The sequence below is a fragment of the Juglans microcarpa x Juglans regia genome, chromosome 1D (genome assembly GCF_004785595.1).
Source record: "Juglans microcarpa x Juglans regia isolate MS1-56 chromosome 1D, Jm3101_v1.0, whole genome shotgun sequence".
In the NCBI taxonomy this organism is placed as follows: Eukaryota; Viridiplantae; Streptophyta; class Magnoliopsida; order Fagales; family Juglandaceae; genus Juglans; species Juglans microcarpa x Juglans regia.
Window position 1 is genome coordinate 41,293,922 of NC_054594.1, and position 266,307 is coordinate 41,560,228.

A 266,307-nucleotide genomic window follows, 5' to 3' on the forward strand; every position below is an offset into this window, starting at 1 on the left:
AGCAACTAACCAGACAGGATCGCTAAGTGCTTTGAGAAGAGGATTCTATAGCCGGGGAGGGCTGATTCAGCAGTCATCATATTTAATTCCTTAAGATACACATCACTAATGAACTAAGATCTAATCACCGGACGAAACAAGTCTTACAAATGAGGTTCACCTTAATTAGTATATTCGCATCAAACACTATCTATGAATTCACACATGCATGTAATTAGTAAAGAACAACCATTGAATCGTCAATGAATAAACCTTGATGCGAAGGTCTCATACTGCTCGCTTTTGTTTGATATGTTCATTTGGAACAAATAAAAACTAAAACTACATTTAAAGTGAAAGTATTGTTGCAAAGTCTTCAAAAGTTTCTACCAAATACATATGCCCAAACCCTAGAATATTATTTATGCCTAAACTACAACTACCACAGATTATTTATTCCAAACTAGAGAAAAAAAAAAGAGAGAGAAAAAAATCTCATGTATGCCCAAACCCTAGAATTACAGATTATTTACCCTCCCGCAGATCTGAGGGCTTCGCGTTGGTGGGCTGAGGGCTTCGCCCTCGCATCGGTGGACTGAGGGCGGCTTCGCGTCGAATGACTTAGGGACCGAGGGATTCGTTGGTGGACTGAGGGACCGACGTCTACGGGACTTATCTCCTCGGGAGGCTGAAGGAAGGGAATGAAGGTTGAGAGGTTCGAGGGCTTGGGGGCGAAATGGAGGTTCAGGAGGGCTGGCGTGCTTCGATGGCTAAGATTCGGGGGGGATTCAAGGGCTTGGCATCGAGATGGAGGTGGGGGGCTTCGAGGGCTTGGGGGGCGAAATGGCAAATGGGAATGAGGCTCAGAGACGGAACGCTTCAAACCGGTTCATGTGTCTAAGTGAACCCGGTCTACACGTCATGTGTGCAATGGATGCATCGAAATAGTAGCTTCTATCTAGATTAATTGATAGATATATATATATATATATACTAGTAAAGGGAAACACGTGCATTGCACGTGTGCCCAAATGTGAAAATAAGAAAAAATATTTAAAAAACAATATCTATGAAATTGGGGAATATGTAATACAAAAAAATAGTTTAATATACATACATATAATTATAAAATCTAATAGTTTATTTATATTTTAAGATTCATATTGATTATAAAAATAATTTATATATATAATTTGTACAATTTTTATAATCACAACATATGAATTTGCACAAACATGTTTATAATTAGAAAATGTTTTATTATACATAAAAAAGTGACTATTGAAGGTAATGCATTATCATCATAATTACAAATAAAAAGCATGAGCTATCTCATAATTACATATGAATTCTTTATAATTATACATTATAATAACTGGAAGTCTAAAAGAAAATTTTTGAAATAACTATTCTGCTGTTCCAGGTATGTCATTCACAGATAATACGTTAAGTTTGTTTTGGCGCAGTTTTCCAAATTCATTCATAGATGCACTCAAAACAATCGTCTATTCTTTATCTTCGATTTTATTTGTAATGTTCTCTATGTACGAGTGGTCCTCCTGTAAAGATAAAAACATATAAAAAAATAATTTGTTAAATTTGTTAAATGTGTCTGAAAGTATAAATTTTACCTGCTCTGTATGTTGTACAATATCTGTTGTTGTACAATCAAGAATTCGTTCAACTGTAGGTTCGAAGGCCACTACTGCAATCGAGCCACTGTCATCGAATGCTTCCAAATAGACACGAGATCTATAAATAATAAATAAGTTATTTCTCTTCCGTATTACGAAATAGTATATTATAATTATAATGTAAAAATTGTTAATTTTAAAATATCATGATAAATATTTACCTTGGTTGTGCGGTTGTTAATTCTTTGCAATTTTAGCATAAGAACTCTTCATCTTTCTCGTATCCAGTAGTTTTACTACACTTTGCACATGATAAGTAAAAAAATGGTTGATGCAGATCAGATATTGTAAATTTCCCTCTAAGCATAAATGTTGATCGCTGCATTAAAATTGGCAATTAAATGTATCAATAAAGATGTAATAATATCATATTAATTGAAGATAAAGAACAACGAATATTTTTAGTTAAAACATAAGAATTATTTCAAATTGATAACACAAAAATTACAAGTTTTTTTCTTCTACTTTCATTTGATAAAAAGTAAGATTTAATCTCTATATTTTCAAAAATGATAAAAAGAAACAATTGTATAGAAATTATTTTGACTAATCAATAAAACGATAAATGTAAATTATACCGTCATTGCTGGAATAGACTTTAAGGCTTCCACAATTTCTGATATTTTCACTAATGGATCGGTAGAACTTCCTGAAGTTGATGCACCTGGTCTATCCAAATTTTTGGCAATTGTTTCTTCAAGTAATGAGTTGTTTTCTGTTGCCCTGAACAATTGAATTGATAAATAGAATAAAACATTTAAATAATAACAAATATGTACTAAATATATAGGATAATATATTGAAAGATATTAATATATTGATAAAGGTTAATATAAAATCTATATTGGATTTGAATAACAAGTATAATAAAATAATTTAGGCATATAATTTACCATGCACGTAATGAAATGGCAGATGCAAGAAATGGCTCAATGGTGAAGACACTCGTAGGCCGCGACGATAATGATAAGCCTACATTATAAACATATATAAATAAATATATAAATACAAGATAAACAATTAATAAGAATGTTAATAGTAAGGAAAAATACCGTTATACGAAGAGACTCTGATTTTTGTTCCAAGGACAATTGGTTTTTCCATAATAATATTACAAATTTCAGAGCATTCATCGTGAACAAATCTGTTCCACATTGCCAAACGTAGAACCTTTAAACTATAAAAGTTAAAAATAATGTTAGATTCACAATAATAAAAATATTGTAAGATATTAAAGTAAAAATATTTTTGTCAATATAAAAATATATATATTCATACCTTGAATCGATCACATATATGTCTTGCACCAATGATTTGCCATGGCTTGTGTTAACCTGTCTTGGTGCATTCGTGCTCATTGCTATTGCCAGGATATCTAATTTATAAATTTATTACTATTATTTTGTAACAAGAAAAACATATAAAAATATTGACATATTTATATAATACGTACCTACTTCTGCATCTGTATTTTTGTAGATATCAAGTTGATTGAAAGGAATAATATTATAATCTGGCGGTTTAAGCGGCGATTCGTCGTATTCAATATTTTCGACAATGGTTCGAGAATTAATTATCCACTGAAGCTCATATGCCTCCCTTCTATGTCTTGCATCTAATGGTTTGACAAAAGCATTAGCAATGTAGTAGGATTGATATATATTGAGCGTGTCATCACGTAGGTCAATGTCTTTCCTAAAAATGACTGCTTGCACACGATTTCCCTGTAAAAATATAAAAGAAAATTTATTTGTTTAATCTTAAATCACAAATAAAACAATGATAAGTAATGAAATAGATTTTTTTCATACCTCAACATCTATGAGTACCAAATTCTGATACTTCGTAGGTGAATTTTGAGCCATACGTTTTGGTGACTTCTCTGCAACAATCATTTTTATTTTCCAATTTCTGGTGTTTTGAGTGATATCTTTAATAGATCTATAGATAGTCCGCATGTTTCCTGTAAATAAAGTAGAGAAAATTGATAAATGTTAATACATTACATAAAATCTATAATATTAATAAATTAAATTAGCAAGTTTATAAATAATAATGGCATTAAAAGAATCTAAACACTTACATTATATCACAATGAATTTGTTAGTTTCAGAAAATTTCTATATACAATATTTTTTGTATAATCTATTTCACAAATAGTACTTGATGTTGGTCTTATAAGCAATTTTACTGAATCAGATGTTCTAGCTCTCGATAGTGCAACATACAATTGTCCATGCGAGAAAACAGGTTCTGGTAAATATATTCCAACAAAATTTAACGTTTGTCCTTGTGATTTATTTATTGTCATTGCAAAACTCAATCTAATAGGAAATTGTGTTCTTTTAAATGGGAAGCCATTAGTTTCATTTATTTCCGGTAAGAATGGAATTCTAGGTATAAAAACTCTTTTACCACTGTAGTGGCCAGACGAAATTTGTGCATCGATCATATTCTGACTAAAATTACAACATGTCAACCGTGTTCCATTGCATAAACCCTCTGAAGGATTAATATTTCTAATTAACATAATAGGACAGTTTTTCTTAAGTAATAATTCGTGTGGTGGTAATCCATTCGGTGTTAATGTATTTAAGAAATCTTCCATAATTCCCTGTTCAGATGCATCAATTGTCTCGTCAAAACTATAATATCGTATTATATCGCCAGGAAATCTGTCAATGAGAATAGCATTTATTTCGTCAATTGATCGATTTTTTGGAGTTAACACAGCCCGATTTGCTATCTCTGTTAAATTGTTTGAATAGTTTGACATATTCCCATAAACAACATTTAGCAAAGAATTTAGAGATTCAACTTCGTTGTTATAAGGGACAATCATTTGTTGTGGAATCTTGATATTTTCATCAATTGTTATTGGAGCACTACCATTGCCAACTTCAATCAGATATTGAGAGAAATCAAGATCTAATCTAGCTCTCATATTTTCTGTTAGTTTGACTTTTTTCAAAATTGACCATATGTAAGAAGAAGCCAAACTTGCATCGATTTGTTGTTCTTTTGTACTCTTACGAATCACAGGTAGTATTTGTCGAAAGTCTCCACCGAGAACAATAACTTTGCCACCAAAAGGGAGATCTATATCGTTTATGTCTCGTAACATTTTATCCAAAGCTTCTATGGAATATTTTGTAGACATAGGTGCCTCATCCCATATAATCAACTTTGTAAGACGTAACAATTTAGCAAGACTTCCTTGTTTGACGACATTACAAGTACTATCTTTATCTGCATTTAATGGAATCTTAAATCTTGAGTGTGCTGTTCGTCCTCCAGGTAAGATTGATGCAGCAACACCTGATGATGCAACTGCAAGTGCTATCATATTTTTTGATCTGATTGTAGCTAGAAGCGCTTTGTATAAAAAAGTTTTACCAGTATCAGCAGGACCGTCAATGAAAAATGCATCAGATTCATTTGACAGTAAGGTTTGTAGTATCAAGTTATATGCATTCTTTTGTTCCGAATTTAAGGAATTTGATGCAAGTAAGTCTTCTTCCGGAATTGCGACAGCTCGCTCGTCATCAATTTCTCTATTGATAAATTCTTCGACGTCGTAAAATGTATTAGTAGGAGCGAAATGATACATGTTTATATTCTTTCCCATAGATTCAAGTGTGGAAGCAATATTTTGCAAAACCATTCTTCTAACTGTTCCTAATGGTATGTTTCTTGCAATAAAATCTGTAGACATTTCTTTTTCAAATCGTTTCCAGAGTTCTTTTGGATTTGTAGGATTACAGTATGCTAAAATTGTTGAGAAAAGACGTCTTAAACTATTTGGTATTTGATACAGACAGGCTTCTTCTAAACAATCTTCCAGACTGCTATCTTTATCTAATAAACCATGTGAAGTAGCTGCCTCACGATATGTTGGTAGGACAATGCCATTAACTGTTCTTAATTTCTCAAACGATGTTGGTCCTCTAATATGATTTAATAGCATTCGCAAATAATATCTTTCACCTTCAAATGGATTAGCTGTAATAATTCGACCTATAACAATTTTTTTCTTTCTTGGGGTCCAAATTTTATATTCTGGATTCCAAACAAATTTTTCAGGAAATTCTCTATATAACAAATTTCGGGCATTTTCGTCGATTTGATTCCTATAAAAAAATTGTGTTAACATTGATCTATTCGACAGACTTGAGTTTAAAACAGTGTTTAGATTTTGATGTGCACGAAAAGATACTAAATGTTGATTCTCAAGGTGTAAATGTAAACTATAAACTGATGGATACATTTCATTAAGTGTGAAACCATATATTCTCCACATTGCTTCTGGTGGAGTAATCCATCTGGCTGTTTGAAATTGTTTGATTTCATCGATTTGATCGTTATTTTCTTCATTTATAATATTGAAAGCAATGCGATCATGTCCTTTATAAATATATTTATACAAATATTTAACAGCTTTAATTGTAGAACAAATTTCAACATTAATATGACAATTATATTTGGAAAGAAGGTACGGATTGTAAGGAACGACCCATCGATTGTCTAAAATTTGTCCTCTAATTTTAGCAGTGATTCCATTGTGCCGACGCCTATACAGTGGAAAACAATCAGTTCCAATAGTTGTTGTAGGTGCAAATTCTTTGGGGTATTGATTTTTACAAATGCCATTTTTTTTCATGCATATATTCGTTGGATTCAATATTCCGCAAGGACCATGGATCATATGTTTAACTACGGCCTTATATAAGTGTAAATTATTTGTTCTATCAGGTATTTCTGCTGAAACAATTTCATCAAAAGTTTCAGGGGCATAAATTCTCCAATCTCTCTGAAGTATAATTAGGAAATGAACGTGAGGTAAGCCTCTTTTTTGATGTTCAATAGTGTAAACATATGCTGCAACTTTGCCAAAAATTTGTTGCTTGAACAAATCATTTTTTAAATCTTCTAACTTTGCTCTAAAGATTCTTGCAATTAAATCAGGACGATTTTGAGCTTCTTCGTGTGATTTTAGTTGTTCTAAGATTTCATTCTAGTTTGGATTGCATGTCATAGTCAAGAAAATGTCAGGTTTGCCGAAACGTTGAACTAAAGTCATTGCTTCCATGTATCTTTTACGCATATCTCTTGGACCTCCAATAAAAGATGAAGGTAAGATAATGCGTTTTCCAATCTTAGAAGCATTAGTTTCTCCAATTGAAATACTATCTACAATGCCTTGGTATACATCTGATCTAATTTCATGTTGTTTTGAACGGAAATAATCTAATCTCGATGTTTCTATTTTAATGTACATGTCAACAACAAATTGTTGTAGCAAACGACCAGATAATAATAAAATTGATCTATATGTGTCTCTCATTTGTAGTCTAAAACAATAATATTCACGACAAGAAACTGTTGGCACTTTCTTCTTTTTTTCCATCAATATTTGTTCATTCCGAAGAAATTCTTCTGGGCTATTCGAATGTTCAATACAACAGGTTTCTACTGTTTGAGTGTTTAATGATATTGTTCCTCTTTTGACTTTTTTGATTCCTTGATGCCAACCCGAGTCACCGAAAGGAAACAGTAGTGGATATTGTAATGGATCATAACAACTAAAATAATACTGAACAATATGACTACCACCTGCTTGGTTGAAGACAATAATATCTCGGCCTTTTTGTTCAGTACATGTGTCAGTTTCTATCCATATAGCTGCAACTTGTGATACTGAGGGAGCATTGTAAACACGCTGGTCTAGATCAACATCTGATCTTATACGGATTGTATGGTTTTCTAGATTTGGAATGTTGTTTAGTGTTCGGAAGAAACGACAGTATGGATTAACATTAAGTATACTCATCAACTTAACAATGATAGAAGAATCTAATCTTTCTGCATTGTTTATACGGTTGTTTAGCTCATGTTCAGTGTCATAGAAATATAGTTGTAAGTACGAAGGATTTCCATCTTCAGGGATTAGATTGTTAATGTAGTGATATATCTGTCCTTGAACTCTAAATGTGTAAATTCCTCTGTTTCTTCTACATAAGTTTGTATCAAATTTAACTCCAAAAGACGTGAAAGCAAATTTATTATTGTATGTACGTACATATGTACGGAAATTTTCAGACTCAATAAAATCAGAAGTAAACAGTTCATAAAGCTCGTCTGAAATCCGACTACAAGTTAATGCTATTGTCCCGTCAGCACAACAAAATCCATTTGGCTCATGATGAAATTTTTTTGCTCCACAATATTGGCATAAAGTAATTGATGGTAGATGATATGACTCTAAAAAGATAGTTTTCAGTACTTGTCTAAAAGAAGTATTACCTATTGGAATGCTGACAATACTGTTAGAGGTAGAGGGCCTTAACCTTTCAGGAGCAGATATATTTGTATTTATAATATTGTCAGAATTGTGAGCGTTTGAAGAAGATCCAATTTCTCTTATAGAAACAATTCCATCATCTCTTGAAGTGTAAGATAAAATATGATGGGATCTTGTTTCTATTTGGTTTCTCTTATTTTGATTTTGTTTTAGCTCAGCATACCTTTGTCTCTTCATTCGGCGTATTTCTTCTCTCTTCTCCTCTGATTGAGCATTGTACCAATTTTTTTTGGTAGCATTTTCTCCATGTTCTTCATAAGTTAATTTTAAATAATGTTAGGTATAAATTAATTACAAAAGTTTTAATAAATATTTAATTTTTTTTTAAAAAAGATTGACATACCAGTTGGCATTTTTATTAGAAGGTAGAAATGCTCAGCAATCTTACAAACTAATAAGACATTAATAACAATTTGTTAAACACATAAACATACAAAGCACAGAAGGAGGAATAAATGGATTAAATATTATAAGATATACAAAAATAACATTTATTTGTATGAACAGTATTAATACATACCCGGAGATACTGGCAAATAAAAGGTCAGCGGAAATAGAGGCGAACAACGAATAGGAAGAGAACCAGAAAGTGACAACAGCAATATCTCTGTTGCAAAGAAATATATTATATAAGATTACATAATTATTGTAATAATATTTTGTGTTTTGTTAAATAAAGTTATACAAACATATTACAATATAATGTAATAATATTTTATATTCTAATTTAACTATAATAAGTGACTATCTATTTATAAAAGGGAGGGACAAAAATTATATAATGATGGAAAATTGTTAGATTTAAAATAAAAATTCCACAGTATCTTAATTTTTTTTGTTTTCTTTGCCTATATATATATATTTTTCTATATTTTTTTCTCATCTAACAGAAATTGTTTAGTCTTAAATAATTTAATTATATAATTATAATTTTATTTTTTACAATACATATTATACATATCATACATGTGATATGTATAATGTTTATAACTATAACATAATAACTTACAAAAAATGAAGCACAACTTTGAGGCATACGCGACCGACTTTTATAATCATCGAGCATTTTTATCTACTTGTGGAAGTAGTTGAATGAGTTTTGTTTGAATTTTTCATCTTAACAATTCATAATAGAGTTTGTAAAATGTATGTCTTTATTTATTCCATCAAGATGGCAAACTTTAGTATCAATAGAGCTAGTTATAATAAGACCAAAATCCATTCAATTCCTTTGATACTTAAGTTCGAATGCTCGACGGTTATAGAAGTCAGTCGCATACATTCAAAAGTTACGACTTACATTTTATAAGTTGTCATAGTATAATTATAAATATTATGCATAATATGTTTATAACATGTATTGGGAAGAGTTAAGAAAAATTTTAAAAATTATAAGTATAAATCTGTTATTTTATAGTTAAGCTTTCTATGCTATGAGTATGAAATAACTAATCTGAATTTTAAGTTTAATTTCATTGTGTTAAACTTAAAATTTTAGACGTTTTAAGTGCAAGATGTGGGTATAAAATTTTTATAAGGCGTGAACATTTATTTGTTTATGACGCATATGTATACTATGTTACACTTTTTCTGGCATATCAAAATCTTAATTCTAAGATTTTTCCAGTCTGAAATGTCAATATTATTTTTATATGACATGTGGGTTTTTTTTTTGACATATATGTTATGATCTTAAATTTTGAATGCTAGAACAATTATCTATATTTAAATCGTAGCAGTTATATATGCTAGAATATCTATCTATATTTAAAGCATAAAGAAATACCACGTAATTAGTAACATATGCCTAATATTCTAGTTAAGAAAAAAAAAGGGAAAAAAGATCTCTAATATTGAAATCAAATGAAGTAATACGATAATAAACTATTTAGAAATAAAATTCTAAGTAGATGTAGAAGAAATAGTGACTAATTGTAATTAATAATAATAGTTTTATGTAGGGGTAAGAACATGTAATGTTTATTTATTTTATTTAATATTTAAAGTTTATTTTTGTCTCTATTTTTTAACTCGGCAATTTTTTTTTTCATTTTTTAATTTTTTTTCTTATAGGGCATGTTTTGTTTTTATATTTTTATAAATATTATTAATAAATTTGAGAATATTTATTATTGTATACATTTACATAAATAAAATTTAAGAGGAATTTAAATTTTATTTTTTTTGGTATTTTAAATGCCTAATATTATCTTATGTACAAATCATTTATCTAAATAAAATATGTGTTAGTACCTAAGTTTACAAACACACAAAAATTTTTTTTTTTTTTTCATTTCGAATCCAGTGGAAAAAATAACAATAGCTTAGCTTATGTAGGCCCAAGATCATATGTAAATAAAATTTTATGAACAACTGTTATCTGTCATCTTATGTAAGTAAAAATGACTGTATTTAGAAGAAATTTTTTTTTTTTAGTGGAAATAAATTTTGCAGAATATTAAAATTTATTTTTTTACAAATTTTTCTTTATCAATAATTTTAATATAATTTATTATCAATTTAAATTTTAACTTTAAAATATATTTGTAATAACTAATGTCGACAGCAATTTTCTTTTTCTTTAAAACTGTGTTGTTTTCTTTTAATTTTCAACAAATTGGTATTAATGTATTAAGGAGAACATACAATTAAAGCTGTGTCGTTTTCAGGGCAAGAAAACTAACACTCACAAGGCACTATAAATACATCGCATTGCACAATTTTACATTTCTTTCTCTCACCACCCCTTGTCTTCTTCTCTCTCTCTTCGTCTGTCTTGAAAAAGGAAACCCTAAATCTATACCCATCCATCTCGACTACAAACACGTGCAATGCACGTGTGCCCAATTGCAAAAATATAGAAAATATTTTTAGAAATAAGAATTTTTTGTAAAATTATGTAATAATAAAATATATATTAATATATATGATTATCAAATAAAATAGTTTTGCTTATGTTTTAATATTTTCTTATTGACCATAAAAAATATCACATATATTATTTGCAGAATATCTATAAATGTAACATAAGAATTTTCACAAACACAGTTACAATTATACAATTTTCTATTGCAGATTTAAAAGCGACCATTGAAGTTGATGTGTGATCACTATACATTTATAAATGAAATTGATATATAAAAATAGTAAATAAATTATTATTTATTAATATTAGCAATTTATATATTCTAATTATAATGTAAAAATTTTTAACTCCAAAATATGAAAAGAAATGTTTATCTTGATTGTGAAGCTTCTATTTTTTTGTCACTATAACATAAAATGTTTTCATTTTTTTCATATTCAGTTGTTTTATTATAAGTTTTACATGGTATGTAATAAAATGATTGATTTAATAAAATTTAAGTATATGGACAGTCTAAAATCTAAAACGCAAACGTAAAACTTACTAAAAAATTATTCTTCAAAAAGTAAGCGCGACAATATATCTTAAAATTTGGAAACTCTTTTTTGTTATTATAATTTTATGGGTAATTGATATATTAATTTGGAATAAAAATTATTTTTAACACCTATATATTTTTAACATCTAAACTCGTAAATGAAACAAGTAGTGAAAATAAATATATAAGTAGGGGTAAATTTTTTTAGCAATGCTGTTAATATCTAAGTTTACAAACACACAACAATTAAATTTTTTTTTTTTTTTTATAATTTGAAGGCAAATGCAAAAAAGACCAATAGCCCAATTTATGTAAATGGAATTTTATGAAGAACTATCATCTTATGTAAATAAAAATAACTATGTATTTAGATGAGAATTTTTTGTGATTACAAATAAAATTTGTAGAATATTACAAATGACTTTTTTACAAATTTATCTTTATTAATAATTTTAATATAATTTATTATCAATTTAAAGTTTAAGTTCCAAATATATTTGTAATAAGTAATGTCCAAATATTTATCTCTTTCTTTTAAACTGTAAAATTTTTTTTTATTTTTTTATTTTTGAACATATCAATCTTCATATATAGAGAAGAAAACAATATTAAAACGGCAGCGTTTTCACCCAAAGAAACCCTAACATTCACTGAAGTACTATAAATACAAACTTACGGACTGCACAGTACCTAAACAAGCTTTCTTCCTCTTCGCGTCTCGTCGCCCCTGGTTTTCGAACGAAACCCTAACGTTCTCTCTCTCTCTCTCTCTCTATTTTTCTACACGAAACCAGCAGCCTATGTCAAAACGCGCCTCCAAATTCTTCTTCCTCCCTTCTCCACCGGTTTCTCCATGGCCTGATTTCACCAACAATCTCACCACTTCCTCCCCGTAAATTTTTTTCTTATTTTCTTTGAAATGTATCGCAGTCTCACCATTAGACCATAGAAACCAGATTTCTTTTTCTCTGAGGCTGATGAATACTAAGAAGGCTTTCACGTTTTGACTCTTATCAGTTTATTTCTTCCCCTGTTTTTTTTTTTGGTATTTTCGTTCGTTGATGTGAAATTTTTTTTTTCTCAGTGCTTTAATTTATTTGGGTTTCTGTTATGTTTCCGTTTGTATATAGGGATCGAACATGGTCTATTTTATTTTATTTTAGTTGGGCTATGGCTAAATTTGTTTTCTCTTTAGATCTGAATAGATCTTTATACATCTGAGAAGCTAATGTTCAAATCCGAGTTAGCTTTATTTGCGATTTCTCGATAACAAATTTTCATAACAGGGGCCTTTTTTTTTTTGGTTATGTTTATGCATTTTATCTATTCTATAAGATCCGGAGCTTCTTCGCCTTCATCAAATCTATTTTCTTTAGTTTTAGTTGATTTTGAAATTTCTTTTTCGATTTTCTTGAGTGTTTTTTTTGTTTTCTCAATGTTTTGGCTGAATGTAAACGAACTTTTATGGATGATTAAATTTCTCTGTTTCATTTTGATCTGCTATGCTTTTTCCTTTGTTTGTTGTTGGTATCTTGTTTTGTTTCTCCTTCTATCGTGAATCTACAAATAAATCAATGGAGGTTTTTTTTTTTTTTTTGTATTTTTTTTAATGCTCTATAGATCTCAACATATTTTCGCTTATTTAAAGAGATTGTGCAATTATATTTATGTTGTTATTTTGTTATCATTTTTGTTTGGCTCTGAACTGAAATTATGTGCATTCTTTGAAGTTATAAAATTTTTTTTATGTTGTTTTGTACATCTCTGGTTGCAATCTTTATTTATTTGTTAGATATTTGCATTTCCAAGTACGAGATATGTCGGATATTATGTCTCACATCTAAAAATCATATTAGTTTTTTTTTTTTTTTTTTTCAAGAATCTGTAAACAAATGAGGGGATATTGTTTCTTTTGATTTTTTGTTTTGTAGATATAGGTCTGGATAGAAATAAAAGTATGGAAATTTGTTATTTTGTTTTGTAGATCTATGTATGTCTAAATATGTGTTGTAAATTTTTTTTTCTCTCTCGTATGATTTCATAGTTTTTGCTGGTTATCTGCAGTTTCTGCCCAAGTGTAGGGCACTATATATATTTTTTTTCACATGGTCATTTTTTGTCCATATTTCGAATTTGGCAGATGTAGATATTTATTTTTGTAATTTTGAACAGATTTGTACCTCTAACTCATTTTGGGGTATTTGTAATTCAAATCTGTTTCTGTTATCTAATACATTTCTTTTTGTTGGTTTGTTTATTTTGTTACGTTTAATATTTTTTTCTTATTGGTGGAGCAACACTCCTTCTCCATATTGTCTCTTCTACAGGAGGTAAGTATTTTTTGTTTGGCTATGATCTGAAATTATCTGCATTCTTTGAGGTTATAAAATTTTTTTTTTTATGTTTTGTACTTCTTTGATTGCAGTTTTTATTTCTTAGATATTTAGATTTGGAAGTAGGAGACATGTCAGATATTATATATAGCATCTAAAAATCATAGTAGTTTCTTTTCTTTTTGGTGAATCTGTAAAGAAATGAGTGGATATTGTTTCCTATGATTTAATATTTTTTTGTAGATCTAGATCTCATTACAAATAAAAGTATGGGAATTTTTTTATTTTCTTTTGTAGATTTATGTATCTGTAATTATGTGTTGTAAATTTTGGATTGTTTATTTTCTTACGTTAAATGTTTTTTTCTTATTGGTGGAGCAACACTCCTTCTCCATATTGTCTCTTCTACAGGAGGTAAGTGTTTTTTCCAGATTACATGTTGGTTTTTTTTTTTCTTGTATATGTGATTATTGAGCCTGGAAGTGTAAATACATAAAGCATATTTGTGTAAGGGAAAATATTACCTCACAGCTTTTAATGATGTGCATATATATTTTTATTCTCTGAGTTTATAGTTTCTAATTTTTTAACTTGCATATGTAGCAGCCATGGGATAAACAGTTTGTAGTTTTCATTTTTTCCATATTTGTTTATATCATAAATTTATTTTTCACTTTTTAAAGATGACCATATGTAGATTTATTGTTTTAGTTTGTTGTATGTAGCTTTTTAACTTGCATCTCTAACAATCATCTCATAAACACTATGCAGTTTGCATTTTTGTTTAGGTGGAAATCTATTTTAAAACCTTTAGACATCAACATACAAAATTTTATTGTTCAAGTTTCTAGGCTGTAGTTTCATGGCGTGCATGTAGACCAAGTATGTGATAAACACCTCATGGCATGTATTTTAGCATATACGTTTAAGTAACAAGCTTATTTTACAGTTTTCAAGGATTGATCAGTTCATTTTAAGCACCATGATATGTAGGATTCGTGTTTTAGTTTGCAGTCCACACTTTTCTACTGTGCATGTGTTCTAACTATCTACTGAACAGTCTCTATGTTGGATCTTAACATATTTGTTTACATGACAACTCTGTTTTGTACATTTTAAATAGTCTGTAGTTTGTAATTTCTTAATTTGGATGTGTACGAACCACGTGATAAGAAGAGATAAAATATATGATGTAATTGAAAACCAAAATACAGAAGCATTAAAAGGCAGACAATTGAAAACCAAAATAGACAGGCAATAAAAGGCAGACAATCACCTACAATTTTATTTTTTAAAGTAACAGACATCCATCATATCTGTTTACATGTTATTTTATTTCCTTCAGTTTAGTGTATAATTTTTGAACTTATATGTATAGTAATCTTGCTATTAATGGTTTATAGTTTTTTTTTTTTTATTATTGATGTTTATAAACATGCCATAAGAGCAAATATGGTACGTGACGTAACTGGAAACAAAAACAAACACATGCATATCATTAGACTTGAAAATAAAAGGGAAATCAATTAGAGAAAAAAAAGAATTACATACCTAGTTATTTTCGAAATTTCAAACCGACGAACACTTATATCAACCCTGAGTAACTGATATTTTGCAGGATTTGGGTGAGCAATTTGATTTAAACATCAGAGAAATAACAATAAATAAAGGAGAAATCAATTACAGAAGAGAAAAAATTACATACCTACTTATTTTTGGAATTTCAATCTGAGAAACAGTTATATCAACCCTAAGGCACTGTTTTTTTGCAAGATTTGAGTGAAGATTTTGATTTAAACGTGAGAGAAATAACAGTAAGTAAAAAGGATGAAGAAGTGGAGTAGAAAATAAATTACATGCATAACTGCTTTTATAGGAAGTGAAAATTGGTTTTATATGAAGTGTCAACTGGTGGAAGCGCCAGAACGGTAGAATAATAAGGAATTTAAAATTAATAAATTTTTACAAATCTGATAACCTTAAGCTTGAGTCGGCCGAAGCGGTGGAAGGAAAATCTGGAAAACACTAATCTGCTAGAAAGAACTGGAAATAGAAAGAACGGAAAAACAGAGACGAGACGTGTTGAAACTGGAAAGCACAGATGAGATGTGTAAATTGAATTGAAAAGTAGGGGTATAATTGACATAAAAATTAGAGAAAAACTATAAACAAAGCATGCAAACGGGAAATCAATAAAATAAGTAAGGGTAACTTTGGAAAAAAAAATTTATCTGAAAAAGTTAACGACTAAAACAGAACAAATTAGAAACGTAAGGGTAAAAAAGGAAAAAAAAATTATGTGAAAAAGTTAATGAGTACAACGTTAATGACTAAAACGGAACAGATTAGAAATGTAAGGGTAAAAAAGGAAAAAAATTATACGACACCTGCCTGCTTATTGACGCTTATTATATATAAGATATATATATATATATGTTTTTCCATTCTGTGTTTCATTTATGGATTAGTATTTTTATGATTTTTGCAAGGGATTTAGTTTCAGGATTTAAGTTTTATGTAATTTCCAGACTTTTTTCCCAATTTGTAAAATGTATTCATCCGTTATAAGTAAAAAGATTATTAATAAAATTTGAAGTATCGTCTATCTTCTAAAAAAATTATGTTTCATTTACGAATCTTTTCTCAATAATTATATAATATTTATTAAATATGACAAAATGGTATAATTGTTAATGACCCTTATTCAACAATCTCTTGAGATTTTGTATATCAACACTTGAAGAAGGTCATTAAGGGTTTCATAATTTCATTTGTATATCGATTAGGTTAATCCATTTTTACTCTTTTTGAGATCATGAAAATCTCAACCTTTATAGAAGCCAATAAAGAATTCACCACATACCTCTAGAGACCTCTCTCTTTTTTCTTTTTTTTTAGCTGTTAGTTTTTTGAAATATTAGGGCTTGAGATCTCATCTCATCTCGTTTAATTTCAACTAATAATTTTACTACTATTCACAAATCATTTCAACTCGTCTCATCTCATCTCATTATCTAAACAATCCCTAAATTTATAAAAGGGCCAAGACTCACTACAAATTGTAGCATACTCACCCATATATATAGTTGTTGATCTATCTGCAGGTGACCTATTCTAGCATTGTCTTTCTACTAGAAATAATTAGATGCAGAACTTATATTTTCCACACAGAAACTCATAGAAAAGGTTTTTTTTCCCTTACCTTTGATTTGTTCACTATATATTGACATATTGTTCGTTGTAACATGGCGTAGTTTTGGTCTTAACTTTCATGGATGACATCCTTCTCAAGAATCTCAATGTTTTTGTTCATGTCACAAGCGTCGTGCAATCATTTTGAAAAAAGTTAATAAATATGAGGTTTACTATTAAAAAATAATTGAAAAAAAAGTTAATAAATATGAGATCCACATAAAAAAAATATTTATTAATAGTGGACTCCACTCTTTTTCAATGTGACTGCACGGCACTTGCACACTTCACGACTATATGTAGCATTACTCTTCCAAATATGTAAGGACACACTGGCGCTTGGCCAACATGTATTTTTTTTTTTTTTTTTTTTTTACAGCTAAACGGTAGTATTAATAAAGATAGACATAACCCAAATACACATAAAGATATACAAGAGATAATGCCTATTTGAGTTACTATAGAAGAAAGAAAATCATGTACATTTAGGCTATTAAAATCTACAGCTATAGCCCAAAGAAATAAGATGCGAAAAAATAAAGTTCGAAACTCCTCCAAAGTTCGCTCATTGTCTTCGAATGTCTGCTCGTTACGTTCCTGCCATTTGCACCACATAATGCAAGTGGGGGCCATCTTCCACACAATTTTAGTTTGTGGAGCACCACCCGGCATCACCCAACTGGCTAATAACTCAACCATTGTGGTAGGCATCATCCAGTTTAGCACTACTCATTGTCTCTCCAGTTTTCTTGCACATATAACCCCAATCTGAGATAATTACCCTACACTTACGTAGATTATCAGTAGTCAAAATCTTATCCAAGGCCGTTGTCCAAGAGAAGAATAGAGCTTTGGGAGGCGCCTTATTCATCCACAAACTCTTCCATGGGAAATGAGTGTTTGGTAGAGATGTAAGGGACTTATAAAAGGAGCAAACCGATAAAGTACCCTTACCTGTAGATGTCCACCATAACTTATTTTCCCTCAATCCATTCAGCTTCATAGAATAAACTAAGCTGAAGAAAGCCTCAAAACTGTCTATTTTCCAATCTTAGGTTGCTCTACTAAAAGTGACATTCCATTGGACTTAGTCCCCTAAACGAACCATGAGGTCTGCTATTGAAGCTTCTTGATCACATATCACTCAGAAAACGAATAGGAAAGAGTCCTTTAGAACCACATCTTCACACCAAATGTCCCTCCAAAATTTTATACGATTACCCTCCCCCACTATCAATTTTGTATGGCGAGTAAAGATCCCCCACCCTCTTCTTATGTGCTTCCAAACCCCCACACCATAGGACTCATTCTCCTATCTAGTACACCAACCCCTCCATAGACTGCCATGTTTGCAATCTACCACTAATTTTTAGAGATCTTCCGATTCCATATTGTTTCTCCAAAACCATTTCCCAAAAAGTGTCCGATTAAACGTTCTCAAGTTTTTTATCCCTAACCCACCTGACGGAATTGGCCTGCATACATTGTCCCAGCTAGGGGTGTAACGGGTCCAGTTTGGTCAGGTTTTGGACAAAGTTTGGGATCGAACCGGTATGTACCGGTTTTGCATTTTTAAGAACTGATTCCACATCGGTTAACCCCCTAAACTGGTACTTTCGCTTTTACCAATTCCGGTCCGGCTTAGTCCAATTTTTTGATTTTAATATACTATATTATATATTATATAATATATATAATAGTATATTATAGATATAAGATTTTATAGATATAAGATTTTAAAATTTAATATTATATTAATTAGTAATTTATAATATAATACAAAACTATTTTATATATAATTATATATTATATATAAAAATTATATACAATATAAAAAATTATAATATATATATATGAACCGGTCTGATTCGGTCCGATCCGGTTTTAGAAAAAGAAAAATCAGAACCGGACCGATTTCGACTGATTTTAAGAAAAATAAAACTAGTACCAGACCGAACCAAACTCGGTATCAGACCAAACCCACCAGTTCGATCCAGTCCGGTTCGGTTACCACTTCACCTGATTTTTTTTACACCCATAGTCCCAACTGACTAGGTGAAACTTGAAATCATCCCACATCCCACTCCATAAGAAATCACGATAGAGTTTTTCTATCCGTGCCGCCACACAAGCTGGAATAGAAAAAATAGACATAAAGTAAGTTGGTAAGTTAGAGAGAGTACTTTTGATAAAAGTCACCCGGCCTCCCTTCGATAGATATAATCTCTTTCACCTTACCAATCTTCGTTCTATTTTCTCAATAACTGTGCTCCAAATATACAAAACACATGATGTGGCCCTCAACAGTAATCCCAAAAATGTCATAGGAAAAGAAGCGACCTTACACCCGAGTATGCTAGCCAAATGCCAAGTATTACTGACATTCCCAACTGGCACTAATTCTGTTTTATCAAAATTTACTCTCAAACCTGACGTTGCCTCGAAACAAAGAAGCGCCTTCAGTGCCCTAAGATGGTCTTGCTCTGCCTCACAAAAAATAAGGGTGTCATCTGCAAATAATAAGTGTGAAACCGAGATACAACTCGTGTTTTGATCACCCACTGAAAATCTAGCCATAAAACCGTTGCTAACCACAGTCGATAACATCCTACTTAATGCCTCCATGATAACAACAAAGAGAATGGGGGACAGGGGATTTCCCTGTCTTAGGCCTCACGAGCTGCTAAAGAAACCCTCTAGGTTGCCATTGATCAGAATTGATAATCTTGCCATTGAAATACACCATCTGATCCATATACACATTTCTCTCCAAAGCCACATCTCTTTAATAAATAAAGGAGGAAGTCCCAGTTAACATATCATATGCATTTTCCATATCTAGCTTACAGATAATTCTTGGAATACCATACTTTAATCTACTATCTAGACATTCATTGGCTATTAGGACTGAATCTAGGATTTGGCGACCCCTTACAAAAGCATCTTGTGACTTTGATATTATCTTACCTATAACCACCTCGAGCCTGTTTGCAAGCACCTTGGAAATGATTTTGTAAACCTCGTTTATGAGGCTAATGGGCCTAAAATCCTTCACTTATGATTCTACTGTCTTCTTCAGGATCAAAGTAATAAAAGTAGCATTCAAGCTTTTCTTAAACCTCCCAGCCAAGAATAATTCCTGAAACACATTCATAATATCATCTTTCACTACCTCTCAACAAATTTGGAAGAAGCCTATTGAAAAACCGTCTGGACTGGATGCTTTATCTTTCACCATTTTTCTGACCACATCATATACCTCATCTTCCTCAAAAGATCTCTCCAACCAAGATGTTGACACATGCTCTCGAATCACAAGAGACTCCATGCATCTCTACCATTGATTTTTAGCATCTTAATAGAATTATTTCTAATATGAGAATTAGTCACTTTGTGAAAAAATTTTGTGCTTCGATCCTCTTCTTTCAACCAAAGTACTCTTGACTTCTGTCGCTAAGAGATCTCCTCTAGTGATAATACTCTTTCCAACTCTGTCTTATAAGATACTTCATCTGAGTTGAGGGCTATATCTTCGGTAGTCCTCTCAAGATTCTGTAATTCTCCCAACATGGCTTTCTTTTACTCCCCTAAGTCTCCAAATGTTTGAAAATTCCAAAGTTTTAAATCATTTTTTAAAACTTTTATCTTGCCTGCAAGAATATAAGAAGTAGTACCATAAAACTGATAAGATGACCACCAAAGCTTTACCCTGTCCACGAAACCTTCACTTTTGAGCCACATGTTTTTGAACTTAAAATAGTGACGACCCCCTTGGATACCGCCTCCATCAAGTAAAATAGGAAAATGATCAGAGCAAAAACACGGTAGTCTCTTCTAACATACCTCCAGATAGTGACTTTCCCAATTCGACAATATTAGGAATTTATCCAACCGAAACCACGTCTGACTATTAGACCAAGTAAAGGGACCACTTATTAATGGGAGGTCCACCAAGTTCAAATAAAAAATGCACTCTGAAAAATCTATCATGGCTGGGCGTATACGACTGTCTCCAGATCTCTTGTTAGGGAACCTTATTACGTTAAAATCATCACCCATGCACCAAGGGAGGTCCCACCAGCTATATATTCCAACCAGTTCTTCCCACAAATGTCTTCTGATGTTATCAACATTTGGTCCATATATACCTGCAAATGCCCATAAGAAATTATCCTCCACCATCTTAAAGGAACAGGTCACTACGTATTCCCCTACAAATTCCTCCACTTTCTCCACTACTCTTTTATCACACATCATAAGGATACCACCCAATGCCCCATTTGAAGCCAGATAAACCCAATCTACATACGGGCAGCTTCACACAATTCTCACTAGTTTTCTGGTCACGAATTTCAACTTAGTTTCTTGCAAACAAATAATATCCGCCTTCCATTCCCGAAGTAAATTTTTTATGCGAATGTGTTTATTACCCTTATTCAACCCACGCATATTTCACAATACAATTTTCGGCTTCATAAAGAAATAGCAGTACCCTTCCTTTTGGACCTATCTCGGCTTGAACTGCCCTCATTCAAAGACCAATTAAGTCTCTTAAGTTCTCTCTGTTTCTTGGAACCAGCTTTCTTGGACCGAGAAAGGCTTACCTCAATGACTGTGAGAAGGGCCATAAATTGCTCTTCGTAACCCTCACACTTCATTCCCACCACATGTTGAATGTCCTTTACCTTTTTGAGTACCCAATCAGAGATCTCAAACTCATTTGGTAATAGACAATTCGGTGGGAATAGCTCCATATCCCTACCATCTCCCTCCCCTCTAAACAGGTTACATCGTTCCCATTCAACCATAGTACTCCCGTTGATCTCAACATTAACAAAAGGACGGGAAATCTCCTGTGTTTTAGGAACCAAAAACACATCCTCACTAACCTCGGTAAGCCTTTGTTGTAGCCCCACGATATTATCTTCCACGAAATCCAAACTCTTCACATCTCCTCCTTCCGATAACACCTCATGAAGCTCAAACGTAGTAGATAACACCTCTAACTTGACGGGTGTTGGTTCCATGTTAAGTATTGGGAGTTTTTGTGTGCAAGATTCAGGGAAAAAAATTTTGGAGCCATTACAAACGTTTCTTCCTCTACACGCGACGGTAGGATCTGTTCCACCATCGTCGTTGCGTTCACCACGGTGGTGACGGAAAGAATCCCAGAATGCTTTGGTGCACAAGTCTATGCCACCCCCTAGCTAGAAATCCATCCAAGACGTCGTCGTTCACTCCAGAGTGCAGCAGCGTGCGAGAATCCAACTCATGTGGTACCACCACGTATTGCTCGGCGTAAATGCTGTCAGAATCCAACTCAGGTGTCGCCGGTGTACCGATCACGACCATCGGAACCACCTCTGATGGCTTGGTCTAGGTCACGCCGATTGAAGGGCCTGCTTCACCAGTGCCCCGTCTTCTCCAAACGTGACCAGGGCCAGCCCCTGTAGAAAGACTTATTTGGCCCACGGTTTGAGGCCCATTATGTCGGCCCAAATCCATTTTGGCCTTTACCCACTAGATCTTTAATGAGCATAGTGTTTTTTTTTTTCCTCAAGCCTAATATCTGGTACATCAGATCCCTTGCCTTTTACTCTTATTTCTTCAACCAATGCAGTGTCGACCCAACCCAAGTCCAAGCCCACCTTCTGATTTTCCTCCACACAACTTAGAACACGCTCCATCCTCTCTTGCAGAAAATCAATCTGCTTTTTCATTTCCAACAGAGTAGAGTACATGCCATCCTCTTTCAAGTTGACAACGCAGCTAACACCACCATATTGCCTTTACACAGTGCCTCCTTTCAGACTAATAGGCATGTCAAACCTTCCCTCCTTCTGTTGGAGGACCTCTCTGAATGACCACCTGTTGGGTTGGTTCACTACCACCATCTCTTCCGACGGCACCTGGGCTGCCCCTCCTTTATTGCTAGCCACAAAGCCACCCTCTCTACCACCTCTATACTCCACTAAAGCCATATAACTACCGTGTGAGTTAAAGCATATTTGCACAACGAACCCTCTGTTTCCCTCACGATGAGCTGAATAGAACAATTTTCCTCCTCTCCTCAAACAATCCTCTAAGGCTTTGGCAAACCAGAATGTCGAGGACCTCCCCAACCTTATTTCCTTCACGACTCTCCAGCTCCTCTATGTGATGAGCAAATATTTTCCATCCCTCAAGAACTCAAAAGTTTTTGCTTCTATACTATCTGATTCTGAAATCCCATTTTCAGTCAAATAGTAACCTCACCGTTAAACGCCCCCAACCACCATTGAAAACATTATGTGTACGAAGAGAATATGGGAAAATATCACTCTCACCTTCTTACCCCAACATGTATTAAATACAATGTTATCCATCAAATTTTATCCCTAGCAGTTGAGGACTGGAAATGAGGGCATTTTGATGGAGCCTTTTCTAATGTAAAGGGTTTACTTCAAGTGTATGAGATTGTTGAAAAACACAAGATACGCACATGTACTCAAGGTCTTCTGTCTTCATACTCAAATTTATAGTCAAATTTATAGGTTATGCAAATGATGCTCAAGTGTTATCCATACAATTGCTACTCAAAGGCATATGACAACAATGTTAATGGTGTTGGCCATCACATCACTTAGTTTGTTTTTTAAGTTTATTTCCACTTGGAAAATATGAGATGGTAGGTTTGGGGAGTGAGATGAGATACAAAATTCTCATCTCATCTCATCATTACATATTTTTTTCAAATCTTCATACAGAATATAATAAATAATTCAATTTTTTCAAATCTCAAATCAACTTTTTCAAATCTCAACACAATAATAATATTAAAACAGAATATTTTAAACTTTCAAACAAAATACAAAATTCTCATCTCACCCCCAAACCAGCCACGCAGTTTGGATAGTAAGTTGAGATAAAATGAGTTAAGATAAAAATTAAATAAAATGTTTTTAGAATATTATTGTTTAATATTATTATTGTTTTGAAATTTAAAAAAAATTGAATTGTCTATTATATTTTGTAAGAGAATTTGAGAAAGTTATAATAATAAAATGAGATGAAACACTTATTGTATCCAAACTAGGCCTAAATAAACCACATTGTCCAGTCGACATATAATAGTCTACAGAGGTTAAAGATTATCATACTAATAAATCATAGATGTTTTATGGCCTTATTTCGGCAGTGTCCTCATTAACCTCAAGTAGTTCTGTTTGGATAGTAAAAGTATTTCATCTCATCTCATCTTTAAAACTTTCTCAAATTCTCACACAAAATATAATAAACAATTAAAAGTTTTCAAATCTCAAAATAATAATAATATTGAAAAATAATATTCTAATAATATTTTATTCGACTTTCATCTCATCTTAACTCACTATATAAACGCACCTAAAAGGCACCCTTTGTTTTGTCGTTGACTCGTTGGTTGTCCCATGGCAATCAGGTACTGGATTTGAAAAGGCATTTCCATAAGTGTTATATGGGATTTTTGTTCTTCTCTGGTACAAGTTTGATTTTGATCTTTATCAATAGGCAAAAGAAGAAAACAGTGCAGATGATCTAATTTTACCATCGTGATTTTTTTTGGATAGGTATACTGTGGTAATTTAACATTTCCCCTGACCTTCATTTGTGCCCCGCTAGCCAAATTACAAAGCTACCAGCAGTTAAAACAGTATCTACCCAAAAAGAGAAGAGAGGAGAAACTAGATCTCATAATAATAATAAAGATTAAAGGTTAACAAACACAAAAGAGGTATCTAAGGCATAGTTGCCATTTAAAAGATTTGGTATTGAAGCTGTGCAGGTCACCAGATTTGCTCAAGGGGGAAGACAACCACCTCAAAGTTTCGCTGAGTTACAAGTACTGTTCTTGTATCCGACCCCGGTTTCCTTCCCACCACAATCTTGCATGCATTTCTCCAAACCTTTCTCGGCTGCATAACAAGGAAATCCAAATAAATATTTGATTAAAAGGCGTGTGAAACTAATTAGTGCAATGAACTTTGTATTCAGTGACTCTCTACTCTACTAACAAAACGGATTATTGAAATTTTAAAATCCAGGTCAGTCATGATGGAATATACGCAGACCAGTTTTACAAGTGGCTTTAGTTTTTTCAATCATTAGCAAGGTATTGGAATTAACTTATGAATCAGGTGCAGACAATTAGATTTTGATGGTCCCTGTTATTCTTAAACGAAATACCAGGCCATGTACAGAAACTTGCTTACCTAAATCGAACGCGTCGAAGCTCCCTGGTGCCATCTGGCAGTGCTCTAATTGTGATGTAGACTCCCGGCTCATCCTGTTCAACCCATTCAGATTCCAAATCACTGGCATTGCTCACGGAAAGCTCTCCAGAGCGTTCTGCCTCTCTTGATGAACTGGTCCTGACAGATCCATCTACAGACGAGGTCTCAGTCTTTGCTCCACTGATGCTGGAAAGTTTAGGCGTTGATGCTAGACCAGCTGCATCAAAGAAATGACGGGATTGCATAGGGTGGTGGTCAAGTGAATCCGATGAAGAATAGCCCATTCCCAGTGGACGCTGGAAGTGGCGGGGCAGGCGTTCTTTGCTCAGTGGTGGGGTCGCAGGGCTGTCCCTGGAAGATTCAATCTTTGAGCTCTGAAAGAGAGAGAAAGTAGTTTAAATGCCAATCAATACAAATCATCCTGGCTTTCACTGAAATGAAAAGATTTCACCTATAGAAAAAGGAGAAAGAAAGGACATAAAACGGCTCTATGTGATGTTTTTACATAATGTGAAGGCAACAATCCATTCTGCCATGACTCGTCACCACAGTTGATGAGTGTGAAGTTGTGCATGAAATCAAAAAATGTTATAGGCTGCGTTTGGATATTGAGCTGAGCTCAGTTCTTTATGAATAGTAGTGAGTTAAGTAGTGGAGTGAGTTATACCCACCTAAACTGAGTTTAAAGTATGTTTGGATATTAAGATGAGTTTAGTACTTTTTATGGGAAGTTGGAAAAGGTTGTGGTTCTCACGTATAAAAATGTGTTAAGTTGAAAAAGTTGTGAGTCCTACGTGTAAGGAGGTTTTGAGTTGAGATGAGTTTAGTAATTTGAGAGTTGAGTATTTGGATGTTAGACTCAGCTTAAAATTAGATTGAGTTCAACTAAGCTCAGTTGAGTCTTGCAACCAAACGCAGCCTTAGACTCAGTTTGTTAAGTGAAGTAGTCTCATTATTCACAAACAGTTCACAAACTATTCACTACTATTCATTACTTTTTCACTACATTCACTACATTCACAGATTACCAGATATCACCTCAGCATCCAAACATAGCCTAAGATTTTGGAGAGAGAGAGAGAGCAATAATGACTTCAATGAATAATTAAAATAGAATGATTATAAAGGGATAGGAGATTAAAAATCAATTAATTCCAGGCCCAGCATATCCAGGAAACAAGCATTCAGGCAATAGTAAAAACAAGAAAAAGTAGAAGTGAAAGAAAAACTACTTGAACATTGTTTTCCTTGTGTTGCTAATGATAAAAATTTTGCATAGTACATTGGGTTAAAGCTAACCTCATCTTCAGATCTAGGCGGGGTTGGAAGTGGGACGGCCTGGTGATTGAACTTCTGTACATTGTATAACTCCATGACCTTGTCATAGTTCTCTGCCCACCATCTTTGAGCTTGCCATTTATTAAACATTTCACGGCTAATCAAAATACAAAAATGATAATTAGAAACCGCAACCATCTATTACAAATCATCCTTAGAAGGATGCTTGAAAATCAAATGAGCAGATTTTGACTATTTAAAAGTTCAAGCTATTTGAAACGCTGAAAGAGCAAGGAACAAGTACACATTGGCTGCTAGTCCAACCGACTTGTCCATGGTTTGAGGAAAGCTAGCTTGAAATTAGCCAAAACCCACTGAAGATCATCATGAGGTAGGAAATAGAACTATCCATTCCTTGAATAGTTTATCCAGTCAAGAGCTATTTACCGAACTGATTCTAGCCTGGAAAATTAAACGGCCCCTGTGGTTTGACTCTCAAAATTTATTTAATTAAAGGGTTTTGACTTAGATGTCTAGAGAAAGCATAAGTTGGGGCCCTAGAATTTTAGACCCGATTTGGATACAAAAGCCCCCTCAATTCATCTCATCTAATCATTACAACTTTCCCAAATTCTCACACAAAATATAATAAACAATTCAACTTTTTCAAATCCAAAAACAATAATAATATTAAAAAATAATATCCTAATAGTATTTTATTCAATTTTCATCTCGTATCAACTTTAACAGTATATGCATTGTATTATACCGTTAAAATGCATATATTAAACAGTAGTTTTGTTGTAACCATCCTTACATATAACGAAACAAAGTAGTAATACTGATTCCAAAATATCAATAAAACTAGTTCAAATCCTTTTTTTACAAGAAAAAAAAAATTCATTAAAAAGCGATTAACTCAAATCCAGTCAGAATTTTGTCGGTTTTATTATGCGGATTGGGAATAAAGAACATTATTTTACCCTTGAATGCTGACGTGAGATGGTAAAGAGACAAATGCAACAAAGCGAGTTACCATACAAATGACTGTGATGAAGTAATTCGCAGGACCAAAAGTTCAACCAAAATGCTAAAATCCAACCACAAAGGACAATATGGCAATAGCTCAACCATAATTCTCACTACCACACCACAAACTTCTGATCATGCTCAGAAAAACAATCCGAATTTTTAAGAATATCACATCAATTCTAAACAATAGAAAGTACCTGAATCGAATCCGCTTGAGATCATTCCCTCCCTGAGGCAGGGAAACAAAAGTAATGAGCACACCAGGCTCCACTTGAGCCACCCATTCCTTAGGCTCGTCTTCCTCCATGAACACAATTGACTCGGTGCGTCCACTCACCGAGGCAGGTGTCCCTTCTCCACTTGAAAGCCCTTTTAACCTTGCCTCCATTTCTTTCCCCCACATCCTCGGCGTGGAGTTTGAGCTGCCCGTTCTGCGATACACACAGTGGAACCTCGCCGAGACTGAGCCTGCATCAGAGTCGGCATAGTTCCTGTTCCCGCTATCCTTCGGTGATCCCGCACACGGCTTGCAATTCTTGTAAGCACCTGAAGCCCTCAGTGCGATGTCCTTGATCTGAAAGCGGAACCAATACTTTACACCCCCAAGATTCTTTTTGCCCCAATAGAATGAAGGAGGAATGAGGGATGGAAGGAAAAAAAAAATCCGGGTTTTTTTAAAACTATATAATGGTTTGCAAATCTTCAAAATCCTAGCCAGATTATACAGTCGTTGCAGATTTTGCGTAATTATATTCTTACAGTCGTTGCAGATTTTGCGTAATTATATTCTTTCTCCACCGTCACTTCCCAAAAACTAAGAACGGAACAGAAGCCATGCCCTCTCTTTGGTTACTGACGGTTCTAGAGAAAATGAAAAGAAAACGAACTCTGGATCTCATCTCCTCTGTTTGTTTGCCGACAAATCAAAGTGATATCAAAGAAAATCCACTCTGGGTCTTCTAGTTTCCCATCTATTTTCTCATTTTACAAAATACTGACAGACTCAGATAAGCCAAACAGTAAGTGGGTTAGAACGGTAATATTCTTTCGATTTATGGCCTCTAAGCAAGAAAAACCATACGATTCGGAACTCGGGTTTCCTATAACTTTGCCACATTTTTCATAGAATCAAACAGATACTAGTACTTTCGAGTGTACCTGTGCAGTGATCGTTTTAACTGCTTGCTTGGTCCTCGGGGTCCCAACGGCGTCGTCCTCGTCCTGTTGGTGCAGAGATCCATTGCTGTTGAGCTGCTTCGAGCACGCTATACACGTCAGCATCCTCGGAATTCGCACCCAAGCTCCAGATCAGAAGGCCTCGTTCAACTTGAACGATCGCTTTCTGGGTCAGAGCTAAAGTCTCAGATATGCTTGAATCACTGTCTCAGAGAGCTTCAGCTTGTGATAATTTCTCACACCCTGAAAAAGGAGAAGATTAACAAAAAGAAATTTGGGTTGAGGAAAGAATTACAGCAAAAAAAAGGCAGCTTTAGGCTCTGATACTTACGTTGAGAAACGAAGCTTGACTTGTTAATGAGGAGCCTCTTACGGTCGTAATATGAAGGCGAGGTAGCAAAGGTGACCATTAATGGACGAATCATCATTATGAGAGCATGGTTTCGGGCGATTTGCAAGGCTGTTTTGGTTCGAAATGCTTCAAATCACATTTCAGTTTTTTTCCTTTCTTTTCAATGCCATAAATGATCGATAAACTATCTCTTTTGAGTGTGAGTGCCGATTAGAATGAGTAATGGGCACTCTCTCACTTCCTCTACACCTCTCTCTCTCTCTTTGCTTATAGCCAAAGGCAAGGCATCGAGATTTGGGCAATTTTTTTATGAACAAGTTGGCCGTGGCTGTGACTGCCGCGTAGGATAATTAATTTTTGGGTGCGATCTCGTGGGGTTAGAGCCAGAGGTAGAGAGCGCTGATCGTGTGCGCGCGTGGGACGCTTTTCGTTTTTTCGGGTCGAACGCCACCAGCGCCACCCTATCTATCCGCCCATCGCGGACTTGCAAAATGAAGTTTAAAAAGGTGAATGCTAGAGGCTTGTGTATTTCTTGGGAATTGGCATGCTCTTTCAACTTTTTAAGTTACTTTTCAGAATTTTCTGAAATGTTGGGTCCAAACTATTTATAAAAATTCCACTTTTGCTGAGGGAAATAATCTTTAATGAATTGGTCCCAAGGCCCCCCCCCCACCCGATACACTTGGGGTGGATCGAGATTCTTTAAATTTTTTTATTCAAATTAATATTGTAAATACATAAATATATTGGGTGATACTTATAATATTTGATGAACATCTAAGAATATTTGAAACTTTTGTACCAACAGTGATAAATATTGTAAAAATATTCCCTAAAAGTAAGATTGCGTGATGTTTGAAATGGTTAATTGGCGTCTCCTCCGTCCTCCTTGTCTATTCCTTCCAAAAAATAAAAATCTGATTTCTTTGTTTGTACTAACTACTATCAATTGTTTTAAGGGCTAGTTTAGATAATGATAATTTTTCAGAATTTTTTATTATTATTTTTTATTATTATTTAATATTTATTATTATTTTTTTATTACTATTCACATAATAGAGAAGAATACTTCATTACCGAAACAAAACTAACTTTCTTTTCTTCTTCAGTTCTCCTCCTACGAATTTATTCTATTTTTCCTGCCATGAGCTCTTAATATCCTGCTCTCGTGTGTTATGGCAGCAGTAGTAGTACAAAATTGCCAATAAGAAATTCTACATCAAAATCTTACCCTACATACATCCACTCAATCAATATATAATTTATTATTTTTATTTTTTTATCTTAATATTTAAATGTATATTTAAATAAAATGATAAAAACAACATATTAAACGTCTATTAGATAAAGATAAGTGACGTAATACTTACGGTACCACAATTATAACAAAAGAGTCTTGGCACGCACGAAATCAACATTTATTGCAATAGTTTTTTTTGCCATATTTTCAGCTTACAGATCTGTGGCAAGTGATTACAGCTACGTCTCTCTGTTCGTTGCAAAATAGCATAATTTCTCCAATCCTTCTTCATTGCTTCAAAATTCTCACCTGATGTTGAGTTCGACACACCTTGTTCTCAGCACCAAAAACATAAAGCCAGAGAGAGACCTTTCAAAAGTGATCCAAATCTCGCAACCATCAAGTTTGGTCTGTCTAAAGAAGTCTTCTTCAAATTTATAATAATGCATCTATTTTTCTCTCGTTGGTTTGTTAGTGGTGACAAATTAACTTAAAAGATAGAAAAAATATATTTATTATCTATTTTCTCATCATCTTCTTATAATATGATTTTAAATGATAAATTTACAAGTGAAATATAATAAATAATTACAGAAATACTTAACCTTTGAGTCCTTGACAGATGGGAAAGATGGTTTGGTGAGCAAGCGTGCAAAAACAACCCATAACGGATCTTTTACAAAGACACAACAGGAACTTTTTAGTTTGCTCACAGGAAAGCAGAGAGAGAATCGTCTGTCTGCATTATTAACCAATTAAGATACAGTAGCAGTGAAGATTTTGCTAGCTGTCACGTGGTTTCTCCACAACATTTAAGCCCTGGCCTTGCTCTACCCTGTCTTGAAAATATAGGCTGTTTAGCATTGACAACTCTACATGAGATGCGTATCCAAGTTATTTATTTAGATTGGATTTAGATTCTTTGAAAACTTAAAGAGTGGGAGAGAGAGAGAGAGAGAGAGAGAGGAGGGGATAGAATGTGTTCAAGAAAACCCATTATCATGCCAAGAAAATGAAGGTCTTAGCCTTGATTACAGGCCACATGAAGTAGGCGGAAGTGCTGGGAAATCACGATCTAGGTAGGACCCTACCACAAATTGCCTGTTTCCCTGCTCCCCAATTCAGCTTCGTTCCAGTTATTATTGTACGCCTGTTCACTAAAAAGATGGAAAATATCATATTCTTTTTGGACCCATTACACTCAGCATCTCTAAATATTCACTTAACCCAAGACAATCCACTATATTTTATACTGGAGTGAAAGAAAGTGGGAGAAAAAAAGTCTTTGGTCTTTATCTCTCAACAACAGTGCTTAATTTGTCACTTTGTAATGGCAAGGCCAAAGTTTGTTTATGACCCTATTTGACCGTGAAAAGCCAAATCTTCCACACCCAAAAAGCACATTCCCCTGGCGACAAAACTTCTTTGTCCATAAACTACATGCCAATTTTTTTATTTTTTTTTTAAAAAAAGAGAATCCAGTCTAATTTAATTCCCGCATTTAAATATTGAGTTGAGTTAAATTATTTATAAATAATAATAAATTAAGATGATACAGTAAGTTTTATAAAATTTACTTAGGATGACTTTAAATATATTTGAATATTAATATGAGTTTGGATATATTTATAGAAAGTTAAAAAAAATTATGAATCCCACGTATAAATAAATATTGAATTGAAAAATATTATGAATTTTACGTGTAAAGAGATTTTGAATTGAGATAAATTTAATAATTTAAAAGTTTAATATTTAAATGTTAAACTTTAACTTATAGAACTGAAGATAATTCATGGGGTCGAAACTACAGTGCATGTCTGTACACTTTGAAAAGGATGGGAGATATATATCAAGAAAGATGAAAAGAAACTGGAACTGGGTGGCTTGCCGCTGCAGGAAACCAAGGCCCTTAAAATAATAGGTGTTCCCTAACGAGGAAGAGGAAGGTATTTATGATGCCTGTGGCTGTGGACCACATTGCCATACGCTAACATGTGCAAAAGAGACTTGGTGTTTTATTTTTTTAAGCCCTCAACAGCACAGGAATTTTGGCAGGCACACAGGGGAGTCGAGAGAAACTGGGAAATGAAGTGCAGTGCAGTGCAGTGCAGTGCAGTGCGTGAGGTGTTGCTTTCAATTATTCAACATGGCCCTGCCTAGTGCTACAGTAGTAATTAATGGCGCTGTTGTACCAAAAGGGTTTAAAAAAAGTGGGTGGCTGGTGAAAATTTAACTGGAGTACTTCTCTGTCTCTGATTGTGATTGAATCTTATCTTCTTCTTCTAGCCTGCATACCCACGAGAATTGTACGTATTTGTCGATTAATTGCATTGATGCAACAATGTCCATGCATGCATTAAACAGGGCTTTTTTTCTCCCATATTGGTACCATCGACCGTGAAAATCTAATGAAACTTTATCTATTCATTATTGCCCTGGGTTGCCAATTGCATCAGGCCCAAAATTCAACAGAACTTTCATTTTTTCTTCCGCCATACATGCGAAGAGGTAAGAATGTATAAGTCTATGCTAAATTAAATAATGCCAATTTTCTTAAGATTTTTTTTTTTTTTTAACTTTGGGTATCTAGACTAACTTGCGTGCATCTCGATTAATTTTATAGAATCTTAAAATTAACGATCAAGTAAATTTCTAATAGTCCTAAAGAGACTCGAACTAGTTACCATTAAGAATCAAATCCAAAACTGGATCAATTTTCTCAAAATCTTCGACGGACAAGAGAAAAAAAGGTGGTCCAGTTGACATTAGAAATTCATCTATGTCATATCTTTCTCCCATTGGGTATGCCCTTGACTCATGTTTGTTTAGAATTCACTCAAGTAGCTTTTGGGGGGTGGGGGGCAATCTATGAACTGAAGTCATGTCTGTCATGCATTGTCCCCAGCAAGAACCAATTATCTAAAAGCAAATTAAAGCATTTAACCAAAACATTGATGAGACCAGATCAGCAGGATAAGTTATAATAAGGTTCACATGGATCAAGTACTGTTATTCTTGCAACTTTGATGTGTTAGGTGCCACTCCTCTTAGAAATGCATTTTCCAATTTGTGAACATGGTGAATCACAATCACATCACATCACGGTTCTCTCAGATTAGGATTGCATTTCAAGTAGGGGACCAAAAGTGCAACGTTTCTTTTTTTAAAATAATATGTATAGTTATAGAATATGTAAATTTTATATATTTTTTTTAATATAATGAGTAGACTTGAGATCCACACCACAATATTCACTTTTTAATGGTAGCTTTAATTTGTTTCGAGGAGATAATGCGAAACTTATATATCTAAAAATTACATGCATAATACCTATTTTTCAATAATTAATTATTTTTTTTATAATAATTATGGGTTGTATTAAGCTTGGTGTGTATTTTAATGACCTATAACAAATCATTTGCATTACAATTTAAATTGAACACCTTATACTTAGTCATCCAAACCAATGTATTAGCGAGGCTTGAATTCATCCATAATATGAAAGATGTTTATATTAGGATTTCTCATGATACATGAGTAATGTCTCATTTTGATACAGAAACATTATCAACTCATCTCATTATTATTATTTTTTTAAATTCTCATACAAAATATAATAAACAATTCAAGTTTTTTAAATCTTAAAATAATAATGATATTAAAAAATAATATTTTATTTAATTCATATAAAACTATTTCACCTCACTATCTAAATGAGATTTAAATAAACAATAAATATCATGATAAAAGTATGAGAAATACAGTAAATAGGTTTAAAATCTTATAGTTTCGATGATGGCTACATTTTTTTACCATTGATTTGATACGACCGTGTGTATGCTAGTTGTAAACTGCTTGTTGTATGCTTGTTGTTCACGGACAAAAAAGGAAGGAGACATCGGAATGGGATACGTGTCAGATTGGGATAACTTCATACAAAACATGGGTTTCAAGGCCCACCCATGACTTACCCATAAGGAAACCCATTTATTAGCCCATTCCCAAACAAAATGGACCCACCAATCCAATCACCTTAAACAGGCATTATCTCAAACAAGGACCCACCAACTGCGTCAACAACCACCAATCAACAGTCGCAGACTCGCAAGTCATTATTCGTTAGCCCGGTTCCCAAAATGGGCCAACCGGCCCAACCCAGATTGAGTGGCCCCACCAATCAACGACTACACAAATAGTCAGAAACCTCCGTCAGTCCCTTTGTTTCCTTCGAAAAGTATAAGGTGGTTTAGATAGTAAATTAAAATGAAATGAGATAAAATAAAGTAATAATTGAAAGTTAAATAAAAATTTTATTTTTTAATATTATTTTATTTTTATTTAGGATTCGAAAAAATTAAAATTTTTGTAGTATTTTGTGCTATGTTTAAAAAAATTGTAATTATTAAATCAGATAAAATGTTGTAATTATTTAATCAGATAAGACGAGATAAATGGTTTAAAAAAAAAAAAGACGAGATAAATCGATATCTCAATCCAAACAAGGCCTAAAACTCCACCAAAAGCAAAAGCTATTATCTTTCTGCCTTAAAACGACCTATGTATCTCAATAAAGGGTAATGTCTCTCTCTAACTAACGCTAGAGGGTGGCACTTTCTGGTCTGCATGTTGCTCCCTTCCTTCTGATGGCAAGAATTTTCCTAGGAAAAAAAACTTCGCGTTTTGATTATTTCGCGTTTTGGAATAATCAAGTGACTACTTTCCTTAATTAATAGCTACGGTAAAGAAGTTTCATCTCTTTATACTGTAATCCACCTAGAAAACTGAGAGTTTCGAACTAAAGTTATATTCAGAAAGGTATCGTTAATCACTACTATGCATCCCATGCGACGAAAAAAACCCGCCGAAACTGACAAGAATTCTAGTTCCGATCTCGCTAACCGAAGCGAAAATCCGAAGAAGAAGAAGAAGAGATTGGTAATAAGAAAGGCAGTCTTAAGAAGGAGGAAACATCAATGGCCTATAAGGTTGAGAAGAAGGGCAAGTGGTCGTGCGTGGACAGCTGATGTTGGTTTATCGACCGCATTTGCACGATTTGGTGGGTTTTGTTGTTTCTATACAACGTCATGCCGGCGTCTTTCCCCCAATACGTGATGGAGGCGATCTCGGGGCTGCTTTCGGACCCGTCTGGCGTGAAGTTAAGGAAAGAGGGGTGGGTTGGGATCGTCATGGGCGGGCTCAAATTGTGGGCGGGGCACCCCTGTGCCGACTAGCTGTTCCGGAAGCGCCTCCAGGGCAGTACTTTCGGCGAAGTGTATAAAAGGTAATTCCATTATTTATCGTTTTCGTCATTCTAAAATCGTGTTTGATGCAAATGTGTATTTTTGGTGTCATGTTGTTAGTTTTGGAGGTGAACTATTATTTCAATACTCCGGTGCAATACTTCCTTCTAAACTTTTTTGTGTTGTAGCCTGTAGATAATGGTCCTGATGGATGTATTTATATAGAATTTATAAGGGAGTCAACTAGTTTATTTTTTTGGCAGTGAGTGAGTGACTCCCTGTTACAAGCTGTTGATGTTAAGCAAGTTTCCCTTCTGGATAATGCGTGCAGAATTGCTTTGATGTGGCTAGTGGGCCTAAGGCTTGATTATGATTGTTTTTTACTTCTTTTTTCTTTTCTTTCTATTAGTAGATTGTCAATTATGTATGTTCTCTCTTTTTGGCAACTAGTTAAGTAAAAACAAATGGTTGATTGCTAACCTATCTAGGGGTGTCTGAGATCTTTGGTTGGTGCTGAAGATGGGAGGAAATGTTCAATTGGAGTTGCCATGCATACGAGGTGTTCAAAAGTAGTTAAGATGCTTTTACTTCAATTGACTATCAAATGGGCAAAAAGAGGAAATTTTTCCCGTCGACTTTGGTTGAGAACTTGTTTTCTCAAGTAAACTATGTTGGAGAAACTTTGAGTCAACGTGTGTACTTGGTGATGATTAAAACCAAAAGCATTTTGTGGATTCATATCACTTCCTATGTTGACATTATATATTTTTTAGTCAATTTCACAATGTTATACAATTAGCTCTTACCATTTAGAAGTAAAAGTTAGCTAAAATCTCAAACATTTGTATAGTCTTCCAGAGCCATGAAAATTGGAATTCTGAGCATATAAAGGCAATGATGAACATTGGTGGACCCTTTTTGGGTGTTCCAAGAGTTGTGCAAGGCTTTTCTCTGCTAAAGCCAAGGATATTGCAGTTGTCAGGTTTTATTTATTTATTATTTTTACTTTCTATCCTTCGCATTAAATATGCACTGGAAAGGAATTGCTTGTTGATTCCAGTTTAGACTAAAACTGTTATATTATTTGGATGTTGTTAGGAAATTTGTTTGCCTGACTACAACCAATTTGTTTGATTAGTCATATATGACGGTAGATCTACTTGGATTGCTTTTCCAAGTGATTGTTTGGTTTCTTCTCTTCTCCTTTCCTTTCTTTTATCTTTCTTAAAAAATAAGAAAAAATTTCTTTGTATTTTAAAAAGCAGGGCCATTGCACCGGGTTTCTTGGATAATAATCTGTTTAGGCTCCAAACATTGCAACATGTAATGAGGACGTTCTGCAATTGGGATTCAATGATGTCAGTGATACCGAAAGATGGGGACACCATATGGGGTGATCATGACTGGTCACCAGGGGAAGCTTGTGTTCCTAGCAAGAAAAGGCAAAGAAGTAAGGATGCTCAGTTGGCAAGACAAAATCAAACAGGAAGTCTGGGTTCACAATAAAAAATTGTTTCTTATGGAAGGATTATATTTGTTTGGTAAAGATGTAGCAGTGGCACACTCATCTGAGATCGAGAGGACTGACTTTCAAGTAAGGCTATAAATTATATTCAAATCTAGTAATTCCTCAAATTCATTTTCTATGACATAGACATACTGCATGTTTTGAAATTTGGAGGTTGATATCTCAAATAACCTTTATAGTGCCCCCAAAATGGATCATACCTGATAGGATTTTAAGCTAAAAGTTAATACTAACTTAGGATGGACAAGTAGTTTAATGAGTTTATTGGTTGTTGATTGCATGCACATGGATGTGTGTTTACAGAAATCCCAGAAACACCCGTGTAGCTGGGTTTTGCCTAGTTCTCATCAATAAAATCCTTATTTAGAAAAAAGAGAGAAGGAATCTAAAAAACATGGTGACTAGTGAAAAAGCTGGTGAAATAACTGATCACGTGTGTTTGGTGGTTGATCCAATTCTGTACTCATATCCATACACACTCACATTATATTTATAGTAGCTATGAATTAAGAATAATTTTTGTATAAGTAAGAATATATTTTATTTATATTGTGAATTAAGAATAAATTATCATCCAAATAAATGTTTTGAATGCTTGTTTCTTTACTTTTTCTCAGGAATGCTCGTGAGTCTCTTATACCAGGTATGTGTTGTCCCCCTGTCCTTTCCCATATGGTTTATAAATGAGAAGGATATGAAAAAGTAAAATGATATTATGGTTGAAGCTTAACTGAGGCCCTCCAAAATTTTCACTAAAAATAAATAAGAATTGCACAGAAAGTGGGGCCAAAGAGAGAAGGACAATGTATACTTTGCCTTTGGTTTCCTCTAGATAAGCTCGTGTCTAATATGTTACTTTCTCTTCCCAAAAGAAAATTATATGGCTCCAGTTTGCACAAAAACATAATGACTTCCACTCTATGGTTTACTCAATGCTGATCAACTTTTTAAAAACAAGTGTTAGTTTAAATTTTTGTGCTCAGGATCAATAAACTTATGTTTTTAACCATTCGTTAATATGCAGGGTTAAGGGTCTTAATGTTGCAAATACTACCTGTCGTGATACGTAGACTGAATACCTTGACATTGGAATTTGGGGATATCAGAGCTGTTGCATAACATAAAAGTTGCTTCAATCTATTGCTCCTAAAATGATGGCACGTGGCAGTGCTCATTTCTCATGGAATTGTTGACAATTTGGATGACCCATAATACAAACACAAAAATATTTTAATGGTTGATTAATTGGAAAAATATTCTGTATAAGCTACCCATATAATATTGCATGCCTTTGGTGTTCCTGTTTGTAGCCACCTTCCTGTGAGATTTTACCATTGTGTTTGATATTTTCTTAAATAAATCAGAAAACTACACAAATAAAGGCTACATATATTCCCTTCTATAGGGGCATGTCACACATTTTATATAGGGATTCATTGGTTTGCATGTGATTAATAAGTCAGATAGAGATTAAACTCAGGTTGGAAATATTAGATGGGGCTCTTGAATATTGGTTTAAATATTTGAATTGGCAGAGGTTCGAAATAATATTTGCAAAATTTGTTTGAAAATAAAGAAGTTCAAAAAATTTTGACATATTTAGCCTTGGAGTATAGCATAAATTATGGACATGAATTAAAAGTAAATGGGTGTATATGAAGATGCTGTTTATGGAGCCCGACAGTGTCGTTTTCATTATATTTGTATTTGAATAATGACACTTTTGTAAATAGGTTAATGACAGTTTTGTAATATTTAATTAATGACAAACTTGTAAATATGTATTTGTACATAAGACAAGTGTGCCTTCGCGAATCACAAAGTGCAAGTCACTTTACCAAATTGAAGTCGCGATCCTGAGAGAGAAATGGAAAAGGTTTTCAAACCCTAGTCTTACCAAGATCAAATTGGAGCCTGAGGAGATGATCAAATATGTTTTATGGTATGGTTTCGATAGAGGATCATACGAGGAAGTCAAACCATATTTTGTGCGGTGATCAACGGTTATAAGTGATTGTAAACTCAAGTTTTGATGCATTCTTCAATAATAAAAACTCCTAAATTGTTATTGCCTTGCATGTAGACTATTAGGGTCAAACCACATAATTTCTTGTGTTGATTTCGCATTTCTTTTATTATTCTTGCTTTTATTTTGATCTTGCATGAATATATATTGTGATCTTGGGTTTCTAACATGTTTAAAATAGAAAACTAAACCGATTATGTTAATCATATATTTTCTTGGTGTTTTGGTTGTCTGTTGTTCAATATTAATTGCATATTACAACCAGTTAAGTTAATTTGGTTCTTTGAGTACTTGGTTGTGAGATGTCTGAAAATACTACAAGTGAAACAAGGGTTTTGGTTTGATGGGGACTGTGAGGTTCGATATCAAAAAGTTTGATGGAAAAAATGACTTTGAGCTGTGGAGGATCAAGATGAAAGCCCTTCTCACTCAACAGGGTCTCCAAGAAGCTCTTCTTGGAGAAAATAAAATGGAATCTGTTGAAGAGAATGATAAGAAATAAATCTTGAGAAATGCTCACAAATCACTCATTATTTCTCTCAGAGGCAAAGTTCTGAGGGAGGTAGCCAACGAAGACACCACTGCTGGAATCTAACTGAAATTAGAGAGCCTCTACATGACAAAGTCTCTAGCCAACCGATTGTACAAGAAAATAAAGCTCTACATATTCAAGATGTCCGCAGGTATATCAATTTCTTACCATCTAGGCTTTTAATAAAATTATTTTAGATTTGGCTAATATTGATATTAAAATTGACGAAGAAGATCAAACAATTTTATTGTTAAGTTATCTGGATAATTCTTATGCTAGTTTGAAAGAGACCATGATGTATGGGAGGGAAACACTGACAGTAGATGAGGTTCAGGTCGTATTACATTCCAGGGAATTATAAGCCATGTCTGAAATAGAATCTGAAGCTGGGGAAGGCTTGACTATGAGGGGGAGAGCTAAAAAAAGAGGTAGAAATGAAAAGAACAGTAAAAACAATGTGAGAGGTAGGTCTAAGTCTAAAGGGAATTAATTAAAATGCTTCACGTATCACAAAGAGGGGCATTTCAAAAGAAATTGCCCTAATAAGAGATCTGACACAGAAAATGAGTCTAAGGAAGAGGTGATGCCTCGGTTGTGAGTGATGGATATGAGAGTGCCGAGATTCCAAATGTGTCCGAGATTGATTCAAGAAAATAATGTATCCTTGATTCAAGATGTTCTTTTCACATGTGTCCTAATAAAACATGGTTTGAAACTTTCACTAGTTTAGATGAGGGGTTTGTGATGATTGGCAACAATAAGTCTTGTAAAATCCAGGGTATAAGGTCGGTGAGACTAAGGCTTCATGATGATATTGAAAGTCTCTTAGCTGAGGTTAGAAACATACCTGAATTAAAAATGAACCTAATCTCACTAGGTGTGTTAGACTAATCCAGGTACACTTTTAAATCTAAATTTGGATCTTTGAGGGTTGTTAAGGGTTCACTTATCATAATGAAATGAGTCATTAAAAATGACTTGTATACCCTCATTTGGAAAACTGTTATAGGTGAGGTTTCTTTTATCCTAGATAAGGGTGATGATAGGGTTGTTCTATGGCACAAAAGTTAGGTCACGTGAGTCACAATGGACTTTTAGAACTCCATAAACAGAGTTTGCTAGGTGAGAAAAAGCTAAAAATTTTACCTTTTTGTAAGGATTGCATCCTTAGGAAAGCAAAAAGGGTAAGTTTTAGAACAGCCACTCACACTACAAAACAAACCCTGAACTATGTGCACTCAGACCTTTGGGGTCCAGCTAGGGTCAACTCACATGGAGGGAGAAGTTATTTCCTCTCTATAATTGATGACTATTCTAAAAAAATATGGCTGTACATTCTTAAAAATAAGAGTGACACTTTTGAGAAATTCAAGGAATATAAAAAATTGGTAGAAACTCAAGTAGAAAGGAAGGTTATGAAATTAAGAACTGATAATGAGCTTGAATATCTCTCAAGTGAATTCAATCAGTTCTGTCAGAAGGAGCGTATGGCTAGGTATAAAACAATAAGGGAAATCCCTCAACAAAATGGTCTAGCAGAAATGATGAATAGGATCATATTGGAGAGGGTTAGACGGTTACTGTCAAACTTGGGACTTCCTAAGTCTTTTTGGGCTGAAGTTGCCACAACTGCAATTCATTTAATTAATATGAGTCATTCTTCAGCCATAAGGTTTAAGGCTCCTCAAGAAATGTGGACTAGAAAACCTTCTAACTATGACTACTTGAGGGTGTTTAGGTGTGTTGCGTATGCTCACACCCGAACTGACAAACTAGAACCTATGACTATGAAATGTATCTTTGTAGGATACCCTGAGGGAGTAAAATGGTACAAGTTATGGATTGATAGACCAGAGATATAAAAATGTATCATTAGTAGAGATGTGGATTTTAATGAACATGAAATGACTCGGGTTAAAACTAAAATACTTGAACCCACTCAAGATACTAATCTTGAGAAGATACATCTTGAGGTGGAGCAACATGACAATAATTTGAGAAAATTAGAAGGCCAGGATGCTGAGACTCAAACTTCCACTTTAGGTGATGAGGACCAAGGTGAAGTTAGTTCGTACAACTTGGTTAGGGATAGAAAAATGAGGGTTATAAAACCCCCCAAGAGGTATGGTCAAGTTGAGTTGACTATTTTTGCTTTGATCGTAACAAATGAAGTTGTAGAAATTGATCCTAAATCCTACAAGGAAGCCATGGAAAGTTTTGAATCTCATAAATGGGTACAAGCTATGGATGAGAAAATGGATATTTTGAAAAAGAATCATACTTGTGAAATGGTTGTTTAGTCTAAAAAAGCTAAACTGGTAGGGTCTAAATAGATCTATAAAAGGAAATAGGGCATACCAGGAGTTGAGGGTCCTAGGTACAAGACTAGGCTATAGCAAAGAGATTCACTCAAAGGGAAGGGATAAATTTTAATGAAATTTTTTCATCTGTTGTTAAACACAGTTCAATAAGGTTAATTCTATCCTATACTAATGAAGATTTACACTTGGTGCAATTAGATGTAAAAACCGCTTTCTTGCACGGTGAATTAGATGAGACTATTTACATGTAACTCCCTGAGGGTTATGTAAATGAGTCCAGCATTGATTATGTCTGTTTACTTAAAAAATATTATATGGACTTAAAAGTTCCCCAGGTAATGGTAAAAAAGATTTGACTCTCATATGTTGGACAATGGGTTTAAAAGAAATCATTGTGTAGTTGTGTGTATTTTAGGCATTCCGGGGACCACATTATCTACCTATTCTTGTATGTAGATGACATGCTTATAGATGTAGGGATGCCAATCTAATTGAGGAAGTCAAGTGTGTATTGAAAACAAAATTTGAGATGAATGAACCTAAGCCAGCTAAGATGATATTAGGTATGAAAATAGTTAGAGATAGGTAAATAATACTTCTCTATCTATCTCAGAAAAAATATATCACCAAGATCCTCAACAAGTTTGGTATGTCTAATTTAAAATATGTTAGCACACCAATAGGACAACATTAAAAAATTGTCCATAAATCAAGCTCCTAAAATTGAGGAAGACATTAAATTCATGCAAGGTATACCCTATGCAAGCATGGTGGGAAGCATCATGTATGCTGTATTGTGCTCTAGACCTGACTTAACCTATGCTGTTAGCATGGTAAGTAGGTTTATGAGTAACCCTGGTAAGCCATATTGGTATGCTATGAAGTAGGTATTACATTACTTAATTGAAACACAGTGTCTAGGTTTAAGGTTTGGAAGGGATGTTTAACATGGTAGTGAGTTAGAGGGATTTGTGAATTCTGACTATTCTACTAATTTGGAAACCAGAAAGTCATTATCTGGGTATGTATTTATAGCATTTGAATGGGCTATTAGTTGAAAAGCGAATTTACAATCTGTAGTTTCTTTATCAACAACTCAAACAGAATATATTGCTATGACAGAAGCAATAAAGGAGGTTATGTGGTCAAATGGTTTTTCACATGAGTTAGGCATATTTAAAAGGGTTACCACAGTTCATCTTGCCAAGGTTGGAACCAAATCACTATACATTTTGCAAAAAAATCAGTATACCACAAAAGATCTAAACACATAGACATTCGACTTCATTTTGTGAGGGATGTAATAGCATCTGAAGAAGTTAGAGTAGAAAAGGTTTTAACTGAGGAAAACCCTTATGATATGATGACAAAATCCCTACCAGCTACCAAGTTTAGGCATTGCCTAAATTTGATTAATATGAGAAGCTATTAGAGTTCAGATTACTTTACAGGAACAGTCTAGAGGAAGAAAAATATAACTTTGCAAGGATAAAAGACTTGTCGATGTTCATATTTGTTGAAGATGTGTCAAGTTTTTAAAAGTGAATGGGTGTATATGAAGATGCCATTTATGAAACCCGACATTGTTGTTTTCATTATATTTGTATTTCAGTAATGGCACATTTGTAAATAGGTTAATGGCAGTTTTGTAATATTTGATTAATGGCAAACTTGTAAATATGTATTTTGTATATAAAGCAAGTGTGCCTTCATGAATCACAGAGCGCAAGTCACTTTACCAAATTGAAGTCGCGATCCTGGGAGAGAAACGGATGGGGTTTTCAAACCCTGGTCTTACCAATATCAAATTGGAGTTTGAGGAGATGATTAAGTGTGCTTTATGGTGTGGTTTCGTTAGAAGATAATACAACGTGTTTAAAATAGAAAACTAAACCGATCACGTTAATTATATATTTTCTTGGTATTTTGGTTGTCTGTTGTTCAATATTAATTGCATATTACAACCAGTTACGTTAATTTAGTTCTTTGAGTGCTTGCTTGTGAGAGGTCTGAAAATACAACACTAATACATCCACCATGTAGATCATTTAGATATTTTATGATCTTAATAAATACATTAACTAGGTGGTCACATGTTTGTCTATTCTCTACTCATAATGTTGCATTTGTTAGATTTCTTGCACAATTGATTAGATTACAAACTCAATTTCCTAATTATCCAATCAAGTTCATCAAATTCTATAATGCAGGAGAATTTACATCTCAAGTTTTTTATGATTATTGCATATCAATAGAAATTCTTATTGAACATTCAGTTGTCCATATACATACTCAAAATGGTTTAGCTGAATCATTTATTAAATGACTATAATTAATTGCTAGACATTTGATTATAAGAATAAAACTACATGTTTTTCCTTAGGGACATGCAATTTTACATGCTGCATCATTAGTTCGAATTAGACCAACTGCCTATAACAAGCACTCTCTATTGCAACTTGCTTTTAGTCAATTACCAAATATTTTTTATCTTCGTATTTTTTGTTATGTTGTCTATGTTTTGTTTGCACCTTCCAAATGCACTAAAATGGGCCCCTAATGAAGACATAGTATTTATATTAGTTTTGATTTTCATTCTATTATTAGATACCTTGAACCTTTAATTGGTGATCTTTTTAATGTACATTTCAAAAATTGTTATTTCGATAAAACAATTTTCACACCATTAAGAGAAGAATATGTGTTTGGATCACAAAAAAAAAAAAAAATAACATGGAATGCTTATACATTATCTCATGTTGATCCTCATACAAATCAATGTGAACTGGAAGTTTAGAGTATTATTCATTTGCAAAGTATTGTGAATCAATTATCAGATGCATTTACCGATAATAAGAAAATAATAAAATCTCATATGAATCTAAGACATGCCTGAAGTGTGGAAAACATATTGGTATAAATGAAAAAATTTCCCGAAAGAGAGGAGCAAAAGGAAATAAAATTGGTATTCCTGAAGAAACAATACCTACAAAACAAGCAACAAAATCAATTGATCTATCCAAATTTTCAATATCCTAAAAAAAAATTAATATCAGGAGACTTGTGCAATAGAAATAAAATTGTTGTTGACAACATATTTTCATTTAGATGCTGTTTGGATAGTGAGTTGGAATGAAATGAGTTGGTTTGGAAGATGAATAAAATATTGTTAGAATATTTTTTTAATATTATTATTGTTTTGAGATTTTAAAAAATTGAATTATTTATTATATTTGTGTAGGAATTTAAAAATTTTGTAATGATCAGATGAGGTGAGATGAAACATTTTCACTATCTGTATGAGGCCTTAAAGTTGCCATTGACATTACAAGAACTAATGATAAAATTGAACCACAAACTGTCGCAAAATGCCGACATAGAAATATTGGCCAAATTGAAAAAAAAATGCAATTCATACAGAATTGAATTCACTTGCAAAACATGAAATATTTGGACTTATAGTCCAAACACCTAAATGTGTGACACCTGTTAGATATGAGTATTTATACGTAAACGTAATGAGAAAAATGAAATCATTAGATATAAAACACGACTTTTTGCATAATATTTCTCACAAAAACCTGATATTGATTATAAATAAGCATATTTTCTCATAATAGATTCAATTACATTCAGATTTTTTATTAGATTGGTAGTAATAAAAAGTTTAGATATGCGTTTAATGGATGAGGTTATTGCATATTTATATGAATCACTAGATAACGATATATACATGAAAATACATGAAGGATATAAAATTCCTAGAGCATATAATTCAAAACTTGGTTGTATTTATTCTATCAAGCTACAACAATTATTCTATGATCTAAAGCAATCCAGACTCATGTGGTATAATTGTCTTAGTGAATATATATTGAATGGAGGATTTGAAAATTATTCAATTTGTCCATGTGTTTTCTTAAGAAGTTGGAGTCTAAATTCGCAATTATTGCAATATATGTAGATGACTTAAATCTCATTGGGACTCCAGAAGAGCTCACAAAAACTGCAACTTATTTGAAAAATTAATTTGGAATGAGAGATTTTGGAAAACCCAAATTTTGTCTTGTTTACAAATTGAACATTTTTCAAATGAAATTTTGGTTTGTCAGTCTACATATACAGAAAAATTATTAAAACACTTTTATATGGATAAAGCTCCCCAATTGAGTATTTTAATGGTTGTTCGATCACTTAATGTAGAGAAAAATTATTTTCGACATCGAGTGGAAGATGAATAGAAGATGAATAAATTATTGATCCTGAAGTACCATACTTTAGTGCAATTTATACTTTAATATATATTACAAGTTGTACAAGACTTGATATTGCATTTTCAATCAACTTATTAGCAAGATATAATTTTGTACCAATTCGAAGGCATTAGAATGGGGTCAAACATGTTCTACGTTATATTTGTGGTATGATCTACATATGATTATTTTATCTAAAAGAATTAAACTCGGAATCAATTGGATATGCATATGGAAGTTATCTATCTGATCCTCATAAAGAATGTTCTCGAACAGGATACCTATTTACATATGGAGGCACAACTATTTAATGGAAGTCTGTCAAACAAGCAATAGTTGCTACTTTTTCGAATCACTCATAAATTATTGCAATTCATGAAAAAAGTCGTAAATACATTTTGTTAAGATCGATAATTCAACATATTCAATATAAGTGTAGTTTATCCACAATCAAAAGGGGGCAACATTGATGTCAAGAAAATACAGTCAAGTAATAATTTGACAGACTTATCCACTAAAACTTTGCCAACTACAACATTCAAAAAATTAGTACACAATATTGGAATGCGATGGCTCAATGATCTTTTATTATGAACAATTGAAGCTCTGTATACTTATAAGGGAAGTCAACTATTATCCGAATTGTAATACTTTTCCTTCGCTGAGATTTTTCTCATAGAGTTTTCTTTTGTAAGGTTTTAATGAGACAATCCTAAAGTTTTCAGAGACACATTGGACTGTTGTTCTTTTTTTCATTCGCGATAAGTTTTTTCCACTGAGTTTTATTTACAAGTTTAGCGAGGCATATTCTTTGTGTATGATCATCCAAGGAAAATGTTGTAAATACATGAATGTAGTAAAATACATTCCATGTATTTGATAGATGACCATTATAATTATTGCACATTTATGTATTCCTGTTTTTCATATCCACGTATCTTATTGATTTATGTATTGTCATTCCTTAAATTCATGTATTAATTTAGTATCATATATCATCTCATGCCTATAAAAAGGGTGTCTCGATGAGCATTGTTACAGACACATGACAATAAAGTTGAGAGAAATAATATTTAGTTATCGAAAAACTAGTTTAAGATATTATGGTTTTTCAATTATCTTATTACTTTTCTTTAATTTTACAACATATCATTATTATGTACTAAAAATAACCAATGCTTATCTTATCTAGATTTAAGAAAAAAGGGAAAACGATCGATCTACACCTCTTTTATAACCATTTGTGCACCTATAAATTAAATGAATAGTAGTCTTGTAATATTAAAATTCATTGTTTAATTAAAATTGTAAAATTAAAATTATATTTTTTGAGAGATGCGATGTTAAGCATATTAGAGCACTCTTATTGGATTAGCTAAAAGCTAAATCCAATGAATATTTAGTTATTAGAGAGCAAAATATGCTCACATTGGATTAGCCAAATTTCAAATATTTAGAATTTAGTTACAGTGACTTTCATAAATTTTTTCAAATTTGAAGGTTATTGTACATACATCAAATATATATTTTATTAATTATTTCTCTCTCCTTTTATTCTATCACATATTTTATCACAATTGATATATTAATTTGAGTTAATGATATACTAATTTAATAAGAATATGATTATTAATTAATATATAATAGGTAGAATAGTAAAATATGATAAAATAAAATAAATTAATAATTAAAAAAATTAAATTTTTTTGAAATTATTAGTTATTCATTATTATATAATGAATAAATTTATAATCTAATGTGGAGATTTGATGTGAATAACTAAAATCAAATTCATTTTATATTATTTTATTATTATATAATGAAAAAATAACTATTCCAATATGTAGATTTATGTGAATGGAATAACTAAAAGTTAAATTTCTCTTATATTTATAAAAAATATCTTTTAACTTTGACTAATCCAATAAAAATGCTCTAATTAGAAGGAAAGTTAATAATGTGGCGCTAGCCAAGAGTGTACTAGAGTTAGAAGAGGACTCTATACTATACAGATGGAGGAATGTCCATCTTGTATTCTTGCTTTTATTTGATGGATTATATCAATACATATTCATTGTTTCAAAAAAATTATTAAAATAAATTGTTTCAAAAAAAAATTAAAATTCATTTTTAATGGAGGAACATACTTGCATTAGTTAATTATAAAACAAGTAAGAAAAGATATACAGGTGTCTATCTAAACAATTAATTTTGTTTTGAGATAATCTTACTATTCATTATAAATTTAGTTGCCTTTAGTCACGCTTATGTTACGATTGTTTATTTAAGTCGCTAACATATATAAAATAAGATGCACTATATCAACACATAAATCTTATAAAAATGAACTTGATACGACTTAATATGAGACGTTAAGTATTATTTAAAATATAAAAAAATAAAACTTTACAATCCAATCTCTCATCAAGACATATCGATGTATATTTCAAACTTATATAATTTAGAGATTAAGCATTTTATACACATAATTATTTAAAATGCACGAAAACAACCGGGGTAACCTAATAAAATTTAGAAAATGATATACTTATACAACCTTTTTACAATTCTATTTTAAATCATGAGTATATTTATAAAATATTTTTTACAAATTTAAAATATAATTATATAAATTATTATAAAAATGATTGTACTAAGTAGATTATTATTTTTTATCTATGAAAGATGGAAGATTCGATTTTTGCTTCTTTTAGCGAGAAATAAATTTGTAATTTTTACTTTACACTGGGCCTCACCAAATCGCTCCACCCAATTCATTTAGGCCTACTATGGTTAACTAGTTTAAAGTTTTGTTTGGTTACTAAACTCACCTTAACTCATTTCAACTCATTATTATAATTTTTTTAAATTTTAATACAAAATATAATAAACAATTCAACTTTTTTAAATTCTAAAATAATAATAATATTAAAAAATAATATTCTAATAATATTTTATCATCTCAACTCAACTCAACTCACTTCAACATTCAAATACAACCTAAATAAGATAATATGAGATGTTTTGTTGAAAGTTGAATAAAATATTATTATAATATAATTTATTAATATTAATTTTATTTTAAAATTTTAAAATATTAAATTATTTATTATATTTTAAAAATTTTAAAAATTAAAAATTTATAATAATTATATTAAATTAGATAGAGATAGTTAAATTTTGTGTTACACTCTAACCAAACCAGTCCTACAAATTTAACCTCTCTCTCGCCCAGCGCTTTCCCTGCTTTTCACAGCTCTTCCAAATCATTATAACTCTTCGCCCCTCCCTCGATCGCGCCGAGACCGAGACCCTCTCTCTCCCCACCCCTCCATCGCTCTCACCTCCCCTCCCCACTCGATCTTGTATTACCTTGTGATTCGGCTTTCTGATCCTTAAAACTTTCTTCCTCTTCCTAACCCTAACTTTCCGAGTCGAAATCGGAGCAGCGGCATCAAAGCACCTTTAGATTAGATTGGCTTTTAGCTATTATTTTACGTAAGAAGTGATCGTTCTTTCAAGTTTTTTATTTTTCTCTTCTCAATTTCCTTTTACGGTAGAGTTTATTTGATTTGTAACTTTCTCCCCTGTTTGGTTGCAAGTAAAAAAATACGTGCTACACCCGTTTTTCTTAGGCAATTAAGTGAAACAGATACTGCTTGCTTAACTATAGGTTTCAGTTTACATTTCGTGCCTTCAAATGTGATCATTATAGGATAATTTATTGCTGTATATACTTAATAAAATATAAAATATATGTATGCATTCACACAGACACGAGAGAGAGGGAGAGAGAGAGATAGAGAGGTGTTACTGCAACATTAAGGGGCTCCTAGTGGGTAGCTCTCATCAGAAAAAAAGGTAGGTGTGTTCTATGATTTTAGGCGTTGGGTGCTGTAATAGCTTGGTTTTCTTTGACTAATAAAGCTGTATTTTTTTTTCCTTCATGATAGAGTTGTTACTACAACATCAAGGGGCTCCTAGTGGGTAGCTCTCATCAGAAAAAAAGGTAGGTGTGTTCTATGATTTTAGGCTTTGGGTGCTGTAATAGCTTGGTTTTCTTTGACTAATAAAGCTGTATTTTTTTTCCTTCATGATAGAGGTGTTACTGCAACATCAAGGGGCTCCTAGTGGGTAGCTCTCATCAGAAAAAAAGGTATCCACTTGTCTCCGTAAATGAACTATACCCTTCATATTAATGAGCTATTTAACTGTCGCTAGCAGATGCTGAGCAGGCATTTTACAGGAATGATGATTTTTTTATTGTCTTCGGGTTGGGGTATATCATATTACTGTGCCTTTAGAATCTTGTTTAAAAAGTAAAAATCCTGGATCAGGTATCATTTACACTCTCCCCCTGTACATGTATGTATATATGTGCATGCGTGTGTACTCCAGTTGAAACTTTTAGGAGCCTGTATATGTGCAAATGTATGATGCCTCTTTCACTAAGGAAGTAATTTCAAATGATAAACAGAATATCATTTTTTTACTCTGTTCTTTTTGAAGGATGTTGTTTCAAATGAACTACATTATACCTTTTTTTCACTCCTTGTTCTCTTCACTCGGCATGGACCTAATAATAGGTTAAGATGTGTTCTCTCACCTATGAATTTAAGACGATGTGTTTGGCAATATCTCCATGTCCATTTAAGGGAATTGTGTCTGACAACCTGTGTTGTTGGACATGGAAATTTCTGAAATGGGACTCAAAAGCAACCCTAGTTTATACTTTGCCGTGTGGTATTCTTTTTGTTTCCTAAGAAAAAAGAGAAATGAAAATCCAGAGGTAGAGAAATTTACTTAAATCTTCTTTATAGTTTGGTATATAAATTGTAATTAGTTGAAAAACTAGTTTACCCTGTAAGTAATCAAGTCACTCAATCAGAAGAAGCAATTCCTGCCCAGATAAAGAAAGCAAATTTCAGGCCTACCTTCGAGTCTATATCAACAGTGGAGGGACTACTTTGAAAATTTTAATTATCAAACTAACTTACTGAAATGCAAATCCATCAATTTTTTCTTTTTAATCTTGAAAAATTAAAATTTATTTTCCTTTTTTGTGCTTTGGACTTTGGAGCAACATTCTTGTTGTGTCAGAGGGTACCTATAAAGAAAGGTTTAGTTGATGTGGATGAGTATGTGAGCAGGGAAAAGGGGTTGGGGGTTGGCAGGAGTGATGGAGGGAGGAGTCCTGGTATTGATGAGGATATCCCATTGCATTAGTAATTGTTGTGAAGGAAGATGATCATTGGCAAGTGTACTGACTTTCAAAAGCAATGGTTGTGGGCATATTCATCTTTCCCGTTGCAAATATTACAGTCATGACTCATACTAGGAACTTTAGAGCAATCATATGTTAAGATAAAATTAATGACTTTGCTTTATGTAATTATTTTTTTTAGAATTAAGGAGCAAGTGGAAGGTGATCACTTAGATTTAGTCGCTTAAGATGAGCTGATTGTGGGTTTTCTGGTGATAGAAGCCTTCATTAAACAATTTTTTGTGGAGGAAGTCCAAACTTATGGAAATGGGTGGTCTTACCCATTTGTTACATTTTATTTGGGAAAGAATATTTGGTTGAGGCTAATTTTTCTTTCTTTAGGTGCAATATCAAGGTATCAAACCTTAATATAGGCAGAAAGAAATGAAGTAACACCAAGGCTTGCACGACAGACACTCTAGGACTACAAAAAGACCGTATTAGGTTTCATTATACTTTCATAAAGGAGCATGAGGTAGTTGAAGACAAAGGCCTTGCAGTAAACACCTGATTTCTGTAGTCAGCTTGGAGAGAATCAGGTTGTCTGTGCTTGAGTAAGTTGCAGATGTCCTGTATGTATAAATTTATATTCCAATCATGATTTGAAGATTTGTAATGAGTTTTTGGGCTTAAATTTCACGAGCGTGGGGAAATTTTTATGTGAAATAGGTGGTAAAAAGATCTACAGGAGTCTTGTGTTCTAATGGGCTTTGACAGTGCAGTATGTTGTCTATATAAGGGATTCTTTTAGCTTCATCCAAGAGTATGGTAATAATGTAGTTTTGTAGTGCTACCTCTTAGAAACTGTGTGTACTTCCTATATCTGAATGGGATCCTCCTTCTGCTGGTACTTATCAGTTTCCTCTACGGAGTAAGTTGAGAGAGATTTTATCTGATCGTTGTTCAGGAACCACAGTTGGAGCATTTACTTCCATTTCTTGCTGTATTCAAATCGCATCAAATTGGTCTGGCTTTCCTTGTTCTTTTAGTTCACATGCTTCGTGTTTATCCATTATTATACTCCTTTTATTGCAGTAGAATAACTTGTATTGGGTTCTGATTTCTGTCATTGGTGAAGGCTGTTGCTGAGGATGAATATGCAACAAACTGTACAACATAAATTATCTGCTAATGGTTTTGGCCGTCGAAGAGGTGATAGAGAAGTAGGCACTAGGTTGGAGAATAAGTTGCAGTCTGGGAAATCAAATCCCAGCAGATCAACAAACGCGGGTGAACATCTATGACCTGTATTGTGTTCAGTTCAGATAACATTCTCCTTACTGAGTTGATGGTACAGGGGCAATGACTGGTAGCAAACTTGGCAGCGGAGGTCCTTCACTTGACCGAATGGTATATATAACAACATGTCTTATTGGGCATCATGTGGAAGTCCAGGTTAAAGATGGATCTATATACACTGGAATATTTCATTCAACAAACTCTGAAAAAGATTTTGGTATGATACTTTTATGCTTTTGAGTTTTAGGGTTGTAAATGGATCCAGTTCCTAGTTTTCTTTGACATCTTTAATAAAATAAAACACATCCAATTTCCTGTCAAATGCATTTAACATTCACTTGCTGGTAACTCTCAGGAGTCATCTTGAAAATGGCACGCATGAAAAAGGATTGTTCTTTACAAGGGCTGAAGGCTACTGCAGAGTCTGTTAGCAAGGCTCCTTCAAAGACTTTAATTATACTTGCCAAGGAGCTTGTACAAGTTTCTGCAAAGGTTCTGCTGCATTCTTGTATAGCTGTATTTGAAACTCTGTAATCTCAAATGTTGTTTCTGCTCGTGATTCTACTGGTTGATTATGCAGTTGTAATGTTAAATTTTCGAATAGTTTGTTATAAATTATAGCAAGGAGATGATCAAGATTGTTGCAAGAGAGAGGAAATTTTTGTCGTGTTAGATGAAGTGGCTAAACTTATATTTATCATTCTAATTGGTTGAATCTCGATGTTTATAGGGGGTGTCTGTAACCAGGGAGGAGTTATCGCACGAAGTCCAAGTTGAAAAACAGCAGGAGATTATGCTGGACTCCTCCATATCACAATCTCGATATTTGGAGTCGGATAGAGAACTTGAACCATGGGTCCCTGATAAAGATTGCCCTCAACACCCTGAACTGGAAAGTATATTTGATGGCCATTGGAATAGGTTGTTATGTTAAATATTTCTTTCTCCAAATATCTTGGTAATTGTTCCACAGTTCTGATAACTTCTCTACCTTAGTAGGATCAAATGTTAAAACATTTTGTTTTTATTAGCAATAATTTTTTTATTCCTTTTTATTTGTGGCATCAAACCTGTTACATTTTTTATTCTCCATTTATGACGACCCTGTTTAGATTGATTAGGAATTGTTCAACTTGAAATTATTCTGTAAATTTTCCGTTTTGGGGGATGGGAGAAGCTGTAGGTGTTGTTGTTGGCCAATCTATTTGGAGAACTGGGCACTCAACCAGCGTTAAGAACTTTTCATACTGGTGTATTCACATGGGGTAATGTAGAACATATATTAGAGGACCTTCTAATGGAAAAATAAGAGTCAATCAGATTTCTATTGAGTGCACCAGTTTAAAGAATACAAGCCATATGTTTACACACGCGTACACATACATCTAAATGCATGGATTTATATATCTTCCTCCTTTTGTATGTTTCCATATTTCATTCGTTCAAAGTTACTGCTTAATAAGAGAAAGCAGAACTATCTGGCTAGTCATTGCCCTTGTTAGAGGGACCAATATGATTTGATTGTTGGGTATAGGCACTACAACGGCCAATAAAAGTTAAGAGGAGTTACAATAAACTTTATGTATCTGACTTAGCAAAGAACAGGCTTTTGATAGCACAAAATGTTCCAAAGTAACATTGCTTTACTCAATAATTGGAATGAGGCATACTTGAGCAGTGGTTGGTCTCATGATGAATATTCAAATTTTAGAGCATTCCTGGATTTTTTAAACTTTTCATGTGGTCTTTTTAACAATTTCATTTTGTGGTTACTGATGATTTTTGTATGGTTTTTTTCTTAGGGGTTGGGATCAGTTTGAAACTAATGAAACATTATTTGGAGTAAAAAGCACATTTGATGAGGAACTTTATACCACAAAACTTGAGAGAGGTCCTAAGATGGAGGAGCTGGAAAAGAAAGCTTTAAGAATAGCACGAGAAATTGAGGGCGAGGAAACTCAAGATCTTCATTTAGCAGAGGTGAGTTACTCTAGCTTCATGTACTGCCTCTAAGAACTTTTTTATTTCTCTATCGGCCCCACCAAATTCCTTGCATTTGTTCATTTGTTCCAACAGGAGAGAGGCATTTCCTTACCCAGAGATTTTGAGATTGATGAGGAGACTAGATTCTCTTCTGTCTATAGGGGTAAGGGGGTTGATGATAGTGGGTATGAGGAACATGAGGCTATATTGATAGATTCATGCAATAATGAGACCTTTGGCGGTTCTGGTTCTGACATTAAGAGGTCCACTGATTTGACTATTGGGGAAAGCAGTGATGGAGCTCAGACATCTTCAAGCTTTTCCTTTAAGGTAGTTCCTTATCACTATCTTCTGTCAAACTAACCATACTAGCCATCTTGATTAGCTGTTTAATATAACTATGTTTTGATCATTTATACTTGGTATAGTAATCAGTTGATGATCGGTGGACCCATCATTAGATGGGTGTTTGTTTTGTATGTTACAATCAACCTCCTGCTTATCTGTGGGTGCTGTGTTTCTTTTCTGAGGCAGGTTATGATATTCCACTTGCATGATATCTCAACCTCCATTAGACACGAGTACCCTGTAAATTCTCTAATATGACGTAGAAATAAAATCTGTAATATGACTTGGAACTCCAAATCTAAATATTTTGACTCCAATAGTACCTCATCGGAATCTTAAAACACAAGCACTGTAATTAAAACAAATCTAAATCTTGGGAGTAGTATTCAATATTATTTTTCCAAAAAAAAACCTCTAAGAGCCAATCCTCTCAGCAAACGTGCTTCGGATTTTCAAATTTCTGGACATAAGCTTTAATTTTGGTCCACCGGTCTTATTATGAGCTTATGTATGAATTGCAGTTTTATTTTACATGTTTTGGTAATAAGTAGTTTGCGCTAGTCTAACCCCTCTAATGGTTTAGGTTTAGTTTTCTATAATATCAAAGTAACATTTTCAGTTTGCAAGAAAACAAAGCTTATGAAAATTTTCCAGCAAGTACTCTCTTGAGATTTGTATGATGCAGAGGAAACCTCAGGTTCTGATGCAATTCTATCTTGAATAAATTGAAGTTCATCATGGGCATCATAATCCGATACAACAATAGCTTGCTTTGTTTTCCTTCCTGTTTTGTAGTTGTCATATAGAGTTACCAAAGATATTTGTAGTGCTTAGCCATCCATAATGTCTTTAAGGAAGATGTGCTTTGAGCATGCAGGATCAAACTCAGTCTTCCCAATCAAGTACTAGCTTGGATTCATGCCGCTCTGGTTCTTATGATCATGCTAAACAATTGGCCTCCGAACCTCCTTTTAAAAGCTTTACTTCTTCAGATGGGGAAAACAGGTTTCTGTTGATATTTGCCAGTTATATGCTTTATACTTCATTTCTTGTCTCCTCGAGAGATTGACTGCACAGCTTCATGACAATAGGTTTCCAAAATACAAAGCATTAATTTCTATTTTTTTCTGATTTAAAAATTACAGGATCCAGGAGAATCCAGTCAGTGAACAACATGGAGGCAATAATAACGCCCAGGAGTTGGCAGAGAAGAAGACGGTGAGCTGAAATTCCTTAACTAATGTGTATTTCCTCATGGTACCTTGGAGATGCCTTGTGATTGCTTTTGTAGCTTTTAACATGGGTGTTTTGCATTTCTATTTATACTAATGCAGCTAGCTGATGATGCTCAATTTTCAAGGCCTGAGGGTGAGTTGAACTTCTTGCTTATATGCCTGCCAAGTAGTAATTCCACATGCAGTTATTCTTATATGGCTACTTATATTTTAAGCATGAAACTAATTTTCATAGGATGTCAATATTTAGGTCAAAATATGATTTTGGTCTCTGAGCAATGTTAGATTTTAACTCCATTCCAGGATTATTGATTTTCTTGATTTAGTCCTTGTAATTTTAAGAACTACCGAATGCTGCCTTTATCTATATTATTAATCAATCTAAAAACAACAATTACTAATTTGGTATTTTTTTGTACATGTCTATATGCTGTTTTCACAGAACTAAAATATTTGGAGGAATGTGAATTTAGTTTTTAAATAAATATTAAAAAAATTAATATAAAAATTGTGGTCCTTGGCGTGCTTACTACGTGTCTCCATATATTTAATTTTCGCAAGAATTGTGTATAATTTATAACTGCCATGCCTATGTTTGAAGGGTGTGTAAAGGAAAACATGTCATAAAAAACGTGAGTATAAGGCAGTCTAGAAGTGATATTGAGGTAAGAACTAAATCTGATAGATAAACAAGGACTAGGCTATATTTTGATCTAGTATTTATTATCAAAATGACTTGCTGTCTTGATTTACGTTTCACTTCATTGAACTTCAGTTTTTACTCTACATCAGTTTTCTTCACTGGGGATCTTCCTTTAACCTAAGTTCCTATTCTTATTGAACTTCTTTTACCGTATCATCTTCTTCATACTGTTTCTTCTATAGTTCTAATCATTATCTGTTAGCTCTGTCACATTGTTTAACATAGATTCATGGTTGAAGTATGAAACTAATGCCCCTGGTATATTAATGACAACTGTTTAAAATAATTAGCCTTTGCTGTCTGGATTTACCTTTTATGGTATTTCTTTTATAATTAGGGAGCTGCCCTTAATCAGCTCTTGGTGCTTACTGGACTTTTTCCTTCTATCAGCTATACTATTTTCTGTTACTGCATAATGGTTACTTTTGCAATCTCAAACATAGTAAACTATGGCACATTGTTCAATGTAGATTCACGGTCACTGCTGAATGTGAAGAAAGATGGCTCTGATTTAGGAGGATTGTCTCATAATGTCGCTTCTTATGCTTCATCATCTGGTGTTCCATCGAAGGGTCATGAAAAGATGAATTCATCTGGTGAACAGTCTGAGGGTGTAGGATCTGTCAAAATGCATGGAGAAACAGAGTCTCTAAACTCTCGTGGACAACCTGGTGGTTCTACATCCTCCAGTTCAGATAGTGTACGTGGTGCCCCAGTTTTTAGTGGACCTGGTTTATCACCAAGTTCATCCATGGGCTCATTATCTTCTGAAAAGTCAACACTCAATCCTCATGCTAAGGTTTGACTGATTGGATCGGCTATGTTTCTCTTGCTTGGTTGACATTAGGGCACAGGAGACACGAACATTGCTATTAATAAAAATATTGAAATCGTATTATTAATAAAGTGCATATTTTGTGTGTGCGTGTGCATTTTGTTCTTTTGCTAATTAAGGTATGTTTCTCACTATCTCTTTTCACATTTGTTACCAGGAGTTTAAGCTCAATCCTAATGCAAAGAGTTTCGTCCCATCCCAGATGCCTGTGAGGCCTCGGTCCCCTGTGTCTGATGGTTCATTCTATTTTCCACCAAATGTCTCTGCCGTACCACATATGCCTGGCATGCAAATGGGCATTGGAGTAAGCGTACTTATTGAAACCTAAGAACCACCCCCCCCCCCCCCCCCCCCCCCCCCCCCACCCCCCCAGCGGCCGGCCAGGCAGGAAAAAAAGTTTCATATTTAATCACGTTAAGCAATCTAAGCATCTGTCTGTTTCCCCTTTTAGAAGAATTTATTTTTGAAACTATGTAGGATGGGTATTAATGGCAAATTTGTTCTTTGTTCTTGGTTCCATATCTTTGTGCCTATTGCTAACTTCCATTGTGTGAACAGATTGGACACTCATTTCCTGGGCACCAGCCTGTTGTATTTAATCCGCAGGTTCCAATGCAATCACCGCCAGCATTTTATCATGCTAATGGCCCTCAGGTGCAACATAATTCAGAACTTGAGAGGCTAAATAAAAATTCTTGTGAAGGTGTAATCTTAGTATTTAAGTTACCTTCTTGGTATTGATTACTTTATCTCTCTCTATTTGCAGTATGGGCCACAGATGCTTGTTGGCCACCCTAGGCAAGTCGTGTACTACCAACCTGTAAGCAAATTCTTTTTGTTTTGTGTTTTTCATTTTGTCGTTGCTCCTATCTATTCTTTTATTTCCTGAAGTAGTGGCGTTTTTTGGAAAGGAACTTGCATGATTGGCCATAGTGCTTTTCCTTGATAAAAGAACACTGGGTTATCTTTTCTATCTCAATATTTCTCAACGATCAATCAATGCTCCTGACTTTTAATAAGTTGATCCACCTTAAAGTGATGCTTCTCTAGTATATGTGATATGATATTCATAAAAAAAAAAAAAAATGTGATATGTTGGCACATCCTGCCATACGACAGTGTCGGAGCGAGTTGTGTTCTCTAAAACATCTGGTATACTTCCCTGCCTCGCAGAATATGATTTGACTTAGGCAACTAATGGAAGTTTGTATTTCACTTTTACAGGAAATGCCTTACAAAGGCCGAGATTTTTAGGTGATTGGCTGACCATAGACATAGCCGGGAGGGGGTTTGAGAGGAGTTGATTACTCTTTGTAGTCATTCATAGCTCAACAGTGCTTGAATTTTGGCTGACATGTGAACCTCCAAATCTTTTCCCTTTTCTTCTTCATACTTCGTTGGGGTCACAACTGATGGTGTAGGGCTGGCGCTCAACTATGTTGTTTTGACGACACTGAAGGTTTTTTTACGTTTTTTCTTTTTAAAGATCCTCTAATTCATGACTGCGCTTGTCAGTGAAGAATGGTTGTCTATTGACATTTTTTCCTTTCAATTCAATGCCAAAAATAATTATTGTTTATTGTGTTATAAATAATGTTCCAACTTTATGACAACTGGAATCTATTCATTTTGTCCTTTGATTAAATCTCTCTTATATAATTATATTTGCCAAATAATTCGAAATTTATAAGTACGAACAACGGCAATAATCCAGAAAGTTTGATAGTTTTTTCTTGATTAGATGAAGAGTCGAGTTCAAGGATGGATGAGTCACTATCAACTAATTAATCAATGATGGGTTTCCATCAAATAATATGTTTATCCTCAAATTCACCTTTTTTTAAAAATTAAAAATAAAAATTAAAAAATTGGACATGCTGATCGATTATCAGCCATGTATCCCTAGTCTCTTGAATCTGGTTCTTAAAACATTATTATTATTATTTATTATTTATTTTTCGCGGAAGATTCCGTAACATTAAACAAGTATATAGTTTACAGTAGTTAGGTGATTTGAGTTCTATTCTAATGTAAGTTGAGGCAGTGCTGCAGCCGACATGTACTCCAAATTTTCGCAACTTGCCCTCTCTCTCCTTGAGGGGAAGTTAGTGCGGATTAATAATCCCGGTTCGTTTCAATTTAAAATAAGGGCATTCTTATTCATAAGCTCCACACAACATAATTTTTTTTTTTTTTGATTTTATTCTTCTTAAAACAATTAAATTCTTCTACTCATCATCTATATACCATACTTTTAATAAGAGAAAAAAATTAAAAAAATCACAAAAATAATGGTGTGTGGTGTATGAGGCTTATAAATAGAGTTTTTCTTAACATAATTAAGATGAGATGAGTTGATGAAAATTGAATAAAATATTATTAAAATATTATTTTTTTAATAATAAAAATATTTTTTGAATTGAAAATGTTGAATTGTTTATTATATTTTATGTAAAAATTTTAAAAAATTGTAATGATAAAATGAAAATAACCACTTTCACTATCCAAATAGAGCCATGTTGTCCTAATTTTAATAAAATTATCTTGTGTCATTGCTTACGATGAGTTTCTCCTTAAGAGTATCTCTATAGTCACACATGGGGGCTCCCGACAGTGCATTTTTTTTTTTTACTTTTTTTATACATTTTTTTAATACTTTTAAATATTTAAAAAAAAACTACAACATCATTAAAAAATTACTTTTTTAATCATTAATTACAAAAAAAACTATCGAGAGCCTCCATCGAGGAGCCCCATCCGGAGGAGTAGCATTTCTCTCCTCCTTATAGTCATTCACTCAGTCATACTCTAAAAAAGTCATGCTAGGCTGCCACCCAGCAATGACCATTGGGCGTATTGCCTAGCACAAATTTGTATTTTTATTTGTATTTTATTTTTATATTTTTTAATATTTTTAAATATTTTTAAAAAATAAAAAATACATCAATACACTAAAAGTTACTTTCTTAATCATTAAATAAAAAAATTAAAAAAAAAATTAAATACATAAGCGGTCAAAATGATGAGATAAACTCAGGCGCCATGCTAATATTTTTCTACTCTAAAAAGTACATTTTTTTTCTTCATTTATTTAATATTTTGTTGGATTGTTATCCGTTTCAATTAAGAAAACACTCCATTAGTTTGAATTGCTTAATGGGTAGTTCTCTTATAAGTTCTAACTAAAAGGAAAAGAAGGGAATCCTTAATTTTAGATCCTAATTATTTTATGGCTAGGCACTTTGGAAGGAAGAGATTGGAGCTTTGCTATTCATCATCTTCACACACCACACTTATTTTTTATTTTTATTTTTATTTTTGTTGTTTTATTCTTTCTAAAATAATTAATTTCTACTTATAATTCATACATCACATATTTAACAAAAGAAAAAAATAAAAAAATTATGTATAATATGTAGTATGAGGATAATGAGTATAATTTTTTCTCGGTGATGTAAAAAAGCTTTTCAATTTATTCAGGAGCAGGTGTTAAAAATAGCAATGACTCTATTGTTGTCTCTCAATCTTAAACCCATTTTGGACCCCATCCTTGTGTCCTGCAACCAAGGGTTTTTATTTGGAATGTGGATGTGTTCCATATAAATAATTATTGGTGATCACTGACTGTATGCATATTTTGTGTGTTTTAATTATTATATAATGTAATTGAGTCACTCAGTACGATGAAACCCAAACATGGTCTTTTGCATCATGATTTAAAAAAAAAAAAAAAAAAAAAACACTATATAAATATTGTAGAATTTATCACTTGGCTGATGTAGTAACTGTACAATTACTTAATGTGAAATTTAATGACGATTTGGAATGTCATGCATCCGTTATATTGATTGACTATGACATATTCAACCGAGTTTAATTTGATTCGTTTTAATTTAAAGATTGGTCTTTTTTGGTGATTGAATTTACCAATTTGATTTTTACTATCAGACAAACTTTAGGGCTCGTTTGTTTTCAGAGATGAGATGAGATGAGATGAGATGAGATGAGATTAAAGTTAAAAAGTTAAATAAAATATTGTTAGAATATCTTTTTTAATATTATTTTTGTTTTGGGATTTAAAAAAGTTGAATTGTTTATTTTATTTTGTGTGGAGATTTAAAAAAGTTGTAATGATGAAATGAGATAAAATGAGATGAGATGAGATGTTTTCTGAAAACAAACGAGTCCTAATTGACTCAGTGAGTATCACCTCTCGTGCATAAAATTTGGAAAACTTAACACTTGGAAAATAAGGAATACCACCTGAACTTGTTGATGACCAAATTAATGCTTTTACTAATAAAGAGGTGTTGATGATATATATATATATATATATTTGTTGAGAAATGATATTTATAATTGTTGAATACGTAAGTACTATGTAATCTTTTAAAAAATTAAATAAATATGAGATTTACATAAAAAATATGAACTTTTTAATAATAAACTCAACTTTTTTTTAAAAAAAAAAACAAATGTGCTATACTTACGTATTCTAGTGGCATTACTTTTTTTCTAGGGAGTGGGGGACTTGAGACGCTGAGAGTACACACCATGCTCTGTGAAGGCTCACGGGGGAAGTAAAAATGAAAAAATAATTATATTTATCATTTCTATACATCACACATCATATTTATTTTAATTTTAATTTTTTTTATAATAAATATGTGATGTACGAATGATAAGTAAAACAACTTAATTGATTTAACAAAAATAGAAAAAAATAAAATAAAATAAAAATATTAAAATATATAAAATATGTAGTGTGAGATGATAAAAATGAATATTAAGCTAAAAGTTAAATCTATTGAGTATTTAGCTATTAGAGAGCAAAATATGCTCACAATGGATTAGCTAAATTCTAAAGTTATAATGACTTTCAAAAGTTTTTTCAAATTTAAAGGTTACTGCACATATATCAAATATATATTTTATTAATTATTTATCTCTCCCTTTTTTTCTATCACATATTTTTTCACAATTGATATATTAATTTAATTAAAATATGATTATTAATTAATATATAATAGGTAGAATAGTAAAATATGATAAAATTAAATAAATTAATAATTAAAAAAATTAAATACTTTTGAAATTATTAGTTATTTATTACTATATAATGAATAAATAGATAATCTAATATAAAGATTTGATATGAATAATTAAAATCAAATTCATCTTATATTATTTTATTGTTATATAAGAAAAAAATAACTATTTTAATATAGAGATTTATATAAATAAAATAATTAAAAATTAAATTTTTTTTATATTTATAAAAAAAATTAATATTTACATCAACCTATAGCTGCAGCACACCTCAACAGCTGGGGTGTTAATAAAAAAAAAAAAAAAATGGAGGTACATCATGTGAAGTGTGCTGCGGTTATAACTATATGCTGTATAGAATAGTTCTTATAAAAAAATGTTCTTTTAACTATCACTCATCTATTGAGGATGCTGGTCGGCTGAGGTTATTTAAGAGAGTGAATATGGGAAGATATGAAACAGGAAGACGTATTAAGCAAGTCCGAGTGTGAATTTATTACATTTATGTTTCAGACTGACACACTGATGGGAACGCGACAAAGAACGTTATACCAAAACAAAAGAGGAAAAAAGAAGATAGACTAGTTTACAGTACATATTATAAAATTTAATTAAAAAGCGATGGGAGAAAGTCTGGTTTTTATTAAATATGATATAAAAAGAGATGCAGAAGAAATATGGGGGACTGGGAATGTGGGGGTAGTGGTGGTGGTGGGGAGGTTTATCTGAGATTTTTTCAGCGTCTGTTAATGCAAGAGTTCGTCGTTTTGGAGGAGATGTAGTCTCGTACTTAGTTCCAAAGCTAAAGCCGAAACCACAGGAGAGAGAGAGAGAGAGAGAGAGAGAGTTATGTCTGTGTGTTTTGAGGGGTATGAAGGATTAAGAGAGACATGCATAGTTCCAAGCTAACAACAGCAGCAATCATTTCTTGTTTCCCCGCACTTTACCAAACCCAAAAGGTCTCTCTTTTCCTCTGCGGGTCGGTTTATTTTATCTGCTTTCGATTTTTCTCTATAATTTATATTGTGCATGATGGTGTGAATCTTTGCTATGCAAGCATGTGGAGACTAAAGATGGCGTTGAAATGACGGGTTTCTTGTTTTGGGTAAACCTTACACGTGATGTTAATTTATGGGTTGTGAGATTTCATTGTTTTCCTTTCTGCTCTGAAATTTCTAATATCTGGGTCTTGAATACAAGAAATGGTTTGCAATTTCCGCAGGGGTTTTCGTGGCTTTAAATGTAGACTGCTACTTTGGAGGAATTGACTCAGAATTTTACGATTTGGTCGTTTTTCGTTTCCTAACTATAGTGTTTTTTCCCCTATTGATACATATTCTTTTGCACTCCCATAAAGACCATGCTTTGGTTTCGCTAATTTTAAATTTCATTTTACCACTTCTCGTTTTTTATTTTCTTCAGTTGGATTGCTTCATTTATGCAGTGAATTACCGTCATCATCACATAGATTCTCCATATCTATGTTCATCTGTTAGATGCAGAAACTGAGTCCATAAAAAATTAGTTTGAATGATCAATGATGTAAGAAATTAGTTTGTACAATCGAACATGCATAATACTTTTGTTTTTGTTTTTGTTTGTTTTTTTTAATGTACTCAAATCTGGATGTTCAAATTGTAAGTATTAATACTGAGGGAAAGCAGGGCTGCTTGAAAGTGACATGTAATTTGATTATCTATATTTTATGTATGTTAGAACTGGTATTATAGTTTAGAAATTCATCGCATAATACTTAAAAGAAAGCAAAGGTATTCGAGATGTTTCTTATAGTTATTTCTAATTTATGGCATGGAGGCCTCCTGCTTGAAAATGCAATGGTAATACGGTGATCTATGATTAGAAATTGTGTATTGGACTTGTGGTCATAGGGCATGCTCGTGTACTGTACTAGACTATATGTTTACTCGTAATAATACAATTAACAAAATGGTTTCACTTCGGTAGTTAAGTCAAGTTTTTATTGTCACTTCTTATTTCCTATTGGAATTGAGTTTCCTTAGTTTTAGTGTCTCAATTCTTAGTGTATGCATATCTAATTCGTATATGTGCAAGCACGCGGGCGCGCACGCACACACACGCACACAAGTGGTTGCAACTGAAAACAAGTGTAGGTTTTCCTCTTTTACATTATTAAAAACCCTAGTCTATTTCTCATCATTCTTAAATTCTCCGAGCAGTAGTGTGAGCCAATGCAGAACTTGTGTAAGAAAGAATCTGTTGTAAGTTTTCCCTATTCTGCATCCCCATACTTTCTTGGTAGCCCATCATGGGAGAATTCTGCCGAGTCGCATGTTGAGCAATCATCTATGTCCAGAATTCTAAGCATGAAGATGGGAGTTTCACCGCAACATTTTCATAACACCAAGCAATTGAATTTTCAATTCCAAGATCAGGATTCGTCCTCAACTCAATCAACCGGTGAATCATATCCTGAAGTGGTTAGTATGGGAGAAAGAAACCCGTGTGTACAAGGCATAGTTTCACCACAATCAGGTCTTATATCAACTTTTTCTATCTGTTGTTTGGAATTATATATCTTTGTGCTTAGCAAGTACCCAATGTTTCTTGGGATGTCTTAATCCTTCAACATGTGCCTGTGAACTTTCCATTTCAATGTTCTGAAATGAGAGGAAGGGAGGGAGGGAGGGAGTCAAAATATCTAAAAGGGACTTGCAGATCGTGCAGTATATCACCTATTATCATTAGATATTAAGCATCCATAACATCCCCATTATACTATTTTTTCCAATCTATTTATAGATGTCATAAAGGTGGTTAAGTTAACTTAGCACCATGGATATCACAAGACTTATCTTGAGAAAGTATATGGGTTCACCCCACATCAATTAGTTTACTACACCTTGTTCTTGCTAGGCCTGGGGTGAATGTCATTTAGTGGTTTTTGTGCTTCCTCAGGATTTATTGAAACTAAGGGAAGCCTGTTGGGGGTGTCATCAAATCTGTCTCACCAATTGGTACTCAGGATTTTGTCTTCTCACCTTCACAGCTTGATTATAGCCAATCAATTGTAAGTTGATGCTGCCTGTGTGTATATAGTTGTGAGGGGAGATGCAGATCTCTAAAATTTCTGTGTCTTCTGTTTCAGGCTCACATTCCATTCCATTATGCAGATCCGTATTTTGGCGGTTTACTGGCTGCTGCTTATGGACAACAGTCTATTGTAAGCACCTTAAATAAGTGAAACTTTTCCCTGGTCCCCCGGGGTTGTTTTTTCCCTACATTTTATGTTTCCTGCTTATGGACCGCATTCCACTTCACTATTGCACACATTGATGGTATCGTGTTCTTTTTGCATGGTAGGAAAGTTTCTCCTTCCCTATCTATCAAACACTATTTACTTACAATGCCTGAACTTCGAAGCCATAGATGGAAAATGATCGCAACAATGTAAGGTTATTTAAACAACAGCCATTTTATTAGGAGTATAATTCGGGAAGAAATTGTGGTATTTTCTGGATACCAATATCTCTTGTGGTTTCAAACCTAGAGTTCCTCCTTGATGGTGGGAGGTCATGTATTGTTTTCAATGTGCAGATTCTACCATGGAGTGCGATATAGTAGACTCTGATTTCCTTTAATTAATCTCTGTCCTGATAAATCTAATAAACCGCATCATTTCTGGTTTGCCAATTGCCAGTGCATAAAATAATTATCAATGAAATGCCTGCAGATTCATCCTTCCCAAATGATAGGGGTGGCACCTACACGAGTGCCCCTACCTCTTGATCTTATAGATGATGAACCCATTTATGTCAATGCAAAACAATACCATGCAATTCTCAGACGGAGACAGTATCGAGCCAGGCTTGAAGCTCAGAACAAAGTCATCAAAGATCGGAAGGTATGTGCATTTTGGGTTTTCCCTCTCCTTTTAGCATTACTTGCAGTGCGGAACAGTATGTTTTACATGGAATTTATTGATAACTGACAAGGAATGTTCTCTGTGCAATGCCATCATGAAACATGTGCAGCCATATCTTCATGAATCTCGTCATCTTCATGCATTGAAGAGGGCTAGGGGATCTGGTGGACGCTTTCTTAACACAAAGGAGCTCCAAGAATCCAAGCAAATTCCAATGAGCAATGGGCTAGATGTCTCAGGCTCTGCTCAGCCACTTTTGACTAGAGATATGGCAGAATCTGAAGTTCATCTGCCAGAGAACTATAGAGACAGAGCACCCACCACCTCTTGCTCTGATGTGACTAGTGCCTCCAACAGTGACGACATCTTCCAGCAGCCAGAATTCAGGTTCTCTGGCTACCCTTCTTCCTTTGGCAAGACTATGCAAGTTCACTTGGTTGATATGCATGATGGTGGTGGTGGTGGTGGTGAGCATCACCTCCGTTGAGAGATGTTGCCAACCACACTCATTCGGCAGTTTGTGTTCCATTTTTGGAGAAGGTAGCTGCTGGAGTTCTGAAGGGAAGTCATCCTTGGCTCTTTTGCTATTTACAATTTCACTTCTTTGTCACCGTAGCTTGTCAAAAACAAAGTGTAGACTGTTACTGGCTATACACTCTTTTGGCATTTGGGCATAAACTAGCATCTCAAGAACTACTACATGTCAAGTCGGTGATCATTGACAATATCGTAATTGCTCCTTTTGTTCATGATATATGCTTTTTTCTGTAGTAACTCTCTGCCGACTTTTTCTAGTCTCTGATGGCAAAAATTTATGTTGAAAGGGGCATATATTTTAGGAAATGCTGAATCTGATATGGATGCCCCCTTTTTCTTTATAATAGGAATGCTACTTGCACAGATTCTCTCACCAATAAACTAGTTGTTGGAAATTCCAAAGTTTTCAACTCTTTTTCTCACCGTCTAGACCCCCCTCGTTGAGACCAAAAGAAAAGCTCACGATGGCATATTTTAAATATCAACACGATTTCAATCTCTTAAAATATTATTTCTATCTAATTGTTTCCTTAAATTTTCATTAAAAAAATACAAAAATTAAAGTAAGTTTTACAAAATAGAAAAATATATTTCACAATTTTTTTGGTTAAATAACTTTTAAAATTTTTACCTATCTACGTGCTCGTTTGAACACATAGAATATTTAGAATTTTGTGAACAGTAATAAAATAGTTGGAGTTAATATGTTTTATTTAGTTTTGAGAAAGGAGATAAAAAGTTGAATAAAAATATTATAAAGTTAAAAAAATTGATTGAATATAATTTTTTAATATTATTGTTGTTTTGAAATTTAAAAAAGTTGTATTATCTTTGTATTTTATTTTTAAGTTTATAAAAATTGTAATGATTAGATAATGATTAGTTGAAAAAGTTGAAAGTTTGTAATTGAAAAGTATTTTATATTTGAGTATTGTTTGAGAATAAAATTATGCAAAATTTTGAGATTTTCTCATCATCTCAGTTGCAAAACAAGCCATATATAACACATTTCAAATAATTTTTATCCAAATAACTCTACATCCCACCTATTCTGTTTTTTTTTTTTTTTTTTTTTTTGCCTTTTTTTCTTTTTCCTGCAAATAGATCTACATCCCACCTATTCATTTTCACACAACTTAATATATAAAAAAAAAGATCAAGTTTATTTTTTTGAATAATTTTGAAAAATCAGATAAATTCTTAAACGCCAAAGATATAAAAAAAGTCCTGAATTTAGGCGGAGATACCATAGTTGGTGACTTTTTAGCACGATAGTTTTCATCCCTTTGAGGATTCTTTAACCCAAAAAAAATAAAAAATAAATAAAAAGAAAAAAGAAAAAATGGAGTAAGAAATTTAAAAAATGCTATGGACAACCGGCCCGTATCCCCGCTGTGGCAACGCATTCGACATGGCTAAAATAAAAACAAAGTCGTTTGCAAAAATGGAAAATCGAAGGGGCTATGGATCGCCTTCAACTTCTCCATCATCGTTAACAAGAAGTACATCTTGGATCGCAAGCTCTACAACTGGCCATTCCCAATCTTGCTCACCATGATTCACATGGCCTTTTGCTCCTCCATCGCTTACCTCCTCGTCTGCGTCTTCAAGGTTGTGGAACCCCCACGGCATCATATCCCCCACGGCATCATATTCGATGTGGCATTATTGAAACGTCGTCGTTTGCCACGAGCTTGAAGACAGAAGGGATCGTACTCTCTTTCTTCAGTCTTTCCTTTTCTTTTTCACTCTCTCTTTCTTCCTCTTCCTCCTCTTCTTCGTCCTTGTGCTCCTCCGAAAATTTGTGGATAAGATCTGAATAATTCGTCACCTTGCCCGCCATTTCCCTTCTCCTCTTCGTCTCGACTTGTTCATCCCCGCCGCAGCATCATCTCCCACCACAAAGACTCACGTCTCATGACTTTGCATCGTTAGAAGCCAAAAACCATAGAAACCAGTCCTCCTCAGCCCACGTGAAAACTGCCTTGTTGCCACCATACCTCCTCAAGGTCATCACCGCCCTTATGTGGAGTCCAGCAACCCACGTTCAGGGGCTCTAGAAACCAAGTTGCAACCTAGCTCCTCCACACCGTTGCCACCTTGCACCAAACTCCCGATTTCGCTAGGTGCCACCAGCCTTGGCACGGTGAAGTCCAGCTCGCCAGCGTATTCACTTCAGTTGCCTAGCTCCACCCGAGTGCCCACTGCACACCTCATTCTCTCTCGGTAAGCCAACGTCGAACTCCCCCATTGTTGCTCTCCGTCTCTCTCCTTCACGCAGTGCACTCTCTCTCTAATCACTCACTCACTCACTCACTCACTCACTCACTCACTCACTCTCTCTCTCTCTCTCTCTCTCTCTCTCTCTCTCTCTCTCTCTCTCTCTCTCTCTCTCTCTCTCTCAGTGCTCCACCGTCGCGACCACCATCGTCCACTGCACCCAGCCCTATTGCGGCTCCTTCGCTCTTGGTGAGTGGTAGAGTTTTGCCCTGAGTCGCACGATGGCTCCTCCTGTAAGCCACATCGAATGGGAAAGGGGGGAATGAACGAAGAAAACTGAAGCAAAAATAAAACAACGCCGTTTTTATTGTCTCGTGGGAGACGATGCCGCGGGGGTTCCCCTGCACAGTTGTATATTGCATTTTTGTTTTGCAAAACGACGTTGTTTGCATTTTAGCCATGTCGGACGTGATGCTGTAGCGGGGATACGAGCCAGTTGTTCATAACATTTTTTAAGATATTTTGTAACCTCAAAGTTTTCATACGATGATTGATGATCATAGATCAAATACGTGACGTGTCAACGTCATGGCGTCCCATATTGCAACATTATACAAACCTCGACACACACAATGCCTACCAAGTCCACGTAAGCCTTTGTTTGACTAATTCTTCTATATACAACTGTCGGCGTGGAACCGGCACAAAATCAACTAACGTGGCACATGTCAGCTGATATTTTATTAAAAAAAAACAAATGAAATATGCATAAGGGAGGGAAACTGAAACAAAAAGAAGTCCCTTGCTCGAGCTGAACTCAGAGCCCCATCCTCGGAATGATTCCTTCTGTGGTCGTCGCTGTGGATTGAAGAACTGGTTGTTACAGTCGCCGTTCGTCACACATTCCAGATCTGAGCCGCCGTTGACGTGGGTCTGCTCTTGATTTCTAGATCTGCTTCTTCCACTGCCAAGTATTTCTTTCTCTTCTTTTAGATTTGATTTTCTGTTGTTCTTCACACATTCTTATGTATATGTCTTTTACTGGTGAGTATGTTCCTATTGGATTCATATACCTACTATTTTGCTTGAGTTTCTCCTGAAAAATAATTGGCGGCACTTTTTGTTTGCTGCTTATAAAAAGTAAAACCATTATTTTATGGGGAGGAAAAGAAATATTGGTATGTGAATGTAGAGGCTCAGATGCATGGGTTGCTTCAAATTGTGCATTCACATTTCACCGACCGGACGACATGTTTCCTAGAAATCCAAATTTAATTGTCATCAAAGTACACATCCAAGAGCACCTCACATTTTCTCTAGTTTTCTCTTGTTATTTTTCTTTTACATATCACCCCAAACAAAACTTCTCATTTTTGCAAGTATGAAGCCATAAAGAATTTTTTTTTTAAAAAATAAAGGATCATAGTGAGGCATTTGGAGTATAATATCGTAGCATACAATAGTTTGAATAAATGATGGCCTGTAATGAAAAAAACCATTAAATCTCTTTACATAGAATGAGGTAAAAGGCATTTCAGATATGGTGGAGAAGACGAACCGGCTTCATGGCTCTGGTAGAGAAGACCAAGAAGCCTTCCTGGGGAAGACGATGAGTTTGGATTGAGCGTGAGAAAGTGAAATTCGAAATCGGCTTACTTGTTTTGATGCTGATCGAACTAGAGTGGATCGTAACCTTCTTGAGAAAGATGATAGAAATGAAGAGAAGGGTCTGGATCGAACATGAGAAAGTGAATGTGAAATTTGAAAGTGAAATATGCAAGAAATGAGTTTCGAGACTAAATTTCAAAATGCAAACGATGCTATTTTGTGCCACATGGGACACGATTCCGCATCAGTTTTCCAAAAGATTTTTGATTTTTGTTTTTGATAACTGCCTTTGTCTTTTTGGGTAATGATAACTTTGCTATTATCTACCATCTAGCTACCATATCAGTCCACGTAACTTTTTTTTTTCTCTGCTTTTTAGTTTTTCTTCTGAATTTCAAAAAGGATGTCAGTACTCCAAAACTCTCTCCTCTTCATGCTCAGAGGGTTAGCCAAAGCTATAAAGATATTTTTGATGAATATAAGGAAAAAATGGTTTGGACTATTTTATTTATATAAATATTTATATTAGAATTGTTATTTATTATTATATAATAATAAAATAATATAAGATAAATTTAATTTTGATTATTCATATCAAATTTTTATCAATTTATTCATTATATAATAATAAATAATTAATAAATTTAAAAATATTTAATTTTTTTAATTATTAATTTATTTAATTTTATCATATTTTACTATTCTACTTATTATATATTAATTAGTCATCATATTCTAATTAAATTAATATATCACTAACTCAATTTAATATATCAATACATGAACCCAGCCCCCAACACATGAATCCGTACACATGAATCCAGTCATTATGATAAAATATGTGATAGAAAGAAAAAATAATTATAGCCAAATTCTAATTATTGGTTAAACTATTGTAATCATATTTTGTACTCTAATAACTAAATATTCAATAGATTTAACTTTTAGTTAATCCATTGAGGATGATCTCAAAGTTCTCAGAAACTTATCTCCCCTTTTCATGCAGACGAGCACCCTCTCCCCACCGTTCAACGGCATCGACTTGTGACGAGAAGCACTCTCTCACACACACACACACACACAAGCCCCCCTTGCGTCACACCTCCCTCTTGCAACCCCAAAAAAATCTCCATCTTCATCACACTCTAAAAGGAACATTATTTTTCACCAAGCTTTGTGGGCTTTTTGGGTTTCTTGTCTCATTAATTTATCTCCATCAAATCAATATTTCAAAACAACATCCACATAAATATACAAAGCTTAAAATAAGTTTACTAGGCCCAATCTAGAAGAGGTTCCACTACTAAAAGACCAAAAAAGAAAAAAAAAAAAGAAAAAAAATAGGAGAAAAAAATATATAAGAATGAAAGATGGACAAGAAGAGGAAAAGCAAAAAATGAAAAGAATGAAGAATATCAAACATTCAAGAAAGAAGGCGGCCAATCTCACCGCTTCATAGGAGCAGGTGAAAAGAGAGGTATATAAAAGAAAATGGCCAGATGAATTTTTTTTTAGACTTCTTCGACTTTGATCACTGCTTCAACTTCCTTTAATTTCGTGACAAAGAGCTCTAGTGACGAGAGATCTACTAGAAAATAGAGTTTTAAAGAGATCTCTATTATTCAAAGAGTATGAGAGATCAAGAAAGATTATAAATAAATATATTATAGTGGACTATTATTTTTTTAAAAATCTCTATAGACCTAAGTAATATGTCAAATTATATAAATATATATCTATCTCACTTTTATAGACATATGCACAGTCGTATCGGACCATACCGAAAGTTTCAAACTATACCGATTGAGGCCCAAACCGTCGGAACGAGCCGAAAACTCTTTCTCCCAATCAGAGTGTTGTGAAATTTTTGACTTTAACAAAAACAAAAACAGAAAAAAGATGGGCAATTCATCGAACCTTTTTATCACTACACCACCGACAAGAATATCAAAGCCAATTCAATCCATTGATGGCAAAATGCCACAGTTCAAAAGACTTGTTCAATGCTTAATTCTCGTAACCTACGGCCAGGTTGAAGGCACTTTCATGGCAGCCCAACTGAAGACGGTAAAGTTGGGAAGAAAAAGCAACAAATAGTTAATAGTCTGTAACAGAGTGAGGAAAAACTGCAAAGGACCATTCAAAGCAGTAGGTGATCTACGACACCAAAAATCCAGATTAGCAATCCAAAAATTGATCCTGAGACGACGCTAGACGGTGGCCATGCCGGCAGGCACAATTCGAATTTCGAAGGAGAGGAGCTCGGTCTGGTGCGACGCTAAGGAGGGACGGTGCTACGTCCAGCGGGAAGCTACCGTTAGGCATAATTATGATTTTTTTATATGTATTTTTTAATACTTTTAAATAGATTTTTTAAAAATTATAATATTATTAAAAAATATTTATCTAATCATTAAATAAAAAATACAACAGTAATAAAATAATACGGTGAGAGTAACATTTTTCAATAAAAAAGACGGTGCAAGTCACGTGAGCTGTAGTTGCAGTTATGGATCATAGATAAAATTAAGGTAACGATAGACTTAGATTATTAGTATTGGTTTATACATATATAAAATTATATTTTTTACATATTCATTTTATTATTTAAGTAAAATTTTTACATTGACTTATGCATATTTGAGATAAAATAATAATAAAATATTATTTTTATTATTATTAATTTTTTGCGTAAATATAATTTCATAACATCCTGTGTACACATATTAATACAATTTCACACATCCAAATTTAGCAATTCTATATAAAATAAAATACATCAAATTCTTCCAAAAAAAAAAAGAAATCAAATTTATATGCACAAAAAATGAATCCCATGTGCTCATAAACAACACAAAATACAATACAAATACATTACAACACAAATTCATCACAATACAAATTCATCACAATACAAATTTCTCCAACATTATTACAATACAATACAAATTTCAAGAAAGGGAGGAGAGAGAAAAAATAATAAAATATATTTTGGAGAGTGAATAATTGATCTCTAAATTTACATAGATTCTGTTTATAGCTAACTAAATATTTGAAAATGAATAAGTCAATGCAGAGGAATTTCGGCTCATATTATACAAATATAACTTTGCATAGAGAGATGTATAGACCGATGTGAATGCTCTTACAATCATTTTATCACTACTTTGCTATTTTTAGTATATTTATTTTTTTTCTTTAATTATTAAAAAAATTAAAAAAATATACAATTTCAATAATAATCACTTTCTTAATCATTAAGTAATTTTTTTTAAAAAATAAAAAAATTAAAAAGAATAATAAAAAGATAGTAGAAGAGTGATAAGACTATATTATTCATAAAATTATTCATCTTATCTTATATAATTATTATAATTTTTTAAATTTTTATATAAAATATAATAAATAATTAATATTTTTAAATTTTAAAATAAAAATTATATTAAAAAGTTATATTACAGTAATATTTTATTTCATCTGATTTATGTGCGTGATCCAACGAGGCCTACAAGTCAGGGCATCATTACTTGTTTTTTTATTCGAATCAGTCGGACTCATCCCCAATTATCTCAAATATGGACTCATCCCCAATTATCTCAAATATAGTTAACCCGTCCAATCAACCCAGATTCAAATCCGCCCGTCAGGCCCCAAATTCCAGAACTACCCCTATAAAACTATTCAATTCCCTTCCTTCCCTCTTCCCCCAAACCCTTGAAATTCCCTTCTTGTCCTGAGAGTCAGTGTCGTCCTATACATAAATACATATATATATATATATATATATATATATATAAATATATAATTTGTTTATTCATTAATTAAATTTGTTGACTTTGGGTGGTTTTCACTTTTGGGTTCTTTCAAACACTTGGAGAGACAGCGCAATGGAAGGAGCAGCAGCTCTCTACAACCCGCGAACAGTCGAGGAGGTTTTTAGGGATTTCAAGGGCCGCCGAGCTGGTATGATCAAAGCCCTGACAACTGGTACGCCCTCACACTCTCTCTCACTTGCCTTTCTTCTTTGTTAGGTTCCCGAGAAAATAAGACGGAGAAGATTTTTGTGATTTTAGTGTTATGTCGTTTAGAGCGTTTCTTGTTGTCTTTTCGTGTGCAAGGAGCAAACGCTTATTTATTTTTTAAGCTTCTTCTCCCTTCCTCTTTATTTTTATTTTTCATTGTTGTTTGGAGCAGCGCTTTAGTTTGCTTCCGTTTTGTGAATTGCGAAAAAAGGAAATAGTTTTTCCCCGTGATATGCTTTAGTTTTTAGCAATTCTTGGTTCTCCGTCTGTTTCCATAGAAATTGAGAAAGAAGACGAACGAAAGAATTTTATTGTGTTTTTTGGACAAGCTTGCGTTTTTAGTTCATTTCCGAGGAAATTAAAAAATAAAACGAAGAACAATAGACGGGATGAAATGTTTAGTTGTTTTGGCGTTTGTAAAAGTGTTTAGGACAATTCATTAACTTATGATTAGTTTCTCAGAAAGCTGTGGAAAACAAAATCTATTGTTCTGTGTTCTTCTTGTTTGACTTGGAGGGGGTTAACAATGATGAAATTATTAGTTTAAAAAGTGTGGTTTCTCTCTCTTCCCCCACATGTCACTGCAACCAAGACCTGGAATTGTCAATTGAATCATTTTTTTTTTTTGAGGTGCGAGTATTGGAATTTTTTTCATGTGATCATTTTCTTTTTGCAGATGTTGAAGAATTCTATCAGCAGTGTGATCCAGGTCAGGTTTAATTCACTCTTGGTCTCGAAGTCTTATATGATAGATATCTCTTGGTCTATGAATGAGCACCCCTCTTCAATTATATATCGAAAGGGTTTTTTTAGAAGTAATTGTATATTGAAGAGTGGTATGAGATGAGAAGAATTTCTGGTTTGATTAATTGGTCAAGCTCTAAAAAAGAGAATCTAATTAAAATGAGACTAGTAATCTGAAAGGCACTCAAGCCAGACCTCCAAAACAACCTAAATTTTCAACACCTAAAGCAATCCTAACAATAATAAAAAATTTCGTATCATACTCAAGTCTTGCCATGTGTGTCTGACTGACTAAGAGTTAAGGAAGTCCATTTGCTGTTAGGTTTTATCACTTTGTAGATAGTATTTTGTCTTTTAATTGATATTTATCATGACTTGTAAAAACTACTTATTGTTACATGATATAATCAGTTTAAGGACTTGATTGTTTAAAGTTGGCTTAGGGAACTTAAGCCACTTCTCTTTTTGTGATTATGAGTATTGAGATTCTCTTGTCTTTGTAATAAAATAATATATCTTCTTGTGATTTTGCCACTTCTCTTTTTGTGATTATGAGTATTGAGATTCTCTCTCCTTTGTAATAAAATAATATATCTTGTTGTGAATTTTGCCCTATGATGTTGATTGTTTATGGACTTCTCATATCTATTTGGAGCTGTATGCTCATAGGAATTGGTATGCTGACATCTCTCTCCCTATACACTCTTTTGTCCGCCTGGGATCCTGTTGTGATTGTTTGTGTCGTTGCTTGTCCATAGTTACATTTTATATTCCTCTGTAAAATTCTTTTTTGTTGGCTATGCACATGTGGAGCATATGAATCACTTATAAATGTGGTAGTTGTTTATTACTTGCGTTGAATGTTGATGTTATTGTGGGTAATTTGTCTACATATTTGAGATGCAATTTTGGGAGAAATTGCATGAGTGTTCCAAAAATCTGGCTCATAACATGTATATTCTGCGAAAATAGGAAGTAAGCTGGTACCAATGTACTTGATTTGTTTTAATGGTTGCATGAGCTTGATATAATATTTTGTAAAAATGGTATGTTGCCCAAAAGTATGGGGATTTTCATTATGGTTTCATAGGATCAAATGGTTATTGGAGGGGGAGGTATTTGCATAACTATGTCTACTAAGTACCACTTGCTTCCATTATGCTTGTTATTTTCGATTGATACCTATTCTATTGAATTTTGGTTTGGCTAGTCTTTATGTGTTAATTTGTATTTACAGAGAAGGAGAATCTGTGCCTTTATGGCTTTCCTAGTGAGCAATGGGAAGTCAATTTACCTGCTGAAGAAGTGCCCCCAGAGCTCCCAGAGCCTGCACTGGGAATCAACTTTGCGAGAGATGGCATGCAAGAAAAGGACTGGCTATCTTTAGTCGCTGTCCATAGTGATGCATGGCTGATTGCCGTTGCCTTCTATTTTGGTGCTAGATTTGGATTTGATAAGGCTGACAGGTAACTTTCACCTGCATGTCTAAGTTCCCCCTTCAGTTTGTTAATTTTTTAAGCCAAAACAAAGATAATGGAGAGCCCTACTCCCTTCTCCTGAATTTCTTGTCTGATGCTGCAGTTTGTCCCATAATCTTTGAAAAGTTGGCTACTCTCTCTAGCATCTTATTTATTACTTTGCTTTGTTTGAGCTTTGTAGTCACTTGTTAATTATAAGTTCTGTCATTTATAGTTTACTTATCAAAAAAAAAAAAAAAAGTTGTCATTTATATGTTCTTTGCTTTATTTTGAGTGATGTGATGTTATTATAGGTCCTTCCCTACGACAGCATTGTTGTAAAATTTGAGGCAGAGAAACTCTACATCCAAGCACCAAGTATTTAGCTTAGTTTGGGAATTATATGCATGGTATTGGATAGAGCGATGCTATAGTTTATTAATTATGTATAAAAAAAATTATCTATTAATTGGTTAGTTGTAAATTTTTACCCTTTGTAACTCAATCTATATGATGAATCCCTTTGCCTGCTTTGCTCGTCATTGCTGTGAGTGTTTTTTATTCCCTTTAAAAGTCATTTTTGGGCTTGAAAACCAGATTTGGGTCATGTATTTTGTGATGGAAGAGCTCATGCTCAGTTAATTCCTACTTCTGTGGCAAGAGTTGATCACCGTGGGCGACATTCGCATGCTTGATGTCCAATAGGCGATTCTCTGTTTGCATTAGTAAAATTCTCTGTACTCCATGTAAGGACATGTAATATCTTAATCATGTTTTCAACGTTAGGCACAAAGTATTTTAGTTTTACTGGGTCCGGTTGTGGTTTCCATAAATGGGTAGACCTGGCGTATCCTTATTATAGTGGTTATCGCATGAAAAATGAAGACGTTAAATGTCTACTCTATATTTGCAAATTTGGTGATTCTTCAGCTATTTGTAATTTTTAATTGATTATGTGATACTGTTTCGTTGTTCTATTACTTATGGCACAGGAAACGGCTCTTTAACATGATAAATGATCTTCCAACAATTTTTGAAGTGGTGACTGGTGCTGCAAAAAAACAAGTGAAGGAAAAGCCATCTGTCCCAAATCATGGTAGCAACAAATCCAAGACGAACCCCAAAATGGTAAAAGGATTTTTGCTATTTCTTTTATTATCTTGAGGAAATTTTTACAAGTAGAAATTACGATGGATATGTGGCACTAGGAACTGTATTCTTCACTGCAGGCCTTTACTTATATATGACGATGCTTCATTTGGTCTGTTTGTATTTTTTGGCTAATGGTTATAATCATTGGTAAAGCATTCCATCGAGCGGAATGTTAAGTCTAATGATTCAGTAGTGAAACACTGAGTTTTAGTGTGTGGTATTGAATTGGATTTCCAACTCACTGGAATTTTAGTTTATTATAGGTGATCAGAGTAAAAATTACCTCTGTGGATTGGGAATTTCGATGAAGTTTCTTATTCATTACTGTAATACATGATTTGGGTTTGAAAACCCAGTTATTATGAGCTCATTCCTTTCATAATGAGTTCAGTGATCAACAGTCATAACTTTCCATGTCAGGACAATGGAAACATAACCTCAACTTCATGAAGTGACATTGTACCTAATTTGGCACCCAACAGAAGAGGAGGGGGGGGGGGGGGGTATTAATAAGAAGATTGGTTGTTTTTTGGTTGGCATGTGCTAAACTTACCTTGCTGCTTGGGTTGTAGTGACTGAGAATACTTGGGATGTTATGTCTCACGTTCTGAAATTGCACACACCGGGAGATCTCATTAACTGTTCCTGTATTTCTTGACGATTCTTATACATTTGCCTGATAGTCATACTTGAGCACTGTATCAAGTTTTGTTCACTGATATTTTTTTAAATTATGCATCTGGGTAAAGTTCATAGTTTGGCTTGGAAGAACATGTTTTTCTATATGTGCAATGAAACTAGCACCCTTGTTTCTCGAAAGAAATAGGTCATATTTGTATCTTTTTTCTTTTTTCCTGGTGACAAAGCAGCGGGCAGCAGAATCTCAGGGAAAAGATTCAAGGGCCTCACAGGTAAAGGATGAGGATGAGGTCGTGGATGAGGAAGATGAGGAGGATGAGCATGGAGAGACCTTGTGTGGAGCATGTGGGGAGAATTATGCGTCAGATGAATTCTGGATTTGCTGTGACATCTGCGAGAAGTGGTTCCATGGCAAGTGTGTAAAGATTACGCCCGCCAGGGCCGAGCATATTAAGCAGTACAAGTGTCCATCCTGCAGCAACAAGAGAGTTCGCCCTTGACGTTGCCAAGTGGTGCGATCCCTTTCTGTCTCTCTTTGGTTAGTTTTAGTTTTAGTTTTAAAAACTAGTGCAACTTGTGAATGCGTCCTTTGGTTTAGGGATCTCAATTTTGGACAGTTTTGTAGTTTGGATCTCCCCTGTTTAGCTTCACACGTCTTGTAATATTTACAAGTTTTAGAAATACCGTCTATTTGTAGTGGTGTAAGACGTGGCTTCCTTCTCACGATTGATGTTAAATTGTCCGATGCATTCTCAGCTGTACTATCTTTCCATGAACGTGACATTCAGGATTTCTCATACGCATAAAATTGTAATGCGTATTCATTACCCCACTCTCAGGTCATATTTGGCCAAAAAGAGGAATCAATCTATCTTATTCTTGTAGCATGCCACAAGACTGCACTTATGAAAGTATTTTGGTGTGGTAGTTTCCGTTGTCCATAAAAGTTTCCTGATTTGTTGTAGACAAAGTACAAACAATATCCAATTTCCTAGTTGTTTGGTGTTTTTCAAGTGCTGTTGTGGGATATTTTTGGATGTCCCACCCCCATTGTATTCTTGTTGGCACATGCATAGATGTAAGGCCTTTCTATGTATTTTCTAGGCAGGTCTAATTTATTTGGGACTAGACATTTACAGCTTCAAGGCAGAAATATAAGAGAGGGAATCCAAAAAGATGCTTTACTGTAATTGGAACTAATCGTATGTTATTACATAAACCAGCAACAACGCGCGCGTATCATGTGTGGTGGAAACAAATACACACTCGCGCCTCTCTCTCTCTCTCTCTATATATATATATATATATATATATATATATAGTTATAAACCACACTTTCATTTTATTATGTATAATGTGATACTTTTATCATTTTTAAATGATCATTTATTTTTTCAAAGAAGAAATATAAAGATTAATCGGCAATGCCATCTCATCGGATGAAAGTGAGATGTGTTGAAAATAAAAATTTTCATATATATATATATATATATATGCAACGATATTTATAAATAGGATATGATTTAAAAATGGAAAGATACCGACCAATACACGGGCCCATAATGACCTACGACTCATGCTAAAGTGTTTGATTCGAATATGCATGTTTCCAGTCCCCTTTTGCCGTTTGATTTGGCAATCAATCCCTTGGAAAATGTGAATTTTTATAAAAAGTTTTATTGTTTTTAAAACCATAATAATTTCAAAACTATTATAGTATCAGTAAAAAAAAAATCAGTGTTTAAATCATAAAGAAAAAGGTAAACGAATAGTTAAGATTGTAACTAGAAATAGAGGTGCTACCCGCATATGCGGGAGTAGGGTTGACCCTTTCCCGCACCCCACCCCCACATATGCAGGGGGTGGTGTTTATACTCTCGCATCCTGCCCCTGTAGTACTTATGGCCCATTGGGTTTAAAAATTATTCATGAGTCTAAAAGTGATCAAAAATACATTTTTAGACTTCAATTAAAAATTTAAATTCGTAAATATAACTAAAATTTAAAAACTAATAATAGTTTTTAAATTTGTTAGTGTATATTTTGTGTAAGTTATAATTTAGTCTAATGACTTTTATATAGGAGGCTATTAGGCTACACTATAACTTGCACAAAAGTATTAAGTAAAAACTATACGTAATACATATTACTATATTTATATATAGTAAAAGCAATAACAAATATTTATAAATGTGTATATATATATATATATATATATATATATATATAAAATAAATAATTATGTGGGGGCGGCCTCGCTGGAGTTAGACCGCCCCACTGCCCACCCCTAAATAGAAGTGAGAAAAAATTAATAAAGAAAGAATAGAAAGATTATTTTAATAGAATGGAAAAATGATAGAAAATGAGATGGAGAAAATTTTTGAAATATGAGTAAAATTTTAGGAATAGCATTTTTTAGCCAAAATGTAGGAAAATTTATAGGGAAGGGGATGTGCACGCTGTAAGCCCCTACCTGATCAGTATACCCTGCCTTGCGTTTTGACTTTTTTGAGATGATTGTCATCCACCCTTTGAGATGATTTTCAATATATGTTTGCTGATAAAAAGAAAAAATAAAACAAAAAGAGAGAGAGATTGCAATGCAGTTCACACAACCATAGGCCCGGAAGAAATCAGATATCCATGCGTGTCTTTCCACATCGGCATACCTCACATTCAGATTATTACACCGGATTTGAGCGTCAATTGAGATGGTTTATACGTCAAAATGGTATACCAAACCCCCTATACAATCCCCTTGGTACATCCGTATTTAAAATCTTCCTAAATGCATCGATCCCATTAAGTTATTTACACGCCGATGCGTTAGCAACAGTTGAATTCAGGTTTACCGCCACCAGGGCCGCAATTAACACCACCTTGAACCATCCTTCGGCTAACCACATCAATTGGGGCCCAAACAAGTTGTGCAGCCATTGCCACGCTCAACAAATTTAGTCCCTCCAATACGGCATAAGCTCAAACCACTGTCTAAGTAAGTCAGAAAGGGTCCTAGGAAGTGCTTTGATGTTCCTTAGCACGATGTAGTATGGGAAGGGAAAAGAATCCATATACTTTGAAAACTTAACGGCGCCACCCTCAAAAGATGCTTCCATGAGGTCCATGATTGATTCTTGCGGACTATCAAGGAGTAGAAATGCAACCATACGCTTCCTACTCAAGGCATCTCTAACACAGCGCTTCAAGTTTTCCTTCTCATGGAACCGACCATCTGCAATAATCAAAACAAGCTGCTGTAATGGGTTCTGTCCGGAAGGGAGTCGTGCATTAGCAACAGCGACATCCAGCATGTTGTTCAAATACTGAAGCAGATCAACCACTGGTTCATCTGCGATAGTGTTCTCCTGCTTGAATGTTAAACTGGAGATCATCTTGATCCCGGCCTCCCCAGAAAATGGCTGATCAAAATCATGCAGCAACCTTATATTACCTTTCTTCCCAAAGCTTGCAACAGCCAAGTTTCCCATTTCCAGATGAGACATGGCACGGCATACTGTCACCAAAGCTTCAATAGCAACATCACCACAGCAACTTTCGGACATGCTACGGGAATCATCCACAGCAATAACAACTTGGTAATCACGTTTGTTAGGTCGGGTCCGCCTCAGCCATATTTTATCTTTTCGGTAATGACTTGCAATGTATGGAATTACCTTCTTCATGTTTATTCGCTTCCCAGTTTTATAATCCCCTTGGAGCTTGCTTGCAAGAGTTGGTTCCATAACAAGACGCAATTGTTCAGCCAGTTCCTGGGACAACCTTGTTGTCAGCAGTTCATATCTTCTCCAGAGAGCAGTAGCATTATCATTCTTGTCATTGGAGACTTCCATGGGATCTTGGGCCTTTCCCAACTCATCATCAATTACAGAAAGTTTAGTGAATTGTTGTATGCCTTCCAAAAAAGCCTTCTTGACAGAGACCAAACTCTCAGACAGGCTGCTGGTATTACCATCATCATGGCTTTGAAGTTCTTCAGATCCCTCATCAGGCGACTTCTCCAAACCTGATAAATGCATATGCTCTTCAATCTTTTTTGTGTGGACTGAGGCATGGCTCCTGAGAGGGTGTGCTTCAGAATTTTGATTCTCAATCTCCATATCAGTAATGTCATCTCTATGCACTGTAGGACAATCTGCTTCTGGCTTATTGCCATTGACATTTCTGTCAACCTGCTCAGTTATTGCAGGTCCCAAGGCCTGCGCGGTTCCTTTTTCAAACTCAGACACATATCCATATTCTTCTGCATTATCATCCTCCATCTCAACCTGTGCCTCTAAATTATCTGCCTGAAGATCAACAGACACTTTGACCCTTTCTTTCCATTCCTCAAGGGCATCCCCAACACTCCGATAAGGGTTTGGTTGTGTTTTCTGTGTAGATGAAGATTCATGTTGGGGCAATTGACTTTTTGATGGATCATCAGTGAGTCTCCCAGTAGTTGATGAGTCAGCCATAGCAAAATCCATTTCAGTGGTATTGGTGGAAGGTAAGCCTCTCGAAGGAGCAAGGTCATTATAAGCATCATCACCACTAGACCAGTTTGATTCTGGTGCTATATTTCTTGAATCTGATGCATGAGAGTCACCCTTTGGTTGTGTTGCAGATTCTGCATTGGGCATACGATCAGTAGGAAAGTCAGAAATTCCTGGTTCAAACACATTGTTACTAGGTTCAGTTGAATTCATCTCAACATTCTCTTTGTGATCCCTCTCAAGATCATCCTTTTTGGGGCTTCCACCCACTTGTTCTGTCTCTGTCTCTCCATTAGTTTCATCTTCTGGACACGTATTTTCTTGCTCTGGGTCTCCCTTCTCATCAAATTCCTCATTCCCTAAAGGATCTGCACTGTCTGTTTCATCCGTGTCCATATTATCATCAGAACACTGATTCGATTCATCAAGCTTTAACCCTGTAGGGTCAGCAAATGCCTCTTCTTTATCCAGGTTCACATCTTCTGTGTTCTCTCTGTCAATAAGGTTGTCCTCACTTCTAATCTCATCATCAAGTTTATCAAGTTCATCAGAATTAAGCTCTCCAGGTTCATCAGAAGTAGCAGCACAATCTTCCTTTGCCCTAAGCTCCCTACAACTTGTATCCTGATCCTTAACAGAAGAACCGGATTCATACTTTTCATTTGTATCACTGGGTTTGTCATCTTCATCCTTGTTCCAAAGTTTCTCGTCAACTACTTCACTGCTAGCTCCAGTTTCCCCCATTGTGGACTCTAACTGCTCATCTTCACTATTTTCATTGTTTTCTTCTGCAGAGTCCCCACTAATGCTATATGTATCAGCTGCAAAATCCTGTTCCATCTCAATCCCCTTCTCATTCTTATTTGGGATTTCATTTGAGGCATCTTGTTCTTCACTTGACTGTATAAACATTTATTCGAGAAAAAAAAAATTGAGACACTCGAGCATTATATTGCAATGGAAGGAAAAGGAAACACTTAAGACAATATACCTTTTCCAAAGCCCCAAGCAGCTGATCTTCATCGGTTATCTGATCACTGACATCATTCATTCCAGCACCCTCCCCCATTCCTGTTCCACTTACATCTTGAGGCATATTGTGGGTAGTGTCATCCAGCTCATCTTTGGCAGAGATGCCAAACCCTTTGGAATATAAGGAAGCTAAAACATTTGCAAGGACATGGGTCACCACAGAAACCTGCATGGAAAAATACCAATCTGAGTCACGGCGGTTTACAATTTGAAGTTTGCTGCCATGGCTAAATCATGATTTTAAAATATGTAAAATTTGTCAAAACAAATCTTGCAGGACTAAAAGGTAATCAACTTACTGTTCTGTACATGGCTAAAAGATCTTGAAGGAGAGCATCGCCAAAGTTTAATATTAGGTTCAGAAGGACATGTAGATGCTGAACTTGAACTCCAACATGGAACTTACTACTAATATTATTGCCCGAATGATTCACTAGTATTTCCTGAGCACAGCACATAAGATGATTCACCAAATTACAAATTTAAAAGCAGAACAGGCAAGACAATAAATCAAAGAATGCAGCAAATAACTTACCTCACAAAATAAAGTTTTGAGAAGCTTATCACATAGTAGATCCAATCTCAGATCAGCTACAAAAAAATCAAACAGAAATTTCCAGGATGTAATGTTCCCAACTGACTCTTCTGGAAGGCTACGATCAGAACTTGATGAACCGATTTTCTGCAACACATCGGTAATATGTTCGAATGTAGAGTTAAGGGCTTCACCAAACTTGAAACAATTTTCCTCAGTATGTGCATCTGCTGACAGCATGGAAGTATGCTCTTCTTCGATCAATCTTCCCTGCAAAATTAAGTAGAATTTTCAAGTTCTCTTTCGGACAATGAAATAGATGGAACGTAGACAACAAAGTTATTTACTACTTGTATTAAGACAAGATTCCCAAAGAATTTACTCATTATATTTGTCATAATAAAACTTAACATCAATCAACAAATATGCTCAAAGATCAAGTAATGAGCAACCTATAAGTGTCAGAAGAAGAAAAAGCACATACCGTCAGAAGAAAAAAAAGAAAAACACAAAAACCACACATAGATACCTTCTTGAATAATTCTTCAAAATGACTCAGCAAAGCCTCTTTAACTGAGCTTCTATCCACATCTTGCTCACGGACAACTGAAAGATGCTTCTCAAACTCCTTTATGGCCTGGAAGTTCTCAGAAACCAACTGTTCCATCTGTCTTGTAATAACACAACAGTGTGAGGAACCAGCAAGTGTTGTTATTGCTCCATTGCGGCCAAGGAGGTAGTAATCCAACAATTCCTGTCACAGATTTTTCATTGGTAGAGTTATCGTGACTATGATGGGGGAAATACTGTATTAGTAAAGTAAAAAACACGAAGAAAAAAATTTTGAACCTTCGATTTCTGAAAATCTGGAAGAAATTTCCCGATGAAATCAAGAATCCTATTTGCAGCAGCTTTGACACTTTGACAAGTGTTCAGATGCGTATTTGCAAATGTTTTAAGCAACAGTGATTCTTCATACATCACAGCACACAGATCATCAAAGAGTTGCTGCAGCGAAAATTTATCAACAAATGCTCAGGATAAAGGTGAAGAAAATACCAAGGATTATTTTTTTCAAAATATAATCTCAAGCTCAAAACTTGTCATATGACAAGCTAAAATAAAACATTTGCCCCGCCAGATTCCAGGATGAGAACTTACCTTCTGCTGCCACAGACATTTCAAGGTGGCATGCTGATTTTGAACAGAGCACACACCAAAAATTTTAATATCAGTTGATGGGGGTTCTTATATAGATTTTCCAAATTAGAAATGCATTCCCTAATGCGCTTCAATTGCTTCCCAAAATCATTGGCAGCAACCTGTTGCTTCTGTTGTATATCAATGAGCTGGTTGAGAAACGCACTGGACCTATCAATCTACAGGAAACAAGAAATTACAAACAGCTACACAAAGCAAGACAATTATTATATATACCCTTGACAAACAAGCAAGGCCCAACCAGAGAGAGAATATCGGTCAAGTGTGCAGTCCACTGATGATTTTAAATGGTCAATTACAAACTCAATGAAACATAAACCAAATTGTAAAGTTAGCATTCTCACAGCAGCTAAACCAATCAGATTTCCTTGTCAAGCAGGATATATTAAAAAGTAAAAGGGGATAGTATCAACTTGGCAACACAATCGAGTATGGTAATTAATTAAACAATGAGTGAAACTTGGCTCATTCTTAAACCAAATCAAACAAACAAGAAAAAAGTCGTTTTTAACTGATATTTAGCTAAAGAAATTTACCTGTTCACGGGTAATATCTTTGTGGGAGTTCAGGCAAATCTGCTGCACAAGCAGCACTGATGCTATGCTCTTAAAGTAGTATTCATTGCCTGTTTTCCATTCAGTAACCAAAAACTCACATGGAAAACTTTGAGATTGGCTGGCAGCAGCAACATCTGAAGCTTCAGAAGCCAGTCTATTTTGTGTCAGCAGCAGGTGCTGTATATCGTATGATGGCTCAAGGAACCACCAAGATTTATGTTGGTCCTATAAAGTGCCCGTAATTAAAGGTAACCAACATTTAGCTTGTATGGTAATATAAAAGCATATAAATCCTACAACAACTAATGCCCTAGCATACAATTTATATTACCTCCATAAACACAGACTTGTGCCTAGACAATCCACTGCTCTCTAAGAGCTTTAGAAGCTCCGAAAAGGCCCTCCTCTTCCCCAGACTTTTGTTTGTATCCTTCCATAGATCACCACAATCAACTACAGTCCTATATATTTTCTCAATTGTCCACCACACAGCCTTCCATTGATCCTGGTACAAGAGGGGCGCAGATTGGGAAGCCGAGCACTGTCTTAAACTACTTGTGACCTCTGCACAAAGTACAAGTTCATAAGATGGGAAATCGCCAAAGTAGAAATCTAGCTGAAGAACCAACAAATAAGAAAAATAACAAGGAAATAATGGGGGGAAAACCTTCAGCACCCCTGAAGTGTAAGAATTGATTATCATATTCAGCTTTCTCAAGGTGCAACTTTTGCAAAGCATAATCTATTTTTTTCCTCCAATCAGCAAACCATATGGACCTGTATTAGAAAAACCATGTAAAAGAATAAAGAATCACGTATTTTTTAATAAAGGCTTGAGCACAAAAAAATGCCTTGATCGGACATAAGTATTAACCTGTCTTCATCATGGAACAGTGTCATATCAAAAGAAGCATTCGGAATCCCAATAGTTTTGACTGAAATTTCATTAAGGAGCAATTGACCATGCAGAAATTGAGCTTTTGCTCCGCTTTGTAGTGCATCTTGGTTAAGGAAAAGCATTACAGGCTGCTGCAGAAAATCCTATATGAACAAAAACAACAGAGATGCCATTACTAATATATATACTTGAATATAGACATTAGCGGCAACCCTCCATCTTTGGCAACAATTGAAAAACTCAGGCTCTTACTCTGGCCACGCAAAAGACTTCTTTATATGCGCAGAAAGAAACATTCAGTGGAAAAACTAATCACTAAACGAGAAATCACATCTGACAGAAATGTGTTGACAGGCTAATGAAATGAAGTAATAGCAAAATTCTGTAAAATTAGGGTTCAAGACCTGTGGATGCTGTCTACCGTCGACGTTTACAAATTTGACATATGCTAATCTCAGAAATTAAGTGAACAAACTAATACATGGAAGAAACGGTCAGCTCGTTACTCACAGTGTACTTCTGTATAAGCTTCTTGAGCTTATGACGGGTCCTTTTTGAGTTTTCGATAGACACCAAACTCTCAGAATGCTCCCATCCACATAGTTTTAGAAGCTCTTTCAGCTCTACCTCAATATTTCTTCTATTAGCTTTTATGTGTTCCAAAACACTGAAGTAAAAAAGAAAAAAAAAAAAGAAAAAGAAAAAGAAAGAAAACATTATTACCCACCAAAACAACCTCAACGATCTTCATGAAAGGAGGATTATTCAAGGCGCAACAAGTGAAAAAAACTCACGTTGGCAAGAATTGCACATAAAATCCAACCACATTGTATAAGATCTTCAGAGTTTCCACGTCTGAAGGACTGGCACAATCAATTAACAATTAGAATGCTTCAAACAAACAGAAGGTCTACATCATTGATATAATATGGGCAGCATTATACTTAGAGATGATGTATCGGCTTCCATAATAAATGTAAAATATGGAAAAAGTAGAAGATAACTTCTTCCATATAATTTTGGTTGTCATTTTTTACTTTAATTTTAAAAAGACGAAAAATAGATAAGGCACAAGGTTTAGTCTTACCTTGAATACATATTCAGGCATCTACCAGTACTAAACTGACCAAGGAAAGCAAAAAGAATTTGAAGGCGTTTCTTAAATTCACCAATGCTGGATGTGTGAATGAACTCCTCCAAACTGCAAGTTATATGACTCAGAAACAATGAATCTAAAAAAAATCCCAATTGAAGCATTCTTAAACATGATTCACGCTGGAAAATAATTAAACATGCCTTTGGATCGTAGATAGATTATATCCAACCATATCAGGGGAATGTCTGTGTTGAATAACTGAATACAGAGGAAACCATAACTGCAACAATGAGGCAGAAGTACCAAATTAGTCATACAAAAGTTGACATTGAGGTTCTCGATTTAAGAAGAAAAGGATATTAAGCCAAATATGGTAGCTTGCATTATACCACGAAAGTCATAAATATAGCCCTACAAGCTATTTTGATGAATGTCTTATTGGTCTTAACTATATGATGAATAATGTTACAAATTGTCAACACTTGTTTGATAGTACCGAAGCACAATTCATTATGCCACAGTTGTACACAAACTTGAGTCAATTGAAAAAACTAGCTAGTTAAATCTGAAAAACAATTTCCAAACAGGTAAACTATGGAAACAGGTAGGAACAGAAGAAACCAGTTTATATGGGTATTATTTTCCTCAGCAATTAAGTGGCACATAAGTTCAATTTTTTCCCTCAGCAATTGCAATGCATTATATTTAGTCTTTACAAAAATAAATACATATAATTTACCTTTCCAGCATTGATCTCATACTGATCTTGCACCTCGTCAAGCAGGGCAGGCCAAGAGCCAAATTCCATCTTTTTCCATGAGGACACCAATAAATGGATGGGCTCCAATTGATCTAAATGCATTTATATAATAACATAAGCACATCGTTATAAATGCAGCAAGAACTAAGAAAAGGAAACTTCTTACCAGAGAGAGAGAATTTTGAGCCATTTTCTTGTAACACCAGGGCCCTGTTAAGTAGGAATTGCAATCCTGCAAGAGCCTTCGCAGAAGAAAAAGCACATCTAATTAGAAACTTGGGAGGGAAAAAGTGAACTACCAAAGGAGCGTCAAGTCTTTGAAGGACATATAAACACACAGACACAAACACACAAGCCTGGATGGGCAGAGTAATTCCATAAGACTCCAAGAGGCTGGTTTCAAAGCCCAAGATTAAACTTGAGAATTTTTTTTGACATGTAAAAAGAAACAATGAAAGTAACAAATGTGGACGAGCAAGAATCGAATTGCCAATAAAAAAGATGATGACCAAAATGATATCTCGGACATTGATTTTTGCTATACCTCAATGTTCTTCTGAACGCAGGAGACACAGAGCTGTCTCACCTTTTCTATTAAACCGAACAGAAGCTTTGATTTGAAAAGAAAAACGAAAGAAAATCCCAAATATGAGCGATTATCAGACAAGGTTTAGAGATCCCTAAACCCCATCAGAAAACATAACACTTACATTTCATTTATTTGTAGAGAAGAACGGAGGCGCTTAAACTTGAGAATTGAATTGTAAAGGGAACCACTCATGGTTGAATGGTTTTATATGATACAATTAAGAGTTATAATTTCACGGAATAGGTTCAATAACGCTAGTGCACCCTTTAAAATAACATCATATGGACCACTCAAGTTGCTCGGAAGTCTGTACTAAATCTTATGAAATCTATAAGAGGCATTCTGAAGAAAACATTAAAAAGTAGCAAGAGCGCTACCTTAGCTAAAGGAGTGCTCAGAGGAATATTCAAGAGCATCTCAATCACATCCAAGATTTTACCAAGGCCATGGTGATCCTCCCATTCATTCAAAAGGGAAAGAATCTGATGTTGAAGACCAGTAAGCAATTTCACCATTTTAGCCATAAGAGGAGCATTTGAATCCTATAAAAGGGATGAAACAAAGTCAGGATATATGCGATAGAGAACAAAAATTGTTATTCTAAGGCACCAAAAAGTTTGCGAGACCTTGTAAAAATTGTATTTGTATGCTGATGTCCTAGATGTTTTATCATCGTGCTCCAAACAAAGACGTAACAAGTGCTCTGGCACAAGTTTAGCATCTAAACTAGACAAAAATAAACTCCCCAAACCTGGGGAAAAAACAAAGGTCATGATGTTCTCTCAAGGGCATAAAAAAATAAGATATTCATCCAAGAAGTTGGAATGTTCAACAATACCTTTAATCATCCCCACTCCCAATCTATAGGAGTCAGTGAAGGAAAGCAATCTATCTGCATCAGATACTTTGAAAGTTCCCGGCTAAATTGAAGAAACAATATATTAGGGGAGGCATGTGCATGAAGTTCTCAAACACACACCACAAATACTTTGGATAAGTAAGATGAGCTTTATTAATTAGCAAAATGACACTATCCAAGTACACAGGAGTGTACATCAAATACACCTAAGTAGAAAATATAAAGAGATTTTAAGCCATGTTTGGTTCATTAGAAATTTCCAAAAATTTTCAAATTTTTTTCCAAATCAAACAAACTTTAAGTCTCAAAAAACGTTTGTATTTCAAAATTTCAACTAATCATTACTCAAACACAAAAATCAATACAACTGTTACAAACTTCAAGACAAAATAATCTTTAAAAATTATATTCAAACAACTTTTCAGCATTATCTATCCACTTTCACAAACTCCAATACAATACATATTTTAAAAAAGATTTTTACTCAATTTTCTCTTTCCTTTCCCAAAACCTAATCTCAAACAAATTCTCAAAATTCTCCAATATTTCCAACATTTTTGGTAACCGAACAATTTTAGAAAATCCTAAAATCTATAGCTACAGAAACACAAGTGAGCAAGAAAGCTTTCAGGTCCGCCATTTTCCTTAAGCAGTCTTCAAAACTATGCTCATTTCTTTCTCTGCATACACAACACGCTGAACAGGCCAGAATCACTTTCCACATGGTCTCATTTTGGTGACTATCAAATTATCCTATCCAGTATGCTGTTGGGTCTACCATCCTTCTCGGCATCATACAATATAACCCAAATAGACCAAAAACAGCTTTCCACAATTTGTGTGCTAAACAAATCTATTAATTACAATATGTATCTTCCTTAAGTACCCCGAGGTTAGGATTTTTCCTAGTTTAGCTGTCCTACAAAGAACCGTTCTCAAGGGGCCTTGCTCCTCGAAATGGACTTGCATAGGACAGCAATATTGTCAAGGGAAATCAATGCACCGTAGGACACTTTAACTTCAAACACCCCTCTTTAATTAATTTTCCATTGAAGCCTGAAGGGCATAACCTTGTGCAAAAAGGCATATCCAACAGCAATGAAAGAGATACACAAGATGTCAGTAGAAGTACTAAAATACATAGAATTTTGAAAATAAGTTTCACTCTTTCAATATTGACAATACTGAAGACCGGTTTAACTGTCTTTTGAGACATTGTTATGAAGAAATTGATGAATGAACTATTAAGCAGAAAAAAAAAAGAATTAAATTAATGACTTAGTTTTACAAAACCTTATTTTGTGCAAATTAATTTTTAACCATAGAATATTGCCTATGCACTTCTCTTTATTGTTGATTAAATTTGCAATATTATTTTTGACAAATGGGACTAAAATCATGAAATTGAAACATACAAAGATGTGGCATGTATGAGGTGAAATATTGCAGATTAAGCATAAGGCTTGCATCAAATATCAGCGTTACAAATTTTGGAACTTCAAGTAAATCTCGAGTATTCAAGGTAACTTACAGCGAGGACAAGATTATTTGAACCAAATAATTGATTGTGAACATGGACCATGTTATTCAGGAAGGACTCCTCTACAACATTCCATTCTTCCTCTGAAGTTTCTGGTTCCTTGTGAGCTTCATTCTAAGAGTACAAAGGTATTTTTGAGGTTCAAATAATAAAGATATGAAACATTGGGACAAAAACTGGCAAATATAACATTATAAAAGTACTACCGTTGTATTAAATTCTTCTTCTGACAGCAATTCCTTCCATTCCAAAAAACTATCATTTGCCATGGACTTTCCCAGTGTTGATATGTCAACTTCAATAATGCTATCAATATGAAATGCACGAGGCCTAAACTTGTACTGCTGAGAACCATAGTCCCTTTTGGTTTTTGATTGAACTTTCATTCTCATCCAGAGGTTTGAAAATTCACTAAATATCTTGTCCAAGATCTGATTCAGGACATGAAATTTACTGTCAGATCACAACCCACAGAGTAATTTATTTATTTATTTTTCCTGGCAAACAAGACTTTATTGATCATAAGTAATTTTATTTCTGTTAGTTGCAATTCAAATCAATTCTCACCTTAAAGGACTCATGATCCATCAATTGTGAATTTGCAACTGAATGTGCTACACGGACAAGAATGTTGTGATGGAGAGCAGCTTGAAGTTGTATAACAGAGACCTATTTCCAATGGTTAAGCAAATAAATTGCATAAACATGTCCACACTAAATAATAAAAAAGGACTAAACAGTTCCAAAGTGTGGTACTTGAGAAAGACAATACGATGGACATCAAATGAAATGAGACCATTATAGGATAGTATCTATTGAAGTCGGGATACCTTATCAACAGCAATGTCACTTGAGAATGAAACCAACTTTTCCAGCAAGCTCATATCAGCTGCACAAAAGTTTGTAGGAATATCTATATCATAGAAAGGAAGCTCAGGCTGCATGGTGTTCAAGTTAATAGAAACAGACTTGGATGAAGATCCACGGGAAATCTCATTAATGAATAGATAGTTCCCTGCCAAATTCTCCTAGTCAGCCAATGATATCTATATGATAAACCTAAAAGCATAAATATCTAAAATGAAAAAATATAGCAGAAAATACCATAACAAGATCAACATTATCCAGCTCAACCCTACTAAGAAATGATTTCTGGAAGACACTTGACAGAACCAGTGATGAGCCTAATTTCATTTCATACACCGCAACTTGAACTGGTTGAACTACATCGATGTATGCAGCATATTCATCTGATAACCGGTCAATAAAACAGGTTGCTGTGTCCTGAAAACCAAGATGGAAACAGGTAATGAGAAAAATGACATGCTACAGCAGCATGAAACGGTAAGCAAAGAATGATTATCCTCCAAAACAAGTTTTCAAAAACCTAATCATGCAGAATTAATTCTACCTGCCAGCTGGAAACTTGACTGACAATTTGTGGCAAGTCCATAGCTTTGATATTACTCGCCATAACCTCCAAAGATGTAACGAGTTTCAGAAACTCAAAGCATTGTATGAGAAAGTCACCACATTCAGTTTTTAACTTCTTAAATTTCCCAGGATCAGAGCGGAACACAATCTGAGCACAAAAAGTAACTTTTGTCATCAGATTGCAGAGAAGAAACAATCAGTAGCATGCAGTGATAACTAAAGTCCACCTTTATGGACCTTAATTCACTGTCTTCCCATGGTGAACACATTTGATAAGTGAGAAATGAGATTGATTCAAAGAAATAGAAGTAACTGGCAACAAATTCTATCAAGAAAAACAGATGAAGGGAACTGATATTTGTTTTTGGTGTTGAAAACCCAAGCTGTATCCTCTACCAAACTTTCAATTTTAGACCTCTGTCCCCCTCTAAGGTTTCTTAAAAACAAAACTATATATAAAACTCAGATCTCGATAATTTGCTATATACATGCAAAGATAAAATTCTAAAATACAACTTAACGTCTGTTTCAGATTCCTGACAACAATGTCTCATGGAATTATATTCATCCATTATTATTTTTGCAATGAAACATTTAGAATTTGTTTTCTTCATAAAAACTATCAAGTGATCTTTTAGAAGCCTATCTTTCATTCTCATATGTAAGCTTGTTTATCAAGTTTAATATAAAATCTAGATATTTTGGTGTCATGTTTAAGCATATAATGCTACAATTGAGATCTTAAATAAATTTTTTCTTGCTCGGTGAAGTCTAGGGGATAAAACTTCTCAACTATTTTTCATATAGATCATCAAACTTAAAGAATTTTCTTGAATTTATTTCACTTTGGGTTCCATATTAAAAAGCCTAATATTGTATAATAAAAGACTTTGGGATACAAATTAATAGGTTTATTATTTCTCATAAACTTAACTTTTTAATTTAATTTTGGAGGGCCACATCGTAGAAAATAGATAATATATTAAAGAATATACAAAATTTTGGGGCTATAGGAAAAAAATAGGAGGCATTAGAAAAAAGATAATATATACAAATTATGAAAAAAAAAGGAAATTTTAGAAAGTTTTGAAGAGCATATGGGAATTATAATTTTTTTTTTTGTTTGGGGGGGGAGGTTTCCACCACTGCCAGTCCACCTTCATTTCATCTCTACGCTATATTCACAATCTACGATGCCATGGCACTAACCCTCCAACAAGGCAGTCCTAAATCATCCAGTAGTACAAAGAACAATACTGTTAACAAGGTAGGTGTTGGAATTACCCACAAACACAAACAAACCCACACCTCACAAATTTTGCTTCCTACTCACATATTTGGAATTAAATTTTTTCATCTGCTAAGGAAAATGGTAACAGGATAAGAGAAAGAAAGCTGTTTAGACCTTTCTTCGCACCCGTCTGAGCTCCACTTCAAGATTTTCTAATGCCTGCACTCTTCTATTATCAGCTTGTCTTGAAGAAAAACATCCTGCTAAATAGTCACATTCTTGTCGTACCTATAAGAAGCCATACAGCAAACGCTTCAAGTTTATCATCTTACAAAAAAAAAAAAAAACCTCATGGCTGCAAAGGTAAAGCTCAAATATTTCCACTTGCACCTCCACACGGGCAGGCACATTCAATTGCATATTGTAAAAGCTTGAACTTTGTGATCTTGGAAAGAGAAATTTCATGTGCTGCTGTTAATGCTAATACATGCAGACCATAACAACTCAACATAGTCAAATTGACATAATAACTTATGCACAACTTGTGGTTCATGTTAAAATACTTTATAACTTATGAGCCACTTTTTCTTTTATCTTTTCTTTTTTTAATGTGAATATGAAGCGAGAAGTCGTATGTAAGAAGAAATAAATTTCATGAAAGGGAGCTTGAAGGTTTAGATGCTGAACTAAGTTGAATGTCTGCACTCTTGTATACCCCGTGTACTTGGGCTATGCCTATTCATATTAATATAATATAATTGTTTACCTATAAAAAAAAAACAAGTTGAATGTCTGCGCTCAAGATGTGGTAAAAGATAAAATACTTGATAATTGAAGAGCCATATTTTTAAAATGTGAATATGCAGGGAGAAGTAACGGGTAAGAAGAAATAAGTTTTATCAGAGGCAGCTTGAAGAGCTTTAGATGGGGACGACTGACTTAAACGATGGTTTTTGTCATTGCAGTGGAGGTGCATAAAATACACAGTTAAGCCTTATAATAAACTATACATTGTAGTATACACAAGAATATACATTATAGCATGCATTGTAGATACACAGTCATATAATAAACTATGCAGTGTAAGATACAAAAGATCATAATAACAGCTGATTGGATAATCAAACATTATATATAGTAGAAAGATACCTGCATTTCAAGTTTAATCGATGCTTTCTTTTCAGCTAAATGTGAATACTTCCAATGGTATTTCATGGCAGGATCCAAATCATCCCCGCTAAGCAAGAGATGAAAGCGTAATCCCCCAATCCGTAACCATGCACAGCCAAGAACATAGAGGAAGTCTAAGAAAAAGACAAAAAAAGATGGCAAAATTAAGAAATCATACTCACTATTTTTTTCTAAAGAAACATTGGACTATATTCACTAGCCCAATGATAGAAAAACTGAAATTTCTTGGAACCAAAAGATAAGTGAAAACCCTAAAACTACTACTCTTTTTGCAATACGACCCCTAAGTTGCAAATTTCACCATTAATCTCTAGCTGTTATGATATTTGAAAAATAAGTGACATGCCACAATCTTAGTGGCTGGGTCTTTTTATTTTTCATTTTATAAAAGACAGTTTTATTTCATCTGCCTATGAAATATCTTGGTGTGTCGTTCAAATAGTAATCTATTTGGGATGATGTTCTAGAAAAAAAAAAAAATGGAGCTGAAATTGGCTACTTGGAAGAGCATGTATTTATCCACAGGTCGTAGGGTCACCTTAATCAAAAGTACTCTTTCCAACTTGCCAACCTACTTCCTATCATAATTTCCGCTCCCCACCAAGGTGGCTCATCGCATGGAGAAACTCCAACGTGACTTCTTACTTATGGGGGTGGGGTGGCCCGGGGGGGGGGGGGGGGTAAGGATTGGGTATTCAGAACTTGCAATCTTTCAACAAAGCCTTGCTTGACAAATGGCTATGATATCACTGAATTTCGCCTTTTTTTTTTTTTTGGGGGGGGGGGGGGGGGGGGGGGTGGGGGTTCTGTAGAATCATCGAATTGAAGCATGGGGAACCATGGGCTATGACTTGCCGTATGAAATGGAAAACAAGTTAGCCCTTTACCAGGACTACGATAAGCACTACCATTCTTAGCAGCATAATTAATGGAACAAGTTAGCCCCTCTAACTCTCTTTGATATTTTGAGACATATTTAAAGCTACATGCCTTATCTTTCACGTCTCTATTCACTTTGACAGAAAACATTGCCAAAAGCTCTTCTTCAAACCCTTCACATGAGACTCCAACATCATAATGGAAAGTTGTGATTTTCTGCAAGACCCAATGAAATTCCCAAATTCCAATTCTACAACGGAAGAGACATGGCAAAAGACTCAACACAATGGTTCCTCTTGATCCTTTACATTTGTCTAAACATAGCTTGATTCTGCCAGCACAGTTTTCTGTTCTACTAAAGGTCCCTCCATACACCTAGCTACTAAAGATATATAAGAGGCCTCCCAAATACTAGAGCTATCAACTTCCCTCTAGAAGTCAAAGGAGAAGTTTTCCAAAAACTAATCTGCCTCTTAGTGCTCACTAAAGCCCATCCCAGAGTCAAGACCTGGAGCAGGCCCTGGGTCTGCACAAAGAATGCCGCTCGACTAGTCAAGGCTCAAAAGGACCTCCCTGACTATCTTTTGGCAGGCCCAGAAAGCACACTGGCCTTTATTTCAATGGATAATTCACAGGCAGGCCCAAAGGAGCCCATGGGCTAACCCATTAATGAAAGTGCTTTAATAGAGCTTGATTCCATTCAATTCAGGCCAGACCCGACTCTTTTCATATTTATTCAAGGCTCCACTCGTAAAAAATCCATGGCCCCTTAAGCTTATATTAAAATCCTTAAAAAAATACCACCTCTCAACACTGACACATGTTTTTAAAATGTTTCCATTGTGCATCTTGGCCCATCATAGGGTGCTGACTAAGAGAAGACAACTAACCTATAAAGCTCATCATGAAGGCGCTACAACCCTATACACCTCTTCCCTTGGACAATGAATCACTGAAACCCACCTATTCTCTGCTTTAAAGACAAAAAACTTGGCTTTGAAGAAAAAAACGACTCGTCAATCCCATTGAAAAATGCAGGATTAAACCCAAAGAAATCTTAAAAAGAAAGAAACCAGAGATAGTAGACTATTTGTGAGTGGAAAGGGTGCAAAAAGAGTGTTATCTCCGAGAATCGTCAGAAAAAACAATCAGAACAAGAGAAAGGGGGGGGGGGAGAGAGAGAGAGAGAGAGAGAGAGGGAGAGACACACACACACACACACACACACACAGACCAAAATAGTCAAAATCAATTTCGATGTTTGAAAAGGGTTTTACATAGAAAACATTTTTTTATAAGTAAAAATATTATATATATCAATAGGAGTAACCAAGTACACTGGATGTATACAAGAAAACACCTAGCCCATAATAGAGAGCTCCTAATGACCCAAGCCCGAATACAATGGAATACACCAAGCCCGAATTGGAATAGAACACACCTCCCCAACCCCTTATTTCCCGAAAGACTAATACTCCACCCTAAACTCCCTCTACGAGGACGTCTTCATAATGCCCTCCCTTTAGTCTTTCCTCGACTTGAGCTACCTCCCTAAGCGTTGTAGTTGATTGCCCAAAAAAGACGCTTTAACTCCCTGCTTTTCTTAAAACTTGATATGGTTTCAAGCGAGTGGCCCGCCTCAATCGCAGTGAGTAGTACTTTAAATTGGTCTTCACATCCTCCATATGAAAGCCCCACAATATGCTGAATCTCGTTAACCTTATGCAGAACCCAATCCGATGGTGAACCCACTATATTGTTTATCAAAGGAAGAGAAACCAGGGGAACAACATTATCCTCAGACAGTTCCCAACTGCACTTTCGACCCTAGACATTCCTCCTCACAAGGCACCAACTGCAAACCCATAATTTCCTCCCCGCCATGTCCTGCATTCAAAACCCGAACCTCTTTAACAGTTATATTGTTGTTGTCACCATTAAGGGTTCCTTCACCTTCGACATAGGTGTCGTCGTTCCATCGACGAAGACATTGCTTGTAGGTGCTTCAACCCCCTAATGATCATTTCTGTGCCACTTTACCCTACTACTCCCTTAGGAGGCATAAAATAGGTGGGGGAAGCACTACCTTTTGTTACCCCCATTTTCATCTTTTGAAAGAGGCTCGTCTGCTTCTTCCAAAGTACTCAAAACCCTGAAACGACCCCCATCTACAACTAAAAGTGAACCCTAAAAAAATGTACCAACCCCATTTGCAACTGGTGACTGAGGGCAGTCAGACGGCAAGCTGTGACCCTGTCTGTGACGACGTCGAGATGCCCTGTGCCGGTGCACTTGAGATCTTCAAACCCGTAGGATCTACCCCCGCCCCCGCTCGTCTGTTTTCGATCCACCACCCAAACCCATGACCAGGTCCAGCCCATTATCCACTTTAATCATAAGATCTTTCACATACTCCATAACTCCCATCAATTGAGCTCTAACAGCCCACAAGATCCCCTCCACTTCTCCCACACTTAAACACCCGACAGAGGCAGTCATTTCACCTTGCAACATATGGTGCTTACCTTCCACTTCTCCCAATGTCACCTGACAGCCTTTGTGTCCTACAAGTGCCTTACCCTTTCCTTCTGCCATGGAGCTATTTTCTGTCGAACTACCCGTCAATGACCTCAACACCGAGGTGTACGAGGCACCTTTGACCGATGGAGGCCTTCCCACTGTCTTTCCATCAACAAACTCCCCTCTATTTGCTTGCTTTAGAACATCGGCTTTGGACCCAGTGACGCTTCGAATGGAATGCAGAAAACCTTTCCATCCGATGCCATTTGCACCTTTTGGGATCAGCAACAAACCTTTCCTCCTTTCATTTTGGAAATCGAAAAGTTGTAGAAAACTGCCCCTTGCATTAATATGATGTTGAATGATGAGAACTCCATTACCCATCCTTAGCTCCCTGAAGAATCCTTCAAGACAGATGAGTTCTAAACAATCCTCAATCCCCTTAGCTACCCTGAAGCTACCGTCCCACATAGACACATGAACTTAGCCATCCTTTTACTCCGTTCAGAGATGCGAAAACTATTTTCTCCCTCTTTCATAAAATGAAAGTTTTTTATTCCACCTCTCATCATCCATCTGAGACAAATCCACTTCGCGAGCGCGTCGTCATCTCAAGGAGAGAAACGAGTTATGGAACTACCCCAGGATCATTATACGGGAATAAAATGCAGATCTGAGATGTTATACGAGAAAAAAGTTATGGAACTACCCTAGATCTGCTTTGACGAACCAAAGGAGTGGAAAATCCCGGTTGCCGGAGGGAGGACTGACGCCGAAGTGCCGTCAGAGGAGTTGCCAGAGCCCGTTGGTCTTGTCTGTGGCTGTAGCGGAGGCACAGGTTCGACGGTCGATGTCGCCTCCGAGAGATCTCCTTGTCACCGAGAATCTCGTCGATTTAGCCCCAGTGAAACACTCCAAGTTGCTGGAGGGAAGACTGATGTTGGACTGCCCTCAGCGGTGTCGCCGGAGCCCGTCAATCTTGTCTGTGGCCATGGCGGGGTGCCTTAGGTTTTGGGTGGAGGGTGATTGCGGGGATTGGGTACCTTAGGGTATTCTCTGTCTAGCAAATGCAAAATTTTAGTAAAACCATTGCATAGAAAACATTATTAGGGCACCAGTGAAGATTCAAGAAAAAAAAAACTAGAAAGAAAAAGGTTACAGGACATCCAATACAGGAAGGAGAGAAAATGAGACAGAGAAATCTGGGGCTAAGCGACAACTTTATTAGGTTAAAGGTCAAATTGCAAAAGAGGTTATAGTTTAGGCAGTTAATTGTAATTTCCCCAAACAGTTACTAGCATTAATATTAATATGTTTTGCAAAAAAAAAGTAGACACTCATATGAAATCTTGTATTTATAAATAAAAAAGATCAATAGACATAGAACCACCTGTAGATGAGCAAGGAAGATAGAGCTCTCTAAGCAGCGGCTCAATGAATATGTGCACCGACTCTTTCAATCTGCAATAGCTTGATGAGAGAATAAGAAAGCACATTTGCTGGATGTTTTCTTCCTGTCACCAAAGAGAGAAAATTATGAGCTATGATAATTGGACAGTAGCATGCCTCGATGGTGTTTGAGATTTCCAAAACTAAGCACCAGGAGAGCTCCAGCAAAAAATGCATCAAGGTGTAATAGGATACATGAAGGTCCTGAGAAGGGTAAGGCTCATTAATGAATGCTTTTATGAATTTTTCATGCTCTGGCTGGAGTTACGGGCAGTTCATTTACACGCTTCTTTTTTTCTCCTTTCCTAGCTTAAACACACTTAAAAAGTGCAAACATATATAACTGAAAGCAGTTCCTTCTCTAAGAAAAGAGGTTTGATTTACAACCTTCAAGATCTTTAAAATTATTTAGATTTGAAGGGCTTCTTCTTTCAACTACTGTTAGTAAGCAACTTTTACTCATTCAGTAAAGTGAAGCAAAAAGGCATATCATCTAGAAAGCAACCCACTCGTTTTTCTATATAGTATAAAATGGTGACAATATGTTATTTATGATTTCATTACTATCTGATTGACCGTTAAATACTGAGAAGCTTAAAACTCAATGTCTACAGGTTCAAACCTCTCATGAAAGTGGGCAAGATCCACTTTCATGAGTGATTTTCTCTTCTTCTTCTTTTTTTTTTTTTTTTTTTTTTTTTTTTGGGGGGGGGGGGGGGGGTTTGGGGGTGAGTAAAAAAACGTACCTTAACCATATTCTTCCAGAATGCACAAAGATTGGACTTGATTGTCACAAATCCATTCGCCTCAAAAGATTTTTCATGTGCATATATAATCTAGAAGCAGAAGACAGACACTAAGAATGACTTCCACAAACATGAGTAGAAATAACACGGCATATCAAATCCAAAACAAAAACAGCTACCTGCTGGAAAAGAAAGCGAGCCATAGATAAAAGAAAATGAGGTATATTTGCCTCTGTTGGAGAGCTGCACCAAAGACTACAAGAAGCAACTCTAAGCTTCAGACCATGGACAAAATATTCACATACAGTGGACGTCCTTTGCCTGAATCGAGCACAAATTTGAAATAAAAAGAAAAAGAAAGAACAAAATGAGAGCCACATAATAAAGTACAGGTTTTCACTACCATCACAACATAAAAAACCCAAATAAAAAATATAATAGACATATAGTCAACATAAAGAGGGATCGCACCAAGCCAGGCTCTAACTTTATCCCAATTATCAACTGCCCCCCCCCCCCCCCCAAAAAAAAAAAAAAACTTCTATCATACAAGATGGTCCTTGGTACTGACATAATGCAATAATGCACAACAAAATGCAGTTTTTCTTCAGCGAGTCACTAGATTGACAAAATGCCCATTGAGGGTTATTTGTCAGTGATGAGGTTAAAAATAGGACGACCAAATTCAAATGCTTGAGGCCATATATGAATACTAATTATCTTACAGAGTCTGGAACACTGTTGCTGTATTCACAGGCTGAAAAAGCATATCCGGCAGTGGAATATCATAATCATCAATCTTTGAGAAGTTCTGCATGCCAATTAACAGATCATAAAACCTAGAGTCCCCTCAATAAAAATAAAAAGAAAAAGAGAGAACAAATTCTTGCATCAGAACCAAGCAATAAGTAATATACCTTGATAAAAACAGGTCGATGGGTCCACAAAGACTCATGCCACCTAAACCACATCTCAAGAACAAAACTTGTGATTTTTGCATTTACTGCATCAAAAAGGAGGGCATAACATAAGATTATGCATAATCTATTAATTCATAAGAAGGTAATACATGCATAACACATACATATACACAGACATGTAACACAAAACTGCACTAACCTGCATCCACTGAAGTCCATGCGTCCAATATCCACAAGATCTTTTGATGTGGTAAAAATATTTGGGGAGGTCTTGATGAGAAGGTCAATGAAAATTTCAAGCCAGATTCCAGAAGGTTAGATACGGTACCCAAAGCCTGTCATGAAGGAAAAGCAAATAAATTGCAGACCAAACATATAACGATCAAGTAAAAGTTCATTACTAAAAGAAGTTGTAAATAGAAAGTAGGGAAAAAAGGAAGACCAAGAAAAAAAATTAAGGGCATTCCAATTTAATAAAACGGAATAACAGTTGAGCTTGTTCAATTGAAAATCATTCAATCCAAACATTGTTGGCCACAAACAGCATATCAGATATATTCCTAAATAGAAGTGCAAATGCATGGGCAGAGGTAATTATATTTTAATTTAACTAGGAACAAACATATATTTCATGACCAAAAACTGATATCATTCGGCCTCAGCCCGTGGGCCAATTAAATAACAAGAGAAAGGTGGGCCCTGTATGGAGGAGACGGGAAACATGCCATGCAAGCCCATCGACAGAAGGGTACCAACCAACGGCGCCAGAGATGGTTCTGATGGTCTCGTTGCAAGCAGAGGAACCGCCGACGGTGGTGGAGAGGGAGGATATGGTAGTGGTGGAGTCGACAAAGATGGTAATCTCGGCAGCAATCATGGGTTTTCAAACTCCCTTACCGTTAGCCAATAGTTTCTTGGCACGGAGTGGACAGAAAGGACTGACGAAGAGCAGAGAAGAAGGGGGGGGGGGTAGAAGTTTTTTTGGTATCTCCTCCAGCGGGTATGGTTGTGAGCCAAAGGTACTAGAAACGGGTGATCCACCTCTCTTACCGTTGGCCGGCTATTCTCCTGCATACTGTGGATAGAAAGGGCCAATGGGTAGCTTAGAAGAAAGGGAACTGGAGCTTGTGATGGTTGGAGGTGTTGGGGACGTCAACGAATAAGCTTTACAACTGACAGACCCTTTGCGTGAAACTTGTGACTAGGAATGCAGGTCTTCTCTTGCTGAGGAGGAGAAAGGGTTGCTGGTGGCATCACAGTGGGCATCAAAGGAAGGGGCTGAGATGGATGGGGAGCCTATACCACTGAAGTCTCTACCATCGTGTCAGCATACTATTTCGGACTGGGTTATGGATAAGGTGTAGGCAATCCATCATTGTGTGGGGATTGAGTGTTAAGGTTTTGAAGAACAATTTATGGCTTTGCTAACTGCCATTGAAGTTAGAAATATTCAGATCAAGAAATCTGGTTCAAAAACATAAAGGGAGCTCAAGAGATTAACTTGGTCTATCAATTATGAGGGCAATTCAGGTCGAGAAAGATCCAAAGGGAGGGGGTCGAGATTGTCTCTATGAAGCCTAAGATTATATCATGGAATGTCTGAGGGCTTAATGAGGTAAATAAGCATCTGCAGATAAAAAAATTGCTCTGAGAGTGGAAGGTAGATATTGTGTGCTTGCAGGAAATCAAGATGGAAAATATTTCAAGAACCATCATTAGAAGTTTGTGGAGCCTGTCCGTATGATGACTGGGTATTTCTTGCTTCGATTGGGGCATTAGGTGGAGTACTAGTTATGTGGGATAGAAGGGTGGCTGAGTATATTGGGGAATACACAATGGCTTTTTCTTTTCAAAATGTGGAGGATAATTTTAGATGAGCTTTTACTGGAATTTATGGGCCGACCTTGGACAGCAATAGAAACTTTCTATGGGAAGAGTTGGCTGGATTACACAGCTGGTGGGACCTTCCTTGGTGTATAGGCGGGGACTTTAATGTTGTCAGATTCTCGAGTGAAAGATAAGGAGATAGCAAGTTGCGGTCAGCGATTTCGAGTTTCTCGGATTGTATTTTTGAGTAGGGGTGGGTGGACTTTCCTCTTATGGGTGGTGCATTCACATGGTCCAATAACCAAACGTGATCTAGATTTGACAGATTTTGTCTCCCCAGAGTGGGACATTCATTACCTGGAGGTATGTAAAAAAAGACTACCTCACCTACGTTCTGATCATTTCCCTATTTTGTTGGATTGTGGGGGAATTCAAGGAAGAAGGAGATAATTTAGATTCGAGAATATGTGGTTAAAAACTGAACGCTTTGTGGAATGGGTTAGGCAATGGTGGTCCTCCCATCAGATCCAAGGTACCCCCAGTTTCATTCTTGCAGCTTTGGAATGCGCAGTCTTTTGGTGATATAGGCAACCACAAGAAGTCACTATTGGAGGAGCTTCATGAGGTAGAGAGGGCATAGGAGGAACTTGCTCGGAGGATAAAACTAGTCTCAGAACTAGAGAGGGTTACCCTATTGGAGGAGATTTCTTAGCGGCAAAAATCTCGAGCTTTGTGGTTGAAAGAGGGTGATCATAGCACGGAGTTTTTTCATAGTGTGGCTAATTCCCATAGGACAACTAATGCCATTGAGATGATGAATATTGAAGGAGTTGTTTGCATGGAGATCCCAGTGATCCAAGAACATGTTGCTAGTTATTTTAAGCAGTTGCTTACCGAGCCAGAGGGATGGAGGCCGGAGATTGATGGGTTTTTCTCAGTTGACAAATTTGAGAAAAGTCTCAACGCCAATTTTATTGCACTTATTCCCAAGAAGATTGGGGCATCGGAGGTTAATGATTACTGGCCCATTAGCCTTGTGAATGGGGTGTATAAGATCATTTCCAAGGTGCTTGCAAATCGACTGGAGGATTTTTTGGGCGGATCATTATGAAACCGCAAAACGTATTTGTATGCTAAAGAATGAATGCCTAGATAGTAGATTAAAATCGGGCAATCTGGGTCTGTTGTGCAAGTTGGATATGGAGAAGGCCAACGATCATGTTAACTGGGATGTTTGTTGTATTTGCTTGGGAGGTATGGTTTTGGGGAGAGGTGGTGCACATGGATTAGGTGGTGCATATCGAAGTCGTGGTTCTCAGTTTTGGTGAATGGCTGCCCAGTTGATTTTTTTAATAGCTCCCGAGTTCTAAGGCAAGGGGATCCCCTATCCTCATTTCTCTTTGTCATAGTCATGGAGGCATGCAGCAGAATGATGTCAGCGATGTTAACAGTGGGTTTTTGGCTGGTTTTTCGGTTGGTGACATACATCGAGGTACTCTTCACATTTTTCATTTGTTGCTTGCAAACGATACCCTTAATTTTTGCGAGGTAGATCTAAACCAGATTCAAGCACTAAGGGCACTTCTACTTCACTTTGAGGTTGTTTCTGGGTTGAAAGTGAATTTATCCAAGTCAGAGTTGGTTCCAGTTGCAATGTTTGTAACATCCAGCTGGTCGATAACACTGCTGGTTGTAAGGTATCATCTTTCCCTATGAATTACCTTGGGGTTCCGCTGGGGGCCGCCTCCAAGGCTAACACTATTTGGGATGCAGTAATTGAGAAGATTGAAAGAAGATTGGCAAGTTAGAAGAATTTATATCTCTTGAAAGGTGGTAGAATTACTCTAATCAAAAGCACTATTTCCAATCTATCAACTTCTTTTTTTATCCTTGTTCCCAATTCCTGAGAGTGTGACGACACGTATTGAGAAACCTCATCGTGACTCCCTTTGGAGCGGACTTGGAGATGAATTCAAATTTCATCTGGTCAAGTGGAACAAAATATGATCCCCAATCTCACCTGGTGGTTTAGGAATTAGAAATCTGAGAGTTTTCAACGGGGCTTTACTTGAGAAATGATGCTAACGTTATAATACGGAACATGAATCTTTATGGAAGTCGGTAACTGATTAGAAATATGGAGGCTTGTTTTTTGGGCGAGGGGGGGGGGGGGGGGGAATGGTGCTCTAAGAAGGTAAGTGGGGTTTATGGTGGTATATGGAAGCACATTAGATGAGGGTGGGGAGTGTTTGCCTGTCATACTAGAGTTGTGATGGGAGATGGCTTAAGAACTAAATCTGGCATGACAAATGGTGTGGAGATAGAGCTCTCAGGGACTCATTCCCTACAATGTTCATACTTGCACGTGAGAAAGAAGCTTTAGTGGCGGACCTCATGGAGAGGGATGGTGATTTACTCAAATGGAATGTGAGCTTCACTAGGTGGCCCAAGATTGGGAAGTCAACAATTTTGTAGATTTCTTCCAACTCTTATACTCCATGAGACCGAGCGCTAAAGGAGCTGATACTTTGTGGTGGATACCTGCTAAAAAATGTATATTTTCAGTTCGTTCTTTCTATAAGGCCCTCACACAACCGCAGAATAATAACTTTCATAAAGAAGAATTTGGAGAAATAAGTCGGCAGCATTTTTTGCATGGACCATATCTCTGGGATAGATTTTGACGATGGATAATTTATGGAAACGCGGGGTGATAGTAGTGGAATGATGTTGTGTGTGTAAATAAAGTTGTGAGACTCTAGACCATCTTCTACTACATTGCAAAATTGCTAGAGCGTTATGGGTCAATGTATTCAGATGGGTAGAGCTAGCTTGGGTTATGCATGCTACAGTGGTCGAACTTCTTGCATGTTGGACGAACCTTGGTGGTATTCCACAATTCTCAGCTATGTGGAAGATGACTCATATTTGTATTCTATGGTGCATTTGGCAAGAACTAAATGACCGGACGTTCAAAGACAGGGCACTTTCATTGGAGGAGATTAGATTACTATTTGTTAGAACTCTATTTCTTTGGGCCAAAACTGTAGATTTCAATGGCCTCGATTTTCGGGATTTCCTTATTTCTATTACTTCCTCCAAAATAGATGTTATCTCTTGTATACACTATGTGTACTTGGCTATGCCTATTTATATTAATATAATATAATCGTTTACCTAAAAAAAAAAAAAAAAAAAACATAAGATTCTTTTAGCTTTAAAAATCAGAGTAAACTCTAGTCTAAAAGCAACCAAAGTAGACAAGATTAGTATCTACTAGATCCTTTCAAAGTCAGGGAACATCAATTTCAGTTATATCAAACAGATACCAAAGATTTCCTGAGAACAGTCTAATTTTAACATCTTACCTGCTGTAAACCTTTGGGATCAACCAAAAGGATAGATGAAAGCTCCTGCAGTAACTCCAAATCAAGCAAAAAACTTGTCCTGTCAGTTAGAGGAAGTGTGTCCTGCCAGCTTTCAAACCCAGACTTCCCACACAAAACTTCAGGAAAGAAGGAACAACAAGCAGATGAATCTGCCTCGGAACTTGCATGCTTGGTAGAGCTTTCCTCCAATTTTTGTCTTTTGTTTTCAAATATTTTTTGGATCATCTGCAAGGACCAATATTATTTCCCACAAGAGAGGAGTTTGTTAACAATGGCTGTAGAGAAGCTAGAGCACAAACCTGTCGCATCTCCTCCAACTGCTGAACAATAGGGACCTCATCTTGATCATGATCAAACTTGTTCATGATATATAATGACATGGAAACACCTGCATAAATACGGAAACAAAAAAGAAATTGTATTGGTATCCAAAACCAAACAGGAGGATATACAATAGAACTGAAAATAATGAAAATAAAAATTGTATAACAATTTTTTAATTTATATATAATGAAGTAAAAGAAGAGTAAAGCATATTATAATGTATTGTTAAATCATTAATTGTTCCATAATCTTAAACTGATGGGAAGAGATTAGAATATAAATTAAAGCTATTTATTTAGATTCTAACACTATGTTTTTTTTTTGGGATCAGTAAATAAGAATTTTATTAAAATAGGCGAAGTTAAGTACAATATACAAGAGCAACACCTATGCATGACTATCTAAAGATACAATCATATACGTTCATGCCATTAAAGTCTGTTACAATCGATCAATGGAATGAAGTATTAAGCAAAAAAAAAAGTTGTAGTCTCATCCATTGTCCGTTCACGATTCTCAAAACTCCGACCAATCATCTCCATCCATATGCACCACTATAAACAGATTGGTATCATCTTCCACATAGCTACAATTTGAGAGTTACCTCGAATGCCCTGCCAACTGGACAAAAAGTCAACGACCCCTAGTGGCATCACCCAATGAAGCCCCACTCTAGCAAAGATATCATTCCACAAGCTCAAGGCTACATCACAATGCAATAATAGGTGATCCACAGACTCCCCACTTTTCTTACACATATAACATCAATCCAACACAATGGCTCGGCATTTCCTTAGGCCTCGTTTGGTTCCTTGACTGCACTCAGCTCAGCTGAGTTCGGTTCAGATTTAGACCTCTTCTAATATCCAAACACCCGACTATCAAATTACTAAACTCATCTCAACTCAAAATCTCTTAACACGTGGAACCCACAACCTTTTTAAAATCAACACTTTACACGTGGGACCCACGACCTTTTTCAACTTCCCATAAATACATCTATACTCATCTTAACATCCAAACACATCTAAACTCATCTTAGATGGGCCCCAAAGAACTCACTCCACTATCTCAACTCACTACTATTTATAAATAACTCAACTTAGCTCAACATCCAAACGCAACCTTAGATTAGCTAACATGAGTATCTTCCCTAATGAAGCTGTAGATACCAAAAAAAAAAAAAAACTGTTAAGGGTAACTTAGGGCCCATTTGGTTTAACAGATGATTTCAACTCATCTCATCTCAACATCTGTAGAATTATAGAGAGATTTATGTTTAAGGATCTGTTAGCAATATTAGGGGCTAATATCTAGGAGATCTACAGCTAACAGATAAGTTTTTCTTATCCCATGATTTTAGGAGATTTGGTAGTCTGTTACCAAATCTGTAGATATAAGTTTCCTGTTTTATAGCTTTCAGTTTTAGGTAGTTCTGATTTCCTTTCTAGATTAGCTATAAATATCCCTAAAATAGATGAGCATTATCATCTATATAAAGAGGGGCCTGTAACCTTATTTTCAAGATAGTGGAAGCTTACTCTTTCCTTCCACAAACAAGATGGTATCAGAGCAATCTCTGAACACTAATTCCCTCATATGACCAAATACGGGAAACGTGATTCAAGAGCTACCGTTTCCCAAATCACCTCCAATCAGGAAGCCATGGCTTCCAACAATGATAGTAACCTCATGCCCATTACAGGACACAAACTGAATGGGAACAACTATCTCCAATGGTCCCATTCCGTAATGATGTTCATATGCGGAAAGGGCAAATATGATTATCTCACCAGAGATGCTGCCAAACCAAACAAGACGGATGAAAAGTTCAAAGTCTGGAATGCCGAGAATAATATGGTCATGTCATGGCTCATTAATTCCATGACAAATGACATTGGAGAAAACTTTCTTCTCTATGGAATAGCAAAGGAGATTTGGGATGCTGCCAAGGAAATATATTCTAACAATGAGAATACATCGGAATTATTCGAGGTGGAAAGTGTTCTTCATGACTTCCGCCAAGGAGAATTAACAGTGACTCAATACTTCAACACTCTCAATCGGTATTGGCAGCAGCTAGACTTATTCGAGGAGCACAATTGGAGCTGTCCGAATGATGGAATCAGGTATAGACAAATAATTGAACGGAAAAGAATATACAAATTTTTGATTGGATTAAATAAGAACCTTGATGAAGTACGAGGAAGAATTTTAGGATCCAAACCACTACCAAATATCCGAGAAGCTTTTTCAGAAGTTCGGAGAGAGGAAAGTCGAAAGAAGATCATGATGGGATCTCAAGATTCTGTGACAAATCCTGAGAGTTCAACACTTGTGGTGAGAGGGAATCCATCCAACAACAACAACAATCACAGACCAAAGAAAGGGCGACCATGGTGTGATCATTGTCGACGTCCTGGTCACACCAAGGACAACTGCTGGAAGATTCATGGCAAACCAGCAGATTGGAGGCCTTCCCGGTTTGCCAATGACAAAGAAGGACGAGGCAACCTTGCTTCCATGGATGAACAACCTCCACCCGAACCAACTCCCTTCAGCAAGGAACAGATAGAGATCTTGCAGAAAATGTTCAGCCAATCCTTGCCTGCACCAGCTCCCACTGTAGTTGGTACCGGATCCCTGGCACAAAAATGTAATTTTTTAAGTGCTCTAAATGCTAACAAGGAGAGACTCAGTCCATGGATTATAGACTCAGGAGCTTCTGATCATATGACTGGAGATGAGAAGCTGTTTTCAACTTACACCCCATGCTATAAAAATTTAATTGTGCAAATAGCTGATGGTTCACTCTCAAAGGTGGCTGGTACAGGCTCGGTTCAAATTTCAGAGAACATCACTCTTGATTCCGTTCTACTTGTACCAAAATTAAATTGCAACTTACTGTCCGTTAGTAAACTCACTCGGGATCTCAACTGTGTTACTAAATTTGGCTCAAATCTGTGTGTATTTCAAGTCTTGGCCTCGGGGAAGACGATTGGCAGTGCTAAGATGTGTTCGGGGCTCTATCTTCTAGAGGTTAATGATCCTCCTCAAGGAGCAATTCATCAATCAGATTGTTCAGTGTCCAGTAATCCTGTTTCTTTGTCTGTGAGTCAGTCTAATAATGATAGTGCAATTATGTTATGGCACTATAGGTTAGGTCATCCAAATTTCTTGTATCTTGAGAAGTTGTTTCCTTCATTATTCCATAGTAAAAATCCAAATGAATTTCAATGTGAGATCTGTCAATTCTCTAAACATATTCGCAATTCTTATCCTAACAGATCCTACAAAGCATCTCAACCTTTTTCCATGATTCATAGTGATATATGGGGCCCTTCTAGGATAAAAAATGTTACTGGTTCTCGCTGGTTCATTTCATTTATTGATGATCACACTAGACTCACATGGGTTTTCCTCATGAAAGAAAAATCTGAGGCAAACCAGATCTTCAAAACCTTCAATACCATGATCCAAACACAATTCCAAGCAAAAATTCAAATTCTGAAAACTGACAATGCCAAAGAGTATTTCAATTCCAGCCTTAATGATTATCTCATGAGTCATGGTATTGTTCACCAATGTTCCTGTGTTAACACTCCTCAGCAAAATGGTATTGCCGAAAGAAAAAACCGGCATCTTCTTGATGTGGCTCGGTCTCTTATGTTCTCTACCCATGTACCAAAATATTTCTGGGGTGAAGCCATCCTTACTGCTGCATACCTCATAAATAGGATGCCATCTCGGATTCTTAACTTCCAGACTCCCTGTCAAATTCTCCTTCAGTCCTTTCCCACTACTCGTCTCATCTCCACCATCCCATTCAAAGTTTTCGGGTGTTCAGCTTTTGTCCATGTCCATCAACAACACCGGGACAAACTTGATCCTAGAGCTCATAAATGTATTTTCCTTGGGTACTCTCCAACTCAAAAAGGATATAAATGCTACTCACCGGTCACTAAACAATTCTATCACTCCATGGATGTCACCTTCTTTGAGCAACAACCTTATTTCCCCAAATCTGATATTCAGGGGGAGACTAATTTTATCCTAGAATATCAGCTTTGGGATATTGAAGAATCACCTCATGTCTCTCATAATTCTGACCAAACTTGCCCATCATTAAATCATGAATCACTTCCTCCTCAAAATCTCTCCCTTGAGTCTTCTTACTTCCTAGAACCTCCTACTCAAGATCAAGCCAACAATCCACCTCAAAATCTGGACACACCTCAAAATCTGGACACTATTCAATCAACAAAGAGTGATGAATTGATTACCTACTCAAGGAGGAGAAAGAACCAAAAGGAGATGGAACAACAAGCATCTCTTGAGCAAACCCAAGAGTCTGATTCAAGTCCTAGACCAAGTGAAGATCCACCAGGTAACACTAATCCTGAAACTAATGATGACAGTGGCCTTCCTATTGCTGTGAGAAAAGGGGTAAGATCATGCACAAAACATCCGATATACACATTTGTGTCATATGAAGGATTGTCACCGAAGTTCAAAGCTTTTGTTGCCAACCTCGACAACATCCAAGTTCCTAATAATATACAAGAAGCTCTCGGCTCACTAGAATGGAAATCAGCAGTGTATGAAGAAATTCATGCACTAGAGAAAAATGAAACTTGGGAAATCTCTGACTTACCAACCGGGAAACGCCCAGTAGGCTGCAAATGGATCTTCACAGTAAAATATAATGAAGATGGGAGTGTTAATCGGTTCAAGGCACGGCTGGTTGCAAAGGGATTCACCCAATCATATGGAATCGATTATGAGGAGACATTTGCTCCTGTAGCCAAGTAAAACCCTGTTCGGGTTTTATTATCCTTGGCTGCAAACCTTGACTGGCCTCTCCACCAACTAGATGTCAAGAATGCCTTTCTAAATGGGGACCTAACTGAAGAAGTGTACATGGAAATTCCCCCCGGATTTGAGACACAAACTACATGCAACAAGGTTTGTAAACTTAGGAGATCTCTATATGGGCTCAAGCAATCTCCAAGAGCTTGGTTTGAAAGATTCACAAAGGTAGTGAAGAAGCATGGCTACTCTCAATGTCAGACGGACCATACACTATTTGTTAAACACTCTTCTGCAGGAAAACTTGCTGTCCTCATAGTGTATGTGGATGACATAATCCTAACAGGAGACTATGAAGAGGAAATCTGCACCATCAAAAGTTTACTAGCTGCAGAATTTGAAATCAAGGACCTTGGTAATCTTAAATATTTCCTAGGTATGGAGATTGCAAGGTCAAGAAAGGGAATCTCTGTCTCACAGAGAAAATATGTCCTAGATCTCTTAAAAGAGACTGGAATGCTCGGGTGTAAGCCGGTAGATACTCCTATGGATCCAACTATCAAACTAGGAGCTAAGGAAAATTGTGCACCCGTGGACAAAGGAAGATACCAAAGATTAGTAGGTAAACTAATATACCTATCTCACACACGACCAGACATTGGATTTGCTGTTAGCATGGTAAGTCAGTTCATGAACAATCCAAATGAAGAACACATGGAAGCTGTGTATAGAATCCTGAGATACCTGAAACTAACACCAGGTAGAGGATTATTTTTTGAGAAGAACCAAAGAAGAGATATTGAAGTGTTCAGCGATGCAGATTGGGCAGGATCAGTACAAGACCGAAGATCAACTTCAGGATATTGCACTTTTGTGTGGGGAAATTGGTCACTTGGAGAAGTAAGAAGCAGTCAGTGGTGTCAAGAAGCAGTGCAGAAGCTGAATTCCGGGCAATGGCACACGGTATTTGTGAGGGAATTTGGTTAAAAAGGGTGATAAAGGAATTAAAAATTTCAGATGAAGAACCTATGAAAATGTTCTGTGATAATCAATCAGCAATCAGCATTGCCAAAAATCCAGTTCATCATGATAGAACAAAACATGTGGAAATTGATCGACATTTTATAAAGGAGAAGATAGAGGAAGGAATAATCAAGATGTTGTACGTGCCTACATGTCTTCAGACAGCAGACATCCTTACCAAGGCTCTATCGAGAAAGGTGTTTGATGATCTGAGTTCCAAGCTGGGGTTAATTAATATTTACCGCCCAGCTTGAGGGGGAGTGTAGAATTATAGAGAGATTTATGTTTAAGGATCTGTTAGCAATATTAGGGGCTAATATCTAGGAGATTTACAGCTAACAGATCAGTTTTTCTTATCCCATGATTTTAGGAGATTTGGTAGTCTGTTACCAAATCTGTAGATATAAGTTTCCTGTTTTATAGCTTTCAGTTTTAGGTAGTTCTGATTTTCTTTATAGATTAGCTGTAAATATCCCTAAAATAGATGAGCATTATCATCTATATAAAGAGGGGCCTGTAACCTTATTTTCAAGATAGTGGAATCTTACTCTTTCCTTCCACAAACAAGAATCCAAACACCATCCAAACACAAAGATTTTTCAATTTCAAATTTCTCATTTAATCATTACCCAATCATTACAACTTTATTGATCGTAAGTCTTTTGTGTTCAAGAAGGATAGTGTGAAGTGCAGGATAACAGAGTGCAATCTCCGTGTGGTAAAGTATATCTTTGTCGATCATGATGCTCTTTTGTGGTTGGCTTCTACGGTGAAGGATTGTGTGGGTTTAGTGGGCTCTTCTGAGTTCCTTAGAACTCGTAGGAAAGGGAATCAAGTGCTTTTGGTTTAAAGGGGAAAAAATTTCCATGGCAGTTTCCTTTCCATATCGAAGTTTGGCCATGAGAAGAAGCGAGGCTTGGTAGTGGTGCCAGAAGGTTGGAAGGGGGAGGGATGGAGGAACTTTGGCAACACCTTAAAAGAACTTTCTTCATCCTCTAGTGTGGGCGAGGAAGTCAGAACCAAAGGTGGCTTGGGATGGACGAATCAGGCAGGGAAGTCGAAGGAGCTTGGCAGAGGAGGTGGTCCTCTACGGTTGTTCTCAACAGTGTCGTTGGCGCATCATGCAACTCCTCAGTCTTACAGTGAGGTTCTCCTAGGGCATAAGGCGTTACCTCGAGCCATGAAGCCTGCAAAGCAGGCAGGCCTGCCAGGTACAGGAGACTTTCCCATTTCGGCAGTGGCACAGAGCAGAGAGGGGGATGGCATGGAAGTGGGGGGGCTGAAAGAGGGATGGTTGTTGTAGACTTTGGAGGAGATGAAAAATAGAGTAGAGTGTCTAAGGGAGTTTATTACGTTGATAAAACGGTGCGTAAAGGGTAAGGATGTTATGGAGTTGGGCATGGGCTTGGGCCGAGGGAAAGGGCCGGATGTTTTAAAGGGGTTTAATGAAGCTGGGTTGTCCAAGGGTCATGGGCGGAAGAGTTTATGCCCAAAAGTTTGGAGCGCCAAGAATCGGGATTCGGCCGATATCTGGGTCTTGGGACTCGGCAACTCCTCCATGGAGTCAATAAGTGCCCTGGCGGACCCAGTTCCGGTATAGAAACTATCAATGGTTGCCGACGACCTTCTTGGTGGGTCGACACAGCCACATCAGCGGGAGGACGAGGCTGTTTTCGTAGAACACGATGTTGGGTCCTTGATTGAAAGGGAGTGCAGGGTGTTCTCATAAGAGCCCATCCCGACGGTGGAGGCACCCTCGTCGAAACTTGTTACATGGGTGGGTGACCAGCCCCTTGTGGGAGGCTCAGGGAGTTTACAGCATGCAGTGGAGCGATTGGTACTCTTAGATGGCTTTGAAAAGCCGAAAATAGGTGGCTTTCCAGTTGGCAGTGTCACAGAGGCTATGCAGTCAGTTGGTTTCTCAGATGGCTTACAGCTAGTGGTCGATGAGACAAGGGTGATAACAACGAGCCGGGTAGTCCTACCCCACTTTGTGTTATTCCACCTATTCCCACATCTTCGGATTGGGTGCTAAAAAAGGTGGCGGAATTACAGGGGTTTGTGGGGATTTCCTACGAAGGTTATGAAAAGCAATTTAGGGCCCTCTTAGTTGCTATTGAAGCAGGTAGACCATCGACAATGAAGTCAGCAGCAAAAAATGATAGAGAGCTGAAAAGATTGACATGTTCTATAAATTATGATAACAAGGAGAGTAGTAGTGGGAGGGAAAGGTTGAAGGGGCGGGAGAGTTGTTTATCTTATGAAGCCAATCTTATCGTGGAATGTAAGGGGGATTAATGATGTAAACAAGTGACTTCACATTAGATCCCTCATTCGTAGTTGGAAAGCTGCATTGTATGTCTTCAAGAGACTAAGCTGGGCTATGTTGACAAAAATATTATTCGACGCCTATGGGGGTGTTCTTATGTGGGGTGGAGTCATCTAGCTTCTTTGGGTGCCTTAGGAGGGGTGTTGCTTATGTGGGATACAAGAGTGGAGTTAGTAGCAGACTGTATCGGGAATTATTCAGTGGCTGGGTCTTTCAAGAATCTTGAGGATGGATGGAGGTGGGCTCTTGCGGGTGTGTATGGTCCTAATGCAAATCGAGAAAGGAGCTCTTTGTGGGAGGAACTGGCGGGTATATATTACTTCTGGGACTTTCCTTGAGTCCTATGTGGGGATTTTAATGTTGTTCAATTCCCATGTGAGAGGGAGGGGGCTACTTATTTGACAAGGTCAATGGAAGACTTTTCGGAACTGATTTTCGATCTAAACTTGATTGATCTTCCTTTGATTGGAGGATGTTTCATGTGGTCGAATGGTAGAGGGGGGTCAAGGTTGGATAGATTCTTAGTTTCTACTTCTTGGGAGACACATTATCCGGACCTAAGCCAGAGGAGATTGTGGGGGCATTCATGGTGGTAGGTGCTATTTCAAATTTGAGAATATGTGGCTGCAAATGGTTTGTTTGGTGGAAAGGGTGAGAGACTGGTGAGCTTCCTATTCTTTTCACGGTACCCCAGTTTTATTGTGGCTACTAAATTCAAAGCCCTTAAGCTGGACCTAAAGAAGTGGAACGTGAAGGTTTTTAGACACACGGATGAACAAAAAAAACCTCCTTTGGGATGAGTTACATTCTTTAGAAGAAGTGGTAACAGAGGAGTCCACGTTGAGAAAGATTGAGGGATGACATGGTTGAAGGAGGGCAACAAATGTACCAAGTTTTTCCACAAAATGGCAAATCCTCACAAGTGTAATAATGCGATTGAAGTGATCCAATCAAGTAACACGGTGTACCAATCCCTGGCGGATATACAAGACCATGTTGTGAATTATTATGACGATCACCTCAAAGAGATAGCAGTGTGGCGTCCTAAATTGGAAAGGTTGTTCTTTGATCAGCTGTGGATGCGAGTGCATCTAGTTGGTTGGAGATACCATTTGAGGAAGCTGAAGTGCTACAGGTGGTGAGTGGTATGTACAAAGATAACGCCCTGAGCCCAGACGGATTTTCTTTGACATTCTTTCAAGAGTGTTGGGACATAGTAAAGGATGACATGATGCGGGTTTTTCATGAGTTTCATCTATGTCACAAGTTTGAGAAATCCCTTAACGCTACATTCATCGCCCGCATCCCGAAGATAGTGAGGGCCATTGAGTTGAAAGATTTCCATCCTATTAGTTTGGTTGGCGGGATTTATAAGATCATTTCAAAGGTGTTGGCAAATCGTATGAGCTTGGTGATGGAAAAAATTATCTCCAAATCTCAAAATGCTTTTGTAAGGGGTAGGCAAATCCTAGATTCAGTTTTAATTGCAAATAAGTGTTTGGACAACCGGTTGAGGGATGGCATTCCGAAAGTCCTTTGTAAGCTGGATATGGAAAAGGCATATGACCACGTGTGCTAGGATTTTTTGCTTTATATGTTGAGCAGATGTGGCTTCGGGGACAGGTGGTGTGGATGGATCAAATATTGTGTTTCAACTGCTCGGTTTTCTGTATTAGTTAATGGTCAGCCTTGTGGTTTTTTTCAGAGTTCGAGGGGTTTGAGACAAGGGGATCCACTATCTCCTTTCCTCTTTGCTGTAGTCATGGAGGCCCTGAGTCGTATGATGGAGGCCACGGCTGGGGGGGTTTTCTTGCTGGTTTTGCAATGGGTAACGCCAATAACGAGGCTTTATCCATCTCTCATTTATTATTTGCGGATGATACTCTTATTTTTTGTGATGCAAACATCGGACAGATTCAAGCTCTAAGAACTGTTCTATTGTGTTTCGAAGCTGTTTCGGGACTTAATGTGAACTTGGGTAAGTCAGAATTGGTCCCCGTGGATGAGGTGGCGAATATCAACCTTCTAGCTGAGTTGTTGGGATGCAAAGTGGCTACTCTTCCTATGAAATAACTAGGACTACTTTTGGGAGCTTCTTTTAAAGCAAAAAACATTTGGGATAGTGTCGTAAGAAGGTAGAGAAAAGGTTGTCAGGTTGGAAGCGGCTTTATCTTTCAAAAGGTGGGAGAGTGACCCTCATTCAAAGTACCATTTCCAATCTTCTCACGTACTTTCTTTCCTTATTTCCTATACTGGTGGGGGTGGCTAACCGGATTAAAAAGATATTTAGAGCCGTTTTGTGGGGAGGCATGGGTGATGATCATAAATTTCATCTTGTGAATTGGCAAAAAGTGTGCAGTCCGAAGGGAGCGGAAGGTTTGGGGGTGTGTAACTTGATCACTTTTAACAAAGCCCTTCTTGGGAAGTGGTTGTGGAGATTCCAGTTGGAAGGGACTTCGTTGTGGAGAATGGTTGTGGGTTGGAAGTTTGGTTGTGATTGACTTTTAACAAAGCCCTTCTTGGGAAGTGGTTGTGGAGATTCCAGTTGGAAGGGACTTCGTTGTGGAGAATGGTTGTGGGTTGGAAGTTTGGTTGTGATTGGGGGGGTTGGTGTTCCAAGGAGGGTAGGGGTTCGTATGCTGTGAGTCTTTGGAAATTTATTTGAAAGGGGTGGATGGTGTTTGCAACACATATTAACTTTGAGGTCGGTGAGAGTACAAGAGTTAGATTCTGGTTCGATGAATGGTGTGGTGAGAGAGCTCTTTCTTCAGCTTTTCCAAGTGTTTTTAGATTGGCTAGAAGTCAGCAAGCCGTTGTCTCAGATGTGCTGTGTCGAGCCAACAGTTGAGTGCATTGGAATATGATCTTTTCTAGAAATGCGCAGGATTGGGAAGTTGAAGAGATAGCAGGTTTTTTCAGCTTGCTTTATTCCAAGAGGGTTGGTGGTAATGGGTGTGATAGAATGGCGTGGAAACCTTTGGGGAGTAAAAATTTTTCTGTTAAATCCTTCTTTAAGGTGCTGTCAAGTTTTTAGCCCATTGTGTTTCCATGGAAGGTTTATTTGGAGAGTTCCTGTGCCTCCCAAAGTTGCTTTTTTTACTTGAACAGCAGCTTTGGGCAAGATTTTGACGGCTGACAACTTAAAGAAAAAGGGGATGATCATCATGGAGTGGTGTTATATGTGCAAGAACAATGGCGAATCGATTGACCATCTTCTTCTACATTGCGAGATGGCAAGAGAGCTATGGGATGGCATACTTAGTAGAGCCAGGCTGTCTTGGGTTATGCCCAGGAGTGTAGCAGAGCTCTTCGCTTATTGGAACAGGCATCATCATAGCCCTCAACTGGCTGCGACATGGAGGATGGCTCCTTTGTGCTTATTATGGTGTATATGGATGGAAAGAAATGAGAGGTGCTTCAACAACAAGGAGAGAGCTAGGGGGGAATTATGGAATTTTTTTGTCCTTTCTTGGGTTCAATGGCATTCAGCTATAGTTTTAAAGAGGGAATGTTCACGAGTTTTTTGGTTTCTTTTCAGCTTTCTAGAATGTAACTAGGTGTCTCTTTTATATACTTCCTGTGTATATGGGATTTGCCTAGTTTTGATCAACGAAATTTCTTACTTATCAAAAGAAAGAAACAATTTTCTCAAACTTCCAAACAAAACACAAAAAACAATTAAACTTTTCAAATCTCAAAATAAAAATAATATTAAAATATTATATTATAACAATATTTTAACTTTAAAATATTTTTATTCAATTTTTTCTCTCATTTCCCAAAACTCCATAAAACATCTTAAATCAAACAATTTCACTATTATTCTCATATTTCTCATCCCATCTCATTTCATCTGTGTGACCAAACGAGGACCTTGTTTGTTTTCACAACTCTTCTCAACTCATCTCATCTAATTATTATAACTATTTCAAATTCTCACAAAATAAAATAAACAATTTAAGTTTTTCAAATCATAAAACAAAAATAATATTAAAAAATATATTCTAACAATATTTTATTTAACTTTCAACTTTTATCTCAACTCATCTCATCTCATTTGGGAAAACAAACCAAGTTTAGTCTTCCATATTTTCTTTCATGGGAATGTACTTGTAGAGTGTCATAAGGGACTTATAGTACAATTGTACAGTAAATCTCCCCTCCATTCACTCTATAATTATACACAAGATTGAAGAAATCTATAAATGTGTCAATTTCCCAGTCTTGGGCAGCTCTTAGGAAAATGATATTCTATTGAGGATAAAAAGTAACCAACCCTTGGAGCGAAGAAGGTGGAGCAGCAGCTGAAGTGTTAAAAAAACTCTGATGGGAATTAAAACAAAATATAAATGGCAAACCCTAAAACTTCTAGCCAGTCAGTTCACCAAGAATATGGGGTTTTGTTTTCTGAAGTTGTCCTGCCAACACACCCATATATGTGGACATCCCCCACATCACATGACTAAAACCAACCGCATAAAAAAATAATAACAACAAAAGATAGAATAATAAATCTATGCGCCCAAAGTTTTCTGGAAAGTAAAGGGAGATTTTAAAACGGTATGTTAATGTTTTAAACTTCAAGCTACAACACCTTAGCATTCAAATAATAAATCCTAGTATAACGTCAAAGAAGCGTGGTCATACCTTGCATTGCGAGAAAGCGAAGTTCGGGATTTGATGATGCAACAGTCTCAATCAGACTTCTATTCACTGTTACATAAATCATTTCAATAAGAGGGAAAAAAATTTCATTAACTCAAAAATAGTATTTACTTTCTTTTCGGATAAATATATGTCAAAACTTTGATATCCAAGGAAACACAAACAGTAGATCAGAATGTTATACCCTGCGCCCACGATTTTGACTTTGTTGGCCAAAGCAACTCACAAAGTAAAGAAAGCTGATGCTGCTTATGATATAAATTAGAAGAAGGCGGCAAATATGGATGACCACCATGAACCCAGAGCAGAGACTTCTCAGAATGAAAATTCCAAGAAGAGACTTTGGCCATATTCTCCAGCTTCTTGCTTTCCCTCTATGCCGAGCAAAGTGAAAGTAATTAAAGTCATGTACATTACAGGAACTGCTAGAAGACAAAATGCGCATTATTATGGTCTGCTTACCAGCACAATATCAATTGCTTCTGGACAGATATCATTCAATTTTTCCTTCAATTTGGCAGCATCCTTCATCAAAGACCGCCAAGAAATTAGGAGCTGCTCAACATTTGATGACATAACACCATTCCAGAACTGTATGTGATCTTCAAGAACGTCAGTGTACAACCGAATCAGCACATCAAAAGAAGGAGACTCCACAAACATAAATGGTGGATCAACAAATTTATGAAGGATATCCTCCTCCATTACTCGCAGAGATTTCAAAATTGGTATGAAGGACTGAGCTTCATCCTGCTCCATCAATTGTGGAGATTTCAAAACTGGGTTGAAACACCGAGCTTCACTATAGTCTTGGCAGCTCTCAGCATTCCATTGTTGATAACTAACCCGCAGTGGACCTAGGCAGTTAATGGCATTACTTAAATATTTACTGCACAACTTGCTCATATCACTTGATGCAGCTAAATCAACCAACTCAAATGACAAGATAGGTATAGGCTGCATGTCAAAATCTACTTGGTAAAGTGATGCAACCTCATGGCGTCGGCGAGAAACGTAGTTCCAAATTGGATGCTCCATGACCTGCTTGATTAAAGTCGAAAAAGAACTCAAACACTGACAGAATGGCTGCAATTGAGAACTAAACCAGCTAAACCAGAGAATATAAAGCTCAATATCACTTTCAGTGGCTTGTTCAATGGTCCAGTTAGCAGCAAATAGTAGCATCTTATTAGCCAATGCCAAATCAAGTTCAGTTCTACCAAAGTTTGAAACTGCACCCATTGAAGCCCTGGGAAATATCATCTGTTCTAACTTCTTTACATTTAGAAAGTGAGTTCTTGCATGGCCACAAGCAGTTGATGTCTTGTCCACAGGGTACCCAATCCTAGCAATTTCATATGATGCACATCGAGTCCCCAGGAACTCCAGATACATGCAGTTTTGTTTCACACAAGCTTCTTTTGAGTACCATATAAAATCTCTTATTTTCAATGGCATTGGCCATCCTCCAGGCAAACACAGAGAATGTGCCAATGATGAATCAGACAATTCTATAACTTGTAAATAATCATGTTTAGCCTGACTAATAATATCCCCTCCTGCCTCACATAAAGAAGAAAGATATGTATGCTCCCAACTGACATGGAGACTCCACAGAGGCTGATTACCATTCATTAGAAGCTGCTGGAGTAACTGAACCCAACGTGCCAGCTCAAGATAAGTAATGTAAATATTGAGGCGTGATCCTTCATCCCTAGCATAGATGTGTGCTTTGGCCATCGACTCAACCAATCTACCACCAGGAATACCTGATAGAATGAGAAATCGCTCCACATCTTTTAGTTCAATCTGCTTAGAGCTGTACCCACTTCCCTCATCCAGAAACCAATATGGCTGCATCATAAATATTTCAACTCCTCTATTTCGCATTGATCGCGAAACTTCACCATAGTTCGGGTTAACAGTAAGGAACATTCGAAAATTAGGGTGTGGATGGAGAACCACTGGTTTTCCATCAACAATTCCACACTCGTTAATCATAATTGAGCCAGATGGCTCCACTAAAGAGTTGATTCTGTCAAGAACCTAAACAAATAAAGAAGAATTAGATGACCAGATAAATATGCATTAGTTATAATCAAATTCATCTCCAAAAGAAGACACAATAACAAGATATCAGGAGAATAAATGTCATCAAATCAAGAACATGTCACATACTGTAGGGTTACAAAGATTTGCGTTCTCCAGAACAATCCATTCTCCATGTTCTATAGATTTTATCAGCGGTCCCATAACCCATTCAAACTTGGCAGAAATGGGCCTTTTCTGATTACCGTCTTGCAACTTCAAAACCATCTTCATGGCGCTATCAAGATCCATGCTTGACCATGACACAGGTAGAACATTTCTCTTATGATCCAACTTTAGTTGTTCGATGATCTCAACTAACATACCAAGAGAATCAACCATTCTCTTCCACTTCTCCGCATACAAAGAAGTAGATCCTGATACAAAATCATAATCCATGCTAGATAAAAAGGCAATCCATCTCGTAATTAACAGATCTTTTCTTTTGCCCAAAAATGTTTCCTTTGAGGAGTCCAATTGCATACTATAATACTCTTTAACATAGCACTCAACTTGATCAGCAACAATGCGAAAATTTCGGAAGGCATCATATTGCTCAAAGCATCCAAGTAATTCAGATATATCAGTCGCAGCCGAAAGATTTAATTCATGCAGTACACTGCCAGTGAGCTGAGCAAGCAACCTTATCAATGAGGTCTTACCAGATGAAGGCGGACCCATCAAGATGCACAGCCATTGATGCTGCACACAATGTGCTGCAGCTTCCAAGCATTGACGAATTCCGGGAACAATTTTAAGCTGACTACTTGGCATTTTAGATGATTGAACATAGTTCCTTTTAATGGCAGTTTTCCCCACAATTAAGTATCGAGAATTGAGCTGAACCCGTGGGAAAGGATTTATAAATGGCTTGACCTCAAAAACCTCCTCATATAGCCGTAGGATCTCTCTGCGGTCAGCTGCTGTACGCATTCTTTGAATGTACAGAATGTTGAGGAAACAATAATCTCTTAAGTTCTCTGGTGTACCTAAATTAAAGAAAACAACTCTTAGAAAACCCAAATTATTTTGAAAACAAATATAGATTCATAAAGAATCAATCAGATTAGAAGAAACAAGACATAGAACCTTGTATTATCTGACATGATCGAATCACATCACGCAGATTAAACTCCCAAGGTGAGCCATCCTGTGCAAACTTGTGATACATCATAGTGTCTTCATGCAATCGTTTGTTAAATAGTATCAGTTTTGATAGCATAGACCTTGGGATTGAAGGATAAAGTGAACTGCAGATGAAAAGATGGTCATCCTCAACTAACTCATCCACGTAAACCTGAAACCCATGAATATTAAACAGAGCATCAGTTTTGCACATGATATTACATCCACAGTGGAAATGACGTCTAGACAAACATACCTTAGTAAAACGGTTGAGGAAGGATTTTGGAAGTCCTTTTCTGCCACCACCTTGATGGGAAGGATTTTGACATGCAAAAAGTCTAAAAGAGGAGGGGCACTTAAAGGTGAGACCCAGTTCTGGGATAAAGACCTCAGCACGGTGATCAAGAATGGCATTCAAACCCTACACACCAATGAATTTCCATCAATGAGGAATGTTCTCATTTAAATAAATAATATATAACTGAAAAATACTCTGAAGCAGTAATTTCAGAAGAGGCATCAACAAAATAATAAAATGATAAAATAGGTTCAAGACAGTACCTCTAACACAGATTGGGGAGCAAGATTGAGTTCATCAAGCAAAACCCAACACCCTTCCTTCAAAGCCTGTAAAGGAAGAAAGAAATTCAACATATTCTAAAGCCAGTTAGAGACAATAAACGTTTAAGATAATACTACATTTTAACCTGCAATAGGATCCCATCAGACCATGCAAACTGTATTCCTTCTTCTCTGTCAATTGGTAAGTCTGATCCCAACAAGTCCATTATATCAGTCTGCACAAGAAGCATGACTAATAATACTACGACCCAGTGGAAAAGATTGCAGATCATGAAAGATATATAGAAAAAGAACAAAGAAAAGAAACATAGGACCGAGAAATTATGAGAGCTACTCACCTGCTCAGACAAGTTTATACGCACAACTTTATGTCCGGAAAATTTGCCCAAGGCAACAATCAAACTCGTTTTCCCGACACCTGGACTCCCTTCCAGTAGAACTGAAAAGGATAGATATATTTGGAACATCAAAAAGAAGAACACCAATGGGGTAGAATTTTAGAAATTTTGGAAATTATTGAAGATAGACCACAAACAATGGAAGGAAGATACCAGGCTTTGGAAGCTGCATAGCCCTCAGCACCCGATAGGCATTTCTGCAGGTGGTTGGTGCTAAAAACTCAAATCCCCCAACCTCACACCTTTCACAACCTATAGGCACAACATTGTTTTTGATAGGTAAGATAAATTTTATTGAAACATGTAAAAAGGCATTGCACAAGTACACAGGGAGTATACAAAAGAAAACACCTAATTACAGTCTAAAAACTAGAGAAAATGATACAAGAAAGTCATGAAAGCACAACATGTAAGTCATAATATGTATAGGCACAACATGTAAGTCACTGACAACAAATTAGAGGTTTTGTTACTTTCTAAAAGTCAAGCAACCATAATTACAAGAGAATTTTTACTTTAGTCACAGTCGAAAGCATCTTTTTTTTTATAGGGCAATCTTATTCAAAGTGCAAAGAAGCACAACCCAAGTACACCATTATACATACAATATAAAACGCCCAACTGGTGGAAATGAAAGCATCTGAACTCAATTAAAAATTGTTTAAAGTTCATGAATAAACAATATATCATTTTTAAGTTCTATTGCAACATTAAAATATCACAAAAAAATCACATATAGTCACCTTTTTCAATGTAGAATGGATTGATGCCAAAGATATTGTCACATTGCATGCTATCACTGCACGAAATATCTGCAGTCATTCCGAGATGACCCCAACCATAATTTTCCATTCTTGAAAGGTTTGTGTGCATAGAATCAGCAGTTTCCACCTATTGCATCAGAAATAGCAAGCAGTCTTAATCAGTCACCATATAACATATTTGTAGTGAAACGAAGTGAAAGATATTGTTGATTTTCCAAAATAAAAAAATATTTTATTGATCGTAGGAATAGGTAAAAGCCCAATTACACGGGTCATGAGCAATGCATAGGAGTGATGTTCTAGTGATACAAGAAATTCAAGAATGGTCATGCCAATAAAATCAATTACAATCGACCATTGGAACAATGTGTTCAAAAAAGAAAGTTTTGAGTTCATCCAATGACCGCTCATAATCTTCGAAGCTTCGCTCGTTCCTCTCCATCCAAAGACACCACCATATGCAGATCGGAATCATCTTCCAAATTGTGGCAATCTGAGAAGTGCCTTGGAGACCTCTCCATGAAGCTAAGAGGTTGATCACCCTTCTTGGCATCACTCAAGCTACACCCACCCTAGCAAAAAAGTCATTCCACAAATTCATGGAAATCTCACAATGTATTAGTAGATGATCGACGGATTCTCCACTCTTTTTACACAAACAACACCAATCCAAGAATATGAGTTGGTATTTCCTTAGGTTGTCGGTAGTGAGAATATTCCCCAAAGAAGCTATCCATACAAAAAAGGATGCCTTTAAGGGGGCCTTTGTCTTCCAAATGCTCTTCCACAGGAATGAATTTACATTATGGTTATAGATGGATTGGTAGGAGCAGCATACTGTGAACTTCCTGTTCGCTAAAGGGCGCCAAAAATCCCCCCCCCCCCCCCCCCCCCCCCCCCCCCCCCCCCCCCCCCCCCCGCGCATAGGGACAGAATAGACTAGGTTGTAAAATTCAGAGACTGCTTCAACTTCCCAATCATGGACAGCTATAAGGAATGTGACATTCCATTGCGGAGTAGCGTTACATTGGTCAAGGAGGTCCGCAATCGAGGCTTCCTTAATTCTTGCTATACCAAAGAAGTCTAGATAGGCTTCCTTAAGTGCCCTGTTACCGTACCGTATGTCATGCCAGATTTGATTCGGGACTCGTCACCCACCTCAAGACAGATAAAACTAGAAAATTTAGTTCATCCATGCCAAAAGTGCTTCCAAAGCACCACCCCATAGGATCCACTCACCTCATGCGAGCACCAATCTCCCCATGCTCTACCATACTTTGAGCCTAAAATTGTTCCCCGCAAAGCTCCATGTTCTATGGGATATCTCCATAAACATTTGCCCAACAATGCCTTATTAAAAAGCTGCAAATTTCGGATACCCAAACTACCTTTGGAAATTGGGGAACAAAAGTTGACCCATTTTACTAGATGAAATTTGAACACATCATTCATCCCACCAAGGCTCCCATTGGAAATCTAGTTGTGTTAAGTACATCCACTTCCAACTAGTGAGTTTCCGCTCCAAACTTTACACGGTGTACAAGAATAGATCCCCAATGACAACTCCACATTGAGAATTAAGACGAGTGACAAAATCCATCCACAAACAGGAGTTGAATTCTAATAAAGGACACCCCACCAACTCAAGAGTTAGGATCTATTCATCCACATATATCAAAACAAGTTCAAAAGTCGTGATGTATCTTTTAGTCCACAATTGCCAAGACTAGCATAAAGAGCAACACCGTAACATGATGGCAGTTAGCACCATTGCAAGTAACTTCTCTACCCCTTAATAAAAGACTCCTAGGTGCTTTTCCTCACATTCTAGTGTGTATTTTTCACATTTCTTATTCTACCAGTAGACAAGCCACAAAAAACATAAATATAATGTTCCCAGAGGATAAGGATTATGATTTCGAGTTTGTTAATTTTAGTTTTAATTTTGTTTTCTTTAATTTTGTAGGGCTATTTTATGATCTTAAGTGTTAGGCAATTATTTAGGGCCTCAAATCAAAGAGTAGCAAGGCCCTATTTTAATAGGTTCACCCATAAGGAATCCAACCTGTATTTCTTTATTAAAAAAAGGATTTCTGCTTTTGACTAATCTGACAGCCCTTTTTTAGGGATAACTGCTAAAATTTAAGTCATTTTCCTAAAAGAGCAGTGGCGTACTTCATCATGTGGATCTTATCATCCCGAGTCAAATTGATGTGACACATTTTAAGTAACTTCACAAGTCAACCACATAAGTAGAAAACCACTTAAAATGTGACACGTCAACTAGTGTGACAAGATAATAAATTTAGGATGAAAAACAACATTTCTCTTCCGAAAAAAACTTGCGGTCAGCTTTTCCTAGCAATTCTTGGAGCTATTTCCAAATTTTCTCTAAGGTAACCAAGTCCTACGAAAAGTCTAACATCCATATCTGATAGTAGCTTTCATAAAGAGACCAAGAAACCAAGAAATCTTTGCATTAGAGATGCTATTTTGTTTCCTAAATATATTTCCACCAATAAAGTTGTTGCACTTTGCATTAAAGACCAGAATTAATGTTTTAGTTTCTTTTTATAAGTCATAATGAAATGGTACATTATTAAATTTCATTAATGAAGTTTGCTTAGGTGTTAATCTTTGCACAAGGATATCATCCTATCCCTAACAGTAAGAGGGCATTACAGAAACACTACGTAGTTTGAGCAGCAATAGAAACGAAGAATTTAGAAATAAAGAAAAGATTAATTAAAACAGGACACGTGACACGGTTTAAGCATAACAATATTGTTTTCCCGACTATTCCCGAGGGTGCACAAGCCCTCAAGAAGGAGTTTCCCGCAATTACAAATCGGGTAATTCAGGGGGAAAATCCCCCAATCTGATGGCCCCTAGAAATTGTTTGCACCCAAGGGGATTTGAACCTTAGATTTGGGGGGAGCATAGCCCCAAGCCTAAGGCCTTTACCACTTGAGCCAACCCCTAGGGGTTTGATAACTAGAAGTAATAGACCAAAGAGCCAGAAGAAAACACACCTGTAGTTTTTCTAAAAGAAAAGATAAGCAGCTCTCCCTTAACTCTCCAGCATCTCTTTTAGAAATACCAGACCCTGAGAAAAACATGTAAAAGAGTGAGTGACATCAGAGAAAAGGACTAACCACTTTGGAATGGGAACAATTTTTTTTTTAATACCTTAAAAAAGTACAAATACATACTATTCTAACTGTTTTATGCCGGACTTCTAGATAAAATAAGTGAAACTACAAGGACACGTATTGCTTTCACAAGGCAAGAATATACCTAAACTCAGTCCATCAAGCAAAACAAGAAATGCCCCATGAAGGAATGCATATTCAGGCCCCAAACTCCTCTCAGTCATGTTAATAAAAGCAACCCAAGAGAGAAGATCTCTAACAGTAAGCATTCGCCCTGGTTGCAACTGGTTGAACCACTGTAGCACAAAGAATATGAAACATGGAGTTAATATGAGAGACTTATAATTGTTTCTTGGGCAGCAACCAATAGAAAGTTGCCTATAGCAGTTCCAGATACTTGAGCCACTGATCAGCCAAAGCCCCAAGCCAAAAAAAAATGAGAGAGAGACAGAGAAGGATAGACAACAAATGACAAAAACCAAAGAATGCTTTGCAGCAACCAATAGAAAGTTGCCTATAGCAGTTCCAGATACTTGAGCCACTGATCAGCCAAAGCCCCAAGCCAAAAAAAAAAATGAGAGAGAGACAGAGAAGGATAGACAACAAATGACAAAAACCAAAGAATAAAGCATTCTTTGAGAAACTCTACCCACGATGTTTAGAATTCCCTTAATCCTTCCAACCAGAAGACCGAAAAAAACTCTATGAAGCAATATGAGACTATTACATCTGAGGCCAAAATACAGAGAATCAATCAGTATCGAGGCAACAGACAAACAGGAAGGCCAAATGGATGTTGAGAAAGGTAATACTAAGTATTTGACAGAAGAATACTAAGTATATGGGATGCTATTTATATTGAATAAAGGGAGGAATACTAAAAAGTGAGGGGCTGCCCTCATGGTAGCTTTCCAAGTGTCGGAGGATAATTTGTAAGAATTCTCAAAAGTATTTTCTAAAATTGACAAAATGGATACAGGATAACACAAGTGAACTAGGCATTAACACTGTCAAATCACCATCTCAATTGAAAAATCCTGACAACGAAAAGATGAAGCAATAAAGCAGAAATGTCAAGTTGACAACGAAAAGATGAAGCAATAAAGCAGAAATGTCAAGTTGGAAAAGAACATACTTCCCAAAAACTTAGCATAGCATCCACAATGTGTGAGTTTTTAGGGTTGGAAATCCTGCACAGACAAATCTCATGATAAGCCAACCAAGAAAGTGCTGATTAACCTCCTTATTCATATAAGCAGCTACTTCATACTTTACATACCTCTGCAGAGCAATACTTCTGAGCTCATTCAGCTCACCAACAGGGGGAACCCATATCTCTGTAAACCGATTACGAAGAGCCGGTGATAGTTCCTTCTTACCATAATCACCGCCTGGGTTCATCGTGGCAAGAACAAAAAATTTTGGATGGGCAGTAATTTTCTCCAAAACAGACCCTCCTTTCTCAGCCAAAGACTAGCATGAAAAAGTGATCACTGTGAATATACACTAGATTGAAGATGCATAGTTGGCAAAGGTCCAAAGATATAACACAATGTGATATGTAACCAGATATCAGTACACAAGACGTGATAAGGCATGAAATGCCAAGTAGGATAAGAAATTTTGTTTTGTTTATATATATATATATATATATATATATATAGATCATAGAACCACATGGCGATTTAAACCAAGTCAAGAACAAGCCATTTATGCAAAATTTCGTTATTTCCTTCACAAGAAAATAGAGAAACAAAATGGAATCAAATAAACCTGCTCATTCTTTCCAAAATTATGAGAGCTGCGACACCATCAAATTATTTAACATTACAAAGGGAAATGCTGTTATGGCAACATTTCAATCCTAAAATTCCTAGTCCCCCCACCCCACAAAAATAAAACAAAGGACAAGGGAAGAAACTACTTTGTTCTGTTTAACGTCAATACACCTAAACCAGTAAGGGAACTAATTTGTAGGACCATACCACCAAAAATTTCAGAAGAAAGATCAGTCATATTAATTTCCATAGAAGTACGACAACTCCTATCTGCTTAAAATAATATCAGATTCAGAATCTCAAAATGTACTGACCGCTAGCAGTCATGGCAATTCTCTGTGTAATCAATGGAAGATGAAACTTTCTTGTGGAGTTTTTAAGATTTGAATTTGCAAATTAAAGATGAAATTAAACATCGGTCATTAACCATACTGTGAAGAAGGAAAATAGTGCTATAATCCCACAATCACACAGAAATCAAAACTTTAAAAACTAATGCAACAAAACAGATTTGAGCCACAAACAGAATTCAGTTTCAGATAAGTAACCACTCACTAGTTTTCTTTCTGGCTCCAAGACACTGTTCAATCTTTCAAGTACGCTATCATCAGCCAAGGAAATTTCATCCACAAGAAATAAATCACCATGCTTCATTGCTTGTACAAGGGGTCCATCTTGCCACATAAATATGGTCTGCCACTTCTGATGCAGCTCAGAGAGTTCTGCTATTAATTTCTCTAGAATACCGATGTCTTGTTTTGTGATATCAGCACATGAGACTAGACCTTGTTTGTAATGAGTAATCATTTTACCTAGATGATCAAGAGTCGAAGATGCTTGACTAATATCTGAAGAAATGGTCTAGAGCAGAAGAAATATATAAGAAGAACATTACACAAATGCAATAGAATAAACAATAAAATATTTACAAAATCCATACTTACAAAGTCCTGGGGATAGTGGATAAAAGCCTCCGACATCATCACTTGTTCAATTTTTTCTTTAAATTTTGCGATAAGTCTTGATCTTCCTCTAATAGGATAAAACCCCTATGGCACAATTCATGAGTAGTTACTTAAAAGAAAATTAAACACTTCCAAAAGATTTTCAGAAGACATTGTAGCAGGAAGAGTAAGCAAAAGGCCTCAAATAAACAATAAAAGACACCAACCCCTAGAAAATCAGATGTCTCTGTGTACTGATGGCAGTTTAATATGTGCAATTTCAAGTCCAAAGCAATACTCAGTAATTGACAGACGGTAGTCTTCCCACCCCCAGTTTCACCGACAAGAAGTACAGGCTCACGCAATTCATAGCAACGCTTAACAAGAAAGTATAGTCTCCACATGCTTTTAGTCCAGACGACACTGCATTGGACAGGGGTCATTAGTCAAAACAAAAAAAAAAAAATTGTAAGCTAAATCACAAGCTACCAGCACCAGAAAAAAGGCAGGAGAAGTCTTGAGGCACAGCTCATACTTTTGGAGACCCCCTGAAACTCCTGCACCATCGTTGAAAGAAGGGTTCCCACCAACTCCATCCTGAATAAAAAGAACAATTTGAGAATAGTATATTCCCTCAGATTTTAAGTAAGAAATCATAATTAAAAGGCACAAACAGCATTAACCCAAATAAAGATGTTCACTATCAAGCGTTACAAGATTCAAGATTATAAAAACAGGTTAAGGAATATAGCATGCTGATACCTCATACTATCAAAATAGGCCCCAGAAAAGCAAAAAATATCGTTAAGACCAATTTACTATCATCTACATTACGAACTACATGCAGTTGCAACTGCCCACCCACACGATACCTGCTTGTACAAGTCATCTTTGACAAGTTTAGCCCTGAGCTGTCTCTCCAAAACTTCTTGGACAACACGCTTCTCATCCTCATCCCGCAACCTTTCTGCCAGTAGATAATAACCATCCTTAGCTAAATCCTCATAAGAACTCCCAAATGCCTTGAAACGATTAGCCCAACGGAGCAAATCTCGTGGAGTTATAAAACCATGCTTTCCTGCGAATATTTTGCTACTCTGCCTGAGCAACTGCAACTCCTTCATAACTCCAACAATTTTCTTAGAGTAACTTTCTGGTACTACACATCTCTTTTCTAATATTTCGCTCAACTCGTTCTCTGGTATTTCATCCACATGTAACTCAATAAAACGATTGCGAAATGCACGAGAAAGAATTTTACGCCCACCATAGAAAGTAGGTGGATTTTGAGTGGCGAAAAGCATGAAATCTGGATGTGCTCGTATAGTTTCCTGCAGTTCAGGAACAAAAAGCTCTCTGTTGTCGTCTAGCAATCTGTTCAGTGCTTCAAGCACCTCAGTTGGGGCCAAGTTAAGCTCATCCAAAACTATCCAATAACCATCACGAACAGCCTTAACTAACACACCCTCATGAAATACAAGTTTTCCACTAGCATCAGTTACATAGGAACCTAAATATTCCTGTAAATCAGTGTGTTCATGATTATTGATACGTACAAATGCGTGACCAGTTACTGCAGCAAGATACTGAATAAGGCTAGTTTTCCCGCTCGATGTAGGTCCCTGTAGGAGAACAGGATACCTTTTAATCATAATAGCACGTGCCAAGTTTCTAAGATGCTCTCTGACACTTTTAGTTAGAACATAGTTCTCCAGAAAATTATCAGACTTGGAGTTCCCTTTAAATGTTAAGTAATCATCAAAAGGTACATGTGGAGGCACATTTCCTCCCAACAAATATGACAATATCATTTTATTCATTATCTCAGCACTGGGTCCGTCCAACAGAGTAAGAAAAAACATACAGAACCCATCATATATTGCCTTTCGAAACCCAAACTTCCTTTCCGCTTTCCTCGTATATTCTAATGAACGGTAGAGAGACCTCAAACTGTATTGTGGTTTCTGATTAGCCCCATCTTGCAGCCTCTCTTCCGAGTCCTTTTTGGCTGCTTTATAAAAGCGCACAATTTTATTCACTAATTCTCGATTATTTTTGCTGTCGTCCATAAACTGATTAATAAATAGAGTCAGATCCTCATCATCCAACACATCATCGACAAAGTACTCTGTAAATCTACTCCTTAAAGTGAAGGGCAAATCCCGCTTCCCAGCATCAGTTGCAGGATTCATACATGCAAATATACGAAAGTTAGGATGTCGGTGTATATAATTAACATCTCCTCTTTCAGCTAAACAGAGTGATCCATTCTCCCCTTCAAGAACGCCACTAACTCTCTGCAAAGTCTCTGGAGGTGCCAAATTCACCTCATCAAGCAAAATCCACTCACCATTTCTCAGTGCAGTTACAAAAGCTCCTTCAACGAATGAAAACAGCATGCCTGATGAAGCACCAATATGCCCACGGGCAGTTTCAAGCTTGAAAGAGAAAGTATCCCAAGCTTTAAAACTTTCTTCATCCAAAGGTTTCTTGCGCTTTTTACCAGACCCAGATCTTCCCTCGTGAACCAACTTTCGAAAAGAATCAACGCCTTTTTGAAACCCCGCTAGTAACATTTTCCAATTCTTATCAGTAAGATGCTTCTGTAAATGGGCAAGAAAGTCAACATTGACCTGAAAATCAGCATACAACAGCACAAGTCATCTCCAGACTGTAAAACTCAGCACAAGCAAGCATGGGAAACTTTTTAAAGAAAGGAAACCTTCATGGAGAATGTCTTGGAGAAAAGATCTTCAAACTCCTTATAGAGGGGAAAGCATATGAACTGTGCATTCATAGGCTTAAATCCCCCTAATAGATCGGCAACATCACTTTGCTGACTTAAGTTCTGCAACAGAACAACAATTCATATTCAGTCAACATAGCCTGTACGAGGTGTATTGTTTACAAACAATAAATCAGTGAGATAGAAAATATACCAAAACAGTAAGTTTCTGAGTGAGTTTCATGGCCAGATACTGCACGAGTGTAGTCTTCCCTGTACCAGTTTCACCAACCAAGAGAATAGGTTCATTGCACTTAACAGAGCAAGCAATCCTCTCAAGTAAATGCAGAGAACTCCGAATCTCAGCAAAAGGTTTCTTTTGGTATGGTAACTGCAAAATTCAAATGGAAACATTAAATGCAAAAGCTAAGCTCAATATAAAATAGATACAATGTCAAAATGTCTTTCACTGACAACTCTTTGTGTGCGTTGAAGATAAACTCGACCAACTCTCAAGTCTGTGTGCAATTCCTGCAGTTCATATCCAACCATGAGATTCTGATGTGCCAACTAATCAAAAATACAAAGTTCATCACAGTCAACCACAAAAATAACCTGAATCACAGGCTTATTTTGAGGATATAAAGTCTCTGCTACTGAAGTTGGCACTGCCCACAACTTTGCAATGTCTTTCATGATAGTCACCCTATTTTCAGCTGAAGTTGAAAAGGCCGCAAATATATCAACAGCCTGAGAACACAGGAAAATGTTTCAGTTTTTTCATACAGATAATAAAAGAAAATGATAGAGAAGAAGCCAGAGACAAAGAATGTGCCAGACTTCTTGATAAATGCAAAGACCCTCATAAGCTGACAAACAAGCCCCACTGAAGCTGAAGCCTAAATCTGAGATTCGCTTGCACCATTTAAGAAGATCCCTGCCATTAAGAATCAAATGAAGCAATTATAATCATACAATGAAGATCAATTTTTCAGGGAAAAAAAAAGCAAGTAGAACGGCATTGGTTACCTTAATGAGAACCTGCTGCGATAGCTAACGGAAGCAGAGTTTCTGGTGCCAAAGCCCGCCAGTTGATGTACAGGTGAAATGTTAACATTTTCAAAGGTTTCTGTGAGAGAAATCAGCCAATGTATATGTAAGAGTATATAAAAGCTATTAACTCACAACATGTATAACCCACCTATGAGTTTCTCAGAAATTGGCTCCAGATTTGGATACCAAGCTTTTATTATATCTAGCAAGTCTTCATTACATGGAGGCATAATGATCACTTTCCTCCAAAAAGCACCGAGTTTTCCACCTGTGACCAAAGAAAGGAACTCTATAACCAATACAAACTGTACTGATTCTTTTGGTACTTCATAAGTAAGCTCTCTTAAAATTAGAATACTGAGAGAGAGAGAGAGAGGGCAAAAAAAAAGTTACAAGGAAAGCAACAGGCAGGGGTGGCTAGATTTCTTTGCATCCCCACTCTCAAATAGCCATTTCCATCCCCACTCCATACTTGAGAGACGGCTATACATTTAATGCTACACACCATCCCTTTTATCATCATCCTTCCACCATCCCATGATGTGGCATTTAATGATTGGAAACTATTTATTATGTTCCACTTGTGGCCAATCATTTCATGTCACATCAAGGAATGTTGAGAGGATGATGGTAAAGAGGATGATAAATAGAATTTTTCACACATTTAAACCCTATCCACCCACATAAAGAACTCTTCATTTTCCACCCCTCACTTACATCACCTCATTCGATAAAGCAAAAGGTTTAGAGAAATGATAATAACTTAAAAGTGACTGAGAGGACAAAACCAAAGATTATCAACAAGCAATTATCTCTTCAAATCATGAGTGAAGTACCAGGTCTATAGGCCGGGACTTGGTAAGTAATCTTCACATTAAGAATTAAAGCAGTTATGGTGGCAGTTCTAGAAAGGCCAGTCAAAACATAGTACAGCAAGACATGGATATGAGAAGCAGTGAAGAACTGAAAATCCTATGGGTATCATATAACAATTTTATAAAAAAATAAAAAAATAAAAAAGATTTTTAATATTAGCCCTCAACCCACAAGCTCAAATATGTTTTGCAATGGGAATCTCCTCTCTTTCCAAACCATGTACCCACCACTGCTATCAAAGGCATCAATATGAATTTCAGTAAAAACAAATACACAGAATTAAAAAATAATAATGCCTCGACAGATACGGTAATTTGCCAAGATGTACACAAAGCCAGGAACTGCAAATGGTGACACAAACCTTCTGCACCATGTGATATATCAAGTTTCGAAGTTGAAATTGTGGAAAATAGTCGAGACCTTTCTGCTACCATTATTTCCTGAAAATGTGAGAAATGCTTCAATTTTGAGGCATTACAGATGTTTCTAGGTTCAATGAAACCAAAAATCAGAGTAGATTACTCTTTATGAGTAGAAGATATCCGGTAACCACCACTTCAGCAATGGACTAGAAAAACAAAATAATGCCCAACAGCCCAAAGTATGGAAAATTCAACCAGGATTGTGAATCAAAAAAAGTGAAAAGCTATGACGCAATAAACAAAAGTAAAAAATCCGATTTTTCTTTTACAAGTAACAAATGACAAGGTGATTATTAAAGCATATAGTTCTTAAAAGCCTACCATTATCAGCAGCCAGCAGGGGTTACGGGCAAAAGAGAAAAAAAAAATACCTCTTGCATAAAATCTCAAGTTACATATATGTAGTATAAACCTCAAAGTTTCAAAGTGAGCTGCAGAAACCTTCATATTAATTTATCCAGATAGATCTTTCTCTTATAAAATCTAAATTTACATATATGTAGTATAAGCCTCAAGAGTTTCAAGGTGAGCTGCTGAAACCTTCATCTTATTTTATCCAGATAGATCTTTCCCTTTTATAAGCTAGAAGGCAAAGGGGGAGACAACAGGTTAGAACAGTCAATTGGGGAAGCCTAACAGAGAGGCCTTGGCAAGCCCACAAATAGTCTGACACATGGGGTTCCACAAACACCCCCTCAAGATAGACCCAACCATAGCATTTCTCAAGAGTACACCTGTTGATATCCACTCCAACCCTGTGCAATAAGCTTATCATAAAAGGTGCAAGCCTGTCTAGGCACTTCCTGACAGCACCTTCAGTAACATCCAGGTAGAGAGTGCCACTAGTCTCTGCTCTTTACCCTTTCAGGTTATTAAAACAAATTAGGAGAAAAGCTTTGAAAAAAACACAAAATCTCACTTAACACTACCACAATTTTTTTATATAAGTATGAAGAATTTATTAATCCATAATTAGGCAAAGCCCAAATACACAAGAAGTATACAAAAGAAAAACCTAATTACAAGCTCCACATAATTAGGCAAAGCTCAAGTACACAGGAAGTATACAAGAGAAAAACCTAATTACAAGCTCCACATAATTAGGCAAAGCTCAAGTACACAGGAAGTATACAAGAGAAAAACCTAATTACAAGCTAAGTGCTGTGAAAAACAGCATAAAACTCATTAAAGCTAGTCCCATTCAATACAATAGCCGAAGCCCAAAGTATCAGCGTATGGAAGAAAAAATCTCTAAACCCTCCCATCGAACGTTCCCTATTATCAAAACAACGACCATTCCTCTCATTCCAAGTACACCACATTAGACATAAAGGCACATCGTCCAAACAGCCACAATTTTACAATTGCCCCGAATTCCTATCCAACATAACAATAAATCTACCACCCTCCTAGGCAGTAGCCATGCAATACCAAGCCTAGTAAAAATTCCATCCCATAAGTCTTAACCACATCACAATGAAGAAGAAGGTGGTCTGCCGATTCTCCATTTCTTTTACACATAAAACACCAATCTATTATAATAATGCCCCACTTTCCCAGCTTATCGATAGTCAAGATTTTCCCATGGGAAGCCAGCCAACCAAAGAAAGCAATCTTGAGAGGAACTTTGCTTCTCCAAATGCTCTTCTAAGGGAAATCAATAGAAGAATGGGTCGACACAACCTTATAAAAGGATCTGACCGAAAAATTCTTATCCCCCAAATGAATCCAAAGCAACCTATCCTCCCCTCCAGCCTTTAAACTCAGTGAAAACCAGTAAAAATGTCCATCTAATCAGCCACAGAAGCACCCTTATCCAATGCCATCCTATAAAGAGAATGGAAAGCATTCTTCAAAGCAACATCGCCACACCATATATCATGCCAAAATCTTATTCTTGTTCCCCTTCCCACCTCAAATCTGTAAATACTAAAGAAATTTCTCCAACCATTCCAGATAAATTTCCAAACTCCCACACCATACACCCCTTTTTTTTTATGTCAAGGAACCTCTCCAATGCAGGGCCTTTCAGACCCACCCCTGCAGAATAAACCCCGGTCCCGTGCACGCACCCTCGGAAGTTTCCCTACACGGAACTGGTTAAATTGCTGGCTTTTCACCAAAGGGTGTAGCCCCTAGAGATTGTTTGCACCCAAGGGAATTTGAACCTTGGACCTGGGGGAGCATACCCCCAAGCCCAAGGCCTTTACCACTTGAGCCAGGGTTACACCATACACCCCATTTACTTCATTTGAGCACCAACCTACCCAAATACGCCCATATTTAACATCAATTACATTCCTCCAAAGAGCATCCCCTTCCCGATGATACCACCACAACCATTTCCCTAAAAGTGTCTTATTGAAAATTCTCAACTTTCTAAACCCCAGATATCCACAAGATAAAGGGGTACAAATCTTATCTCACTTGATCAAATGGAATTTTTTGTCATCCTCTAAACCTCCACAAGAAATCACAAAAAATATTTTCCATTATATTGGCCACCCCTACAGGCAAAGGAAAAAAGATAGAAGTATGTCGGAAGGTTAGATAAAGTGCTCTTGATTAAGGTGATTCTACCACTTTTGGACAAATAAATCCTTTTTCCAACCAGCCAATCTACATTTAATCTTTTCAATAATCTCATCCCACATTACTTATCAAAAATAATAATAATAATAATCCCATCCCACATTACCTTGGACTTATGAGGCAATCACTCCCTCCAAAATTATCAAAAACAAACTACCACTCAACTTATAGTTGCTATTTTTTATTTTGGTTACCTCAATGCACTTCCTAGCATTTTATCAATTTACTTACCTTATTGCTCTTTTTTTTTATAAGTACAAATTTATTAATACCAATAGGCGTAGCCAAGTATACTAGATGTATACAAGAGCAATACCTAGTTGGGGTGCAGAAAAAGATACAAGGAAAAAAGAACATAAAGCCCACCTAGAAAAAAGATCCTAACAAAGCCCAAGCCCAAAGACGCGCCTACCCCGAGCTCTCACCACACCACCACCAATGCACCAATGCCTATCCCACCAAACCAGGTTTTGCCCATACACCAAGCCGCTGTAAAATCCCCAACATACTCCTCAATACTTGTAAACTCCGAAGGAGCCTACTAGAAATATACAATTGGTTATGTCTTCCCTCTGAACCTCCCTTGACTTTGACTACCTCCCTTAGCGTCATAGTTGATTGTCCAAGTAAGACGCTTTAACTCTCTGCTCTTCTTAGATCTTGATTTTGTTCCAAGTACGTGACCCGCCTTTGTTGCAATGAGTAGTGCTATGAATTGATCATCAAATCCTCCATATGTAATCCCCATACACTGTTGTATCTCGTTTACCTATTTCAAAACTCAATCCAATGATGAATCGGCTATATTGCTTACCTTAATGTTCTTCCTAACATTTTATCCATTTCCTTATCTCAACAATCCCCACTCAATCGATAGTTGATATTTTTATTTTAAAATACCTTAATTCCATTCTAGTTAATTGGTTGGTTGACTTAATGCTCTTCCTAGCATTAAAGGGATAGATTATAAATCGGATATTGTCAAATTTGAAATTTTTTTTATCAACTAGGAATTTTATTAAAAATAGGCGAAGCCAAGTACACGTGACATATACAAGAACACACCTATGCATGATTGTCTAAAGATACAAGAAAATCATGTACGTTCATGCCATTAATGTCTATTACAATCTGCCAATGGAATAATGTATGAAAAAAAAAGTTCTAATCTCGTCCATTGTCATTCACGATCCTCAAAACTCCAACCATTCCTCTCCATCCATATGCAACCCCATAGGTAGATCAGTACTATCTTCCACATCAATGCGATTTGAGAATTACCTCGAATCCCTTGCCAACTGGCCAAAAAGTCAATAACCCTTCTTGGCATTACCCAAACGAGTCCCACACTGGCAAAGATATCATTTCATACGCTCATGGCTACATCACAATGCAATAATAGGTGATTCACAGACTCCCCACTTTTCTTACACATGTAGCACAAATCCAATACAATCAATCAGCATTTTCTTAGATTATCTAAGAAAAGAATCTTTCCTGGTGAAGCAGTCCATATAAAAAAAGAAGCTTTTAAGGGGGCCTTAGTCTTCCATATATTCTTCCATGGGAATGTTCTTGTAGTGTGTCTCATGAGGGACTTGTAGTATGACTGTACAGTAAAAATCCCCTTCTTGGATAGTGGTCATATAATCTTATCCGCTTCTCCAGTCAGTCTACAAGTATAACAAGTTGAAGAAATCTGTAAATGTGTCAATTTTTCAATCTTGGGCAACTCTAAGGAAAGTGATATTCCACTGAGAAGAGCCACTAGAGAGATCCATGAGCTCTGCTACAGAAACCTCCTTTCTTCGGGTGACATCGTATAGTGTTGGGCAGGCTTCTTTAAGGATTCGATCTCTGCACACCATAGGTCATTCCAAAATTTAATTCTAGAACCATCCCCAACTGCAAAATGTGTGTATCGATGAAGATTGGTACAGCCTCTTCTTATTTGTTTCTAAAGCCCCACCCCATGTGATCCGTTCACTTCATTCGAACACCATCCTCCCCACAGTCCACCATATTTTAACTCTACAATCGCCCTCCATTAAGCTCCCCCCTCTTCGTGGTATCTCCACAACCATTTACCCAATAAAAACTCGTTGAAGACCAACAAATTTCGAATTCCCAGCCCGCCTTCTCGTATTGGGGTGCAAAACGTAGCCCCAATTCACCAAATGGAACTTGAATTCTTCATCTATTTCCTCCCATAGGAAATCTCTTTGCAATTTCTCTATTCGGTGAACCACTTTGCATGGTGTTTGAAATAAAGATAAGAAGTAAGTCAGTAGGTTGGATAGAGTACTTTTATCATCGTAACTCCACCACCTTTGAACAAATAAATCATCTTCCAACTCGCTAGTTTACGCTCCATTTTTTCAACACTCCATCCCAAATAGACTACAATTTAAAGGAGGCATCCAATGGAAGATCGAGATACTTCATTGGAAAGGTGGAGACTTTGCATCCCAGAATATTGGCCAAGTTCAAAACACTTGGAACATTTCCAACCAGAACTAATTATGACTTGGCGAGATTCAATTTCAAAGCCGAAGCCGTTTCAAAGCAAAGTAAAAGAGCCCACAAAGCTTGAATGTGATTATGACTAGCCCCACAAAAGATGAGTATCATCTGCAAATAAGAGGTAAATCATCTCGAGTGTGTCGATTCTTGCATCCCTACGACAAAGCCAGATAGAAATCCACCTTCCACAAGACCTGCGATCATTTTACTAAAAGCTTCCATTATGAAAACAAAGTGTAATGGAGATAGGGGATCACCTTGCCTCAAACCCCTCGAACTTCCAAAGAAACCCATTGGCATACCATTCACCAAGATAGAGAAACGTATGGTGGAGATGCAAAATTTGATCCAAGAGCACCATCTTGCTCCAAGTCCACACCTCTCAAGCGTGTGTAACAAAAAAATTCCAATTTACACAATCATATGCCTTCTTCATGTAAAGTTTTCATAATAATCCAAGTTCACCCGACTTGATGCGACTCTCCAAGCATTCACTGGTAATGAGAACCGAGTCAAGAATTTGCAGACCTCGTATGAATGCATTTTGGAGCTTGTATATGATCTTCTCCAATACCATACTCAATCTAAAAGCCAATACCTTTAAAGGATTTTGTAAATTCCACTCATCGAACGGAAGTCCTTAATATCCACCACCCCAAGCTTCTTTGGGATAAGAGCAATGAAAGTAGCATTTAAGCTTTTTCCAAAAATACCTCGTTCATGAAACTCATGGAAGAAGCTCATGATGTCATCTTAACTACCTCCCAACATGCCTAAAAGAAAGCCATAGCGAACCCATCATGACCCGAAGCTTTGTCACCGGCCATACTTCTCACCACCTTGCGAATCTCTACACCTCAAAAGGCCTCTCTAGCCAACTTGCTTCTTGTTGACCGATCGACTATAAAACAAGGCCATCCAAACAAGGTCTCCAAGAAAATTGTTCCGAAAGTAGTTGTGCATAGTAGTTGGTAATATGATCCATGATCTCAGACAAAATCGATGTAATCCTTCCATCTACCAACAAGGAATCAATGACATTGCATCTTCTATGCGAATTCTCCATGCGATGGAAGAACTTGGTGCATTTATCCCCTTCTTTTAGACATAAAGCCCTCGATTTTGGTCTCCATGAGATCTCTTCCATTAAAGCCATCCTTTCAATATCCGAGGTGACTTGCTTTTTGCAAGCCTTTTCTTCTTCTGAAAGCCCCCTTTCCTCCACGTCTTCCAAACCCTGTAATTCGTTGAGGAGGGACTTCTTCTGTGTTCCACATTCCCAAACATTTGTTCATTTCACTTCTTCAAGTCCTCCTTGAGAGCCTTTAACTTACAAGCCAGCACATAACTCGGGTTGCCCTGTATGAGATAGGAAGACCACCATTGTCTAACTCGCTCAGCGAAGCCTTCTGATTTCAACCACATATTCTCAAACTTGAAATATAATTTACCTCCCCGTATGCCTCCACAGTCAATGAGAATGAGGAAGTGATCCAAACATAACCTTGGAAGCCGTTTTTGGATTAAATCCGAAAAATGTGCTTCCCAATTGAGCGAAATGAGGAATATATCAAGTCTTGACCAAGCTGGATGTAACCCCCCAATGGAAGGCCCAAGCCACATGACCTATACTCTAAAAAGACTAGTCAATGATACAATTGGAGCCACATTGGAACTTTTATAAAGAGCAAGAACTTTTCCTTCCCAAGTAATGTGAAATCTCATACACCACCTACCATTTTCCTTATCATATGGGGTATCACACTGGCTGTTCTCTATCACTGGACCATGTGAATGTGCCACCCACTAGAGGACTGTCCAGAAGATCTTGCTCATAAACAAAGTCTGAAAAATTCGTCATTGCTGAGCTAGAACTAGGACCTCCTAGTCATTCGCCTAGGAAGCGAATGACGTTAAAATCTCCCTCCCCAATACACCAAGGAAGGCTCCATAAGCTACAAACACCAACCAATTCATCCCACACGCCTCTTCTCTCAGTATTAGTATTGGGACCATAAACACAAGCAAAGGACCATTGATAACCATCTTCCACATTTGTGAAAGAAGTAGCCATCGTATATTCCCCCACACACTCATCCATTTTTTCCACCACCCTTTTATCCCACATTACCAAGATGCCTCCCGAAGCCCCTTAGACAGCAAATAAGACCACCCCACATGACAACAATTCCACAAACTCCATATGATGTTATGGGAGATGAGTTCCAATGATCATCAGCTCCAATATTCTTACTTGCTACTACCTCCGCCAGCTGGAACGCCCCCTCATTATCATTGTGTTTCACTATTCAAAGACTCTGGGCTTTAATATAACCAAGGTGCCAGCATCGGTTTGGTTGTCACCCTTAGAACTTGCCCCCCCCCCCCCATTGACATCTCAGTGTCCACTTGAGGCTCTTGTGCAACCACAACAGCTATAGGACTTGACTTCCAACTGTGTCAGATAGGGTGTAAATCGGTCTAGTCCGGTCCGAGGGGGTGATAGATCGAAATTTTCGGTCCATCATTTTCCCAAACCGGACATGTAGCTATTTTTCGGTTCGGCCTAATTATTTTGTTATCTTGTTTCATCTTTTTTTTTCAAATAAATTAATAAAAAATTGTTTAAATTACTAAAATTAAAATTATGTGAATTATTAATGTGAATTATATAACTAACTCGTTAAAAAAAATATTTAACTATAATTATATTTATGATATTTTTTTTTTGATAAGTAATAATCTTTATTGATGTGAATGAAATTAGGCGAAGCCCAAGTACACTGGAAATATACTAAGTGAGGCACCTAATTACATTCTAGTAGACTAGAAAGAAAATAAAAACTCATGAACATTCCCTCCCTTCAATACAATAGCAGAAAAACACTGGAAAATAGAGAATACAAAAAAGTTCCATATTTCCCCCATTGCACGCTCCTTGTTATTAAAGCACCTGTCATTCCTTTCCAACCATAAACACCACATTAAGCACGAAGGAATCATCCGCCACACGGCTGCTAGTTGGACACTACTATGAGGTCTGTTCCAGCATGCTAATAAATCCACCACACTCTTGGGCATAGCCCAACTTAGCCCAGCTCTACTAAGAATACCAGCCCAAAGCTCCCCAGCCACCTCACAATGTAAGAGCAAGTGATCTACCGATTCCCCACTCTTTTTACACATGTAGCACCACTCCGTGATCATCATACCTCATTTTCTTAAATTGTTAACCGTCAAGATCTTCCCAAGAGCAGCTGTCCAAGTAAAGAAAACAACTTTAGAAGGCACTAATACCTTCCATATACTCTTCCAAGGAAAGAAAGTGGGCTGTAGGGCTGTCAAAACCTTGTAGAAAGATTTAACAGTAAACTTTTCTTTCCTTGTGTGAGTCCACAACATACGGTCTCCCCCATTGGCCCCTAGCTTTGCTGAATACAAGTAGCTGTAAAAATCTGCCAGCTCTTCTAGTTCCCAGTCCTGAACATTTCTTGTAAAAGTGACATTCCAAGTGACCATCCCATTGGCACGACATAGAACTTCTGAAACTGGGGCTTGCTGATTTCCAGCCAAATTAAAAACAACTGGGAAAGCCAAACAAAGAGGGCTCTCCCCACTCCATACATCGAACCAAAAGCGGATACGTGTTCCATCACCCACCTCAAACTTAAGATGTTTTTCAAAGGTATTCCACCCCTTCCTTATGAATTTCCACAGGCTTACTCCATAAGACCCCCTACCCTCCTTAGAGCACCATCCCCCCCACACACAACCATACTTATGATCAATAACCTCTCTCCACAGCGAATTCCCTTCCATATGATACCTCCACAACCACTTCCCTAAGAGTGCCTTGTTGAAAACACACAAATTTCGCACCCCTAACCCCCCATTCGCCAATGGACAGCTCACCCTTTGCCAACTCACAAGGTGAAGTTTGGATTCCTCCCCAATCCACCCCACAAAAAAACTCTAAACAACTTTTCCAACCGGTTTGCCACACCCACCGGTAATGGAAATAGAGAAAGTAAGTGGGAAGGTTGGAAAGAGTACTTTTGATAAGGGTTAATCTCCCCCCTTTCGATAGATATAGCCGCTTCCATCCTGAAAGTCGTTGCTCAACCTTCTCTACCACTCCATCCCAAATGCTCCTTGCTTTGAAAGACGCCCCCAAGGGGAGACCAAGATATTTCATAGGGAGAGAGGCAATTTTGCAACCTAGTAACTCCGCTAAAGAGGCTATATTGTTCACCTCCCCCACCTGAACCAACTCCGACTTCCCCAAGTTCACCTTGAGTCCCGAAACAGCTTCAAAACACAACAAAACTGCCCTTAAAGCTTGAATCTGGCCACTAACAGCATCACAAAAAATGAGCATATCATCTGCAAAAAGTAAATGAGAAATGGAACTGGTATTACTATTGCTTCCCACTGAAAAACCAGCAAGAAATCCCCCCCTTACAGCTACTTCCACCATATGACTCAATGCCTCCATTACAATAACAAAAAGGAATGGGGATAGCGGATCCCCTTGTCTCAAACCCCTGGAAGAATGAAAAAAACCACAAGGACTTCCATTGACTAGTACCGAGAATCGAGCGGTTGAGACGCAATGCTTAATCCATTCACACCATCTATCCCCAAAACCACATCGTCTAAGCATATAAAAGAGAAAAATCCCAACACACATGGTCATAAGCTTTCTCCATATCGAGCTTGCAAAGGACCCCCGGGATGCCCTCTCTCAACCGACTGTCCAAGCACTCATTTGCTATCAAAACTGAATCCAGAATTTGCCGACCCCTTACAAATGCATTTTGAGGTTTGGAAATGAGTTTGTCCATGACCAAACTCATACGATTAGCTAACACCTTTGATATGATTTTATATATCCCACCTACCAAACTAATAGGCCGGAAATCTTTCAATTCATATGCACCGACTATTTTCGGAATGAGAGCAATGAAAGTGGCGTTTAGTGACTTCTCAAACTTTTGACTAATATGAAAAGCATGAAAAATCTGCATCACTTCCTCCTTCACTATGTCCCAACTCTCTTGAAAGAAAGCCATAGAGAAGCCATCCGGACCCGGTGCTTTGTCTCTACATATACTTTTCACCACGAGATGCACCTCCTCTTCATCAAACGGCCTCTCCAACCAACCTGCTACATCCAAATCCAGCTGAGCAAAGGGTAAACCATCTAGTTTGGGACGCCATTCTTCTTTTTCAGCAAGGAGATCCTCATAATACTGCACTATGTGGTCTTGGATTTCTTTGGAAGAATGTAACACATTTGAACCGGAATGGAGTACTTCAATAACATTGTTGCGCCTATGTGAGTTAGCCACCTTGTGAAAAAACTTATACATTTATCCCCCTCCTTCAACCAAATTGCCCTTGATTTTTGCCTCCAAGATATTTCTTCTAACAACAAAACTTTCTCAATTTCGGTCACCACCACTTTCTTCTGTAATAAAGAATCCGCATTAACTACCCCTTCCTCCAAAGCCTGCAACTCATCCCAAAGGATATTTTTCTGCACTTCCGTATGTCTAAATTCTTCTACGTTCCACTTCTTCAAGTCATACTTGAGGGCTTTAAGTTTACCCGCCACTATGAAACTAGGGGTACCCTCAAAAGAATAATTGTCCCACCAAGCCCTTACCTTGTCCGCAAATCCTTCCACTTCCAACCACATATTCTCAAATTTGAAGGAATGTCTACCCCCACGAATTCCACCACAATCAAGCAAAATTGGGAAATGATCGGAGCAAACACGTGGCAGCCTTTTCTGACGTAGATCCGGAAAGTGAGTCTCCCAAGAAGAGGAGACTAGAAATCTGTCCAGCCGAGACCCCCCTCGGCTATTGGACCAAGTGTAGGCCCCCCTAACCAGCGGAAGATCCACAAGATTCAGATCAAAGATCAACTCTGAGAAGGCTTCCATTGCCCCAGAAGACGTAGAGGCCCTTGCCCTCTCACTAGGGAACCAAACAATATTAAAATCTCTGCAAAAAACTCAGGGTAAATCCCATAGGGATTGAAGACCTGCCAATTCCTCCCACAAAAAGTTTCTATCTCTATCTATATTGGGCCCATACACACCTGCTAATGCCCACCTCCACCCATCCGCAATGTTCCTAAAAGATACAGCCATTGTGAATGCCCCCATGCAATCCTCTACCATCTCCACCACTCGCTTATCTCACATTACCAACACACCTCCCAAAGCCCCCGATGAAGCTAAAAAACACCACCCCACAAGCTACGAATTATGTATCTATCAACACCACACAACTTAGTCTCTTGAAGACATACAATGTCAACCTTCCAACTACGAATGAAGGATCTAATACAGAGACGTTTATTCACGTCATTGATCTCCCTTACATTCCAAGAAAGAATTTTAGGCTTCATTAAAAAACAAAGTCCCCTTACCCTTCAACCTCTCCCTCCCCACACTTCCCTCCTTGTTATCGTAATGAATAGAGCATTTGAGACATTTCAACTCTCGGTCCCGTTTCACTGCTGATTTTAGAGTTGTAGGTCTCCCTGCCTCCATCGCAATCAAAAGGGCTTTAAACTGATCTTCATACCCAGCAAACAAGATTCCCACACACTCTTGAACTTCCTCTACTTTTTTTAACAGCCAATCTTCTGTTATATTGTACACTGGCTTTGGAAAAATAATGCGTAACGGGATAAGACTTTCCAACTCATCCTTATCATCCTCAATGCCGCTGCCCATAAGCTGATCCATTAGTTGAACCATAGAGTCAGCCTCCTTCAACACCACTGAAGATGACCCAGTACCCCCATCAATCCCCCCTTCCATATCCACTAACCACAACTCCCGAGTGTTAAACCCCTCATCCACCTCCCCATCCTCCAAAATTTTCTCAAAAAGCCCAACTTTTTCGACCTCCATAGCCTCCAGAGCCCCCTCAAGCCACTTCCGCCGCCATGGGCATTACCTGAACTGCACCTGAACATTCGCCGGTGGTCGGCGGCGTGTTCTGTGCATTCCCCGACGCCGCAGGGGCATCGGCGACCTCCGTCGCACCCAACTGTGCAGGTCCTGAGACTGGATCCGCGTCCATCTCCCCTGAAGCGTCACTCCCCAGTGGACTAAACTGCTGCAATGATGTCAGAGAGACATCGGAGACCTCCGTCGCGCCTATCTGTGCAAGTCCCGATGATTGGACACCTCGGCAACCTCCGTCGACCTCCATCGCATCTTTCTCCTCTGTTTCTCGGAGTGCTGCCAATGATTACAGCACCCCAATGTCAACGGAATGCCCGCCCCCTCTGACGGCAACCCCTGGTCCATTGTCGGCAGTGGGTGTTGAGACCCACCCGACAACGATGGAGTTTCGGCACTTGGAGGCCGACGTCTCCAAGCTATCCCCGCGGCCTGCCGCTTGACAAGCTGGGCCTGTTGAGCCACGCAGGAGGCCTTACGGGCCTGCTGGACATTCACTAGCCCATAGGCAGAGATCCCTTTCCCTTTAGAACTAGGCCCTTCTGCCTGACCCAAGCCCAACTCCCTCCACCCCCCTCCTCAACGCTGCGTTTCACTAACTCCATGTTCCTCTGCAGAATACAAATTTGAGTCTGCATTTCTGACAAGAGACGAACCATGCTTTCCTTGTCAAGTCTGTCACGTCCCCTGCCATCCTCCCCACTCCTCTACACCCTAACCAAACCACCATCCCTCCCACGCATGTCAAAGCTAGAGCCCAGTCTAACAGTACCTCGAGCAATGTCCAGGTAGCTCGGTTTCTGTAAAGCTACCATGCTGCCGCTAGAGTGATGAGGCAGCACTGCCGTCGACCCTGGAAGGACCTCCCCAAGACCTCCATCAACCTCCTCCATCCCGCTCCCTCACAGTCCTCAGGAATAAAAATACAGTTCCGACGACCCCCTGTTTATATTCCATCAATGCCATGAATGCTCCTTGAGGGTTGGAACATCGTTGAGCTATAAAGCCCCTATCTCCTTCCCGATGAGCTGTGTAGAACTCTCTTTTCCTTACCTTCAATCAGTCATCCAGTGCCTTAATAAACCAACTTGTTGCAGTTGATCCCAAGTGTAGTTTTTTTACAAACTTCCAACCACGTTCAGTGATGATCACCCCAGAACCATCTCTCACCACCACAAAAGACTTAAGTTCAATGTTAACAACATTCGAATCTACCATCTTCCTATCCAATGAAGATGGATAGCAATCTACCATCTCTTTTCCGACATTCTTCCTGGAACTTTGTTGATTATCTCTACGCATGGGAAAACTGGAAATGTCTACTTCCTCCTCAATAGCCATGTGTTTTGCAACAGCAAGTTCAACTTCACTAGAACGCACACCATATGCGGTACCAGCAATGGAGCACTTCAGAAAATCCACCTAATTGCAGGTCAAAGTGCCTATTTTGTCAGAGAGGATCGTGTCAACCTGGTCAAATCTTTTATGATATTAATAGTTATTACTTACTAACTTAGACTTTATTCTTTAGTATACATAATTATGAATAATTTCATACATTTTATATATGATTAATGAATATTAAATAATTTCATTGTACATTATAGATGTATTAACTATTTACATATTATGACAAATTATCATATGATGTATAATTTATTATTAATTGATAGCATATATTATTTTATATTTTATATAGCCAATAATAATATATTAGATAAAAATTACATCATTAATTTATATAATCATTATATCAAAATAATATATTAAATTATTAAAAATATTTTTAAAATATATATATGGGTCCTGGTCCGGTCCAAAATTTATAGACCCCAGGACCGAACAAAATTTCTTCGGTCCACAATTTGTGGGACTGAGACCGACCAGTCTCAACTTCAGTCCATACCGAACAAAATAAAATTTCTTCGATCCACAATTTGTGGGACTGACACTAACCGGTCTCAACTTCAGTCCATACCGAACCAAACAAAATTTCTTCGGTCCACAATTTGTGGGACCGACACCGACCGATCTCAACTTTAGTCCATACCAGACCGAACTGAACCATTCAATCCAATTGGTTTTTTCCGACCTGACTCAAAGTCCTTACACCCCCAGTGTCAAAGAAGGTCGCCAGCTCACTCTGGTCCTCTTCCTCTGTCCAGGAGCCCTTCATACGTTTGAAATGGACATTTTCAGCTTCTAACACCATCGTCAACCAAAGGGCCACCACCAGGTGGCCTGGTCCAGGTGGTAGGTTTTGTTACATTACTCGCAAGCCCCTCATACATCCGAAACAAGTAGTCTCGGCTTCGATCTTGATTGTCGGCATCAGCGTCAATTGAGGAGTAAGGTTGCAAATTACATCGTGGTTTAAGTTGAGTTTTGAATATTTTTCCAAATAAAAATCACCACGTCATGAAACAACAATTTTTTGTTGATAGATTATAAAATGTGGATTCCAACCTTGAAAAATTATATACTTGTTAGGAGTAAATTCAATACAATAAGACTTCTATCTATTAACTGACAATAAATACGAGTAAACAAGCCAAAAAATCGTGTAATAATATTTAAAAAAATAAGCAAATATATAAAATAATATCGGGTTAAAAAAAGAAGATAAAACAAAGCATATCTGATCTTAAGGTATATATGAGAATAAAGCGGTATATATGAGAATAAAGTTGCATCCACATTTATTCCCTCAATTGCCAATTAACTATCTCTATCTTAGAGCTATTAGTACTAAAATTGAACCCTCCTCAGCACCTTTAAATCAATTCACTTACGAACAAATTAAGCATGCACTTATTTTTTTATAACTAAGATAATTACTAATAAGGGTGAAGGTGCAACCCAAGTAAACAGATACTACACAACAAAATTAGCATGCAACTATGAATATATACTTAACAAGCAAAATAAAAATTGCAATAAAATAATCACGCCAACAGAACCTAATAGTCATATACTACGATTAACATATCAAATAAGGGTTGACTGTCATATATGGTATTACGAGAACACAGCTTGATTCAATCAAAGTTTGCACAATAGTGGGGGGTAAAATGCCAAAGAAAGCACGATAGCACTATAGCATATATTTTCGAGTTATTAAAAAAAAATTTGATAAGTAATTACCTCCCCGTGCCCATTTGAAAATGAGCTTTCACCTTCTAGTAATGGTGATAAGATGGACTGCACATCAGATGGTGCTTTGTCAATATCCTCAAATACAACCCAAAATCCATTTTGGACCGCCTGTGGAAAAGAAAAATTAACGATCTTACATAACCATGGATGAGCATACCCATAGTAGAAGTAAAATATAAAATATAAATGCTCTCTCCATCCCATATAGTTGGCTCTCAGTTCTATTTTAAGATTATAGTGTCCATATTAAAAATTAATGGACACCATATTAGTAACTTTCCACAAACTTCACTTTATTTGAAAAGTGAAGGTCTCTTTCTCATTCGTTTTGTTCAAGTTAGAAGTGTAATTTTGAGACTTAAAACCTTTTTATTCAGAAGACAGTGCATTAAAGATGTCCTTTGAACAAAATGGATTTTTTACACAAAAACAGTATGGGGATGAAAGGAGTATATAATTCAGCTTAAGCATACACGAATTCTCTAGAACAAACCAACCTGGGTAAGTGAACCGGGCTGCCATCTAAATTCACCCGGTTGCTCTGTACAAACATAACTTCCCAATAATGTTTTACCATCGATTTGATCATCCATTTGGATGCACAGAACTGTGGAACAAAAAGTTTCAAAAAAGAGTAAAGAACAAAAATTTATCAATTAAAGACACCAAAAGAGGCCGCGAGAAAAGTGCGCCCACAGCGTTCAAGATTGAACAGCAAAACAATAAAGAATAGTGCATTCTAACTCAAAATGTAAAGTTGAGAACATAAAAAAAAATCAATGAAAGACATTGAAGAGCCAATTAAGAGTGACTCATGACCTTTTAGTAATAAAAACTTTTAAGAAATTTCCACCTGAATTTACCCGTGGATTACACCTCACTATCAAACTCCCTCATTTCATTTCCAAGCAAGTACCACAAAATGCATGAAGAGCTTATTCTCCATTCCATTATGCTACCTGCACATCTTTTATGTTTGCTATACTCGTAACGAACAACCACCTATACTATTGACCATCCAACAAATAAAGGTGCTGGTTTTACTTTTTTTTATATCTAACATATCTTATTAAGAGAACAAAGGGGAGCAGCCCAAGTACACAATATTTAAAATTAAGTGCAAGTACACAAGATATAACTAAGAGAAAATGTCGAGCTGAAGACGAGAATAACTCTAAAAATTTAAGTTAATTGGAGGATTGGGGGCTACCGGAAACAAAACCCATCCGTAAAAGAAGGGAATTTTTAATTCTATCACTTTCCTCTCTCTATCAGTCTATCTTCAAAGTAGACACACCACTTAGCAAAAAGGTGGCGTGGTGTCTGAAAGTTCCTACATTTTAAATAGGTATTGTCAACAAAAGTTAAAAAAGAAAAAATATGTGACATTGTAACACTATATGTTGGGAATGTACCTATGTATACAAAGTAATATGTAAACACTGGGATACAACAATACAACCTAATAGTCAAAGGACAGTTTTGGGATGGGCTATAGACTCAAACATCCCGAATTCAATCCCGCACTAGCAGTTCCCCTGGATTACCTAATACATGGTTCTAACAATGGGGGTTGCATATCCGGAATTCACTCCCAAGTATGGATATGAAGGCCCTGCCATGGAGAGGTTCTGTGTCGTCAAAAGAACAACACAATATCCAATATCCATTATTGTTCTAAGAATATAATGTGCTTCAGCAGAGGTGCGCTCTTGTGGAGAAGTTACAAGACCTGAAAGGCGAGGAGGAGGCCAAAATTCTTTCTGAAACTGAAAAAACTAGCAAAAGTCAGGTAGTAGCGGAACTTGAAAGAGTAACTTTGATGGAGAAGATTTCATGGAGATAGAAATCAAGGGCGCTTTGGCTTAAGGAAGGGGATAAGTGCATGAAATCCTTTTATAGGATGGCTAATTCCCACAGGAGGAACAATGCTATTGATACACTGATAGTAGATGGGCAGTTTCTTCGGATCAGATGGTAATCAACAACCACAATGAACGAAATTATCAAAAACTCCAATCGGAAGAGCACAATTAGCGACCGAAAGTGAATGGTTTGTCTTTTTCTACATTAGACCATCAGAGTGCATGTTGGCTATAGAGCCATTTGAAGAAAAGGAAGTGTGTAGCATAATCAGAGGTATGGCAAGTGACAAGGCTCCCGGTCCAGACAGCTTTACTTTTGGCTTCTTTCAAGCTTGTTGGGAGGTGGTCAAGGAGGATCTTATGCAAGTTTTTCATAAATTTCATATTGACGCTAGATTTGAAAAGAGTAGTAACACCCCCTTTCTAGCCCTCATTCCCAAAAAAGTGGGGTCTAGGGATGTGAAAGACTATCACCCCATTAGTCTTGTGAATTGGGTGTATAAGATTATGTCCAAAGTGCTAGCGAATAAATTGAGCTCGGTGGTGGAAAAACTAATCTCAAAGCCGCAAAATGCGTTTGTCGAAGGTAGACAAATCCTTGATTCGGTACTTGTTGCAAATGAGGTTTTGAACTGTTGATTGAAGTCTAGAGAACTTGGGTAACTTTGTAAGCTAGACATAGAGAAAACTTATGACCATGTCAACTGGCAATTCTTACCTTACTTACTTGACAAATGTGGTTTTGGGGGGAAATGGCTGAAATGGATAGAATTTTGCATCTCTTCAGTTCGTTTCTCTATCCTGGTAAATGGTTCACCGGTGGGTTTCTTCAACTCCTCTCGCGGCATAAGGCAGGGAGACCCGCTTTCTCCTCTACTTTTTTTATTTCTCATGGAAGCTCTCAATAAGATGATTGAAGACCTGGTGGACAAGGGGTTATTACTCTATGGATTTCCGATGGGGAATGGCGAGCTTAACATTTCGCACCTGCTATTTGCTGATGACACTCATCTTTTGTGGAGCACACCTTGGACACGTTCAAGCCTTAAGGGCGCTACTCCTTTGTTTTACAGCTGTTTCAGACCTGAGTATCAACCTTGCAAAATCCGAATTAGTGCCAGTAGGGGCTGTCCACGAAGCGGAGAATTTAGCTACTATCTTGGGGTAAAAGATATCTTCTTTACCTATGAAGTATCTTGGCTTACCTTTGGGTGCCTCCTTTAAATCTGAAAGGATTTAGAATGATGTGATCGAAAAGGTGGAGCGCAGATTGGCTAATTGGAAGAAGCTATACTTATCGAAAGGTGGTAGGCTGACTTTGATTAAAAGCACTCTTTCAAACTTACCCACCTATTTTTTGTCATTGTTCCCGCTTCCCACAAAGGTGGCTAACCACATTGAGAAGTTACAAGGAGATTTCTTGTGGAGTGGATTAGGGGAAGAGTTCAAACCCCACTTGTTTAATTAGTCAATGGTTTGTACCCCAATTTCTGGGGAAGGTTTGGGGATTTGCCACTTGACGAAATTCAATCAAGCTTTTTTGGATAAATGGTTGTGGAGGTACCAACACAAAAGGGAGGCCTTATGGAAGTCGGTTATTGATTCACAGTTCGGGGAGGCTTGGGGAGGATGGTGCTCGAATGAGGTACCAAATACGCATGGAGTGGTGTTGTGGAAATACATTAGGAGTCTTTGGGAGTCCTTTCGAGGACATGAACATTGTGTTGTGGGCGATGGCTCTCGTGTCAGTTTTTGGTTTGACAAATGGTGTGGTAACCATTGTCTCCAAGACACCTTCCCCACTATCTTTGAGCTTGTTAGAGAGAAAAATGCAGTGATTGCTGATCTTTTGGCCTTTTCAAATGGTTGCCCTCAATGGAATATTAATTTCATTAGGGCAGCCCAAAATTGGGAATTGGACAGCATCCTTGGATAAGATCCTTACTACAGATAATCTGAGGAAACGACAGGTAATTGTGCTGGATTGGTGTTGTATGTGTAAGAAGCATGGGGAATCAGTAGATCACCTGCTTTTACACTATGAGGTGGCCAGGTTCATATGGGATATTTTTTCTCAAGAATCGGATTGTCTTGGGTCATAATTCTTAGATTGGTGGATTTCCTAGCAAGTTGGAGAGGACTCCATGGCAATTCAAAGGTGGCGGCAATTTGGAGAATGGTCCCAATATATATGTGTTGGTGTATTTGGAAGGATAGAAATGTCAGATGCTTCGAAGATCAAGAGAGAACTATGGATGAGATAAAAGTTTTCTTTCTTAAGTCATTGTTTTTATGGGTAGGGTCCATAGTTTGTAACGGGCTAAGGGTCTATGACCTTCTACTTTCTATTTAACCTCTAGCTAGGTGTTCCTCATGTATAATTCCTGTGTACCTGGGTTTTGCCTATTTTTATGAATATAACTTCTCGATTACCTATCAAAAAAAATATAAAAAATCTTCAAGTCATTTATTTCATAGCTTCAGCATGTATAATTGTGGCCATAAACATAGTTTTGCGTTTAACATTTGCAACATATCAGCCAATTAACAATTAGGTGTTATGCAATGAAATTTGGCAAAACTTATCCCAGATTTCCATATGTAAATGAGTAGGACTACCATTATCCATTCATAAAATGGGATTAACACCTACAAGGTAAAGGATTTATAGATGTATTTAATCGTTTCCTTGTCATATACGTTTACATGGTAGGAAAAACAAGATTATGGGCATGCTCACAACATCAAACCTCTGCAAAGTTATATTTATAATGCCGTTGCTGAAGTTTTTATCTCCGTACACTTGAGAAAAAATGTCTTTTTTTTTTGTCGTTGGTAATTTTTTGCTAAGGGTTATCTACATCCTAGTCAATGCTCTCCATGAAACATGTAGTGATTGAGTCTAAGTTGTTTGAGGTGAGAAGGGATGGTCAATATGTTCTATTGTGTGGAAAAGGATGGAAAGTGGTGAAGAATATGAGAGTGGGGTTGGTAACAGCTCGGTGGTTTCACAGAGTTTTGGAAGGGTGTTTGAAGGCAGCGGGCAAGAAGTATTATTCTGCCCACAGGGATGGGGACAGGGGCTATATTGCGCAATGATGTTCCAACCCCAGAGATGCATATTTGGCATTGGTAGAATATGGAGGAGGGGGCGGCGGAGCTTCATCTTCATCCCAGAAGATAGAAATGGTGTGGGTTGGAGGAACTTAATGGCAGCATTGCAGGAAGTCGGTGGAGGTCGTGGTTCTGGTCTGAAGGTGAGGTCTGAGTTAACTCAGTCGTCATATGGGGAGCATCGTTCATCGTATAGGGAGGCACTAGAGGGGCTTCGAGACGTGAAGAGGGCTGAACTGGTAGGTGTGTCCAGGCCAGGCGATGTTGCATTTCTAGTAGGGGGTCAGAGGCGCGAAGGGGTAGACAGAGTTGTTGGTTCGTATAAGGAAATTATATTTGTCCTGTCAGTTATGGAAAGATAGATGGGTGAGCTGACTGATAAAGTTCAGTGGCTGAAACGATGTGTCTTGGGGCAGGAATTTGTGGGCCTCGATTTTAATCAATCAGGGACCTTTAGTGAAATGGGTCAGGGTCAGCCCAGAGGGCCCATTGAGGCACTGAAAGGGAAGGGGAAGGTCTTGTCTGGAGGGGAAGGGGAAGTGGGCCTAGGCGATGGGCCTCAGCCCATAGGGATGCAGCCTGGAGATGGAGGCCACATCTGGCGTAGGAAGTTGCAACCTGTGGTTGGCCCATCTGCAAGTGGGCCCAGGCCATCGTCGCCGACGAGGCCTCAGGTGACCTCGCCGCAGGCCATCGCTCCTTTGGTGGCAACCATGATGCTATCGGCGCCATCTACAGTGGACGATGAACCCTCACAAAAAGGTTTGATGGAGGTCGCCAATGGTGTACCTACTATCCAATCATTGGGACCTGCACAGAACGGTGCGACAGAGGTCGCTGACGTCCCCTTGACGTCATTGCAGCACTTTGTCCACTGGGGAGTGAAGTTTCAGGGGAGATGGTTGCGGATCCAGTATCGCAGACCATTCTCTCGTCGGGGAAGTTGGGGTGCGCACAGACCATGCCACCAGTCACCGCCGAATCTCCAGGCATAGCTCAGGCAATGCCCCTAGCGTTGGAAGTGGCAGAGGGGGTTTTGGAGGCACTAGAGGTCGAAAAAGATGGGTCCTTTGGGAAAATTTTGAAGGATGGGGAGTTGGATGAGGGGTGTATCACTCGGGAGCTATGGGTGGTGGATATGGAAGGGGGGATTGATGGGGGTCTTGGGTCATCATCAGTGGTGTTGAAGGAGGTTGACTCTATGGCTCAATCAGTGGATCAGCTTATGGTCAGCGGCATTGAGGGTGATAAGGATGAGTTGGAAAGCCCTACCCCGTTACGCACTATCACTCCAAAGCCAGTGTACAATTTAACAACCGATTGGTTGTTAAAAAAAGTAGAGGAAGCTCAAGAGTGTGTGGGAATTTCGTTTGCTAGGTATGAAGACCAGTTTAAGGCCCTTTGATTGCGATGGAGGCAAGGAGACCTACAGTTTTGAAATCAGCAGTGAAACGGGACCGAGAGTTGAAACATCTCAAAAGCTCTATTAATTACGATAACAAGGAGAGAAGTGTGGGGAGGGAAAGGTTGAAGGGTAAGAGGACTTCGTCATTTAATGAAGCCTAAAATTCTTTCTTGGAATGTAAGGGGATCAATGATATGAATAAACGTCTCTGCATTAGATCCCTCCTCCGTAGTTGGAAGGTTGACATTGTCTGCCTTCAAGAGACTAAGTTGTGTGGCGTTGATAGATATATAATTCGTAGCTTGTGGGGTTGCTCCTTTGTGGGGTGGTGTTATTTAGCTTCATCGGGGGCTTCGGGAGGTGTGTTGGTGATGTGGGATAAGAGAGTGGTGAAGATGGTCGAGGATTGCATGGGGGTGTTCTCAATGGTTGTATCTTCTAAGAACATTGAGGATGGGTGGCTGTGGGCATTAGCGGGTGTGTATGGGCCCAATGTAGATAGAGATAGAAGCTTTTTGTGGGAGTAAGGGGCAGAAATATATCCTTTGGGATGAGTTGCAGACTTTGGAGGAAGGGGTAGTTAATGCGGATTCTTTATTAAGGAAGAAAGTGGTGGTGACCAAAATTGAGAAAGTTTTGTTGTTGAAAGAAATATCTTGGAGGCAAAAATCAAGGGCACTTTGGTTGAAGGAGGGGAATAAATGCACTAAGTTCTTTCACAAGGTGGCTAATTCACATAGGCGCAACAATGCTATTGAAGTCCTCCATTCCGGTTCAAATGTGTTACATTCTTCCGAAGAAATCCAAGACCACATAGTGCAGTATTATGAGGATCTCCTTGCTGACAAAGAAGAATGGTGCCCCAAACTAGATGGTTTACCCTTTGATCAGATGGATTCGGATGTAACAGGTTGGTTGGAAAGGCCGTTTGATGAAGAGGAGGTGAATCTCGTAGTGAGAAGTATGTGTAGAGACAAAGCCCCGGGTCCGGATGGCTTTTCTATGGCATTCTTTCAAGAGAGTTGGGACGTAGTGAAGGAGGAAGTGATGCAGATTTTTCATGCTTTTAATTCTAATCAAAAGTTTGAGAAGTCACTAAATGCGACTTTCATTGCTCTCATTCCAAAAATAGTTGGTGCATATGAATTGAAAGACTTCCGGCCTATTAGTTTGGTAGGTGGGATATATAAAATTATATCAAAGGTGTTAGCTAATCGTATGAGTTTGGTGATGGACAAACTCATTTCCAAACCTCAAAATGCATTTGTAAGGGGTCGGCAAATCTTGGATTCAGTTTTGATAGCAAATGAGTGCTTGGATAGTCGATTAAGAGAATGCACCCTGGGGATTCTTTGCAAGCTCGACATGGAAAAAGCCTATGACCATGTGTGTTGGGATTTTCTCCTCTATATGCTTAGAAGATGTGGTTTCGAGGATAGTTGGTGTGAATGGATTAAACATTGGGTCTCGACCGCTCAGTTCTCGGTCTAGTCAATGGAAGACCACGTGGTTTTTTTCAATCTTCAAGGGGTTTGAGACAAGGGGACCCGCTATCTCCTTTCCTTTTTGTTATTGTAATGGAAGCATTGAGTCATATGGTGGAGGCCGCTGTAAAGGGGGGATTTCTTGCTGGTTTTCAATAGGCAGCAATAGTAATACCAGCTTCATTTCTCACCTACTATTTGCAAATGATACGCTCATTTTTTGTGATGCGGTCAGTGGCCAAATTCAAGCTTTAAGAGCAGTTTTGTTGTGTTTTGTAGCTGTTTCGAGACTCAAGGTGAACTTGGGGAAGTCGGAGTTGGTTCCGATGGGGGAGGTGAATAATATAGCCTCCTTAGCGGAGTTACTAGGTTGTAAAATTGCCTCTCTCCCTATGAAATATCTTGGACTCCCCTTGGGGACGTCTTTCAAAGCAAACAGTATTTGGGATGGAGTGGTAGAGAAGGTTGAGCAACGACTATCAGGCTAGAAGCGGCTATATCTATCGAAAGGGGAGAGATTAACCCTCATCAAAAGCACTCTTTCCAACCTTCCCACTTACTATCTTTTTCTATTTCCATTACCGGTGGGTGTGGCAAACCGGATAGAAAAGTTGTTTAGAGCTTTCTTGTGGCGTAGCATAGGGGAGGAATCCAAACTTCACCTTGCGAGTTGGCAAAGGGTGTGCTGTTCATTTGCGAATGGGAGGTTAGGGATGCGAAATTTGTGTGTATTTAACAAAACACTATTAGGGAAGTGGTTGTGGAGGTACCAAATGGAAGGGAACTCGCTGTGGAGAGAGGTTATTGATCATAAGTATGGTTGTGAGTGGGAGGGATGGTGCTCTAAAGAGGGTAGGGGGTCCTATGGAGTAAGCCTGTGGAAATTCATAAGGAACGGGTGGTACACCTTTGAAAAACATCTCAAGTTTGAGGTAGGTGATGGAACACGTACCCGTTTTTTGTTCGATGTATGTAGCACGGCATGGAGTGGTGCTACATGTGTAAAAAGAGTGGGGAATCGATAGATCACTTGCTCTTACATTGTGAGGTGGCTGGGGAGCTATGGGCTGGTATTCTTAGTAGAGCTGGGCTGAGTTAGGCTATGCCCAAGAGTGTGGTGGATCTATTAGCATGCTGGAATAGATCTCATAGTAGTGTCCAATTAGCAGCCGTGTGGCTGATGATTCCTTTGTGCTTAATGTGGTGTTTATAGTCAGAAAGGAATGACAGGTGCTTTAATAACAAGGAGCGCGCAATGGGGGAAATCTGGAATTTTTTTTGTATTCTCTATTTTCCAGTGGTTTTCTGCTATTGTATTGAAGGGAGGGAATGTTCATGAGTTTGTATCTTCTTTCTAGCCTACTAGAATGTAATTAAGTGTCTCACTTTGTATACTTCCTGTGTACTTGGGCATCGCCTAGTTTCATTCACATCAATAAAGATTATTACTTATCAAAAAAATATATATATAATCTCCTCTCAAAGTTTAATAGGGGTGTTTCTTTATTAGAATAATGTTAAAAAATTTGTTCTCTAAAACATCCATTTGTGAAGGATAATATAAACCAACATGCAATAGAAAAAATTATTCTAATTTACCAAACAGCTATAGTGGAAACTTTTCTTTTTTATAACTATGGTGGAAGCTTAGGAAGGGTTAAGTAAACCAAGAGGGTATATTAAGGAGGTGTTCAATTAAATCAGAGAAGGGGTAGAAAAGAAAGGAAATACCTTGGTTCCCACTATCCCGGGCCAACTTGTTGATAAGAGCTGATTTTCCAGCGCCAGCAGGACCATATAGAAGAACAGGCCACTTTTGACTCAAAGCCAACACAACCATCTCAAAACTTTTCTTCACAGCTGACGTTAAAACGAACAAATTTCCAAACGATTTATCAGCCCTGAAGATATATATATATATATATATATATACACACATATAAAAAGAAATGAATATAAATAAGAAAGCCAAAAGAACCATAGTCAGGTCAACAAACTATATAAAATGCTTTAGGTTCGAGAAAATACAATGAAATAATTAATTGCTTGACAAGAAAATAATAGACTGTTTCTTTTGATACAATATGTCCTACCATGTAGCAAGTCTTTTACTTCTAGATGGCAGTTCATGGAACCCTGAAGAGGAAATTGCCAAAGGACAAATTCCAGAAGGCTGGAGACAATTCTCTTCGCTGAAACCACTGCTTCTACTGGGAGAACTCAAACTATTTTGTACAGACTCCTCAATATACCACTCAGCCTTCTCCAATGATGTATCTTGACAAAACTCCTCCCAGCTGAAAATGGCAACAGCAATATGAACATATGTGACTGCAAATTCATTAAATTTTTATTAGATAAACAACATTTTGTTCAGAGGGGTGAACAAAACCAACCGCAATAAACATGTGAATGCTTCTTCAGTCTCAATACTGAAGTCTGCAGTTGGTCTGCAGCTCGTTTTCAGAATGACTGATAGAATTTGTATCCCACACCATCTAATATCTGCAATAAAAGTATCTGCATATCCAGCATTTCTGTTCAGGTGAAGATTGGAGGACTGCTTTACAAGATCCAGGAAGCAGGACCAATCCCAAAGTTTAGAAAAGATCTCCGAGTCCATGAGGAGGAGTCGGTAAGAAATACGAGCAGCATGCAATACAAAAGGTCCAACCTGATAAAACCAAATCAACATGATATAATGCAAAAAAAAAGAAAAAAAAATGGCCATGAATTTTTAAGAAGGGAAACTAGACACGTGTACTGCTCAAAATAATAATAAAAAACAACATTGAAAAAAAATACTTTCTTAATAATTCAGGAATTACGAACTCCACCACTTTACCATGCAATAGGTGATGTTTAATTGAGAAACAATGCGTGACAATAAACAAAAACATCATAGAGAAATAAATTATTGCAGATGGTTAGGACAGATGGGTGACATGCTATTGACAAACTCGTGTGAACAGACACGATTTTAAAAGCATCAACTCACAAAAATATTTTTCGGATAAGCAAACACATATTTCAAAATAACGCCAGAGGAACACAAATCCTGTATATAAAGAAACGAAGTATAGAAAAGTGTATAATCAAGAAAATCGACCAAATTGAAAGAAATCTAGCACAGAGACATGCCAATCACGATATCTCCCAGAAACACAAAAACAAACCATATATGTCAAAAAATCACAAAAATAGCCACAATCATAACTTCATAAGCTTCTTGACAAATTTACAGATCCTCTGAATTCACCAAGTGTCTAAAACAAAGTGGAAACAGCAGGACATGATTACCAGGTATGACCTAAACCATCCACCTCCACTCTCCAGCATCTCACTCTAGGTAGAAAAAAAGCTAGAGAATACACAGTAAAGTACCTAAAAAGGAGATGATGCAAATTTAAAAATTCAATAAGAAATTGTTTATTTACCTTATTACCACATTGCTCGAAACTTTTTCCTTCCATCAAAATTCGTTCAAAAGGAGATGGAGCAAATTTGAAATAACTTAATATGGACCTGCAGCAAATAACCAACACAGATCTTTACCAATATATATCTCAAGCATATAAGCATGACAACAGAGTACTGAAGCTGAAACCAAAACACCCTTTGAAGCCCATCCAATAGTATTCAGAAATGAAGGGAAGATGTTTGCTGAATGGGAAGATGTAATATGAGTGCAACCATAGGAAAATCATAAAGCTCAGAAATTATGTAGCTTAACTAATGCATAAATAACACGACCCCACATTATCTTGTACACAATACAACCTCTAGAATATAAAATTCCTAATAAACCCCAAGGGGTTGGCCCAAGTAGTGAAGGCCTTAGTCTTGGGGTATCACTCCCTTCAAGGTCCAAGGTTCAACACCTCATAAGTGCAAACAATCCTTTAGGGCCACACCTCCTGGTGAAAAACCAGTGATTTAACCAGTTCCATGTAGGGAAACTTCCGAGGGTGCAGTGCGTAGGACCGAGATTTACTCTGCAGGAGTGGGTCCGAAGGGCCCTGCCTTGGTGAGGTTTCCCGACATCAAAACAATAAAAAAAAAAATCCTAATAAAATTTTCAAGGACCCATCAAGATGACCATAAAAGGGAAGGGAAAAATCATCTCAAACGGTTAAGTATTAACAAACAAGGAGGGAAAAAAAAGTCAATGATTAAAAGAATTGGTAATAAATGACAAAGAGAAAAAAAAATGTATAACCACGCATGAGCCGCCTGCTTACCCCAATAAAAACGGACCCAAATCAAGGGCACGACAAGCCGCCAAACAAGCAAGCTCGTGAAGATCCAAACCCCTCCCAGATCGATTGTAGTGCTCGATTACGCTAGCAACTTCATTCAAAACTTTGTCGTCTTCAGCCTCCACTAATGTATTATTCGCATTGGACCTTAAATTCGGCACCATCCGAAGCAATGCCACAGCTTTATCCACAATCTTTCTGGCGATGGGCCGAAAGCACCCCATCAGAGGAATTGTATAGTTTGGATGCAGAAAAACCTCTGCCAGCACATTGACAACTTCCTCTTCAGTCAACGTATGTCCCTGTCCAAATCCAAATGTAAAAAACCCATCGAAATTGATATGTTCAATTAGTTCTCTGTTAGTTTCTCTGAAACAAAAGGCATATATGAACAAAACCTTCTACTTCCATATTTCAAAATTCTCAAATTCGCAGCAACAGCAACAAAACTAAATTTACTTCCTTAAACCCCAACTTAGTTATATGCAACACTTAATCCAAACCAAATCCGAGTCATTCATCGTCTTATTTTCGTTACCAAACACCGCTTCAGGAATCAAAAGTAAAATCCTGCAAGAGTTCCAATTTTTTAAATTTAATTTTCTCAGAAACCAAACAAAGACAATACCTTTTTTACGACAGAATCAAACTGCGGAAAAGATAGAAGCTTTGGGCACCGAGAAATAAATCTTTCTAGTGAGGATTGAAGATTGAAACTCCCATCCATGGCCATCTCTTATACTGTCACGCCCGTTCCCGGGGAGGGGGAGATAAGGTGAGGGAAGCGAGGGACAGAGGCGCTGCCCAACAGAGAGGACAAAGCGGCGTGGGTGAGAGAAGATGGAGGGGGAACTTTATGGCTACTGGGCGCTGGACGGGGAGGAGCGTGTGACAAGAAAGGGTTTTAGGGGGTTTTTGTTTATCAAAATGACGTTCGTTTTGATATTTTTTTTTTTTTTTTTTTCTGTATGGGTTTAGAACTGACTTGGGCCTATGGCTTTCAAACGGGCCGGTCATGACACGCACTTTGCGGTAATTCAAAACGAACCAAAAGCGATTTAAGAATACTGTATGGGTTTAGAGGGAGGGCGGTGTGTAAAACACTGTATATCAATTTACAACCCAAAAGCGATTTAAGAATAAGTTTAGATAAAGAGTTCAGATGAGATGAGATATTTTGTTAAAAATTAAATTAAATATTATTAAATATAATTTTTAAGTATTATTTTTATTTTATGATTTGAAAAGTTAAATTATTTATTATATTTTTATATGAAAATTTGAAAAAATTGTGATGATAAAATGAGAATAGATGAAATGAGATATTTTGTATATCTAAATCCACCCTTCACCGACATGAGACCAATAATAAGTTCTTAGACCATAATAAGGGGTTTAAAGGTTGAGCTTCATCATCTGAAACTCATGACTCGTGTAGTCCTCTTCACGGGGCATTATCAGGTAGTACCATGTAATTTATTAAAAAAAAATACATATTCAAATTAAAAGGCGTCTGGAAATATAAAAAGAGTAAGACTGAATTTTAAATTTTCTATTCTTTTTCTGTTTGTATTTTAAATTTTTGTAATAAACCACTTAAACATCAAATAGTGGTACTGCGTTAAAAATGCCATGTGAGTGGTAAGCTTTACGTGCCAAAGTAACATTATCTTTTGGGGTTTCTTTAGGATTTTAAGGGTTTAATGTGTTAGGATCTTAAGGGTTTAATGTGTTTTGTTTGTAAAATCAAGAGTGCATATATGTATGTATGTATCGTCGAGCTACTACCGCCTTTAATAGATCGTTGAAGTTTAGAGTATTAATATTGATCTATGCATATGCATATGCAAAATTACCTTTTTTACATATCCATTTTGACATTCAAGAAAAACTTCTAAATTAGTTTATGCATATTTGAAACAAAATAATAATAAAATATTATATTATTAATTTTTTTATATATATTTTACAATTAGCATCTACTATATACATTTGACATTAGTAATAATACAAATACAATAATAAAAAATCTAATTTTTTTATATATTATATTAAAAATATAATAAAATGAAAAAAACATATAATATATTATAATAATAAAATGAATGTGCGGGTGAATGTTTGTTGTGTTGTTGAATGAGGGAGAAGATGAAAGGATTGTGAGAGAGAGAGTGTGGGAGGAGAGAGAAATAATGATTAAAATATATTTTGTAGAGTGAATAATAACTCTTCAAATTTAGATAAATATTGTTCATAATTAGCTAAATATATAGATATGCATAAGCCAATATAAATAAACTTAAGGTCATATTAAGTAAATATGACTTTATATATATATATATATGTATAGACCAACGTGGATGTTCTTACCAATATACATGGCATTCCGTTTGACATGCCACACCGCTAGTTCTAAAAAGGACAATATTAAGATGACTCTTAAACGTGCCCACCAAATATAACTATAGTGTAATTACAATTTTTTTTTCTTTTTTTCTTTCAAACATTTGTAAACATTTTTAAAAAATAAAAAAATACACATATTCTCTAATAGTTATTTACTTAACCAATAAGAAATAAAATAAAATAAACTAGTAGACATATTTAGGTCTTGTTTGGATTCAAAAAGCATCTCAATTCATCTAATATAATTATTACAATTTTCTCAAATTTTCAAATAAAATACAATAAACAATTAAACTTTTTTCAAATCTCAAAACAAAAATAATATTAAAAATAATATTCTAACAATATTTTATTCAACTTTTATCTTATCTCATTACATCATATCTCATATCATTTTAAATAACATATTTGTGAGTCGCATATTCCTTAAAAAAAAAAACAAAGAAACAACACAAAATCGAGTGGGAGACAATTGCTATGCCAGGAATGGTTCCCTTCTTCAGCCTCTTCCAAGAGATATCTCCCTAATTACTCTCTCGAATCTCACATTTCATGTTTTTTCTCTATTGAATCGGTGCAATATCTCTCCCCATCTTGCACGTCGAATGATTAATTTTAGGGTTAATTCTCTTCCCAATCTTGTGCCCAGTTTCTCTCCCCATCTTTCGTAGATACACTTAGATATTTGTTTGGATTATGATCGATACTTGTGCTTAGTTTCTTGATGGCGTCGTTGTACATTTTTTTTCCAAAAAGAACTTCATCTACCTCTCGCTCACATGTGATTTTTGTTTGTTTAATTTTTACTCCAATTCTTCTATATAAAATTGCCAGTGCAAAACCAGCATGAAACCGACTGACGTCAGCTGATAATTAAAAAGAATAAAAAAGGGGGAAAAACGAATAAAATGTGGAGAAAGGGAGGGAAACGGAAACAAAAAGAAGCCGAAGCCCCTTGCTCGAGTTGAATCCAGAGACACATTCTCGGAAGGATTCCGTCTATCGTCATTGCCACCGTCGACTAAAGAACCGGTTGTTGCGGTCGCCATTCGTCATATATTTCGGATCTGAGCCGATGTCAACGTGGGTCTGCTCTTGATTTCCAGATTTGCTTCTTCCATTGCATAACGACAGAGTATTTCTTTCTCTTGTTTTAAATTTGATTTTCTGTTGTTCTTCACACATTCTCATGTATATGTCTTTTACAGGTGAGTATGTTCCTTTTGGATTCATGTACCCACTCTTTTGTTTGAGTTTCTCCTGACAAATAAAATACTTTGCGATTGTTGCACTTTTTGTTTACTAAAATGTTTTTGCTTATAAAACCATTTTAGACCATGATTGGTTATTCAGAATACTAGTCACAAGAATTACTTCAGAATCCACTGGTCGCTCATTCGAACAAGTCCAAAAAGATATTGATAGGGATCGATACATGTCCCCTATAGAAGCAGTTGAATATTGAATAATCGATGGAGTTATCGATAGGGATAGCATTATTCCTCTAATGCCTGTGCCAGAAAGGGTGAAATCAAGATTGAATTATGAGGAAATTAGTAAAGATCCAATGAAGTTCTTGACACCTGATGTTCCAAACCATGAGATATATTAGATTTGGGTATATGTTATAGTTATAATACTTGAATTTGCTTTCAAGTAAACAAGTTTAGCTTTACTTTAAACAAGCCTTATGCTTTATGTCGGAGTTTTGGATTTTGCTTTTCGAAACCTACCTCTCTGTTTCTACCTTTCTGTTCATTATATATTTTTTATATTACTTCTCTTTACCAAACTCCCCAGGTATCTTGGATTCCAATCAATTCTCTGATTTTTTTAACAAGTTTTTGGAGATGAATAGATTCTTGGGTTCCCTGTGCTTTGAAGCCTTGTTGCATTCAAGAAGCCTGATATCTCTTTCACTACCAATATTCTTTGGAACCACCTGCAAGCCCCCAGCAAAGGTATTGTGCTTCTAAATCCATTTCTTTTAGTTATCTTATTTGCATTTAAGGTCTATCACTTACACCGTTGGTTTTCCCTCAAATTATGAATCAATAAGGCCAAAACACTTTAGTTCTTTGTGTAAAGAATGGAACCTTATAAATAGTATATACATTTGAGTAATATGAAGTAATTGTTTTAACTTTTAATTGATTGATTTATGTAGTGTTGGCTTGCCAATTACATTCCACATTCCAATGTAAATGATTTATATTGTCGGTTAATGTTTTTGTATTTTGGTTTTGGGGTCATAATTAGTTCCAAAACTGTTTTCATTGTATTTGTGATATTTCTTCACCTTAAACGAGAGTGTTTTCAATCAAGTGTGCTAAAAAAATGAAAAAAAAATCACATTCAAAATTGGGTGATCATTTTAAAGAATTATCATGATAAGATGTAAAATCATCCTAAACCAACAGCAAACAAGGAAAAAATATTATGATATGGGTAATATTGGTATTTGGCCCCCCATTTGGCAACCATATTTGCATCGTCACATATTCATGAATGAAATAAATATTAAATATTTATTTAAAATGAGATCCATTGTACTAGTTCATAGATTTTAATGTGGTTTGAGTTATACAACATTGCTATTAACAAGATGCATTTGTCTCCCTCTTATCGTGGAAAAATGAAAAGAGCATCCATCTACCCTAAGACCATCTAGCTCAATATTGTTGTTGACAATATTGCTGGGTTCATGGCTATTGGGAGCAAAATCAAAGACGAAAAGACTCTTTGAAATGGAGAAGACGAAGAGGTTGGCTTCGTGGGAAGACGAAGAGGCTGGCTTCATAGTGAAGACGATGGGAATGAAGAAGACAAAGAGAATCAAAGACAACGGGAATGGGGATGAGGGTTTCGACTAGGATGGAGGGGGATGATGGAGGGGATTCAACCGTTTTTTAATTAAATTATAACGACACTGTTTTTGAAACCTGCCACGTAGGACACGGTAAAGCCGAGGTTCCCTAAACCAGTTGTAAGTAAAAATTTTGAAATTTTATTGTGTACACTGTACAGTAACCAATTACGACACAAACATCGTCTCAAAACTGAAGTAATTATCTCTTTGCTTTAAAAATTACCTCCTAGATTATTAAAAATTATAACATATTATTTTCTTTAAAGGTCGCTGCTAGGTCCATTAGCGAGCCTTTCTACTGATAGCAGTTTGCATTTTATTTTTTTTTTCTAAGTATTTTTGAAATCTTTTTAAATATTTTTTTAAAAAAATCACAAACTCATTACAAAATAAATGATATTTGTAGTCATGGAGTGCGCAAGTGCTGTGCAATCCCTTTGAAAAAATTGAGTAAATACAGGATTCACATAAAAAATTAATTTTTTAATAGTAGACTCTACTCTTTTTCAAAACGATTGCACGGCCCTTGTACACTCCATGACTGTATGTAGCTACGCTCTCATTAAAAAACACTTTCTTAACTATTAAGTAAAAAACAAAAACAAAAACAAAAAAAAACCACAATTCGGTAGAAATTCTCAGTACACATGCTTGGTAGCTTGATCATTTTCATTCTTTAAAAATGCCTAAAATATTTTAAAAATGTATCCACGTTAAATTAAACTAAATAATTTTGTTACTAAAATATAAAAAGTTATAATATATTATTATCTCTGTTTAAAAAAGTCCAAAGTTTTTCAAAAAAGTATTAATGTTAAATTAATTTATTTTACTAAAATATTAAAAATTATAATGTATTATTTATCAGATTAGAAAAGTCCAAAATTTTTCAAAAAAAGTATTCATGTTACATTAAAATATTCTTACTAAAATATTATTTTTATTTTTTCTTGTTACCACTTTTTAATTTATTTGGAGAATACTATGTACGGGTGGGAAGCGCACCCCACTGCCCTGCTCCCGTCAACCATATGCGGGGCTGAGGAAGGAAGTGACGGATGGGGTGTCCGCCCTTGCCCCCACCTCCCAGTTGCTGGGGCGAAATGTATCTAAGAATATTTTAGAACATTTGTGTTGCCAAACAAACCTTTAATCAACTTCTTTTTTTAGGAAAACAATAGTTAATTAATAATGCGACAATAATACAATAGGACAATAATACAATAGGACAAGTGTACAATGATGAGTCTTCAGTAAATGAAATTAGGTCAACAATTTTCTTAGAACATTTAATTATAATGATTATGCTACCATGCTCGAATCGTGTGCCCCAAAGTGTACCGATAAGTGCATTTTTTTACAAATGCTTTCAAAAAAACAAATGCACTTATCGGTACACTTGGGGGCACACGATTTGAGCAACCTAGCACTATTCTAATTATAAATTGAAAAATAGTAAAGTACTTAGAATCCAACAATATGATCGAGGATTGTCAACTTTACTTGGAGTTTAAAAGCTCATTGAAACCCATTATAAAATGAGCCCCTCGTAAAGTTATCTAATCGATAGTATCCATCATTTTCCTTAGAAGTCTCTCGATAGAATATCCCTATACTATGTTTGTTAAGAGCAAGAGAGTTGCTAATGCCAAACATGGTTGTTTCATCGACAACATTTACCAAATCCCACCTCAACAATTCTCCAAATAAAATTCTATTGTGTTCGGGAATAAATAATAATAAGCCGCTCAGTTATGGATATGGAGAATAGAGACTGAATTGCACGGATTGCAAATCTATATGGTCTTTTTGGGGATTGAAACTAGAAGAGCCTTAGAAAAGAGAAAAGGGAAAAGAGTTTGTGCTATTTCTGTAATGAGAAATGGAATTCAAGCCATTAATGTAAAAATGCAAGAATTTATGTGATGGAGGCGATGAAACTTTTTCAAGAGGACGAGTTGGTTGGGAATGAAGAAGTGGAGGTGATTGAAGCATTTGGCGACTGGCAGTGGCAATCATGAGGGTGAAATTCCTAAACTCTCACTTTATGCCATTGCTAGCTCCTTTAGTCCAAGAACAATGAGAGTAAAGGGTCAAGTTCATGGCTATCTTGTTGTTATATTAGTGGATACAATAAGTACTCATAACTTCTTGGATCCAATGATTGCAAGAAAAGCTAGAATGCAGATAGGTAGTAAAGAGCATATTGAGGTGCCAGTGGCTACTAGGGAAAGAATAAGAAGTGAAGGGAAGGTTGAGGAAATGGATTTTCAAGTGCAAGGAAATGTATTTGCTATTGAATTTTTCGTACTCACCTTAGAAGGTTGTGATGTAGTATTGGGAATGCAATGGTTAAGGACTCCATGGCCAATATTGTGGGATTTTAATAATCTAACTATGTCTTTTGACAATAACAAAAAACATGTGATGCTGAGGGGTATAACTCTAAGTAGGTATAAGATGGTAGAAGATGTACAAATTTGTCAATTGACTATTGTGGAAAAAATGCTTTTACAGATTCTATCACAATAACAAAATAAAGAAGCAATGAAGGTTGACCTCGATATAGAAGCTGTTTTACTTGAGTATGGAAGGTATTTGAAGAGCCAAAAGGGCTACCACCTACAAGAAGCAAGGATCACCAGATCAATCTCAAATAGGGGACAATACTAGTGACTTTGAGGCCTTACATGTATCTCTTTTATATAAAAATAAAATAAAATAAAATAAAAAAAATTGAGGTTGCAAAGATAGTACAATAGTTATTAGAAACTGGAGTAATGAAAAAGAGTCAATCATCATTTTTTTCACATGTACTTTTGGTGAGAAAATATGATGAATCTTGACACACGTGTATTGACTATAGGAGTCTAAACAAGAAAACCAAAAAAGATAAGTTTATAATTCCAATTATAGATTAGTTATTGGATGAATTTCTTGGAGCCACAATTTTTTCAAAGTTGGACCTTAGATCTAGATATCACCAGATAAGGACAAGAGATGATGATATTGAAAAGCTTGCATTTAGAACATATCAAGGGCACTATGAGTTTTTGGTTATACCTTTTGCTTAACTAATGCTCCAGCAACTTTCCAAAGCTTGATGAATGAAGTATTCCAGCATTTCCTTTACAAACTTGTTATAGTATTATTTGATGATATACTGATCTATAGCAAGACTAAGGAAGAGTACTCACAACATTTCTCAATGGTGTTAGAGACCTTAGCAAATACATTGGTTGCTAAAAGGAGTAAATGTATGTTTGGTTGTGATGAAATACATTACCTCGGACATTTGATTTCTACTGGTGGAGTGAGGGCATATCCCTCCAAGATTAAATCTATGTTGGATTGGTCTTTACCTAAGTCCACTAAGGTTTCATTTGGATCTTTGAATGAGCTCGACTCATCTTAGTTGGGTTCTGTTTTAAACACATCCCAATATATAAACACACAACTCTTAAATTATTAAACATCACTCAACTTAAAACCTATTTACACGTGAGACCCGCAATTTTTTTCAACTCAACACCTCTTTACTACGTGGGACCCACAAGTCTTTTCAGCTTCCCATAAATATATCTAAAATTTTCTTAGCTGGCCCCCACAAAACTCACTCCACCATTTCAACTCACTACTATTTATAAAGAACTCAACTCATCTCAACTCAGCTCAACATCTAAACGGAGCCTAAATCTCTAAGGGGATTTCTTGGACTAATTGGTTATTAAAGGAAGTTTGTGAGGAATTATGGCTTAATTGCTGCCCCCATTTACTAAGTTGTAGAGGAAGTATGCATTCATATGGAGTTATGAAGCAACACAAGCCTTTGAATCACTGAAAGAAGCATTAACAAGCCTACTTGTTCTAGCCTTGCCTGATTTCTTTAAGCCTTTTTTAATCAAGTGTGGTGCATCTGGAAAGAGGATTAGGACAGTACAGATGCAAGGGGCAAACTACTAGCCTTTCTTAGTCAAGCATTGAAAGGGAGAGCCTAGGATTTATCCACTTATGAAAAAGAATAGGCAGGCTTGGCGTATGCTGTTAAAAAGTGGAGACCTTATTTGTTAAGAGAAACTTTTGTAGTGAGAACTGACCAATAAAGCTTAAAGTTTTTGTTGGACAGAAAGTGGGGACACCTTCATAGCAGAAATGAATTAGTAAATTGTTTGGCTATGATTTTACAATTGAATATAAGAAGGGCGGAGAATGTAACTATTGATGCACTTTCAAGGAAGAATGAGGTTGAAGAAGAATGAGGAGGAGTCACCTTGTCTGCTATCATAGTTCTTGATCATATATGGTTGGAGCAACTAAGGCTTCCTGCTTGCATGATAAGGAAGCTTTTTAGATTTGTAATAGGTTGCAACGAGATTCTTCTATAGATAAAGGCTTTGAAGTAAGAAATTGATTGTTGCTTAAAAAATGAAGAATGTTCTTATCAGTTCTGTGTCCCTTGAAGGAGCAGGTGTTACAGTTTGTTCATAGCAATGCATTTGGGAGCCATTATGGATATCAAAAGACATTGCATCGAGCAAAGGCACATTTTATTTGGGTTGGTACGAGGAAGGATATCAAGAAATTTATTAGAGAGTATATGATATGTCAAAGATGCAATGTGCAAAACTTACAACTAGCTGGTTTATTACAACCATTACCTATTTCTACTAAGTCCTTGAGTGACATCTCGATGCACTTTATTGAAGAACTTCCCGTCTCCCAAGGCTTTTCTGTGATTTTTGTGGTAGTTATAGGTGTACTAAATACACACACTTCTTACCACTATCTCATCCTTATACTGTAGCTATGGTGGCAAGGTTGTTCATCTCACATGTTTTTAAGTTGCGGGGAATGCCATTTTGGATTGTGATTGATAGGGATGTTATATTTACTAGCAATTTTTGGAATGAGTTGTTTAAGGTGCATGGGACTCAGTTGCATTTTAGTTTTGTATACCATCCTCAATTCAATAGTCAGACTGAAATAGTAAACAAATGTGTTCAACAATATTTGAGATGTTTTGTTAGTGAAAGGCCAAAGCAGTGGATTCATTGGTTGCTTTGGGCAGAATGGTGGTACAATACTACCATCCATTCCTCAACAAAGATAACACCATTTGATTATATGGTGTTCCACTTCCAACTTTAGCTCAGCATGTGGCAGGTACAACATAGAATGTTGCAGTGGATTTTGAGTTGAAGTCCAAAGAAGAAATATTTGGCTTGTTGAAGAATAATCTTTTAGCTGCTAAATCTGCCATGAAACATTACTATGACATAAAGCATATTCCAAGGGAATTAAAAGTTGCAGAAATACAAACAACATCGTGTTGCCGATCGTACCAATTCTAAGATTGGGCAGAGATACTTTGGGCCTTTCAAAGTTTAGTAATGAATTGGAGAAGTAGGTTATAAGCTAGAGTTGCCACAAAACTCTTATGTACACCCAGTTTTCCATATCTCAAAATTGAAGAAACTGGACCAACTGCTAATATCTCACCTGTTTTACCATTGATAGATTCTTATGGGAGATGAAGGACTAAGCTTGAGTTGATTTTGCAGAGGGGGATGGTTTCTTTTAACAACAAACCATTAATTGAATTATTGGTCAAGTGGCGTGGAGCTCCTATGGAGGATTCAACTTGGGTGTCAGTGGAGCAACTCAAATTTTAGAACCTTGACCGTGTGGGCAAGGTCCGCGCAAGGGGAGGGGGGGATGGGATTGTTATGGATGCTTGCAATAAGTGTGGCTTTTATCAGTGGCATGCTTGGTTCAGTTATATAAAGGGAAGGTTCGAATAAGAAAAGCTGTGAAATGAAGTTAGGCGAGGGGCACATGCTTCATTAATAGAAGGAATGTACTTAAATATCCCCAATTTATGTGTAATAATGACCTAAATACTAGGGGTGCAATTCATGTTTTCCGGTCGTGTTCGTATTGTGTTAAGTCATGAACATTTGACTACATAAGTCAATCAGAACCCAATCCATTAAGCTAAACATATCAAACTTTCAAACCCTAACACGACTTATTTAGATATCGGGTTGGGTCGGGTCACTTGTTTTAACCTGCTTAATAATTAATTAGAAATAAATCAACACAACACAATTGATTTAAACTCGTTGCATGTAAATGGATTGAACTAACACTTATAACCTATTTGACATGATTAACATAATTTCACATAAAAGTTAAAATCTATATTTATTAGTAAACACAATATATTTAAGAAAAATAAAACTATTTACTAACAAAAGATATAATAATTTCCAAATTTTAACATATAATAAAACTAATATTACAAACCTTACAACAACCAATATGAGCATGGGTCCATAATAATAATCCCAATAATAAAAATATAAACATACTGAGAAATATCAATATTATAACTCAACAATAATAAAATTGTAATTTTGAAATAAAATCTAAACAGATCAAAGAGGGTTGATTTTGAGTTAAGCGGATTGACTCATTACTGATCAGTTTATAAAATCATGGTTTAACGGGTCAACCCATTTGACCCGAACCCGTTAACATTAAACTCAAACCCCCTAATTTCGTGTCGTGTCGGATTTATGGATCGTGTCACATATTGTCACTCATACTAAATACCTTCATCCTTATATTGGGATTAACGACCATGGATGTATAAAAACAGAGGAAAGCATATAATTCATTCATTCTAAAAGTAAATAAAAGATCATTTCTTGGAGGTTATGATCGCTCGAAGATCAGAGTTGAGTTATTTTCTGAGTATTTTCTTGTGTTTTTTGGAAGATTGTAACAAACAACTGCATATATATTGGCCTGAGCATCATGAAATGCTACAAAGTAGTCCAAGAAAATATTAAGAAAATTTACAGAGATATCTCATTTGTATTCAAGTGTTTTGATTACAAAAGGTACTGGAAATAGACCAGAAGAGAAGCCTACTTAGATCATCTATACAAAGAATTCTAGCCAAGAAAATTGGCTAACACCACAAAATTAAGTCTATTGTAGTGTGTAACTATTATCGAGACTGGTGCAAATGCCCATGACACGAGAATGAATGAATGAATGAATGAATGAGAGGAGTGAAGAGAGAGAGAGAGAGAAGAATTGGCCTAGACGGAGCAAATAATAGCCTGGGAGAAAAAAAATTGACTGATAGTTGGAGGAAATAAAATATATGCAAAAGTTTTGCAGCACAAATTTCAGAGGCGCAAAGAATACCAGGGAAGAGGAAATATAGCTGACAGAAAAGTACAACCACTTGATATTATTTGGAGAGTTGAAATAAGAATGCAAAGCTTGAGTTTTCACGAATAAGAGGTGGAGGGTCAATATCGGCAATTTCTATTTGTTGCATTGACTTAAAAATGTCATCCACAGAAAATGGAATGCTGCATTTGAAAGGCATGAGAGTGTTGGAAAATGTCATCCACAAATATAAGGCATGAAATCAAGAGATGACATCAAAAACATGCAACTGCTGGAAAATTTACCTCGAGTCATCATCCAAAAAGGAAGAACCGCTTACAACATTGTCGAGTCATCGGTCATCATAACTCTCATACTTGAAATAACCTCCAATAAGAGTATTTTTTCTTGCATGTGAGTTGTTTCGTGGGCAAGTTTGAGCCTTAGGATCGGATATCGGAGCAAAACTCGTTACTCTCGACTGAGCGCCTAGTGGGCTTATGAGTAATTTGGTTTATTCATAGAATGGTGCATAAATTATTTGTTCTTTCCAAATTATTGGTATGTTTTTCTGTTTACAAGGCATTTATAGATTTTTTCTATTTTTATTTCAACAAGTAAAAAATAAAAAATAATAACTTGAAACTTCTTGACCTAATATTAGCATAAAGTTCATTAAACCAAGTAGTATTTAACAAAAAACATTGTGCAATAAAATAAATAAATTAAACAGCTCAAGAAAAAGGTTAAAAAGTTTATTAACCATAAACTAATGTTGCCTATGACGTACATAATGGACTCACCCGATGTAATAAACCGATAATATAAAAAATACTCAAACTAATGTGTATGTGTTATAAGTAAAACTATTAAAAATTAAAAATAATATTTTTGTCCATTTCTAAATAGTTGACATTTCATATCCATCCCTTATATATGAGATAAGATATTTATAACCGTGAATTATATAATCATTGCGTAATCAATTTGAAAAAAAGTAAATAAAATATGAGATCTACATAAAAAAAATTAATTTTTTAATTATAAACTCTACCTTTTTCTAAAGCAATTACGTGACGTTTATACACTTTACGATTATATATAGAATTACTTCTTATATAAATGAGTCTTTAGAAAGGGATCGAGGTAGAAATATAGAATCTCTCTACTTATTATTATTATTATTATTTTGGATTACTCTCTGATTAAATTTGTACATATGGGATAATCTTTTAGTAAGTCAATAATAAAAGTTTACTTCAATCCAAATTCTCCCACCAATCTATTTATCACAATACGACTACTCAAATGAATGTCTTGTTAAAACGTATGCTATTTTGTCAAGAAAGTGATGTTACAAATCGTTAAGGACAAATTGAGAAATAGAACGGGAGTTTCTAACAGGTTGTAATAGGAGTTTTTATATTATTAGTCGGTATGGATGACATTTTATCCATACCGCTTGCATGGTAAAATTTGATCTTTAACATTTAAAATTTATCTTATAAATAAGGTGGAATGCGTATTCTCAACATCGATTTGTAAATATATTTTTAAAGCAAATCGACTTCAAATAAGGCACAATCTCATTAGAAAGCACAATACTAAATTAAATAAAAATAAGACCAATACTCCGATCTTACAAAATATCAAAGTAGAGGTACTAATCTATAAAATAAGAATTTACATAGTGAAAAAATACAGAAAAAATCTCGGATGCCGATTTATGAAAAATGATCAAATAAATTTTCAAATTTGATCGATTTTATTTTTCATTTTCCTCGCTTTTCGAGCATGGTTTAATTCATTTTAAAATAATTCGAGAAGTGAGAAAATTAGTTTGGATAATGAAAATATTTCATCTTATATCATCACATCATTATAATTTTTTTAAATTTTTACACAAAATATAGTAAACAATTTAGTTTTTTTTGAAATTTCAAAACAATAACAATATTAAAAAAATAATATTATTGTAAGGGAAATCTTCCCTCAGGAAAGGCCCACAGAAACTCAATCCAAAAACCCAACCCAATGGGATCTTACTCAAGCAAGGAGCTAACTGCCAACCAGAGAGAGATGCCGTTTGGTCGACAAAACATCTCGACCTGACATATTGACGGTCTCACTCAAGACCAGAATATGCACAAGATACATGGGAAATGCGAAAGACTTGATTCATCAGCATCAAAGCATCAACGACTCACATAAATTGGATTGAGGCTCAAGGAGCCACCCCACATTAATGATGCTACAAATCAAATCACACTTCACAATTGTGGAGCTAACACAGAGTCACTCCACATTTAAAGACTCTGACAAAATGAACAGTACAACTTCATGCAAGTCGGCATGATCTACCCTTCAAACCTGTAATATAAATAACTGATCTCAGGTACGAGAAAACTCTCTCTGATCCTTAGATTTTTTTATTTATTTACTACACTCCAAGAACACTTATTGAATTTGGCATCGGAGGCTCCGACCCCTAGGCCTATCTCTTAAAGCTGCATACATTCTTCTCTCTACAGGACTTGTTGTGAAGACCTGAATTGTTAGAGCCTGATATAAAAATATATACACAATATCAATAATTATAATAATATTTTATTTAATTTTCATTTAAAATTATCTCATCATCAAAATTGTTCATAATGAAAATAAAAAGTAGCTTGAAAGGAGGCCTAGTAAGTATCATCCTTATCTTAACATAGGGAAGAGAATTATCCAAGAAAGACGAAGGGAGGGGCTGCTCTAATAAGTAAAAACACCATACACCACCCTATAAAAATTGTAACCGGAATGTGCAAAATGTGCGTTTCATTTCATTTCCTGCCTCGCTCGCTCACCAAGAAGGTCTAAAAAAGACGGTCCCCACTGCAATGGCCGCCTCTTCCTTCTCCATCTTCCAACCCTACTCTCTCTCCGTCAAACCCAAAACCCCCACTCCTCCAAACCCCCCTCCTAAATGTCATTTCTTTCCAATCAAAGCGTCCACTCACTCTACTCCTTCCCCTACTCCACCAAAGCACACAGTATCCAAGCCACGCCGCCCCGCTGATGAGAACATTCGCGATGAGGCCCGCCGCAACAATCACATCCACTCCCACCGCTTCTCCGCCAAGTACGTCCCATTCAACGCAGACGCTTCGGCATCCACGGAGTCTTACTCCCTCGACGACATCGTCTACCGCTCCCAATCCGGCGGCCTCCTCGACGTTCAGCACGACATGGCCGCCCTGAAAAACTACGACGGCAAGTACTGGCGCGACCTCTTTGATTCCCGTGTCGGCAAGACAACGTGGCCCTATGGCTCCGGCGTCTGGTCCAAAAAGGAGTGGGTCCTTCCCGAGATCGACAGCGACGACATCGTCAGCGCCTTCGAGGGCAACTCCAACCTCTTCTGGGCCGAGCGTTTCGGGAAACAGTTCCTGGGCATGAACGACCTCTGGGTCAAGCACTGTGGGATCAGCCACACTGGGAGTTTCAAGGATCTAGGCATGACGGTGCTAGTGAGCCAAGTCAATCGTCTCCGCAAAATGAACCGCCCTGTCGTCGGTGTCGGATGTGCCTCTACCGGAGACACCTCCGCCGCTCTCTCAGCTTATTGCGCCGCCGCCGGAATCCCATCCATTGTCTTCTTGCCCGCAAATCGAATATCGATCGCTCAGTTGGTTCAACCAATCGCGAACGGTGCATTCGTTTTGAGCCTCGACACAGATTTCGACGGCTGTATGCGGCTAATCCGGGAGGTAACCTCAGAATTGCCTATTTATTTAGCGAATTCGCTGAACAGTTTGAGATTAGAGGGTCAAAAAACCGCGGCAATTGAGATATTGCAACAGTTTGATTGGCAAGTACCCGATTGGGTCATAGTCCCGGGCGGAAATCTCGGGAACATATATGCGTTTTACAAAGGGTTCCACATGTGTAAAGAGTTAGGCCTTGTTGACAGGATTCCCAGGCTTGTTTGTGCTCAAGCGGCAAACGCGAACCCACTGTACTTGCATTTCAAATCAGGGTGGAAAGATTTCAAGCCTGTGAAAGCGAACACCACGTTTGCGTCCGCCATTCAAATTGGCGATCCGGTTTCGATTGATAGAGCGGTGTATGCGATTAAGAAGTCAAATGGGATCGTCGAGGAGGCAACCGAGGAGGAATTGATGGACGCAATGGCGCAGGCGGACTCGACTGGGATGTTTATATGTCCGCATACGGGGGTGGCATTGACAGCCTTGATTAAGTTAAGGAATAGTGGGGTGATAGGGCCTACGGATCGGACGGTGGTGGTAAGCACGGCGCATGGGTTGAAGTTTACGCAGTCGAAGACTGATTATCACTCCAAGAACATCAAGGATATGGCGTGTCGATTTGCGAACCCGCCCGTGCATGTTGAAGCGGATTTCGGGTCTGTTATGGATGTATTGAAGAAGTATTTGCTGAGCAAGGCACCTAAGTATTAGGCCTGACTGTGAGCGTGTGTTAGGTTCTGCTCATGTACTTTATCTCCTGCTCATTTGGTTTGGTGGGCATTTGTGTTATCATTTTGTTTGCTTCGCTGGACGACAAGAAAGTGGTTATGGTAAAAGAAACAACAAAGAATCTTTTTTTAGTCCTTTGCTGGTAGGAAGAGGTCCAAGTAGTAAGGCAGCATTCGACTTTGGATGAGTTCGTTGTCATTTGAATTCGGCGGCGTTTCTGCTGGTGAGCTTTTAGTTTAAAGTACTTACATGTGGTTTATGTGCTGTTGTTTGTTGGAGAATACTCTTGCGTTTTTCGCTGTTGTATGGTATCTAATGTTTAGTAGGAGAGATGAATTTCCGCTTTTTCAGTATTTATGTGCTTCAAGAAGCACTTGTAGTTGTTTTCTAGCACTCGTTTAACTTGTTGGAACCAAATAATTTGACTTGTCCAGATATGTGGAGCTGCATTTATGGAGTGACTTTGATGGCCTATGATTTTGAATTTGCACATTTCCTTCTTGAAATCAATTTATTATTACGTCTTTGATCATTAAGCAAATTTCACTTTATAACCTCTTGGACTGCATTTGAAGGTCTATCTAAAAAGTTTCAGGAGACCTGCTTCTGATAGTCTTGGTCGCATTCACTTTTTAATCTCCTCTGCCTTTTAGTAACCTAAGATCAACTGCAGAGTCGTGGCTATGCACTCTGAATGAGCTAATTTAATTTATGACAATTCTAGTGGCCATTCAGTTGCTGTTGGCTGACTGCATGATGAATCTGAGTTCCTTCTTCATTCTTCTTCATACACGCACGCGCTCACACAATGTGTGTATATATATATATATATATATATATATATATATAACTTGAGTCACATGGGTTGGTTGTAGAAAGAATCCAGGTCGAAATCTGCAAAAGTTACTATCTTTTGGAGATTAGAATACCTCTCAAGATGAGGGAGAAGTTGTAAGGTAAATATTGTAATTTTTTATTTTCTCCTAATATAATCAACTGGTGTGGAAGGAAACACTTGATACTTCCAGAGGAACTATGCAGTTTCTTGCTTTAATAAATTGATTCATTCACAATGATCCTTGCCGCTGTTAGCTGTATTTAGATTTGGAATAAATAAGTTCTTGGGGTGAGTTCCTGATTCATTTTAGCCAAAACAACATACAAAATGTGATAATACACTGCTTCGTTTTGTTGTTTAAGTTAATTCTTCCTTCTGGCTTCCGAAGGCTTCGCCTATGGCTGGCACACAGCCGCAACAGAGGGCGAGCTTTGTACAGAAGTTGTATATTGAAGCCCCCCCCCCGGCCCATCGCTGAAAGGACCGATGAAATATTGATGATTTGATAAGAGCATTGGTAGCCATACTTCTCATTTACACTTTTTTACAACTTTTTAATAAAATAATATTTTTTTAAATTATAAACACATCAAATCAAAATCAAAACTAAAATAAATATTTAAAAAATATTATTTTATTAAAAAATTGTAGAAAAATTGTAAAAGAGTATGAAGTGATAATGCGACACACGTGTGCTTTTCAGGTAAATATTGATGGAGTTGCACTACTGGGCCGCTTGAAGTGACCTCTAGTATAAAAATAATATTTTTTTTAATTCAATTTTTTTATTCACATTTTTTTATTATTTTTAAATATTTTAAAAAAATATTAAAATACATCAATACACTAAAAATTATTTCCTTAATCATTAAGTAAAAAACAAAAAAAAAAAACAAAATTCACTAAGCGGTCAAACGGAGCGGTAAGTATTGAGCGGGAAAGTAATTTTTTCATATTGATGATACGCTTATACCTTCTTTATTAGTAATTTATTATATAACTATTTTTTTTTTCCTTTTGCTCTTTAAATCTAGATTAAAAAAATCAGCATATAACCTTCTTTCATAATCTAAAATAAAATTTTGGCTTCGTTTGGTTCTTTAACTACTCTCAACTCATCTCAACTTATCATTATAACTTTTTCAAATTTCAATACAAAATATAATAAACAATTCAATTTTTTCAAATTCTAAAATAATAATAATATTAAAAAATAATATTCTAACAATATTTTATCATCTCAACTCAACTCACTTCAACATCCAAATACACTCAAATTCAATCAATTAACGCAATCATACGATGATACCCTTAAGACCTTCTTTATTAGTAATTTATTATATAACTATTTTTTTTTTCCTTTTGCTCTTTAAATCTAGATTAAAAAAATCAGCATATAACCTTCTTTCATAATCTAAAATAAAATAAATTTAATCAATTAATGCAATCATATAATTTATTTTTAATTAATTTACATGATTACGTTAGTTGATTGAATTTATTTTTTTTCTAGATTATACAAGAGGGTTATGTTATGAGATTTTTAATCCAGATTGAAAGAGTAAATGAAAAAAAAAAAAGAGCTGGATAGGAAAGTAAAGAAGGTATAAGAGTATTATTCAAAGGAGTTGTGCTACACAGAAGTCCTACACCCTTACAAATTTAATATGAAATATAAGGATAAAAAAGTAAAATCATATATTTTTAAGTGGTGTACAGAATGTGAAGTTTATGTTTAAAATTTTTCTATAAAAAATGGGTTAGAAGAATAGACTAAAAAGGATAAGTTTAAAATATAAATTTTCAAGATTTTGGTAATATAATGCTTGGGGGGGTGGGCCTCGACCTAAGCAAGTTCGGAGAGGTTTGCATTTCGAACCCAAACATAAAATCTCAGCCCAAGCAGCGTAGATAACTGCATGGTCCTATTGGCTTGAGTGCGGTGTCACGAGGTGTTCGGCGCGAGTCCAAAACGGTGTTTTGACTGATGTCTATTGTCTAGTCATTTTTTTTTTTTTTTTCCAAGTCTTCGGGTTTCTTGTCTGTGGTTGTCCAATCAAAGCATAGGGTTTTTACATGACTGATAGTGTAAAATCGGTGAACCTTGAAAAGCTGAACCTCGTAAATTAGAAAAAAAAAATAAAAAAATAGTGGAACTAGTATAACAATTCAATAAAAGAGCATGTAGTTTTTTTTTTTTTTTTTTAATAAAAACATACTACATTAATATAATTCGCTTTATATATAATGTATATTTCGTTAAAATATTCTTTTTTAAAAATCTCAATAAATAATAAAATAAGGAATCTTTGTAGTTTTCTTCAAACAAATATTCCGTGAAGAGCCAATAGTACGAAGCAATCTAAGAAGAGAAATTGATGGCGTTCCGAAGAGAGAAGTGAAAGAGCGAGGAAAAGAAGGAAGCCTGAGACGTAGCAGACTGAAGAAAGAGGCTAGATAAGAGAAGAGAAAGAAGCAATCTCTATCACCTTGTCCTTGATTCCATAGCAATAACGTGAACATAATCAAGTTAATACTGACGAGCTATTGACATTAATGCTCGACTAATCTGGTACCGTGCGAGTATATGTTACATATATAAAGAAGACAACTTGGCAGACCATGAACAGGTTCCAATCTGGTATCATTTGTCTTGCTGGCAAATTATAAAAGAAAAAAAATCTATTCAGCATCTTAATTTTCATCATCATTTCATCATTTTATAATGTAGTATCAAATGATAAATTTATAAATAAAATATAATAAATAATTTGTAATCATCTAATATTATATTATAAGATGATGGAAAGATAATGAGAATTATAAAATTCCCAAAGTTCCTTTTCGGTCTTCACTAACATTCTACGTGCCGTTACTTCTAACAATTATTTCGGTCGGATGCCATTACTTCTAATAACTCTCCCTCTAAAATTATATTCAAATCGGCATTACTTCTCCGTAACTACTTTCCCATCTGTCACACAATAACTGGACCTCTACTCTCTCTAATGCCCAAGCACACCCAGGAAGATAGCTATAGTCAAAATAGAACACGTTGCCAGAGACCAACAACTCAGGATCAAATACAAATTCTGATAGTAAATGATATACAAACCTCTACATGCATTCCTGTAAATCTCAATAACAAATACATTTGGGAACACAACTGGAAAAAATAACAACAAATGATTTAAGAATCCTATTGCTATGTACCTATGTATGATCGAATCATGTGTATTGTCAGAACACCTAACTTGAACAAAAGTTTCCCAAAAAAAAGAAAGTCCAAAATGAAACCAAAAACAAAACAAGAGAGAAAATCAAAGACAATCGTTAAAGAAAAACCATTCCAACTTCAAACTCTTAACTTGGTCCTGATCCTTGTGCAGTATCTGTACTTGAGCTTGGTTCTGGCCCTAGATTAGACCTTCCCCTGCCCTGCTTCTCACTGATAGAATTCATCTTCTCCAACTTCAAGCCAGCTCTAAACCTTGCAATGAAGCTATCCGCCTTGGAGTTGACATCCGGGCTCGGACAGAACATTGGTGGTGTCGTTGCATCTCCACCCTCAGTCCCAACTGCGCCTTTCGTAGAACCAGCCTCCCCATCATCATCTAGGTCCGGCGAAACGCTGCGTGAACTAGTATTGCTTTTTATCCTGACAAAGTCACCGTGCACCGCGAATTTCCAATCTGGCATTTTGAATGGCGGCGGCGGCGGCGGTCGCGGTATCTGAACGAGCGGGGACTCATTACCGGAGCTCATATTTTCATCGCCACCATTGAAACTACTCGACTTAGCTGGCAGCGGAGGTTTGCTGGCCGTGATAGGCCTACTTCCAGATTTGGTTTTTGACGCTGCGCGCGCTGTCTTAGCTACTGGTGGAGGCGGCGGTGGCGGATTCGGTGGTGGAACAGAATTAACTCTCTTGGTCTTTCCCTTTTTGGAAGAGAACAGATTGTGAAAGACTGATGAAGATGAAGGCGGCGGAGGAGGAGGAGGAGGAGGCGGAGGGGGAGGAGGAGGCGGCGATGGTGGGGAATGTAAAGGATAAGAAGAAGCGGGTTGCGGGTTTAGTAAAGTGTCGAAGTTTTCGACGCTCTTTTGTCTTGGTTTCTTCTTCCTCCTCCTCAGTGAGCTGAAGAAATCTTTGGTGCCAGAAGAGCCTCCTGACGATCTCTTCTTCTCATTCTTGCTGCCGGTGGTCGTCTGCTCCGCTTGTTGAAACACTGGAGAGCCTTTGGAGCCAGAAGAAGAGCCTCCTGACGATCTCTTCCTCTCATTCTTGCGGCCAGTGCTCGTTTGCTCCGCTTGTTGAGACACTGGAGGGGGTGGCGATGTTGGTGAAGGTTGCAAATTCTCGACTACTTCCGAATAATTTCTTCCCTGAGTTTCAATCTGATCTTCATGGCGGTGTTCACCAATAGCTTGATAAGATGTTCTCTTCGCTCTACGCTTAACCACATTTGGCGGCGTATGCGGCGGCGGTGGCGATGGACGCTCAGTAGCCGGTGGCGGAGGAGGCGAATCTGATGAAAGTTCCTTTTTACGGACCACAAAAGTGTCCACTGCTATAGTCTTCGTCTCCGAGTATTCTTCTTTTTCTTCTCGAGGCTCTCGACGAGGCTGGCGGTAATGCATCTGATCCGATCCCGGAATCCGGTAATTACTGACGTCGGTGTCATCGTGAGATCGCCACCGATCATGTTCTGTCGCCCATGCAGACTCTTGACGCAGATCCGGGTACGAACTGCTGCTCCTTAACCTTCTGAGGTTGTTATAGTTCTGGCTAGCCGTCCGATCTGCATATTCGTACCATCGGTGCGGGGTGGATGGATTTGACTTATTATAAGCCTCTTGCGATGAATTGGAAATGCTTGGATCTTCGAAGGAGCTCGTGGAGTCGTTATTGTTGTTTGTATTTCTACTGAGGAATCCGCAAGCAATGGCGAAAAGAACGAGCACTAGATTGAGGGAATCCCAGCTTTTCTTCACTAGATGCGGTCTAAATACTTGGGAGGTGAAAGAGAGAAACGAAGGAATTACTTTGAAGAAAAAGAAGAGGGCTATGACAAACAAGATTACAAGAAGAAGACCGGAGTTGAGGCAGAGAGACGATGAACTGCTACGGCGACGGCTGCGGAGGCGGCGGAAATTGTCGGTGTTTTGTAGCCAAAATGGGGTGTCTTCCTCTTCTTCCATTATTATTTGAGGTTGAATTGGGCTTGCTTTTCAGAGAGGAAGGAGCGTGCAGGAGGACGAGAGGAGCCTTTTTCAGACACTTTTTTGCTTTCGTCTTTTCTTTTTCGTGGGTTTTGCTTTGCTGATGCCAATGGCCTGTTCAATAAGATAATATATATATATATATATATATATACACATAATTTTTCATATATTGAGCGTGAAAAATGGAGAGCGATACACGGAGTATACTTTTTAATGTTATTTTTATTTTATTCCATAAGACATAAAAGCAATACGATTCGTACGTAGGAAAAAAAGCTATCGTCCACGTTGTCTGTCATTGCTAAAATAAAAAAATAAAAAAATAAAAGACAGCGAGATTGACTGACTACACTATTGGTACATGATTGATTATAGTACGCCATGACCCTTTCTTGGTGGATACAATCATTGACAACCCATCAAATTCTAACCTTTTGTTTTGCGTTATTTTTCAATTCGATATGATTTTAAATAAATTAAATAAAATATTATTTTTTAATATTATTATTATTTTAAAATTTTAAAAAATTAAAAAATTTATTATATTTTATGTAAAAATTTAAAAAAATTATAATAATAAGATAAATTAAGATGAGATGAATTAAAATTATTTTTATATCCATACGTCACCTTAATTTTTCATCGAGTGACACATTCGACTTTATTGCATACTTTTGTAGTAGTAGTTGTAGTTGGTGCGACAAAAAACTGATCTAAGCAACCTAAATTTGCGCCTTGCAACATGTTACTTTCTCTGTCTCTCAAGAAACCCAACTTATTTTCCTCTCTCTCTCTCTGCCTATCTGCTATGAATTCAGAAGAAGACCTCTTTCATCCACTGGAACAGCATTCCCCTTACTGCTTAAAAATGGAAACGAATGGGCATTATTACGACATCACCGATTTTAATAATTGTCATACATTCCGCGTACGACAATTAGTAAATCCTACTGAACCCCAAGATTCAAAAAACATTAGAGTGTCCGAATTTTTAGTAAGTTTTATAGGGTCAGACAATGAATGAGACGTCGAGAGACAAAGGAAACCGCGTTTTACATTATCATGATGTGTCTCTGTCAGGTATCGCCAGCGGCACTGTTTAATGCTTTCGCTGCAAGCTTTCAAATTTGGATGGTGCTTATATAATATTTATTGTTCCTTTTTTTTTTCAAATATTTTTTAATATTTTTAATTATTAAAAAAATAAAAAAAATAATTTTATTAATAATCACTTCTTTAATTATTAAATAAAAAATAAAAAAGATTAAAATACATGAACAATAAATTTAAGAGACTCCAATAACATTTTCCTTCAAATTTTGACTCACAAGTAACAGCCTTTTTTCTTCACTCATATAAATCCAACCCCTTTTTATGGGCTAAATTACATGAAATTCAAATATCCAATGATAATGAAACTCAATTTCCCATGCAAACGAATTATTGGGGATGATATCTGTAAGATTAAAGGAATGATTTTTTGGATTATGATGATAAACATCGAGTTTAGAGGAATGATTCCATTCCAAGAGGAAATTCCCACGAGAAGAATGCGAGTGCTTGAAAAGAAAGAGTGCGGTTATTATGTCATTCCAATTTGACTGTTGGGCGATACGTAAAATTTTTTTTAATATATTTAAATATTTAATAAAAAATAAAAAAAAATATTAATATATTTAAAATTATTTCTTTAATTATTAAGTAAAAAAAAATTTAATCAGTAATCAAATAGAATGAACTAAGTGAAGAGACAAAGTAAATTTCTCCGAAAAGAAAACATGTTTTTCTCCGTAATGGTGCCATTGGAAACCCCCCCCCCCCCCCCCCCCCCCATATATATATATATTAATAAATGCTCACCAACTCCATTATGAAGAGAAGGGAGGTCTGCCGTTTGTCCCTGCCTCCCTTCCATTCATCGTGTATAAGGAGATGGAATAAAAAATAAAAATCCCCTTCTATATAGATACTTGGAAGCAAACTGATCACAAAAAGATCATTCGTTTTTAACTTTTGCTATCATCTCAGTTATAGCACGTGGGTCTGCCCACTTACTTCACAGATTAGCAATTACGCATAGGGTAATGGCAGAATTACAATTCTTTTACCATTATTTTATTATTTTTAATATATTTATTTTTTATTTTCTTTTAAATATATTTTTAATATCTTTAATTATTAAGAAAAAATTTAAAAAAAAATTAATTTTACTAATAATCACTTTTTTGATCCTTAAATAAGAGAAAAATTTTTAAAAATAAAAGAGTATAATAAAAGAATGGTAGAAGAATGGTAAGATTATGATTCTTCCGCATATTCCTAAGCAGCAAACTTTCTTGTCAGGGACACTTTTGCCTGGTACTTCTAAAACCTCTTCTTTTGAAAGTTAATCTCATCGTAATTTATTATTATAATTTTTTTAAATTTTAATATAAAATATAATAAATAATTTAATTTTTTAAAATCATAAAATAATATTAATATTAAAAAATAATATTTTATTATTTCAACTTAACTCAATTTAATATTTAAACGCAGTATGTTCCAGTTTCCATTTTTAGCGTCACAATCTCTCTTGTTTGCTCCTGTTTTCATCAGTGCAGGGTGGGTAAGGTAAATTCCAGTCAGGACCACAGCCAGACAGGCTGGAATTGGATAACAACTCTTGCTTGGGCGGTTTAAGTTGCTGCTTAGTTTGGTGTCTAAGTATACATTTAAATGTTAAATTGAGTTAAATTGAATTGAGATGATAAAATATTATTAAAATATTATTTTTTAATATTATTATTATTTTAAAATTATAAAAAATTAAATTATTTATTATATTTTATATTGAGATTTAAAAAAGTTATAATGATGAGTTGAGATAAATTAAGAAGAGTTTAAATTTCAAACGTACCCTAAGAGTATTAATATTGGATTAACCATCTTATTCTTTAAATTTAAATTAATATATAATTTTTTTACTTTTAACTAATCATTTAAAACTCTCTATAATAATAAAAGATTATTTTATTATTATTTATATTTTTTTAATTAATTAATATTTTATTTTCATAATCTTCAATAACATCTAACAATCATATTCATTTTCATTTTTACAATCTAATAATCTATAATATAATAATCTCATATGTATATAGATGGTAAAATTTCATATAAATAAAAATCTCATATCTATTATATAATAATCTAAAAATATACTTCTAGACTTGTTATAATTCTTTTTTATATTTGAAAAGAAGAATGAATTTACTGTAGTTTATATTTTAAATAAAAACAATTTAGCTAATTTAATGTGGAGCAAATATGAAAGATAAAAAAGCATTTGACTAATCCAATGCCAATGCTCTAAAGGCTCGTTTGTTTTTACAATTTATTTAATCTAATCATTACAATTTTTTCAAATTATCACACAAAATAAAATAAACAATTCAAAATTTTTAAATTTCAAAAAAATAAAAAAATAAAAAAATCTATTCTAATAATATTTTATTCAACTTTTTAATTTTAATCTCAACTCATCTCATCTGTGAAAACAAACAAGACACAATATTAGAGCTTATGAACTTAAAGGTTTCTTCCAAATGATTCAAACAAGGCCTAATTAGAATAAGATAGTGCTGCATATATTTACAATTTTATTTACAAAACCCATTTTATCAGTTTTCCATTAGAATAATACTCATTTCCATCATAAGAATGGGATGGAGGTCTGGGATTCAAAACCCATTGGATGGCACATAACTTACTAATTTAAAGAAAAAAAGAATCCATGAAAGATCTGTATGTATATGCATGTACTGTGTTTTGACTAATGAACCAATAAGCTTCTCATAATTTCATCTACTGCGTACATAAACTTCACACTTGCATTTTCTTAATGTACAAAGTTCTAATTATGCACAAGACTACAAGAGAAATCCAAAAATTGCTCTAGTTTTTAGATAGCTGAACCTTCAGTGATATCAATCACCTCTTCTTGTACAAATACTGGAAGGAAGCTTTGGTTATGAACCATCAGCTCAAGCTTTTTACTGGGGGAGGGTGACACTAGTGATGGCAACTAAAAGCATAATTTTAGCAACAGAATAACGGCAGCTGTAATTACCACAGCAACTGTACATATCGAAGCCTGCGACGACCATAGCATTTAGAATCAGTGAAAAAGATAAATGCCATACTCATGCTTCAACATTATCATAGCAATTGAGATCCATATAATACTTTTCACGGCAAGATCTGTGTACACCAGTGACTATACGTTGCTTTCCAAAACACTACAGAAAAGTGAAATAAAAGAGTAGGGACAAGTGTGTGCGCACTGTGTATCAGTACCATTTGGGCATGTGTGTTGGTATTGGGTTTCTAGGGAAACCATAAAGAAGAAATAGCTTAGATGTATAAGAGATTATCCACTTTACTACATTTGATTGAAATTTGCAACAAATAAGCAAACGAGCAGAACATTCAATTGATAGTGAGAGTGAAACTTACAGCTACTGCATTGGCAGCAAGTCCATCTCGCTCCCTTGGATCCTTGTGATAGTACCTTCGAAAGTAGAGAATTGCAGCATAGTACCACATCAGTGGGCATGCAAATCCTAGCAGAAGTCTGCCAGAGAAAGTCAATCGTCAGACACATACATACCCATGCCGCAGGGGGAGGGGGGTGGTCAGAAGAGCTATGAAAACTCACAAAAACCATCCAATTCCACAGCCAAATAAAGGAAGAGGCTTATCAAACATTCCCAATTGAGGGTTCTCTTCATCTTTAATTTTGGTGTAGTCACCATTTCTGTAGTCCACTGCATCGGTTGAGAGTCCTGTGTTTAATGTATACCTTCAGCAACTTATTCAGTCACTTTTACATTAAGCTAAGAGTTATGATAAATACACAACCTTTTCTATGACTCTTTTTACAACTCTGTGTAAAATGTAAGGCAATTATGCAAAATTTGAAATTTAAATCAGATGGGAAACACAAAATGAAATAAAAAAAAACTTTAATATTTTTTATGACGTGGTACTGTCATATTGGTTGATTGTAAAATAGTTGTGTTTATATCATTATTCTAAAGATAAAGACAGATTTGCTAGAGATTCTAGCAAAAAATACAAACAACAATGGACACAATGATGCGGCTGAAGGAAAGGGGTCAATTGTCAATTTGTCATCTCTTATGAAATTTTAAACTTCAGAAACTTAGGCTTAACATGGGGGCTGACGTGCAACATCAAACAAGGTATGCATGGCCTTTGAGGTTGCAACAAAGAACTTACATTAAATGTTTTCCGTTTGACCAGTTATAGAAGAGTATGGGATGGGTTTTTTCTTTTTATACTTGTTCCATTGAGTGCACAGTGCTCGTTAGTTTTCTTTTAATTTCATCACTAATGTGCAATTTGCTTCTTGTTAAAACAAAAACATCCACAACAAACAACCCTTACAACCCCAATCTATCAATGCTCCATCACCACAGAACAACCAACAGCTATTAAACCATCTTCCTCATGTACTACAGAAGTCATCCACACTTCAGTGTGTTCTACATCACATAAGCATTTTGCCTCTACATTCACCTTGAACAAAAAATTACTGACTTCCAGAACAGATACTGAGCTGCTGAGGTTCTTGGTTTATTCTTAATATCAGGTCAAATCAACAGTGACAAGTGTTTGTTTGTTATATGGATGAAAGTTGAAAAAATAATCATGATTCACATGATAACTACAAAATATCAAATCATACTGCACACTGTCAAGACTCTATGATACTTTGACTGATTTAAAGAAGGATCAGAGGATGAAAAACTTCCCAGCACTAAGACAAACTTCTCTCCAGTATCATACTAACTGACGCATGCTACGATAGTGAACCAATCAGGTAAATCATTAATGTTGAGCAAATCAAGTTTCTATGATAAACAGCTTGTTGACTTTAACTCAAACAAAATTAAGAATCTTTAAGATTTCCAAGAAAATTTCATTTGTGCCCAACAGTAACATTGTAAGGAGGTTCAACGGGCTTGTAGACAATCAAGCATCACTTCTACTCATTGGTCTGCCACTTGATCTTGTGTCGGACCAACATGTTTAAAACGAGGAGGTCCTGTCATATTAGACATTTCTCAGCTCATTGTTTTAAAATAAATTTAAGGCAACTTTATGCCCAGGGTGTTTCACATCTCCAAAACCAATATTTGAGCAGTAAATATCATTCCACGAGGGTCACGCAGACAAAGATTATAACCATATGCTAGTCTGTTTGCATCAAGACCATTTACAAATAAACCAATAATGGGCATCAGAAAGCCCACACTATTTTTTCTTTTAAAATCAAACAAGAAATATTAAAGCAGGTCAAAATTATAATAAGAAAAAAGAAAAGATGAAGAACACAGGGGGAAGCAGTGTACTCTGATCCATGCGTCTGAGAGGTAAACTTTCACAATACTCTCAGCTCCTCTCTGCCTTTGAAGTACCTGCTACATGAATACCACTATTGACCAGCGAATTTGATAGCTAAAGCAAGTCTTCCAGGGTCATCAAGTAGTTTCAAACAATATGAGAGACTGATTGATAATAAAGTTCCAATTTACTTGTGCAGCTGAATGCATCAACCCAAAAGGTAAGAGTTGGTGTAGCACAATCACTAGTTCCCCAGGTGAGCTGTAGACGTTTGCGATTTGGAAAAGATGGAAAGAGAAGAACCTCATGCAAATTTTCATAATTCATCACTAGTTTTGATTTAAACGAATTTTTTTTTATGAAAATTTTCCAAAAACTTTAAATGCTAACAATCAAGTTAAGCTTCCTCAAACATTGAAGACCAGAAAACTCAAGTCAAATTAAGAAAAGCCACTGACGATAAGGGGGATGAGGAAAATCTCACATGTATATGAACATACAAAGGCATTAATTTGAAAATCAACCCAAGCATACAGAAATAAGTACTCGGTTAAAATCAACACCAAAGAAAACCAAATTTACATGCTTAGTCAAGTAAAAAAAAAACGTCACGAGTTGCAGTTTTTTCGGTTACTTCTAGGTCACCTATACAAATATAATTCAAAATTTCCAATACCCCCACCCCCTCCCCCCCACCACCCCCAAAAACAAGAATTTGCAGCTGATATTTATACGTTGTATATCTTTTTTTTTTTTTTTTTTCTGCATAAGTTATGATTTGTATATCAATATAGTTAACAGAAGCATTCATAAAAAACTATAAAACTGTAAAAATACGAATTTGCGCACCGATAAGAATACCAGGAAATTTCATCAAGCGCCACCAGAAACAGGAAAATGAAAACGAAATTGGGAAAAAAAAAGGTAGAACCACAAAGGAGACGAATTCTATCAAATCCATAAGAAAGAAAACCCACGCAAAAGATATTAATAAATAATAAGAAGAATCACGAAATTAGAAAACCCATATCCATAATTTCAGCAAAATGTCCATAAAGCATACCAATTTAACCATGAAATAGTTAAATGACCCCAAAACTCAAGTTTCCAACTCTTACAACCACAGAGAGAGAGAGAGAGATTGCCTCTAAAGCTACAGCAAAATGAGAGCTGAAAAGCGGCAGACAGAAGCTTATATTGGGCAAGGGATTTCTCCAGAGCATGCAAGAGCAGCTGTAAATTAGTGAAGGAAAAAGGCAGTTAATGATAATACAGGTGAACTCTTATGGTTTTACATGGCTATGATGTCGTGTTTCCCCATAGTTTACTCAACTCAAAGAATGATTAAAGAAAGGAAAGCTGGAGGAAACATATCGCACACTCCCCCTCTCCCACCTTGAGCAACACGTGACTGTGCCAAGGAGTCAATCGCTTGATCCCAAGATTCATAATTTCCATACGACGTCGTTCTTTTGAAAAAAATTTCTTTTAGTATAGAAGTCAGAAGACGTCGTTTTGGCATTCAATGTCATATGCAACAATCCGGCCCGTTATTAGCCCAGACCGCCCGGTTTTACAAAAGAAAAAAGAAAGCACCCAACGGTGCGTTTTGTAGGTTTAAGCCCTAAGCCCCTCTTCTTCTTCCCACCCCGCGCCCACCACGTCTCCTTCCCCAATCTCCCGTTTCTCTCTCTCTCTCCTGCTGAATTTCTGTTGCCCCCGCTCCAACCTGCAGTACGCCATCCGTGCCCCGTCGTGTACTCGCCGTCCGAATACCAGGTATACACCGGTAAGCCTCTCCGACCATTCTCTCTCCCTCCCTCTGTAACTCACTCTCTCCCCCTCGTCCGTCTCTCTCTCTCTCTCTCTCTCTCTCTGTGTCTATCTGTTCCTCTCGGGTTCTCTCTTCTCTTTCTCCATCTCTCTCAGTTTGCTCTCTCTCTTCTCCCCGTTGTGCCGCAGCGCGTTGTGCATCGCCGCTGCCAATGCCTTACTCCACAGGCCACGCCGCCGCAATCCTTTGCCGTCTCCGGTTGCTGCTCGTCACGCCGGTAATTTTCCGTTCGTCCCTCTCTCTCTCTCCTCTGTTTCTGTCTCTGTCTCTGTCTCTGTCTTTCTCTCCGTCTACTACTCTCACTTCGCTCTCTCTCTTTGTGGTAGGATAGCCCCTGCGACCAGTAGAGGCTACCGGAGGTAGCCACACCGCCTCATTTCACCTAGCGTTTCAGACCAACACCAACCATCTCTAGGCAGCGCCACCTTACTCTCTAATTGACCGACCACCGCTCCGAGTTGAGTAAGGTGCCCTCGATCTCTACCCACGCTATCACCCTTAATTTTCGTGACTGATTTGTTTGGTGCCTACTGGAAGATTTTTTTGAAAGATCTATGTTGAATGTTGGAATTGTGGTTCGAGTAATTTCATGGCTTGGTTGATGTTGGAAAGTTCTTTGATGGTAACTTTTTTTTGAACTTGTAAAAAAAGTCATGGTCGAGGAGGGATTGATGGAATGGTTGTAAGATGTGAGTTGCTGTTTTGATGTGTCAGCAGTATGGATGTAAACATGATGTGTGTTGGAATGAGATTTAAGCGAATCCAAGGAGTTGGGCAATAAGGAATTCGGTCCGGATTGGAAAAACGGACAGACCGGAATCATTTGGTCTAGACTGGACCGAAGTTGAGACCAGTCAGACTCAATCCATCAAATATGAAATTTTCAGTTTTCGATCCAGTCGTGGGGCGGGATTTTTTCACTCCGAACTGGCCGAATATACATATACATATTTTTTAATATTATATATATATATTATTTTATATAATAATTTTATAATAAATTATTTAATTTTCATCTAACCTATCACCATTGACAATATAAAATATTAAGTATACAATAATACAATTGCTAATATGCTATCAAGTAACTAATGTATTATATCAATTAATTAATATATCACCATTAACTAAGTACTATCAGTATCTACATCTAATTAAAGTAATTACATAAATTTTTTTGTAAAATATCTAAATTGCAAATAAGTATGAAGTATATATGTTCAATGACAATTATTCATTAATCATATACAAAATATGAAACTTTTCATATAGCCAACTATGCATTAACTATCATGATACAACTACATATTTAAAAAAAAACTCATAATACATTTACATACACTATATTAGTAACAAATTAATAATTAACATCGTAAATATTATTAGAATTAATTATTTTTTAATGAGTTAGTTATATAATCTACAATTTACAGTAAGGACTCACTTAATTTTAATTTTAGTACTTTAAATAATTTTGTTATTAATTTTTCTGCACAAAAAAAAATAAAAAAAAAAAAAAGACATGTTCCAATCTCAAATGAAAATGGCGCCGTTTAGATCCAATTGACGACGCAACTCTTTTTTTTTTTTTAAATATCCATGTATTGAAATGGCGTCTTTTAGATTAAAAATTAATCCAAACGGTGCTGTTTCAACATAGGGTCAACACAAATTCAGCTCTTTCCTCATTCGGTCCCGAGCATCAGTAGTCACTCACTCATCTCTCTCTTTGCCCCTTCCAAAAAACCCTAGAGCTCAGCCACTGTCGCGGTCGCAGCTCCTAGCTCCTCCGTCGCACAGTGCCACTGCATCAAAGGTACGGAATCTCGATTTACTTAGCATAAATTCAAGTTTCTAATTTCTATTTCAACCACATACACAGTCCACAGATTTACACGGATACAATATGAGAAATTAATCCAAACAGCGAAATGGGGGTTTTGTGAACTGGAATTTGGGTTATGTGAATCTATTAGGATGTTTTGTACAATGATATTGTTATTGCATTATCACTTGGAATTGGAAAATTTTCCACTAAAGCAGTGAACTCCTTTGTGGGTGTTGGGTTTTAGGACCAGTACTGATTAATATTGTGGATTCTAGTATACATTCTGTTTATTTATAATATTATATTGCCATAATACTCAAGAAGCTTAAAGTTAAACTCATGCATGCATTTTGAATTTTTGATCAAGAAGCTTAATTCTCCCTGGTGTTTCTGAGCAGTTGCTAGTGGAGGAAGTGGGGTTTTACACAACAAATGTAAGTGGGTAGGGATGCTGGACACAACAAATTGAGGAAGTTTAAAGTTAAACTTAAACTCATGCTAGTTGAGGAAGTTTGCACAACAATTTGAACTGTCTTAATTAAAAACAGATGTTATTTTCTGTGGGTAGGGATTATGGACAAGCATAACAGGGGTAGTGGGGGGACTATTTTTCAGACTGCATATAAGAATAGCACAACTATTTTCCATATGCATTAACAACAATAAGTGTAATTGAAAAATAATCAAGGGTAGTGGGGGGATTATTTTTTAGACTGCATAAATCTGGACAAGCATAAGGTGCATAACAGATGTTATTGAACTAACAAATAGTTTTCTCAATTTCATTTTCTTCTTGGCTTTATATTTAATCTAATTTTTGTTTTATTATTTTTCTAGATGGACCCTACAAAAGAAGTGATTCCGGGAGACTACCACGGATGATGCTAACGAGTCATCACAAGGGCAACGCATTCCTCCACTCCCACTCAATGTAAGTACTAAGACGGTTAAGTCCCAAACTACTCTAAGTTGGAAGGCTAAGGATGAAGGAACTAGTAGTGAGGGATTTGTGCCCATAACATTTAGTGTTGAGGCTTGCAGACAAGCCTTAGCAGAGATGATTATTCGTGATGAGTTGCCCTTTAAGTTCGTTGAGGGGGAGGGTTTCAAGAAGTTTATGCATGTTGTTTACCCTATGTGGGTAGAGATTCCATCTCGTGTTACGATTGCGAATGATTGTTTTACTGTGTATTTGAGGGAAAAAAATAAGTTGAGAAGTGCTCTTCAAGGGCAACGGATTTCCCTTACCACGGATACGTGGACATCCATGCAGAACCTGAATTATATGTGTCTCACTGCGCATTTATTGATGATGATTGGAATCTACACAAGATGATTCTTTCTTTTTCTTTAGTAGAAAATCACAAGGGTGATACACTTGGTAGGGCCATAGAGATGTGCTTGCATGATTGAGGGCGACCGAAAATACTTGCAATCACTCTTGATAATGCAAGTTCTAATAACGGAGCAATTTTTTATTTGAAAAAGAAAACCAAGTATAGGAAGGACACTGTTTTGGAACATGAATTCTTGCATATTTGATGTTGTACCCACATCTTAAATTTAATCGTTCGTGAGGGGTTGAAAGAATATGATGAGTCTATTGCCAAGGTGAGAGGTGTTGTGAAATATGTTAAATCCTCTCCTCAAAGGTGGAGTACATTTAAGAAATGTGTACAACTAGAAGAGATTACGTGCAAAAGTCATGTTTGCCTAGATGTGCCAACTAGGTAGAACTCCACCTATCTTACGTTGAAGAGGGCTGAAAAATTTCAAAAAACTTTTAAACGGTTAGAGGAAGAAGATTCGGGGTTCCTTACTAGTATTGGAGACGACAATGATGATGATGATGATGTGGTGAGTAGGAGAACGTCAAAAAAGTTAGAGCCTCCCAACAATAATGATTGGGAGAAGGTAAGGTTGTTTGTGAGCTTTCTTCAACTATTTTATGACGCAACTTTACGTTTCTCGGGGGCTGAATATGTAACTTGCAACTCTTTTTTTACGAAGTTATTTATAATTCAAGATGCGATTAACATGGAGTGTGAAAAAGGAAGCCTGAGATTAATGGCAACAAATATGAGGAAAAAGTTTGACAAATATTGGGGCAACATGGATAATTTGAATATGTTGTTGTATGGTGGGCTTATTCTTGATCCTCGATATAAGATGCGATATCTTGAGTTTTTATTCGAATTAATGTATGTCCATGATCCAACAAAAGCAGTTGATTTGAGTTTGAAGGTGAAAAATATTTTAACCTGCATGTATGATGCATACGTTGAAAATGAAGAAGGGAACAATTCTGGTCAACAACAGCAGCGCACAAGTCCCTCATGTGAATATGTAAATCCTACAGGTAGTAGATTTAAGGATAGAACGGCACATAGAATGGCCTTATTTAAGCAATGGTTACAGTCAACAAACTCTTTGCAAAGCAAGTTAGAGGTTGATAGATACCTAACTGAAAGTTGTGTGGAACAAGAGGCAAATTTTGATATTCTAAATTAGTGGAAGGTTAATTCAGTTAGATATGGCGTACTTTCAAAAGTTGCATGTGATATTCTTGCAACACCAGTGTCTACAGTGGCCTCTGAATCTGCATTTAACATGACAGGTCATGTACTTGATCATTTTCAAAGTAGTTTATCTCTGATGATGGTAGAAGGCCTCATTTGTGCCCATAATTGGCTTCGTTCTTCTTCTATTCCAATTGTCCTTAGGACTTTAATGGATAAAGTGGAGGATTTTGGGAAGCAGCTAGATATGGGTATGTAACAAATTTGTTTCCTTTTATATTTTTTAATGATTCATTGATTCATATGTTATGTAATTTTTTTATTTTTTATTTTTTATTTTTATGTATAGAATTTGTTGGGGACGTTGAAAGTTCTATCGAGGCGTCGAATACAATGTCTACACCTAATGCAGATGAATGAGGTGAGAAGAATATACTACTGTACTATTTATTTTCGTTAGCATAAAACAAAATAAACTAATACATTTATTATTTGTTTGCTATGTTTTTGTAGTAAAGTTGTGGACACTTGGAGTTTTGGACTTGGAGACTGTTATGCCCTTTTATTTTTTATTCAATCATTTGTAATTTGTAATATCACTTTATAAGTAGGTGGGTTATGGCTAGATGCATAGATTGTAAATTGTAATAATTTTTATGTGTCATTTACTTTACTTTTTTGGTTTTTTAATTTTTTTTTCTTTATTTAAAGTTTGGATGACTAGGAATTTTTTTAATTTCGTTTTCTTTATTTTTTTGTTTTTAATTTTATTAGTATGATTGATAAGCTATTTTGGATGGATATAGATTATTTTTATTTTTATTTATTCCTTCGTTCTATTTTTATTTATTTATTTATAGTTTGGATATTATTGGCATATTGCATATTTTTCAAGTGTTTTTCCTATTTTTTGTATGTTAATAATAATTTAGGTTGAAAGTGGGATAAAAGTCAAAACTTGGGCCAAAATGTGTCAAATGTGAAAAAATTGGCTCAGTTGATAATGGTCAGACCGACCGGACTGATAGGCAACGATTCGGTTTGCTTTGTATGTGAATTCGGTCCAGTCTAGGATGGAAAAATCTTGAACTAAAGGAATTTGGTCCGGTTCCAAAAATCCTCTAGGGAGTAACTGGACTAGACTGAATTCATCCGTACCCAAGGAGATTGGATCTTTTAACTTCAAATTAACGATCTCTACTCAAGGAAGTTTCTGGAAAAAGTTTATATGGATTTTGCTTTTTCATTCGAGTACTTGTGCAACCTCTAGCAGCTTATTATGCAAATGAGATTTTACTTTATTTCTTTGGGCATATTCTTGTGTTCTTAACGGAGCTAGCTTCAATGACTTTCTTGTATCCCTTTCTAGCTCCTTTTTATGTAACTAGGTGTATGTTGTTTGTATACCCTGTGTACTTGGAGTATGCTTATTTACTTCTATTAATATAATGTTATCTTACTTATAAAAAAAAAAAATATCATTAATGTCTCATTTGCTTCCTCCGATTAATTCCCATGTGATCATTCCCCTTTCTGGCTAAGAGAGACTTTTGCAATTAATTACAGGCCAAAATGCTCAACTAAATTTCTCAATCTTTCGATCATGTTAGCAACTTAGGGCTAACTCCGACACCAAACTGCTTAAAAGTCATAAATACTTCCAATTCCTTTCCTTTCCACCTACATATATAATGTTCATCATGGCATAAAAAATTTACCACTTTTACTTTGTTTCATTGAACGAGCCAGAGCATTCATTGACTTGCTTCATTTACTAAGGTTGCTGTAATTTCTCGTTTTTTGTATTTATTATTAGATCAATTTTTGAATAAATAATTCAGCTTCACTGTGCTCTTTTTATCTCCAATAATGATTTGGTTACTATTTCTAGAGTAGACATGTATGGACCTCTTCGTTCATTCTATTCTCTCTCCATCGTGTCTTGCGAGTGAGGCTGGATTCTGTAGCGGATCCTCTATTCAATCATATTTATATGTCGTGGCTTTACTGCCTCACACCCATCCAACAGATTGAAGTTCTTAGTTCTTTTACTGTGTCATTGTTATATTCTCTCTGTGTTCTGCCTTTCTACTTCTCTTGTATCGTTCTGGGTGGTCCAAAAGCAGCGTGCGTCGGTTGCGCTGGCTTTGCAGCATTATCTGTCCTGATTGAGAAGTTTTTAGATACATAGGCACGACTGATTTGGTGCCCCCATTGCTTGCTATCTTGTCCCCGTTTTGCGAGTGTTAAGGTCTCGTTTGGATGTTGAGACGATAAAATGAGTTTTGTGAGATTCATCTAAAATGAATTTAAATGTGTTTAGATGTTAATATGAGTTTAGATGTATTTATAAAATATTAAAAAAAAATTGCAGGTCTCGCATGTAAAGAAGTGTTGAGTAGGAGTATAAAAATTAATCGAAAAACTAGACTAGATTGGCCCGAACTGGTGGAACCGGTCCAGGACCCGTTCCCTTAGTTCCAAAACCGGCTAGTACCAGTCCGGTTCCGTTTTATACTTTTTAGGACTGGATCGGTTCACTATATTATATATTTTGAATTATTTTTTTAATCTTATATATAATATTTTTATATTATATAAAATTTTTATATATATATAATTATATATAAGATAATGTTATTATAATTTATAATATAAAATTTTAATCTTTAACATGAAAATTTATTTGATCATATATTTTAAACATAATATATATATATTAATAACATTTTATGGCCTAATAAATTCTTAACATATTCATTTTGATAAATACATAATAAATTAGTGATACTAATATACATTAGTATACTAATTATATTTTACTTTAATTAATTAATATACATTAGTAATGTATATTAGTTACATTTTATATCCTAATACTCTATTAGTATTAGTATAACTATCAGTGATGTAATTATATTGATAGTTATACTAAATTAAAATCACTATAACAAATATTAATATATAGTTATACTAATGAGTAATCATTATAACTTTCACTAATATTTAATAATTTATACTAATACGAATATAGTTATACTAAATAACTATAAATTATAACTTTTTTATGACAAGTTTACATTTTATTAAAATCGAAAAACCAAATCGAACCGGACTGGAACTGATAAAGTTGAAGGTACCGATTTATGAGGGTAACCAGTACTTAATCGGTTTTTGAAAATGTAAAACTGGTACATACTGATTCGATCTTAAATTTTGTTCAAAATGAGATCAGATTGGTTACACCCCTAGTGTTGAGTTGAAAAATGTTGTAAATCCCGCGTGTAAAGAGGTATTGAGTTGAAAAATATTATAGATTCTACGTGTAAAAAAGTTTTGAGTTGAGATGAGTTTAGTGATTTGAGAGTTGAGTATTTGAATGTTAAATTTAACTTAAAATTAGACTGAACTGAATTGATCTAATTCGATTTAAATTACAAACAGAGTTACTACAAAAATATTTTTCTAGAAAAATTTATGTTTTGAAAATTGCTTTTATATATTATAATTTTTTTTAAGAAATCACATTTTAAGATTTTTTTATGTTCATTAATAATTTTATTTTAATTAGTTGATATGAAAATTTAAGTTGCGTTTGGATGTTAAACTGAGTTAAGTTAAGATGATAAAATATTATTAAAATATTAATTTTTTAATATTATTATTATTTTAAAATTTAAAAAAGATGAATTGTTTATTATATTTTATATTAAAATTTAAAAAATTATAATAATAAATTAAGATGAGTTGAGATAGGTTTAAGTTCTAAACAAAACTTTAATACTTAGGATATTAATAACTCTTTTTTTCTTTTCTTTTCTTTTCTTTTCTTTTTTTTTTTTTTTTTTTTTTCACGCAGTTTTCTTTCGGCGTCTTGCTCTTGCTCCTGATTTGAAAAGAGCTCATAAGAATTAAGAGCCCCCAAAAACTAGGTTGAAGGATTTATGTTCACTGTGGCGGCCTAAGCTCACCAGGGAAAGAAATATCCTGAGAACCATCAACGGACCCACAAAAACTCTGAAGCCCTAAATCCTCTATCCTCCCCAAATGAACTCAGACCCAGAAGAATCCCACCTAGCCGCAAACAATGACATCCCAAGAAAGAAAAAGAAAAAGAAGCATCGCGAGCAACCACCATCGCCGCCACCATCGCCACCACCATCGCCGCCACCATCGCCACCACCATCGCCAACGGTCCAAGCTCAAGTTCAAGTCATCCATGAAGACCCACAAAAGGCCTCGCCTTTTGTTGGCTACTTCCCCTCCGGTTACGACCCCAGCAAAAATTACGGTGGGAATAATTGTCTAGAAACTGAGTCGCCTAGTGTTACGGTTTATCGGAGCCAGAAGTGGTCCAAGAGGTTCCAGCTTGTGGTGAGCCCAACTATGTCCAATGTGGATTTCGTTGGGACCAACTATTCTGGCGAGGCCATGGCTGGACAGCAGTGTAGGTACGCACTCGGGGTGTTTGACAAAGAGGCCCAGAGCTTAAAGATTGCGCCTGTTGCTTGTGGCAAGGTGAATTTTCTGTTTGGTAATGCCTAGAATGTGTGCAGATTTTAATTTTTTACTGTTTGGCCGCGGAGAAGTTGTGGAAGTTTTATTTAGTTGCTCTTTGTTGATGTGGAAGTATGAGATTTTGGTACCTGTTGTTTAGTTACTGATGTGGAGATGTCATTAAGCTTTTTATGAAATGTTGCTGCTCTTTGTTTAGTTGCTGCTTGTGAAATTTGGTACCTGCCATTAAGATTTTGGTACCTGTTGTTTTGCTCTTTGTTTAGTTGCTGCTTATGAAATGTTGAACATTAAGTCCTTTGTATACGTCCGTGTACTTGGGCTTTGCCTATTCTTGGGAATAAAGTTTCTTATTACATATAAAAAAAAAAATGTTGAATATTAAGCCTTTTTTTTTGTTTTGTTTTTTATAAGGTTGAGATTTTATCTTTGTTCAGTTGCTGAAAGAGGGTGGGAAATTTGCTTATTATGGGTTGTTGATTTGCCTAATGGTTGGGGATGAGAATTTACTTATATACTTCCTTTACTGCTTAGTTATTTATTGATGCTATGAAGCTCCTAATGAAAATGGACTCTTAAAATTTTATTAGATATTTAGATTAGAACCTAAAGTCCGAGGGTTAGACGTTGCTGATGAGGAACCTGAAAGCACAGCGAAGGAAGAGCTTTCTGCACAACAGAGGGTGTACAAAATGAGAGAGCTGACTAATCTTTATGGAACAAAGAAGTCAATAAAGGAGGTAAGCGAATCCCTAACCCCCTCTGGCATTCTAACGCATTATGGGTTCCTTTTAATCTTTACAAATAAAGAAAAGGCATGCTCTTTCATTGCTTAAAGTAAATTATTAGAGGCCCTTGCCCTAGACGGGGCTTTATGGAGGTTTGGATCTAACACTTTGTAGAATTAAGTAGGGTTGAGTTTTATGGTTAGCATTTGCACTTAGCAGTTGACTTTAACTTTTCATGTATGGCAGGCAAAAAAGAAGCACGCTTTGAACCAAGAAGATGATCCCAATTCCCAAAAGGAGCTGGATGGGAAAATCAAAGAAGTAAAGATAAACAAGGAGGCTCTTGAAAGTACCGATGCCCATATTGCCCGCAATGTTCCCCCATATGATGCTTCTGCCACTTCGCCCCAGGAGGCTTATCCACTAGACAAGATCATCCTTAAGGGAGAATGGGGTTTCCTTGAAGATATTTTTGAGCTTTTGCAAGTAGGAGCAGAAGTAGCCTCCGATACTTACCCAACCTTTGTCTGCAATAGAATCCATAAATTGCAGGAGATTCAGGTATGGTATATAAGTAAGCCTTTGTGTTTTTTCTCTTCTCTAATAACTCAATGGGTGAAGATCCACTTCTCTGGCCATTAAATTTTTATTGCGTGGAGCTATAATATTTTTGTTGAGTGCTATATTTTCAAACCAAGGGCATGTTATCTTTTATCTGGTTTCAGAGAATGCCAATCATTTCCATATAGTATTTGATATTCTATCAAAATTCACAACTTTCATGTCGAAAGATCCAAACAATGAATTTAAGCCCAAAAAAAAAATAAAAATTGTATTATTGGACAGCAAAGAGAAGACCTTTCCATCAATTATGAGTCCAACATCTACGCGATCTTGTTTCTCGGACTCTATTTTGCAGCTTCAAATATTTAAATACTACTCACTTTTTTTGTGAAAATCCAGAAGGGCGGAATATGTTAATATATTTTCTCTCTCTATAGATACTTCGGACTCCATGACATTTGGAATTTTCTTTTTTGCAATCCTTGCTTTCACTTTGCAAAGTTGTTTCATAGCTTTAGATTCATTTGTCAAAGTTAGCCATTATGTCAGATGTTGCAGGCTCATCTACTTCTGGGTGGTGAACAGGGGTGGATAATTACAAAGCATGGTTTATTTATGCTGCACAACTCGGTGTTCTTTAAGCCAAACTGTGATATGGCACATCCTCCTGAGTGAAATGGAGGATGAGGCCTTGGGTTCAATATATGTTGTGATTTCTTTCCAATTTGAGTTGTAATGTACACCTGTTTTTATCATTTTTGTCCTCTTTCTTTTAAATTCTTTTTGGGGTCAAAAGCTACATTACTTGATAATCTCATGATGTCTTCATTCAATTGTTTACAGGATGAGGTGGAGAAGAGAACACTTTCTTGCATATTCTCATACGTTACTCATCTAATTAAGTTCAAAGATCAGCATTCCATGGATGGTGTTTCCTCGGCAAAGGGCCACAAAATTCCAAGTATTCTGTTCCAGAAGTTCTCAACCATGTTCTCTCCAGTATCAAAAAGGTTGTCAGCCGAGAAAAATGATCTTCTCATCAGTTATGTCTTGGTACTCACTCTATATGCTGATGAATTTCGAACCGACCCATCTGATATTGCAAAGGATCTGAGAACGAGTTCAATAAAATTGAGGGTGCATTATGAGCATTTGGGTTGCAAGCTCTCGCGGCAGAACAACTTGATTTTGTTTACCCTTCCTTTGCCTCTCCAATTTCCAATGGTTAGGCAAAAGCGGCGACGATAGATGGATGATTCATCATTCTCTTTGTTCCCGTGATTGTCAGACAACAATTAGAAGACTGTTAGATTTTAGTGCGGACTTTGAAATTAGAAACTTGCATGAGAAAAATGTTGATTGTTTATTATGAAATTAGATCCGATTTTCAATCCTCTCCTGTTGTATTCTTGCATATTGAAACATGGTATGCTTACATCTACTTGAATGGAAGCATAGTACAATCCTTTTTTCTTTTCCTTTTTATTTTTTTTGGCTCTTTTCATCCTTACCTCATAAGCAGCCTGTTATGACTGGATATGGTAAGTGGGCGAGTCCCAACGAAACCATAAATATGATTGGAGAAACACGTACAATCTAATTTTTGATGCATAGCAACGATATGTGTGTGATCTGTAGCACTCAACCTAGAAATATACACATTTTCGACAGTTTTTCTTCATATATTACCTGCCCGAAACAGAGGAGTCTTCACATTGATATGGAACTATGTGAAAGCAGTCCTAAATTAGCAGCTATTTTTGTTCCCTCTTGGGAAATGTTGAGTAGTACTGTAGCACCCACTTCCCTTAGGTTAGGAGTGTCACGTATTTTTCATAAAATAAACCTATCAAGAGACCTTGTATTTAATAAATGAAATTAGAATTTATTTTGTAGAAAAACTATCTAATGAAAATGTTTTCCAAAAATATTAAATGAATAAATTGAATAAATTTATGTCATAAAAGCATGTCTTATTTTAGAAAGTCTGAACTAAAATTAATTGCTCCTACTATTCCTAACATGCCTGCTCGTATTCATCATCCTCACCTGGGTGGTTAAAAATATGAAAACAACTCAAATGAGTCGAAAACTCAGCAAAAAATCTATTACAACGTAAACATAATAAACATAAGGTTTTCATAAAAATTTTCATGCTGAGAGCTTAAATTCATTAATGTTTATACTGATATTTATGCTATGCATGACTGATTTAACTTAATTAACTGACTGATTTATCTGATTTAACTAATTTATCTGACTGACCAACACACTTAACCCTGTGTGCGAGGTTGTGCACCAGCCCCACGTCCCGCGGCCACAAGGGGAGCTGCTGATAGTATTCTGGCATACTATGGTAGACCACGACTGAGTTCATGGCTTGCAAATCCATCCTGAAACTGAACTACATTGGTATCATGCATCTGAATGACCATCTTATTAACTGATCTGATATGATCTTTCACTTGAATTTAAGATGGCTTACGTGTCTTATACCCATGAGATGCATGACATATTACATACATAATCATAATTTATGAATTTAAACATGATGCAGAATGACAAAATCGTATGCCATGCTGGATGACATGTTTGCATGTGATATGAGTGGTGCATAAATAATTTGCTGGAAATGAACTGGCTTGAATAATAATTATCTATAAACTGAACTGTGATGATCCTAATTTGTGATCAAATTACTTACCTTGCTGCGTTTCTTCTTGAATAACACTTCATAACTCGTCACTTATACGCAATAATAACTATTATTAAATATGTTTGGGACAAATAGTACCAATACCCTACTTAATTAAATTCTCAATCTAAAGATAGTAAAATAAATCTTTTATTTAACACCATAATTAATAAAGGTATTTAAATTACTTAAATACTAATAACATATTATAATTTAGTAGAGTACTTGAGCTATTTTAAAATCAGTCATAAAACTCCAATTCTTAAAATAAGTTTCATTTCTTAACATAATTATTAAATCTTATAAGAAATCTAATAAATATTAATATCATTTAAATATTTTTAACATATTTCTTTATTTTTCTATTTAAAGTATAACATAATAATTTTATTAAAATCTTACTAAATAGACAAAACTAAAATATTAGACTCAATAGTATACTTTAAAATATATTTCAAATTATTTAAACACTTTCGTATAAAAATGAGCCCATGACTAATATATTTATTTAAGTAAAAACTCATCTTTAAAATATTAAGCCCAACTCAACTTTAAATAAAATGACTTAATAAAATCCATAATTAACATATATTTAAATGTAAGGTTATACGTGTAATTATACTTAAAATAATCCTTCAAGATAATAAATTAAAAATGGCATATTTGTAGTCTCATCCACAACTGCACTTAGTAAACTGAAACCTAAAGCAACTAATATATATATATATATATATATATATATATATATATATATATATATATATATATATACTGCAGAAAAACAAAGGGGGAGGTGGAAGTAAGTGCACTATAGTTTGTTGTCTTGAGATATTTTTTGGAGGGATTCGTATTTCCCTTTTCAAGATCTACGGTTAGGGAAAGCATTAACATAATAGAAAGCAATCAAGCATGGTATCAGATGGACTGATTAGCGGCGGATCATCTGACTTCCCACGCAATTGTAGTAGCACGTTGAGATCATGTGTCGATGGTTGAGAGGTGATGTGGGACAGATCTAAAAAATTTCGAGGTAGCGAATCTTCTGGTGTGGCACGTGTAACCAACGGGATCATCAAGGTGCAGGGCGCGTGGAAGCAAGCCGCGCGTGTGGGTCACGTGCTAGCATTTTTGTCGCGGTTCCGCATCGTACCAGTAGATCAGCAGCTATAGGGTTGCGTGGTAGGGCGTGTGTCGACAAGTGGTTGCCAGAGAGCAATAGATCTGACCAAAATCGAATCTGTGGAGGGGAGAGGGAAAAAAAAACACTACCACATATACACAAAGTGGTTTCAGAAAGGAAACAAAAATGAGGGTGAGAGATACAGCTCCACCCTCCTCTCTAGCAGAAACACTTGAAAGGATTAAGTTTTCTAGAGAGAATGGAGACGTTCTCTCTCTAAAAGCCGAAGGTGCTTTTCAAACTTATGTCATATATTAATCACTTAATTAAAACGAAAAATAATATTTTTTAGAAAACTAATAATTATAAATAGAGTAATGTTACTAATTATTCCAATTCTCATCATCCTCTCGTCATCCCATTATGTGACATTAGATGATTAGAAACTATTTATTATATTCCATTTATAAATCAATCATCTAATGTCACGTTATGAGATGATGAAATAATGATAAAAAAATGAATGATTAATAGATTTTTTTCTTATAAATAATCAATAGGCTTTTATTTTTTTGGAAGGGGACGGGTTGCCAAGGTTTATAGCTGAAGTGTTAAGATTCAGAGGAAGTTTGGATAGTGAATTAAGATGAGATGAATTGAAATGAAACTTGAAAATTGAATAAATATTATTTTTTAATATTATTTTGTTTTGAGATTTAAAAATGTTGAATTATTTATTATATTTTATTTAAAAATTTGAAAAAATTATAATAATGAAAAGAGATAAAATGAGTTGACTTCCGAATCCAAACCATCTCCACAACCCATGAATAAGATTAAAATTAGCAATCAAATCTAGAATAAAATTTTGACCTTTCGGAGATTGTGCACGATTTCAAATATATGAACAAATTTATAAATTATTTTTAATCATATTCACCTGCAAATAGTTTTGTATACAATTTAAATGAAAAACTGTTTCACAAAATAGATGTCTTCTGAAGTGAAAAAGATACATACATAAGTTATAACAATAAATATTATAAGCTAGTCTATCATTTGCTTCCTATTCTAGAAGGCAACAATAGTGGGATGGAATAGGTTGATAAGCCTATTAAGAACTTATGAGATGGCTTTAGACCAAAGACTCAACCTCGAGAAGACATCAATTATTTTCAGCAAGAACATAGCAAAAGAATATATTCTATCTACTTATGGTATGAGGACAACCATGACCTATAAAAAGTACTTAGGATTGCCTTCTGTGATGGGTCAAGATAAGTTCAAATCCTTCAAATGCATCTTGCATAACATCAGAGTGAGGCTTAGTAGCCATAGAGTTAAAACTCTATCTCAAGCAGGAAAGAGATATATATCTCAAAGTTATGATTCAAGCCCTACCAACCTATACAATGAGTGTATTTAAGCTACCTACCATTTTATTATAGTCCATAAACAGAGTCATCCTGAATTTTTGGTGGGTCAGCAAGAAAAAGGAGCACAAAATCCATTGGATATCCTGGAAAAGAATGGGGCAAGCTAAGTCAGCTGGGGGTTTGGGCTTTAGGCTTAGGGACCTTGAATGTTTCAACAATGCAATGTTGTCCAAGCCGTGTTGGAGATTGATCCAATACGCTAACTCCCTTGTTGCTAGAATTTTAAAGGCCAAGTATTTCCCTAACTCGACATTCCAAACAGCTAAAGCCTAAACCCTCTTTTGTGTGGAGAAGTCTCTTTGCAGCCAGTCATGTTGTAGAGGCTGGCTCTTACTGGAGGGTGGGAACTGGTTCTAAGATCCTCATTTAGAAAGACAAGTGGCTAGTCCACTCTAATCCCAGCAAATTCACAAGTCTAGTCAAGATTCTAGATGGAAATGCCACTGTTGCAGAACTAATAGATCCTGAGACTAAACAGTGGGAGATAGATTTGGTACAAAACACCTTGGAGGAAGGGGAGGCTAATTTGATCCTGAAAACCCCTATTAGCTCTATGAATACTGTGGAGAAAATTATATGGCATGGAACCAAAGATGGATCCTTCTCAATAAGGAGTGCATACCACATGGAGAAATCAAGGGAGGTGGCAACCCAATGCCAAGCTTCTACAAGCAACAAGTTTGAGGTTGTGTGGACAAAATATGGCAACTTCATTTAACACCTATTGACAAAGTCTTCCTATGGAGAGCTTGCCAGGAGGCTCTACCTACCTAATCCAACCTGTTTAAAAAGAGAGTGGTCAGTGATCCACTATGTCCCATTTGCTTCAGGGAAGAAGAGAGTGTCTCCTTTCATGCATTGTGGAGCTGTGAGGCTGCAAAGGATGTATGGAGTCAATACTCTAAACGACTTCATAAATGTACTCTACCTCAAGCCCCTATGCTGCGCTTTTTCGAGTCCTTAGCCATGGCTTTAAATGTAGAAGACTTACTAAAGTTTGTGGTGGTGGCAAGGAAACTGTGGTGAAAAATGAATTTTTTCATTTTTAACAAGGAATTTACTTGTCTAAATTCCATTGTTAGAGAGGCTAGAATTCTAATAGGTTAATGACTGGGGTGGAAACTAATCCTCAAGACAACAACAGAGCAATACAAGTCTGCTCTTCAGAATCTGTGTGGAAGGCACTCTCATCGAATTGGTTTAAAATTAACTGGGATGAGGCAATGGATAAAGCCAAGGGAGTGATTAGTATATGAGTTGTCATTAGGGATTGTTTTGGTCAGATCATTGCCACCTTGAGGAAGAGGAAACAACTTAATCCTGACCCCCTATTAGCTGAAGTATATGGAGCTCTACAGGTAAGAAAATTGGGACAGGACCTTGGTTTGGACCAGATTGTTATTGAGGGTGATTCACTGCAAGTAACAAAGGCCTTATAAGAAGACAGAGATTTGGAGCAGCTCAAGCATGTTTATGAGTGAAACAAGATCTTATCTTAGTTGTTTTGCAAAGTGAGAGGTTTCTCATGTTAGGAGAATTGTCAACTATATAGCCCACTTACTTGCAAAAGATGCTCTTATCATTTTAGATTAATTGTAATATTGGATGAAGCTCCTCCTTGTATCTCTTCACTTTTATAATGGAATGGCATAAGGGTTTTTTTACAAAAAAAAAAAAAAAAAAAAAAAAAAAAAAAAAAAAGATGAGTCTATCATTCTTTTATTTAAGGTTTTCAAATTTAAAAAAAAAAAAAACTCTTAAATTTGGATAAAAAGTTATTTTCCGAAAAAAAAAAAATTGGAGTGTCCTTTATACGGATATTGTACACGTCATCAATCTTTGAGTTCTGTTAACATGTCCTCGAGTCTCGAGTCGTTTCGTTCACCTAAACGTTCTGAAAATTGAAGTAGACCTCGCGTCTTCACTTATGGCTCGCGTAAGTCTGTCTCTTCTTTCTCACGTGATAACGAATCAACGTAATTCCTCAACATAAGCTCTCTTTGAATATTCAAACTCAAATATCAGATTAATGCGAGATTTGGATTTTTAATCTTTGATTGGTTACCGAGAAAATACAGAAACAAATTGAAAATTTGAGTCCCTGATCAATTCATCGTGATAGATCCTTAAAAGTAGTGTGAATTCTATGTGCTTCATTGGTTTGTTTTGTTGGGCACAACTAGTTTGGATTGTTAAAGGTGGCTTGAAAGTAAAATGAGTCATACTTTTATCGAAAACCAAACAGGGTGTGAGCATTAACGCCCCTCTTTTATTTTGCAGAGATCTAAAGTTTCTTGGCATTTTAACTTTTCATTTGTTAGATCCATGTGATATACGAATTTATTTGATGTTGTTGAATGCTTGCTATATTAACTCAACAAAGAGCTCAATTCGTAGACATTGGAAATGTTAGCCATTAGGATTTTGAGTAATATAGGGTTTGGTGACCATTATTAGAACGCTTTGGGACTGTTAGAAAATGATGTTCTTTCATTTAGGTCGGGTTGTATGATTTGTGCAAGTTGGGAAGGAGTAATTGGATGATGGGAATCACTTTCGGGTGTACAAGGTGGACCACATGAAGCACCTGCGATAGTAAATGTGATGGCCTGTTCGGCGCAATGTCGTAACACCAGAGTTGCTGGGAATGGTGACCGGTTACCCAATTGTTGTCTGCAACTTAACTTCACAAGTCATACGGTTGGTTTCCCTTCCTGGCCAATTGCATGCATCCCCAAGGTCGTGGGTTCTCAATTGCTACCACCTGGCCTTACAGCATACTGACACAAATTAGGAAGGATAATGTTCGAGATAGAGATGGTGATACAATCTCTTACTCTGATGGGTTGTGAATTGATCCGTGAGACTACCTCAAAGAGTTGAATTGCCTTAAGGGTTGCTGGTTGTAGTTTTGTTTCTGTTCTTTTTTATTTTTTCCCGCTGGGGGTTGCCCGGGAGAAGGGCGCGCTCTATTATTTCTTTTCTCTTCTTATTTTGTTTGTCAAGTTGTATGCATGCCTCTCCCAATGAAGAGTTATATGTTATTTATTAATCTAGCTGTTTCTGTGGTTCATAGGAATCATGCCCTTCCGTAAAGTGCATTCTTCTTCTTGATTATGAAGGAAACCGTGTTGCAGCCAAGTATTACTCAGATGATTGGCCAACAAATAGTTCAAAGTTAGCTTTTGAAAAAACTGTGTCTACTAAGACTTTGAAGTCTAATGCTCGGGTAGAAGGTATGCTGCAATTACATAAATAACACATTTAAGATTAGAACATGGTTTGTACAATTATCATGGCCTGAAGGTTAGGAAATCTTGCTGAGGATATTTAGTGCAGAACTCTCCTTGTCAAAGAAAAAAACTAGGCCAATTGACTTGTGTGTAGGCAAGCAAACTCCCATTTGTATTGTTTTTTTCTTCCAATTGCTTGCTACTCCGTCTTAGTAGAATCTGTTTTCTAGTGATAATTTGAAAGCAAATTTAATCTTTGAACTAAATCTGAAAGCTTCTACTTACAAATTTATTAAAAAAGAGTGCCTCGCATCAATGTAAACCAGAACAAGAGTGTATTGCTTGTAGATTCATGCTATATTGAGTCCTATAACAAGTTCAGTTCTCTACTGTGGCAATACATACTTCTTCGTGCAAAAACTGTCACTCTTATCACAAGATTTTGCTTAGTTGCCTTAATTCTCAAAAGTCATCTTTGTTGAGTTTAAAGCCATGGCATCTTGCAATTAGTCGAGTTTGTATGCTCTATCACTCTTATCACAAGATTAAATCTTTGTCACTCTTATCACAAGATTTTGCTTAGTTGCCTTAAATCTCAAAAGTCATCTTTGTTGAATTTAAAGCCACGGCATCTTCCAATTAGTTGAGTTTGTATGCTCTATATAGGGTGCAGCCATTTGGTCATTAATTAAATAGCCTCAGCTAAATAGTGATTAGCAGTTTTCTCATTGAACTAAAAAAACGTCCCTAACTTTCAAGGGCATTGTAGTCTATTGCTTTCAATATTTTCTACATGATATTTGTGTACTGACAGCAGTTGGCGCTATACAACTGGCACTTAAAAATTATAATACAAGTTGTGGTATCTTAAGTCTTATTGCGCCAATGCTCTTAACTAGTGATAAATCGACTTTTCATCAGCATCGATAGGTTAGTGCTTTGAGGTTGAAGCCACTTTAATGCGTATTGTTTTGAAAATAAAGGTTAAAATAGCGAAAACATGTGCCTTTGGTTGCAATGGCTATAATATATCACGTCTTCATCAATTTTGCTTGATCATAAAATGTCTCCTTTAGCTGGCACAAGATAGGAACAAAATATCACATTTATCCTTGGACTCTCTCCACTTATATTGTTGGTGAAGCCCGGTCGATGTGTGGCATGACATGTTACATCATGAGAGCTGAATATGCTGCTATATTATCATCTGCAGCGGATATATCTCTGTTCGAGAACAACATTGTTATTTACAAGTTCGCCCAGGACCTGCACTTCTTTGTGGCTGGAGGTGATGATGAAAATGAACTCATCTTAGCTACAGTTCTTCAGGGTTTTTTTGATGCAGTTGCCCTTCTCTTGAGGTATTGTTTACCTGGAATTTTGAACTAGTTTCTTGAATTTGGTAAAGCAGGGATTCATTAACTTGTGCTTGCATCTCATGTTTTCTTGCATGTTTATGTTGTAGGAACAATGTTGACAAAAGGGAGGCACTTGAGAACCTGGATCTCATTCTTTTATGCCTAGACGAGATTGTTGATGGAGGGTAACAACTTCTTTTATTTCACATACTTGGCATATAGGCACCTGATCGATCTCTGCATGTTTGTTGTTCCATCCATCCAATAATGTAGTTGAGATCAGTACTGCCAAAATAAAATACTGAACTAGAGATCGGTCTGGTAGATCAAAATGGATATGGGTATGAGATAAGAATAATTTATTATGCCATACTGAAGCATTAGTTATTGTTATTAAATCAAAATTCTGTCAATGGAATCCACAACATCCACCAGCATGCTTCCTTCTCTATCGAGGATTTTAGCTGCTAATTTGTTGTCTCGGTTTGTTTTTTGGTCTGTGGTCAAGGAATGTATTATTTTATTAAGGTGATTTTATCCATTGGACAGGATTATACTCGAAACAGATGCCAGTGTTATTGCGGGAAAAGTGGCGACGCATACAATGGATGCTGGCGCACCATTGTCTGAACAAGTAATGCAACTATCAATCTTTCTGTTGGCTCTTCCCCATCATAAACAAATTAGTTTATCTTAACCTATCCAATTATATAAAGGAGAAATACATCTTAACTGATATGGTACTGTAGCCTCAGATTTTTAATTTTATTATTATATCAATGTTAAAACCCTGAGACCAACTCCATTTTTTGCACCCTTTATCTGTCGTTTCTAATATTGTATTTTTCTTAACATTTGCAGACTATAACTCAAGCATGGGCTACAGCACGTGAACATCTGACAAGAACCCTTCTCAATTGATTCATGCCTGCTGCACAGGGAGAAAAAGGAGTTGGGTTCTTTTGGTTGTTTAAATTGTCTCATCTGCAGCCTAGAAAATATCGTTCTTTTCCTTTGTTTAGCCGAATTTTTGGGGCTTCTTCTTAGGTACCACTCAAATCTGTTCTTGTTCTTTTCTTCTCTCTAACCAGCTGTTTCTATTGATTTTGATTTTGCCTTGCTGCCTGTGGGCCGTGGCATGATCAAATAAACAATTGAATTTGTTGATGAACAATCCCAAAAGCGACAAGCACCTTGAAAAGAGACAGACAATGCCTGCAATTATATAATAAAACTTATGAAATTGGCAAAGTTTGATATTGATATGTTTAAGTAACGACATGATAGTAGTAGGGTATGCGATTTCCTTTTTTCTTTATTTCCTTTTATTTTGTGTTTGGAAGAGTTTATTAATCTCTCTCGCAATTTTTCATGGCATGTTTGGTATTGTGATTTATATAAATTTATTGAAAGAAACTATTTTATTTTGCTAAAATGGGTAAAAAAAGAGAGGATATTTTTAAGAAAATATTATTACTTTATTATTAATATTCACCTACTTTATTATGGTCCAACATATTAAAAAAAAAAAAAAAAAAAAAAACTCAAAACCAAGTCAATTAGGCTTCATTTGAAAAATAAACTCATCTCAATTCATCATTACAACTTTTTTAAATCTCAATATAAAATATAATAAATAATTCAATTTTTTCAAATCTCATAATAATAATAATAATAATAATAATAATAATAAATAATATTCTAACAATATTTTATCATCTCAACTCAACTCAACTCAACTCAGTTTAACATCTAAATGCACTTATTATCACGAATAAAGTTTTGGTTATGTTTGGATAATGAGGCATTTTCAAAATTCTGTAAAAAATAGTGAAAAAGTAATAATAGAATATTGAATAATAGTTAAAAATTAATAAAAAAATATTTGCGAGAACTATTCCTTTGAATCGAGGTTGATTATTTTAAGGTAAAGATTGAATTATAAGAAATAGAGTTTTGTCAATAATATTTAAACTGAAAAGGAAAGTGGATGATGATATAGATAATGTAATAATGATTTCGTTTGACTAATATGACATGGTATAAAAGTTAGTGGCATCGTCTTCTTCACTCTGACACTGATTGGTCTGTAATCTTTAATGATCCGAATAGACTATTTTTTAATTTTGCAATACAAGTTTTTCAAATAGTTATTAAAATAATAATAATAATAATAATAAAGAAGGACGGTTGCGTTCGTCCAGCTGCACCACCCGGCCGCCGAGCCGGCACTTTGCTTTTATCGTAATTGTTTTCATTTTATATATCTAAGTTCTTTTGTTTAATATAGATATAATAATATTTTAAAGGTAACTCCAGCTATTATAGGATTTTTTTTTCTTTTTTCATACATATATTTTTTAACACTTTTAAATATTTAAAAAAAATAAAAAAATCATAATATTATTAAAAAATACTTCTTTAATTACTAAATAAAATAATAAAATAAAAAATTAAAGCGGTAGAATGGAGCTTTGAGAATAATATTATCCTTAATATTATTATCATGGTCGTTTTAATCCAAGGAAGCCAACTGGCCATGCATAGGCTGATCCACGTGGAAGGGAGTGGGAGGCCTCAACGTGGCTCCCATGGACGGCATTTAGCCATATTAACAGAAGAATGGGATCCGAATGAATCCTATACTATTGGAGGGGATAACTATAAGGAAGATTCAGTCCTCCTCGGCTTAAAAAATTGACCACCACAAACACTTTCTAGTTTATGCGTACATACATCTATACAGACGTGCAAGGTGCAATGCTCCTGTTGATGTCTATAAGTGTCATTTAGTTCTATGTAATAATCATTCGCAAAAGTCAGATTGTTTGAAGGAAGTTTCTTCTAACCTAATTTAAAGGAAAATTTTGTCTATAATAATTGTACGCTCTTATTGGCCACTTCAACATTCTTGGAAGTTGGAAGCTGGAACAACTATTTTATTATTTGAGAACAAGACTAGAGACTGCAGAGGATATATGGGTTTAATTAGAGCATTGGTATTAATTTATGCATCTTCAAAATTTTAAAAAATATAGATAAAATAATTTACATTAAATTTTTTAAAAAATAAAAACTCGAATTATGAGTTTCAGTAATTTTAATTTGAAGATATACTGTTTATTTTTAAAAGTAATATTTTATTGTAAAAATTACTCTAATTACTTTGTTTTTCAATTTTATTTACCATAGTTTTTACTTCCTTCAAGGGTCAGAACGTCTTTTCACTTTTATTTTTATGTTTAGTTTTAAAATATGTGAAGAAAGAAATGTTATTATTAATTAATATATAGTTAATTAATGTAATTATAAAAAATAAAAAAATGTCTGGGAAGAATATATTTAGTGTTCATTGTCCCCTGTCCCTAGCAGTTGTCATGGGTCTACCTAAATTTTGGCCATGACTCATTAATGGCTCTGGTCGTAGGTCTAGGTGGACCCGCTCTCACAAACCAATAGTTTAAAGTTTATTAAACTAACGAATTTAACAAAATTTTATCTTTGGTGTTTTACTAAAATGGGCATTTCTCTTTCTATTTTTTCTCCGAATCATTTTGAGGGGGGGCATTAGAGGTTCCAGTCGAGACCAGGACCTGCCACGTGGAACGAGGTGGAACCGACACTCTGGCAGCTACAGGAGGTCTTCAAGGGTTGAGCCAATTAACTGACCTTTTAATTCTACTTGACAGGTCATCCAAGGGGTGCAAGAGCCAATGGCAAAATTACGGCCCAGAAAAAAAAAAAAGGAAATAAAACTACAGTATTTATTGCGTAGAGATTTCTTCGTTTTAACAATAATAAGAAATTTTTGTTTTAGTAAAACAGAGAAGAGAATGGAGAGAATGGAAAGACTCATATAAAGCCCGGAAATTCCTGGCATTGGTTCCGACCTGGTGTCCTGGACGAGGAGAGAGCCTCTCTCTTTGGCCTAAAACCCTGTACTTTCTCTCTTTCCTCTCTCTCTCTCTCTTGACTTTGTCTTCCTCTTTGATCTGCAACTCAGAAGCTCTTTCTCTCTCGTTCGCCTCATGGGTTCTTGCTAAATTGTCTTCAACACCAATGAGACTCATGTTTCCAGGTACCCTTTCCTGTTTTCTTGTAGGAGATATCTTCAATATATGTGTGTGCACAATATTTTCTGGCTTCTTTTTTTCTCCCTTTTGAATTCTTGGGATGTTTTTGGCTTCTTTTGTGAATTTATAGCCTTTTGTACGAGGAATCTGCTCTTGTATTAATGATTTATTTAAGGATTTTTAGCTGCGCATTGTCATATTTTCAATTTCTTTTAAAGATTTTTCATTTCTTTATTTAAATCACGCTCTTCTAATTCTTGAATTTTTAAGGTGACGTATTCCCATCATGTATTTACGTAATCTTTGTAGCTAGAGTTGTGGATTTGTCGCTGAATTCGTCTGTACATCTTTTATATCCCTCCCTCAAATGTGACGTTTCAGATAATTATGCGAAGCATTCGTATGCAAAATTGCAAATTGAATAGGAGCCCCTCTAGGGAATGCTGTGCTTTCGATGCATGAATTTTGTTTCTCTGTGTTAAGGATACTGTATGCTGCATATTGTCAAATTTACGTGCTCCTCAACTAATTTCCCTCTGATGTATAAGTAGGCGTTGGAAGAAGAAATTGAACATACGGACAAATTAGTTTCATCGTGGAGAAGATCCGGGTTTCCTTTTATGGACATGTGTCGATTATACTAGTTTTGAGCTGAAATTTGGAGAAATGACAAGGGGAAGGATAAGAGCAAAGCTCCAGCGGAGCCATCTCTACACATTCTCATGCCTCCGGCCAAGTAACACAGAGGCTGAGGGACCGAATTCAGTTCAAGGCTCGCGAATTGTACATTGCAACCAACCTCATCTCCACCAGAAGAAACCTCTGAAGTATTGCTCAAATTTTATATCGACCACAAAATATAATGTTGTCACGTTCTTGCCCAAGGCTATCTTTGAGCAATTCCGGAGGGTTGCTAATTTGTACTTTCTTTTGGCTGCGGCTCTTTCACTCACAGCAATTTCGCCATTCAGTGCTATAAGCATGATCGCTCCTTTAGCATTTGTCGTTGGGCTCAGTATGGCAAAGGAAGCCCTGGAAGACTCACGTAGGTTTCTTCAGGATATGAAGGTTAATCTCAGGAAAACTAGTGTTCATAAAGGGGATGGTGTTTTTGGTTATAGGCCATGGCATAAGATTCAGGTGGGGGATGTGGTGAAAGTTGAAAAGGATCAATTTTTTCCTGCAGATTTACTTCTATTGTCGTCAAGTTATGAGGATGGGATTTGCTATGTGGAGACTATGAATTTAGATGGTGAGACAAACTTGAAGATAAAGAGATGTTTGGAGGAGACCGTGCCTTTGAATGATGATGAATCTTTCAAGAATTTCACTGGGATGATCAGATGTGAAGACCCAAATCCCAGTCTTTACACCTTTGTGGGTAATATGGAGTATGACGGTCGTGTGTTTTCTCTTGATCCCGGTCAGATTCTCCTAAGAGATTCAAAGCTCAGGAATACAGCTTATGTATATGCTGTGGTGATCTTCACTGGTCACGATAGCAAAGTCTTGCAGAATGCAACAGAGTCCCCTTCCAAAAGGAGCACAATTGAAAAGAAAATGGACTACATCATATACATCCTTTTCACTTTCCTTGTAGTGATCTCATTGATCAGCTCAATTGGCTTTGCTGTGAAGACTAAATACCAAGTGCCGGATTGGTGGTACTTACAACCCCAGAATACTGATAATTTATTTGATCCCAACAGGCCTGCATTATCTGGATTTTACCATCTGATAACTGCTCTCATCCTTTATGGATACTTAATACCCATCTCACTTTATGTTTCAATTGAGGTTGTAAAGGTTTTGCAAGCAACCTTCATCAACCAAGACATACATATGTATGATGAAGAGACTGGAAATCCTGCTCAAGCACGGACATCAAATTTGAATGAGGAATTAGGCCAGGTAGACACAATCCTATCTGATAAAACTGGTACTTTGACCTGCAATCAGATGGATTTTCTAAAGTGCTCCATCGCGGGCACCGCATATGGCGTGCGCTCTAGTGAAGTTGAACTTGCTGCTGAAAAACAGATGGCTATTGAGGAAGAGGAAGTAGACCTTTCCAATTTTCCCTTGCATAGAGATAGTCAACATGATTCCAGGAGGAATGTCAGAAGAGCTTCAGAAATTGAACTGGAGACTGTCATTACTTCCAATGTTGGAAATGATCAGAAACCTGTCATAAAAGGGTTTAACTTTGAGGATGGCCGCCTCATGAATGGAAATTGGATGAAGGAACCAAAAACTGATGTCCATTTACTTTTCTTCCGGATATTAGCAATTTGTCAAACTGCAATTCCTGAGCTGAATGAAGAGACTGGGAGTTGTACATATGAAGCAGAGTCACCAGATGAAGGGGCTTTTCTTGTTGCAGCGAGAGAATTTGGTTTTGAGTTTCGTAAAAGAACTCAATCAAGTGTGGTTATCTGCGAAAGATATCCTAATCCAGGGCAACCAGTTGAAAGGTAAGAAGGATTGAGCTAGATAGTAGGGCCTTTTCGTTAATGATCTTCACATTTTTGTCTTCTTAGCGTCTTTAATATTTACAGGGAGTACAAAATTATGGATATACTTGACTTCACCAGCAAAAGAAAGCGCATGTCTGTAATTGTGCGGGATGAGGAGGGACAGATTCTGCTTCTGTGTAAAGGTGCTGACAGGTAAGGCTCATGAACATCCTCCTAATTCTTGACTTCCCTTCAGAGGTATGACAGCCGAATATACCATGTAGGATCCTATATCAGTTCTATATGGTAAACAGAGATTGTTAATTTTTTCTTTTGAAGTTCTCTATCAAGGCTAAACTAAACTATCTACCACAATATTTACCATTTGATGCTTTAAGCTTTAGACATAGTTGTTGGCCTCTTCTACTCTTTTGCCTAAACTTCTTTAAGCTCTTTAATTGTGTGGAAGGCCAAAACATTTTGCTTTTTGACACGCTAATGCCTATCCATTGTTGCTCCTTATACAATGCAGCATAATTTTTGATCGACTTTCAAAGAATGGAAGAATGTACGAGGAAGTTACTACCAAGCATTTGAATGAATATGGAGAAGCTGGGTTGCGTACATTGGCACTTGCTTATAGAATGCTCGAGGAGTCTGAGTTTGCCACTTGGAACAATGAGTTTCAGAAAGCCAAAGCATGTATTGGGGCTGATAGAGAGGCAATGCTTGAGCGGCTATCAGATATGATGGAAAGAGAGTTGATACTTGTGGGTGCTACTGCTGTGGAGGACAAATTGCAGAAAGGGGTAGACATACTCATCCTTTATATCCACAACGGTAATGTATTGCTCTTTTGGATGCTTCAACTTAACTCCAATTTTATCCCTTGCAGGTGCCCCAGTGCATTGATAAACTTGCACAAGCTGGTCTCAAGATATGGGTCTTGACTGGGGATAAGATGGAAACGGCAATCAATATTGGGTCTGTTTCTTTTGAATTGATTAAAACACTATCCTTAATAACTTATTCTTTTCTTAATGGGTTTTCAGAAGCAGGACTTCTTACTGAAACAGAAGTAACCCTGTTTTGCGTGATGCAGATTTGCATGTAGTTTGCTCCGACAGGGCATGAAGCATATCTGTGTGACAACTATGAATTTAGACTCTTTATCCAAAGATGTCAAGGAGGTACGGTTCTTGGAGAATGATTATACAAATTCACTTCCAGGTTATTACCATCATTAGATATTAGACATTGGTTTTTGTCACTAATCAGGCTGTGAAAGAGAACATTTTGAATCAACTCACCAATGCCTCTCGAATGATAGAGGAGGAGAAGGATCCACATGCTGCATTTGCATTAATCATTGATGGAAAAACTTTGATCCACGCTTTGGAGGATGATATGAAGCATCAATTTTTAGGCTTAGCAGTTGCTTGTGCATCTGTCATATGCTGTCGTGTCTCTCCCAAGCAGAAGGCAATGGTAGGATCTTCTTCTCTTGTCTGTCAACATGTGACTGTCTTCGTATTATCTGTATCGCTTTTCGATTGTCAGATCAGCGACATTCCTAGGAATGTGTTCTTATGTATTAATTGGTTCTGTTTGCATTTATTTAATTTTGGCACCAGGTAACAAGGTTAGTGAAAGAAGGAACTGGGAAAACCACCCTGGCAATTGGTGATGGTGCAAATGATGTGGGAATGATTCAAGAAGCTGACATTGGTGTTGGCATCAGTGGGGTTGAAGGTATGCAGGTTGGTAACAAGTCTGACTGGTTCTTCTGCACAATATCTCTCGAAACGAGTTTCGGTTCTCATTCTTGTTCTTCATTTGGTCTCATGTTGGACTCTAGCATGAGACTAGTTTCTGTCTACATCTTTCACTTCCGATTGGAGGACAAAATCCACTCCCACAGGAAATTTGGGGGAACTTCCTAATTTGCCATGTGATGAGCAGAATGGTATTTTTATCATTTTTCTCTGTTGGGAGTTAGGGTGGGTTTGAGATTATATTTTAGTTGTACGTTACTTATCAAAAAAATACTTTAGTTACACATTACTTTCCAAAAAAAAACACTTTAGTTGCACATAATCTGGTATACATGAAACCCCCATGTGGAGTCAGAGAGAGATGTTGGCAAGCATGTTCTACTGAATTCATCTTTCCCAGATGTTGATGAAATCTCCAAATCAAAATTGCTTGTGTTGCTGATATTTTTTTTTTTAGGGATAATTGATATTTGTTTGTTTTCTTAGATATTGGACTATTTTCTAGTTAGTCTGTTATTATCAATGTTGTCTTATCAAGTAAAAAAAAACATGCACGAGGTTTTGCCTCTAGAAGCATGTATTTCTCCTGGTTATTTCAGTGAAGGTCCTAACTTAAAACTATTTTCAGGCTGTAATGGCTAGTGATTTCTCCATTGCCCAGTTTCGGTTTCTGGAGAGACTTCTGGTGGTCCATGGACACTGGTGCTACAAGAGGATTGCTCAGATGGTAACAGTTGGATAGTAACCATCTCGAAATTTTGATTTATTAAAACTGTACATGCGATTGTATGCCATCATTTCATCTCATTCATCCATGTTTAACTTTGAGTTGTTGACATTCAGGTTTGTTATTTCTTCTACAAAAACATAGCATTTGGTCTCACCCTCTTCTACTTTGAGGCTTTTGCGGCCTTTTCTGGACAGTCAGTTTATGATGACTGGTACATGCTGTTGTTTAATGTTTTACTTACATCATTGCCCGTCATTTCACTTGGTGTTTTTGAACAAGATGTCTCTTCTGAAGTCTGCCTACAGGTTAGTTGCGTAGAGTTGTTTGTCATCCATATTCATCTCAGCCCTGCCGTAATACTCACATATATCCACCATGCCCTTTGCAGTTCCCTGCACTATATCAGCAAGGGCCAAGAAACCTTTTCTTCAACTGGTACAGGATTCTTGGGTGGATGGGCAATGGTGTCTATTCCTCCCTCATTATATTCTTCCTCAACATCATCATCTTTTACGATCAGGCATTCCGTGCTGGAGGCCAGACAGCTGATATGGATACCGTTGGTACGACAATGTTTACGTGCATCATCTGGGCTGTCAATTGCCAGATTGCCCTCACAATGAGCCACTTCACATGGATCCAACACCTCCTGGTCTGGGGCAGCATTGTCACCTGGTATCTGTTTCTCTTACTCTATGGCATGACATCACCGCTTATTTCTGGGAATGCCTATAAACTTCTGGTTGAAGTTCTTGGTCCTGCTCCAATTTATTGGGCTGCCACCCTTCTAGTAACAATTACTTGTAATCTTCCTTACTTCGCACACATATCTTTCCAAAAATGTTTCAATCCAATGGACCATCACGTCATCCAAGAAATCAAGTACTACAAAAAAGACGTCGAGGATCAACACATGTGGACTAGGGAGCGGTCCAAAGCCAGACATGATACCAAGATCGGGTTCACAGCAAGGGTGGAGGCAAAGATCAGGCAGTTGAGAGGCCGGCTACAGAAGAAGCACTCCTCGGTTGCATCATGACCATGTCCCACGATTTTTCTCGAACTTTTTTTCGTAGAGTTTGTGGCTGTTTGTAGTTATATGCCTTGATCCTTCTACTCAAATTCATTTATTTGCTTTCTTTCTTATCCAGTAAATTGGAGTCGGTTGAAGTCATTCATTACAGAAACACATTAGAGCCTGTTGTATGTACCATGTTTATTGAGGTGAAGAATTAATAGTCTGTGAAAACGTGTTAATATTTACATTCTCCCCTACGTTAAAAGGCATTGACTAATAAGAGCAGTCAATATTATCTGTTTCTTTTGACTCTTTACACACCATTTTAATGACGATTACTCGGATCGAACAATACAATTACCTCTCTCTCGATTACCGCATCGTCAACTTATATAATAAATTGATTTTATATTCAAGAATAGAAAACGTACCAACTCATTTGAATTTGTTAAACGTTCAACGTCAATCCCCCCATCATTGTGATATGACCCAGTTCGTTGTAGAAAGCGGGTAAAAAACCATGTCCTTTTATTTATTTGTTGACTTTTCATTTATTTATGGCGTTTAACTTGCTCCAAAATGTAACTTTCCAGCCATTTGTTGTTTCTTAAAATAGTTCAATACATAGAAGAATAATATTACATACAGTTATAGATTGTATAAGCATCACACACTCTTTTAAAAATAAAAAATTCTATACATCACACTATTATATCACTTTTATCGACCATTATACTTGATGTGATACATTTATTACCATTAAATTATCATTTATTAGATGATTCTTTATTAGCTAATAATGATAAATATAATATATCTTATATAGTAGGATGAAAGTAGAATAGTGGTGTGATGTATAACATTACTTATGCTTGCGCACTCTATGATTGTAAATATCATTTCTCATATATAAAAGCCTGGTAGACACTTTAAAAAAAAATTAAATTTTTATATTATTGTTGTTGCTGCTGCTGTGAGCGCTGTTGCAATAAGTTTAAGGTTTGTTACCACCTGCGCATACCCAAAAGGATATACCTAATACCATACCAAACTAAATTGTTTTGGGAAATGAACCGCATGAAGAAAGTAAATCGACGTCGTTTTCAGACACCTTACACAATCAAACAAAGCAAGGCAAAGAAAGAGGGAAAAGAAAAAAAGGGACCATTTATAAGGGCAGTAGGAAATCTCTTTTCGATTCGATCAACGCGCTGTACGTGATAGAGAGAGATATCATCGGCCATAATGCCGCCTCTTTCTCCATCTTCCTCTTCTTCACTCTAACCCTAATTTTCGTTCACCTTTTTGCCCGCACTTCTTGCCTTTGTGTTTACTTCCTTGTCCCATGCCATCCTGACTTCTTCTCCGCCTTTGATTTTTGTTGTTCGCCGAGACTTGGACACGGTCAAGGCTCTGAAGATCTCTTTTTGTCCAATTTTCGTGGGAGGGGGGCTTAGACTGGGAGCTAGGGTTCCGTTTGATCGTGGTTTTGGGAGTTATGGAACCACGCGTAGGGAATAAGTTTCGACTAGGCCGGAAGATCGGTAGCGGATCGTTCGGAGAGATCTATCTCGGTCTGTCATTCAATTCATCTTTTGTTTTGGGTCCTAGGTCCTATTAGTGGTCTTTATTTTGGAATTTCTAATTGTGTGAAACTATTTTCAGGTACTAATATTCAGACGAATGAGGAGGTTGCGATTAAGCTTGTGAGTTCTTTTTTTCTTTTCATTTTTTTTTTTTTTTTTTTTTGCTTTGCAGATCGTCTAAGTTTTGTGGAATCTTTTAATTATGGTTTTTACCGGTTAATTGGATTCTGATGTGAAGGAATAGAATTTTCCTAGCAGTTGCTTTGTTTGCTTGTCGAGTTCCGATGGTTAGGATCGAGAAACTAGTTGCTGAGTCTGATTTTGTAGGTTTTCATGCTGATGAAACTTTTGTTTACTGCTAGCCAATTTTCTGTGGGTTTAATTAGTGTTAGCATGCCGAGCATTCTATAATGCAAATATAAATTAATAATAATTTTTGGAATGCATAAGTTCCAATAAGCGTGTTTTCTAATACTAGTTTTTTATTTTTTGGTTACTCAGGAAAATGTCAAGACAAAGCATCCGCAGTTGCTTTATGAATCAAAGTTGTATAAAATACTACAAGGAGGAAGTAACGATCTTTAGTTCTATCCTTGTTGCCTTTATTTATTTATTTATTTTTTATCAATTTACCCAATTCTCATCTATCGGAAATCTATATCAAACGCTCTTTCCAATTTTGGCAGCTGGAATCCCAAATGTCAGATGGTTTGGCGTTGAAGGAGACTATAATGTTCTCGTGATGGATTTGCTGGGACCCAGTCTTGAAGATTTATTCAACTTTTGCAGTAGGAAGTTGTCTCTTAAGACTGTTCTTATGCTTGCAGATCAGATGGTATAGTTTCCCTGCATCATGCATATTATTCTAGAACTTCATCTGCATTGCAGCTTTGGTTCCATCAGGGCAATCTAATCTTAATATTTCTGTCAGATCAATCGAGTTGAGTTTGTTCATTCCAAATCATTTCTGCATCGGGATATTAAGCCTGACAACTTCCTTATGGGTTTAGGGAGGCGTGCAAATCAGGTTTTGCTGTTAAACCCTCTTATTTCTTCAATTATTGACTTATGCTCTAATTTTATGATGATGCATTTCCTGATGCATACTCTCTTGTAGGTCTACATCATTGACTTTGGTCTCGCTAAGAAGTATAGAGACACTTCAACGCATCAACATATTCCTTATAGGTTAGTTGTCTTACACTAGTTACAGATAACATTGGTTTACATATTTTTGTAGGTTGTGTATGGTTATTTTTTTTTTATCGGTAAATAAATTTTTATTGATCAAAAGAGAGACAGAGAGTATCCAAGTGTATGGTTATTGAACCAAACTCAACATCTCAAACCAATCATTGATGGGATCCATTACTTTTTCAACTTCTCATAAAAAAGTTAAACCCATCTCAACCTACTTCATACATTTCAATCTAAAAAGTTAGACTCATCTCAACTTAAAAAAGTTAAACCCATCTCAGTGGGACCCACAAAATACTACTATTCACAACTCAACTCAACTTATCTCAACATCCAAACGTAGCTTTAAAAAACCTACATGGTTATGCGAGGCTGTTTATTGTACTGTGCTCGGTTCTCCTTTTTTATTAAGTTCTGCCAAAAATGTCATGATCATTATAGATTTTTTGATTCCTTAGTTCGCATCCAAAATTGCTTAGTAGTATCTTCACTGTTTTTATATCATTCTGATTTTTTCATTTACTCTGCAGGGAAAATAAGAATTTGACGGGAACTGCAAGATATGCAAGCATGAATACTCACCTTGGCATTGGTATACCTATCAAACTAATTTTACTTCCATTTTTTTTGGTGATACATAAGTGCTGATCTTTATAGCTACCCCCCCCCCCTTTTTTTTCTGGACCTTGTGGTTCTGACTCTTTGGTATGTTGCTTTTTGTGTTACGTAGAACAAAGCCGCAGGGATGATTTAGAATCACTTGGATATGTTCTTATGTATTTCTTAAGAGGAAGGTGAAGATTCCTGAGCACCAATATTGTAATGTATTCTTGTTTCATTCACTTGTTTGTTCCATTATGACCGTCTATCTTTATAGTCTTCCTTGGCAGGGACTGAAAGCAGGAACTAAGAAGCAAAAGTATGAGAAGATTAGTGAGAAGAAAGTATCAACTTCTACTGAGGTAGAAACATGCTGTAGGATAGTGTTAGAATTTATGTCATTATGTATGCGGTTTATATCTTAACTGACTAGAGATGTTGTTGTTCCCTTCCCTAGGCCTTATCTCGTGGTTATCCTACAGAATTTGCTTCATACTTCCATTACTGCCGTTCTCTACGGTTTGATGATAAACCAGATTATGCTTATCTCAAGAGACTCTTCCGTGACCTTTTTATTCGTGAAGGTTTGGACTTTCTGTATGCCATGGCGTTCTTAGAAATTTACCTGATAAATTATATGACAACAATGCTTCCATTTTTTCTGTTATATTCAGAAAATATTTTCAAAATTTAAGAGTCAACTTTTTCTATGGCTTCAGGCTTTCAGTTTGATTACGTGTTTGATTGGACCATTTTGAAATATCAACAATCCCAGATTGCCACTCCACCTAACCGGACTCTTGTGAGTGACCCTCAATTGCATTTGGTTTTTAGCACATATACAGTAAAGAAGTATGTTTTATCTTACTTCATTTACGATCTTACAGGGTTCTGGTGCTGGACCCAGCTCTGGTGTGCCACCAACTGCAGCAAATGCTGATAAACAATCAGGTAATTCTGGTGTTTCTTTCTCCCCCTTTGGTTTCAATGTATTAGTCATGCTCATGTTGTAATCCAATGCATTGGTCAATCTATCGGTATAGCATATGCATCCTTTAGTTGCAATATTCTGGCAATTTTTTGGGATTTTATTGCTTTTCTCATCAGTTTCATAGAAACAACTTTTTTTTTTTTCTTTCTTTTGGTGTGTGTGTGTGTGTGTGTATATATATATATATATATATATATATATATATATATATATATATACATATATTCATGGGGAAGGTTTAAGTGACTTTTGGAATAATGGAGGAAATTTTTTTATATGGAAGTTTTATTCAGGATGGCTAATGATTTTTATGAGGTGCATAACAAGCCTTCTACCACCAGAAACCCTATCATAATAAAATAAACTTATGAAATAACCTACAATATATAACTAATCATGAAAAAATAAGTGAAAAGACCTTAACTGCTGTAAGATCTATGTTTGTGGTCAAAGTGGTGTCCAAACAGTACTTCCAATGATACAATGTCTACTGTTAGAACGGTCTTTTCCATGGTCTTCTCATGATGCACTCTTTCCAAGTCTTGTTTCTCTCAAACTTATACATATAAGTTTGTGCAACTTGTTCTACATCATTAAATCTTATGAATGAGTTGCCAAGATCCTTTGGATCAATTGGCAACACCTTGGTTTCTCACTAAGAGAACCAAGGATCGAATCCCCCTTCCCCATGTATCAAAAAAAGTTTTACCTATCAAAAAAAATCTTATGAATGAGTTCAAATGCATATATACTAAACTTTTTCATGGTATTTTTTTGGTGGCCTGCATATACTTTTTCCATATGGAGTTTAATCCAATAGTTTGGATATCTTTTCACTTTATATTACTTGAGGATGAGCTATTTAATACGTTAAATTATTTATGTTGTTGCAGGTGGGGAAGAAGGTAGAACTATTGGTTGGTCTTCTGCAGATCCCTCTCGTAGGAGACACTCTGGACCACTTATAAATGCTGGAGGCTTTTCTAAACAGAAAAGCGCCGTCGTGAATGACTCAACTGCAGCTAAAGATTCTATGGTATGTATACTTGTACTAAAAGCTAGATTTGAAAGAGTTTCTGTGCCCATGCATGTGCTTCAATTTGCCAGTACGAGGGCTTAGTTTCTCTATCACAGAAAGTTACAATGTATAACCTTGATCATTATGGGCTAGTAAACCTGTCCCAGATGCCTCTGAGCCCTCTGAGAAGGACAGATTTTTCTAATGTTTTGAGTGTCATGATTTTGTGATAGATTATTTGGGCAAAATGAGATGATTATTCATCAAAAAAAAAAATTGAGATGAAGGCTACTTATGCCACTTAAGTGGGGTGGTAAGCTTTTCTGTGGTAGATCTATTCTTTTAACCGGTGGAGTTGACTTTTTCTAAAAACTTCGCAATGCACATTTACTCTTTTAAGATAGTATGTAGGAATTTTTTTTCCTTCACAAGTACAAAATAAAATTATAGAAAAATGGCATCCAAGTACACCTGAGGGATGAAAGAACAAGTAGTCTCCACTCTGCCTCTACCTATCATTTGGATAAAGCTTGCCCAATCCTTTGAGCTGCAAGAAACCCACACTCTCTTCCTCTAGTTTGGCTTTTGTGTTCCAACTAGGTACATTGGGACCAACACAAATTATCTGTGTTATTGGCTGCACAGGACACCCACCATACCTCAAATCATGAAATTTTGACCTTTGCATCAAGCAAGCCACTGGAAGACCAGATTTGCAACCAGTTATTTTTAATTACATTAATATTTATTTTTTACAAATTTTGGGAAGGACATAGTTGAGAAGGTATTCTAAAGTGTTTGAGAAATTTAATATATTTTATTAAACATCTGGTGAAGGCATCATATTCAGATTTGTGGCAAGAGTCTTGAATCGTCATGTGCCAGCGTGCATGTTTGATTCACTTGAAGTTGCAACCAAACACCAGTAAAAGTGTGCTCTCAGTTTTTTTTTTTAAAGCACTGTCTATTGGAATCTTTCGCTAAGATTTCACACCGTGCATCCTCTGGTTGACGGAGAATGCTTGAATTTCTTAGACCATTGAGTGATGTTTAGTATGTTTTGGTGTGTCGGGGAATATGATTGGTGCCGATAACTGCATGCCTATTTGAATCATCATAAGAAAAGGTGTTTTCTTTTGCGTTAGTAATGTTCAGTTTGGTTCTACCTTTTCACTTTGGACTTGTTATTTGTATGTGGGTACATGCAGTTATCAAGTTCTAATTTCTTGCGATCAAGTGCATCGTCGAGGCGAGCTGCCGCCTCTAGCAATCGCGATGCAGTAATTATTAGCAGTGAAGCTGACCCTTCTCGCACTAACACAGCAGATGCAAGTGCAGGAGCTCTTCTTAAAATTTCTAGCGGGCAAAGAAGTTCACCTGTTATATCATCCGAGCACCGGACACCTTCAGCAAGAAATGCCTCAAATATAAAGAACCTCGACTCAACCCTTAGGGGTATTGAGAGCCTGCGTTTTAACAATGATGAGAGGGTACAGTTATAGCCGCACCCGTTCTTAATGCCGCACCTGTAGAATGATCCACATCGAGGGGACAATCTCTCAAACCCCCCCCCCCCCCCCCCCCCCCCCCCCCCCCCCCCCCCCCCCCCCCAAAAAAAAAAAAAAAAAAAAGGAAAAAAAATGAGTGAGAAAACTTTCTGCATTATTCTGTCTTTAAACTGTTCGCAATCTTAATCTGTTTTTTGGTTTGTTATTGTTCTTTTATTTGGTTGTAGTTCTCAAACCAAATGCAAAGCCCAGAATACACGAAAACTAGTGCATTATATATGTAAATAATTGTAGACAGTAATGTTTAGGGTTATGAATCACAGGCAATGCTTCGGTGTGATTCCACTTCCCGATTTGGTTTCATTTGTGACAACTCTCATATCAAGCTACCATTTCACCTGAAAATCGATATTCTTTACAGCAAAGGCAAGTTTCGATTATAGCTTCCAGCACTGCAAGGTTTCGACTTTTCCTTTTGCAGAACACACTCCCATTTAACTTTTCAAATTAAGCTTTAGGCTGATGCTTTTTCTATATATGAATTAAGTCTATTTGTAGTTTCATTTATGGGGGAAAATGTAATCCGTAAAGCATCAGAGCAGAGACTCCTTTTCAATGCTTTTAAAGTCATTGTGCTAGAAGAAAACTGGATTGATAAATAAGATAAACCGAATATAACAATAAATGTTGTAAATTTCACATAATATATCCATCTTCTAATCTAGATCTTAGAATTCAAACATAAATTCCAAGATATGTTAATTTGAAAAGAAAAATCAGAAACATTGTCCGGTTGTGAATGATGGCTCTTCAATTAATGCTAATCTTTGGTATTCCTTTCGGTTTTGATTTATACAACATTTCTGGCCGGATTGAACTTCGAAACACCATACCAGAAATGATTTAGGTTCCAAGTGCAAAACGTTGGAAACAAGGAGTATATAATGAATGCATCTGATTCCCGAACTAGCTTTTTAAAAATGAGAAATGATTTGTACAAGCTTCAAATAGATAAATTTCATACAAATTTTTGTAAAAAAATAGACTCTACTTTAAAAAAATATAAAAAAAATTATTATTTATTAGTAAGACTCATTATTTTATAAAAGATTTGTACGTGACTTATATATTTAAGATTTATATTTAGCATTACTCTTTAAAAATAATAAGGGAATAATCTTTTACGTTAGGATCCCTCCGCGGGGACCGATGGTGTGCACGATCGATGGAGCAGGTAAGCGAGATAACAAAACGACGGGACAGCAGCAAAAAGGTGCCTTTAAAGGCATGCATTGTCTAATGGCATGAAATAGGGGTGACACGATATGCACTCTAGAGAAATAAATTTAATAATATTTACAATTATGAGGGTGTAAGTATCGTGCAATCATTTTAAAAAAAATAAATAAATATGAGATTTACATGAAAAGAAATTGATTTTTTAATAGTGAATCACTCTTTTTCAAAATAACTGTACGGCATTTGCGTATTTCATAACTGTACGTAATATTACTCACACACTCTAAACCGCAAACACAAACATTTTGAGGAAAAAAAGAAAGTCTCAGAAATATTCCCATGACATTCTTTTCGAAATTATTTGTTGGAATAAAGTCTCCATTTTACGTTAATGATCATTCCACGTTGAAGTTTGACAGTACATACATACATACATATATATATATATATCAGTTCCATTTCTTGCCTCTGTATCCTACCTGGGATTTATAAATCATGAACTTTTCATAAGAAATGTTGCTCGTTGTGCCTATAATTATTGAAGTTGCAGAACTGTGGGGAGATTTTATCTGAACTTGTTGCTATTGCTGCTTAATGTCACATATGATCCAGTAATTTTTGGGGTAGAAAAACCATAGACAAGCAAGTTACTTTTTTATTTTACTTTATCGGCAATGGAGCTAAATGAAAGGGAATCAAAACTTCCACTCACTTGGCTTCAATACCACTAAAATCTTGCGAAACACAATCAACAAAAGGGAGAGAGAAAATTATACAAGGACCCAGAAAAGAAAATCTTCGTAATCGTTTTGATCTTTATAGAAGTACCAATGAACGGATGGCAAAATCAAATCAGATTCGCTGCTCAGTGCACAAGTTACCATAACATGCATGCTCAGAGACAGAACTGGATTCAAGTCAGACATGCCAAAAGCCAATTACCAAACAGAATCCAATGGCTCATTTCTAATTTTCTTTTTCCTTTTTTTTGCCTCCTTTTGTCAAAGTTCAGAGCTAAAATAAAACTAATTTGCTAAATCATGGCCCATGACCAGATTATTGCCAGATCAGAGTATAAAAAATGTGAAGCCTAAAGTAAAGCAATATCTTGTGATTGATCTTTATTACATTAGCTTAGAGTAGGCTTCTTAGAACCCAAAGAAAAAGAAAGACAGTTCTCTCACACCTGTAGTTGTGGTATTTGCTATAAATAAGAGGACTTCAGTCCTATGAGATTCAAGATTTTCAGACACATACTACAATTTCAAATCCTTAACAGACTTTGTGAACTAAAAACCAAAGTAAAACCTTCAATTTGGAAAAAAAGTAAGATATACCCATCGATCACCGCCATCCATAGACCACTTGGGTGTATGACTTCTTGAGCCACCTAAAGCTCTTCCTCAGAGACCCTTTCATCTTTCCTTCCACAGCATAAACCTTGTACCCAGCAACCCTCTTCTTCCTCTGCAATTCTGGGTCACTGAAGCTCCAGCTTTTTGAAACAGCCCCAACAGTGCTTTTCCCTTTCTTCATCTTCACTTCCTTTACAATCTGGCTTGGCTCTGCAGATGAACCACCATAACTAACACTGTAAGACCTCAGATCTTGCATGCTTGTTGGGGCAGTCCTGCCCCCATGGTAGCTCTCAAGCTGCATCCTCCCATCCCTGCATGACTTGGATCTGAAATCCTCCATAGGGAACAAGCAAACAGATGTTGAGAGTCTCGAGGATGAATGAGAGGCAATGGAGGAAGAAAAAGAGAAGCTTGTTGGATTTGGTTTCCTTTCCTTTGCTGTGCTGTAATTATTATTTAATGCCAAATGTATTTAATTTATAATTTGGAACAGCTCAAGATGGTGTTTGCAGTCGTTAATTTGATGTACCTTTTTCTAGTGGACTTTGTGGGGTTTCTTTATGTTTCCAACTTTGCTTCATACCGTGGAGTTGCATGAGGCTGCTGAGTTTGACCGGACCTGATCACACACGTGAAACAGATCAGTTTGAGGGCAGAGTACGAAAATTCAGATATCTTTCGTGTTTGAAACAAATACAATTTACATTGAACTAACTGATGGTTCTAATTAAATCATATCATTTTTAACAAAAGAAAATTCCATGCACTCCGAACTTATAAAAACTCAGAGAAAGTTTATTGAGAGAATAAATTATAGATGTTAAAACTTTTAAATCTAGAAATTAACCTATCAATGAAATATATATATATATATATATATATATATATATATATATATATAACATGACTCAACATAACTTCTAATATTTAACAGAAAACTTAATAGTTAAGAAAATTAAAGATGACATGATTTTTTTTTTTTTTATAAAAAAAGAACTATGAGAAAGAGAGAGACAGAGAATCGAATCCAAATGAAGCAAAAGAAGACTTTTGAAATTAAATAAAGAATTGTTTTTCTATTTATTCGGACACCTGTTTTGAGTACTCTTTATTGCACTTATAGCTAGACATCATGAGGCACAAGAGTGTAATCGGAGCAAATAGCAATTATTATAATTTAAAAAAAACTTACAAAAAACGTATTTTTTCACGTGTAAGTTATTGATATGCTGAAAATCATGAAATTTAAAATTTAAAATTTAAAAAAAAATTAACAAAAAAAAAAGGTGGGCAGTTAAGATTTTAGGAGAAAAAAATTCTAGGGGGCATTGAAGTGAAATCAGAAATGAAGAACTTTAGTAATAAAAGCAGAAGAGAAGTTTCAAAAGCCAAAAGGGAGACAAACGTGATTGAGTTGAGATGGTTTGTGAATATTAAAATAAAATATTGTTAGAATATTATTATTGTTTTGAGATTTGAAAAAATTAAATTATTTATTATATTTTGTGTGAGAATTTGGAAAAGTTATAATGATGAGATGAGATGAGATGAATTGAAGTGAGTTTCCAATCCAAACAAACCTTTTTTAAGTTCCTCATATTAAGGTATCGTTTGGATAATGAGATGAAATGATTTTAGATGAGTTGAATAAAATATTGTTATAATATTATCTTTTAATATTATTATTATTTTGAGATTTGAAAAAATTAAATTGTTTATTATATTTTGTGTAAAAATTTAAAAAAATTATAATTATGAGATGAGATCGTTTCTCTATCCAAACAAACACTTAGTTTATTAGTTTTGTTTAGGAGAATGCCATAATAAAGTCCAGGTTGAATTTCAAGATGGACAGTCATCGAGAAAGGCGACATTGTATTACCAATAGTGCAAAATGTAATTATTTTTTTGCTTGTTTTCAAATATTTTTTAAATCCATTTAAACATTTAAAAAAATCATAAATTTATTAAAAATTACTAACTTAATCATTAAGTAAAAATAATAATAAAAAAATAAAATTAGTCACTTTGGATAGTCACCTTTCTCGGTGGCCAAGCATTTTCCTTTCAAGATTTCACATTATCCAGGTATGGAAATAACCATAAAGTGATTGGTTCTCGGGGGGAAAACAAAAAACAAAAAACAGAGAGAAAAACTATAATTGTCTTTCCATCATTTTGCTGAAGTTTGGCATGAATACAGGGAAAACATGGAGGCCTGGAAGATAGCAAAGTTGGACAAGAAATGATAAAGTAGGTTGGACAGCTTGACCATATACAAAATATCTGAAGAATAATGATTCATGAAACAACTTCTTAATGCCATTAAGACTTGGGAGTAGTACTAGTCTGCATCCAATCAAAACCACTTCTTTGAGAAGGACAATGCTACAGCTCCCGCTGTGGAAGCTCCCGAAGCTTTAGCATGTGTTTTCACGTGTTTTTTTAACATTTTTAAATATTTTTAAAAAATAAAATAAATTAAAAACATCATTAAAAACACTTTCTTAATTAGAAAGTAAAAAAAAAATTATTAAAAAATAATTCCTTGATTAAGAATGTATTTTTTAATGATATTATGAATTTTTTTTATTTTTTCTAAATATTTAAAATTATTAAAAAAATCTATATAAAAAAGAACTAAAAAAAACACATTAGAGCCCAGCGGGAGTCCCAGCATTATTCCTTTGAGAAAGATCAGATCAGAGTTCAGACCCAACAATATAAAGAACCATTTATAGTGTTATTTTGGGCTGAAAAAGGTATTTTCCACGTGCTGCTACTTGTTTGCTTTATGCAGCATGCTATTGTTTTTTTCTTTTACCGGAATGGAGGCCACCAAATTTCCAGATATGATAGTTGAGTATGTAAACATGATGATATTCATGTTTTTCATGCTCAATATGCTAAATTATTCTGACCAAGTCAATGATCCACTTCGATATCTCGAACAAAATCCAATGGACCTCCCAAAATTCGTAACACAATCTTTAGAATAAAAAAGAACCTCGCGAGACCCTTCAGACCCATCCCTGCAGAGTAAATTCCAATCTCGTGCGTCGCACTTTCCGTACTCTGTATTTTAACAATAATGCAGGCTGATCTCCTTCCAGAGTCCTAACTTTATCGAAAGAGAACTTCGACAAGGGGTTACAAACAAGCACTTCGGGTGAACAAGTGAAGTCGAGAGAAAAGGCTTAAGGCCAATAAACCAGCGATCCTAGTCCCAATCTTGCAGTCTATATACTGCAGCCACAGCTAAATGTCTGCAACAAAATGTCTGCAACATTTTAATGCGAAAGATGGAGAAAAAAAATGCAGAAAATAACCACAGGAGAGGGCAGATTTATTAGGCCATCCCCCCTAATCTATATAAACATAAACCAGTTTTTCTATTATAAAGGAAATACATGAACTAAAACATAACAATTTTCAAAAGATAATAATAACAATAATAATGGGATTAAAATACAACCAAACAAAACAAAATTTCAAGAATCCTTTTACTCCGAAACTGGCAACTTCACTTCGAGTCTTTATATTGCAATAATGCACAACCCTAAACCCAATTCATTAAACGGTCAGATATGTTTGGGAGCATTAACTTAGGAGACTAGATAAGAGGGAGGAAGAGAGAATGAAACTAAAAACCTTAATTAGTACTCGTTAAGAGGAAAAACCCCTATGCCTCAACCAAACCAAAAAGGCTCATCACAGGAGATCAGCAATATTATTTGGCAGCTCCTCGATGACCACATTATAGAACTTCTGAATGTCATACAGCATTCTTTCATCATCCTTTGTAACGAAATTTATGGCAACACCCTTTCTACCAAACCGTCCACTTCGACCAATACGATGAAGGTAGTTTTCCGGTTGAGTAGGAAGGTCGAAGTTTATGACTAGGGACACTTGCTGCACATCAATACCACGAGCCAACAGATCAGTGGTGATGAGAACACGTGAAGAACCAGAGCGGAACTCACGCATAATTATATCGCGAGTGTTCTGGTCCATGTCACCATGGGTGGCTGACACAGTGTGGTCACGGCTTCGCATCTTGTCAGTGAGCCAGTCAACCTTGCGTCGCGTGTTCACAAAAATGACACTTTGGGTGATGGCCAGTGTCTCATAGAGATCACAGAGTGTCTCAAGCTTCCATTCTTCCTTATCAACATTGACATAAAACTGCTTGATACCCTCAAGGGTGAGCTCATCACGCTTTACCAAGATTCTCACAGGCTTGTTCATAAACTTCCTGGTGATCTCAAGGGCTTCAGGAGGCATTGTGGCAGAGAACACCCCGACCTGAACTTTGGCTGGCAGCAGCTGAAAAATATCATAGATCTGACAAACATAACACCAATATCAGGCCAGAAATAGCAAATGCCCTCTCAAAGCTGTCAAAGCTCATAACAGAACTAAAAGAAAAAATAAAACCAGGTGGAAGGGGGATGAGAGAGGGAGAGAAGCAACACAAACGATTTTTTATATAAAGAAGTAACAATGATGCTCAATTCTTTTGATAAAATATCTTTGATCCGTCAAGTTGGATCTAAATTGGTTGCAAATGAGACAACTTAAGTTGGCTATTGATAGTTGCCAAATGCATGGAGAACTTCAAAAGCAAACAGTAAAATGCATACTAGTACTTTCGTCAATCATCTACTGCAAATATAGGAGAAGCAATAAATCGCACCTAATCCCATTAGTTCTTGTGAAATTATTATTTCAATTTCTTCAGATTATTATGAAATGACTCAAATAAGCTCTTCATAAAATGAAGGTTCCAAATTCTTCTGCATTAAATTAGAACTCTTACTGATGAACAAAACATATCTAGAAATCCTCATGAACTCAGATCAAAACTCAAGGAATATTATTGTTAATCCAACAAGTCCAAACTGCGTCTATTTCTACATAATTCATTTCTTCAACAGCTCAAATTATACTTAATCAGGGCAACAATACTCCAATTGCTTGCTGTGACATCTTATTACCTGCCTGCACTGTTGATTAAGAACAGAATCTTCCAAAATATACATCCACCACACATCACATGTTAACACTCATCTGACAATAAAGTGCGGTCTAAAAAAACTGTCGTATTTATATGCAACACAACTAACAAAATAATTGAGATCAAAGAATTGACAAACCTGGTCCTTGAAACCACGAGAAAGCATTTCATCAGCCTCATCCAATACAAACATCCTAATTGAATCAGGGCGAAGCGACTGCCTCCGCAACATGTCAAATACACGTCCAGGAGTACCAACAACAACATGGACACCGGCTTGAAGAATGCGTTGATCCTCACGAACACTTGTCCCACCAACACAAGCATGAACCTTCACACCAAGATAATCACCAAGTGCCCGCATAACCTTCTCAATCTGTTGTGCTAGTTCTCTAGTCGGTGCCAAAACCAAAGCCTGGCATTGGACAAGACCATAATCAAGTTGCTGCAAAATCCCAGAGCAGAATGTTGCTGTTTTTCCTGTTCCAGACTGAGCCTGTTGAATCACATCAAGGCCTTTGCAGAAAGGAACAATCCCCCTTTGCTGAATTGCAGAAGGCTTCTCGAAACCTTCAAAATATAAGTTTGTTAATACGATTAACATATATAGGCAAGAAGTAAAAAATAAGAAGGATAACAACACAGTCCATGACAACGTGCACGTTTAAAAAAAATGTTACTGAAACAATAATCGGAATCCAAACTGGTGGGATGCTGAAGATTTTGTAACAACTTATCATTGAGTGGTAAGAAATAGTGTAAAAGCAGAACCAACCAACAAGAGTTTTTAGAATGATTGGTTAGTCAACTTTGAAGAGTTTCCTTATATTAGTACAAATATTTTAGCAGGCTGGTGGTGTCAAAATTACAATTTCACTTAATTTTCTTTTCTTTTCTCAATCATAATCATATAATGAAACCCTTTACACGTACCATAAGCATAGATACCCCTCAGAAGGTTTTCTTGCAATCCCATTGCATCAAAACTTTCATAAACCTCGTCGTATGAGGTGAAGAAGTCTTGCCCATCGGCTGAGAGCCTGCAATAATCGATTTATCAAAAAGACGAAATGACGCAAAAAATACAAAGCAGATAGGATCAAAGAAATGTTAAAGTAAGCAGACTACTTACAACTCGTTCATTTTAGTATCAAACTGACGAGCATCAAATTGTGAACCTTCTGGAGCCGCACCTGCCATAGCTGTACACAGAAAGGCAAAACATATACAGCAACGTCAGCACAGAGATAGAAGGGCCGGTTGGGGGAAGGGAGGGAGGGATAGAACCAAAACAGCAATAACATATGTAAGTTCCAGACTCAAGTCAGAGACTCTATAAATGTGTGTGAAAGAGACAGAGTAACAACAAAAATTTCTGTAACATTTTCATGCAAGAGTAAAAGAAAAACTGTTGTAGGTATTTAGTGAAAAATGTCCAGAAAATTCATGTGGAAAAATGTTACAGCAAAAGGGTCGTAACAAATTTGCTCTTTTTTTATGTTTACAGGGTAGCGATGGATATCAAAACGTCAAAACTGTACCAGAAGAGCCAAACTTGCAAACCAAACAAATAGAAGTGCAAGTATTAGATTTCTTCTTTAATTAATATATGGAGAAGATATTCTATGGGTTGACAGCAATCTGCTATATTGGGCCATAAATCCTTAAGCAACAGACACTGATTTGCCAACTACCCCAAAGTTTAGCTCAATACATTATGTACTATCATTTTTTCTTGAAATTCGACCAGGGCAACCTTTGAAAATTAAAATGCAGAATAAATTAGAACGAAAACTACTGAGTCGATAAACACTTCTCCTCATGAATCATGATACACACATGGTATGGTTAACGTCTGCTGGTCGATCCACTAATTGAATTGAATCTCAACCTTTTATAACTAATTTTTAATTCACCTATCAAAATATATAAAAGACATGATACTCTCTGCGCTTATAGAACACTGAGGCTAATGGTTCCCAAAAAATTCCTCCGCCTTCTTGTTTGAAACTGACGGGAAAAGTAGACAAGGAGACAAAACCAGGTTCTCGAACTTTTTTTTATTACCGTACCAGTAGCTTCGCAAAAACAAAACCTGGGTCTTTTCACAGTCAGCAAAAAGCAGCCGTTGTTTCCAAAAATAATATACGTGAATATAAAACCCATGCCGATAACGTTCAGACGTCAAAACTCATCTATTTCTCAACTCCTAAACACTGAAGACCGTACTTTTGACTACCCTATCATATTTCCTCCCTCCTGGTTTCCCCATAAAAAGGCACAGCACCCATTGAACATATCGCGTAATCGAATATCTCAACAGAACCAAAATCCAAAAAAAAAAAGATCAACAAGAACTTAAAAAACCTGCAGATCCCACGCACGAACACAACGCAATCACTACCCAATAAACAACACATTGACCAACAGTAACGAATCTTCAAACCAAAAATAAAAACAAACATCAAAATCCCGCTGCAATAACAACCGACCCATCAACCCGTAAATGCACATGCAGAGTCCTATGGACACAAAGTAGCATTATATTCAGAATACAGGAGCGGAGATAAAGACCTACTGATTGTTGATGATTGCAAGTTGGAGAGAGAAGAGAGCGTGAGGGTTTGTTGCGGCTTTGAGGAAGGAGGTAGCTAGGGTTTCCAAACTCCTCGGATCTGCGCCGTGGAGTTTGAATTGAATGGAAGGAGGCGGACGTAAAAGCAGTGAGCTTTTTATACGTTCCAAATGGGTTACGTGGGTGTGAATTAGGTTTTGTTGCTCTCGTTAAAATAATATTTCAGGTTCCAGATTCGTCCCTGGGGATTTCATTTTATTACCTTCGATCCGTTTGGTTGCTGAGAAGATTGTGCTCTCACGCGTCATGACTCATGACGCTATTGAAATTGTAAAAAAATTAAAATTTAAAGAACTCGAGATTTGATTGAAAAACAAAATTAATAAAATGAAACATATACTTAATATGTATAATATTAGAGCATCAGCATCCGTTCCCTATAAGTTTTCCTATAATTTAGTTAAAAACTATACTTTCTAGGGGTATAATCGGTCCAGTCCGATCCGGTTTTGAACAAAATTTAAAACCGAATCGGTATGTATTGATTTTGTATTTTCTAAAACCAATTACGCACTGGTTATCCTCCTAAACCGGTATCTCCGATTTTACCGGTTTCCGGTCCGGTCCGATTTTCTAATTTTTTAAAATGTAAGTTTATCATTAAAAAATAAAAATCTATTAATAAAAAAAAAACTTATTCAAAAAATCTGTTTTAGTAAAAAAATTAGTACTAGTTATAAACTTATATATTAGTATAGCTATATAATATATTAGACTATATAATAGTATTAATATTATACTATTAGTATAGTTATATATTAGTATTAGTCATAAACTTACATATTAGTATAGCTATATAATATATTAGACTATATATAATATAATTTAATATATATATTTTATATTTAAAGTATATGATCAATTAAATTTTCATCTTCAAGATTAAACTTTTATTTTATAAATTATAATAACATCATCTTATATATAATTATATTAATAACATATAATCAAACAAATTATAAATGTTCATATTTAAGATTAACATTTTATGTTATAATTTATAAATTATAATATGAAATTATTTCATATATGATATATAATTATATATAAAAAATTTACATATAATTATATATTATATATAAAACTTATATATAAAATATTAATTTTTATATTTTTTTCCTCGACTGGTCCAGTCCTAGAAATCGTAGAACTGGAACAAGACCGGTTCCGGCCGGTTTGCATAATTTAAAAACCGATTCCTGACCGGACCGGTTCAAAACCGGTCCGGACCGATTTTCCTGTTTAAATTTACACCCTTAACACTTTCTAAAATTTTATCATAAATTGTACTCATCTCTTAAAAACTTCATACTTCTCATTTCCTGTTATTTTTTTCTATTTTATTAAAATTATATTTTTCTATTATTTATTTATTAATTTTTTCACTCACTTTCTTTTCCAAATTAACTACCAACTGTTTTATATTTATCCTTATGTTTTCAACTATCACTTTCAACCTAATTTTGTAAAAACAAATCCAATTATTTTTTTAGTAAAATAATAGTTTGTTATTATTAAGTATTAAAAATAATATTTTTTTTAAGTATGTGCATTTTTCAATGCGATAGTATTTGTGACAAATAAATAAAAATGAAGATTATGATTTTATCTGAGATGCAACGGTAATATTTTTTGTTATTTATCTGTCGATAACACTTTGATTCACATATAACAGTAATATTTGTAACACCCCGTATTTTAGTGTATTTTTATTGAATGATTATTTTATTTTATTCAAAATTATTCTCTTGTTTTAAAATTATTAGATTTTAATTGGATTATTTTTTAGGATTTTTTAATTGGTGAAAATTAATTTTTATGTGCTTTCTTAATATTTATTTATTGTTGTGCATTTAAATTGTTTTTCATATTTAATTAATTACTGTGGGATTTAATTATTTCAATTTGACTTTACCATTACGTTTAAATTATTTTATTTAACTAGAGGTTTTGAAATCGTTTCCGTTGGATCATTTTTGTGACCCAAGTTATGAGGATTGGACCTCATTTCTTTTCCCTCTATTTTTTCTTTTCCTCTTTTTCTTTTCTCTTTCTTTTCTTTTTCCCCTTATTTCTCCTTTCAGCCTATCTCCCGCGCGAACTGCTTCTCCTCTCTCCCGTGCGTCCGTCGTTCACCCTCAACCCACCGCCGTCGCGCCGCCGTGGCCTGCACCGCCTAGCCCAGCAGCTCCCCCACCGGCCGGCGACCACCCTCCATCAATTCCAGCCTCCCTTGAGCCGCCGTGAGCCTCTACGCACGACTGGAAGCCGCGGCACTCTTTCCGCCGCTGCGCCGCCGTCGAACCACCATTGGCCACCATCTTCTTACCACATCATCCTCGACCTCTTGGCAACCCATTGGACCCAACTCCAGCTCCAATCCGCCACCGGTGAAGCTCCACCATCTACATTTTCGATTTGGGTATTTTGGTCTTCTACCGCCCATTGCGCCGCCATCCACGGCCAACCTTCACCACCACTAGCTTCACCGACCTCCCTAGGCCATACTCTATCAAATTTGAGTCTTCGTTTGTCACCGTTGAAAAGTGGGTATCTGTGACCCACGGCCACAGTGTATTTTACACTGTTCGACAGCTATTTTTTCACTTCGAGCGCACCCGTGATCATCGGAAAATTATTATATAGCATTGTAAGTATTTCTCCAAAGAACTTTCGTAATTTAAATTTATTTTTGCACTAACTCATTTCACTGTATTTTTGGCATGCCGGACTGAATCCGAGGAGTTCGGGGGTCGGATGGATTTGTGATTGGAGTTGTTTGGTTGGTTTGGTTTATTTGGTTTGGTTGTTGATGAGTTGTTTTGATTGGATTTGTTGGGATTGGTTCTGGATGGATGTTGGATTAGTGTTGGTGCATGTTCATATCATTATTTCATGGATGATCATGTTTGTAAAGAAAACTGGGTTTTCGTGCATTGCATTCATGCTCATGTATGATTTGAAAGGCTGTGATTTTATGTGATATTATTTTTGGGTGCGTGTGTATCACGACCCTAAGCCGAGATGGGGCATTAACTCGGTGGAGCTCCTCTGGTTACTCGGGAGCGGAATATACTGAGTAACGTCCCCTGGATTGTCACCGGGCGACAATGGGATCGGACGAGATGGTCTCGTGCCGACTCCGTGGTCCTTCTGCTGGCGGGGACTAGAGGATGTCTGGCCACGTACGCGCTGGGCGCGGAACTGGGCATCGCTCGTTGCGTAGTTTGGGTGCTTGGTCATGTACGCGCTGGGCGCGGAACTGAGCACCGCTACGAAACCAGGACGTGCGGATGGTCCATAGGGGAGGCCATGGTGCATATGGAATTAATGCACTATTTTCTGGAAAATAATGCGAGTTGGATTTTTGGGTAAATCATTTTCTGGGAAAATGTTTTACGAATATTTTGGGCCAAAATGGGATTTTGGCGTGTGTTGAAATAATTATTTTTCGGAGAAAATAATGAGTTGAGTAAAATGCATATTTTTCATGTGCACGCATGTTAGTTGCATTTAATGCATTTTATATTACGTTGTTATTTTGGGTCATACTTACCTGCGATACCATTTTGTGGTAACGCAGATTTTGATGCAGATGAGGAGGATGAGGGCGAGCCTGAGGAGACGGCTCCGCCCGAGAAGTGATCTGGGATCACTCGTTTGTTTATTTGAAAACTATTGTAATATATTTTATGGATGACTGTATAACTGCTATTTAAATTTTTACTGATGTGTGATTGTAAATAAATTCTGGTACTTAGTTGACTATCCGCTGCGTTATTTTATTTATACACTGTTGCATGTACACACACTGGCACTTCGTTGGGATGTGTGACCGTGTTGTCACCATCCTGACGTCTCGATTCCTGTGTATTTATATAAGGGGATTGGAGACGCCACATTTATCTAACAGCAACACATCTTCTGTACAAATGCAACGATACTTTTTTTGTCATTTGTCTAGCAGTAACACATCATCTCTGACTCCCAAGGGTAATATATTTTGTCATTTGTCCAACGGTAACGCATCTTGTCTACGTAAAAAGTAATATTTTTGCCATTTGTATAACAGTAATATTTGTTGTTCTATATGTAACGGTAATATTTTTGAAATTTTTTCTAACTCCCATGTTTTTCAAATGGTTTCATTTTTGTATAAAAATAAGAGGACTTACATTGCTTCCTTTTACATCTTCAGCAACCTAAATCTCATTTCATTTTTAGAGAAATTTCTTTCCGACCTCATTTTTCACTGATTCTAAAATGTCTCATTCATTCTTTTGCAAATTGATGCTAAACTTATCTTTTGAAAATGAGTTGGAGGCAAGCAAACATAACATTTACTCAAACAGAAAACACTTTCATACGAAAATTCAAGAATGGTAGCATGTGAAAATATTGATAGAATCATACATGTAGAGCTAGATTGAATAAACCCAAAAAATTTAACAAAACATTAATTTCAAAAGTCGTTCCTCGAAAATGGCAAGCTCATTGATTTTAACTATTACAGTGAGCATCTTAAATTACACAGAGTGAAATGGCAAGCTAGATTAAATAAATTACACAGCAATTAAAGTGAGAAATCAAACAAGCAGTATACTGTCTATGAAAATGTAATTGGCAGAAAACAAAGAACATTAGAGTGGCATGTGAAATTATTCATATGAATCAAATGGCAAGTTAGATTCAATTAATGGCTTAAGTTTCACAATATATAAAGGAAATGAAGCAATGAATCTATATGGGTTGATAACAGACAATGAAGCATCATAGCATTTGCTATGTCAAAGCTATAATGATAGCAGTTTCACAATTTCACTAAACAAATATCAAACAAGTAGTGAAATTGTATGGGTTGCTCACTAACAGTGAAATAAAACATAAGCGTGTCAACAAAAATGCACAATGAAATGACAAAGGTAGATTGAATAGTAAAATGCATCAATTTTAGAAAATACAAATCAAATAAGCAGTGAATCTGTATGGAATGCTCAGTTCCAATGAAACAAAGCAGCATGCCAACTTCGCATCATGGTGAAATGGCAAAGGTAGATTGAATAGCATAACACATAAATTTCACAAAACATAAATAAAAAAGAACCAAAATCTGTATGGATTTATCACTGACAGTGAAACAAATGGGCATGTCAAATTCGTAACATAATGAAATGGCAAAGTTAGATTGAACAACAGAACACGTCAAGTTCACAAAACACAAATCAAACAACCAAAATGTGGTCATTGAGTTTACAAAGTTTTTTCCAAAACCTTGTACAAAAAGTGTCATTATAGAAACCATAGAGAAGCATACACATAACCATTTTGGTCTAGTGGGCTAGGGCTTTTGAGATCAACCTCAACATTCAACAATGGAGTTACAAAGACTCAAAATGGTAGGGCAGAAACAAAATGAACAACAAAATTTATCTTAGAGTTGACGGTATGAGGGATAGGGATTGTTTGTGCAAGTTTGTGAGAGATGAAACCAAAATTGTGAGGTTTTTGTGCTATTTGTTTGATAAACTTTTACATATTTCGTGAAAAATAGTAAATTGGCTATCGTGGATTGTAGAATGCGAGAGAGATAATAGTTGTTCAAGGCGCGCAAGGGACATTGAAGCCGCTAGAGTGGAAGAGATAAAGGACACTCGAAAATAATTAAAAGTGAGAAATGAGATATATAATGGGTTCCCATATATGGGGAACGACTGTAGTAAGCATTAACTCAAACCTTAAAACAGGAAATTATATGAGAGGAAGAAATGAGAGTTTCTCCGATATAAATTGCCAAAATTTGAAGAATAGGGAGCCAAATGCCAATGCTCTTATAAACTAATATATATATATATATATATATATATAAAATATTATATGTAAAATTGTACGTACTATGAAATTTATAAAAACAAGTAGGAACATAAGTTAACAAGAATTAGATTCTAACATGCGTATATAAATATATATTTTTAATACATCAAATTTATTTCGCTTTGGGCTTGTTTGCAAGAAGTTTCCAATCCAAAATTATATTTTCATCTCATCTCATTTCATCTCATCTAATATTGTTCTCAAATATCACTTAAGCATAAATATTTTCAAACTAATCATTACAAAATTTTCAAACTAATTATTACAAATTTCTTAAACTTTCAAACAAAAAATAAAAATAATAATTCATTTTTTTCAAAATTTAAAAAAAAAAAAAATTATAACTTTATATAACATTTTGTATTCAAAATTTTCTCTTTCATTTTTTAAAATTCCATAAAACATTGTTAGATGAAAATTGAATAAATATTGTTAGAATATTATTTTTTAATATTATTATTGTTTTGTAATTTGAAAAAGTTGAATTATTTATTATATTTTGTATGATAATTTGGAAAAGTTGTAATGATGAGATAAGATAAAACATTTTCACTATCCAAACGACAGTTTTGGGCCACGTTCTACAACTGTTGGGGCCTAATAACTTAAGGCCTCGTTTGAATGTTGAGTTGAGTTGAGTTATTTATGAACAATAGTGAGTTGAAATGGTGGTGTCAGTGTTGTGAGGCCACCTAGGATAAGTTTATATGTGTTTGAATATTAAGACGAGCTTTAAATGTATTTATATGAGTTAAAAAAAGATTATGGATCTTGTGTATAAAAATATATTGAGTTAAAAAAGATTATAAATTTTATATAAAGAAGTCTTGAGTTGAGTAATAGTGAATGATTTATGAGTTATATATTTAAACGTTGGGTTAGTTAAACTCAGATGACTCATCTGAGTCGAGAAGAGTCCATATTCCAAACGAGGCGTAATCAGATCAACGCAGGCCTATTTATATCTCAGGGTTGATTATTAAGTAAATATTTATTGTCAAACAAATGGACGTACGATAAGTGATACTATGCTTCTCCCCGGACAAGACGACTTTATTCTCTCCGTTCCAATTTGGATCGAATCCACAAATGACATATATACCCACACACTTCATTCATATTTACCGCAATGGAGCTTTATTCCACGCTTCATTTTCGCTAGTTCCAATAATATCCCCCAACCTCTTCGATTTCTCCGAAGCTCTCGTTCTCTATATGAGCCCTAGGTCTCAGAGCGCAGATACAAACAAGCTCGAAGAGAGATCGATTTGAATATTTAATTTCACAGGTTCATGCATAATTTTGAGGTAATAATTGGATCTTTTCCTTTTCGTAGTGATTTTACTCTTTGTTTGCTTGGTCATAAAACCATGGAGAATCAGGGATTGGAGAACCTAGTTCCTTTCTTTAGTGGTGGAGCGTTTTAGTGGTTCGCCGAGTTCCAGTACTCGTTTTTCTGTGTAGATCTTGGAATTACTTTGTTTATATGCGTTTAACGGACTTGTGTTTTTCATAATGTGTCTGGTAGCTCAGAAATTAAAGGAAAAGCGAAGAATAAAACATACTGCATTCTCTTGTCACTTGCTACTTTGATTTTGTCATTGTGATGTTGATCGGGTTTATTGTGTATTATGATTCAATCTTTGAAGTTTATTTTCATTTGTCGGAATTGGTCGGTTTCCCTACTTTCTGCCTATTTCTGTGATAATTGAGAAAAAGGGAAGGAAACTAGAAAAAATTGGATGTTAATATTTGAGTTGTTTAGCTTCGGATGCAAAAGGAAAAGAATATATATAATATATTGTAAAAAGTATCTTTTTAGTTAGCTAAATGGTTAGAATAGGCTGGGTTTGTAATTTTCGTCTGGCTTACATAGCCAACCCATACCTAGTTGCGCTTGTTCATTATAATTATTTAAACTCTATTACTCTTTATAATTTATTCTCATTGGCCTTAAAAATTTGATCCTACACTTGGTTTGAAAATCCTTTACCATCTATTTGTTTGCTAAAAAAAAAAAAAATGAAATGGTGGGAAAAATAGTAGATAGAAACGTGGTTCTTATTTGAACCCCCCCCCCCCCCCCCCCCCCCCCCCCCCCCCCCCAAAAACCACCGCGGCCAGGTGGATAACTGGATCATTTAGGAAAAACTAAGTGCCTACATGATGGATTGAAACGTTTTGTTAAATTTTGTTCCTTCCAATGAGCAGATCAAATGGCATTTCATGCACATTTGAGTGGAGACTCTTCTTACATGAATAACCTAGGACATATGGTAATTATTTCTTATTTTGCTTTTCTGCTGCAACAAAACATACTGTATCGATTTTTTTTATTTTTTTTTTCCAGTTTTCAATAGTAAGGATTCTTTTTGCTGTTGTCTTGCTGACTGCCTTATGAAAAATATGTCAGAATGGTTGATAGCAATGCATCACCTGGATCACCTGAAGAAACCCAAAACCCTATTCCTGATGGGAATGAACCTGAGCATGACCTCCCTCTTGATGCTATAACTCGAAAGGTTCAAGAATCACTCTCTCTTGGAAAGAGACATAAGTTTTGGGAAACTCAACCTGTTGGGCAATTCAAGGATCTGGGGGACACCAGTTTGCCCGAGGGCCCCATTGAACCCCCAACCCCCTTATCCGAAGTCAAACAAGAACCTTACAACCTACCCAACCCCTATGAGTGGATTACTTGTGATATCGATTCAGATGAGATGTGCGATGAGGTTTATAACCTCCTCACTCATAACTATGTTGAGGACGATGAGAACATGTTCCGATTCAACTATTCAAAGGAGTTTCTTCGCTGGGCCTTACGCCCTCCAGGTTATTATAGGAGTTGGCACATAGGTGTCCGTGCCAAAAGTTCGAAGAAGTTGGTTGCCTTCATTACTGGCATTCCTGCTAGAATCCGTGCCCGTGACAATGTAGTAACCATGGCAGAAATTAATTTCCTTTGTGTTCATAAAAAGCTCAGATCAAAGAGACTTGCTCCTGTCATGATCAAAGAGGTTACCAGGAGAGTTCACTTGGAGAATATCTGGCAAGCAGCCTATACTGCAGGGGTGGTTCTTCCAACACCAATTTCAACTTGCCAATATTGGCATAGATCCTTGAACCCAAAGAAGCTGATTGATGTTGGGTTTTCTAGACTTGGTGCGAGGATGACAATGAGTCGAACGATAAAGCTTTACAAGTTGCCAGAGTCAACAGTCACCCCAGGTTTCAGAAAGATGGAGATACATGATATTCCTGCAGTTACACGGCTGCTTAGGACTTATTTAAACCAGTTTGTTGTTGCGCCAGATTTTGATGAAAATGATGTGGAGCATTGGCTTCTTCCAAAGGAGAATGTCGTGGATAGTTATCTGGTTGAAAGTACTGAGACTCACGAGATAACTGATTTCTGCAGTTTCTACACACTTCCTTCGTCTATCCTTGGCAACCAGAATCATTCTACTTTGAAAGCAGCTTATTCCTATTATAATGTTGCCACAAGAACTCCTTTGCTCCAATTAATGAATGATGCTCTTATTGTGGCTAAACGCAGGGATTATGATGTTTTCAATGCATTGGATGTCATGCAGAATGAATCTTTCTTGAAGGAACTGAAATTTGGGCCAGGCGATGGGAAACTGCACTACTATCTCTACAACTATCGGATTAGACACGAATTGAGGCCAATCGAGCTTGGGCTGGTGCTCTTATAATTGGAACTCAGAAATTTTGATTGAGGATTAAAACTATTTGCTGGACTTTGATAAGTTTGATTGTAAGATTTTATCCTTTTTGAGAATCCGCTTAATTTAATTGTACGCAACAAAAAAAAAAAAAAAAAAAAATATGGAACTTTTTTTCTTGCTGGAAGTTTGCGTGTAATTGTAGATTGTCCTGCTTTTCACATGTTAGATTCGTTAGAATGCCATGAACATAATGCGAAAAGTGAATAATAATAGAAAAATGATATTTACAATTATAGAGTACATAAGCGTTGCATACTCATTTTAAAAAAAGTGAGTAAATATAAGATTTACTCACTTTTTTTACTCACTTGAGTCATGACTCGCAACAGTTGAATTTTCAATTTAGTGTCACTTCCTTGTGACTCATAAACCAATAGAATTTGGTGATCGTTTCTGGATTTCTTGTTTAGTTAATAATTTGATTTGTCTGCGCATAAATTTCGTGGTCGGAGTGTGTTTCTTTCATTAAATAAAAAGAATATGATAGTATGCAATTTGACATTTCAATTTGACTCTTCATGTATTTTATTTTATTTTTTAATATTATTTTTACTTAATAATTAAAGAAATGATTATTAGAATATTAATTCTTTTTTAAATGATTAAACATGTTTAAAAAATGTTTGGAATAAAAAGCCAAAAAAAAAAAAAAGTACAATTCGCAGTGAGGGGGCACACCAAATGGCCAAACTTGGGTTGGCATAATAGCACTACCCAAAACAAAATGTCATTCACTGAAAGTTTTGCTGTTTTTTGTAGTTAGTACATGAAGTAACCTACTCAAAGACCCACTGCAAACACCTCCCTCCCTCCCCCATCATATGCTAAACCAAGTGGCATCCCTCCCGTGTAGGCTATTTTTCCATCTCTATTTTTTTTTTTTTAATCTTTTGAATAAAAAAAAAAAAAAAAGGAAAAGATATGGGAGGTAATAGAATAACTATTTTTTAGCTTCTGGAGTCAGCTTTTCCCCGTTGATCCACCCCACAAAAATGCTGATGTGTAGAGATGAAAACTTTGAGATTACTGCATGGATCAATGGATTTACATAGACATCCCCACAATTACAAAGATTTCATTAATTATACAACCGACGTTTTATCCTACTGAATAAAAAATTTAACGGATAACCAACCTAAGCCAAGGGGACAATTTCACCGCGCGAGCCTGCAACGATAAACCCAAAGAAACAAACAAAAGTCAATGTATCAGCAAGATATTAGAACAACAAAAATGACTTACGTAGGTAAATGTGTTTTCAGCATTACATCTTTCATAAATCTCTTTGACTAGTTGTAGCATTGAATCGGTATCTTCTGCCACCTTTGAGATTCTTTCTGCCTCTTTAACAGCTTCAGCAGCCATATAAGCTTTGTTTTCGGCATCAGCTACTCTGTAGGCAGCAGCATTAGCTGCATCATCAACAGTCTCACTGGTGGTCATTAACCCAGAGCTCAGTGATTGCCGCAGCTTGACATCCCTTTGTTTTGGGCTAGGAGTTTTTGTTCCTAACACGGTCTCTTTTCTGATCTTGTAGCAATTTTGGACCTGCATTTTTGTATGGAGACATAAGATAACAAATCAGAAATAAAGCTTCCATTCCAAAAATTTCGTAATAGTAATGCTGAGTGTAAACTATATTGCAAACAGAACATGCTTCAGGTACATGACATCATAACTAAGAACTTGGGCAGAAATAAGATTGGTCATGCCATTGCCATCATGGAGCAGCAGCTGTGGTTCAAATATATTTTAATTAAAAAAATTATTATAAAAAGGAAAGGGATGTTATCCAGGTAAACAGGAATATACGTGAACTCACTCAACAAACAAAGGGCAGCCGGGGTTCAAATATTACTACTTCTAGGTAAAAAAAAAAACTATTTTCTTCAACTGAGAAATAGAAATCTTCACCATACTGATTAGCAAAAAGGGGAAAGCAACATTTGCAGATGTCAGCTTGAAACTCTTTACTCAATTTGTCAAGTGCAAGTGCATGAGAGAAGCGATATCACTAAATAACAAATCTCAAAAGGTAAATTTCAGTGAAACATCAAGGAAATCAATTCACCTTTTCAAGCTTGCCTTGTGCAACAAGCCTTCTCAACCTTGAACTCAATAGTCTCCTAAAATTTTGTGGCACCTCATGCCTTCGCTGCAATACATGAACGAAGAGAGCTGAAATCTCTTCTCAAATCAGATATATAAAAATCTGACACTAGAGATTGCAAAGCAAACAACATGCCTATGGCTACTGCTCAATGAAGTATGATTAAGCCAACGGGAAAGATAGGTTTGATGATCCATGAAAGCTTAAAGATCCAATTTGTGTTTTATTTTGCATTTGAAACTGAGAACTAATCATTTGGCACAAGGTCACTAAAATGAACAAATATGAAGAAATCAATTCACATGACGGTAAGGGTTTGATTCTTGATTTCCTGAAACTGACACCCATCCAAAGTTTAAGAATTGCCTGTTACGGATTTGATAAAGAAATCTCACAAAAGGCAAAAAAGTTACCACATGTTTCTCATCAAATTAGCCACCATTCTAAAGGTAATTTCCTCTACCTACTCTCTTACAAGATAGCAGTGGAAAATACTGAAGCTGTGGAGCATTCACTGGGTCTATAAGAAGACATGGGCAACATTTTGCGTTGTTGGACCCTAAACCTTGAAGCACAGTAGTGGTTGCATAGTAAGAGTCAAATGATGTAAGCAAATCGGTTTGATTTGAAGTTCATGTCATGTTGAAAGGCTTTGTATAAGTGCATTCCATGTCTTTCTAGTACAGTTCCAGAGTTGGCAGAAACTGATTTCTTCTCATCCTAATTGCACACAGATTTTTGCAACCATGAAAATTTATACAACCTAATGCAGATTACTTCAGGACAATATATAGTCCAATGGATAAGAGGATGACAGATAAGACAGCTCTATCTGACCTCGATAAAGTGGACAATGGCACTTATATCAGATCCAATTTTATCTTCTATTGCTGAAAGAGCTTCAAAAATCATTGCATTATACCTGGTAAGAAAAAGAAAAAAAAAAAGCAGCATCAAATACCCTGCAAAGAGACCTTGAAAAATGAAGAGTGATGAAAGAGATACTTTTCACATATAAAAACCATATAAAAGACTATAATAATTGTGTAAAAAGGCTACTTATTAAAAAAATTGTGAAAATAGGTTGAAAGCGAAGTTGCCATGTTGTACATAATATAAAACCGTACAAGCAACAGGCTTTCTACTTCAAGTTGTCTGAATTTTAGGCTCATCAGATGCTTTGAAAGCATATTAAAAAAAAAATGATGAAACTGGTTTATCATCTCCAAAACCTGTATTGGTTTAAAAGCACTTCTGTTGGTATGGATGAGATCCAGAAAAATTCTCTCTATCAAGAATGATCATAGGGTTCTTAAATTCTGGCTGAAGAATGAAAGCTACGAATTTCTTTTAATAAAAATGCCCAATATGCAAGAATTATTGCATTCATTAGAGCCATATAAATCACTGTCAACTCATATTTTCTGTACCGTGCCAGTAATCAATCAGTAGTTATAAGAATTTGGGAGGACCATATCTAAAATGTAATCACAATGCATCCACCAGTACAGGATCGGACCTGTGGCTGACCATCCTCCCCTTATATTTGGAAATGGAGATAAAATAAAACATAACTAATTCATGACCAAAAATCCACACCATAAATGTTGAAGGAGCTTAAGAGAAGGAGGAAGACAAACACGCACCTGGGAGCATTCTTTCCCTCCTGTGTGCCATTAGAGGGATCATCCATAACAGTGTCAGTGGACAAATTATGACGAAGTGGAGCAGCAGGAGAAGAATTATGAACATTGGGAAGTGGAGCAGCTATCGTAGTTTTTACTTTTGCAGCCCTTGATTTCTCTTTAGAGCCTTGTCCAGAAGTACTGACACTCAGGTTTCGCCATTTGTCCTGATAGGTAACCGAGAGTGAGACAGATGAACATCACGCAGGTTTGAATTAGCGTGCGTTAATGAAGATCCTAATATATATTAATTTAATAACTCGATCCCATAAAGCCTGACAAGCAACATTAAACCCGCCAAAGGACCGCGCTCTAACGCTCTTATCCAACTTTCTCCATTAAAGCCACTTGTTCACTTATTCGTTAGCTAAAAGTTAAAGTCACCGAGCGCTAGATAAAATAAAAATGTGTCCGCACGTACGTATGCACGTTCTCACAAATTCCGTTCAGAAAACCACAATCCTGGAAATTCAAGGTTTCAAGCGCAAAATCCTGGGGTCACTCCGGCCTAATAGAAGCGAGGCCCGGGAACAATTTGGTTCTGACTTCTGACTATAACACCTAGGCTTTTGGTAAGAATCAGACCATCTAACAACATAGATGTTAATATCAATTCAAGTACGTGGAACCATAAGTTAGAGAAATATTCAATCAGACCATCTAACAACATAGATGTTAATATCAATTCAAGTACGTGGAACATAAGTTAGAGAAATATTCAAGGAAAATCAAATTTCCCTTGAACAAGAGGGTACCTTAGGGCCCAAATAAAACCCTAAAAGCATCGAGGGAATAAAATATCATGCAAAACCAAATGAGGGAATGCGGGAGTGAATAGTGAAGGAGACGGGAACCTTGAGGTCGATGTTGGAGCGGTGAGTGAGGAAAGGGGCGAAATCGGGATCTTTGAGAATATTCTTCCATTTCCCAGGGCCGTGCTTTGCCACTCCGGCGAGTAGGGCTTCTTCCTCCTCCGCCGTCCATTTCTGCTTCTGATTTCCCATTCCTCTCTACCTCTGGATAAAAGAGATTGAAAGAAACAGTCAGTTCAGAGAGCAATGGCGTAAGTTTTGGATTTTCCAAGGTGAGGAGGACAGACGACACCCTGTGTCCTTTCGTTCCCGCTCCTCTCCTGCGACATTCACTTCGCCTTTTCTTTTTCTTTTCCAACTATATAATTTGTATAAATAATTCCGTTAAAATCATTTACTGGTTTTACAACTTTTATATATCAATATAAATATATTTAAATTAAATTAAATTAAATTATGATGGCTGATATAATAAAGACTTTTAAATATAATTATTTATAAATATTAGCTACGCAATTGACGTCTTTTCTTAAACCAAAAAAGAGAAAAATAATGTCCATCTCATTTTGTGTCATTCTCGTTAATTCAGAATATTTTAAGTGATTTTAGATATCAAGCATCTTTTAAATATAACAAATTTAGCATGAAAAATAGCGTTACTTCATTTATAACAAGCACCATTTAGATAGTGAAAATATTTTATCTTATAATTATAATTTTTTTAAATTTTTTTATAAAATATAATAAATAATTTAATTTTTTTAAATTTTAAAATAATAATAATATTAAAAAATAATATTCTAATAATATTTTATTTAACTTTTAATTTTTATCTAAAATCATCTTATCTCATCCTACTATCCAAATTGCACAAGTAAGACTTTCTTGCCATCTAAAATACTTTAGACTAGAGCATGTTTGGACAGACAAAGAATTATAGAATATATAAATTTTACACACTCATTTTGAAAAAGTGGATAAATTCGAGATCTACGTAAAAAAATTATTTTTTTAATTGTGGATCCCAATTTTTCTTAAAAGAAATGTGTGATTCTTACATACCTTAAGACTATATCTAGCATTAATTTTTTCTTTTTTTTTTGTAATTATTACTTAATTATTATCTAAACATAAAAACTAATACAACTTTTTTAAATTTTTAAATAATATTATTATTAAAAATTAATATTTTAATAATATTTTATTTAACTTTTAACTTTTATCTCAACTCACTATAAATTTATCCTAGAGAGAGAGATGCTTATTAACTTGACAACCTTGACTGATGTCTATTGGTAGCGTCAATATTAATTATAATAGAATTCATATTTTGTGTCTATATTTTTTAAATTGCAGAAATTGTTGAGATAATAGAGTTAGAGCAATCTTTTCCACCCAATCACTATTCAATTGATGAGTCGTGCTACACCCATTGCTTGATAAATTCTCCCGGTAAGTCATTTCACCATTTTTTTAAAAAAAAAAAAATTCATACATTTATTATAGGCTTAAATAAAATCACAACTTCATTAAAAAATATTTTCTTAAAATAATATTAAAGAGAATTCACTGTAGCAGTACACACTTTATATTCACTATATGATTACTTTTAATTCTCTATTTTTTTATTTTAAACTTAAGAGATGTGTGGTCTAGATGATTTTATATCATATATACAAAATAATTACTCTCAACAGTAACTTCTATCTATATTTATTATTTCTTTAATTGATATGCCTCCCGTAATTCCGTTCTAGTCCATTAATTAGTCTGGAGAATGCTACTACCGCATTGCAAGTTTCACAAATTTTGCTGTTAAAAGTAAAAAAATAAAAAAACATCGAAAAATCAATTTGTAGGCATGTAAGCATGTGATTTTGCGTGATTTGAGTTATTTTAGAAAGAAAAATGCTATTATATCATTTCAGTTATGTCAATCACTTTATCCGATTGACATAATTTATTAAAAAAAATTAAAAACATAAATATAAAATGGGCAGAGAAAAATTAGAGCTGGAGTATTTTCCCTTTTAACTTTTCGGATGCCATTCTATTTTTATTTTTTTTAATGAAACTATATAATAGTGCAATATCAATGAAATAAAATAAGTGATATACCTGGATCGACATAGTAGCAATTCTCTTCTAGAAATTAAGTGGTTTGTTTATCTAGGATTCATTTGTTTAAAACATAAACCCATTATAATTAGTACAATGATAGGTAAAAGTTTCTGTCACATTTTTTCTCAACCAAGTCATATATTAAGAAGATCTTGGGCGAAACACGTATATTAAGAAGTCATATATAGTATACAGACTACCCCACTCTCTCTCCAGATGAATTATTTTCTTCTCATCTCAGTAGATTTCCAGCAAACAAAGCTTTCACTAAACCCTACCCAAAAACCAACTTACAGTCAACCGGCCAACAAAACTTTCATATCCACGATAAAACCAATCCAGTAATGAAAAAAAATTAAGAGGAAATTGAAATGTTAGTTTCCCAGACTGAAGCGCTCTCATGGGAAGACATTATCTTGGAGCCAGCATAAGAGGAAGCAAAAAGAATTTCAAATCATGCACTGATTGGCAAGCTAGTTTCAGCGAAACAGTTAAATAAATACACCATCCATTCCACAATCAAGGTAGTTTGGAACTTCATTACTGGTTTTATCCTAAAAGATCTTGGGCAAAACACTTATCTGTTCACATTTCCTTTAGAACGGGACAAGGACAGGATTTTCTAGCAAAGGCGTTGGAACTTTAAGGGCTATCACATGATCCTTAAACAGTGGCTGCAAGACAAAGCCTGCAAGAGATTAATCTCGCTCGTTTGGTCTTCTGGGTGCAAATACATGGACTCTCGCTAGAACTGATGATAGACAACAATGCAAGGAAGATAGGAAGAGTCATGGGTAATTTATTACAAGTTGACCAAAGTGTCATGTTCAGTTTGAGTGCAAGAAAATATTTAAGCATAAGGGTGGAAATAGACACTACAAAGCCATTGTTTGATGGATTTTTGCTGCCAAGAACAAACAAACCTCCAGCAAGAATTATCTTCAAATATAAAAGACTCTCAGAATTTTGCTACAGATGTGGAAGTCTGGGCCATGTTCAACAAAGTTGTCCAATATTCCTTGACAATGTAGTAGAACCTATATTTGGGCAGTGGCTAAGAGCCAATATGCAGGAGTCTCGTCATTTCAATAGGATAGGCAAAGGAATGCAAGAACAGAATGCACCAACACAGCCAGCTACGCGGAGCCTACACCAGATCTAGTAGTACAAGAAAGGCCACCAAGCTTGCCTCCAATTCGCATAAGGGAACCAACAGAGCAAGCACCTGTGTCTCATAGCATAATCAGGTCTGGAAAACATAAAGATGTATTAGAAGGGAAAATAGATAAAGGAAAAGCAATACTTACTGAAAAAGTTGGGAAAAAAAGCAAAGAAAAGCTGATTTCAAAAGGCGAATATAGCCCTGCCACTGTTCATCATCTTCCTCAATCTTCCCCTCTAAGCAATCTGAAAAATTATCCATGCATGCTCACAACTACACGTGACACACATGCAAGCACCCAGACAAATCTCATGCAGAGATTTTATGTGGGAGGCATATTAGAGTCGGCGCTTCAATCCAACAGTCAAGGGCCTTTAATGCCAGTTAGTCTGTTGTCCTCACCCCCTTGGCAACCAAAATCATCCCGTCCATGCAAGTGATCTCAGATGATGCAAACAATCAGCAAATGTACTCTGCCCCGTATCATACACTATCAAAGCAGAGCCCACCGAAATTAAATGAACTTCATGCATGCCTCTTTGGTAAGAAGACTCAATCGGTACTTAACTCATCCTTTACTTTAGCCCATAAGACAAACACGTCTGTTTTTAAGCAGATAATATCCTAGTTCAAAAGGCAAAATGGGCCAATTGAAACATGCCAACCCAATCATAACCTAAATCTGTTGGTGAGCCCATCGGGGAAAGCCTGCATAGCCTTCAACACATTTCAACTGAGCCTAACTCAAATATCCTCCCAAACTCAATGCACCTTTCAAATTGCCCTAGCCCATTCAAAGAACAATGCAAAAATGACAGTCTTCTGAAAGAAGTCCACCCTTCACCTCCCTCGTTGAAAACCCACCTTCCCCAACCCTTGCCACAACTGAGAATAAGAGAAAAAAATTTATGTTGGAGAATAATGTGGGATTCAAACTTGTCAAGCGATGTTTCTTGAGCTCAATAATACTAGTTGAAGACACAGCAAGCCAAGAGATAGTAGAGCAAAGCTTCCACGGAGGTGTCTAGGCGCAAATGATATAAAAAATGAACCCAAACAAAAAAGCTGAGAAAAAGGAAAAGAAAAGAGCAAGTCGAGCGGCTGGGGCCTCAAGATTCTCACCGTACCTCAAGCCAAAGGAGAAAAATGTCGATAATGAACCTCATTCTCAAATAATGAATCTCTTCCCCACTAATCCAATGATTGATGAGGCAGGGTCTTCACTGCCTCCAGAGAATCCATGAAACTCATTTCATGGAATTGCATGGGCTTACGTCGACCCCGTGCATTCAGATCCCTCAAGGCCATCATTAGGGTTCATAGCCCAGATGTTATCTTCCTTTCTAAAACACTGCTCAATGCTTTTAATACTCCTAATATTGTAAATATTCTAGGTTTTGCTCAATATGTAAATATTCAACCGACAGGGAAATGAGGTGGTCTTTTGCTACTTTATCGCCCTGGGTTTGATGTTGATTGTGTTAACATTTCTCCTAATATTATATCTTTGTTAGTCTATTCGTATCCTTTGCACGTGCTATGGCTGCTTAATTTGATTTATTGTCTTGCTTCTTTCTATAAGGAAGAAAAATTTTTGGGGAAAGCTAGAAGGGATAACTAAGTCATTTTCAAGGCCAATTCTCTCCATATGAGACTTTAATTCTATATTGTCACAATTGGAAAAAATTGGTGGTCAACCAGTGACTTGGACTTCTAATCCTAGAGGTCTCCATCTTTATATGGAGGAATTTGGTCGTTTAGACTTAGTTTTTTCTGGTCCAACATACATTTGGTCGAACAATAGGCAAGGTCCAAACAACATTTGTGAGAGATTAGATAGGGGTGGCAAATGTTAACTGGAATACCCTATTTCCTGAAACTGACATTACTTATCTCACAAGGAACTTCTCAGATCATTCCCTTATCTTACTGAATACCACAAATCCTAATACTCACCCGAAAACCTTTAAATTTGAGAAATTTTGGACCCTCGACCCTTCTAGTTTTGGCATCATCAAAAAGGTTTAGAATTTCAACATTGATGGAACCCCAGCTTACATTCTCACAAAAAAACTCAAAGCCACAAAACATGCTCTAAAGGTTTGGAATAAAGAAAGTTTTGGTCACATTCAAACTGAGATTAATAATCTGAACCACACTCTCAATATAGTTCAATCCCAATCTCCACAACAAATTCCACCGAATCTAGAGAACAATCTCAAAGAACAACTGAACACTCTCCTGAAAAGAGATGAAGCTTTGTGGCGACAAAAATCTAGAATCACTTGGTTGACAACTACTGACCTTAACACCAAATTTTTTCATGCATCCACTACAATCAGACGTAGAAGAAACATAATAGATTGCTTGAAAATTGGCCCCAATTAATAGACTTCTGACTCTCATGCCATAAATATGAAATTCCAAGATCATTTTCAAACAAATTTCCAATCCTTAAATGCAATAGCTTTTGATGAATTAGAAAATCTTTTACCTAATAAAATTTCTGAATATGATAATTTTAACCTGTGTAAAATACCCTTAAATGAAGAAATCTGGGAAACAGTTAAACAAATCCACCCAACAAAAGCTCCTGGACCTGATGGCTTCACGGGTTTGTTTTACAAGCTTTATTGGGAGGCCATCAAGCATGATCTTATTAGTACAATAAAAAACATTTTCATTAATGATAAACTTTTAAAGGAGTTAAATCACACCAACATTGTTCTGGTTCCAAAAAAAGAAAATTCCAATGAAGTTCATCACTTTCTTCTCATTAGCTTATCAAATGTCTGTTATAAAATCATTACCAAAATTCTTGCAAATAGACTCAAACTCATCCTCCCAAACATTATCTCCCCTTACCAAGCAGCTTTTGTACCTAGTAGGCTTATCCAGGAAAATACTATCCTGGCTTAGGAAAGTTTTCACCACCTCAAGAGGAAGAAATGTCAAAAGGAACAAATGACCGTTAAAATTGATGTGGAAAAAGCCTTTGATTATATGAAATGGTCTTTTATCTTTAGCATCTTTCGAAACCTTGGGTTCAAACAAACTTGGGTTAACTGGATAAAGGAATGTATTACCATTGTTACTTATTCAATCATCATCAATGGTACTTCCAAAGGTTTCTTCAAGTCATTGAGGGGATTGAGACAATGATATCCTCTGTCCCCATTCCTTTTAATTATGGGCTATGAGGTTTTGACAAGATTCATTCACAAGGAATAATTGCAAAATCATATCAAAGGCATAAAAATTTCCAGTAGATGTCATTCCTTATCTCATCTGCTCTTTGCAGATGATATCATTCTCTTTGAAACAACTACTACTCAGACAACTAGGGCCTTTGCTAACTGCCTGAAGGTTTACAATTCTTGGTTTGGTTAAAGAGTCAATACTGGGAAATCATCCATTCACTTTAGCAACAATACCCAAGCAAATACAAAACATGCAGTGAAAGAGATTTTAAACCTAAAAGCATCAGCCCCAACACATCAAATACTTGGGTCTCCCACTGAGCGTTGGGTTAAAGAAAAAAAATCTTCCTTACTGAAGTCCAAGAAAAAATTCAAACAAAACTTCAAGGTTAGAAATCTAAGCTTCTTTCCCAAGCTGTAAAAACTACTCTCATTCGTGCAGTAGCTAGTGCAATTCCTTCCTATGATGACTACAACAGTGATTCCCAAATCTGTCACAAAAAATCTGGATTCAATGTTTCAAAGATTTTGGTGGGGAAATGATTCTTAAAACTCTCATAATTATATCCCAAAACCTTGGAAAAGTATATGCACCCCAAAAACTATAAGAGGTCTTGGAGTTCAACAACTTTCCCTCTTCAATAGTGCTCTTGTTTCAAAATTGGTTTGGTGTTTTTTTACAGACTCAAACAGTATTTGGAAACAGATTCTAACTAGAAAATACTTGAGAAATTCAACATTCTTAGAGGCAAATCCAAAAGCCTCTGACTTTTGGATTTGGAAAGGTTTACTGAAACAAATAGACTTTATAAAATCTAACTACTATTACCAAATCAATAATGGAATGAAAGCTAGAGTTTAGATTGATCCATGGATTCCCACACTCCTTCATTTCAAACATGTCCCAAATAAGAACAACAATCAATTTGATTTAAGCACCACTGTTTTTGAACTCACTCTTGAGGAACTTCGAAGATGGAATACACTTCTTCTTTAAGCAATGTTTTAATACTAACACTTCCATTGAAATTGAAAAAATTCCACTCTTTGACTTCGAATTTCATAACAGTGAAGACAAAATTAAATGGATTCATCACACAACTGGCAACTTTTCTGTAAAATCTGCCTATTCTGCACTTGTTCTTAACCAAAATTCTACACAGAATGAGGATGTTAACTGGAAAAAGCTATGGAAGATTAAAATGCAAGACAAACTCAAGCTTTTCCTTTGGAAAGTTAGCTATAATATTCTCCCAACCAAATCCAACCTAAAGATAATAGTCAATTTGGAAGTTGACCAAATCCTTTGTCCTTTGTGTAATTTGGAAGAAGAAAGTATCAGCCACCTCTTTTTGAAATGCATGCATTCGATGATTCTATGGAGAAATACTCCCTGACACGTATATATCTCCTCTTTTCCTGATTTAACTGTCCCAAATTGGATTCAAAATATCATAAACTTCTCTCTGAGTCTTCATTTACCTGCAAGTGAACACCACTACTTTCAAATCTTTGCAACACTTTCGATGGATAATCTCTGGTTCCTAAGAAATAAAGTTGTTCACAGTCTTAAAAATCCCTCACTATTAGATTTTCTCACAAACTGGCAAAGAATTACTTTAAGCAAAAAAGGTTTTGACCCCTAAAAAACCGACAGGTTGATAATGAGAGTCATTTACTCTGTAAAGATCACTACCTCCTCTCTTTTAATGTGATTGTCAGGAAAAATGGCAGCATCATTGTTGCTCTTGGTAGATCTGATTCAGGTCCTACAGTCCTGGCTAAAACAGATTACATTCCAAGTACTAATCCAAATGTAGGAGAAGAATTTGCAGCAAAAATGATTATACAAGAAGCAGTTTCAATGGGTTTGAACAAAATCATAGTAGCAAGAGACTCCAGCTTGGTAGAACAAGCCATCAAGAATTCAACTCTTTCATTGAATTGGAAAATACAGCCAATTATAAATGATATGAAACAACTATTTAGCAATTTTGAAGACTGAAAAATTGTTAAAATTTATCGATTTGAGAATTGATGCGCACACAACTTGGCAAATTGGGAAGCTTCAACTCAGGCCCTTGGAAACATACCCCTCAATTTTATTTCACATAGTTTACTGAACTTTCATAATGAGAAAGATCCAACCACGGGTTTGTAATCCATATACGGGAACTTATTTACTGCACTAGCTATATAATATAAATGCTTGCTTAAAAAAAAAAAAAAAGTCACATATTAAGAATATGCATAAAGAGAAGAACGAAAAAAGATATTATAATCAGGTCCATCCAAACATGAGGTGTTTAACGGTTAAAAGGGAAAAAAAAGGAAAATGCGAATGAGAAGAAAATTTTGGTTTGTCCATAAAATAAAATAAAAAAGAAAACAATGAAAACAACTTCAATATAAT

The 266,307-nt window shown here is 36.0% G+C and overlaps 16 protein-coding genes, 1 long non-coding RNA gene and 1 other non-coding gene across 44 annotated transcripts; 10 read left to right on the forward strand and 8 right to left on the reverse strand.

The window, feature by feature from the left end:
- Positions 1 to 24,653: 24,653 nt before the first annotated feature.
- On the reverse strand, positions 24,654 to 29,613 carry LOC121260151 (protein Brevis radix-like 2). The gene is made up of 6 exons (XM_041161997.1): positions 29,030 to 29,613; positions 28,681 to 28,941; positions 27,720 to 28,096; positions 26,512 to 26,647; positions 25,192 to 25,586; positions 24,654 to 24,894 (listed from the first exon to the last, which is right to left on the reverse strand). The coding sequence occupies exons 2-6, from the start codon at positions 28,801 to 28,803 to the stop codon at positions 24,816 to 24,818; spliced, it is 1,110 nt and encodes a 369-aa protein (XP_041017931.1). The 5' UTR covers positions 28,804 to 28,941; positions 29,030 to 29,613; the 3' UTR covers positions 24,654 to 24,815.
- A 19,773-nt stretch (positions 29,614 to 49,386) lies between these two features.
- LOC121258610 (polyadenylate-binding protein-interacting protein 3-like) lies at positions 49,387 to 59,375 on the forward strand. 11 transcript variants are annotated; one of them, XM_041160211.1, is made up of 17 exons: positions 49,387 to 49,688; positions 49,965 to 50,048; positions 50,289 to 50,346; positions 52,513 to 52,683; positions 52,751 to 52,909; positions 53,048 to 53,184; positions 53,423 to 53,613; positions 54,495 to 54,672; positions 54,769 to 55,005; positions 55,901 to 56,028; positions 56,169 to 56,241; positions 56,358 to 56,391; positions 57,432 to 57,760; positions 57,954 to 58,004; positions 58,355 to 58,450; positions 58,563 to 58,616; positions 59,021 to 59,375. In XM_041160211.1, the coding sequence occupies exons 4-17, from the start codon at positions 52,545 to 52,547 to the stop codon at positions 59,048 to 59,050; spliced, it is 1,836 nt and encodes a 611-aa protein (XP_041016145.1). In that variant the 5' UTR covers positions 49,387 to 49,688; positions 49,965 to 50,048; positions 50,289 to 50,346; positions 52,513 to 52,544; the 3' UTR covers positions 59,051 to 59,375. The 11 variants fall into 11 exon arrangements, with proteins under 11 accessions (XP_041016145.1, XP_041016104.1, XP_041016100.1 ...); XM_041160170.1 differs by lacking the exon at positions 50,289 to 50,346 and adding an exon at positions 52,361 to 52,418 and having other exon boundaries at positions 49,388 to 49,688; positions 49,965 to 50,051; positions 57,954 to 58,100; XM_041160166.1 differs by having other exon boundaries at positions 49,388 to 49,688; positions 57,954 to 58,100.
- A 4,099-nt stretch (positions 59,376 to 63,474) lies between these two features.
- LOC121262062 (nuclear transcription factor Y subunit A-3-like) lies at positions 63,475 to 67,501 on the forward strand. The gene is made up of 6 exons (XM_041164495.1): positions 63,475 to 63,804; positions 65,044 to 65,359; positions 65,800 to 65,894; positions 65,973 to 66,047; positions 66,558 to 66,728; positions 66,859 to 67,501. Exons 2-6 carry the CDS (start codon positions 65,056 to 65,058, stop codon positions 67,234 to 67,236), a joined length of 1,023 nt encoding a protein of 340 aa, XP_041020429.1. The 5' UTR covers positions 63,475 to 63,804; positions 65,044 to 65,055; the 3' UTR covers positions 67,237 to 67,501.
- A 7,244-nt stretch (positions 67,502 to 74,745) lies between these two features.
- On the forward strand, positions 74,746 to 79,827 carry LOC121260696 (PHD finger protein ALFIN-LIKE 3-like). 4 transcript variants are annotated; one of them, XM_041162680.1, is made up of 7 exons: positions 74,746 to 74,853; positions 74,979 to 75,101; positions 75,813 to 75,845; positions 76,969 to 76,995; positions 77,118 to 77,346; positions 78,330 to 78,465; positions 79,356 to 79,827. In XM_041162680.1, the coding sequence occupies exons 2-7, from the start codon at positions 75,002 to 75,004 to the stop codon at positions 79,626 to 79,628; spliced, it is 798 nt and encodes a 265-aa protein (XP_041018614.1). In that variant the 5' UTR covers positions 74,746 to 74,853; positions 74,979 to 75,001; the 3' UTR covers positions 79,629 to 79,827. The 4 variants fall into 4 exon arrangements, with proteins under 4 accessions (XP_041018614.1, XP_041018623.1, XP_041018630.1 ...); XM_041162689.1 differs by lacking the exon at positions 74,746 to 74,853 and having other exon boundaries at positions 74,894 to 75,101; positions 79,359 to 79,827; XM_041162696.1 differs by lacking the exons at positions 74,746 to 74,853; positions 76,969 to 76,995 and having other exon boundaries at positions 74,894 to 75,101.
- A 1,921-nt stretch (positions 79,828 to 81,748) lies between these two features.
- Positions 81,749 to 165,509, reverse strand: LOC121247577 (midasin). Its single transcript, XM_041145948.1, is given in 73 exon segments — positions 81,749 to 84,521; positions 84,613 to 84,819; positions 84,953 to 85,096; positions 85,189 to 85,458; positions 85,718 to 85,942; positions 86,038 to 86,196; positions 86,350 to 86,432; positions 86,435 to 86,567; positions 86,946 to 87,191; positions 87,298 to 87,530; positions 87,634 to 87,743; positions 87,841 to 88,007; positions 88,375 to 88,531; positions 88,659 to 88,727; positions 88,952 to 89,065; positions 89,161 to 89,240; positions 89,700 to 89,812; positions 89,887 to 89,962; positions 90,687 to 90,851; positions 90,936 to 91,060; positions 91,148 to 91,229; positions 92,700 to 92,822; positions 92,915 to 93,139; positions 93,276 to 93,377; positions 93,539 to 93,736; positions 93,813 to 93,992; positions 94,120 to 94,290; positions 95,548 to 95,661; positions 96,523 to 96,677; positions 101,354 to 101,477; positions 102,159 to 102,248; positions 102,338 to 102,479; positions 102,884 to 102,969; positions 103,076 to 103,161; positions 103,278 to 103,413; positions 108,274 to 108,519; positions 108,594 to 108,682; positions 121,427 to 121,492; positions 121,629 to 121,818; positions 121,907 to 123,490; positions 123,623 to 124,521; positions 124,622 to 124,829; positions 124,914 to 125,078; positions 125,219 to 125,284; positions 125,365 to 125,454; positions 125,578 to 125,678; positions 125,791 to 125,889; positions 126,381 to 126,528; positions 129,434 to 129,507; positions 129,699 to 129,849; positions 130,689 to 130,743; positions 130,833 to 131,026; positions 131,887 to 132,192; positions 132,276 to 132,380; positions 132,503 to 132,698; positions 132,811 to 132,872; positions 133,148 to 134,908; positions 134,998 to 135,123; positions 135,215 to 135,391; positions 135,475 to 135,531; positions 135,616 to 135,750; positions 135,841 to 135,937; positions 136,030 to 136,129; positions 136,202 to 136,321; positions 137,291 to 137,369; positions 152,596 to 152,715; positions 153,105 to 153,214; positions 162,207 to 162,376; positions 162,569 to 162,772; positions 162,872 to 163,149; positions 163,913 to 164,000; positions 164,717 to 165,036; positions 165,363 to 165,509. Coding segments are annotated over 73 exon segments (16,470 nt in total). The 5' UTR covers positions 165,468 to 165,509; the 3' UTR covers positions 81,749 to 82,082.
- Positions 90,185 to 90,316, reverse strand: LOC121243536. The gene has a single exon (XR_005936174.1). It is a non-coding gene; the product is annotated as a small nucleolar RNA snoR111 (small nucleolar RNA).
- A 14,380-nt stretch (positions 165,510 to 179,889) lies between the features above and the next one.
- On the forward strand, positions 179,890 to 182,165 carry LOC121259213 (threonine synthase, chloroplastic-like). The gene has a single exon (XM_041160723.1). The coding sequence runs from the start codon at positions 180,077 to 180,079 to the stop codon at positions 181,655 to 181,657; it is 1,581 nt and encodes a 526-aa protein (XP_041016657.1). The 5' UTR covers positions 179,890 to 180,076; the 3' UTR covers positions 181,658 to 182,165.
- Positions 182,166 to 185,619: 3,454 nt separating this feature from the next.
- Positions 185,620 to 187,846, reverse strand: LOC121258842 (WAS/WASL-interacting protein family member 3). Its single transcript, XM_041160374.1, has one exon. The coding sequence runs from the start codon at positions 187,713 to 187,715 to the stop codon at positions 185,877 to 185,879; it is 1,839 nt and encodes a 612-aa protein (XP_041016308.1). The 5' UTR covers positions 187,716 to 187,846; the 3' UTR covers positions 185,620 to 185,876.
- Positions 187,847 to 191,511: 3,665 nt separating this feature from the next.
- Positions 191,512 to 195,544, reverse strand: LOC121261890. 3 transcript variants are annotated; one of them, XM_041164315.1, is made up of 5 exons: positions 195,214 to 195,544; positions 194,159 to 194,224; positions 192,439 to 192,565; positions 192,237 to 192,354; positions 191,512 to 191,874 (listed from the first exon to the last, which is right to left on the reverse strand). In XM_041164315.1, the coding sequence occupies exons 2-5, from the start codon at positions 194,166 to 194,168 to the stop codon at positions 191,806 to 191,808; spliced, it is 324 nt and encodes a 107-aa protein (XP_041020249.1). In that variant the 5' UTR covers positions 194,169 to 194,224; positions 195,214 to 195,544; the 3' UTR covers positions 191,512 to 191,805. The 3 variants fall into 3 exon arrangements, with proteins under 3 accessions (XP_041020249.1, XP_041020233.1, XP_041020240.1); XM_041164299.1 differs by having other exon boundaries at positions 195,296 to 195,543; XM_041164306.1 differs by having other exon boundaries at positions 194,342 to 195,288.
- Positions 195,545 to 195,799: 255 nt separating this feature from the next.
- Positions 195,800 to 201,004, forward strand: LOC121262087. Of its 2 annotated transcripts, XR_005940037.1 has the most exons (8): positions 195,800 to 195,939; positions 196,113 to 196,201; positions 196,316 to 196,451; positions 197,737 to 197,800; positions 198,211 to 198,246; positions 198,650 to 200,582; positions 200,681 to 200,752; positions 200,845 to 201,004. It is a non-coding gene; the product is annotated as an uncharacterized LOC121262087 (long non-coding RNA). The 2 variants fall into 2 exon arrangements; XR_005940036.1 differs by lacking the exon at positions 198,211 to 198,246.
- Positions 201,005 to 204,189: 3,185 nt separating this feature from the next.
- On the forward strand, positions 204,190 to 207,616 carry LOC121259666. 3 transcript variants are annotated; one of them, XM_041161346.1, is made up of 5 exons: positions 204,197 to 204,462; positions 204,499 to 204,849; positions 205,437 to 205,586; positions 205,821 to 206,135; positions 206,982 to 207,616. In XM_041161346.1, exons 1-5 carry the CDS (start codon positions 204,379 to 204,381, stop codon positions 207,384 to 207,386), a joined length of 1,305 nt encoding a protein of 434 aa, XP_041017280.1. In that variant the 5' UTR covers positions 204,197 to 204,378; the 3' UTR covers positions 207,387 to 207,616. The 3 variants fall into 3 exon arrangements, with proteins under 3 accessions (XP_041017272.1, XP_041017286.1, XP_041017280.1); XM_041161338.1 differs by having other exon boundaries at positions 204,190 to 204,849; XM_041161352.1 differs by lacking the exon at positions 206,982 to 207,616 and adding an exon at positions 206,688 to 206,961 and having other exon boundaries at positions 204,194 to 204,849.
- Positions 207,617 to 213,217: 5,601 nt separating this feature from the next.
- On the forward strand, positions 213,218 to 217,259 carry LOC121261122 (coatomer subunit zeta-2-like). 5 transcript variants are annotated; one of them, XM_041163320.1, is made up of 7 exons: positions 213,230 to 213,325; positions 213,888 to 214,089; positions 214,466 to 214,625; positions 215,836 to 215,983; positions 216,088 to 216,165; positions 216,530 to 216,614; positions 216,842 to 217,259. In XM_041163320.1, the coding sequence occupies exons 2-7, from the start codon at positions 213,994 to 213,996 to the stop codon at positions 216,899 to 216,901; spliced, it is 627 nt and encodes a 208-aa protein (XP_041019254.1). In that variant the 5' UTR covers positions 213,230 to 213,325; positions 213,888 to 213,993; the 3' UTR covers positions 216,902 to 217,259. The 5 variants fall into 5 exon arrangements, with proteins under 5 accessions (XP_041019272.1, XP_041019254.1, XP_041019248.1 ...); XM_041163314.1 differs by having other exon boundaries at positions 213,276 to 213,365; XM_041163338.1 differs by lacking the exon at positions 213,888 to 214,089 and having other exon boundaries at positions 213,218 to 213,325.
- A 2,510-nt stretch (positions 217,260 to 219,769) lies between these two features.
- On the forward strand, positions 219,770 to 226,263 carry LOC121257772 (probable phospholipid-transporting ATPase 4). 3 transcript variants are annotated; one of them, XM_041159005.1, is made up of 11 exons: positions 219,770 to 219,918; positions 220,605 to 222,527; positions 222,612 to 222,722; positions 223,042 to 223,318; positions 223,405 to 223,493; positions 223,612 to 223,699; positions 223,788 to 223,997; positions 224,144 to 224,269; positions 224,913 to 225,011; positions 225,128 to 225,319; positions 225,403 to 226,263. In XM_041159005.1, exons 2-11 carry the CDS (start codon positions 220,720 to 220,722, stop codon positions 226,051 to 226,053), a joined length of 3,651 nt encoding a protein of 1,216 aa, XP_041014939.1. In that variant the 5' UTR covers positions 219,770 to 219,918; positions 220,605 to 220,719; the 3' UTR covers positions 226,054 to 226,263. The 3 variants fall into 3 exon arrangements, with proteins under 3 accessions (XP_041014939.1, XP_041014933.1, XP_041014949.1); XM_041158999.1 differs by having other exon boundaries at positions 219,783 to 220,058; XM_041159015.1 differs by having other exon boundaries at positions 219,787 to 220,058; positions 220,602 to 222,527.
- Positions 226,264 to 227,214: 951 nt separating this feature from the next.
- LOC121259497 (casein kinase 1-like protein 2) lies at positions 227,215 to 233,005 on the forward strand. Its single transcript, XM_041161105.1, has 14 exons — positions 227,215 to 227,606; positions 227,698 to 227,738; positions 228,120 to 228,189; positions 228,305 to 228,453; positions 228,550 to 228,645; positions 228,736 to 228,806; positions 229,346 to 229,407; positions 229,546 to 229,609; positions 229,693 to 229,777; positions 229,873 to 229,999; positions 230,135 to 230,217; positions 230,303 to 230,366; positions 231,300 to 231,442; positions 232,633 to 233,005. The coding sequence occupies exons 1-14, from the start codon at positions 227,531 to 227,533 to the stop codon at positions 232,924 to 232,926; spliced, it is 1,425 nt and encodes a 474-aa protein (XP_041017039.1). The 5' UTR covers positions 227,215 to 227,530; the 3' UTR covers positions 232,927 to 233,005.
- Positions 233,006 to 235,267: 2,262 nt separating this feature from the next.
- Positions 235,268 to 236,056, reverse strand: LOC121261872. The gene has a single exon (XM_041164282.1). The coding sequence runs from the start codon at positions 235,867 to 235,869 to the stop codon at positions 235,516 to 235,518; it is 354 nt and encodes a 117-aa protein (XP_041020216.1). The 5' UTR covers positions 235,870 to 236,056; the 3' UTR covers positions 235,268 to 235,515.
- Positions 236,057 to 239,005: 2,949 nt separating this feature from the next.
- Positions 239,006 to 243,306, reverse strand: LOC121259845 (eukaryotic initiation factor 4A-15). Of its 2 annotated transcripts, none has more exons than XM_041161638.1 (5): positions 243,128 to 243,306; positions 241,682 to 241,751; positions 241,483 to 241,589; positions 240,689 to 241,119; positions 239,006 to 239,876 (listed from the first exon to the last, which is right to left on the reverse strand). In XM_041161638.1, the coding sequence occupies exons 2-5, from the start codon at positions 241,747 to 241,749 to the stop codon at positions 239,241 to 239,243; spliced, it is 1,242 nt and encodes a 413-aa protein (XP_041017572.1). In that variant the 5' UTR covers positions 241,750 to 241,751; positions 243,128 to 243,306; the 3' UTR covers positions 239,006 to 239,240. The 2 variants fall into 2 exon arrangements, with proteins under 2 accessions (XP_041017572.1, XP_041017578.1); XM_041161644.1 differs by having other exon boundaries at positions 243,124 to 243,293.
- A 6,897-nt stretch (positions 243,307 to 250,203) lies between these two features.
- On the forward strand, positions 250,204 to 252,928 carry LOC121259739 (glycylpeptide N-tetradecanoyltransferase 1-like). Its single transcript, XM_041161467.1, has 2 exons — positions 250,204 to 250,362; positions 251,469 to 252,928. Exon 2 carries the CDS (start codon positions 251,470 to 251,472, stop codon positions 252,769 to 252,771), a length of 1,302 nt encoding a protein of 433 aa, XP_041017401.1. The 5' UTR covers positions 250,204 to 250,362; position 251,469; the 3' UTR covers positions 252,772 to 252,928.
- An 879-nt stretch (positions 252,929 to 253,807) lies between these two features.
- LOC121260663 (telomere repeat-binding factor 4-like) lies at positions 253,808 to 257,769 on the reverse strand. Of its 2 annotated transcripts, XM_041162618.1 has the most exons (7): positions 257,704 to 257,761; positions 257,454 to 257,615; positions 256,561 to 256,766; positions 255,752 to 255,836; positions 254,876 to 254,959; positions 254,073 to 254,352; positions 253,808 to 253,971 (listed from the first exon to the last, which is right to left on the reverse strand). In XM_041162618.1, the coding sequence occupies exons 2-7, from the start codon at positions 257,601 to 257,603 to the stop codon at positions 253,940 to 253,942; spliced, it is 837 nt and encodes a 278-aa protein (XP_041018552.1). In that variant the 5' UTR covers positions 257,604 to 257,615; positions 257,704 to 257,761; the 3' UTR covers positions 253,808 to 253,939. The 2 variants fall into 2 exon arrangements, with proteins under 2 accessions (XP_041018552.1, XP_041018546.1); XM_041162612.1 differs by having other exon boundaries at positions 257,454 to 257,769.
- Between the last annotated feature and the right edge of the window lie 8,538 nt (positions 257,770 to 266,307).

What these genes read in the sequence shown, in the direction of transcription:
- LOC121261122 (XM_041163320.1), top strand. Translation starts at nt 213,994, where the DNA reads ATGGCCTGTTCGGCGCAATGTCGTAACACCAGAGTTGCTGGGAATGGT. An exon ending in GTCTAATGCTCGGGTAGAAG is followed by an intron (nt 214,626 to 215,835) that starts GTATGCTGCAAT and finishes TATCATCTGCAG; the next exon opens with CGGATATATCTCTGTTCGAG. An exon ending in GACGAGATTGTTGATGGAGG is followed by an intron (nt 216,166 to 216,529) that starts GTAACAACTTCT and finishes TCCATTGGACAG; the next exon opens with GATTATACTCGAAACAGATG.
- LOC121259845 (XM_041161638.1), bottom strand. Translation starts at nt 241,749, where the DNA reads ATGGCAGGTGCGGCTCCAGAAGGTTCACAATTTGATGCTCGTCAGTTT. An exon ending in GATACTAAAATGAACGAGTT is followed by an intron (nt 241,590 to 241,681) that starts GTAAGTAGTCTG and finishes CGATTATTGCAG; the next exon opens with GCTCTCAGCCGATGGGCAAG. An exon ending in GAGGGGTATCTATGCTTATG is followed by an intron (nt 241,120 to 241,482) that starts GTACGTGTAAAG and finishes TATATTTTGAAG; the next exon opens with GTTTCGAGAAGCCTTCTGCA.
- LOC121258842 (XM_041160374.1), bottom strand. Translation starts at nt 187,715, where the DNA reads ATGGAAGAAGAGGAAGACACCCCATTTTGGCTACAAAACACCGACAAT.
- LOC121260663 (XM_041162612.1), bottom strand. Translation starts at nt 257,603, where the DNA reads ATGGGAAATCAGAAGCAGAAATGGACGGCGGAGGAGGAAGAAGCCCTA. An exon ending in GAGGGAAAGAATGCTCCCAG is followed by an intron (nt 255,837 to 256,560) that starts GTGCGTGTTTGT and finishes TTTTCTTACCAG; the next exon opens with GTATAATGCAATGATTTTTG. An exon ending in CAAAGAGATTTATGAAAGAT is followed by an intron (nt 253,972 to 254,072) that starts GTAATGCTGAAA and finishes TTATCGTTGCAG; the next exon opens with GCTCGCGCGGTGAAATTGTC.
- LOC121260151 (XM_041161997.1), bottom strand. Translation starts at nt 28,803, where the DNA reads ATGCTGACGTGTATAGCGTGCTCGAAGCAGCTCAACAGCAATGGATCT. An exon ending in TTAAAACGATCACTGCACAG is followed by an intron (nt 28,097 to 28,680) that starts GTACACTCGAAA and finishes TTCCGCTTTCAG; the next exon opens with ATCAAGGACATCGCACTGAG. An exon ending in CTTCGACGCGTTCGATTTAG is followed by an intron (nt 24,895 to 25,191) that starts GTAAGCAAGTTT and finishes CTTGTTATGCAG; the next exon opens with CCGAGAAAGGTTTGGAGAAA.
- LOC121259213 (XM_041160723.1), top strand. Translation starts at nt 180,077, where the DNA reads ATGGCCGCCTCTTCCTTCTCCATCTTCCAACCCTACTCTCTCTCCGTC.
- LOC121260696 (XM_041162680.1), top strand. Translation starts at nt 75,002, where the DNA reads ATGGAAGGAGCAGCAGCTCTCTACAACCCGCGAACAGTCGAGGAGGTT. An exon ending in GATCAAAGCCCTGACAACTG is followed by an intron (nt 75,102 to 75,812) that starts GTACGCCCTCAC and finishes TTCTTTTTGCAG; the next exon opens with ATGTTGAAGAATTCTATCAG. An exon ending in CTATCAGCAGTGTGATCCAG is followed by an intron (nt 75,846 to 76,968) that starts GTCAGGTTTAAT and finishes TTATGGTTTCAT; the next exon opens with AGGATCAAATGGTTATTGGA.
- LOC121259666 (XM_041161338.1), top strand. Translation starts at nt 204,379, where the DNA reads ATGAACTCAGACCCAGAAGAATCCCACCTAGCCGCAAACAATGACATC. An exon ending in CGCCTGTTGCTTGTGGCAAG is followed by an intron (nt 204,850 to 205,436) that starts GTGAATTTTCTG and finishes AAATTTTATTAG; the next exon opens with ATATTTAGATTAGAACCTAA. An exon ending in CAAAGAAGTCAATAAAGGAG is followed by an intron (nt 205,587 to 205,820) that starts GTAAGCGAATCC and finishes CATGTATGGCAG; the next exon opens with GCAAAAAAGAAGCACGCTTT.
- LOC121257772 (XM_041159005.1), top strand. Translation starts at nt 220,720, where the DNA reads ATGACAAGGGGAAGGATAAGAGCAAAGCTCCAGCGGAGCCATCTCTAC. An exon ending in TATCCAAAGATGTCAAGGAG is followed by an intron (nt 223,700 to 223,787) that starts GTACGGTTCTTG and finishes GTCACTAATCAG; the next exon opens with GCTGTGAAAGAGAACATTTT. An exon ending in CTTCTGAAGTCTGCCTACAG is followed by an intron (nt 225,320 to 225,402) that starts GTTAGTTGCGTA and finishes TGCCCTTTGCAG; the next exon opens with TTCCCTGCACTATATCAGCA.
- LOC121261890 (XM_041164315.1), bottom strand. An exon ending in TGTGGAATTGGATGGTTTTT is followed by an intron (nt 192,355 to 192,438) that starts GTGAGTTTTCAT and finishes TTTCTCTGGCAG; the next exon opens with ACTTCTGCTAGGATTTGCAT. An exon ending in TTGCTGCCAATGCAGTAGCT is followed by an intron (nt 191,875 to 192,236) that starts GTAAGTTTCACT and finishes TGGTCGTCGCAG; the next exon opens with GCTTCGATATGTACAGTTGC.
- LOC121262062 (XM_041164495.1), top strand. Translation starts at nt 65,056, where the DNA reads ATGCAGAACTTGTGTAAGAAAGAATCTGTTGTAAGTTTTCCCTATTCT. An exon ending in CTTATGGACAACAGTCTATT is followed by an intron (nt 66,048 to 66,557) that starts GTAAGCACCTTA and finishes AAATGCCTGCAG; the next exon opens with ATTCATCCTTCCCAAATGAT. An exon ending in AAGTCATCAAAGATCGGAAG is followed by an intron (nt 66,729 to 66,858) that starts GTATGTGCATTT and finishes AAACATGTGCAG; the next exon opens with CCATATCTTCATGAATCTCG.
- LOC121258610 (XM_041160170.1), top strand. Translation starts at nt 52,545, where the DNA reads ATGAATATGCAACAAACTGTACAACATAAATTATCTGCTAATGGTTTT. An exon ending in AGTTGGCAGAGAAGAAGACG is followed by an intron (nt 56,242 to 56,357) that starts GTGAGCTGAAAT and finishes ATACTAATGCAG; the next exon opens with CTAGCTGATGATGCTCAATT. An exon ending in CACTCAATCCTCATGCTAAG is followed by an intron (nt 57,761 to 57,953) that starts GTTTGACTGATT and finishes ATTTGTTACCAG; the next exon opens with GAGTTTAAGCTCAATCCTAA.
- LOC121261872 (XM_041164282.1), bottom strand. Translation starts at nt 235,869, where the DNA reads ATGGAGGATTTCAGATCCAAGTCATGCAGGGATGGGAGGATGCAGCTT.
- LOC121259739 (XM_041161467.1), top strand. Translation starts at nt 251,470, where the DNA reads ATGGTTGATAGCAATGCATCACCTGGATCACCTGAAGAAACCCAAAAC.
- LOC121259497 (XM_041161105.1), top strand. Translation starts at nt 227,531, where the DNA reads ATGGAACCACGCGTAGGGAATAAGTTTCGACTAGGCCGGAAGATCGGT. An exon ending in TGACCTTTTTATTCGTGAAG is followed by an intron (nt 230,000 to 230,134) that starts GTTTGGACTTTC and finishes CTATGGCTTCAG; the next exon opens with GCTTTCAGTTTGATTACGTG. An exon ending in AAATGCTGATAAACAATCAG is followed by an intron (nt 230,367 to 231,299) that starts GTAATTCTGGTG and finishes ATGTTGTTGCAG; the next exon opens with GTGGGGAAGAAGGTAGAACT.